This window comes from Phascolarctos cinereus, unplaced genomic scaffold (assembly GCF_003287225.1).
Source record: "Phascolarctos cinereus isolate Bilbo 61053 unplaced genomic scaffold, phaCin_HiC Scaffold_1;HRSCAF=81, whole genome shotgun sequence".
Taxonomy (NCBI): domain Eukaryota; kingdom Metazoa; phylum Chordata; class Mammalia; order Diprotodontia; family Phascolarctidae; genus Phascolarctos; species Phascolarctos cinereus.
In genome coordinates, this window is record NW_027555514.1 from 167,544,075 (window position 1) to 167,793,290 (window position 249,216).

Here is a 249,216-nt window from a genome sequence, read left to right on the forward strand (position 1 = left end):
GTGATGTTATCAGTGTGGGTATTTTTTCATTTATGCAAATGTAACTCTTCCATGTTATATACAAGCTGCTATGGCTAAAAAATTCCATACCTAGTAACCAACCCTATGAAATACACTTTAGGTAGGTTGCTTCTTATTCACATTTATATAATCATCATCATTACCATCCCCACCACCACCATCTCACATTTATGTAGCACTTCAAGGTTTATAAAACATTTTCCCCATAACAACTCTGTAAGCTGGAAAGTATAAGAGTGTCCTAATTTTGCAGATAAGAAAACTGAAACTCAGAGAAATTTGGTGACTTATTCAGGGTTGCACCACTAGAAAGTCTGGAACCTTGCCTTCTAAGAACTGCCTTGTTTCTGTTACAACAAAGCCATGTTAATCTTGTAAGACATAATAGGGCTTGTGCCCCCACTGGCATAACCTTTTAGGACCTATAACCACTTTCAGGTACATTGAAGCCTCAGGGTTTATCTGGTCAATATAAACTGTAGGTACCTTTAATAAGTGGCAGACTTTTAGCAACAGACATTCTGATTAAAAAAAAAGTTCTAAACTCAAGGCTCTGACATTACTATTATCATCAATATCTCAGTTACAGCTACAACTTAATTCTTATAACTTGTTATAGGGTTAATTCTTATAACTTGTTACCAGGGGAATGCCACTCAAAGTATAGCTCATACATAATTAGCTTAATCTTAGCCGAAAGTTACTTCCCTTAAACCATGTCTTGACAATAGTTAACTTACTAAGGGCAATAATCTTATCAATGTCATTTCTTTAGCTTTCAAGATGTTCCTACTAGAAACTTTATTTTTTTAACTAATAAAATATTTTTTAAAAGACCGATGTTGACTAGGATTCCAGGTTACAGCAATAAATTATTGCCCAGGGCTGAAGCAGTTTCTACTTTTATTGTTGAAACCCAAATATTTTAACTCTTGAGTAGGCTGCAGTAACTATCCTTACTAATTTACTTGCTCATAAGGTGACTATCACTGTTCAATCTAGTGCATGTTTCAAAGTTATTATAAACAAGCATTTCAAATCACAGTCACAGCAAAACCACTGCAACATGAGGTCACCAGAGAGACGGTTTTAAAGTCAAAGAAGGAAGAAATATGTATGTGAAACACAGGTACTAACTAAATGAGGCTAAATGCTCTTCATATATTCATTTTAAGAAAAGATTCAGAACACTGGGATTTATAAGGCAAATTACTGAGAAAGATTAATGTCCGGGAACTCTCACAGATCAGAAGGTCATCATAAAAATTTGTCTAAAAACCATGTTCCAAAGACTGGATTACAATATCTGGGCTGTTCATAGTGAAAAGAATCTAAAAGTTGCTCACAATACTTCATATTTAAATTAAACACTTATGCTTAAATCAAATTGGGAACAAGCTGTTCGGCTGTTCCTCTAACTCTCCTGTTACAACGCTTTCCACTGGACTATACACACGTGGATTAATAGTTGCTTTATGCTTTTTAGGTTACAATTGGTCCAAGATTCCCAATGAAATAGATAGTTTCCTAACAGAATGCCTGATACAATTGTAGAGACAGACTTTATTCAGAACATTATCTAATTCATTCTACAGGCAAGAAAACTCATCTACTTTTAGACTTAAACTTCTAAAGAAAATTGCTATGATCTAAAGAGATTGGCCATAAAACTATTTGTATTGAAAACTTAGCCAGCGTGCCTTTAGTGAACTTCATTCATTAGCATTCTTGCTGGCGAGGTTTCCATATCTCAGTGTTCATTTTATACTTTAATTTGGTTAGTAGGTCTTTGTTTAATCGTCCTATTGAAAGGAGAACAAAGGCGGTTTAGGTGATACAGTGGAGTAATGCACTATATTTTATCTCAGAAAAAGCCAGACAAAGTCAGAATACTCGGATACCCTCTGATTTTTTTTTTCAGGACATCTGGAACCACAAATCATCTGGAGGATAAAGATCCTCGCTGTACTTAACTGCAGACACCTTCAGAAGAGAAACACCTTGTCAACCATAGAAATTATGCTTTGTGAACTACACATGGTTCTGAAGGCAGATTATCTCACTAAAAGAGCTTCTCAGTTACCTGTAAGTGAGGGCATCTCTCTGAGTTCCTTAAATCCCTTCCAATAAGATCACCAGGCAGGACAACACCCGCACCCTCCTCCCCCCCCCCCACTGGCTTCTCCTTAAGGTCTTGCTGCTAAGGTCACCTGATTTCCTGAGTGTAGAAGCCAATGAAACAGTTTATAGTTGCTATACCTGGAAAACTATTAACCACCTGTGGATGGGGGAGAGGGGGCATTTTCATTTCAAACTACAGAAAAATCTATCTTTACATAGTAAACGATTGGCTCAACCACACATTTCACTGGGATTTCAATTGCTGCGATTCCCCCAACTGCTCTCTACTCCCAACTTGTCTTCAAAAGCCAATAGTGTTCCTTTGCTTCACAGAGATTTCTGGTCTGAACCCAGTAAAGTTTCCCCCAATTAGTGCATTTTTTTAAAAATGTAACACAAGCTTTCCTTTTCTTGTTCTACTCTTCACTAAATAAGGTAAATTAATACACACTCTTGTTTGTAGCATGCTTTATAGTTTTTATATTACTATTTTTTTTTAGCAGTCTTAAGAAACCTAGAGATGTCCAATTTTTCCAACTTAGCCTTATGGAGGTAGTGTTTCATTTTCTTATAACCATTTTTCCTTGCATTTTCCAGAACTCTCCCTGGTTAGTGATATGGACAGTTGTCCACTACAGACTGAGACTGAGCTCATTTCACACAGGCCACTGCACTGCATAGGATGGTAAAGGCTTTTGGTCTCTAGTGACCTGGGCTGGATTCAACTCAGTGACCTAGAGGTGAAAGGCTCTGTATTCCATTACTAATCCCTTGAGCTATCCAGCCCCCTGAAAATGATTCTTTGGTTTTATTAGTGCAAAGACCATTTATAAAATCATGAACTGGATTTAGGAAAGCAACCATGAAATAGCAAGGGACAGCAAACTGATTGAAATTCCTTAAATGTAGTAATGTAGTATGGACTGAAGTCTCTCAGTAGGATTGGCAAAAAAAAAAATTTATATAGATACTTCTTTTCTTATTTTACTAGCATGACCTGCTCCCTTAAATATGGCAACTTTGGGTCCACTATCCATGTCTCAGGGAAGAAACTCCTAAAGGAAACAGAAAAACAAACTATGAAACAGCCAACAATCTTTATTTGACCTCCCTCTCCCACACATACTGGAAAAAAAGGCCTAATAAGTAGATTTGCATGTGTGTGAAAATGTTACAAAAAGAAGTAATAAAACATAAAATGATCCCAAATTAATACAAAACAAAACAAAACACATTCTCAGTGAATAAGATTAGCTGGGTGTTTGCAGGGATGGAACAATCTTTAGGAGTAGCATTAAACAAAGAGGGAAATGCAATATTGTACTCTAAATTAGCCAATTCTACCCACACTGATTTGCAAGTTAGTAGACATGAGAGAAAAACCTTATTTCCCTATGCAGATTATAAGTTTTAAAAATTAAATAAATTCATACCCCACTATCAATTAACTTGACCTTTAAAAGATTTGTTATATTTGTGTAACAGGTTGAAGTCCCGTAGATTACAATTCAAGATATTTATCACTTCACAGCCCAAGAATTATTTCAAAATTAAGTTATAAAGCCTTGGATTTATTCCAAAGTCCCCAAAACATAAATGTTGTTCCAATTAAGTTCAATGTTCTACATCAGAATAAATTATTTGCTTTACTGCCAAGACACTCAAATACCATCCCATAATCAATATGATAATAAAGTTTTGCGACATCCTGCAATTTTTCTTCTTTAAAAATATTCACAGCATACTTTATTTTAGTCTCAAATTATAAAACCAGTTAACAAGTTTGCAGAAACAAACATTATAAACACAAACTGCTACAGCATTGGTTTTCTGACCTTTAATGAATCTACATGTCCTTTTTTAATAAAATTAAGCAAAAACATTGGGCAGAAACAAAAGTTGACAAATGAAACACTGAGATTTCGATCCCCTTGCTATTCTTCCAACTGCTAGGGCCCTTCTTCCCTCGCAATGCTATTGGGTGGCTGCTCAGATACTTCTTAACCTAAGTTCTTTTGAAAAATAGTTCTTTCCCCTTCTGGGTTCATGGAAAACAGTAATTAGAGACATGGCTGAAATCACAGTGGATTTCAAAGACAGCTAGAATTAAACACGATAAAAAAATTTAAAAATAAGTACTTCATAAATATTCAATATTTACATTAAGGGAAATCTTTTAATTTGAAGTATTTTTATACAAATTGATGAAATGTACAAGCAATGAGAAAAGACACCAGCAGCTTAAAGATCAACAAAATTATGAAACAACCAAAAGTATAAAATATATTACAATTAACATAAAACAATCTGCACAAAAGAAAACTGGTCACAATAGAAACCTTTCTTTAAAAAAATAAGATATTTCACAAAAAGGCATGAACATGTTTACATGTAAGTACTAAAAATTGTGGTGGTGGTGAGGGGAAATCATATATTCTTATCACAAAAATATTTACCAGCATCCCAACTGGAATTTTCTTTCATATTATTACGATTATTTGACTATGCAGAGAAAAAAGCTGAAAACTACATTCAGAATAATGAAATCACTCCTTAAATTACAGTCAAAGCCATTTACACATTATCCTCTCATCTAACACCTTAATGAAAAGGCTCTGGAGAGAAAGAAAATCAAAAGGGAAGAAAGCTGATTTTTTATTTACAACACTCATCACTGCTACTGTAGAAATGTTAGGAGTAGAAGATGGATCATCAACTCAATTAGCCCTCATGCCACTCTATCTGAGTTTGTCTTCAGGTGACGAAGACTTGCGATCATACGAAAAATGGATCCTATGGGAGCAAAAACATTCAGAAGATAACAGTCCCAGGTGGACCGTTTATTCTTGTTACTGAATCATTCAAGATTCATAATCTCTCTAACATAAAGGTGGCTCAGAGGGAAGAACGGCACCAAAATCTCCCTCTTCAAACATCAGAGAAGAAGCCCAAATGTGACACTCAGCTGAGACCATGCCCACCACGGACATGTCAGTGTGCTCGGTGCTTCCTCTTCTTATGCTTTTTGTCCTTCTTTTTATTGGCACACATGGGGCAGAACCACTGCATTTCTTCTGGGGGTGCAGCCATTATTCCAACACAGGGCCTACAAATTTTTACAGACAACCCACAAAATCTCAGTTAAACAATTTACTACTAAGTTAAATTTTCTTTCCTACATTCTTCAGGTTGATTTCTTTCTAGCTTATAACACAATGTATAAAGTTTTTAAAAGTCAAATACTTGTTTACACAGAATTTATAGCCAAGAATATTTTTATTCCTTCTCACAAACTGTTAATCAAATTTCAGTTGTTTAGAAAGAACTTTTAAGTATACACAGAAAATCACTGACCTCAAATGTTTTTTTCTAACAAATTATCTTTTTTTTAAATTAACTTAAGGATTTGTGAGATGCTAGACTAACATTTGCATATATTTAGAATATAAACGCTTCAAGGTCCCATCCTTTTTTTGTTTTAAGACCTTTAGATTACCCCCTTCAAGGATAATGAGATATATTTTAGCAGGATTTGACATTATATTAGCACCAGAATCCTAATAATTTATACAGTATTTGCTATTTATATAGTATTTGCTGAATTATTTATAAGATGTTTAATTAGTAATTTTTAAAATTTAATTAATTATTATTTAGTAAAAGATTACACATGTGAGGAGACATGAAACACAACAGTAACAAGTATTTATTCCAGTAGTTCTCTCTGCCCTTGTGAGGCTCTTTCTGTAAATTCTGCCAAGGTGAACTCTGGATGGTGGGGCTCATAAGTTCCTCTTTAGTAGTCTTGGTAACATCAAAAGACATGTGAACAGTGGTTAGTCTTTAATTTTTTTTAAGCAAATAAAGACACTCCAACATCTTCAACTGCTTTAAAAATTTTTTCAAATTTTTTTTTCTTCAACTGCTGTCATCAAAATTTTAGCTCCTATTGTACAAGCATTAAAGTTTCTGAGAAAAAAATATTCTTCATTTGGATAGGGAGGAGTGTTCAGGGAAGAAACAGAGAAAAAACTATATATTTCCTCCTAAAAAAACCTGTTTTGGTAAATAGAATCTGCCATAAGCTATTCAAGAAATATGTGTAACAATCCAAAGTCCCACTTCCGACACGTGCAGTGTGACCTTTAGTAATTCATGTCATCCCCTCCCACCTCAACGTTTTCATCTGTAAAATGAGGTGACTGGATGAGAAGGCCTCTGAGTTCCCTTCCAGCTCTACACCTATGAACCTCTGAGCTTTCTGTAATTCAGGAGAGGAATAACAGTGACTCTGTGTACTTGTACAGCACCTTCATTTATTAAGCTCCAGGAGGTACTTTGAAATCATATTAGCAGCTGTTATTTCTATAGAGCTTTAAGCTTTATGAAGGGCTCCCCACACATGATACTATTTGAAAGTTAGTCTCACCTTGATGTTATAGCTGGGAATGCTGAAGTTCAGGTTTATATATGACTTGATAGTAGAGATGGTAACAAATCTAGGCCTGCTCATTCCTGTGTCTGTGAGGGGATCTATAGACAATACTTTTTTTTTTCTGGTATAGTATTATGGTAATCATTTTAGGCAGTTCCTTTTTGTGAGAGGATGACAGTAATATTTGTTACTGTTGTGTTTCAAGGGGGATAGTTATATCTGATGAGAAAATTCTCTATCCTAATGTAGATCAACACCTGCTGTATAAATTGTATTCTTTTAAAATATATATATATATATAAACACCAATTTTTTAACATTCATTTTTTAAAAACTTTGAGTTCCAAATGCTCTCTCTACCTCCTGCCCCTGCCCCTTGAGAACACAGTTCATATTCTTAAAGAGCTGCCTGGGTACTGAAAGATTAAATCACTGGTCTAGAGCCATCTACTATGTGCCAAAGGTGGGACCTGAACCTACGTCTTCTAGATTAAGGACTGACTCTCAAGTCACTAGATCATAATGCCTCTCAAGTAATCGCTGATAGGGAGTATTTTTTCAACATTAAGGGGACGTTATAAGGAGTTTTCTTTTTCTCTTAAAAATATTAAGGGGAAAATTCTGAACAACTTACCAATGGTACCAGTCATCACAGTCATCACAGCCAATCATTGGACTGCCATCATCTGGTTTGTTACATCCAGGACAGATCCAGATCTGATTGCCCCATTCATCTCTGATCTGTTGTTTGTTTGTTTGTTTTCAATAAGGAAGAGTGAGGGAAGGAGACAAAAATACAAAAAGGAACAAAAAGAATAATCATTATTTTATATCTTAAATCCAAGAAGAGAAAACCAAAGCCAAAACGGAAAATAAGACATTTCTAATTAAAGCCATCACCATTCTCACCATTCTTGTGCTACACAGAAAACAACTAATAACTCTTTAAATGTTACTACCATTCAAAATGAATCCTGACTTTCTAAATTGCTTAACTTAAGGCACAAAACAATGTTAACACGGTATTTGGCATAAATGCTTGTTGATTCTCTCTGTGTAGTGTGTGTGTGTGTGTGTGTGTGTGTGTGTGTGTGTGTGTGTGTGTGTGTGTGTGTGTGTGTGTATACACTTGTAAACAATAACATCTGTAATTGCCTTCTAATCCTAGAGAACATTCTAACAAACATATAGGCCTTTAGATTACAACCTTTACAGGAGTTACACCTAATAAAGAGCTCCACTACATATAGTTTTCTGCATGAGATACATGGATTTAATATACATACAGAAACATGCATGTATTACTTTATTACTTATTAGCCAAACCCTTCTCCTGAACCAGCTGATAAGATCAAGGATATAAAAGAGTTGTTACTAAGTAACTTTCCATTCCCATAATGACATTTACAGTACCGTACAATCTACTAAAGGGCAAATGAACAAATGCTAAGGAGGCCAAACATTTACCCATTCAAACACTGCTTTACTATATCTATCATATCCTCTCAATTTTATTTTAATCAACTTAGCAGTTCTAAACAGCATACTTTTATTAGGAATTTCCTCAGAACTCCACAGAATGAAACCAATTTTTGGAAATAGTTCTACAGTTGCTTTCAAAAAGCCATAAAATAGCAAGAGAAGAGATTAAGAATTCTTATAATGGGACAGCTTATAATTTCATTTAGCTAATTTTGCAAGAATTGATCAATTCCTCCAACAACATTCTACTTTTATAGGAGCTTCATGTATCAAAAGGAGGAAGTCCTTTTCATTTTTTTGTCCAGCTTTTCACATAAGGCTTGTTTAAAACTCACCAGTTTTGAAGACCTAGAAGCTGTTTTCATTGTACAATATACAAAGGCACACTGTGCTGGCATTAAAGATCTTTGTAGGCTATTCTATGATTTTCCCTCACTTAGTGATTTCAAGGGAAGACGTAAAGTGGGGTTGGAACTGCCATTCTCTGAAGCTGCAGTTTGTTTAGTCCTTGCTGTCTACCTATCATGAAGTTCCTGGGTATGTCTCGTTGTAAGTTAACTATTCTATTGATCTGTTCCCAAATGAATTTATAATAAAATACTCTGAATTTTAGCTTTGTGTTTGTATTTTATTTCCTTACTACAGTATAACCCCTGTAAAGACAGAGATGGACACTGAACTGTTTCCAGTTCCTTGTGATTTGCACAAAGTGCTGCTATAAATATTTTGGTATATTTGGAGCCTTTCTTTTTGTCACTGACCTTCTTACATATAAACCTAGCATTGGAATCTCTTGGTCCAGAGTTATGAAAGCTTTAGTCAATTTATTGGCATAATTTCAAATTGCTTTCCACAATGGCTGTATCAATCCATAGTTCCACCAACAATGCATTACCATGCCTATTTTTCACGATCTCTCCAAAATGAACTATTCTCATCTTTTGTCATCTTTGTCAATTTGCTTAGAGTTAGGTCAAAAACTTTAAGGTTTAAAAAAAATCCAGGGGCAGCTAGGTGGCACAGTGGATAGAGCACCGGCCCTGGAGTCAGGAGGACTTGAGTTCAAACCTGGTGTCAGACACTTGACACTTACTACCTGTGTGACCCTGGGCAAGTCACTTAACCCCACTGCCTAGGCAAAAAAAACCAAAACAAAACACTTGTCTTATTATTAGTGATTTAAAAGATTTTATCATATGGCTGCTATTATGTAATTCTCTTTTGAAAACTGCTTATTCAAATCTTTTGCTCATTTACTTAGAGGCAGCTAGTGGTGCAGGGGATAGAGCACCAGGCCTGTAGCCAAGAAGACCTGAGTTCAAATTCAGCCTCAGACACCTATTAACTTTGTGAACCTGGGAAAGCCACTATGTTTATCTAAGTCTCCTCTAATAGGGATAATAGCATCTACCTCACAGGATTGTTGTGAGGATCAAATGAGATGATATTTGTAAAAGTGTTTAGTATACTGACTGGCACATAATATGTGCTATGCCAATGTTTATTCCCTTCATTTCCCTTTATTTATTAGGAAGTGGCTTTCTCCCCTATGTTTGTGCATATCAGATTCTCATCAGAGATATTTGATACAAAGATTCTTTTTCCCTGTTGACTGCTTTTCTTATTATTCTAGATGCATTAATTTTATCTTTGTAAAAGTTTTTCAGATTTGGTATATATTTTGTCTTTTGCAATGTCCTCTATTTCTTATTTGGTTAAGAAATCATTCCTTACCCATAATTGTGAAAGACATACGACCTGCTTCACTTCTAATTTTTTAATGGAATAATCTTTAATATTCAGATCATGTCTATTTTGAACTGGTTAAGGAATATATTGTAGGACATTGCTGTAAACATAATTTCTGAAAATATGCTTGGATAGCTAGGAAGCTAAGTTTTTAGAAGGCACATTTCCATTTAGGATGCAGGTACTCTCAATGTGAAACTTGGCCAATGGAGCCAAGTCAAACCGGGTAACATTGTTAAGTGCTTACTATGTGCCAGGCACTGTGCTAAGCACTGGAGATACAAAGATTGGCAAAAGACAGTCCTTGCACTCAAGGAACTCACATTCTAATGGGGGAAAATGTGCCAACAGTTATGCAATACTCTGTGTGTGTGTGTGCATACTATATATATGTATGTATGGAGAAAGAGAAAATTTATTTACTTATTTAGTTACTTATTCATTCATTTATGTACCCTGTGAAGCTTGCATTCTACAGTCACCCCTTTCCAAACCCCTGCACTCTAGGATGAGGCATTGGTGAATAAATTCTTGCTTATTGACTTCACCAGTACAGCTGGAGGCCAAAAATCTACTGGTAAAAGAAAATCATCAACAATAAAAACAAAACCAAAAACAAACCCTGCCTTGAAGCCATAAAGAAGGGTGTCAGTGTGAACACAAAAGAATTGTTTAGACTTCCAAAAGCCAATATCAGGGCATGTGGAAAGCAGCTAAATCAAGTCTTTAAAGGCCTGATATCCCATTTTTGTTCCTGTGACATCCAAAAGGTGCCATATAACTGGGCCAGATTGCTTTTTGACCTTCTGTTTGTTGTTTTTTCTCTGCAGAAAAAATAATCATTTAGAGGCTTCTGCAATAACAGCATAGCTCCCCCCCCCACCCAAATCTCAATTAGGGCCACCAAACACCAGAAATGTAGTTAGCTTTTAATAATTTTTCAGAAATGGTATAGTGATGGGTGTTTGTTTCTGTCTCCTCAGGTTCTGTTCTCACTCTTTGCTGTGCCCTACTTGGCAAAGGTTTGTCAGAATAGACATTTGTCAACCAACAGCTTTCTACCATTTATTTGTAGCTTATCTAATACCTTCTGTAGTCTCTTCTTTTGTTCTTCCAGTGTCTTCCTCTAACTACACTGAAATCATTTAGGTAAACCAACAGTTCTAAGTAATTCATGCCACTAACCACGAGCTGTTAAAAAGTAGGAAGGTATGAGGCAGAGCCAAGAGGGCAGAGTGAAAACTTGCTTGAGCTCTCCTCCAAACCCCTGCAAATACTCATAAAAAATGGCTCTAAACAAATTCTGAAGCAGCAGAACCCACAAAAAGGCAGAGTGAAACAAATTTCCAGCCTAAGACAACCTGGATGATTGATCAGAAAGGTGTATCGCACCAGGCTGGGAATGCAGTGCAGCGCGGCGTGGGCGCGCAGGCCACTGCGAACCTGGAGCAGGCCTCAGAGGACTGAATCACGGGCAGCTGTGGTGGTTTCCAGACTCTTCAATCCACGAAAGCCAAAGACAATCTTAGAAGGTCAGTGGGAAAAGTCTGTTTCTGTCGGTGCTGAGAAAGGAAGGCGGGGTTTCAGTTCCATTCCCCAAGAGCGTGGCCCTGGGGTGGGGCAGCTGCTTCCCAAGCTTCCAGCCCACAGACTGAGGGGGAATCCAGTGGCTGATCAGAGAGGGACTGTAGGGATCTCTTTAAAGGCCAGTGCTAAGACAGGAATCTCTTGCTTTGCCCCTGCTTGGATCTGGGTCACAGTTCTGGGCGGCGGTGCTGGGGTGAGGAGGAGCACTGGCTTGGTGGAGCTTGTAGTGACTGTGGAGAGGAGCCCCTCCTCACAGTTACAGGACAGAAAGGAGTACTTGTGGTCACAGGCCAGGAAAGGAGTAAACACCTCACCCCTTATCATACCACCTTGGAAGAACTGAAAATTTACAGGTCCCTACAAGTATCTCTGAAAACAGCTGTACAAACCTCCCGAAGCTTGGGACAGTACATTCTTCACATTGGAAGCAGATTTACCTTAACAAAGAGTTTAAAACTCAAGTAATTGGCCGGATCATGAGCAAGCAGTGCAAAAAGAGTCAGACTATATTATCTTACTTTGGTGAAAAAGAAGATCAAAATATACAACCAGAAGAAGACAACAAAGTCAAAGCTCCTACATCCAAAGCCTCCAAGAAAAATATGAATCAGTCCCAGGCCTTGGAAGAGCTCAAAAGGGATTTTGAGAAGCAAGTAAGGGAAGTAGAGGAAAAACTGGGAAGAGAAATGAGATGATGCAAGAAAATCATGAAAAACAAGTCAACAGCTTGCTAAAGGAGACCCAAAAAAATACTGAAGAAAATAACACCTTAAAAAATAGCCTAACCCAAATGGCAAAAGAGGTCCAAAAAGCCAATGAGGAGAAAATGCCCTAAAAGAAAAATTGGCCAAATGGAAAAGGAAGTCCAAAAGATTACTGAAGAAAATACTTCCTTAAAAATTAGAATAGAGCAATTGGAAGATAGTGACTTTATGAGAAATCAAGACACAGTAAACAAATCCAAAAGAATGAAAAATTAGAAAACAATGTGAAATATCTCATTGGAAAAACAACTGACCTGGAAAATAGATCCAGGAGAGAGAATTTAAAAATTATTGGACTATCTGAAAGCCATGATCAAAAAAAGAGCCTAGACATCATCTTTCAAGAAATTATCAAGGAAAACTGCCCTGATATATTAGAACCAGAGGGCAAAATAGAAATTGAAAGAATCCACAGATCTCCTCCTGAAAGAGATCCCCAAAGGAAAACTCCTAGGAATATTATAGCCAAATTCCAGAGTTCCCAGGTCAAGGAGAAAATATTACAAGCTGCCAGAAGGAAACAGTTCAAGTACTGTGGAAACACAATCAGGATAACACAAGATTTAGCAGCTTCTACATTAAAGGACCACAGGGCATGGAATATAATATTCCGGAGGGCAAAGGAGATAGGATTACAACCAAGAATCACCTACCCAGCAAAACTGAGTATAATCCTTCAGGGGAAAAAATGGTCATTCAGTGAAATAGAGGACTTTCAAGCATTCTTGATGAAAAGACCAGAGCTGAATAGAAAATTTGACTTTCAAATACAGGACTCAAGTGGAACATGAAGAGGTAAACAGGAAAGAGAAATCATAAGAGACTTATTAAGATTGAACTGTTTACATTCCTGCATGGAAAGATGATATTTATAACTCATGAGACCTTTGTCAGTATTAGGGTAGTTGGAGGAAAAAAATTATATGTATGTATATGTAGATAGATAGATAGAGGGCACAGGGTGAGTTGAAGATTAAGGGGTCATATCTGGAGAATAAAATTAAGGGATGAGAGAGGAGAAGAAGAAAGGGAGAGGTAGAATGGGGTTAATTATCTCACAAAAAAAAAAACAAAAGAAAAGGGTCTTACAGTGGAGGGGAAAGGGGGAAGGTGAGAGGGAATGAGTGAATCTTATTCTCATAGGATTTGGCTTAAGGAGGGAATAACATACACATTCAATTGGGTATGGAAATCTGTCTTACCCTACAGGAAAATAGGGGGAGAAGGGGACAAGAACAGGGGGATGATAGAGAGGAGGGCAGATTGGGAAAGGGGTAATCAGAAGTAAATACTTCTGAGGAGGGACAGGGTCAAAAGAAAGAATAGAATAAATGGGAGGGCAGGATAGGATTAAGGGAAAAGAGTTTTTTTCACAACATGTCTACTATGGAGTGTTTTGCATAACTGCACATGTACAACCTATATTGAGTTGCTTGCCTTTTCAATGAGGGTGGGTGGGAGGAGAAGAAGAAAATTTGAAACCTAAAGTTTTAAAAACATATGTTTAAAAAAATGTTTTCACATGCTACTGGGAAATAAGAAATCTAGGAAATGGGGTACAGAAGTCTGTCCTGCCCTACAGGAAAATAGAAGGGGAAGGGGAGAGAGACAGAAGAGAGGACAGACTAGGGGAAGGGATATTCAGAATGCATGCCATCTTGGGGTGGGGGAGGGGGAGATGGGGTGAAAATTTGGAACTCAAAAACTTGTGGAAGTGAATGTTTAAGACTAAAAATAAACAAATTTATATTAAAAATAAATAAATAAATAGATGTATTTGAAAAATGTTTAAAAAAAATAAAAAATAAAATGAAGGAAGGTATCCAAAAAATCCCTTCTGGACATGTTTAAACTGGTAGACTCATACTAGACTGAAAACTTCAAATTATTTAAGTTTCATTAGCTTAGAACTGGACTTTTGGGACACTCTACACAAGAAAAGTGACTAAACTGTCCATATCCTTTCCCCTAGTGATCCCAATAGCATACAAATACTTCAAAAGTCAAAGAAAGTTGAAGAGAAATAAAGACCAAAAGCACATCAAAATGTTCACAAGAACAGTATAGCAGCAAAACAACTACAGCAAAACTTTGTTCTATAAAGAAATCAAATGCTATCAATTGATGAATGGCAGAAAAAAAACTATGTTGCATGGAATAAAGGGATATCACTGTACACTAAGATATGATAAACATGAAAAATTCAGACACATATGGGAAAATGAATATGAAATGATGTAGAGCAAAATAAACAGACCAAGCAAACAATATGCACAATAGCTGCAACAAAGTAAATGTGGAAAAACATCACTAAAATGATACCTGACTTTGAGGAACCAAAAAAACAATAAGGGACCTGGAGAACAGATAATGATACATTCTTCTCTTTCATGGCATGGACATGGAATGACTAGGACAGAAGTACTGCATGTGCTGCCACAAGAGGTCCCTGGATCAGATGTTTTTATTTCATTGTCCTTCTTTGTCACAAAGGATAGTTTAGAGGTGGGAGAGGAAATGACTGTGATGTAACAACAGAAAGTTTCAATGAAATGTTTAGAATTTAATTGATATCTATACTTCCTCTTTGTTTTCTCATCAGAATTGCTTCTTGTTTCTTCAAAATTTCATTCCTGAATGCCATCTGTTGTAAAATATGACATCTGTTTTGTTTTTAAACTATTAAATCTTTCTTATAACGGAGGACTCTGTAGGAGAGGAGTTAAAGGGTCACTGGAGAGTTATCATGCTATTTTTTAAAAAGCAGAATATACAAACACACACACACACACACACACACATACACAGTGTCCCAAAAGTCTTGAGTTAAAATTTAATGTATAAAAGACTAATCAAAGCATTTGACCTTCATGCTATTCTTGTACAATAGAGGTACAGGCTAGATGATGATAAAATTAGGTAAATTCAGAATTTGCCTTGTCAGAACCAAAGAACAGTCATTAATGTTCATTGTTGACTTGGATAAAGGCACAGAGAGCATGCTTAGCAAATTTTCAGGAGATACAAAGTTGGTGGGGAGGATAGGTATTGTTATTTTTTCTAGCTCTATGAAGTAGCTCTGATTTAGCATGGCACTGAATAAATTAACTAACTTAAGTAATACTTCCATTTTTATTATATTGGTATGGGTCAAACAAGAACATTTAATAACACTCCAATTATTCTGACAAATGCCAGAGGGCATTAAGAGTTCATTAAGAGTTCACCAGTCCTCTCTCTGAAGGTAGAGAACATTTTTCATCATGAGAACTTTAAAACTGTTTTGAGTCATTGTCTTGACCAAAGTAGTTAAGTCTTTCACAACCAATCATCCTTATAACATTGCTGTTACTGTGTACAATGTTCTCCTGCTTCTGCTCACTTCACATAAGTCTTCCTAGGTTTTTCTGAAATCATTCTTCTCATTCTTTCTTATACCACAATAGTATTCCATCACAATCACATACCATAAGCTGTTCAGCCATTCTCCAGTTGATAGGTATCCCTTCAATTTCCAATTCTTTGCCACCACAAAAAGAGCTGCTATGAATATTTTTGTACATGTGGGTCCTTTTCCCATTTGTTTGATCTCTTTGGGATATAGCCCTAGAAGTGCTACTGCTGGATGAAAGGGTATGCACATTTTTGTAGCCCTTTGGGCATAGTTCCAAATTGTTCTCCAAAATGGTTGCATCACTTCACAACTCCACCAACAATGTATTAGTGTTCCAATTTTTCCACATCTTCTCCAACATTTATCATTTTCCTGTTTTGTCATGTTGGCCAATCTGATAGGTGTGATGTGGTACCTCAGAGTTGTTCTGATTTGCATTTCTCTAATCAATAATGATTTAGAGCATTTTTTCATATGACTATAGATGCTTTAATTTCTTCATCTGAGAACTGTCTGTTCATATCCTTTGAACATTTATCAATTGGAGAATGGCTTCTATTCTTATAAATTTGTCAATTCTCTATATATTTTAGAAATGAGGCCTTTATCAGAGAGACTGGTTGTAAAAATTCTTTACCAATTTTCTACCTCTCTTCTAATCTTAGTTGCATTGGCTTTGTTTGTGCAAAAACTTTTCAATTTAATGTAATCAAAATGATCCATTTTGCTTTTCATAATGTTCTCTATCTCCTGTTTGGTCATGAATTCTTCTGTTCTCCACAGATCTGATAGGTAAACTATTCCTTGTTCTCCCAGTTTACTTATAGTATCAACCTTTATAACGAAATCATAAAACGATTTTGACTTTATTTTGGTATATGGTGTGAGACTTGGGTCTATGCCTAGTTTCTGCCATACTCTTTTCCAGTTTTCCCAGCAGTTTTTTTCAAAGAGTACGTTCTTATCCCAGAAGCTGGGATCTTTGGGTTTATCAAATAATAGATTACTATAGTCACTGACTACTGTGTCTTACATATTTAACCTATTCTACTGATCCACCTCCCTATTTCTTAGCCAGTACCAAGCAATTTTGATGACTGCTGTTTTATAATACAATTTAAGACCTGGAATTGCTAGGCCACCTTCCCCTGCATTTCTTTTCATTAGTTCCTTTGATATTCTGGACCTTTTGTTTGTCCAAATGAATCTTATTATTTTTTCTAACTCTATAAAATAATTTCTTGGTAGTTTGATTGATATGGCACTGAATAAGTAAGTTAGCTTAGGTAGGATTGTAATTTTTATTATATTAGCTCAGCCTACCCATGAGCAACTGATGTCTTTCCAATTATTTAGAACTGATTTTATTTGTGTGAAAAGTGTTTTGTAATTCTGTTCATAGAGTTCCTGGGTTTGTTTCGGGAGGTAGACTCCTAAATATTTTATAATGTCTACAGTAAGTTTAAACGGAATTTCTCTATCTCTTGCTGTTGGGCTTTGTTGGCAATATAGAGAAATAATGATGATTTATGTGGGTTTATTTTATAGCCTGCAACTTTGCTAAAGTTGTTTATCATTTCAAGTAGTTTTTTACTTGATTCTCTAGGATTCTCTAAGTATATCATCATGTCATCTGCAACGAGTGACAGCTTTGTTTCTTCTTTGCCTATTCTAATGCCTTCAATTTCTTTTTCTTCTCTTATTGCTATAGCTAACGTTTCCAGTACAATACTGAATAACAGTGGTGATAATGGACATCCTTGTTTCACCCCTGATCTTACTGGAAATACTTCTAGCCTGTCCCCATTACATATAATGCTTGCTGAAGGTTTTAGATATATGCTATTTATTATTTTAAGGAAGACTCCATTTATCCCTATGCTTTCCAGTATTTTTAATAGGAATGGGTTGGGGCAGCTAGGTGGTGCAGCAGATAGAGCACTGGCCCTGAAGTCAGGGGTACCTGAGTTCAAATCTGGCCTCAGACCAAACACTTGACACTTACTAGCTGTGTGACCCTGGGCGAGTCACTTAACCCCAATTGCCTAAATAAATAAACAAACAAACAAATAAAATAAATAAAGTGGGAATTTTTAAAAAAGGAATGGGTGTTGTATTTTATCAAAAGCTTTTTCTGCATCTGTTGAGATGATCATGTGGTTTCTGTTGGTTTTGGTGTTGATATGCTCAATGATGCTGATAGTTTTCCTAATATTGAACCAACCCTGAATTTAAATCCTACCTGGTCATAGTGTATTATTCTTGTGATAAGTTGCTGCAATCTATTTGCTAATATTTTGAAAATTTTTCCATCTATATTCATTAGAGAAATTGGTCTATAATTTTCTTTCTCTATTTTGATTCTTCCTGGTTTAGGTATCAATACCATATTTGTATCATAAAAAGAATTTGGTAAGAGTCCTTCTTCACCTATTTTCCCAAATAGTCTACATAGTATTGGAATTTTTTAATTGTTGTCTACAGTTATTTTAGAGAGCAATCTTTCTATCTCTTGTTGCTGGGTTTTGCTAGTAGCATACAGAAATGGTGATAACTTATATGGGGTTATTTTATATCCTGCAATTTTGCTAAAGTTGTTAACTGTTTCAATTAATTTTTCAGTTGATTCTCTAGGGCTCTCTAAGTATATCATTATATCATCTGCAAAGAGTAATAGTTTTGTGTCCTCATTGCCTATTTTTATTCCTTCAATTTCTTTTTCATGTCTTACTGTTATAGCTAACATTTCTAGTACAATACTGAATAATGATGGTGATAATGGATGTCCTTATTTCACTCCTGATCTTACTGGGAAGGCTTCAAGTTTATACCTGTTACAGATAATGCTTGCTTTCAGATACTACTTTTTTTTTTAAAGAAAGACTCCCATTACTGCTATGCTTTCTAGTGTTTTTAATAAGAATGGGTGTTATATTTTGCCAAAGGCTTGTTTTTGATCTATTGATATGATCACATACTTTTTTTTGTTTATTGATATGGTCAATTATGCTGGTAGTTTCCCTGATGTTGAACCAGCCCTGCATTCCTATTATAAATCCCACCTGGTCATAGTATATGATCTTTGTGATATATTGCTATAATTTCCTTGCTAACATTTTCTTTAAAATTTTTGCATTGAAATTTATTAAGGAAATTGGTCCAAAGTTTTCTTTCTCTGTTTTTGCTCTCCCTGGTATAGGTATCAAAACTATACTTATGTCAAAGAAGGAATTTGGTACGACTTCTTTTTTTACCTATTTTTTCAAATAGTTTACATAGTATTGAGATTAACTGTTCCTTAAATGTTTGGTACAATTCATTTGTAAATCTATCTGGTCCTCATGATTATTTTCAAGAGAGCTCATTGATGGTTTGTTCAATTCCTTTCTAAAATAGGGTTAAGTCTTCTGTTTCCTCTTCCGTTAATCTGGGCACTTTATATTTTTGTAAATATTCATTAATTTCACTTAGATTGCCAATTTTATTGGCATATAATTGGGCAAAACAATTCTTAATAACTGTTTTAATTTGTTAATATTTATTAATTAATATTAATTTAATTATTAATCCTTAATAATTTTTAAAATTTTGTCTTCACTGGTGGATTCCCCCTCTTAATTTTTGATACTAATAATTTGGTTTTCTTTTTATTAAGTTAACCAATGGTTTGTTCATTGTATTTTTTTTTCATAAAACCAGCTCCTAGTTTTATTTATTAGTTCAATTTTTTTTCTTATTTTCAATTTTATTAATCTCTCTTTTGACTCAGAATTTTCATGCAGGTGTTTAATTGGGGATTTTTAATTTGTTCTTTTTCTAGTTTTTTTTTTAAGTTGCATATTCAACTCATTGATCTGCTCTCTCTCTCTTTCACGGATGTATGCATTTAGAGATATAAAATTTCCCCTAAGTACTACTTACAAATTTTGGAATGTTGTCTCATTGTTGTCATTTTCTTTAATGAAATTATTGTTTCTATAAATTTGTTCTTTGACCCACTCCTTCTTTAGGATTAGATTAGTTTCCAATGAACTTTTAATGTATGCTTCCATGGCTTTTTATTAAATGTATTTTTAAAAATTGCATTATAGTCTGAAAAGGCTGTATTTAATATTTCTGCTTTTCTGACTTGGGTTGTGAGGTTTTTATTCCTTAACACCTGGTCAATTTTTGTAAAGGTGCCACATACAGCTGAGAAAAAGGTAGATTCCTTTCTATTCCCATTCAGTTTTCTCCAGAGGGCCAGCATATCTAACTTTTCTAAGATTCTATTCATCTCCTTGACTTCTTATTTACTTTATGGTTAGATTTATCTAGCTCTGAGAGGGAAAAGTTAAGCCCCCTTCCCACCACTATTTCCTCCCATAATTAGTTTAACTTTTCCTTTAAGAATCTGGATGCTATGCTGTTTGTTGCATATGTGTTTAGTACTGATATTACTTCATTGCCTATGGTTCCTTTTAGCAAGATGTAGTTTCCCTGCTTATCCCTTTCAATTAGGCCTATTTTAGCTTTTGCTTTGTTTGAAATCATGATTGTTACCCCTGCCTTTGTTTATTTCAGCTGAAGCATAACAAATTCCATACCAGCCTGTTTCAAGCATGTTTTTTGTAAATAACATAACACTGGGCTCTGGTTTCTAATCTATTTTGCTATCTGCTTCCATTTTAAGAGTGAGTTCATCCCATTCACATTCATTGTTATGATTACTAACTGTGCATTTCCCTCCATCCTATTTTCTCCTGTTTATCCTTTTCTCTCTTTCTATCCAGTCCCTACTCTGAAGTCTGTTTTACTTCTGAACACTTCCTTCTTTTATTTGCCCTCCCTTTTATTATCCCACTCCTTTTCTCTTATCCCTTTTCCTTCCTACTTACCTGTTGGCTAAAATAGATTTCTATTACCAACTGAGTGTACATATACACGTACACAGACATGTATGTACTTCTCTCTGAACCAATTTAGATGTGAGGTTCAAGCATTGCCCACCTCCCACCCCCATTTCCCCTTGCACTATAAAAGCTCTTCCTTGCATCTTTTATGTGAGATAATTTCCCCCATTCTTCTTCTTTCCCTCTTCTCCCAGGGCATCCCTCTCTTTTGCCTATCCATTTTAGTTTTATATCATCCCAAGATAATTGACTTTACTCCTGTGCCTTCTATGTAGAATCCTTCTAACTGCCCTAATAATGATAAAGTTTTTAGAAGATACACATACCATCTGCCCATATAGAAAGGCAAACAGTTTAACCTTAATGAGTCCCTTATGATTTCTCTTTGATGTTTACCCTTTTATGATTCTCAAGTCTATATCTGAAAGTCAAATCTTCTACATTGCTCTGATTTTTCCATCAGGAATACTCTATTTTCATTAAATGTCTATTTTTTTCCCTTGAAGGATTATACTTAGTTTTGCTGGGTAGGTTATTCTTGGTTGTAATCTCAGCTCTTTTTATATTCCAAGTCCTCTTCTCCTTTAACATGGTAGCCACTAAATTTTATGTGATCCTGACTGGCTTCACAGTATTTGAATGGTTGATTTCTGGCTCCCTAAAGTATTTTCTCTTTGACCTGGGAGCTCTGGAATTTGGCTACTATATTCCCGGGGATTTTAATTTTGGGATGTCCTTCAGGTGGTGATTTAATGTCTATTTTACCCTTTGGTTCAAGGATACTGAGACAGTTATCCTGAATAATTTCTTTTTTTCTTTTCTTTTTTTTCATATTTTTTTAAATTTTATACAAATACAAAATGAGAAAAGAAAAAAAAACATTGCCAAGTATACAGCAGACCATAAGAGAGGATTCAATATAAAACAATACATTTCCATTTTAAAAAATCTACATTATAAGTATACAACATTGTTTTCAAAACTGAGAACCAGCTTTTCCTTGCTTCCTTGTTGGTTTTCTTTTGTTCTTTGCTGTGTACTTTTTACTTAACTTCTTCCTCCCCCTATCTGCCCCCCACACATATACATAGATATCTATTAACATACACATATATACACATATATGTAAGACTGTACTATGCTTATTTCCTCCTATTGTCGGTTTCTCTGAAGGTGGATAGCATCTTCCTTCGTAAGTCCAAGTCTTTCCACATTTTTCTAAATCAACCAGCAATATTCCAACCCAATCACTGCCTGAGAGATTTTCTATGAAAGTTTCCCCGCTCCCACCCTGCCAATTTTCTGCATTCCTTCTGTTTCTTGCATATTTATGCAAGAAAATTTCAATTTAAAATAATCAAAATTCTCCTTTTTACATTTCAATGATGCACTTGCCTTATAATATAGTTTAAGTTCTGATACTGCTGAATCTACTTCCTTTACATCTTTTTCCTCTGGTTTCTTTGAAGTTTCTGACCTTTTGTTCTTCCAAATGAATTTTATTATTTTTCTAACTCAGTAAAATAATTTTTTAGTGGTTTTATTGGGATGACATTGAATACTTAGGTTAGTTAAGCAAAATTGTCATCTTAAAATTATATTGGCTTTACCTACCCATGAACAATAAATATTACTTCAATTATTTAGATCTAAGTTTATTTGTATAAAAAGTATTTTATGTTTACGTTCACATAATTCCTGTGTCTGTTTTGGCAGGTATATGCTCAGATATCTTATACAGTCTAGGTATTTTAAATAGTCTAAAACAATATTGAATAATATTGCTGACATAGTGTTGTTTCTCTATTTTTCATTTTCGATTAAATCTATTTTAACTTTAATTTCGTCTGAGATCATGATTACTATCCCTGCTTTTTTTTATATAATAAATTCTACTCCTGCCCTTTATTTTATCTTTGTGTGTATCTCTCATTTTTCTAACGTTTCCTGAAAGCAACATATTGTTGAATTCAAATTTTTAATCTGCTATCCATTTCAGTTTTATGTAGATTTGTCCCATTCACAGTCTAAGCTTCAATTACTTGTTGTGGATTTTCCTCCTTCCTATTTTTCCTCACTATTCTTCTTACCCCATTTACCCTGTCCCTTCTCACTCCTCTGCTTTACTTCTTCCTGCTACCTTACCTTCCCATTCCTTAATTTACCCACCCTTCTGAGTCCCTCCCTTATACTCTCCTCCATCCTATCCCCTGAATTTAGAAGACTTTTATACCCTTCTAGATATATGTGCTGTTCTCTCTTTAAGCCATTCCCAATGACAGTAAGGTTCTAGCATTACCTACCCTCCCCCTACTAGTTTCTTCTGTATCAAATTTTCCTTTTATGCCTTATTTGTATGAAATAGTTACTTCTTTTTATCTCTCCCTACAATTTTATTTTTTTAGAAGCAGCCCATCATACTCAGCTCAGCCCACACCTGTTTTCAAACTACCCAAATAATACAAATATTGTCACATATATGAAATAAACAATTTGACCTTACTGAACCCCTTACAATTAGTCTTTAATGTTTACCATATTTTACCATATTCCTTCTGAATGTTATATACCATATATTATATATATTATGTTACATGCCATAAACATAATATTTACCATGTTTCTTCTGCATGTTATATGTTAAATTTTCCCTTAAATTCTGGGGCTTTTATCACAAAAACCCAAAAGCCTTTGAGTTCATTAAATGTCCTTTTTTTTTTTCCATTCAGGATTATACTTAACTTTGCTGGGTAAGTTACCCTTGATCATAATAACCCCAGCTCTTTTGCTCTACAGAATATAGTATTCCAAGACCTACAGTCCTTCAATGTAGCAGCTGCTAGGTCTTGAGTAAGCCTTACTGGAGCTCTATGATATTTAAATTATTTTTTTTCTTGTTGCTTTCAATATTTTCTCTTTAACCTGGAGCTTTGAAACTTGGTTATGATATTCCTGTAAGTTTTCCTCCTGGGATCACTTTCAGGTGGTGACTGGTAGATTTTTTTTTTCTATTTCTACTTTGCCTTCTTGTTCTAGAACTTCAGGACAATTTTCCTTGATAATTTCTTGTAATATTATATCAAAATTCTTTTCTTAAATTGTAATTTTCAGGTAGTCCAACTATTCTTTTTGGAGACGCAATTTGGGTTAAGTGACTTGCCCAGGGTCACACAGCTAATGAGTATCATGTGTCTGAGGCTGAAATTGAACTCAGGTCCTCCTGACTCCAGGGCCTGTACTCTATCCACTGTGCCATCTTGCTAATTATTCTTATATTATTTCTTCTTGATCTGTTCTCTAGATCAGTTGTTATTCTGACAAGATGCTTCAATTTCTCTTCTACTTTTTTCATTCTTTTAATTTTGTTTTATGATTTCTTGGAGTCTTAGATCATCATCAGCTTCTCTTTGCCCAATTCTAGTTTTCAAGGAATTATTTTCTTCCTTAAGTTTTTGATTATCTATTTCTAGTTGGTTGACTTTCTTTTCATGATCTTCTTGGATTGCTCTTATTTTTTTCTAATTTTTCCTCAATCTCTATTTGCTTTTTTTTTCTTTTTTAAAAAAGATTAATTTATTTTTAGTTTTCAACGTTCACATCCACAAGATTTTGAGTTCAAAGTTTTCTCCCCATCTTGTTCCTCCCCCAACTCAAAAACAGCGTGCATTCTGAATACCCTTTTCCCTAATCTGCCCTCCCTTCTATCCCACCTCCCCCTTATCCCCTTCCTCTTCTACTTTCCTATAGGGCAGGATAGATTTCTATACCCCATTGTCTATATATCTTATTTCCCATTGCATGTGAAAACAATTTTTTCATTGCCTATACTTCCGGGTGGTAGTTCAAGAAAAGAGAGGAGTACTTTCAAGAGGGAGTGGAATCCCTCAGGAACAGTATCACTTCTGGTCCCAAGCGATCAGGGGCCTTTCCCGGTTAAGGACTAGAGTGTAGAACAGGAAAACAGTGACCACACCTCTCCCAGATTACACCCTGGAAGCACCAAAAACGTCCAGTCCTTCAGAAATATCTCTGAAAACAGCAGTGTGGAAAAGTCTGAAACTTGAGACAGTGTTCCTTCACCCCTCACACTGGGAACAGAACCCAACATTAACACAAAGTTCCAAATCAAGAAATAGGGTGGGAAAAATAATAAACAACAATAAAAAAAAAATAAAACCTGACCATTAAAAAGCTACTTTGGTGACAGGGAAGATCAAGACACAAACTCAGAAGAAGACAATGAAGTCAAAACAGCTGCAAGCAAAGCCTCAAAGAAAAAAAAAAGAATTGAATACAAACTCAACAAGAATTTCTGGAAGAGCTAAAAACTTGATTTTCAAAATTAAATAAGAGTGGTAGAGGAAAAATTAGGTAAAGAAATGAAAACAAAGGAAGAAAATTATGAAGAGGCAGTTAATAACTAGGTTAAAAAAATACTGGGGGAGGGGAGGTTGTGGTGGGGTCTGAGGGCTTAGTGGAAGATTGAAGGACCTTCCACTGTCAAGGGATGCCAAGAACAGCTGGCTGACCAGACACATCCTGGGCTGTGGCCGAAAGGAGAAGAAACTAGCACACCTGGTAAGTACAATAGTGAAGGGCAAGGAGCCCTGTTCACTGTGGACACCTGCAGGAAAGCAGAGTCCTTGGTCTTAGTTCAATGGCAGAGAGGACAGCTGAAGTCTGCAGCCACTGGAGGGACTACAGGCAGCAAGATCATTTGTGAGACAGTGTGGCTGGCGTCCTAATTGTAGCTTAGGAGTGGAGAAGAGAGCCCAAGGTTGGGCTCTCAGACAGACATCAGAAAACAATAGCAAGAAGGACCTGAGGCTTGGAGCTTCATTCCCCATACCTCACGACTACAACTTGATTACATTAATAGCTGATAAAAACAAAATAAAACAAAAAATAATAAGTAAAAATGAGTAAGCAAAGGAGAAAGAACCCAATCATAGATAGTTACTATGGGATAGAGAAGATCTGAGCTCATATTCAGAGGAAGATAATAGAGTTAAAAAAAAGCCACTCCTTTTTCAACGAGAAATGTCAAAAGGTCCCAATCACAAAAGAGTTCTTGGAAGAACTTAAAAAGGACTTTAAAAACCAAATAAGAAAGATGGTGGAGTAAAAGCGGTGACTTGCTTGAGCTCTCCCCCAAACCCCTCCAAATACCTGTAAAAAATGGCTCTAAACAACTTCTAGAGCAGCAGAACCCACAAAATGACAGAATGAAACAAATTTCCAGCCCAAGACAACCTGGATGGTTGATTAGAAAGGTCTATTGCTCCAGGCTGGGAGAAAAACGCAGTTCAGCGTGAGTGTGCAGGCAAAACAGGCCTCAGAGGACTGAATCACAGGCAGCTGGGGTGGTTTCCAGACTTCTCAACCCACAAACACCAAAGACAACTTAGAAGGTCAGTAGGAAAAGTCTGTGACTGTGGTGAGAGAAGCCTGGTCCCAGGCCCAGTCCTGGAGTAGCCCCTGAGCGGCTGCTTCGGGAGCTTCAGTCTTGTAGACTGAGGGGAAATCGAGTGGTTGATCAGAGCAGGATTGCAGGGATCTCTTTGCTGGTGCTGAGGCAGGATTCTCTTGCTTTGCCTGTGCTTGAATCTGGGCCACAGTTTTGGGTGGCGATCCTGGGGTGAGGAAGACCGCTGGCATGGTGGAGCTTGTAGTGGCAGTAGAGAGAGAATCCTCCTCACAGTTCCAAGGCAGAAAAGAGTGCTTGTTGTCACTCATAGACCAGACTACAGGCCAGGAAAGGAGTAAATACCTTACCCTTGATCGTACCACCTTGGAAGAACTAAAAATTTAGAGGTCCCTTGAAGTGTCTCAGAAAACAGCTACACAAAACCCCCAAAGCTTGGGACAGTACATTCACACTGGAAGCAGACCCCTATCTTAACAAAGAGTTTAAAACTCAAGTAACTGGCTGGGATCATGAGCAAACTGTGCAAAAAAAGTCAGACTATAGAATCTTTCTTTGGTGACAAAGAAGATCAAAACACACAGCCAGAAGAAGACAACAAAGTCAAAGCTCCTACATCCAAAGCCTCCAAGAAAAATACAAACTAGTTCCAGGCCACGGAAGAGCTCAAAAAGAATTTTGAGAAGCAAGAAAGAGAAGTAGAGGAAAAACTGGGAAGAGAAATGAGAGTGATGCAAGGAAATCATGAAAAACAAGTCAACAGCTTGCTAAAGGAAACTCAAAAAATACTGAAGAAAATAACACCTTAAAAATAGCCTAACCCAAATGGCAAAAGAAGTCCAAAACGCCAACGAGGATAAGAATGCCTTAAAAAGTAAAACTAGTGAAATGGAAAAGGAAGTCCAAAAGCTCACTGAAGAAAATACTTCCTTAAAAATTAGAATAGAGAAAAATACATAGAGAATTAAAATTTATAAGAATACAAGTCATTCCCCAATTGATAAATGGTCAAAGGATATGAACAGGCAGTTCTCAGGTGAAGAAATTAAAGCTATCTATAGTCATATGAAAAAATGCTCTAAGTCACTATTGATCAGAGAAATGCAAATCAAACAACTCTGAGGTACCACATCACACCTATCAGATTGGTCAACATGACAAAACAGGAAAATGATAAATGTTGGAGAAGATATGGGAAAATTGGAACACTAATGCATTATTGGTGGAGTTGTGAACTGACCCAACCATTTTAGAGAGTAATTTGGAACTATGCTCAAAGGGCTATAAAAAATGTGCATACCCTTTGACCCAGCAATAGCACTTCTAGGGCTATATCCCAAAGAGTTCATACAAATGGGAAAAAGACCCACACGTATAAAAATATTTATAGCAGCTCTTTTTGTGGTGGCAAAGAACTGGAAACTGAGAGGATGTCCATCAATCGGGGAATGGCTGAACAAGTTGTGGTATATGAATGTAAAGGAATACTATTGTGCTGTAAGAAATGATGAACAGGCTGACTTCAGAAAAACCTGGAAAGATCTGTATGGTCTAACGCTGAGTGAAGTGAGCAGAACCAGGAGAACACTGTACACAGTAATAGCCATGTTGTGTGGTGATTAATATTGATAGACTTAATCCTTCTCAGTAATACAAGGATCTAAGACATCTCCAAAAGCCTCATGATGGAAAATGCTATCCACATCCAAAGAAAGAATTATGGAGTTTGAATGCAGAGAGAAGCATACTATTTGCTATTTTTTTTCTTCTGTTGTGTTTTGTTTCCTCTTTCTAGTGGTTCCTCACATTGGTTCAAATTCTTACTTACAACATAACTAATGTGAAAATATGTTTAATAGGTATGTATATGCATAGCCTATATTAGATTGTGCGCCGTCTTGGGGAAGAAGGAGGGGGTGGTGTAGAAAAATTTAAAACTCAAAAGCTTGGGGCAGCTAGGTGATGCAGTGGATAGAGTCCCAGCCCTGAAGTCAGAAGGACCTGAGTTCAAATACGGCCTCAGACCAAACACTTGACACTTACTAGCTGTGTGACCCTGGGCAAGTCACTTAACCCCAACTGCCTAAAACCAAAAACAAAAAAAAAACCCAACCCCCCCCCAAAAAAAAACCTCAAAAGTTTATGGAAGATATTGTTGATAAATCAAAATAAGTTAATTTTAAAAAAATTAGAATGGAGAAACTGGAAGCTAGTGACAATTTGAGAAATAAAGGCACTGTAACACTAATGCAAAAGAATGAAAAAATAGAAGAGAATGTGAAATATCTCACTGGAAAAACAACTGACTTGGAAAATAGATCCAGGAGAGAGAATTTAAAAATTATTGGAGTATCCAAAAGCCATGATCAAAAAAAGAACCTAGACATCATCTTACAAGAAATTATCAAGGAAAACTGCCCCAATATTCTAGAACCAGAGGGTCAAATAGAAATGGAAAGAATCCACCAATCACCACTTGAAAGAGATCCCCAAAGGAAAACTCCTAGAGAAATATCGTACGATCAACCCTCCTTCATTTGACTCAGATGAAATTAATGAAATATCTGCTCCTCTTACCTTTTCTTCTAATTTTCTTTACCCTTCTACTTGTGCATACCAATTATGAGAAACAGTAAGTCCCATCCCTGTCTTTCCTAGTATATTTCTTTGTTCTTTTTTTAATTCTCTTAAAACCATCAAAATAGAACTAAAGCTAATGATGATGATGATAATAACTACAACAGCATTTATACAGCACCTACTATGTGCCAGGCATTGTTCAATTGCTTTACAACCATTATCACATCTGATTCTCACAACAACCCTGGGAGGTAGGTGCTATTATTATCCCCATTTTACAGCTGAGGAAACTGAGGCAAACAGACGTTAAGTGACTTGCACAGGGTCACACAGTTAGTGTCTGAGGCCATAGTTGAACTCATGTCTTCCTGACTCCAGGCCCAGTGCTCTATCCACTACGCCACCTAGCTGCCCCCAAATTCATAGACTGAATTTCCTCAGGAGGGAGCTCCCTTACACGGATGAAAGCATAGGTCTGAGGAAAAAGAAAACCAGTGAAGCACAGAGAGGTTGCTGGGGATATAAAGACAAAAATGGAAGCGGCCTAGTCCTCAATAAGCTTACATTCTACCGAGGGGAAACATGTATAGTACATAGATAGGTAAGCATAAAATACAGTAAAAGTACTTTGGAGTAGGAAAACCAGTAAAATCTGAGGTACAGGAAAAGCCTCATGGAAGAGGTTACATGAGCTGGCCCTGGAATGGAGCTCAACAACTTGGACAGGTTGTGATTTACACCACTGGAATAACCACCTAAATCAATGAGATCATAAATCTACTTAAGCACTGAAGTATAACTGGAAAGCATATTTGGAATTTTAGAATCTGGTTTTGTTATACCATCAAGGAGTGAAGACCTCTACACTGATATGCCCACTAATCTGAATTGGCAACAAAGAACCTATATGTCTTCTACCCTTCACACATGTCACAAGCTGTGTCTAATTATTTGTGTAACACAGTCTACCTGAGGATTCGTATGTCCCTAAAAACAGAGGCTAGCAATGAAAGTATAGTGTGACACACAAGAAAGAACATCAGACTTGGAGTTCCAGAATCTGATCTGAATTCTAGCTCTGCCACTGACTTCTTCTGCGACCCAAGTCAGGTCACCTTTGTAGACCTGCCTCTTGATCCACGAAATGAGGGAGATGGACTATATGATCCTCCAACATCACTTCTAGCTCTAAATGTATGATCCTATGATCAGCCACTATACAAATTACCTTTGAAATATAACAACTTTTATTTAAAATTTTCATTGTAATAAGGTAAGCTAAAGCTTAATAAGTTATAATAATTCATCTTCAAATAAATGTTAGAGGTTCAGCCACTCTGCAAAGAAATTTGGAACTACACCTCAAAAGCTATTAAACTGTGCATAACCTTTGACTCAGTAATATCTCTACTAGGTCTAAGCCCAAAGAGATCAAAGAGGAAAAAGATTCATCTGTACAAAAATATTTATAGAAGCTTTTTTCATGGTGGCAAAGAATTGGAAACTGAGGGAGCATTCATTAATTGGGAAATGGCTGAACAAATTATTATTTGAAGATGATGGAATACTATTGTGCTATAAGAAATGATGAAGGGGATGGTTTCAGAAAAACCTGGAAATTTTATGAATTGATACAAAGTGAAGTGAGCAGCACCAGGAGAATAATTTATACAGTAACAAAATTATTATGAAGCTAATTAACTCTGGAAGACTTAGGAACTATGATCAACACAATGACCAACCACAATTCTAAAGGACTCATAATGAAACATGTTATCTATCGACCTTCAGTAAGAAAGGATGCAAAGTGCAGACTGAAATGTATATGTACATATATCTGTACGTATATGTATGTATTTTGGACATGGCTAATTTGTGAATTTGCTTTGACTATGTAAATTTGTGACAAGTTCTGTTTTTCTTGTTTTCTCAATGGGTAGGGAAGGGGGAAGAAGAGAATATGGAATTGTAAATAAAATAAAAAAGAATTTAAAAAAAAAGTAAATGTTACATACCACATAGTTACTGACTGTTTCTGTCACAACACTACGAACAGGTGCTTTGGAGCCTCCTGGGGCCACGATTGCAGGAGAAGGTGGAGGAATCATAGCAGGTGATACAGAGGCTTGTGGAGGAGGTGGTACAGGCACTGGAGGAGGAGTCATGTGAACAGGTGCAGGTGCTGGGGATGGTGCAGGTGGTGGTGATTTGGGTCTAGTAACAGAGGGAGATGGTTTAGCCTCTGGCGCTGGAACCACCTTGCTGATGACACTGTTAAGGCAAAGGAAGAAAATTAACTTATAAGTAAGAATAAAACTGAATATTTAATTCCACAAACACTTATTAAGTACCTATAATGCTCAAGGGACTGTACGCTAGATGTTAGTAATACAAAGATCAAAACAAAACAGTTTTTGCCATCAAAACATTTATGTTCCACTGGAGGGATACAATATATAAAAAAAGATAAGTCAATACAAATAATTTCAAGAGGTAGAGAGTAATGACACCTGGGGGAATCAATGAAGGGCCTCAAATAGGAGGTGGTACCTAAACTGAGCCTTGAAAGGTGATAAGGATTGTAAGAGGTGGAAGTGAAGAACATATATGTTCTGGCATGATATAAATAGTACAGCTATTTTATTCATCTTTTAACAAAAGTCTTTTTATTTTTGATTTAGAGAGGGGAAGAAAAACCTTAAATTCAAGGACCTACATTAGTTGCTATTACCATCTAACCAAGAGCATTTTTTATTATTCTCCAAAATAGAACATTATAACAGAATCAATATCTACCAGGGTTCTTTCCCAAAGCCCTCAGTCCCATATATGTTAGGTTACTTCTTTCTCTAAAAGGCTAGCAAGTTGTCCCCAAGACTGATTGGCCCAGAGGACCATGGTTCAAGCCAAGTTTCAATGATTTGGCTTCCTGAGCACTTAAGGGACATGGAATTCATGTGGTTCCAGAACTTAAGATTTGCAGAATGTTTCAAGAATACATACGTTAACACAACCTGCCCCAAGTCACTGCACCTTGGCTTGCTGACCAGACACGTTTTTCCTTGTAGGACTAAAAGTGGCCTCCTTTACCCAGGCAAGAGCTAGATCCTTGTTAGGTATCCTTTCTAGCTATAGCTAATACATACATACATATACATGTGTGTGTGTGTATGTGTGTGTGTGTATGTATGTATATGTAAAACCATACTATAAATATTTCTTATCAGTTCCTTCTCTGGATACAGATAGCATCTTCCTTCATAGGTCCTTGTAATTAATTTGGGTATTTGAAAGGTGTTCTTAAAACAATATTGCTGTCACTGTATACAACGTTCTCTTGGTTCTGCTCATTTTGCTCTTCGTTATTTCATGCAAGTCTTTCCATGTTTTTCTAAAATCATTGAGCTCATCATTTCTCAAAGCTTAGTAGTATTCCATCATGATCACATACCACAACTTGTTTAGCCATTCCCCAACTGATGCACATCACCTCAATTTCCTGTTCTTTGCTATGATAAAAAGAGCTGCTATAAATATTTTAGAACATATAGGTTCTTTTTCCCTTTTCCTTAATCATCTTGGAAACCAGACCTAATAATGGTATTGCTGGGTTGAAGGGTATAGTCAGTTTTCTAACTCTTTGGGCATAATTCCAAATTATTCTCCAGAATGGTTGGATCAGTACACAGTTTCACCAACAGTGAATTAATGTCCCAATTTTTCTACATCCTCTCCAACATTAGTCACCTTCTCCTATTATTTTAGCTAATCTGAAAGGTATAAAATGGAGTTTCAAGGTTATATTAATTTGCATTTCTCTAATCAATAATGATTTAGAGCATTTTTCACATGCCTATAAACTGTTTTTATTTCTACATCAAAAAACTGACTGTTCAGATTCTTTGACCATTTATTAATTAGGGAATGACTTATATTCTTGTAGATTTGACAACATTCCTGATATACTTGAGATATGAGACTTTTATCTCAGAAACTATCTATAAAATTTTTTCACCAATTTTCTGCTTTCCTTCTGATCTTGGTTATATTGGTTTTATTTGTACAAAACCTTTTTAATTTAATGTAACTGAAATTATCCATTTTATATTTTATACCTCCCAATGCTCTGTATCTCTTGTTTGTTCATAAATTGTTTGCACCACATCTCTATATACATGCTACTTATACTTGCTTTTATCTTGCATACTTAAAAAAAATCTAAGTTGGTTGATGAATTCCATACACATTCACACGTAGACAACTCCCTATTCTTTTTTCATCACAATTGTTTTTCTTTCTGTCCTGTATTGTTCTTGAGAACTTCCAGCAGATTCTTTTACAGAATTTGAGTTCATGAGATCTTATATTTCCTCTGAATTCTTTGAAAATTTTTTTCTTCAAAAATCTAGGGGACGTATTGAACTATGACCAGCTTTTCCCTTTTCTCTACTGCTGCCCTGATTCTATTCTCATCTCTGCCTGTCAATAACATTTTCTTCCTTCAAGGTCCAACTCAAAAGCCATCTGCTCCACGAATCTACTACTGATTTATACAGCTGAATGTGATCATTCAGAGTCACCAAATTCAGAGTTTGAAGGGATCTAGTTAAATCTAAGACATACCCAAATGGAATTTCCATATATTTCCTGACAAGTTGTCAATGCAGTTTAAAAAGTCATCAACTCCAACGCAGCACATTCTACTTCTGGAAAGCTCTTAATTGTTGAGTTCTTCCTTGTATGAAACCTAAGTTTTCTTCCTTAAAACTGCTACCCATTTTAATGCATTTTGATGATCTGTTGAGCAACTCATATGTGATAGTATGAAAACAGTGGAAATTAACAGATTTATTAACTCTAGGCTCTAGGATTCATGCTAATTGTGGGCACATCTGTTTCATGAAAAGGAACATAACCAGAATCTTTAGTCCAACCCCCGGCGGGCTACTGGAGAGCCTCTATCATAAGAAGTAGTTTAGTGGTAGGGAGAAATGTCCAAGCTGCTATTATCCCTCTGTACCACAGGACACTAGACCCCAGATCTTTAGGCAAGGTGTTGCCTGCTATGAGAGTAATCAAGAATTCATCAGCCTATAGGGGTTCCTCCATATAACTCAGGAGTGGCATCCCGCTCCCCTTAGCCAGTGCTAGAGAGACATCGATTCTCAGTTCTCTATTTGAGTTCTAAATACCTTAAGCCCTCTTTTTAAAAAATCATGAGCCATTCTCTGTTTTAGGGAGAAGGCCTCTATTAGGAAGGTAAAAATTTTATCTTTTCAGCTCTGTAGCTTCTGGTGATCTCCTGTAGAGAAGGTGTGTATTAGTCTACCATAATTTCCAGGGAATTAATTCTGCTCTCTGCAGCCAAGCAGAACAAGACTATTCCCTGTTCCACATGACAACCTTTCAAATATTTGAAGACAGCTAACCTATTCTCCCTGAGTCTTTTCTTGTCCATGCTAAACATTCCCAATTCAATCAATCTCCAAGCATTTGTTACGAATCAGACATCATGCTAGGCACTAGGGAGATAAATACATAAATAAGATAGTCCCTACCCTTCAGAAACTTACATTCTCTTGGTTCCCATTTGTAAATGATCACACCCCACAATCCAGGCCAATTAGCCTTCTCTGTTTCTTATACATGCATACCATAGCCTGTCTCTATATCTTCACCTCCAATTCATAAGCTCTCTTCTTTCAAGATGAAGCTTAAGCATCACCTTTTTTACAGAAGGCTTTCCTGATTCCCCCACTTTTGCTATTGCTCTCCCTCCTTATAGTTAGCTATTTTGTATTTATATTCTAGTTTATCAATGTCCTTCTTAAACTGATATCCAGAAGAGAAACACAACACTCCAAATGTGGTCTGACCAGGGTTGAGTGCAGAGAGGCTACTACCTCTCACAACCCACAGAGATCATGGGCACTCTGCCTCTCAATACCACCCAAGACTGAAACAGCTGATTCAGGCTGCTATATCACACTAATGACTCATGTGGCTTACAACAAACTAACTTACTTAACCAACAGGATGATATCCCCTCATCTATTCCTGTGGAATAGATTTTTTTTTTAATCTATGTATAAAGATTTCCAGTTATCCCTCTTGGATTTCACTGTACTAAATTCATCTCAATATTAGGACCTTTTTTGAATCCTGATTTTGTTATCCAGGATGTTAGCTATCCCTCCCAGCTTTGTATCATCTTCAAATTTGATAATTGATCAAAAAAAATGTGAAACAGTATAAGGGCAAGCACAGATCCCTAGGTCATCCCACTAGAGATCTCCTGACAAGCTGACAGGGGTTCATTAATCTACTCTTTAAGTCTAGCCATTCAACTGTTTCTAAATCCATTCAACTGTATTATTATCATATAACCCATACTTAGCTTTTCCACAAGAACAGTATGAGATTATCAAATGCCTTGCTAAACCCAGGTAAACTGTATCTATAGTATTCTCGATCTCCTGGCTTAGTAATCCTGTCCAAAAAAAGGAAATGAGGTTAGTCTGGCATGACCTCTTCTTGATAAAGCTGTGCTGGCTCTAAGTAATTACTATTTCCTTTTCTTGATGTTAATAACTATCTCTTTAATGACTTATTCTAGCACCTTCCATGGAAGTGAAGTCAAGTTAACTGGTCTATACATTTACAGACTCTATTCTGTACTTTTTGAAAATCAAGACAGTTACTCACGTTCAGTCCTGTAGTAGTTCTCCTTTTTAAATAATCTTCTAAATATTACTGACAGTGATCCAGCAATCATATTTATAAGCTCTTTTGGTACACATAAATGTAGTTTATGAAAGCCAGGTGACTTGAGCTCATCAAGGGAAATTAAGTCTCTTATTTATCTTGGGTATCAACTCTGTTAGTCATTTTTGTGTGGCTCTATCTTGTACAGACAAAACAAAAACAAAGGAAAGATTGAATACTTCTTTCTTTTCTTGTTGTCAGGTACCCCTTCCTTCTTTGATCTTCCTCTCTTCTTGAATATAGCTTACAAGACCATTTTTGGTGTCTTGACCTTCTCTCACCAATCTCAGCCCATTATGATCTCTAGCACTACAGAATTTCTCTTTATAGGGCTGTATTACATCTTAAAAAATATTTACCTTTCTTACCTGCCCTTGTTTCTAATGTCTGCGGACAGAATCACTGATTTGCATCTGGAAGGGACCTGAGAGACAACCTAGTCCCAACCTCTTTACACAAAGGAAAACTTGAGGCCTGGAGAGATGAAGTGATTGCCCAAGTCCACATAGGTAAGCAAGCCCCAGAGGCAGGCTCTGGAGTCCTTTGACCCCAAAGCACGAGCTGTTTTCACCATATCATTCTGCCTTTTGAAAGTTTAAGCTGGTTGGCGAGTTTCATGTTCCTCAACATCAATGTGTTAAGACAACTCCCATTTTTCCTCTTTAATATCTAGTACTTACACAGCTCTAAAGTTTGCAAAGTCCTTTAAATATGTTAACTCATTTGGTCCTCACCACAACCCTGTGAGGTAGATGTCACTATTATTTTCATTTTATAGATAAGGAAGCTGAGGCATAGAGAGGTTAAAGGATGCAGCTAGTAGAGCTCTGCAGTGGGATTTTAACACTTCAAGTCTGATGCTATCCACTGTGCCACTGAGCTCTGAAACTGTTTGCATTCCTGTTTTGAGAATTCAATTCTTGAATTTCTCATCCCCTCTGACTTGACTTTTATAGAATCTGAGTTCATGGGATGTGATATCCTTTCTCTGAACCCCTTGAAACCATGTACTTTCCAAATCTAGAGTGTGTATCAGACCATGCCTGGCTTTCACCTCCTTTATCATAACCTTTAGAACTGTAATTTTCCTACAGTGTTCCTATTATTTTCATCTCAAGTAGCCTCCTTGTTAGTGAGAGTCAAATCTAATATAAAAATCTGATTTACCATTACCTTCATGACATTCTGCATTGTATGGTACTCATTTACACACAGGTAACACCTTCCATTGTCTACTCCTTGAATATGTGATTGCACACTCCTTGAGATGAAGGGCTATCATTTCTCATCTTTGTAACACAATTCCTCATAGTGCCTGGCATATAAAAGATGCCTCAATAAATGCTTATTGAATTAACACATGGATTTCTTTGACCTCTTTGCCACCTGTAGTGGTATCACTAGGTCAAATGATATGCAACTCCAAGGAAATCCCAAAAATAAAGCTTATGTCTCATATCTGGGTTCATTGCCAAAGTGTAAAACAGCATTCTCTCCCACAAAGGTACAAAATGAGTATCAGGTGAAGGATAACATTTTTATATATTCCACCACAGAAACTGCATAAGATGTAAAGGACTCAAAAGAACATATGAACAAATAGAGAGAACATCTAATACTTGAAAACCCATCATACTCACATATCTTCTCCTGAAAGGTAAGGACAACTACGTGAGACTGCTGACCAAATATTTCATATTCACCTTGGACCTACTTTGTCTGAGCAGTTTGCAAGGACCAGCTCTCCTCCTCTGCCACAGTATGGCTTTATTTTTTCAACCACTGGACCCTCCTCTTGGTAGTCCTTTTCTCCAAAGTTTCTTGTTAAAAAAAACCTTTGGGAAGCCAGTATCCAACTCTGGAACTAGGAGTTATGGAATTCTGAATTATATACTAGGTAATCCACAAGGGTGTAAATGTACATTTCTTAGGTTAACTAGTTGCTGACCTGTGTCCAGAAAAGAAAATCAAAAGGTAGCTAGGGACTTTAAATCTGGTCCCCAGCTTGTTTGGGCAGACATATGTCACCATGTCAACTGCCATGTGCTTCTGCTACAAGTCAACATTGCTGGGGGGGGGGGGGTTGGGGAAGAAATCCTTTCCCCTCCATCCTTTGCTGGAAGTTCAAGAGGAAGAAAGATTGTGATAAGGCAGAAAGGTTCAAGAGAGAAGAAAGTAATGATTTCCACAGCTTATTCTTTTAAAGATTAGAGAGGGGAGAGGTTTTTTTGACTCTCGGGTGCCAACCTTCTTTGGTGTTGCTTGTCAGTCACTGGGAACATATCAGGAGTTCCCTATATAATCCCAGAAAGTTACATGTCTCTTAAGGTCTAGTGCTAATATTCATCTCCATGGGATCCTATCTTCTGACAAAGATCCACATCCAACAAGACTATCAAAATGCATCGAGGAGATGTGGAATTAAGGAGGGGTTTTCCTGATCACTCCTACTACAATTAAATCTAATTACCCTCCTCATTGGTTCTCTTGCTGCCTAAGCTCAGGTGCTGCTTGTACTTTTCTGGTCACTACGGAAAGAACTTTAAACAATTCCTATCTAAGAGACCATAAGGAAACTGCTGACTCTGTTTACAAGACAACAAAACACATGGATGATCAGATTAATTTGGTGAAAACAAAACAGCTTCCTAGTGCATTTTCCATTCCCAAAATAAGGCTAGCTACTTGGCTGCATGTATTTAAATAACAGCTTAAAACTTGAAATTTTCAAACAACTGAACTCGTGCTATGTGATTTGAACTGGCACAGTCTCTTAGAGGTTCATCTCTCCCTTGCTTCTGATTTTATTTCAGCATTTATCAAAGCCTGCCTCTGTCCCACACTAGCTGTGTAACTGCGGACAAATTATTTAATTTCTCAGAACTCTAAGACACTTTTTAAGACTATAAATAGCTGAGAATATGCCAACTTGCATTGGTAGAAGGAGTTTCATCACCTGGGACTTCTCTATACCAATAAAATCTAGCCTAGTTCCTATTTCTATTCATTAAAGTGTATGCCATGTGCAAGGCAATCTGCTGGGGGCAGGTAGTTGGCACCACAGTGCACAAAATGCCTAGCCTGGAATCAGGAAAGCCTGAATTCAAACTGGGCCTCAGATACTTCCTAGCCATGTGACTCTGGGCAAGTCACTTAACCTCTTGTTTGCCTCAGTTTCCTCTTTTGTAAAATAGAGCTAATAATAGCACCTACTTCCCAAGGCTGTGAGGATCAAATCAGATCATTGTAAAGCACTCAGCACTGTGGCTGGCACATAGTAAGTGCTCTGTAAAGTTGGTTATTATTATTCCTAGAGACAGAAAGGTGAAAACGACATGGTCCTTCCCTAGGAGTTTATAATCCAGGAAGAAGTATATAATCTAGTTTCCAAGATTATTCCAATCCTGAATTTCTACATTATTTTTGTTTATGACAACTAAGTATGGCATTACAAATGCAGCTAAAATTGCTCTCTACCAATTTCCTTTAATTTGCAACATTTTACAGAGCAACATTTTATATACAGTATACAAAGTAATAATCCTAATTATTAAGTTTGTCCTATAAAGTAATTTAGATTCTTATTAGTGCTCAAGTGAACAACCATGTATCCTTTGTTTATATTTTCCCAAATAGGTATTGGGCCTTTACATATTTCTCCTCAAAGTATCAACTTTTCTCTCCTACTTAAATTTATAGTAAGTTTTTCTTCACAGCTTTTTGTTGAATGAGCAATGTCTCGCAGAGTAAGAAAACTACCCACAGCTGTGTGCCACAATTACTCCAAGATGCTTGCATTACATTTTTTTGAGGATTTTGTTATGATGTCCTAGACTGTTACAAACACTGGTGTTATTCGTAAAAAATGTGCAGAAGGAAGGTCTTTCAGCAGTATTCCTTTACCTGTTTCTACACCACGAAACAGTAAAAGAAATAGAATGGGTCCTGAGCTGTTTGGCCTATAATGCAAACTCACAGCTTCACAAGTCAATAGAGTTAATTCTCTCTTCCTTAACAACACACAGAGAGCCAAGGTTAGAAGCAAACAATTGGGAATACCCATATGGGGAGTTTTAATGATCCTTATTATTTGGTCATTGTGTGCCAACAGTACGAAGTCAGTAATCTAAATTATCAACATCTCAACAACTAGCTATTAAACTGCACACAGAGTTCAAAGCTCCTTCACACTGGTTTACTTACAAACCACGAAGAGTGAAAAGCCAGTAAGAAAGGGTAACAAAATCATGACAAAGGTAAAAAGTACCAAAAGCTTATATAAATGAAGGGAAGGGAAGGGAAGGGAAGGAAAGGAGAGGGAAGAGAAGGGAAGGGAAAAGAAAAAAAAAAAGGAAAAAAGAAGGGCAGTCTCTGCCCACAAGAAGCTTTACAACCTAATGAGGGAAGAAAACATTCAAAAGGAAGCTGAAAAGGGGAGGGACAGCTTCTTCATCTGTAAAATGAATTGGAGAAGGAAATGGAAAACCATTCCCGCAGCTTTGCCAAGGAGACACCAAACAGGGTCATGAAGAGTCAGATACAAGTGAACAACAACAACAAATGTTCTTTAGGGCAGCTAGGTGTCCCAGTGGATGGAGTGCTGGACTAGAGTCAGGAAGACTCATCTTGGCCTCAGACACTTACTAGCCATGTGACCCTAAGGGCAAGTCACTTAACCTTGTTTGCCTCAGTTTCCTCACCTGTAACATATGCTGGAGAAGGAAATGGCAAACCACTTCAGTATCTCTGCCAAGAAAACCCCGAATGGGGTCAGGAAGAGTTGGACACAACTGAACAACCAAATTCTTTTTATACTAGTCACCCTTAACGTTTCCCCACACCAAAACCCTTTCTTGTAAGAAAGAAAAACATTCAAACAAAGCCAACAAAGCTTCACTGTTTCCAGGCTTAGTACACATTACTGCTCTTCAATCTTTCTCCTGGCTAGCCAAACTGGCCTTACTGCAGATCCTCATATGAGACATTAAAATGCATTTCTTATTCATCTTCACCTCTTAGAATCCATAGCTTCCTTCAAAGCGCATTTCAAATACCATTTCCTACATTTCCTGGTCCTCCTAGCTGCTAGTTCCCTACCTCCTCAAACCACCTTCAGGGGTGTACTAAAGCCACCTTGAACCAGCTTGCCAGAGTTAATTGTTAAATTTCAGGGTGAACATTTGTAACTGGAAAATCAGCAAATGCTACAAATCAGAGCTTGATTTAATGTTTTGTTGTTGACTGTCTAGACTTGAGAAAGTGATGGAGAAAATGTTAATAACACAAATTAAACTCAAAATACGCCATGCACTTTTCCCCTAGAGAGCTGGTTGTTAAACATTTAGCAGCATACTCCTGATTTATTTTGTATATGCTTATATGTGCACATATTATCTTCCTAAAAAGTATGTGTTACTTGAAATAGCAGCAGCTTTTTTTGTTTTTATATACCTGGGGCATGAAGCACAGCAGACATTATTAACATTCTTACTGGCATGAAGTAGGTTTTCAAACTGATCAAAACTAAGTTGAGCCATTTAAATGCTTCCCAAACTACATTTGATCAAAAAATCCATTCATCCACACAAGTCTTAATCCTGTTTCACAGTACTACAAAGTATCTAAAAGTAAATGTAGAGCAATTTAGTAAAAGTCTTATCAGAGTCCAATATGAGCCAAAGTTAAGCTATGGTCCTTTGCTTATTTGTAATATACCAAGCTATTCCCTGTTAAAGGAAGTAGGAAACCTGACACTTTAATAAATGTATTTCAAACAGAGTTTGATATTAGATACAGACTAGTCAATTTATATAATAACTAAAAATAGGCAATATATACAATATTTAAACTGTGGTGACAAGTTTTTATCTAGGCATTCATCTAAAATTAAATGTCTAAGTGTAGGATTCAGCATGATAGTGAGTGTTATGATTAACATTACCTTCTAAATGGGATATGAAAAATCCAAATTACTGAACAAAAACTGTTTATGTAACAATCCTGATTTGCTAGTAACAAATGCAATTATGCTACCTTAAAAAAGTTTCAAAAAAGCATTTCTAGTAGGTCCCCTTTTCAGATTGTGACATAACACTCCATATAAACTAGGAGGAAAATAACTATTTATTCTGCTATTAATGGTTATTACAGAACACCAAAAGAAAAGTTGCTTGTTTTTTTAAAGAATATCTCAGATGAGGGAAAATTCTTGGGAGTTTTATATCTCAGAAAATCTTTCAGAAGAATATGAATGGACACATTAGTTACTCTGAAGGAAAAAAAAAAAGCCTCCCAAATACAACAGGTAAGAACCTAATTAACTTGAGTTAGTCAGACAACAAACATTTATTTAATGCTTACTACGTGCCAGGCACTGTGCTAAGTACTGAATACACAAAGAAGGCCACTACATGGTTCCTCAAGGGGGCTCACATTCTAATTTCTAACATGCAAACAATTATGTATACAGGAGATTGTTGTTGTTTGTGCTTGGAAGGTGATGTCTTCTCCCCCCCAACAAGGCAATCAGGGTTAAGTAACTGGTCCAGGATCACACAGCTAGTAAGTGCCGAATTTGAACTCAGGTGCTCCTGACTCCAGAACCAGTGCTCTAACCACTGTACCATCTAGCTGGCCCTAGCAGGGCTGTGCAAAGTCACCAGCCTCACTCTCTCCTCTGGAGCCATATACACAGTGTAAACAGAGAGTAATCTTGTAAGGAAGGCACTGAGTGAGGGGGTCAGGAAAAGACCACTTTCAGAAAGCAGAATTTGCACTGAGTCTTGAAGGAAATTAGGAAAGCTATGAAGTAGTGGGGAAGAGGGGAAATATAATAGAAGTAGTGAAAAAACATGGAGCTGTGAGATGCAGAATCATGTAAGGAACAGCAACACGGCAGGTGTTGAATACTGGGAAGGGAGAAAAGAAGGCTAGAAAAATAGGAAGCAGTCAGGTTGGGAAGGCCTTTAAAAGCCAAACAAGATTCTGTATTTGATCCTAGAGTAATAGAGAAACACAGAAGTTTGGGTGGTGGGGGCTGGTAGTATATAACAGGGTCAGCACTGGACTTTAGAAAGATTGCTGTGGCAGCTGAGTGGAGAGTGTATTAGAGGAGGATGAGATTTGATGCAGGGAGAGCAGCTAGAAGGTTACTAACATATCTGTAAGGGAGGTCATGAGATCCTACACCAGGGTGGTGGCTCACTGGAAAGAAGAGATGTATATGGCATGCGGAGAAAGAAACAAGACTTGGCAAGACCCTGGTTACCTGGAGCAAGCACAAAACAAAAGTCAAGGAGGTTACTAAACCTGGGTGACTGGGAGCACAGTGGCTTCCTTCAAGTCCCAGCTAAAATCTCACATTCTACAGAAAGCCTCTACTGCCACCCCTTAATTCTAATGCCTTCACTTCAATGATTCTTTCACTGCTCAAACAAAAGGAACAATCATTCGAAGGGTTTCAATTTTAAAGTTGTCCAAAGGAGGGGCAGGGAAAAGTTGTGAGGGACAGTAGGAAAGGTCAATTGCTAAATTTTTATCCTACCTGTAGTAATTTGGCACCACAAATGGGTCTGTATGACACATCTTTCATTATAAAGAAACACATTTTTCCATGCCATGTGCTATAAGCCACAGACCACTTAACTTCAAACATTACTTATAACCCCAAGCTGGAAATATAGTTCATTCTTATTCACTTTTATGCCTACAGGCCTACAAGCAACACATTATAAAAAAGGAAACATAAAGGAAAAGCAGTAAGAAAGAATGTCGACAAAGAAACACATGATTGAAAAAGACTATCTACTTATTGAATCAGTTTCCAAGTCCCATCAATTCTACTTCCCCAACATCTCTCACAGCTCTAGTTCAGGCCCTCAACACCTCTCTCGGAAGTACTGCAGCAGTCTCCTAAATGGTCTCCCTGCTTGAAATCTTTTCCATCTTCCACATCAGGCCTAAGTGACATTCCTAAAGCCCGGATTTAACAATACCATTCCTCTTCTGAATGAATTCCAATGGCTCCTATGGCCTTCAGGACCAAATGTAAACTTCTATATTTGGCATTTAAAGACCTTTAAAATCTAGCTCCACCAACCTTTTTGGGCTTATTACATATTACTCTCCACCCCCACCCCTACCCTATATTCTTGGTGCTGTCAAACTGGTCTTCTTGCTACTCTGCATACACAATACTCCACCTCTCCTCTCCATGCCTTTGCATTGCCTGTCTCCTCTTCCCCACCCTCCCAAATTAGCTCTAACATCATCTCCTATATGAGGACTTTCCTGGTCCTCCCAGCTGCTAGTGTCTCCCTCTTTAAATTACCTTGTACTAACTTTGTATATATAGTGTATAAACTTACATGTATCTATCTATATTGTCTCCCCCTATATGATATAAACTCCTTGAGAACCGAAACTATTTCATTACTGTCCTTGTATCTATGATCTCTTGCAGAATACCTGGCACATAATAAGATACTTAATAAATGTTTGCTAGCTGACTGAAAAAGACAGGTGAAGCAGCGAAAGTAAGAGATAAGTTGAAAAGATGACAAAAAATGCCAAGTGTCAATTTTGGAGGGGGTATGGAAGGACAAGAACACTAATACACTGTTGGTGGAGCTGCAAAATGGTATAAACATTTTGGAAAGCAATTTGGAATTATGCAGATAAAGTAACTAAAATGTCTATACCTTTTGAATCAGAGACTCTATTACTGGGCTTATACTCTAAGGAAGCTGCTGTTAAGTAAGTCCTTATATACACTAGAAAATTTATAGCAGCACTTTTTGTGATAGCAAAGAATTGGAAACAAAGTAGATTCTCCTCAACTGGAGAATGGTTAAACAAATTACAGTACATAAATGTAATGAAATATTACTGTACTGTAAGAAAGGATGTACATGATGAATAGACAGAAGCATGAAAAGATCTACATGAACTGATACAGAGTGAAGTAAGCAGAGTCAAGAAAACAATATTATGCATAATAATTACAACATTATAAATGGAAAGAATAACCACACTAAAAGATATACAGGAGGACATCTCCAACCTACTCCTTTGTGCAGGTAGAAAGTCCACAGGTGTTACATACACAATGTACATGTTTCTGGACTTTTTAAGATATATTAATTAGTTATGCTGACCTTTTTTTTACTTTTTATAACACTACTTGTTATGGGGCGAGTCTCTTGGGAGAAGGAAGATACTGGGAATAACTACGATGATTTGAGAAACAGAAGACATCAATAAAAACATTTAAAAAAGTAAGATAACCAATGAACAATTCCATTGGTGTTTTTGCAATGTCAACAGAATTCCAAGATGACTCCTAGAATGTAATAAAGATATTTCCTCACACTCTTCCCCTACCAAATTTACATGAGGACAAGGTTTAGATTCACATAAAATTGGCAGACATGGAAATGATGTGATCTGCATTATTAGAGAGAATAGCCATGTGGATGAGATCACTGATCCACTATTACTCCCAAACACACTCATTCTACTTGTTTCACTTTAAGCAGACTACCTTTGAGAACTACTTGTGCTTTAAACCACTTAAGGAATTAAATAATGCATTTATAGCTAGGGGTTAGGTAGCAGAAGCAATCATACTGAATAGCTCTCCCCCTCCAAGTCATCTCCTGCTTTATTTAGGGATCAAAGAGTTGCTTCCACAATCCCTCTTCTTAGTAAACACAAAGAACTACTTTTAAATTGACCAAAATCCACTCTATTTTGTTACTATTACAGACTTATATAAGCTTCTAGAATGAAGATCATCTAATTTAAAGTATGGTTCAATAGTTGAGATTGCAATAAGGAAACAATTTCTCCTCCAGATCCAAAAAATATATAGCTTCATTGCATGGGAAGGCATACACACACTTGTGTTTACACACTGTTCAGATAGTTTATGGAGTCAGAGCTAAACACTCTGAGTTTTCCTTTCATTCAATGCTTCGAAATCCTCTTCTAGGTGCTTGTGGAGCACCGAATGACTGAATTAGAGGACCAATACAGCAAACTGTAAAAATACTACAATGCCACAAAGCATCTACCTTAGAAGCAAAATGCCTTGAGAAAAACAATCAATTGCCTAATGCTACCAAAACCTTTCTGGAAACACTCTTAATTAATTTTAAGTATCAAGTGTCATCAGGAATGAAAGAACACAATTTGAAGTTTCTGCATCAGTTGTAGTAATAAGAAGAGCACTTAAATGTTTCCATCAATAGGTAACTATTATTTTTAAACACTGCAAGTGAGAGTACTTGGATCTATTGGGAGGGAGAGGAGGGAGGGGAATAACCAGAGAATAATCTAAAGGCCACAGCAATATTGCTGAATTATCTGTCTATCACAGGTTAAAGGACATTAAAATTCAGGAAGTCTACATCAGCTTCCCCTAGATAACAAATCTTAAGTACTTTCCCATAGTCACTCAATTAGTGATTCTGTGCCTTGATAAGCCTGAAGAGAAAAACTTTCTAACTATCATTCAAATCATATCTAAAAAGGTGGTCATAAATATTTTAAAACCTAAGTGAACTAATAAGACCTAGACCCATTAAGGATAAGATCTTTTACAACAAATTAAATAAAACAATTTATTGAAGCCTGGACTAAAGATAAGCTAGATTTACTAGGTGACCTTTTATTCATTTAAAGAACAAAATTAGCTCTAATTGCATTAGAATGGAATCCAGTAAATTTTCCCAAGTCTTCTAATGTGGCATCCATGCAAGAACTCCTGTAATTGTTTACAACTAAGATGGAAAAGCCTTGATTATAATCTTTCCACTTGTTTTTACTAACAGCACTAAAAGTGCTAACAGCACTCCCAAAAACCTGAAGCTAGTTTTCCTGACATTTTCTTACTGAAAATATTGCTTTTTTTGTATCATTTTTTTTCAAAATAAAAAATAAACTGCAAAATGTCAGGAATAATTGCAAAATTTAAAGATTTCATCAGAATTTGGGTACAGTAATATAAATAAGGTAATGAATACCTCAACTGGAAATATCAATAGAATGGTTAAGATGTCTGAAAGAAATGACTTAAACACTTAAGAGAAAAGTCTGTATTCTATGGAGTTAGGAATTAGGTCTGTTTAATTTACATAAGAAATATTAAGATACAAGACAACATGAAGAACTTGCAAAATTATAATGTGATGTGAATCAGCTTAATGGCTATAGAGAAATTTAGTTGGTATATCTGTAATATTAATACATTCCACCTGCATGAAACAAAGAGTTTCCCATGTCTCTTGAAAATATATGAACTCTTTCACTTCTGATAGGGATAATAAGGACTGAACCTGTGGTTTCACTAATATATGGAACTCTCTCATGAGGAAACTCTACTAAAGCAGGTTGGTACCCGCTATGCAACTTCTAGTCTTGGGGAACAGCCTAGCATTTTCAAGGTTAAGGAACTCGTCCAAGGTTGCACAGAATCAGAGGCAATACTTGAACTTAAATCTTCATGGCTCCTAAGCCAGCTCTTGACCCACTGTGTCATGCTGTTTATCTCTCTAGAACTTTTCATGAACTTAGAAAAAAGAAAAAAGAAATTATAGAATCTTAGAATTAAAAAGAACCTGACAAATCATTTTGTCTAATCTCTCTACCCAAAATGGGAAATTCCTCCAAAGGAAGACAGCTTATGGTACAGTGGGAACAGCACTGAACTGGAACCAAAGGGCCTGGGTTGAGATTCTGGGTCTGCTGTTCAGCATTTGAGTGGCCTTAGGTCACTTAACAAGTTTGGATTTCTACATTTGTAAACCGAGGGGACTGGATTAGTGATTCTTTAAGGTTCCTTCTATCTACAAATTCTATAAACGTAAAAAATACATATACTTGAGCAGGCTGTGTGATTAATAGGTAGAAGATTCTATTCAGGCCTGACCACCTCATCTTGCAAGATAAGGAGGGAGATAAGGCCCAGAGAGGCAAAGTGACTTGCTTAAAATTATACAAGTAGTAAGTGGCAGAGCTAGAATTTGAACTCAGATCCTCTGACTCCAAATGCGGCGATTCCCTCCCCCCCCATTGTACCATGGTGTCTCCCCATTCTCAGCTAGTACCTTACTTAGCTTTTGCTCAAAAGACCTCCTATGGGGAATCTCATACCATATAAGGCAACCTACTACTAGGTTGCTTTTAAGTCAAAGAGGAAGGACTACCAATGCAACTTGTCACTAATAAGACATGCAAATTAGTGAGAGATCAAACCAAACTCTACTCTTTCCATTTTGAATAAACAGGTAAACTTAATAAAGGATAATCTTCAAAAAAAAAATTCTGCAAAAGGGTCTTCAGGGTTAGATTGATTGATATTCTAAAGTATTAAAGTCCACTTCCTTGCAATATAGGTAGTTACAGCATAGTGGATATAGTTTGTTCATCTGCAAAACAGAAATTGTTGTAAGGATCAAATGAGATAATACAAAGTCCTTTACAAACCTTAAAGAGCCATATAAATATTCTTATCATTATTAACCCAAATAAGTTCACTTCAATGATGTCATTTAGTCTAAAATATTTTTTATTATAAGCCATTCTTTTACTTACAAACTCAATGTCATTTCATAAAGACATAAAATAACTTTGTTGTATCATAACCAATACCCATGGTAAAATCTTAAAACTTTGTTGCAACCCTATTTTTGGCCTGTGGCCCATTTATAACATGTTATTATGGAATTAGATGTCCCTTATAACACTTTTTCACCTAAGATGATTTTCAAGAATTCAATAAGTGACACTAGTTGAGGGTATACTTGTATACCACTTCTAAAATGACCAGATCTTCTCATCATTAAGAGAAAGATATATGGGAATTTAAATCTTGGAGAAAAATGAGTGAATGACAATCTTAGTTTTTTGACTTAGAGGTAATCTAGTTTATGTACTCATTCATTTAATAAATTCAATAAGTATTATAAATCACCTATTTTGTAGGCCGTTATATATTAGGGATAAAAGGACAAAAATGAAAGAGTCCAACCTCTATCTAAAGAATCAATTTCCCTTCATAATATGACAAATGGTCATCTAGCCTCAGATTGAGAACCTTGATACCTTACAAGGATGTCCAAGACATTTTTGGACAGCTCTTATTGTGAGAAAAGTCTTCTTTATATTATAGAATCTAAATTTGCCTACCCATAACTTCTACCTATTATTCTTCCACATGACATATTTGTTGAAGTGAATTAAAATATTTGAGGAAAGTTATGTTCCTGCTAAGTAACTTCTCTTTTTTAGGCACAATACACATACCCTCTCCCTTCAACTGAATCTCACATAGCATAGTTTTGAATTCTCCTAGGCTGATGTAAAAAGCCTAGAACACCAAGCACATAAAAGTACAAATACTTTGCTCTCTTTGTCTCTTCAGTGTCCTTCCATAAAGCCACAAAAATCTGACACACCTTAAGTAGTCCACTGAATACATATACTAAAATGAAGACAGGGATGGATGCTTCAACTAGGTAGGAGAGAAAATGCAGATAGCCAGATCAGTACTACCTGCCGCTGCTTGCCTACAGTAATTTATTGCTAATATTTCCCATAATACAAGCATCAATCTATAAAATATTAATGCTACAACATAAAACAGATAATTTGCATTAAAATGTGATAATTATTTGGGTTCTTTCCTTATTTTTCTGTTTCTATTTGCATAGTCCAAATACTTTAGCTGGGAAAGGAAGGGAATAAGCATTTATACAATGACTACTATCAGGCACTGGTCTAAATGTTTTACAAATATTATCTCACTTGGTCCTCACAACAATTCTGGGAGGCAGATGTTAGGATCCCCATTTTACAGCTGAGGAAACTGAGGCAGACAGCGATTAAGTGACTTGTCCAGGGTCACACGAGCTAGTAAGTGCCTAAGGTCAAATTTGAACTCAGGTTTACTCTACTCCAGGCTCAGCACTCTATCCACTGCATCACCAGCTGCCTCTTAAGACCAAGAAGACTTGAGATTACACAAAGACATCAAATGTCTCTGGGTACTATTACACTAAAACCTCTGTTATGCTTTTGTTTTCTTTTAAATTAAAGACAAATGTTTTAGCTTACATTCTTCAAAATGTAAATAAGTGAACTAGAAAGTATAACTGATGAAAGTCACCTATTACGCTCAAGCCCTCAAAGCTAAACACTGAAAGTTAATACAGAAAATTGTATGAATTGTGTGAAAACATTAACATTTTAAAAGTATTTATTAACAGAAGGCTGTTTTAGCGAAAGGATTACCCTTAATAGAAGAAATCCAATGATACCCATAGCTGTGCCTCACTAGAAATCATTACATTTGGGGGGGGGGGGGGAGGTATAAATACCAGAAGGTACTGAAACCCATTTTGGAATTATCTGAAAATTTAAAACAAATCCAAGTTGGAAAAAAGAGTACAATATAATATCTAAAAAAATTAGAAGTGAAAAATGAAATTTAGAAATCATTGATAAATAATAACATTATTTTTACAGCTATTATAAGTAACCACAGTCAATGTGAGCAATTTTAGTGGCTATGTGACCCTGGGCAAGTCATTTAACCTCTCAACTTTAGCTTCCTTATCTGAAACACGAGGGGTTTGGATCTGATGGTTTCTAAGGTTCCCCCTCCCAAATAAATCTAGAATTCTATGATTCTAGTATTAGATATTACTTATCATTTAGAAACAATGACTATTATTCATTAATTTCTCAAAGAATAATCGTGATGTGATTATAATACATAATTAATATATAAAAATATCTTTAATTAAAGAGAAGTGCCTATAACAGAAACATATACTTAATTAGTTAATAAATTAAACTGCAAAGTCATTCTAAAGTACTTAGCTTATTCAGGGAACCTATGTACCTTCCATTTAATCTCTTATACTGCTTCTAGATAAAAGGCCCAAAGTTCCTTACCATACCTGTCATGGCTAAACTCTGACAAAAACTAATGTAACAATAAACACTTGATCAAAACTCAACAGAGTACACAGTATGTCAAAACTTCACTGCTATGCAACAATTTTACATTTCAGTGAATTGCTAAATGTGTTATCTTCTTCCAGCCAAGATACACTAAAAACTTTGTGTCAAAAAGACATTAATAAGAAAAAATGCTTTGCAAGTTGACAAAATAAACCTGGATATGAAATTAGATTGCTAAATTGATTTTTAGATTAGTTAAAAATGAATCCACATTTCTAGCATCAGGGTTAGCAAGCTTCTTTTTAAATGCAAGAAATAGGACTAAACCAGTGGCATCAAACTTAAATAAAAATGGGGGCCACTAATCTATATACATAAGGATTTCTGTGGGCCATGTACTGACATAGTTTTAAAATGTAATGTTATTTATATTTTACTGTATTTTAAAAAAAAATTTGTTAAATATTTCCCAATTACATTTTAATCCAGTTCTGGCTGCATTCAAGAATGCTGCAGGCAACAGGATTAAATGTTTGACACCTCTGGGCTAAACAACATCACTGGAAGGCCTAAAGCACAGACTATGGAGAAAGGAGGAGAAAGAACAGAAGAAGGGATAGGGAAAAGAAAAAGGGGTAAGATGGTGGCAGAGCTCCAACAAAAACTGTCTCAGGTACTGCTGACTAGCATGGTTTGTTTTGCCCCAGGGATTGCTATTTCTATAACTGGAATGACGTGGGTGACTTTATCATCAGAGTTCTAGACATTCTCAGTATATTTTCACCATTATTTTTGCTTTGTGACTTAGGTTGGAACTATTATTAATATTACTTTTTCTTATTTTTTCAGTTATCATTTTTCTCTGTGACTTAAAATTCACTTGTTCTACGTCCCATTAGTTTACATAGTAAACTAAGTTAACTGAATAAATCCTTACTGATATAGAATTGGTCATTAATAGTTTATTCCTCCCCAAAGGAATGAACTAATGGTGAAAATTTTAGGTAATCACAACAGACTAACAGAGACAGAGTGGGAAAGAGAAAAGGGTACCTTACTGTACCCAACACAGGATCACAGTTCTTAAAACTGGAAGGGACCTTTAGGATCACCTAATTTAAGTGAGGGACCCAAGAGGTGAAATGCCTTGGTCATTACGTGAATAGTAACAGAGCTGGGATTTTCAATGACATCCTGACTCCAAATGGAGTGTTCTTTCCATTATGTAATGAATTTGCCAATACAGATCTAAAACCCAGATTGGTCTCATTCCCAAAGTTTTGTAGATCCTATCCTCCTCAGTCTATCCCACACTAAGAAATTACTTCCTTCCCTATGTTTCACTGTAGTTATCTATCCAGGGTTATTACCTCCTCTGCAAATTAACCTTTCTAGAATCCATTCTAATAGCCAGTATCTTTGATTGAGGAACAAGACTGAACGGGAAGTGAGCTCTGGGTTAATCACTAATAAAGCAATTACATTTTACATATTACAAATTTGGCTTCTGCCTAACTTTTTATATAATGTATAATTTGCTATGGAGAAGACACTAAAGAACAGAAAAACCATGGGCTATACCAATATTTTTTCTTAAAAAAGCAAAACAAGAGACTTACAGAAAAACATGTGATCACATTCCCATCTTTTGAAAAATATTTTAAAATTTGATCCATATATGTATCAATAGTATCCTTGATGGAAATATGAAAAGAGGACAGGCTTCCATAAATGATATTCTTCAGGAGACATAAGCAAGGCTTATATCAGGAAGACATATGGTCAACAAATACTACTGTGATGCAAGATATTTTATTTAAGATCCTAAAGGAAGCAGGAACCTCTAAATGTGGTGAATGAGGTACTCCTGGTATTCCTATATGCAGGATACATTGCTTTTATTACATTAAGCCCTCAGAATATTAGAATGTCTCTTCAATGAGATTCATAATTACTTAAAATTACTTATTAACAAAATTACTTAAAATCCATACAGGAAACATTTAAATGTCTGTTGAATTTAACCAAATGGATGTAAAATATCTATGGTCCCATTTTATGAAAAGTGGTTGCATGGGCACTATCAACTATACACTAATAAATTAGTACAAATATCTGAGCTAGGCACTGCAGATGGACAACAAGTTGAGTCTAGGATGGAATACAGGAAAGTAAGTAGACTGGATTACACCTGGCAAATCATGGGTTTCAATGATCATTTGCTCTCCTACTTACTACCTGTGTGACCTGGGGCACCTTGCTGGATCTCAGTTTTCTCATCTCTAAAATGAGGCGGCTGGATGTCCAAGGTCCTTTCACCATGATCCTAAATACCCACTGTTTAAATATAAAGCTTTTCCCAGTTATACAATGTCATTGCAAATCTCAGAATAGCACTATCTCATAAGAAGGTACCCATAAGGAATGAGTCATATATGGGAAATTACTTCATAGCAGTATATGGTTACATCAGGAATGGATTCATGATAGCAGTGATGAATATTCTCCCTCTACTAATGCACTGGATCCTGCCTGTCCTGTGCAACATCTATCCATAAAGTTCGTTTATTTGGTTTTTTTTTTGTTTGTTTGTTTTTGGTTTTTGGTTTTAGGCAACTGGGGTTAAGTGACTTGCCCAGGGTCACATAGCTAGTAAGTATCAAGTGTTTGGTCTGAGGCCGGATTTGAACTCAGGTCCTCCTGACTTCAGGGCCAGTGCTCTATCCATTGCACCACCTAGCTACCCCTCACAAAGTTCTAATGTGCTATGAGCTTTCCTCTACATTTGAGGCCACAGCCTGGGTACCAAAAGAGCATTCAAACTAATCATAGGATACATCTTGCTCTTGCTACTTGACCAGCCTATTCTTTTTTCCTGGTGGATGGTGGGGGTGATGAATCATTGAATCAATCCATTAAAAAGCATTTATTAAGTGCTTACTATAGCACTGTATTAATGTATTGATACAAAGAAAATTTAAAAATATAGTCTCTGCACTCAAGGGGTGCTCCTTTTAATGGAGAAGACAACATGCAAAAGGCACAGGTGTTCCCTAAGGCTCTGTCCTGAGCCTTCTTTTTTCTCTATACTATTTTGCTTAATGATGTCATTAGCTCCCATGGAATCATTTATCATCTCTATGCTAACTCTTTTTTGCCTTTCTTTGTATCCCCAGTGCTTAGGACAGTGAATGGCACATAGTAGGAACTTAAGAAATCCTTACTAACTGATTGGCTAACCATGTACATACAATACATATACTATGTAAATGGGAGGTGGTCCTCATGGAAAGGCATGAGCATTAATGCGGAGGTAGGGTATGTGAAAGGTTTCTTGTAGGTGGTGGGATTTTTGGGCTGGGTTTTGAAGGAAGTCAGGAGGCAGAGATGAGGAATAGAAAATTTCAGGCATGGGGAACAGCCAATGAAAAGGCATGGAGTTGTGAGGTGCAGTATCAAGTATAAGTACAAGGAACAGCAAGAAGGCAAGTGTTGCTGGACTGTGAAGTACACAGAGGGAAGCAAAGTTTTAAGAAAGCTGGAAAGGTAGGAAGGAGCCAGGTTGTGAAGGGCTTTAAAAGCCAAACAGAAGATTTCATATTTGTTCCTAAAGGTGACAGGAACAACTGCTGTTTACTGAGTAGGAAAGGGGGACTTGGTCAGCTGTGTGCTTTAGGAAGACTGCTTTGGGAGCTGAATTCAGGATGGACTGAAGCAGGGAGAAGCTAGATGCAGGATGAAATGACCAGCTAGAAGGCTCTTGTAATATCCAGGAGTAAGGTGGTTGAGGGCCTGCACCTGCATGATGGCAATTCTAGTTGAGACAAGGGAATGTATATAAGACATGTGAATGCAGAAATGATAATAAGACGTGGCAACATATTGGACAGGCAGAGTAAACATGGGAGAGTAATCACAGATGATACCAAGGTTGTGAGTTGAGGCAGCTAAGAGGATGGTTACCACAAAGACTGACAGGATGTGAACAAAAGGACGAGGGGGGAAAACAAATCAAAGGTGAAGGCTAATACACGGCTGAATTAGTTAATGAGAAGATTAAAACTGTTAAGGAAAGACTATGAAGTCATGACAAGGGAGATGGATTGAAAGAAGAGGAGAAGATAATGTACTGATGATAAAGAAAATATTTCAGGAGTGAGGCAGACATAAAGATAAAAAAACAGATTATGGAGAAAGAACTTTCAGCATTCAAAATCATGAAGGTGAAACATGAGCTATGGAGAGATCGAAGGAATGTAAGACTATCCCTGTAGAAAACTGAGGTACAGTAAAGTGGTAGGTTAGAGGATTAAAGAGTGATGTCCATAGGGTCTGGATATATAAAGTCACATAAACTTACATTATGAAATCCCCAAGTATGAGGATATAGGTTGGCAGAACCAGTGCCCACTAAAATCTCTGCAGTTACCAGATATAATCCAACCCACTGGTTTTCTATTTTCTGATATTGGAACTAATTCACTGTCCATCCACATGTCTGTCCCAGATATGTGAGGTTACTAAACTCCTTGAAAAAGGAAGGAGAATGATTTAGAAACTGGTATATCACAGCAACAAAGATTTGAACTAAATAATACAAACATATGGAATGTACCTCAGAGGAGGAGAGGTTGCTGAATGATAGTGGCAGAAGGTGGATCTTGTTCCTGGTGCAGTGAGTCAGCAGGATTAGAAAAGGAATAATGAGACTTGGAGAGAGTAGCCAGTGATTTAGTGTCTTCCACAGAGAACTGAGTATCCTCAAATGCAAAAAGATGGAAGAAGTACAAATAGAAGATAAAGGGAAACTTGTTAATGATTAGTAAATTCAGAGGGCAAAGTGGAAAAGGCAGAAGAAGAAAGGGAATGAGGAAGTACAGGATCAAACTAGATTAGGAGAGGTAGCAGAGGAAAGATATGGAAATCATCACGAGGATCAGGGGTGAGTAGTGAATCTGCTAGCCATAGGATGGAGGAAGTATCAATTGGTTGGAGTCTTTAATTTCAAGGGTGAATTTGGTGTGGGTGTTTCAGCTCCAAATATTGGAAACATGGAAGTGGTAACAATAAAGGGTTTAGGCTAGCAGTCTTTGTTTGCAAGGACCAATTATATTTGGTACCAGCTACATTTCAAGATGATGGATAATGAAATAAATAAAAAAAGTTTCCAAAAGAAGGCGTAAGCAAGCATTTCACTCTATCTTAGGGCTGGTGTCCAAGGTCCTAGACCTTCTGGAATTCAGTCTGGTCCCTGAAGTGTTAGGTGGGTGGCACTTGGCCTTTCCTGAGATTCTAGTCTTTCTGACTCCAAAGATGATATGAGGGCCTGGTTGGGTGGCTCAGGAAAACTGTTCTAATTCTGCCTCTCTACTCTTCGCAAAAATAAAAACAGACCTAAGTAATAGGAGAAATGTTAACTGCTCATGAGTAGGTTTCACCAAAAAATATTACATAAATTAATTTACTTATGCACTGCCATACCAAAATACCAAAGATTATTTTATAGCTAGAAAAAAGAACAATGAAATTAATATGAAGACACAGAAGGATAAGAATTTCAAGGTAATAATGAAAACAACTGGCAAGGCATCTAACAGTATCAGAACTCTAACTATACTACAAACTAGTAATTACTTAAATTATTTAGAACCAACTAAAAAATAAGTTTATCAGTATATCAGATTAAGTATACAAGACACAGAAGCAAGAGAATACAGTAGCATAATGCTCAATAAACCTGAATATCTAAGTAACTGGCATAGGGTCTACAAGTAATTTGGCAAAAAGTAGGTACAGACAAACATCACACACCATATGCCAAGATAAACTCCAAACAGATACAGGACTGAAACATAAAAGGTGACATCATGAGCAAATCAGGATACAAAGCAAGAAATTTTCTTTCAGACCTATGAAGAGGTGAAGGGTTTGTGATATAGGTTCAAGCAATAAAGAGGGTCACAGAAAATAAAATGGCCAACTTTGATTACATAAAATTGAAAATGTTTTGTACAAACAAATCCAACGCAGTTAAAATTAGAAAGGAAATATGTGACTGGAGAAAAAAAATCTCTGCAGCATGTTTCTCTGATAAAGTTCTCCTATCTAACATACATAAGGAATTTATTCCAATTTCTAAGACTAAGAAGCATTCCTCAATAGTTAAACGGTCAAAGGAAATAAACAGAAGAATTGCAGAAGAAGAAATCCAATCTAACAATAGCCATATAAAAATGCTTCAAATCATTACTAATGAGATAAATTCAAATTAAAATAACTCTGAGGTTCCACTTAAAACCCACTGGATAGGCAAAAATGACAAAAGATGAAAATGAAAACTACTGGAGGGGCTTTGGAAAAAACAGGCGTACTAATACATTCTTGGTAGAGTTGTAAATTGGCCTAGCCATTCTGGAAAGCAATTTGGAATGGAATTCAAAAAGTTGCTGAATGGTGTATATCTTTTGACCCAATTATACTATTAATAGCCCCCAAAAATATCAAAGAAAGAGAAAATATTTATAGCCATGCTTTCTGTGGCATATGAATGTAACGGAATATTATTGTGCCATAAGAAATGATGAAATGGATAGTTTCAGAAGAAACTTGGAAGACTTCTGTGATCTGATACAAACTGAAGTAAGAATTCTGATTAATGCATTAATAAACCATGAGTCCAGAGGACTAAAGATAAATTGTGCCTCCTACCTTCTGTTAGAGAGGTGACAGACTTAAAATTCAGAACAAGACATGCATATTTTGCTATGGCTAATATGAGGATTAGTTTTCCTGGACTATGGATACTTATGGTGAGCTTTTGTTTATTCTTCTGTTAGCAGAAGGGGGAAGATGGGAGAGGGGAGATAAAAATACTTGTAAAAATAGGTTTAAAAACAAATCTTTATAAAGGAATACTTTAAAAAATGAATAGGTTCCAAGGGGAGGAGCCAAGATGGCAGAGTGAAAGCAGTGACCTGCTTGAGCTCTCCCCCAAACCCCTCCAAATACCTATAAAAAATGGCTCTAAACAAATTCTAAAGCACCAGAACCCACAAAAAGACAAAGTGAAGCAAATTTCCAGCCCAAGACAACCTGGATGATTGATCAAAAGGTACATAGCGCTGGGCTGGGAGAGGAACATATTGTGGTGTGGATGCATACGCCGCAGCAAACCTGGAGCAGGCCCCAGAGGACTGAATCTCAGGCAGCTGTGGCGGTTTCCAGACTTCTCAACCCATGAACACCAAAAGACAACTGAGGTCAGTGGGAAAATTCTGTATCTGCGGTGCTAAGAGAGAAGCGCATGGGGGTCTCAGCTCCAGTTCTCCGAGAGCACTGCCTGCGGGTGGTGGCTGCCTCCTGAGCTTCCAGCCCACAGACTGAGGGGGAATTGAGTGGCTGATCAGAGGGGGATTGCAGGGATCTCTTTGCCAGTGCTGAGACAGGACTCTCTTGCTTTGCCCATGCTTGGATCTGGGTCACAGTTCTGGGCAGCAGTCCTGGGGCAGGAGCACTGGTGTGGTGGAGCTTGTGGTGGTTGTGAAGAGTAAACCCTCCTCACAGTTCCAGGACAGAAAGGTGTGCTTGTGGTCACTAATAGACCAAAGCACAGGCCAACAAAGGAATAAACACCTCGCCCGTTATCATACCACCTTGGAAAAACTGAAAATTTACAGGTCCCTACAAGTATCAGCTGTACAAACCCCCAAAGCTTGGGACAATACATTCTCCACATTGGAAGTAGATTCTTACCTTAAAAAAGAGTTTAAAACTCAAGTAACTGGCCAGGATCATGAGCAAGCAGTGCAAAAAGAGTCAGACTATATTATCTTACTTTGGTGACAAAGAAGATCAAAACATACAACCAGAAGAAGACAACAAAGTCAAAGCTCCTACATCCAAAGCCTCCAAGAAAAATATGAATCAGTCCCAGGCCTTGGAAGAGCTCAAAAGGGATTTTGAGAAGCAAGTAAGGAAAGTAGAGGAAAAACTGGGAAGAGAAATGAGAGTGATGCAAGAAAATCATGAAAAACAAGTCAACAGCTTGCTAAAGGAGACCCAAAAAAATACTGAAGAAAATAACACCTTAAAAAATAGCCTAACCCAAATGGCAAAAGAGGTCCAAAAAGCCAATGAGGAGAAAAATGCCCTAAAAAGAAAAATTGGCCAAATGGAAAAGGAAGTCCAAAAGATTACTGAAGAAAATACTTCCTTAAAAATTAGAATAGAGCAATTGGAAGCTAGTGACTTTATGAGAAATCAAGACACTATAAAACAAATCCAAAAGAATGAAAAAATAGAAGACAATGTGAAATATCTCATTGGAAAAACAACTGACCTGGAAAATAGATCCAGGAGAGAGAATTTAAAAATTATTGGACTATCTGAAAGCCATGATCAAAAAAAGAGCCTAGACATCATCTTTCAAGAAATTATCAAGGAAAACTGCCCTGATATATTAGAACCAGAGGGCAAAATAGAAATTGAAAGAATCCACGATCTCCTCCTGAAAGAGATCCCCAAAGGAAAACTCCTAGGAATATTGTAGCCAAATTCCAGAGTTTCCAGGTCAAGGAGAAAATATTACAAGCTGCCAGAAAGAAACAATTCAAGTATTGTGGAAACACAATCAGGATAACACAAGATTTAGCAGCTTCTACATTAAAGAACCTACAGGCATGGAATATAATATTCCGGAGGGCAAAGGAGATAGGATTACAACCAAGAATCACCTACCCAGCAAAACTGAGTATAATCCTTCAGGGGAAAAAATGGTCATTCAGTGAAATAGAGGACTTTCAAGCATTCTTGATGAAAAGACCAGAGCTGAATAGAAAATTTGACTTTCAAATACAAGACTCAAGTGGAACATGAAGAGGTAAACAGGAAAGAGAAATCATAAGAGACTTATTAAGGTTGAACTGTTTACATTCCTGCATGGAAAGATGATATTTATAACTCATGAGACCTTTGTCAGTATTAGGGTAGTTGGAGGGAAAAAATTATATGTATGTATGATAGATAGATAGATAGACAGACAGATAGACAGATAGATAGATAGATAGATAGATAGATAGGTAGATAGATAGATAGATAGATAGATGATAGATAGATAGATAGAGGGCACAGGTGAGTTGAAGATTAAGGGGTCATATCTGGAGAATAAAATTAAGGGATGAGAGAGGATTATACCAGGAGAAGAAGAAAGGGAGAGGTAGAATGGGGTAAATTATCTCACACAAAAAAAACAGAAAAGAAAAGGCTCTTACAGTGGAGGGGAAAAGGGGAAGGTGAGAGGGAATGAGTGAATCTTATTCTCATAGGATTTGGCTTAAGGAGGGAATAACATACACATTCAATTGGGTATGGAAATCTGTCTTACCCTACAGGAAAATAGGGGGAGAAGGGGACAAGAGAGCAGGGGGATGATAGAGGAGGGCAGATTGGGAAAGGGGTAATCAGAAGCAAATACTTCTGAGGAGGGACAGGGTCAAAAGAAAGAATAGAATAAATGGGGGGCAGGATAGGATTAAGGGAAATAGAGTTAGTTTTTCACAACATGTCTACTATGGAAGTGTTTTGCATAACTGCACATGTATAACCTATATTGAGTTGCTTGCCTTTTCAATGAGGGTGGTTAGGGAAGGAGGAAGGGAGAAAATTTGGAACCCAAAGTTTTAAAAACACATGTTTAAAAAAATGTTTTCACACACAACTGGGAAATAAGAAATACAGGAAATGGGGTACAGAAGTCTATCCTGCCCTACAGGAAAATAGAAGGGGAAGGGGATAAGAAAAGGGAGGGAGAGATAGAAGAGAGGGCAGACTAGGGGAAGGGGTATTCAGAATGCATGCCATGTTGGGGTGGGGGGAGGGAAGAGATTGGGAGAAAATTTGGAACTCAAAATCTTGTGAAAGTAAATGTTGAAAACTAAAAATAAATAAATTTATACTAAAAAAAAATTAAGAAAAAAAATGAATAGGTTCCCACATAGGGACTAAATAGGAAATAAATCTTCTAAAATAAAATAAATTTTAAAATAACACCTTATTTTATGTCACTTAAAAATCATATCTGTACAAAGAACCATCCTATCAAAGTATATTTGCCTTATTAGTTTATTTATCTATTCACAGAAAAACAACTGGTGGAAGCACTGAAGGATTTTCCTTTATTTGTCCTTGGCTAAATTTCTCAGGTCTCACATGAAATGGAGGATTATGTCACTCACAACATTGGTTCTCCGAATGGGAAAATACCATAGCAACATACTGGTTGGGGGTTGTGGGGGAGAAGAGAAGTGGTGGCTACAAATGATCCAACTGCTCTGGATAATAATTTGGAATTAGGCAAGAAAAGAAAAATGTCCAAAAATTATTCATATCCCACATCAACAATCCCACAAGTTGGAAAAGAGATCAAAGGTCAAAGCAAAGGGTGTGTGTGTGTGTGTGTGTGTGTGTGTGTGTGTGTGTACATGTGTGCACATATATACACACACAGAAACAAAAAATAATGGAAAAAAGCAACTACTATTTAACTGGGGATAGCTGAAAGCTTATGCATATGAATTCAATGGAATACTATTATGTAGAAATGACAAATATGGAGAATTCAGAGAAACATAGGAAGATCTGCATGAATTGATGCAGAGTGAAATAAGAAGGCAGTACATAAAGAATACAAAAATATAAATGAAAAGATTACTTAATGGAAGCCAAACACTGAGAAAATGAAAAACCACTGAAGGCCCTGGAGAACAGAAAATAAGCCCAATCAGTACAAGGTGAGGGACTACAAATCAGAATGTTGTATAATCTGCCAGCTTTTTTTGGGGGGGGTTACAAGGGGGAGGGAAATATTTCAAGGTATGATAATAATGTAAAAACAAAAGGCATCAGTAATTCTTAAAGTGTATGTGCTTGTAGGTAGAATCCCACTGCTATCAAAGTACTAGAACTACAAGAGAAATCTGGCTATAGAATCCTTGGGAATTCTCAGTTCTGAAACAGAACTGCAAGGTTTCCAATATCATTGGCAAGTAGCGACTTACTGAAAGAGAGTGAGGAAAAAAGTTTCAGTAAAAAAAGATCAAAAGGGCAATGGATATTCTTCTTGGTGTTGAAGACCAACCTCAGATAATTTTCCATGGCAAATACATCTCTGCCTTGTTTCTCTAGTGAGAACAATCAATCTAAGTGATATATCATATGTGCTTAAACAGCTAGTGCAGAATTCTTTTAAAAGTTAGGGTGCGAATTATCTGTTGAATAAATGAAGAAGAAACAGTTTTCCCTTTGAGAAGAAAGACTAATAAACATTTACAGAAATGGTAAGTAGTTTCTTTAGTGTGCTATTTCTAGAGAAGACCACTTCCTTGCTCCTTTGTCCCCCAACAAACTGACAGCTGTGGATAGTTCTTGACTTATGAAGTAAGGACAACACCGTACACTTTAAACCTTTCCGGAAAGAGATTCAAAGCACAATAACATTTCTATTATATTTTCTAAGCCTTTTAGTGGAAATGCCACCCAATAGCAGCTCTGTATTATCAAAACTAAAAAGAAAATAGGGACACTTGCCCACACAATTTCAGCAAGAGCACCCGCTTTTAAAAAAATTATTGTGATTTTCTTCTTCATTTTCAATTCCAGAAGATTATATCCTTTTCACAAAGAGACTTTGCCTCTACAACTGATAAACGGTCAAAAAATAACAATAGGTAATTTCCAAAGAAAGAAATCCAAGCTACCAATAGTAGTGAATGAAAAAAAAAAAGGCTCCAAATCATCAATAGTTAGTAAAATGCAAACCAAATCAGCTCTGAATAGCATCTCATATTTCCCAGATTGGCAAAATTGACAAAGAAGGCAAATGACAAATGTTAGAAGGGCTACAGAAAAACAAGTACATTAATACTCTATTGGTGGAACTGTAAATTGCTCCAATCATTCTGCAAAGCAATTTGGAACTACGCATAAAAAGTTACTAAACCATAGCTACTCTTCGATCTAGTAATACCACTAAAAGCTCTACACCCCAAAAAGATGGGCAAAAGAGGAAAAGGACTCATGAGTACAAAACATTTATAGCAACTCTTATTGTGGTGACAAAGAACTGGAAACTAATAAGGTTTCCATTCTTTTGGAGAATGGCTGAACAATTTATGGTATATGAATGTAACAGAGTATTACTGGACTACAAGAAATGATGAAAGGGATGGTTTCAGAGAAATGTGGGAACACTTGTATAAACTGATAATGAGTAAAATGAGCAGGACAAGGAGAACTATTTATCCAATAACAACACTGCAAAGACAAATAACTGGAAGCCTTAAGAATTCTGACTAATGCAAAGACCAACCACAATTCCAGTAGACTAATGTTGAAATATGTTACCTAGCACTTGACAGAGAGGTGATGAATTCAGGATGTAATATAAGACATCTATTTTTTGTTCATGGACAATGCAGGAATTGGTTTGGCTTGCCTATATAGTTGTTTTAAAAAAAAGGTTTTTTTTCTTTCCTTCCTTTCAATGAGGGAAAGAAAAGATTTTTGTTGAAAAAAAGCTCAAAAAATGTTTTTAAACATAGAAGAGCCTTTGCCACCTGTAGCCACACTGTAGTACTTTGGTGCATATTACTGGGAAATGGCAGATAAAGTAGTAAAAGACTGCAGAATGCCTTCTGGATGAAATGAACCACTGAGAATGTGAGAAGTCTAATTGTTCCCTATCTTAAGTAAATTCTTAGGCCCAACTGAGGGACACAACCAATTTTTATGGCTATAAATTGAATGGTACTTGAATGCCCTGGGAATCTACTCTCTACCAATCTTTGGTTGTTCACAATTTAACCTATTCTGGTTTAAGATTTTGTCTAAGAAACAAAAATTGGGACATATGTTTACATATATTAGATTCTTAATATGTGGAGTTCTACTGAAAGATATCTGATGTGACACCAAAGTAATGAGACTGATTTTCCCTTGCTGCTTATAGTAACAACTAACATTTATATAATGGTTAAGTTTACAAAACACATTTCTGACATTAACCATATGAGGGTTTTATTTTTTCATAATTACATCATGTATAAGTTTTCGATGCTAAAAACAGAAAGAGATGAAATACAAATCTCCAATTCCTCAATTTGAAATAAGGGGTGGTTGATCCAGTGACTTAGTATAACTCATTCAGCATAATTTAAAAACCTGGATTCACATTTCCAACTTTGTTTTGTTTCTTAGTCACTGAGGACTTCAGTTATTATTTTTCATATAATATGTCTAGTCAAGCCTTTGTTGGACTTTTGTCTCTTTACTACAAAAGCAAAAACATTTACTACTTGAGCTAGAAAAGAATATTCTTTCTGTCATGATGTTATAAAATAAGTACTTAAGAAGATATAACATTGTATCTTCATTCTCTAGTTCAGGGATTCTTAACCTTTTTTGTGTCATGAACCCCTTTGGCCATCTGAAGAAGCTGATAAATCCCTCCTCAGAATAAGGTTTTTAAACTACATAAAATACAAAAGATTATAAAAGAAACCAAAGGTCAGTAAAAATGAGGATGTAAAATTTTCCCATCACAGTTTACAGATTCCTTAAAAATCTATCACACCAGATTTTATTTTATGCTCTATTTTAAAAGTGCCTTATACCAGTCTTGAAATAACAACAAAGAACCCTATAAGATCAAATCAGCAAAAGTAGCTATATATGAAGAAGCATATAAAAGAATCTAGAATTTTTAAAATGAAATACACTAAATAAAATATAGCAAAAAGGACTTTATGATTGCAAATTCAAAGGTTTTGTGGAAACTTTAGATAAAATTTAGAAAAGGATTAAGTTTGAGAAAATTAAGAAAGAATTATTTTTCCTTTTTTGATTCAAAGCTCTTCGTACTTACATTTTGTCTTGGCCAGCACCTACTCTTAGTGTCAGTCGGGGAATAACTGGTGATGGGGCTGGAAGAACTGGTTCTACTTTTATCTGTTTAAGAGAGCACATTAGAAAAACATAGTTTTCAATAGAACATTCTACTCCTCCCTCTCCATCCCACCTCTTAAGAACTAGATAAACAAGTTCAAGTCTCAACTATGACTAAATTAGGGGGGAAAGGAATAAACATTTATATGGCACATACTATGTGTCAGGCATTGTGCTAAGTGATTTACAAATCACTTTGTGATTTTATTATTTTATATTATAAATATGACAATTTTTATATTACAGTATGCTATAATATCTATTGTACAGTACAGTATCCTAAGAGCTGCTGAAAAATTCAGAGCAAAGTAATCATTCCAGCATCCCAACAAGTAAAAGGTATATAGTCACTTTGAGAAATCTTGTAAGATTCAATCCCACAATGTAAATAATCAAGTGAAATTATTTCTGCCTTTGATTTTGTCGATTTAGATTAATCTCTTGAATTTGGAAAGAACTGTCAAATACTACACAGTATACTGTACCATATAAGAGCAGCTAGGTAGTACAGTGGGTAGAGCACAAAATCTGAAACTATAAAGACCGGAGTTCAAATTTTGCCTCAGATACTTGCTAGCTGTGTGTCCCTAAGCAAATCACTTAATTTCTGTATGCCTCAGTTTCCTCAATTGTAAAATGGAGATAAAAATAGCACTTACCTCCTCAGGTCATTGTGAGTTTCAAATGAGATAAAATTTATAAAGCACTTAGCATACTGCCTGGCACACAGTAAGTGCTTAATAAATGCTTGTTTCCTGTCTTCTTCCCTTTCTTATCTTAATTCACTGAATTAACCTTGGGTGATTTTATTATATAGGACTTACTCTTCCAGTCTAAATCTGGGTTGCATTTTGCTCTGGGGTGCTTGAGATAAATTTCAATAAGGCTTGACATGAAGTTCTAGCTTGGATAGGCAACAGTTACACTGATTAACAACAATTAGGTATTTGTTAAAGGTTACTTAGTCTCCCAACTTTTTTTTTTGGTTGTTGTTTTTGCATTTCAGTGTTCAGAATAGTTTCTGTCAGGCAATGCCCATAGTCCATCAGAGAGAAATGTATAAACACACACATGTACTGTCTGGGATATAATGAGATAAATTCCCAATGTAATGGTATCTGTATTGTATTAAGAATGGGGGTAAGGAAGATAATGAGAAATGAAACTGATTAACCACAGTTCTAGTATCATTGGAGACTAGGTAAATTACTGATAAAGGGGGAAAAATTCCAGGAGGATTACATTCTGCCCTGGTCAAACAGACAACATCTGTAGTACTATGTACAGCTCAGGGCACCACACTTTAGGGACAATGAGAAGGTAAAGTACATCCAAAGGCATGACCACGAGGATCTGAGATCATGCTATTCAAGGATCTGATGAAGGAATAGGACAGTTTAGTTTTGAAAGACTCAGGGACTCAGAGGGTGATATGTTATTTATCTTCAAGTACTTGCTGAGCTCCGAAAGGTACAACAGTTGTTCTGTTTGGCTCCAATCAGTGGCCCTACAAACACTGGGGAGAGGTTGTCTAGAAAGAGATTTTGGCCTAATAGGAGGAAAAACTCCTGATAATTAGTGATGTTCAAAAGGGGAACGGGCTGCTTCTGGAAGAAGTGGATAGCTTCTGGCTAGAGGTACTCAAGCAAAAACTAAATGATTATTTGTCAGACTTGTTCCACAAGAGATTACTCTTCGGGACCTAGAGATTGTGGGAAATCGGTGAAATAAGGTAAATGTGTAGTAGGCAGCAATGAAATGTCCAGTATATATGGTACACTTGGTCTGAATAATTTTTTTTCCTCTAAAGTGAGTGGCTGAACAATAATCAATTAGCCTTTGGCAGTACAGTGTGTAAGGACTCCATATATAGTTCCACTTTGTAGTGTAGCCTGACACAGTATGGTACTCAAGGAACCCCAAAGTAAGGAACAGCTCATCAGCCTGGTCAGTAAAGGAGTTCATTGTTCTGATTCTCTCTAATCCTCCAAATACTGAATACAAACAGTTAGCTATTTATTGTTTATACACACTTGATCCCATCCGGTAAAATACTTTTTCTCAGGCACAACCATATCGCTGACATGCTCAAAAAACTTCAGTGGTTTCCTATTCCCCTAGGTTAAAATACAAAATCCTCAGCCCATAATTTGACAGCTTTTAAAATCTGGCTCCAACCTATCATTCCAATCTAATTTCTGCAGTTAGGAAGATCTGAGCTCAAATCTGGCCTCAGACACTTAGGAGCTGTACGATCTTGGGCAAGTTAGTTAACTTCTGTCTGCCTCAGTTTTCTCAATTCTATAATAGGGATAATAATACCCCCTACCTTGCAGGGCTGTTGTGAGCATCAAATGAGATCCTATTTGCAAAGCACTTAACAGAATGCCTGGTACACAGTAGGCACTTAAGACATGTTTATTCCCTCCCCCTGCCCTCTTATTTCTCATTAGTTTCCTTCACAAACTCTGTTATAGCCAAACTGAACTATTAGCTATTTTTCAAACTTGCTACTCTACCTCCTACACAGACGCATTTGTACAAGCTGTCCCCAATACATAGAATATGCTCCCTCCTCCTCTCCATCTCCCCAAATAGAAACAATGAGTTGCTTCAGTAAAATAGTAGAATATATTAACCCACAAAAATCAATAGCCATTCTATACATTATTAAAAAAAAAAACCTAACAGAATGATATGGAAAATAAAATTCCACTCAAAATTACTGTTAATTTCATAAAATATCTGGGAGTCCACATACCAACACATACATCATAATTGTAAAACCAAAACTATAAAGCAATATTTACAGCAATAAAGACTTAAAAAATTAGAGATGAATTTGTTACTCATGGTTGCGTCAGAAACATAATAAAAATCACAATACTACCTAATTAATTCACAGGCTAAGTGCTATACCAATCACACAACCAAAGGATTACTTTATAAAACTAGAAAAAACTCACACGAAGGCACAAAATATCAAGAACATCAAGGCAAATCATGAACAATATAAGAAGAGCTGGCTAGTAGTACTGCATATCAAAATATACAACAAAGCAGTAGTTATTAAAATAATTTAGTAATATTTTAAAAAATGGACAAGTTGATTAACGGAAGAGAGTAAGCACACATGATTCAGAAAGATTAGCACAAAGTAGAAGAGTGTTTGGTAAAGCCAAGGACACAATTACTGAGTTGAGGACACGGTATTTCAAAAAACTGCTAGGGAAAATGGAAAGGAGTCTGAAAAAAATTAGGCTTAGATAAACACCTCATACCATATGCCACAACAAGCTGCAAATGGACACATGCCTTAGATATAAAAGGCCATATTATAAAGAAAGTAGAGATAGGAAGGAAATACAGGTTTCCCAACTATAGAGAGGGAAAGAGTTCTTGACCAAACCGGGGATAAAAAGGATCACAGTAAATAAAATGGGCACTCTGAATACACAAAAAATTGAAAAGGTTCTGAACAGAGGCAATGTAGTTAAAATAAGAGGAGGAAAAAGTAAATTGGAAAAAAAAATATTTGCAGTGAGTTTCATTGATAAAGGTCTGAATTTGAAACTATATAGAAAATTGATTCATTAATAATTAAGTGGCTAAAGAACATGAATAGGAAGTTCTTAAAAGAAGAAAGCCAAGTTATCAATAGCCATATAAAAAATGCTCCGAATCCTATCAGATTTTCAAAGATCACAAATAAGGAAAATGACAATTATTAGAAGAGCTGTGGGAGGACAGGCAAACTAATGTATTGGTGGTGGAACTGTGAACTGATCCAGCCATTCTAGAAAGCAATTTGGAAATGTGCCCCCAAAGTCACTACACTGTGCCTCTCCTTTGACCTAGCAATATCACTAGTAGGCATATACTCCAAAAGGAGATAGAAGAAAGAAGGAAAGGACGCATATGTACAAAAATACATATAGTGGAACTTATTGTAGCAAAGAATTGGAAAAAAAAAAAGGAAGCATCTATCAATTGGGAAATGGCTGAACAAATTATGTTATATCAATGTAATGGAATATCATATTTCATTAATTAGAAATTATTAAACAGTTTCAGAAAGGCCTTATATGGGAGACAGAACCAAGACTTGCTTTAGCTTTCCCCAAAACCCCTCCAAAAAAACTTTAAAGTATGACTCAAAACAAATTCTGGAGTGGCAGAACTCACAAAAGGACTAGCCCAAGACAACTTAGGTCAGCAGGAAAGGTCTACTGTACTGGGATGAGAACGGAGCACAGTGCAGCACAGGCTGCCCCAGCATAGTCCATGCCCCAGCAAAACCAGCAGTAGGCACTGGAGGTGACTGAATCAGCGGTGGCAATGACAGTTTCCAGACCTCTCAGCTCAAAGATGGTAAGGGTATCAGACAACTAGTCAGAAGAAGATTACAGGGGTCCCTTTACTGAGACAGAGGCAGGACTCTGTTGCATTGCCCATATCTGGCTATGGGTTACAATCCTGAATCTGAGTCTCAGGGTAAGGTAGGGCACTAGCACACCAGACCTTATGGACACAGGGGAGCTGGGACCCTGGTCACTCGAAGATCACAGCACAGGCTAGGAGAGCAGTAAACACCTCTTTCAAGATCATACTACCTCGGAAGAACCAAAAATTTACAGGTCCTCAGAATTATCTCTGAAATAGAAGCACAAAAAACCTGAAGCTTGGAATAGTGGCCCCTCCACTCTGGAAGAGGAGTCCCACTCTAGCGAAGAGTTAAAAGTCAAGAAATAGGCTGGAAAAACAGCAGAAATAGCAAGAAAACAGCAGAAAAAGATCCTGACTATAGAAAGTTATGATGATGACAGGGAAGATCAAAACACAAACAAGTCAAAACTGCTACACCCAAAGCCTCAAAGAAAATATGAATTGGTCTCAGGCCATGGAAGAGCTCAAAAAGGATTTTAAAAATTAAATGAGAGAAGCAGTGGATAAATTGGAAAGAAAAATGAGAATGATACAAGAAAATCATGAAAAAAGAGTCAACAGATTGCTTTAAAAAAAAGGCACTGAAGAAAATAACACCTTAAAAAACCAGAATTGGCCAAATGGAAAAAGAGGTAACAAAAATTTACTGAAGAAAAGAACTCCTTAAAAAGCAGAATCAGCCAAATAGAAAAGGAGGCACAAAAACTCATTGAAAAAAAATATTTCCTTAAAAATTAGCATTTGGCAAGTGGAAGCTAATGACTTTATGAGACATCAGGAAACAATAAAGCAAAATCAAAAGAACAGAAAAAAATAGATGAAAATGTGAAATATCTCACTGGAAAAACAACTGACCTACAAAATAGATCCAGGAGATAATTTGAGAATTATTGGACTACCTGAAAGCCATGAAAAAAAAAAGAGCCTAGACATCATATTTCAAGAAATAGTCAAGAAAAACTGCCCTGATATTCTAGAACCAGAGGGTAAAATAGAGATGGAAAGAATCCATCAATCACCTCCTGAAAGAGCTCCCCAAATGAAAACTCCCAAGAATTTTAATAGTCAAATTCCAGAGCTTCCAGGTCAAGGAGAAAAGTAGACAAAGTAGTAAGCAGCCAAAAAGAAACAATTCAAATAGCATGGAGCCATAGTCAGGACAACACATTTAGCAGTTTCTACATTAAAGGACTGGAGGGCTTGGAATATGATATTCTAGAGGGCAAAAGAGCTAAGATTATGACCAAGAATCACCTTTTCCAGAGCTGAATAAAAATCCAGCTTTCAAATATAAGACTCAAGAAAAGTATAAAAAGATAGACAGATAAATCATAAGGGATTCAATAAGGTTAAACTGTTTACATTCCTACATGAGAAAATGATACTTGTAACTCCTAAAAACTTTCTCATTATTAGGAAAGTTAGAAGGAATATAAATAGAGAATACAGGTATGAGTTGAATATGATGGGATAATTATCTAAAAGAATAAAATTAAGGGGTGAGAAACAGGAAGTGGGAGAAGGGGAAAGGGAAAGGTAGAATGGGGTAAATTATCTGACATAAAAGAGGTATGAAAGAGCTTTTACAGTAGAAGGGAAGATGGGGGAGGTGGGGAGGAACACATGAACCTTATTCCCATTGGAACTACCTCAAAGAGGAAATGACACAAACACTCAACTGAACATAGCAATCTATCTTACCATACAAGAAAGGAGGGGAAGGGAATGAGAGAAAGTGGAGATGATTGAGAAAGGAGAATAGATTGGGGGAGGTAAAAGTCAGCAGAAGCAAAACATTTTTGAGAATGGATATGATGAAAGGAGAGAGAGAATAGGACAAACAGGAGGAAAACAGGATGGAGAAAAACACATAGTAGTCATAACTATGAAAAAATTTTACACAATAAGTTTCTCCGATAAAATCTTTATTTCTCAAATATATAATAGAGAATTGATTCAAATTTACAGAAATGAGAGTCATTCCTCAAAGCTATCTTTAGTCATATGAAAAAAAAATGCTCTAAATCACTATTGATTAGAGAAATGCAAATTAAAACAACTCTGAGCTACCACTCCATACCTATCAGATTGGCTGATATGACAAAAAAAGAAAATGACAAATGTTGGGAGGTGATATGGGAAAATTGAGATACTAATGCTCTGTTGGTGAAGTGGTATATTGATTCAACCATTCTGTAGAGCAAAAACCATGCATACCCTTTGACCAAGCAATACCATTACTAGGTCTTCATCCCAGAGATAAAAAACAAAAAGGAAAAGAACCTATATGTACAAAAATATTTGTAGCAGCCCTTTTATGGCAAAGAATTGGAAATTGAGAGGATATCCATCAATTGGGAGATGGCTGAACAAGTTGCTGTATATGATTGTGATGAAATACTATTGTGCTATAAGAAACGAAGAGCAGGATGCTCTCAGAAAAACCTGGAAAGACTTATGAACTGATGCAAAATGCAATGTGCAGAACCAGAAGAATACTGTATACAGTAAAAGCAATATTACATTATGATCAACTGTAACTTAGCTATTCTCAGCAATACAATGATCTAAGATATTTCTGAAGGATTTATGATGAAAAAATGCTATCCATTTTCAGAGAAAGAACTGATGGAGTCTGAATGCAGATCAATGCAAACTTTTTCTTTATTTTTCTTGGGGTTTTTTTTGTCTGCATTTTCTTTTATAACATGATTAACATGGAAATGTGCTTTGTGTGACTGCACATATATAACCTGTACCAAACTGCTTGCCTTCTCATTGAGGAGAGGTGTGGGGAGAGAATTTAGAACTCAAAAACTTTTAAAAACCAATGTTAAAAATTGTTTTTACATATAACTATGTAACTGCGGGTACACACACACACACACACACACACACACACACATAATATTAAATTTACATGAACTGACTCAGAGTAAAGTAAGCATAACCAGGAGTATTATTTGTACAAAAAATATGGAAAATATCCTTGAAAGACTTACAGACTCTAATCAGAGCAATGACCAATAATGATTTCAGAAGACTAATGATGTAGTATGCCACTTGCCTTTTGGGCAAGAGGATTCTAGATGCAGAAGTAGGTATAAATTTCCAGACATAATTCATTACACCACAAATGTTTGCTTGCCTGTAACTTTGTAAGAAGAGATAGCTTTTATCTTTGCATCCTAGTGATTGTGTGTGTGTGTGTGTGTGTGTGTGTGTGCGTGTGTGTGTGTGTGTGTTTAAAGGGAAGACAGGAAAGAAAAGGGTATCAATGAAATATCTGAAAAATACTCAGAAATGAATGGGATTTATAGTGGGTATTGATAAGCAAGGCCATAATGCCACTATTGCACTAAATTTAAAGAATATTAAAAAGAAAAGTTATATATCAAGTATTTGCCGTTTCAAGTAAAATCCTTATTTTCCAGCCTTCCCTGTGTATGGAAATGTTTAAGGTGGTTTTTTAAAACTTATTTTCTAGTGGGGCAGCTAGGTGGCGCAGTTTATAGAGCACTGCCCTGGATTCAGGACGGCCTGAGTTCAAATCCGGCCCCAGACACATAACACTTACTAGCTGTGTGACCCTGGGCAAGTCACTTCACACCATTGCCTAAAACAACAAAAACAAACAAACAAACAAACAAAAAATTATTTTCTAGTGCATAATAAATTTTTAAAAAAATATATGAAAGGATAATGGTTTGGAGTTACAGTAAAGCCCCACATCATGTTGCTGTACTGTTAATCAGTACTTAAACTTCAAATAAAATATCTTCTATGTACAAGACACTGTGCTGGGTGTGGGGAATACAAAGAAACAGTCCTTGCCCTCACACAGCTTACATTCTACTTTGGGACCATAACAATACACATATCTTTAATACAATGCAAAGAGTGAAGGAGCCTAGGAAAATATCAGAGAAAGAAGTTTTAAGAAAATGTGAAGACGGAGAGGGTACTCTTTTAGTTCACATTTTAAAGCTCAGAAATTAGTTTTTAAGAACCAGTGGCTAAAGCCACTGTGCTGATTAAAAAAAGAAAAAAGACAGGCTCTGTTAGTAGGCACTTTACTAAGATCTTATGTCTGCAGCTGGTTACTGCTGTGTGTATACGTACACACATGTTCATAATAATGAATCCCCTTCCCCTCATTAAGTGTAGTGCTTATATGAATCAACCTCTTTGTGGGGAGTATAAGAGGTGATTATATATATACATACACACATAAATAATGTAAACTCTACTGCTAGACTTTGTATCCCATCTTGATTTGAAATTTTTTTTCAAAAAACTTTTGGCAGATGGGACCTGGCATAGAGGGAAGATAGTCCTTTCCCCAAAATATTACTTCTATCGGTTCCTACTCAAACTAGAAGTATGAGACAATACTGTCAGTTAATGTATAATTGTGTATTTTACTTTCCTAAAAGTCTCCCTTATTAGAAACACATTTATTGACGAAGATAGAAGTATTTTCAACTCCCTCCCTAATCTCCCTTTAAGTATTCAGCTCAATGCTCTCCCCTCCCTTCCCAAAAACCTTTCAAGTTATTTTCTTAGCAAGGAAAATACAAATCCCGGCCTTCAGAAAGGAAAAGGATTTTTACAAAATTATTCTATACTTTTCACGAATAAAGACATTAGAGCTTGATACCTTTTTTTTTTTTTTTTGGTCTTTGTTTTTAGGCAACTGGAGTTAAGTGACTTGCCCAGGGTCACACAGCTAGTGCCAAGTATTTGGTCTGAGGCTGGATCTGAACTCAGGTCCTCCTGACTTCAGGACTGGTGCTCTATCCACTACACCACCTAACTGCCCCCCCAGAGCTTGATATCTTTATGAAATACCTGACAATTTCTATTTTTTTCAATCTTTTGGCTTTGTTTTAACATTTCTTGCTGTCTCATGGAGTCAGTTTTCCAAGTTTTGCTTCTGTAACTCTCATTTCTTTTTCAGTTCTTTCTTCTAGTACTCTCATTTCATTTTAAAAATCATTTTTAAGTCTCAAAAAAATCATCATTTCTTTCAAGAATTCTACTTAAACTTGTGTCCAAGCTGTGTTTTTCTTTGAGGCATTGCTTATACATGTTTTGGAGTAATTTTTTTCTCCTGGGGTTTGTATCTTAGGTATCCATGTCACCATAATAGCTCTTTATGGTAGGACTCTTTTTTGTTTCCTCATTTTTTTTTAAGTGAGGCAACTGGGGTTAAGTGACTTGCCCAGAGTCATACAGTTAGTGAATGCTATGTCTCTGAGGCCAGATTTGAACTCAGGTCCTCCTGACTCCAGGGCTGGTGCTTTTTATCCACTGTACCACCTAGCTTCCCCTGTTTCCTCATTCTTCCAGACTTTACACTAGGGACAGGTTCTTTTGGAGGAAATGTCTAGGCTGTGCTTGGTCCTATTTTGTATCCTTTTGAATCCTGCTGTTGCTTTCTCTGGATATTGAGTGTTATGCTCTTCTAGGATCTCAGAGACATTTCAGGGTGGGGATCTGAATTGCTTTCACTATATTCAAAGTAGTCTGTCTGATCTTGGGTGAAATGTGACCATTTCCCTCATAATCTGAGCTCTGCAAACTCCTGACCTCAGTTTGGGTCTGAGCACCATTGACTATTTGCTTTCCCCTAATTGCAGCTTCAGTAGTCTGCTGCTAGGCGGTGCCACAATCAGCCAGTTGGAAAGTTCTGCAGGTTCAGAGGGACAGAACTTCAGTCTTTCCTTTGATTTGAGTTCTCAGCCATGGTTATTCCACTAAAGGCTTTAGATGGGCTGGGGGTCAGATCTGAAACTTTGTTCTCGGAATCGGCACTACATAGCTGCTAAACTCTTCTGTTCCTGATCCCTGCCTTGTACACAGCCTTAGGCCCAGGTCCACTGGTGACCATCACTTGGGATAAGAAAGTCTTGCTATCTGCCCTCCCTACAATGATAATCAAACTAACATTACAATTGCTATTGAAAAGGATATGACAAACTACTGCCCTGTGGATCCACTCAGAGTTCCTAGTATTTAAAGTTGAAGGGTACATACATACCTTCCTTAGCAACCATTACCTTCTGTCACACACATTATGTCAGCCTTGTTCATGTTTTCTCCCTATCTTACTCTACCTTCCCCTTGTATTTAAATTTGTATGTCCATATTGTTTCCTTAGAAAAGAGTTTAAATTCTTTGAAGGCAAGGACTGTTTCATCTCCAACACTAAGCACAAAGTAGGTGTTTAATAAATGTTTGCTGAATGAGTGAATTCCCTGATCCCCCTAGTTTATTATATTCTTTCTCTTTTCAAATGCTTTAGAATTAATTTGTCTAATGTCCCCTTTCCTCCAATAATTCCCTGGCCTGTATTATACTCCTTTGTTTATCCTCTCCTCTAATATAAGCTCCTCAAGGCTGGGGGCAGTATTTTATTTTTGGCTTGTATTCCCAGAACCTAGTACAGTGCCTTGCACATAGTGGGTGCAAGGGACTAGATAACTAACTGGGTGTGTATGAGGGGTAGCAGTATGGCTGGGAGTATGCTAGCATCACTGTCAGAGACAGAGATGTCAAAAAAAGGAGTTTAAGTTTACGGAAAGAGATAATAAGTCAGCTTTACGCATGTTCAAGGTGAGGCACCAGTGGAATGTCTAAATGAAACATCCAACAGGTAGTTAGAAATTTCCGAAAGGTCAGGGTTTTAGTTGCAAATCTAAGAGTTGTTCAAATAAAGGTGAAGTGGATGAGATGCTAAAGAAGAAGGAGAGAGAGAAGAATGCCAAGGACAGAGTGTTGGAAGTCTACCCACATTAAATAGATGGAAAGAAGAAAAACTAGCAAAGGGATAGGAATTAATTACTTTAAAACTGCCAGTAACAGATAATTGTTAGAATATGACATGCTGATTTATAAATATTGACATAGTCATGTTTATGCTACACTTATCCTAGTAGCAATTAAAATGTCATCTCTTAGAAAGAGAACTTCTCTTGCACATGTACCTTATTATTTCTGAGATAAATGAACAAAATCTAAAATGTTAAATCAAGCAATCAATCACAAATAATAGTCACGAACTGACTGTAACGTTTGCAGACACAAGAAGAAATATTTACCAGGAAATTGTGCTTGTAGGGGTTAAAATAAAAGAGCAGAACTCTGGAGTAATACTGAGAATTGGGGCCAGCAGAAGAGCATTTACAGTGGATTACTAAGCTTCCCAAATCACCAAAGAGGTAAAGTCCAGCAATATAAGACTCCTTTGTAGCTAACTAAAAATACATTGTCAGTGGATTTGTCCAGTTTTATGTATAAGCAATACTTCTTTCACCTGAACTAATACTAGTAGTCATATAAGCCCCTTATTGCCATGTGCTGCATTTTTTTTGCTAATCTTCAAGGATTTAGCTTCTTTTCCACATACCTCAGGGCACCAACTGATAAAGCTCTAACTCTCCATTTTTCCAGGACACCAGCAGTGCGGCCTTGCAAAAAATGAAAATCGCTCAGGAGATTTAAGGGGGAAATTTATTTTTAAAATCCTGACTTGCAGCAAAGAGGTGGATTTAAAAAAAGCTTATCTATCAGGAATCAGTTTAAATTTTAATTCTATCTGGGAACTCTTTCATGCATTCTAGCTTTAAAGTTTATCTTTTGACAGGGACTTTTTGCCAAGGTAATGGGCAGCTTTGTCAATATAATCTGTCCAAGTTTTTTTTTTTATTAATGTTAAACTCCTTTCCTTACAAAAGAACACACACACACACACAAATACACACACACACACACACACACATACATACATACAAACACAGGAGGGAGGGTGGCAACAAATTCTTGATAGATCCAACTGCTTTGTATGCAAATATGTTTAAAAATATAATTGAATTAACAGAAAAAAACATTTAATAATTTATTTTGAATTATGTAATGTGAGTAAGTAATTATCCTGTTGCTGTTCATCAGGTATCATAATAACTAGACATTATTTTCAATTACAAACATTCTCTGATCATATAAAATATTGCAAATAAGAAAAAAGTCAATTAGATCATTACATTGTAATAGCACAACTCTCAGTCAATACAGGTATGAGACTAGCTTCCATTATATCTGGCAAGTAATTCTTACACTGGAATACAAATTCCTAGAAAATACATATTTTTTTAACATTGAAGGCAAAATAAAAGCCTGAGTTGACTTTAAGAGACTTGAGAAGAATCCTCCCCCAAAAATTACACACACACACACACACACACACACACACACACACACACACACACAATGAGAAAAAAATAAACAACAAATCTACTTTAGAAAGAAAAGCATGCCAATATGTACAACATAGAAAATGAAATGTTAACAGGAAAAGTTTTTTATTCTTTTTTTTTTGGTTACTCTGAATCCTTCCATTTCAGCAGCTGATTACTATACAAAGGAAGGCTAGATATAAGGCAATAACAGTTCAAACTCAGTCTAAGAATGATTTTATGACCATGGGCAAATCAACTCAGTACTGAAAAACTTTCTCTGATCTGACTTCTGGAGACCTTACAGCAAATGGCAAGACCATGACTCTGAGACACTTACATAACTTGATGGTAAAACAAAGTGACTGCTTTTTATTGGATTGGGGGGGGTATTCAATGATCAATATCAATTTATCTTTGCTACTGGAAAAGGAATGACAATCGACTACCCCATGGTTCCATTCACAATATCTGTAATTATGATCCCATTCCCCCATTAGAATGTAAGCTCCTTGAGGTCAGAGACTGTTTCCCTTTTATATTCCTAGCACCCTGACACATCATTGGCTCTTAATAAATGCATGTTCATTCATTCATATAAAACTAAAATGTCAACAACTATGATCAAAATTTGGTGATTTTTCCTGGGAATTTACACATGAAAAAAATACAGAGAAGAGGAACAGATGGAAAGCAGAAGGAAAAAAAAACAAGCAGGAGAGCTTTAAAAGTTACATATTGAATATATTATATGCGTAAAAGGAAAAGCAAGTTGTACACATTAGAGATTCACATTTCATGTACAATACTCTTTTTCTCTTATACTTTGTATATAAAAATGTTCATTTTATTTGGTGTTGCTTTCGCTGTTTCTTGCTCTCTTTTTTTGGTCCATTTCTCTATGACTTTGCTTAAGCCACTCTACCAAGTTTAGGCTTAATCTTCATCTCTTCACCCTCAACTAAATATGCTTATACCCTTTCCTTCCTTCAAGGCCCATTCTGAACATCTATAGTCTTAAACAAATTAAGTTAGGACTAAAAGAAATATCAATGTTTAGGAAAGGAAGAATCTTCACAAAAATGGGGAAACAGTCTTCATCATACTAAACTGCACACCTACTGAATTTAGTATTATTAACATCATGGCATTGGAGCATGGGGTGAATGAAAGAGGTCAAATTTCACATGTGTGTGGGCCATTTAGCTTTGGTTGTATTCTCTGACCAGAGTATGGGCCCCTGTTATAAAAACACATTTTTGGCCAGCAATGAACCACTAGGTATATTCCAAAGAGATCAAAGAAAAAAGATATGGATCCTTTTATACAAAAATTAAAAAAAATTTTTTTTTGTGATGTCAAAGAAGTGGAAACTTAAGGGATGCTCATCAACTGGGGAATGACTGAACAAGTTATGGCATATGATTATGACGGAATACTATTTTACTTTAACAAATGATGAAGGGGATGGCTTCAGGAAAACTTCCAAAGACTTATATGAAATGATACAATGTGCAGTGTGAAGAATCAGAAGAACAATATACATAGTAACAGCAATACTGTAATGCTAATCACATGTGAAAGACTTAGCCACTCTGATTAATATAACGGTCTGTGACTATATCAGAGGACTCATGATGAAAAATGCTGTCTCTACCTCCAAAAAGAGGACTGATGAACTCTCAATGCAGACTGAAGTACACTTTTCTTTTTTCTTTCTTTTTTTCCCATAACATGGCTAATGGAGAAATATTTTGTATGATTTCATATGTATAATAGGCATCACATTTTTGTGCTTTCTCAATGGTTGGGGGAAGGATGAAGGGAAAAAGAGAATTTGAAAAGAAAAGGAAAAAAATGTTCTAGGTCATAAGAATTTGTTTAGAATATGCTGATGGAGCAACACGTATCTGTCATCATTGTCTAAAAATAACTCAAAAGTATGCACTCTATTAATGAAGGGATTGTGTCATTGTCTTTGCTGATGAAGATCAGCTTTACTGTCACTGATAAATCTGATTAGAGCCAACAGAAATTATCTTAGTGGGTAAATAGTTTTATAAGCTAGTTTTTGAAATGTTTTTGAAAAATACCTTCTTGATGACTCAAGACAATGTTTGACCCATTGAATATTTATGTGCTCCTATGAGTAGATCAGGATGGTGGCACTTTTGCTCGCATGACTATGTACATTACAGTTTAGATAGAACCATTTTCTTATTTTTCCAAAGTGCCTTAGTAATTGATTTATGAGAGTCTCTGGAAGCCACCTTCCCATGTTTGTGGCTCTAGAATGGTGATCTGCAAACATTTTTGATCATGTATCACTGTTAGCAAAAACTGAATATGCACCCCTAATATAGGTATGCTTACTTATTAATAAATTATATACATATACTATTTGTTAACAATTATATATATTATTAAACTTACACCAAAATGGAAATTAAAGGACAAAATATGGACCAAATATTTGCTCCTAAAGTCATTTGGGAGCTACTGGAGTTGAGTAGTGTAGTAAAATGGTCAGATTTGCATTTTGAGAATGTCAGTTTGGCAGCTGTGTGGAAAACAGGTTGGAGTGGGAACAGAGGATTGAGGCAGGGAGACAAATCAGGAGGCTATTTAAATTGTCCAAAGCAAGACGCAATGAGGATGGTAGTCCTAGAAGTGGAGAGAAGGCAATAGATAGGCGATACATTGATGAAGTAGAAACAATGAGACTTGGAAAACAACTGTATACGTAGAGTGAACAAGAATGAAAAGTCAAGGATGACAGTGAAATGGGAAAACTGAGTGATTGAAAAGACAGTGATTTCTTCAGTAGAAATATGGAAGTTCAGTAGATTTGGGGTAAGAAAGATAATGTAATGAAATCTACAGTGTAAGAGACAACCCATCCATGCCAGCTCACCCTATGCAACTCATTTTCCTACACAAAATAAAGGAGAGGAGGGGCTCTTACTCACTAACCATTACCCTAAGCAATAGGACCCATCCCTCCAGTGATAAGGTGATCTGGGGAGCAGGGATGTTGCCAGAGCAATTATATCAGATGCCTATTTAGTTACACTATATATCTTGCTAACAAACTCTGAGGAACCTACAACCAAATGGCCAAAGGTGGTAGGGGGTAGAATGTAACTGTAAAGTGATTTGTAAAGGGTTATGAAGAAGTAATGTTGGAGATAAGATCACAAGAGCTGCTGTGGGGAGGTTAGCTATGACCCATCTTCCCACCCCACCCCCCATATAGTTGATCATAAATCCCTTGGGGTCATTCTATGGTCCTCATTTTGGAAAATCTTGCTCTAAACTAGACCCTCCCTCAGGTGAAAAGAAATACAACTCTTTCCCCATTTCCTGTATACTTCGACATTCCCTTACATGACATTTACCTCACTACTTCAAGAAATCGTAATTTTGTTGGTGTGCATATTCCCTCCACTAATGTAGATCTTAACCTCTTTATAACTTATGGTCAGAGGTTCTTAGAATCATCAATGCAGAACTGAAAAGAACCTGAGAAGTTACTAAGTCTAACCCCATCACCTCCCCCCCAATTTGCATATGAGGCACGGCCTAAGGAAGTTAAGTGACTTGTCAGGGTTACCTAAGTAGTCAGCGTTGGAGGAAGGATTTGATTCCATGTTTTCTTAACTCTAAGTCTAACACTCTAACTATTGCGCCACATGGCCCTGAGGTAGTCTCCTATTGCATGTACCTCCCATCTTACACAATATATACACTCCATCATTGGGCCTACACTCAAAGACCTTTCAGCCTTTGGTATTTTTCAGAAGTGCCAAAGCTCTACCTCCTTACAGCCCCAGGCTAAACTCCATACTATCATGAAGCATTTAAGTAGACCTGGAGGTAAATGACACTGATAGGAGAATAAACAGGGTTGGAAAAGAAAGAATAGAAACCATAGCACAGCTCCAAATTAATGTCCTCCATATTATACTTTCAAGGGTGCTAACAAATTTTCCACATATGCTACTTGAGTTTTACCCTTTTGTGTAAGGGCTAGGATGTAATAGATGGCAAGGTGGCAAATAAGATTAATAGGCAAATTTAAAAAAACACAGCTGATTCATGTTACCATACCAGACAGACTTAGTGTGGAAAATGTCCATGTTTCTGCAGAATCTGAAGTTGCTGGTATGAGATCCAAATTGATAAGAAGCAGCAAGCTGTAAGTCAGGGCTACTGTTCCTGCAAATTTTACCAGTTTTTCCTATCTTGGGGTGGGTGAACGGACAGAAAAAGTGGGGAAGGGAATAAGACATTACAAAATATTCATCACAATTCATGAATATTTAGCCATTACTCTGAAATCTGTCCTAAAATGACACTTGTATCTCACACGTATTTATGCCTTCCAGACTGGGTTTATATTTAAAAGTACTGTGTGAAACTTTGCTTAAATAATGAAGGCCTATGGGATAAGGATGATGATGATGATGATGATGATGATGATGATGATGATGATGAAATAATAATTCAAATTTATATAGTACTTTATGGTTTACAAAGCATTTTTCTTGCTGTATGTTGAGGAAAAGCATGGAGAGGGTAAGAATAAATCCCATTTAGGAACTAATATCAAAACTATATTCTAAATTGTTATTCATACTCCTTAACATAAAGCAAAGATGGCATCAAATGTATGAGTACCCTGCTTGACACCCCATGAGTTTAGTGGCCAGAAAACAAGCCATGTGACTAGCAAAAGACAAAGATATTTCATCCAAGATGACTGGTAACCAAAATACATGTAAAGTATAACCAAATTGAACAGAAGTAAAATACAAAACTCTAAAATGTTAACTGCGTAATCAACTTAAAATGAAACCAATTGTATTAGCTACCAATCAAGAGACTTTTTCCCATCAGAGTTCCTCACCTTCCACAAGTTTGGTGCAAATGTTTACTATGAAAAAACCTGCCTTATTAATCCCCAGATGTTAACATCAGAATCTAAGATACTATCTGGTTTCAGAGGCATTTGATAGGATAATGCAGACAGGCAGGAGGAGAGATATAAAATGTACTTAAATATGTAAGATATAAATTAAAGGACTGATGGAGTACTAATAACTAGAGATCGCAGAAAAAGCTTCATGGAAGAGGTGGCACCTGAACTGAGTTTTGAAAAAAGGACTTTGACACATGGCAATGACAGAATATATTCTAGGTATGAGTCTTCATAAATGAATGGAGGCAAGAGATGTACTACTGAGTTCTGGAAATAATTAACAGACTGATTTGGCTAGAATATAGAGTTTGAGAAGGGAAATAGTAAGGAATAGGCCTGGAAAAGTAGCCAGCAGCCAGCCTGTGGAGGTCCTTAAATGTCAGACTAGGACTTTTTTATTTTAACCTAGGAACAAGTGATTAATGTAGATAAGAGCTGGTTATTACTTCTATAATGTTGTTCTATTTGGGTTATGAATTTTAATATATTTTTCAGTGTATAGAGGACCCAATCACAAGTTAAGAGAACACAAAAGTACTATGTGTAGAGGTGAAAGGGACCTCAGATGCTAATTCACCCCCTTTATTCTGAAGAGGAAACTGAGGCACAGGAAGGGTAAGTGACTTATCCAAGGACACACAGATAGTAATAACATAATACTGTTTTCAAATGTTAAGTAGGTCAATCTAAAAAAAATTGTGAACTGCTTTTTTTCCTCTATTTTAAAACCAACCTTTCTAGTAAGAAGGGCTAGTTTACACTCAAAGTAAATATGTGTGAGTGTATTTTTCTTATATATTTACTTTTTTACATATTTTACATGTATTTACTTTTTATACAGATACACACACAAATACCTATATGTGTATGTGTGTATCAATATACATTTATACCCAGAGAGGGTGTGTGTGTGTGTGTGTGTGTGTAATTGTTATGATTTTGTTTATCTGTGGTTTTCAAAAGGCCTTTATTCAGATAATGTATACGGGGATAAAAATGCCTTACCTTTTCATGTTTGTGTTTCTCCTTTTCCTTTTCTTTTTTCTCCTTTTCCTTTTTCTCTTTTTCCTTCTCTTTCTTCTCCTTCTCCTTCTCCTTTTCTTTCTCCTTCTTTTTCTTCTTCTCCTTTTTGTCTTTCTTCTTATCTTTCTCTTTAGGCTTTTCTTTTTCCTCAAACAACTTTTCAGGAAGAATTGGGGACAAGGAAGGCAGCATCGATGGCAGTCTCATTGCTGCTGCAGGACTGAACATGGGCAAAGCCATTTCTTTAGGAGGTAATACAAGTGGAGTTGATGGAGCTTTTATCCTGTCTTCCTTTCCTTTATCTTTCACTTTCTCTTTCTCCTTCTTCTCTTTCTCTTTTTTGCCTTTCTCTTTTTCTTTCTTTTTATCTTTGTGCTTCTCTTTCTCCCTCTTCATGATGCCATCCTTCAACCTTACTTTTGCATCATCATCAAAGTCTTTTATTTTGAATTTGTAGGGATCTGAGTCTTCATCTTTAATAAGGTCCTTCCAAGGAAACTTTGTTTCCCGGTTGACTTCTTTCTCTTTCTCCTTGATTTTTTCTTTCTCTTTGCTTTTCTCCCTGCTCTTTTCTTTCTCCTTCTCTTTCTCCTTGTCTCTTTCTTTCTGTTTTTCTTTCTTTCTCATTTTTGTCCTAAGCTCCTTTTTCAATTTTTTTTTCACTTCCACTGATGAAGCCAGTTTGGTTTTCTCTTCATATACTTTGAGAAGAGGTTCTGGAGTAGGGGGAGAAGCAGAAGGAGAAGAGAAATATGGAAAACTGGTGGGGATATTGGAAGGAGTTCCCATGTTTGCTTTCCGAATAACCTCATCAATGGAATCATCCATTGTCCATGAAATATCTGAGCTTGAAGTTCCCCCTGAAGGAGGGATAGGGGTGGATCCAGGCTTACTGAAACTGTTGGAAGATACTGAGGCTTTGGGAGTAGTAGTCTCTGAAACAGAAATCCTCTTAGGGCTAGTAAAAATTTCTCCTTCTGATTCTGAGCCTGAGGAAAATTCAAAGGGATCTGGTTCGCGTTCAGCACAAGCTCGTGCAATCACAGCATCAATGGAGTCATCAATAGTTTTATCAGTTACAACAACCTTCTTAGATTGATTCTCACTGTTCAGTTTCCCAGAATCAGGTGGTGTTTGAGTTTGTTTTACTTGGATATTTTCTTTACCAATTTTGTCACTTAATGCAGCCAAAGGAGTTCTGTTTGGTGTTTCAGCTTTGACTGGTGCTTGAGAAGTATGAATTAGAGCTTTGGGACTCTTGGGACTCTTGGGACTCTTAGCACGTCCAGGCGATTTTTTCTCTTTGGATACAGTTTTTGGTGAACGAATAGGACTTCCAACCATTGCTGGTGATTGAGAGGTTTTAGGTGATTTTATCTTTTGTCCAGGAGAGCTGATTTTGGCCTTGGTTTTGGGTGTTAATGTTTTTGTTTCTAATGTTTTTGGAATTGGCATCTGTGATTTTGCAACTGGAGCCAACATTGGTGGTTCTGGTGATGGAGGGGCTAAGTCTGTACTGTCTTGCACATGAACTGGAGATAGCATTGGTGGAACCTTTTGAGTATTTATTGAACTAAGTGGTTCTCGTGGTTCCAATATTACATCAAGGGTGTCCCCTTTGGTACTTGCCAGCCGTGGTCGTTTCATGGCAGGTATTTCTTCAGCTTCAGGACTGTCTAATGGTCTCTTGCTCAAGAAATTCTCGTCATTAATGGTCTCATCCTCCTCCAACTCTCCTTCTTCTTCCAAAGGAACCTGCATGGCTTCTGCTGATGTGCCTCCATCAGTAGGTACCTGCTCCTCTTCTTCCTCTGTTATAAAGCAGAAAAACAAAAATTGCTTTTGTAGTTTGCTTAATGCATAATAACAGTTCCTCAGAGCTGGATTACTAATAGACATCTTACTCACACAAAAGGTAAGGTAATATAATAGAACACAAAAGCTTCTCCAAACTGCAAAACCCGAATAGTGTTAACACTGAGAGAAAAATAGTGACTACGTAAATTATGATGTACATATGGAATAATATAACAATAATCAAATTCTATCACCAATTAATAGCATTATTGCTGGATGTCTTAGAGGCTGTTAAGAAGCTAGCTTTAAAATTCTCTATAGATATAGACATGTGTCAAAATAAAGACCTCACATGTTTTAGGATAACTATAAAATGCACACAAATAAGGTAATATTGAAAAGCTTGAAATGATACAGCAAGTTAAAGTAGACGTGATCTTGACAAGAGTTTATTAAAAAGTTTTCCTTTGCACAGCTATATGTATAATAATCATTAGGTGACACTTATTGCAGGAAAAGGATATAACATTACATGTTCTGTTTCTACCCTTCCATAAATGTAGCCTCCAGAATTTTTAATCTAGTACTTTACAAGATTGCAGAAATTTATTATAAAGCAACTAGCACAAGGTAAGATAATAAATTTATCACATTCAGATGAGATTCTCCAAAAAGCTGGGTGTGTGGATAGATTTCAGGAGGTCTATTTAAAAAAAAAATACAAGTTGTATTTTCACTAACTTCTTACTGAAATTTAGCATCTCCTTCAATTATGAATGTAGGCAACAAATACTATTCTGAGAAGGGTCCTTAGGTTTTAAGATACTGCCTAAGGAGTCTATAACACACAAAAAATTAAGAACCCTTATTCAAAAGAATCAGTGAATCTAATTATCCTAAGACCTATACAGTATTCACTGAATCAGTGAAAAATATAAATTCAATTGTTTAAAAAACAGACTTGAATAATTGGGGGTGGCAGAGTTGAAAATATATACAAACTAAATGTCAACTTACAAGACAAAAAACCTCTGTAACTTAATAGCCTTTTCTTCCACATAATATATTACTCTTGGTACTGAGAAATTCAGTAGCAACTCAACTGCAGAAGTATAGCTGTGAAAGTTGTGTTCCTATAATTTCAGTTTGCTAGAGAGGCATTCTAGCACAATGAATGCAATGTTACATATGGGAGCCAGGAAATGTGAGTTAATCTCCTAGCTCAGTTGTTCAATAATACTTTGATTATGGGCAAGTAACATGTAAGAGCCTCAGTTTCCTCATCTGCAAATGACAATAAAGCTGACACTTACACCCACACAGGGTAGAGTGTTGACTAAATGTAAAGAATCACATAAATACGAGCTATGCACTAAAGTGAATAGCACCTTGCTTTTCCACCCTAGAGGTTGATCTGGGTCCTGCATCAGTTGTCTGGGTGAGAATCCTAAATAGGTGAGCCTTATCTAGAAACACTGTAAAGAAAAAGAGAAAATTTTTGTTGTGGTGAACTAGAAAAAGTTCCACCTATAGAATCAGAAGAACTACACTCAAATTCTACCTCTAATACTTGCTACATCTCTATGACCTTGGGCAAGTCATTTCCCTTCTTTGGGCCCCAGTTTACTCATCTGTAAAATGGGGAGCTGGATTAGATGGCTTCAGAGGTCTGTTCTAGATGTGAATCTATGCTTTTGTGATCCTTCTGAATGAGCTGAGCTAGAGATCCTGAGTTAGATTAAGCTAGTTCCAAGACAGAATCTGAGTCTGGGTCATTTCTAGAAAGGGCATGGGCTGGTTTCAGAACAAACCAGATCTTTAATGCTCCCTCTGGAGATGTTTAAAGCTATATTTTAGTAACAGAATTCTAAGAAGTATATTATTTAGTTTTATTAGCTTAATTTCTTTCCTAATCATCTTTATTCATAATTATCTCAGTTTTAAGAACAAACCAGCAGATTTGGAATGAACAGCATAAAATTTAGGGTTTGTTTTTTTTTTAAACCACTTTTAACCTAGGTAAGGTCTACTTCATCCTTGAAGGAGATGAAAACAAAAAAAGCGACAATAGGCAAGTAAAGTGTAAGTAAGTTTCCTTGTCTGTAAATGACAATAAAACTAATACTTCCAACCTCATATGATGGACTGTTGAAAGAAAAGTGAAAGAATCATATAAATGCGAGCTACACACTCATATAAATGTGAACAGCACCTTGCTTTTCTACCCTAGAGATTGATCTGGTCTTTGCTTCATCATTATATAAATCTCACAATGCTGTTACATGGATAATTACTGAGTAATAATTATTGAGCATCATTCTCTTTTCCTAAGTATCTTTCTAATTTGCTATATTTCTTTTAAAGTTTTATTGCTCTAACTCTTCTCCTAACCCCCGAACTCGTATCTTCAACTGTCAGGATATCCCATAGACATCATAAACTCAACATGTCCAAAACTGAATTCATTATCTCCACTACCACCTCCCTCCTCCAAACTTCTTTATCATTTTCAAGGACACCACAATTGTTCTAGTCATCCAGGCTAAAAATCTAGATCTTATCCTTGACTCCTTACTCTCTCTCTCTTCCCCATATCTATTCTGTTGCCAAGGCCTGACAATTTTACCTCCATAACATCTCTTTTATATGCTCCCTTCTCTCTTCTGATACTGCTACCACCCTGACATAGCCCCTCATCAGCTCAGGTTCACTCACTTTCACCCTAATCTAATCAGTTGCCAAATCTTGTTTCTATATCCACAATATCTCTTTACATCCAACCCCTTTCTACTTAGATGGCCAACACCCCTTTTTTAGGCCTTCATCACCTCTTGCCTAGACAACTATAATAACTGCATTAATTGTTTCCCCAGCCTCAAGGCACTCTGCTCTCCAACTCACATACATGCTCAAATGATTTTTCCTAAAGTTCAGATCTGACCATATCACTCCTTTACTCAATAAACTTCAACGGTTCTCAGCTGCCTCTCAGATCAAATATAAGCTCCTCTGTTTGGCTTTTAAAAGGCATTTTACAACCTAATCAAAACCTATCTTTTGAATATCATTATTTATTATTCCCTCTCTCACATTCTACAGTCCATCCAAACTGGCCTATTTGCAATTCCTCACACATAACACTACATCTCGGTGTCATTGCACTGGTTCTCCCTCATGCCTGGAATGCATTCTCATCTCATCTCACCTTCACCTCTTAGAATCAATACCTTGCTTCTTTTCAAAACTCTGCTCAAGTGCCACCTTCTACATGAAGCCTTTCCTGATGCCAACAGATACTAATGCCCTAACCTCCTTCCCCCTCCTCCAAAATCATATTGTTTTTGTTTTATGTATATTTGTTTATGTATACATTGTCCCTTCAAATGAATTTAAGCTCCTTGAGTACAAGTTCTATATCACTTTTGTGTCTGTATACCCTAGCACAACTCTTGGCATATATTAGGTGCTTAATAAATGCTTGATGGTTGACTAATAATTGGGGGACAAAACAACAGTCTTCTATGACGAGTGGAAAGGATTTGAAAATTATGTTTCCTTTTAGTAGTCTCTCAACTTTTTAGATTCTATGAATTACAGTTTATTTTGCAATATTAAGGCAGGAAAGTATAAAATAGAAAAATTAAGTTTATCTAATCTGCATCTGGTGGAAAAAGAAATTAGGTTGATGTGCATACAAAGAATTGGCGAATTAGTTTTAATCTGTCTTTCCTAAGAAAAAACTCAAATCTGTGCTCTAACTGAGAGTAGGAAAACAAATATGAACTGAATATTTGATAGCTATTGGTTATTACTTTAATAGCTTCTTTATCCCCAGTAATATGTTCATTTAAACTTGATTTTTTTGAAACAATAACAGAAAACTTATTTGTTGAGCAATATTTTAATACTGAAAAACTTCTGTTTTGCCATGATGGGCAGGAAAGAGAATGAAAACAGGGTATGCAAGGCTCATTTCTGAGTCACTGGCACTTTTTCCACAAATACCACGATAAGTCTGTATGATCAATAATCAAAAAGGATGATACTATAAATTTTAAGTTCATAAGATTACAACTCAATTGAAATGCTTTTAAAAGTATTCACTGCTGAAGTAATCATATATATTTGTCTTCTAAAACACCAATATTTTGAAATAGGAAGACAGAATTGATTTTGGTATCCCCTTTCACTGAAAACATCAAATGGCTTCATACTACCTTCTGACTTTTCTCCTTTCTTCCCCCAACATTACACCTGAAGTTCACATCTCAGAATTCAGACCTATCTACAACCTCCCATCAAAATATATGAATTTGATGTGGTTCACTTTCTCAACATCCTAGTTCCTCTTTTGGGTAACATAAAGCTACAACTTTATGTCATCCAATATATTATGTAAATTTGTTAACATTTACCTTCCCAAGTAACCCATATTTTAACAAAGACTTATGAACTCATGACTTTAATCAATAAAACAGATTTTAGGACATTTCAAACACCTACAGGCCAATGAGAGAAAGATTTTGGGACAGGAATAGCTTTTTCTGCTCTTCAGACTGTCATAAGTATATACAACAATTTAGGTCTAAGCAATATTACAAAAACAAACAAGAAGCAAATCAAGGAAAAGGTGAACTATTGCCCAGGGTCACACAGCTAGTAAGTGTCAAGTGTTTCGTCTGAGGCCACATTTGAACTCGGGTCCTCCTGACTCCGGGGCCAGTGCTCTATCCACTGAGCCACCTTGCCGCACCTTGTTGTTAGATTTTGAAGCAACTAACTAAACCTCTTAGAGGTCGAATTCCTTTATCTAGAATTAACCACAATCAATAAATTAGAAATATATACATAGAAGGAGCAGCGGGAATAAGTTTCACTTGAACTTCATTTTCATCCAAATTGGTCAAAAGAGGGTGCGCGCGCACGCACACACACACACACAGAGTTTGGTGTAGAAATATATTTAAACTCAACAGGGATACAGATCGGAAAAAGAAGAGGAAGCATAATAGAAAGGGTAGAATTCAGGGAGGAATTAGTCAAAACCCAACAAACCCTAAGCTTGAATAGCAAAGAGCGGGTTAAAAGGAAAAAAATTAAAGGGTAAGAACTTATAATAAAGAGTGAGCAAGTTGTATGTAGAAAAGAAAAAAAAAGTGAATAGGAAGGTAATATACAATTAACTATTACAACTGTGAATGTGAATGGGATGAACAATTAATAAACAATTATTTAATTTGGGGGGGCTAGGCAATGGGGTTAAGTGACTTGCCCAGGGTCACACAGCTAGTAAGTGTTATGTGTCTGAGGCCGGATTTGAATTCAGGTCCTTCTGAGTCCAGGGCCGGTGCTCTATCCACTGAGCCACCTACCTGCCCCAACAATTATTTATTAAGTGACTACTTTGTGCCAGGCACTATGCTAGGTGCTAGGGATACAGAAACAATTTAAAAAAATCCCTACTTGGAATTAATTTACAGTCTGATGGGGAGATAAAAATCTAAAAAATGCATACAGCATAAAGTTAATAAATATAACTATGTACAAAATAGTTAAATACAAGGTAGTTTGGGAGGGAGGGCATTAGCAATTGGGAGGGTACAAGAAAAGGCTCATACAGAAGATAGTGCCTGGGCTGCATCTTAAAGGAAAAAGAGAACTCTGTGAGGTAGAGGGAAGGAAGGACTACATTCCAGAATGCCAAGGCACAGACATGGGAATTGGAATACCATGCATATAAAAACGGGAAAAGTAGTTTGTCTGGATCAAAGAATATGGAAAGGAGAGTAATGTCCAATGAAGCTGAAAAGATAGGTTAGGGCCTAGCCTTTTAAAAGCTAAGCAGATAAGGCAATGGGAAACCAATGGAGTTGATTTGAGTAGGGCAAAAATATATCAGGTTTTAAGGAAAGTTACTTTGGCAGGAGTGTGTAGTATAGATTGCAGTAGTAAGAGACTAGAAGCAGGAAGACTGATTGGGAAGCTGTCGTAATAACACAGATGAAATGGGACAGGGCCTGAAATAAGGTTAGAGCTGTGCAAGTAGAGAAAAGGCACAAGATTATAAGAAACAGTGTGAAGGAAGAGACAGAAAGATTTAGCAACTGACTGGATATATGGGGTGAGAGAAAGTAAGGAATCCATGATAATGCTAAGATTACAAACCTGAAATCTGGAATGACAGTGGTACCTTTAACAGAAATAGGGAAGTCTGAGAGAGAGGAGAGTTTAGGGGCAAAGATAATGAGTAGTTTTACATACTTTGAGTTTCAGATTATCTCTAGCATATTCAACATGAAATGTCCCAAAGGCAACTAGTAATACAGGACTCTCAGGGGAGAGACTGGGGCTTAGACAGGTAGATCAGGTAGTCATATGCACAGGTATGATAGTTAAGCAGACAGCAGATGACAATGTTATCAGGCAAGAGAATAGAGTGAGAAGAGAAAAGGCCCAGGCCAGAATCTTGGGAGTCATCCATAGCTAGTAGGTATATTGTGGATTTTGAGCCAGGAAAGGAACACGAAAAGGAGCAGTTAGATATGAAGTTAGGTGAACCAGGAGAAAGCAGCGCAATGAAAACCCACAAAGAGAACATCCGAGAAGAGAAAGTAGTTATAATGTCAAATAGAGAATACAGGTCAAGAAGGATTAGAACCAAGAAAAGAACATCAGAGTCAGCAATTAAAAGATCACTGATAACTTTGAAGAAAACAGAGATGACCAAATGGGATCAGAGACAGGACACCTATATCTGGCAAGGCTGTGTCCAGAAGCAGTGAGGAGGTGACATTAGAAGTACGGGAGAACAGCAGGAGGCGGCAACTAGCACAGTGCCCAGATCAGGAAAGTACAGGTATCCTGGACTGTGAGCTCCCTAACACTCTGTCCTGAGACACCAGAAAGGGCCCTGAAGATCCTATGATCCCTGAAACACTATGAACTTCAAAGACCCAGGAAACCTAGAGTGAGTCAAAGCAAGGCTGACTATCTAAACCAAAGCCAAGAACCAGGAGGGACCTGGTCCAGACACAAAGATCTAATTCAGGAATTAAAGGTAAGAGTAATCAAAGAAAAAAGCAATCGGTACCAAAAATTATTGCAAGTCAGAGTTTATTAACTTGAAGCAGAGATTTAAAAGGAAAAAAAATGGATTAAAAAATTCTAGGGAAAAGACTGAGTTTTCTTATCTTGCCTAGGCTAGAAGTGTAAGGGCCACTCATTGCCTGACCCCACTGCTGATCAGCATAGAAGCTCTGACCTACAATGGCCCACTCATCCCTTCTTTGACCGCCTAGTGAGCTCCCAAGGGCTCACTAGGTTGGCAAGAGACTTTATGCTGACACCTGGTAGTCATACCGAAGCTCACAACTTTCAAATTCAAGTGATTCACTAGTTTGAGTTTTCCCATAGCATGGACTACAGGTGTGTGCTGCTATGCCTAGCCAGAAAAATAGCTATTTCTGTGAGGACTACATGGATATCTGGAAGAAATGAACTAACAGTTTAAAAATAAAGTAAATGCTCTTGAGAAAAGAAGTGGAAGAACATCAAGTAACTTGTAAGAGAAATGGAAAAGCTTATACAAGATATGGAAAACTAAAACAGACCAAACTGAAATCCAAATAGACCCCATGACATATCAAGAAACATTAGAATAAAACCAAAAGACAGAAGAAAATGTAAGATATAAAATACAAAAAACAAGTATCCTGGAAATCAGACCACAAGGAGAAATAATTTAAGTCTCATTGGACTCTTGGAAAATAATGATTTAAAAAAAAAGTCTGGACACTAGATTTCAAGAAATAATAACTGAAAACTGCCCAGATATATTAAACCCTGAGGGTAAAGTCAAGATAGAAAGAATCCACTGATTACCTCCTAAAAGAAAGCCAAGAAAGAAAAGTCCTAAGGATGTCAGAGTCAAAACCCAAAGTAAAAAAGGTCCAAAATTCCATATCAAAGAAAACATAATACAAGCATTCAGAAAAATGTAGTTCAAGTACAAAGGAATGACAGTCAGGATTACAGTTCTCCCTTCCACATCACAGGAGTTAGGGGCACACCACTCCTGAGATCTGGAAAATCCCTGTAAAATTTTTTGGTCCTCTCTTTGGTACCAGAGAGAAAGTCTCAATTTTTTCTTTTTCTTTAATGGGGTGTTTCCTGTACCTTTTTGTAAAATTTGGGTTAAGTATTAAGTATAGGCTCTGTGTCACCTGCTGGCCTTTGCATGTTATCTGTGGCTTCCACAAAATTCCCCCTAAAATTCCGTTTTAATTTCTTATGCCAACTCGCAATATATTGGAAATCATGATGGGGAAAGTTGTGATATGGAAGGGATAACTGTACATAAAACCTAAGACCTGAGGACATCTTAGAATATGATATTCCAAAAAGCAAAAACTATTGGCCCACAATCAAGCATACCTTACCCTATAAAGGTGATTATTACCCTGGGTGAGGGTTGTTATTGGAATAAAAGACTTTCAAATATTTCTGATGAAAAGAACAGAGCTGCATAGGAATTCTGAAATATAAACACAAGAGTACAGAGACACCTAGAAAAGTAAATTTAGTTGAACAACTGGACAGAGTTATATGATGATATAGGTGCTAACATTCTAATAAGGGGAGAAGAAATAAGAGTCTTTTCAGAAGAACAGAGTTCCTGTGAGGGAACCATTCTATTCCAATCATTTTAAAATAGGGAAGAGAAAAGAGGTAAAAGGAGAAATATACTTGTGCAGATAGGACAAATAAGAGGGTAGAACTTGATACTTCTCATAATTGGGATGTATGAGAATAGTATACAAACATGAAAGAGGGAAAAGAGAGTGGTTATCAGGTGAACTTCATTCTTATCTGAAATGAGCAAACATACACATGCAGCTTGGTAAAGAAATACATCAAACTCAACAAGGAGACAAGTGGGAATGGGCGAGGGGGCTAAGAGGGAAGATAATATCAGAGAGGGAACAGTCACAAAAAAAACCTTACTATACTTAAAGAGAGATTCTTTGGGGGCTAGAGGGAGGGAAGTGGAAAAGAACTAGAACAAATGAAATGCCTTAGATTGTCTCTTAGGCAATTGGGGAATGGCTGAACGTGTATTATGAAATCATAATGGAACATTATTACTATGCTATAAGAAATGACAATTTCAGAATATTCTGCATAGTATGAAATGATAAAGAGTAAAAGAAGCAGAACCAAAGCAATTTATATAAGGACAACACTGTAAAGCAAAACAAAGATGAAAGTCTTAAGAACCCTAAATTCAAGTGTTTACCATGTCTCTAGAGGATTTATGATGAAGCATGTTACCCATCTCCAGTCAGAGAGGTAGTGAACACAAGGTGCAGACAAATGCATTTTTTTTGACATGGTCACTATATGGATTGCTTTTGCCTGACTATGTTTATTTGTTACACTGAAGTTCTTTCCCTTTTTTTATTCCCAGTTCATGGCAGGGAGGGGGGGAGGGGTATGTGCAACAGAGAAGGGGAATAAGCAATAATTATGCCAAAACAGGATGGGATAAGTATTTCTAATATACACAGGAGAACAGAAAGATGTTCAGAAAAAAAGCACAGACAAGCAAGACAGATTGAAAGTAATGTGCAGAATTTATTTTATACATGTTTTTAAAAAACAGAGAGAGTCATGGTTTCACAAGGAATCCTTTTTGTGTTGTATGTATGGAAATACCTTTTTTTGATGCGTATGTTCAGAATTTTTAAAAAAATCTCAAACAACCATTTTTACAACACGTTCTCTTTAGCTGCAGTGGCTGTCCTTATACTTTCAATGAAAAAAAAAAATAAAGAAAAAAGCTCACTAACTTACAGAAAGATGGCCCCAAAGAAAAGTCAATTTGGGGAACATATCACCTTTTACTTTCTAAAAAATATTCTTTATTATAAACAATATAGAACACTGACGTGATCGATTAAACTTGCTTTGCAACTATTTACATTTAGAACAATAGCATTCAATCCACAAAATTCTATAGCAACTTTTCAGTCACTACTTCCACATTTCCATCAAGATTCTTATGCAATATTTATAAATTTGTTGACAAACACTATACTTAATGACTCTGTGTGTGTGTGTGTATGTGTGTGTGTGTGTCTTGGACTCGAATCTATCAACAACTTTTCCTTATTTGGTTCATTCAAATGGAGGAAGGTTATGTTCCCTACAAGAACAATGTACAAACTCACAAATAAGTATTTAATTTCATTGTTTAGACCATATTGCTAATAAAAGCCAAAACTGTGGATTTATTTCCCCAAAAGCCAGCTTGTTTCATGGAACTGAAATTATGTAAAAAGATCATACACCTAACTCTGGCTTTCTCTTGCCCATACATGCTTCTCAATTGATGACAGAATGTGGATGGTCCATCACAGATCCACTGCCACAATTAGAAATATAATACAGATGAGAGGTTTTTTTGAGGGTAGATCAGCAACATCAGCATATGATGATTATGTTAAATTTGTACCAAATAAACAATCTGCTTTTTAATTAGAGTGGTGTCCCTGGAGTCAAAAGATCTGGGTTTAAATCATACTTCTGACATTTACTACCTTTGTGACTTTGGGCAAGTCATTTCACCTCTTTGGGTCTCAGTTTACCTGTAAAATAAAGAGACTGGACTAGATCACCTCTGAGGTCCCTTTCAGCTCTAACTTTATGATTCTACTTCATAAAAAATCATAAAATGGAGACATTTTCTATATGTTCCACTACTTACTCCCTCTTCAATTTCTAAAGCCATATTCAAATTCTCTGCATCATATAAATGTATATACATACAAACACATATGTATGTATATACATATATATCTACACACATACATATATACATATAAACTCTACAAGTCCACAAACAACAACAAAACAATGAAAATGAAAAAAACAAAGATAAGGCAAAGCATAAAAAGTTTCAACTCCAAGAGGTAGCTTGAGGGTTAAGTTCTAAGCTAGTGTAAATATTGACTTTAGAACAAAATACTTTCTTAACCAAAACTCTAAGGGTACTTAAAGCAACACTATAATCTAAAAAGCTTCTGGACATAAAAAAGGGAAATTGTTTTCATATGGCATGAAAGCTTTTTATCTCCTTAACTACACAGATGCATGCAACTTTCAAAAGCAATGGCATTTCCCCAAAATAAACAGAAAAAGTACTTGCAAATCCGATCCTAACCTGTATCCCTAAAGCCTAAACATACAGGAAAAATATGCTATATACCCATGTTTATCAGAATCAAATGTAGTGCTAAGTTTCTTTCTTTAGTGCTGTTTCTTTCTTATGTTTTTAAAATTGCACATTAGATTTTTCAGAACTGAAATTTAAGTCAAGTCTTTCATTTATGTAAATGGTGCTTACTATTGGCCAATGGTGACAAAAAACCATTTTGTACTATTAGTGGAAGTCCTCATTAGTTTATGCTTTATATTACCTTTATGCTATGTACTCTTTTTGTATTATTTCAAATTATATTTCAAACGTCAAAACCAAATATATTTGAAGTATCTTAACTCAGTTCTTTCAAGTGCCTTCATCTAGCTAATACTACGACTAAGTGTCATCAGACTATTCACTTAATACCAGAACGCTATTATAATTAATGACAATTTGGTGCTATGGAAAGAACACCAGATAGGTTCTAGAAGATCAGAATTCAAAGTCCATTAGGCCACTAACTTACTTTATAGCTTTGAGCAATTTACCTGAGTATTTGTTTATTCATTTGTAAAAAGGAGCTATGAAATCACAGGTCAAGTTCAAAAAGGTGGTGAAATTAGCTGATCCTAAGCCCTTCCAAGGCTATAAGATGAGGAATTATTTACACTGAATTGAGAAGAAACAGGTGTCCTAATGTCTCCAAGGGTCAGAGAGAAAGTTAAATTAGCCATTTGGAAGGCCTAGGGGTGATTCTATTTATCTATTTTATTACAAGAAGAAGGAAATTACAGGAAAAGAATACAATGGGAAGAAAAAGGAAAAGGAAGGAGGTGAATTTACTATAACAAGGATATGTTGAGATGAACAATATACAAACACAGGAGTGTTGGAAGAACAGAGATATCCCATGAACCTCAGTTTCATATGAACTGTACTAAGAAGAGCTGAATATAGTCAGGTACTAAAGTTCCTTCTATTTCTAAGTCTATGATTCCACATTCAAAGAAAAGAGGGCAAAGCCAATCATTAAACAGCCATGTGGTATGACCCAAAGGGCAGAGAGCAAGACACAACTTTTGAAATTTCTATTAAAATGACTCTTCTTGTTTCCAGAGGGCCCCAGTCAAGATCCTGAGAGGGGAAATGTTAACAAATTAGCATACAAAGGAGGCAGAGTGGTACAGTGAAAGAAGACTGCCTCTGGAATAAGAGCATTGTTCAGTCATTTAATCTTGTCTAACTCTTCACGACGGTCACTATTTGGGGTTTCTTGGCAAAGATACTGGAGTGGTTTGCCATTTCCTTCTCCAACTCATTTTACAGATGAGGAAATTGAGGCAAAGGGTGTTAAGTGACTTTCCCAAGGTCAAACAGTGAGTGTCTAAGGCCATATTTGAACTCGGAAAGATGAGTCTTTCTGACTCCAGGCCCGGTGCTCTACCCACTGCGCCACCTGGCTACTCTGGAGTACCTGGGTTCAAACCCCAGCTCTGCCTGCTGACAAGCATATGTGGATTTGGACAAATTGCTTAACTTCTGGAGCTTGAGCTTCCTCATCTGTAAAAGGGGAGGAGGTAGCTTCAGAAGTCCTCCTAGCTGGAGCTCTATGATACTATGATTCTCTATAGGATCCTGTGAACACTTATGAATGTCCCCTAAATTGAACAGAAGAGTTCCCAAGAACTGAAAGCCAAGGCAGGTAAAATTTAGCAAGAAAGCAGAGAGATGTGGAAGTTTGGGAGTGGGGGGGGAGGGAAGTGGGGAAATACTATTTTAATACTTTGTCGAGGGCTACTTTTCAAATAGGGAAAAAGGTGAAATATCAATTATGATTTTTCAAGCTTTTTACAAAATATTTTCAAATTTGTCATATCAATACTGCATAAAATTAATCAACTGAGCATTCAACAGGTATTTATTAAGTGGCTACTATGTGCCAGGAACTCTACTAGACACCAGGGATACAAAAACAAATAAGATACTTAGATACAAAGACAAATGAAACACTTCGTACTCTATGTGCAGGTTACAGTTTTTCAAATGAACCTATTTGACTTTTAAAAATGAAATTATTGGCAAAGACAAGATAATTAGGACCTGACAATTCACACAATACAACCAATCAGTAACGCAGTATATTAAGAATAGTGACAGAAGTATGAAGATGATGATGTGTTATAAATAGCTACATATATACTGACTTGTAAAAAACGCACTGTTTCCCTAACATTCTGCACAATGAAAAACTAAAATGCTATATAAGCAAGCCAACCTGAAATGACACCTAGTATTATAAATGGCCTAATCTATATGTTAATATTGTTGTATCACATAACTGCAGCAAGTCTAAGATAACAATATGACTTTGGGGTTTCTATGGCTACATCCTGGGCTAGCGTGCCTGAAAGGGTTTAGCTGCTGACACCACACACACATTCTGAGTGCTTCTCTTTGGTTATTTATGATATGATTTATGATAACGACAACATCTCCTATTTTCTCCCCTCGTCAGATACAATAAATTGCTATCGTTAATCACCTTTCTTGGTTCAGCTATGATTACAATAATATAATAGGACCTACCTATGGGTAATATCATGTATTAATTTTTTTTAAAAAGAAATACACAAAAGTAGACTTCTTTGGACAGTATCAATGAATTATTTTTAAAATCTTCTTTTAATTACTTTTGAATAAATTCTATTAATTGAGTCTATACCTAAGATTCTATGCAGTTATAAATCCTCTACACAGATTACATTCATGATCAAATGCTACAAATCACTATTTCATAATTTCTTAAATTTACAACAGTACATTTTTCCTTTGAATTTAAAAAAAGGCAAAATTTTCTATATTGCCCGGAAGCAATTAAGTCTCATTGCTAAATTTTTTGACATGTATGCAAAGATTCAAATTCCTATTGCAAATGGCATCAAATTTTTTTGCATACAACTGGTTAAAAACAAAAATCACAGGGATTATTTCCAGGGCTTGATTGTTTAATGTATGTGAAATGAATACTTCATTGAAAAAAAAAAGTGACATTAAGAATGAGACTTTCAAACCTCATCTTCACAAATCAAACTGGATATATTTTATTTAAGAATCAAAGGATTTGTGGGGCAGCTACGTGGCGTAGTGGATGGAGCACTGGCCCTGGATTCAGAAGGAGCTGAGTTCAAATTCAGCCTCAGACACATAACACTTACTAGCTGTGTGACCCTGGGCAAGTCACTTAATCCCATTGCCTAAATTTAAAAAAAAAATTCCATGAGCCTCAAGGTAAACATGGTGCAGAGCATTCAATTGAGAACAAAAAATAAGAGAAACCAAAAAGAGACTAAGGACACATACAATAAACTACTCAGTGAGAAGGGTGCAGATATTGTTTTCTTCATATAGATCATAAAGCGCTCACACACACACACACACACACACACACACACACACATTCATTCAGTAAAACTGATGTCTGTAGATAACTCAACATGTCCAAAAGTGAACCCATTAAGCCCTCCTCCACCCAACCCTTGCCTTCTCCTACCTTCCCTATTACTGTAGAGGGCAGCAACACCCTCCCAGTCCCCCAGGCTCCCAAACAAAGTGTCATCCTTGACTCCTCACTTTCTCTCACCCCCTATATCCTAGTTGTTGCCAAGGCCTGTCAATTTCACCTCTGCCACATCTCTCAAGTACACCCCTTTTTCTCCTATGACACTGTCACCACTCTGGTGCCTCCTCAATTCATACCTGGACTACTGAAATAGCCTGTCGGTGGGTCAGCCTGCCTCAAGTCTTCCCCTATTCCAAACCATCCTCTATTCAGCCACTAAAGTGATTTTCCTAAAGCACAGGTATGACATCATGTCACCCTCCCTCAACCCACTACCTACACACACTTAACTCCAGTGGCTCCTTATCATCTTTGGGATCAACCACCCTGAAGGGACTGCTAGGTGGCACAATGGGTAGAGGGCCAGGCCTGGAATTAGGAAGACATAAGTTCAAATCTGGCTTCAAACATTTATTAACTCTGTGCCTCTGTGCAAATCACTTAACCTTTGCCTGTCTCAGTTTCCTCATATTTAAAATGTAGAAAGTTAACAGACCCACCTCTCAAGATCATAGTGAATATCCAATGAAATAACTGCAAAGCACTTAGCACAGTGCTGACACATAGCAAGTACTAAAAGTTAGTAACTACTATTAAATTTAAATTTATTTTAATAATAATGCTATTATTAGTTATTATCATTAAATAAAAATTTTTGGGGGGGCAGCTAGGTGATACAGTGAATAGAAGGGCATTGGGCTTGGAATCAGGAAGACCCATCTTCCTGAGTACAGATCTGGCCTCAGACACTAGCTGTGTGACCTCAGGCAAGTCACTTAACCCTGTTTGCCTCAGTTTCCTCATCTGTAAAATGAGCTGGAGAAGGAAATGGCAAACTCCTCCAATACCTTTGCCAAGAAAACATCAAATGGACTCATGAAGAGTTGGACATGATTGAAACAATCAAACAACAACAAAATTTTCTTTGGCATTCAGCACCCTTCATAACCTGCCCCCCACATTACCAGTCCTTTTATATCTTAAACCTCCCACCCCTCTATATATTCTTTGAAAGAGTGACACAGGTCTTCTTGCTGTTCCTCAAACAAGACACTTCCAACTCCGGGAATTTTCATTGGCTCTGCCTCATGCCTGGGATGCTCCCCCTCCCCATCTCTGCCTCCTGACTTCCCTGGCTTCCTTCAAGCCCCAAATAAAATCTATCTTCTACAGGAACCCTTTCACAATCCCTCTTAATTCTAGTGCATTCCCTCTGTTGATTATTCACTACTTAACTTGTACATAGTTTGTTTGGTTTGTACAAAGTTGTCTGTATGTTTTGTCCTCCACAAAATTAAGAGTTTTTTGAGGGGCGAAGACTGCCATTTGCCTTTCTTTGTAACCCCAGCACTCATCACAGTGCCTGGCACATAGTAGGCACTTAACAAATGTTTACTGACTACCTGGCTATTATGAGCAAACCACTGTGCTAGCCACTGAGATACATACAGATGAATATGGCACAGTCCCTGCTCTTTAGGATGAAACTTACAAATAGATAACCACATCACCTTACTTAAATTTTCTTAAATAGTCAAACAGATCCATGATCTCATTGATGTAGTTGTTCAATCGTTTCAGTCCTGTCTGACTCTACATGACCTCATTTGGGGTTTTATTGGCAAAGATATTGGAGTGGTTTGCCATTTCCTTCTCCAGCTCATTTTATAGATGAGTAAACTGAAACAACCAAAGTTAAGTGACTTGCCCAGGGTCACACAGTTAGCAAGTATCTGATGCTGGATTTGAACTCAGGTTTCCTGACTCCAGGCCCAGTGTTCTTCTATCTACTGCACCACCTCATTGGCCTTCATTGATGTAGGCATTCCTGCAACTGATTCAGATGATGGCCTATCCATACTTGCTCATTCTGTGCAACTTGTCCATGTTCTCCTAAAAGAAATGGTAAAGTAGAGTGGAAAGATCTGGAACCAAACCCTGGCTCTGCAACCCACAAGTGGTGTCACCTTAGAAAAGTCATTAATAGCCTCTCTGCTTCTGTTTCTTTATCTGTAAAATGAGGAAGTTGGCTAGATAATCTCATAGGTCCCATCTAGCTCTTGATCTGTGATTTTAAGTTCACCACACTGGATCCATAAAACTGGAAGGGGAAGGGGAGCTGTAACAGGTAGGCCTGAGAAGGGGCAAGGAAAGAATAGGAATCCATTAATTGAGGTTAGAAGCTAGAATAAAATAAGACACTTCTAAGATATTCAACAATTAACAAAAGCCCTAACACTGAAAGAATATACAACAAGAACAGAGTAGCACTTAGCTTAGATAGACCTGGCCCTCCTCCTCTCCTTGTGGAACCAGCAGGTGGGTGGATCTTAGGCAACCAAGAAGCCACCAGGGTTAATCTGACCAGATAGATGAACCTGCATTGATAGATATTCTTCTTAAGCCTTAGCCAATCAAGGCTCAGCATCAGCTTTGTTACCTTTTAAGGGGAAAAAAATATTCTAACTCACACTGGAGGGAACCCTAGTAGATGGTGATTCTACAGGAGCCTTCTTCACTTTCTCTATGACTTTGATTTTTTTTCTTTGCAATCACTAGCACCTAAATATAGTGCCTAGAATGTTGCAGGTGCTCAATGAATGTTTGTTAATTCATCATCATAAGACTAGAAAGTAATGAAGCTTCCAAACTGTTCACTGTTTACCTCTCACTCTTATCATATGAACAGTTTATCTTTTTTGATCATGCATTTATTTCATGCCATCCCTTATATGTCACTTTAGAACCAAATAAGGGAATGACAAGTACAGTTAGACATGTAACTAACTTAACTTTTAAGAAAAAAAGATTCAGAATGTTTAGAAAAAAGCAACTCAAGTGACCAATGAAGCTGAAGAGGGATCTTATTAATGAGTTAAAACCTAGGAGTTTTCCAGTGGTATTTGATAAGATTCTGTCCTTGGTCCTAGATGGTTGTAGATTTTTACCAGTGACTTAGACAGAGACATAGAAGGGAATCATCAAATTTTTGGATGCTGCAAAACTATGCAGAATAGCTCATGTGATGGATGATGGAATTTGAATCCAAAAATATCCTAAAAGGCTGACGTTACAAAAAAGAAATCTGATAGGAAGAAATATAAACTTCCATGGTTTTGAAAAAAAAAGTCAAATGCACAAGTATAAAATGGATGAAAGAAATCTGACTAAACAGGAATTCAAAAGAAAAAGACTGGGGAGTTTTTGTTAATCATAAACTCTGTAGGATAGGCAGCATCATATAACAGTTAGAGAGCTGATATTGGGGTCTTGAAGACCTGGATTCAAGTTTTGACTGGTACATACGGGCTTTGTAACCCTGGACAAGTTGCTTAAGACCTCAGGGCCCCAGGCAACATTCCAAAACTATAATTGGCAGTTCAGCTGCAAACCAGCATTAATAGAGGAGGTTACCTCACCAAGTGTTCCCAATACCACTGAAATCACTGATGCAGAACATCCCCCACCATATACGTACACACACACACACACACACACACACACACACACACACACTCTCTCTCTCTCTCTCTCTCTCTCTCTCTCTCTCTCTCTCTCTCTCTCTCTCTCTCTCTCTCTCTCTCTCTCTCTCTCTCTCTTTCTCTCTCTCTCTCTCTCTCTCTCCCCCCGCCCCCCCCACCCTCTCCGCTAGGTAAGCATCAATAATATAGTGTGAGTTTTTTAAGAGCCTAATGTAATCACAGAATGCATTACTAGAACTATATCACCACGAATAAAGGACATAAGAGTACCACTGATCAAATTATACTCTGGAATGTGTTCAGTTCTAGGTTCCACATTTTTAATGGGGTTATGGACTGGTATATATCCAGAGAAAAGTAAGGGGTCTGGAAAGCATGTTGCTTAAAGAAGGATTGACGGAACTGTGAAAAGAGACCAAAAAGGAGAAAACAAGGGGAAAATATAAGAACCATAAACACCTTGAGGGTTTTTGTCATATAGAGGAACGCACAGAATGGTTGTTCTAGCAGGCAGATCTAGAGTAGAAGTTACAGATAGATTCTGACTCAACACATGGAAGAATTTTCTTACAATTAGACAATCAAAAAACAGAATTGGCTGACTTGGGAGTAGTTAGCTTTAGCTGCCCGTCAAAAATTTAGATAAAAAAGGCATTGAGCATGTCAGGAATATTGAAGAAGTGATTCTTGCCCTGGACTGGAGCTAGAATTGTACAGTAGAATACTGGATTTGCAGTAAGAACAGAGCTATGTTCTAGTTCCAGTTTGCTCATCTATAAAACAAGGGAATTAGAATAAAAGATCTATAAAGTCACTTCCAACTCTAAAACTGAACTGAATTTCATTCTCTTCTATGCCAGAAAAGATGGCTTCTAAAATCCTTTTCTAATTCTTTCACTCATTAAAAAAAAGATATGTAAAATAATTTCCATGATACTTACTACAAGTTTTGACAGGCTTCAAACTAATTTCTAAATTAGGTGAACCAATTTTACAGACATTAAAATTGAGACATACGGTCATATAGCAGCACAATAAGAAAAACAGTCTTACAATTTTTATATACATCCAGAAATTGTTGGAAAATAAAACAGCTAAGAAATGAACAAAGAAAAACAATTGTCATTCTACCAATGCAAAAATATTTATATAACAAAAGGAAGCTCAAAGTAACAATAAAATAATCACCATTGAAATAGTCAAGATTTTTTAAAAGTTCTTCCATATAGGGTTGATAGTTGCTACAGCAGAAAAGTAAATCAACTGTTACATAAAATACTACCCAAATAAAATACAGTAAACATGCATGACCAACACCACTATCCAACAGTTGCATGGTAAGGTAAACACTAAACTATAAACACTTCCAAACCATTCCTCTAATGCTGTATAAAAAGCCTGAGGTCATGCACACTAAAGAATTTAGATCCAGAGAATTTGTTTATGTTTGAGAAAATATTCCTATTCTGTTCTGCACAAGTCTCACTACCATGAAAATGAATATAAAATGAATAATTGACATATATCGTTATGATGTTTGATGTTACATTATCATATTGCTCTTTCTCTTAGGCGTATACTAATATTTACTTTTACCCAATCTCTTCATTCCAATGCAAAATTTTTCCAGTGCTATGAATGACCTTGACAAAATTCTAGAGAAAATACCTCAGGACCTGCGGCTGTAAAGCTATTTTGGAATTAGCTCTGAATAATTGTCCCACAATATGAGTTTCTTGATTAATTGCTTAAGATAAGGTCTCATTTTCCTTGCTGGCCTCCAGTGGCTCCCCCTACTTCCCATAATCACTTTTGTCTCATTCTTCAGTACATGGGAAGACTAAGAGAAAAATCTGAGATAGGCAATTCCATTACTTGAGGATTAGCTAAGAGATAACCCTTTGTATTCCATTACTGACCATTATTTGAGTAATTATTCAATCAAGTTTTATACATTTGAAAGATGCACTAATTGTTTTTTAAAGCTCAATCTAGCTGTATAACAACCTGAAAAAAATATGTCTTTTAACACTGCAAAACTACATTTAGGTTACAAAAGAAATAAGTAGTAACTTTTTATTTAGTTCTATGTTACTTTTTTTTTATTTAAGGCAAAAAGTAAAAACCAAACTAAGCATGATTAGATAGATTGCTGAAGGTCTCACTGCCTAATTAGAAAAGCAGATCTCTATTTAGACTAGATGTATGCCTTATGAGGGTCCTATTTCTGCATAATATAGACACAACACTGGCAAGAGACAGCATAAATTTTGGCAGAATTCCAGGATGTATATCCAGGAAGCAAGAAATAGACTGAAAGAGGAAAACTGGCAACCATGCCTAAACAAGTTAATTTTCAAAAATTTTTAAAAATAAAAAATAAAACTTTGAACATTTAAAAGCCCCAAATATTTAAATGAATAATTATGTAATGTCTTATTTCTCCCTCATAGAATCATAGATTAAGAGCTAGAAGACCACCTTAGAGACCATCTGGTTCAATCCCTTCATTTTACAGATGGGGAAACTGAGGCCTAGAGAGATTAAATGATCTGTCTAAGCCTATACATACAGTAACTGGTAGGGACAAGATCTAACTTAGATCCTGTCATTCCAATTGTAGCACTCTAGTAAAGAGAGTGCCAAACTCATTAGCTGTTGCTTTGAGGTATATTACAGAAGACTGAAAATTGACATGACTAAAATCTTCAACATTCAAAAACCTTTTCAATTCTATTTCATTCAAAAGACATTTTTCAAGTACCTACCATGATCAGAGTACTATGTTAGGCCTGGTGATACAAACAGAAATAAAACAGTTCCTGTTCTCAAGTAGTTACATTCTATTTGGGGGGATTTTACCTGTATACAGATTAATAAATAGAAAGCAGAGAGAGGAGGAAAGGGAAAAGAGGGGTTAACACATCACAAGTTCAAAGGGAAGGAGGCTTACAGAAGATATCTAATTTTAATCCCTTCATTTTCCAAAGAAGGAAATTGAGGTCCAGAAAGGTAAGTGATTTGCCCAAGAGGTAGATAAATAAGGAAGAAGGAAAGCAATGTGGACCCAACCCATCCCTCCTAAAAAAGTAGGGACAAAAACGTGGTGCTTGCTGCTTTAGGATAAAATCTTGGCCCAGGTAAAAAACTGATCAAAATCCTAAATATGTTATTTGGGCTTAAGTCTCCCACTCCATATGCTTTTGCAGCAGATATGCATGTTTAATTACATTTTATTTAAGGTTAAAAAAAAAAACCAAGTTATGTTGTAATCTCAGCAGTTCAATTATTGAGCAGTATAGGCCCAAAAAACTAACTGGGTACAATACAGTATAGAATTATAGTCTAGTAAAGTTATTAATTTGACAAAAGTGACTGCACCAACCTCATTTCTTTCATGTATATAGTTAGTCAATAGACATTTCTTAAGCACCTACTATGAGCCAGGCACTCTGGCAAGCTCTAGGGATAAGAAAGGGAGGCAAAAGATAGTCTCTGATCTTAAGGAGATCACAATCTAATGGGGGAGACAACATGCAAACAAATATGTACAAACAATAAATAAGAATTAACAGAGGGGAAGACACTGGAAATAAGAAGGGTTGGGAAAAGTTTCCTGCATAAGATAGGATTTTAGTTGGTACTTGAAGGAAGCTGGGGAGGCCAGGAGGCAGAGATTAAGAGGGAGAACATTCCAGGCACAGGGTTCAGCCACAGAAAATGCCTGGGGCAGAGAGACTACCTTATTCATGGAACAGCCAGGTCACTCTTTTGAAGAGTATGTGTGGGGCAGCCTGTAAGAAGACTGGAGGGGAGGGAAAGGGAGAGGGATATTTATTAAGGGCTTTGAATGGCAGAGTATTTTGTATTTGATCCTGAAGGCAACAGGGAGCCACTGAAGTTTGGAAGAAGTAGTGTAGAAGAGTGACACGGTTGGAGCTGTGCTTTAGGAAAATCACTTTAGAAGCTGACTGGAGGATGGAATGGAGTGGGGAGAGACTAAAGGAAGGCAAAGTCACCAAGCAGGTGTGAGGTAAGGAGGCTTGCTTGTACCACTGTGCTACTGCCACTCAGCAGAAGACAGAGGGGGTATATTAAAGGGATGGTGCAAAAGTGAAACAATGACACAAGTGCATACATTCATTTTTCCCTCTACATACGGCTTAAGGAATCAGTCTGATAGTCACGTTTAGAGTGTGTGGGGAGGGGCTGTGTATCAGCAGTGAATGGGAATGCCACTCTCTACTTTCCTATCCCTCTTCAACCCACTCTTTGTCATTATATACTATTAGTTTCCCTAACCATGGCATAATGGCATGGACCATATTCCATATCTCTACTATAACAAAATATGACCTTCATAATTAATATATAGAAAGAAATGGAAATTATCTTGCCCAGTTCTCTCAACCAAAAGCTATGTTCTGCAGCATAATTACTAACACAATTAATTTAAGAGTACCATAAGGTGATTTTTCTCCTTCATTCATTTTAATCCTTAAAACACAATAGACTGCACCCACAAGTAAATTATGATTCAAAAATACTGATGACACTGGATATTATATTTAAGATATTTCCTTGGCCAAATAATAGTAAAAAAATTCATCCTAACTTAGAAGAGGTAATCAAGAAAAGGAAAGAAAACATCAATTTTCAACATATTTTCCTCCTGCTTTACTCCTTGTATTTTTGTGTTATTTTAATGTCATTCCATTTAATTTGCCTAGTATATATGGTAAGCCCAAGAGACAGGGACAGCGTCTGTTCTAAGTGTTTCTTGGCATTCAATACATTTTAAGTAATGGGTAAGATTCCATTGCTGAATGAATATGTTACTACTTGCATGTATCAAGTTAGACATTTCAGAAGGTAAATCAAATTGTCAAAGAGAATTTTGTCATTTTTCACATTTAATAATATTTCTATTCATTAAAACTTATTTCTCTCAGACACATAACACTTACTAGCTGTGTGACCCTGGGCAAGTCACTTAACCCCAATTGCCTCATCACAAAGCAAAAACAAAAAACAAACAAAAAAACCCCTTATTTCTAAATTGTTTCCTAATTAAAATAGAACATCATATACACTAATGTATACCAAATTATTTATAGCTAAACTTTTTGTGAAAGCAGAGAACTGAAATCAAAGTAGGTGCCCAATGACTGGGGAATGGCCAAACCAGGGGTAAGGAACCTGTGGCCTAGAGGCCACATGTGGCCCTCTAGGTCCTTAAGTGCAGCCCTTTGACTGGACCCAAACTTCAAAATTGTTCTGTGAAGTTTGGATTCAGTCAAAGGGTCGCACTTGAGGACCTAGAGGGCCACATGTGGCCTCAAGGCCGCAGGTTTCCTATCCCTGCTAAATTGACACAAGAACTTGATAGAATATTACTGAGCTATAAGAAATAACAAATATAATGAATACAGAGGACAGAAAGATTTACGCAATCTGATGCAGAGTGAAGTAAGCAGAGCCAAGAAAACAATATAAATAATGACTACAACAACATAAATGGAAAGAACAACAAAACAATCAAAAGTATATCTTGCAAAATACAAGGAAGAAACAGGGCTTCAAAGAAAAGAAGAGAAGATTCCCACTTCCCCCAACTTTATTCTTTCGCAAAGACAGGAGATCCAGAGGCGTGGTATATCAAACAATCAATCAATTAATAAACATTTCTTAAGTGCCTACTATGTGCCAGGCACTGTGCTAAACTCTGGGGATACACAAAAGAAGCAAAACAAAGTCCCAGCCTTCAAGAAGTTTTACAACCTGATGGGAGAGACAACCTACAAACAAATATATTCAAAGCAAGTTATATACAGAACAGGAGATAATTAATGGAAGGAAGGTCCTGGAAGGTTGGGGAAGGCTTCGTGTAGAAGGCTGAATTTTAGTTGGAACTTAAAGAAAGCCAGGAAGGTCAACAGGTAGAAGCAGAGAAGGGACAGCATTCTAGGCTTGGGGGACAGTCAGAGAACATGCCAAGAGCTGAGAGATAGGGTCACTGGCTCAAAGAGTAGGGTGGTGGTGGGGGGAGTAAGGTGTAAGAAGATTGGAAAGGTAGGAGGGGGTAAGTTACAAAGGAATGTGAGTGCCAAACAGAACATGCTGCGTTTGATTCCGGTGGTAACAGGAAGTCACAGGTGTTTGGGAGGATGGGGAGATGGAGTATGAAACATGATAAGACCTGAGCTTTAGGAAAATCACTTGAGTGGCTAAATGGAGGATGAATTTGGAATGGAGAGAGACTTGAAACAGGCAGGCAGACTCACAGCAGGCTACTGCAATAATCCAGGCATGTGGTGTTGATAACGTCAGAGGAGAGAGAGGGGGCATATTATAGAGATGCTGCAAAGGTGAAACTGACAGGCCCCCACATCAGGTTGGATATGGAGTGGAGAGGTTTAAGAGATAGTAAGGAGCATAGGATGATTCCTAGGTTTCAAGCCAGAGGGATGGGAAGATGGTGTTTTCTTCTACAGTAAACAGAAGAAGTAAGAGGCGAAGAGGGTTTAGGGGCAAAGACAGAGTTCAGTTTTGGACGTTTGAGTTTAAGATGTCTTCTGGACCTTCAATCTGAGATGTGTGAAAAGGCAATTGGAGATGCTAGCCTGAAAGTCAGCAGACAGTATGAAATAGGATAGGCAGATTTGAGAATCATTAGCATGGAGATGGAAATGAAATCCATAGGAGCTGATGAGATCACCAAGTAGTATAGAGAGAGAAAAGAGGGCCCAGATCAGAACTCTGAGGTAACCTCCAGTTAGGGGTTAGACAGGAAGAAGATACTGAGAAAAAAATTTGATCACACACACACATCAGATAAATTTATAAACATAAAAAATACTAATAACACTAAGTGGAGCTGTAAACTAGTCTGTTTGAGAAAATAACTTGAGATTGAAAAAATGTGACAAAAATGTTTCTTACCAAATCCAATGGTCTTTTCTCATTCTTGATCCGCTTAGACCTCTCTACTGCCTTTGACACTGTTGATCACCCTCATCTCCTAGATACTCTCTTTTCTCCAAATTACAAAAAGTCTGATTTTCAGTTTCTCAAAAATCACCACTTTGACAGTATATAAAAGTTTAACTGGGATTTCATCCTGTTTTCGTGGTTGACTCAACAATCTTATAGTATGGGCTGGACTCAACTTCCTGGGTGGTAATAATAATAATAATAATAATAATAATAATAATAACATAAATAATAATATTCGTAATTTCTAGAAAAAAAGTTAGATGACTGATAGATGGTCTTAGAGCAAATGATAAAACAGATGAAAAACTTCTGAAATAACATGATGTCACTTCACTAAATTAAATAAATGTTCATAACACGCACATTCCATTGGACTTGTTGAAGGTAACCAAAGGTGGTCTGACCACCAGATGCAGACTACAAAATGGCTAAAATCTAAGAACCAAATCAGAAAGTCCTCTGTGACTGAAATCTGCTTGAACTCAGCCAACAATGTCAAGCAAGAAGCATTGTATAAATAGCTGCGTGATGCAGATGTATTTGCAATTCTGTTTTTGTTTTTGTTTGTTTGTTTTTTTGGGAGGCAATAGGGGTTAAGTGACTTGCCCAGGGTCACACTTATAGTGAGTATCATGTGTCTGAGACCATATTTGAACTCAGGTTCTCCTGACTCCAGGATGAGTGCTCTATCCACTGCGCCATCTAGCTACCCCATATTTGCAATTCTGGATCAGGTTTGTCACCACCAGAAATTTCAAAAGGGCTACAGTTACAGAGCCTGGACTTAGTGATCAATGAAGATGCAGATTATGTAAACAGAAATTAAAACTATGCAGCATATCACTCTTTACTATAAAAATTACCTACTGAATACCTAGCAAAACATAACCCAGGTAGCTGAAACTGGAAGCTCACTATCTTCCATAAACTGACAATTGGCATTTTAAATATAGACCTGAAAATATCCTGGAATTTTATCACAGTCCAAACTATTACCCACAATAAACTACCTGTATATAGCATCAATCCACAAAATTTAGGATGCATATTTTAGTAGTTATTGCCAGACTAAATATTCATAATGTCCAAGCAACATGGAATGAAAAAGCTTTCCAAATGTAGAGCCTTAGCAAGAGATCAAAATCATGTGGGAACACAATGATGTGCATGTCATCCCCATCTATCCTACCTGCTACTGGAGTTGTAATGAGGCAGAGGAGTGAATATACAGAGGATAAGCTTGTGTCCTAATACTTTTTTTCAACTACAAAAAGCAGATGAAAAACAAATGCAAGTCATTGAACCCTAAATATATATTAAACAAAAACAGAATAGGGACTTGTCCCAGCTCCTTTCCCATCTCAACCTCATCAAAAAATATGAGAATAAGATAATGAAGAAGGAAAGAACAAATGGACCAAAGCAAGTAAAGGATGCCCGCTCTCCCCACTATTATTTGAAATAATTCAAAAATGATAACAATAAGACAGGAGAAATAAATTAAAGATGTAAAGACAGGCAGCTAAACGGAACAGTAGAGAGAGCCTTGGGCCTGGAGTTAGGAAGACTTGAATTCAAACACTTACCAACCGTGTGACCCTGGCAAGTCATTTAACCTCTGTCTGCCTCTAGGTAGCTAAACAATCATTTATTAAGCAATTACAATCTGCCAGGTACTGTGCTTGGGATACAAAGAAACGTAAAAATAGTCTCTGCCTGCCAATAGTTTACATTCTGATAGGGGCAAAAACAGGTAAATAACTAGATACATGTAAGATATATACACTGTAGATGGAAAGTAATGTGAAAGAAAAACACATTAGGCACTGCGGACTTCAGCAAAAGCTTCCTTTAGAAGATGGACTTTGAATTCAGCCTTAAAAGAAGTGAAGGAAAAACTAACAGGAAAATAATAAGCAAAGAAGACAGTCAGTTCAAAGGCATGGAGAGAGAACATGGAGTGTTGCGCTCAAGGAACAGCAAGTAGGCTACCATTTGTTGCTAGATTACAAGTACACGGAAATAAGGTGTGAGAAGACTGAAAAGGTAAGAATGCATCTGGTTATGAATGGAGGAGCTTATATTTGACCTTAGAAATAACTGGGAGTAACCGGAGTTCATTGAACAAAGGGGTGACATGGTTGGAGACAGGATTTAGAAAAATTACTCTGCCTGCCGAGTGAAGGATGGATTGGAATGAAGAAAGACAAAGCTGAAAGAACAATAAGAAAGCTACTACAGAGATAAATGATTGGCTCGACTTCATTCTGTCCTCAATACTGAAAGACTGCTGAAATATCAGCCACTGCTTTTGTTATGGCGAAGTCAAGAGACAGAAGGGTTGCAAAAGAGGAAAAGACAGATCTGGCAATGGACTGGATATGTGAAGCAAGTGAGAGTGAACAATCAAGGCTAACACTTAAGTTGTGAGTCTAGGTGATTAGGAGGACTGCAGCATCCTAGAAAAAAATAGAGATGATAACTGAAATCGTGAAAATTGATGAGATCACCAAATGAGAAAGCTGTTGTTGTTCAGTCATGTCCGATTCTTCGTGACCATCATAGACCATAGCACAGCAGGCCCTTCTTTCCTCCACTATCTTTTGAAGTCTGTCCAAACTCATGTTCCTGGTTTCCATGACACTATTTCATCCTCTGCTATTTCCTTTTCCTTTTGCTGTCAATCTTTCCCAGCATCAGGGTCTTTTCCAATGAATCCTTCTTAATGCTCTTCTCATTATGTGATCAAAGTATTTAAGCATTTGTTTCAATATCTGACTTTAGAGTGAATAGCCTGAATTAATTTCTTTAAGTATTGGCTGATTTGATCTCCTTGCTGTCCAAGGGACTCTCAAAAGTGTTCCCCAGCACCACAATTCAAAAGCATCAATTCTGCAGCACTAAGCTTTCTTCATAAACTCTCACAGCCATACATTACTACTGGAAAAAACTAAAGTTTTGACTATATGGACCCTTGTCAGCAAGGTGAAATCTCTGCTTTTTAGTATGCTGTCTGGATTTGCCATAGCTTTTCTTCCAAGGAGCAAGCATCTTTTAATTTCATAGCTGCAGTTGCCATATGCAGTGACCTTTGAGCCCAAAAATAGAAAATCTAACACTGCTTCCATTTCTTCTCCCTCTATTTGTAAGAAAGTAATGGAACCTGTTGCTGAAATCTTTGGTTTTTTTTAATGTTAACTTCAAGCTAGCTTTTATACTCCCCTCTTTCACTTTCATCAAAAGGGTTGTTAATTTCTCTTCACTTTCTGCCATCAGAGTGGTATCATCTGCATATCTGAGATTATTGATATTTCTCCTGGCAAACTTAATTCCAGCTTTTGATTCACCCTGACTAGAATTTCACATTATGTATTCTGCATATAAGTTAAATAAATAAGCTGTCAATATATACAGCCCTGTGATACTCTTTTTCTCATCTTAAACCAATCAGTTGTTCCATGTTCAGTTCTAACTGTTGCTTCTTGTCCCACATACAGACTCCTCAGAAGACAAGTAAGGTGATCTGGTACTCCCATCTCTTTGAAAATTCCACCACATTTTGTTGTGATCCACACAGTAAAAGGCTTTAGTGTAACAGTCAAAGAAACAGAAGTAGATTTTTTTTTTCTGGAACTCTCTTGCTTTCTCCATAATCCAGTGAATGCTGGCAATTTGGTCTCTAGTTCCTCTGCCTTTCTAAAAATCAGCCTGCTCTTCTGGTAATTATTGGTTCACATATTGCTGAAGCCTGGCTTGTAGAATCTTAAGCATAACCTTGCTGGCAGGCGAAATCAGTGCAACTGTTGGGTAATTTGAGCATCTTTGGTAACAAAGTACAGAACAAAAAAAGAAGAAGGTCCAGGACAGAGGGTTGGAGATACCCATAGTTATCAGATGTAATATGGATGAAGAACCAGCAAAAGGGACAGAAAAGAAGTCGAACAGAGAAAAGGAAAAGTGGAAGACAGTGAATGAAAAAGTAAAAGAATGAAACCCAGTAAGAATAAAGTGTTCAGGAGGTAATCATAAGTTACAATAGCATTATGTGTAATGAAGAAATAATGGAAACTCTCCAAGAAAGGTCAACAATGAAGCAAGGATTCCCATTGTCATCACTGTTGCTTGACACACAAAAAAACATAATCTGGGAGTTAACCTAGCAAGACATAAAAAGGATTTACATAAATATGACTATAAAACAATTTTCTCAGAAATAAAGGAAGACTCATGAATGTTCATGGATAAGTTCAACCTATATAAGAAAAATTATGATATTTCCCTATTTAATCTACAGACTTATGACTACATAGTAATCAATTTACTAAGTGGATATTTCATAGAAGTATTACTAAGCTTATGGCATAATTAACATGAAAAATTCAGAGAAACATGGAAAGACGAAATAATTCAAAGTGAAGCAAGCACAGCAAAAACAATATTCACAATGATTACATTACTGTAAATAAAGTCAATAGTAAGAGTCAATCAGTTAGTCAACTAGCATTTATTAAGCACCAATTATGTACCAGCCATTGGGGATAAAATGAAAGGCAAAAAAAAAAAATTAGTCTCTGCCCTCAAGTAGTTTATATTCACCTGGGGGACACAACATGTATAAAGAGAAATAAATATAAATAAACAAATACAAAGTGATTTTTGGGGAAGGAAGCTAGCTAACACCTGGAGGAAACCAGCAGAGGTCTATGCACTACTTCTTAAACTGGGGGTCGTGACCCCATGCAGTTGCGAAAAATTTGGCAACAGTAAAAGGTTTCTGAAAGTTCAAGGACCAAAAATTAATTAAAAATCAAATGTGTAATGAATCCAAGGTGTTTCTAGCAGCACTTGCCCGTGTTGCAGTGGACAACTTCACTGCAGCCTTGGTTCTAAACACAAAGCATGCGCACTCTGCCCTCTGCGCTATGCATGTCCTCAAGCCACTCAATGCTGCCTCACACTGCTGAAACATGAAACATGAAACTGCAAGTGGAAAAAGTTTAAGAAGCCATAGGGCTGAAGTACCATTCAGATGAGCCTTGACCTGAACTAGACCTTCTAAGAAGCAGAGATGAGGAGAAAAAGTATTCCAGGCATGGAAAATACAAAGACACTGAGGAAGGAGATGGAATGTTGTTTATGCAGAACAGCAAGAAAAGTAATTTGGCTGGTATGTAAGGGAGCCATATGCAATCAAAATGAAAGAGAGGCTAGAGCTAGACTGTGAAGGGCTTTAAATGCCAAACAGAGAGGTTTGTATTTTATCTTAAACACAACAGGAAGCAAATAAAGCTTCTTGAGAAGGGGAGCAACATGGTTAGAATTGCGATTTAGAAATATTAATTTGGCAACTTTGTGGAGGATGGTCTGGAGAATGTAAGAAGCTGAAGAAGCCCAATCAGAAGGCTATGTCAGGAGTCCAAGAGAGAAGTGGTGTTGGCCTGGGTTAGGATGACTGTGGTATGAATGGTCAAAAGATGAGAGATGCAAGAGACAATGGAAAGTTGCATGAGATAAAGCCAGAAAGGTATACTGGAGGAGACTGCACCATCTTCTTCCCCAGCATCAATTCAGTCAGGTCACTCTTCTCTACCTATACAAATCCTAACAAGCCCTAAAGGCTCAACCTCAGAGTGGCCTCTTCCAATCCATTTATAACCTAATCTTATTACTCCACAACATAAAACAACAGGCTATTCTATTATTCACTGTTTCCATAAATCTAAGTGTTCTCTCTGCTCTACTAGCCTTTGCTGGCCTAAGCTTTCCTTTTTCTTTTTTGAATTCTAGCAACATTTATTGTCTATATCACTATATTAGTACATAATCAAAAGGTTTATACAAATGCAATCAGTACTGCTATAACATCACATATACATTCCTAAAAATCACCATGCTATGCAAAATCGTGTATTCAAATGGGAAAAATAAGATCGAGGTGTAACACTCAAAAATTTCATTAGTGACACATGAAAAAAGACAGGAATGTAATAAAAATAGTAGCACAATTTTTATGTTAAATAATTAAGAGACACATAAATACTATAATAAATACTATCAATGTCTGCAGCCTTGGGCTGCTGCTAACCCTTCACCATGGTTTCCCAGGGCCCAGCCTTAAAAAGTAGATAGCCGAGGCCAGGGCAGAAGGTGGTAGTTTCAATCCTCTTCCATCCACAATTCCTAATGTACCAGAAGATATACAATATATGGCATTTTACTTTGAGAAAGACCTGAAGTTTGCTTGTGGAAGTAAGCACAGGAAGGATTGCAGTTTGTGAGTTGTGAAGTAGTGGTTTTCAGTGTGATGAAATTGTGCATAAACAAATGAGAATTTGCATTACGCTCGAATTGTTTCCTAATATATCAACTGTGTTGGAATAAATTCTCATTTTCAAAATGTGTTACAGCAGAACTGACTGTATTTAACTTTTCATTAGTGTATTTCTTGTTTCCCTAAATATTGTACAAGTTCAAGGGCAGGAACTATTAGGTATATAGGTGTTCAATAAAAATATGCTGAATTAAGTTGGAGTCTGCACTGTCCTCATAAAAATATTGCCACTTTTAGATTTTATTTCCCAGAATTCTGTGAAATAATAATTTAAACTATCACTGCATATTAAGATGTCATCTAACCTTTCTAGCACATCAATTTATTGTCTTGTTTTGGTCTTATTTTTACTATAGAAGCAGTAAGACTAAAAATATAATTTCTCTTCAAGTTAATATATTATCTAATAAACTGCTGACATTAAGTAAATGTTTAGTAGTTATATTAATGCCACAAAAACTACACAATGACTTTTTACTTTTATGGCATTGAAGAAGCATAATATCTACTAAATGAATGTTTTCTTTATTGTAGATATTGGCCCAAAAGCCATGATAAGAGATAAAGTATTTTTGCTATGTATAGCTATTCATATGTGATCTCTTTTCTTTGTACTGTTGAGGATTATAGCAGAAAGAATTGTCATCTTTGAAGACTCATAAAAGACAGCATTGATTTAGGTGAGTAATCTTTATGAATGGTATAATATTCTTCTTTTTTCCCTGAGAGGAAACCTACCATAGACATTCTCCTTGAAGAGGTTACCAGTATGAGAAAAGTTACCTTCTGGTAGTACAGTACAATATGTACAGCTTTCAAATGTGAGACTACATCACAACCAGCAATACAATATATGACTCTACATTGGATATTTCCATGCCTTGGGTAGGTTCAAGAGGATTGCTGCATTGAAAAAAAAAAATCATAATGTGAGGATGAAGTGATGAGTCTTTCCATTCTACACTTATGTCATAAAATTTATTTTATGCAGTAACTTGTATATTCAGCATAACTGATACTTTATATAATATGAAAAGCTACTGTGCAAAACTGCAAAATCTTAGTTCTTAAATGCAATTCACATGTTTTACTTTTATAAGTATACTGATTTTGTTTGCTTTTACATCACTTTGATTTCTGAATACATTTTTCTACCTCTATTCTCCAGAGAACCATCCCTTGTAACAAAGAATAAAAAGAGAGAGAGAAAAAACAGTTCAGCAAAAATTAACCAACATATCAACTGAATCTGACAGAATAAGCAGTGTGCCACATCCATAGTCCCCCATTTCCTCAAAGAAAAGACAGAGGTACAGGTTCTCATCTCATCTTTAGAATTAAATGTGGTCATTACGATTACCTTTGTTAATATAGCACAAGTTCACATCACCCCACAAAAAAGTGAAAGACATCTCAAACAGACAAATACATTGTCTTATTTGTTCACAGTGACAATTTCATACCATTCAGCAACTTAATTTTCAAGTTCAAACCATCTTCCTTTTAAGTGAAACACACATCTCCTTTCAAACTAGCTCATGCAGTAATTAGCTGGAGCATAAGCCCATAATGAAATGAGTTCTAAGCATTTACTAGCTAGTTGACCCTGGGCAACTCTGTTTGCTTCAGTTTCCTCAAATGGAAAATGAGGATAATAGCATCTAACTTGCAGAATTGTTGTGAGAATCAAATGAGATCAACAACTTAGGTGACTATTTACTGAAGTAAAATATACTGGCATTTTGAGGGTTTCTTTAATCTCATGGAATATTGACTAGTTGCAACACCATTCCCAATAGCAGAGGGAATGCCAGCTTGTCCAGCTCATTAAATGAGTTACATTTTGTAGAGAGAACAAAAAAGACATTTTTCTGTCCAGGTAAAAATTAATAGTTTTTTGGGAGGATTGATCTGTTCCTCAGTTAAGTATGAATCAGTTGTTATACTGTCTAACATCAGCAATTTGTCCTTACCAAAAAAATACGAACACATCTAAATGGAAACATTTCTGGACTTAAATAAGGAGGAATATGGAGCAAAAAACAACAACAACAACAACAACAACAACAACAAAAACCCCAAACCCAACCTGAAGCTGATGCATTATTTTTAACTGTGGCCTGTTTATCATACTTGGCTTTTCAAAAGTCTTGACTATTCTCCCAAAAATTAATGTGGTTTTTAAAAAATCCTATTCCTCTTATTTTTAAGAATACCTATAATATGAATCCATTAATCTGTGAGCTTGTTGAGAGCAAAGGCTGTCTTCTATCTATTTTGGTACCCCTATCCCTTAGAACAGTGCATGGCAAATAGCAGGTGTTTAATAAATGTTTTACTGACTGGCTGACTAAGTGAATCCACGAAAAATCCTTCCTTCCTCTTTCATTCTCATGTGCAGGGTTATTTCCTACTGAAATTTAGCAATTAAAGTCTGTAAGAAATTAAAAACTGTACATAAAAATTAAACTACATGCCTTTAGAAAAGGTTGTCTATATTCTTTTGGAAGGTCAATCTGAAGTTTGCAATTTAATGTTTCTGTATGCTGAAATATATACCTGAGCAAATCTGAGAGCTCATCAATTTGAGCATTCTTTCCATTGGTGGAATTCACAACTCATGCATTCCTTGCCATTCTCTGCAATTCTTATCAAGGTAATCTGATAGATTCTCAATAAATGCTATAGGCCTTACTAAAGGTCTTTCCTACACAATTTATGGAAACTGGTCTTATACTCAGCCTTGAGGCTGCAGGTTCCCCACCCCAGTAAACTGTTTATTCCTCACTCTTACATATATCTGTCCTACCATTTTTCCACTCACATTTCCTGGATATCTTTTGATATTCTGAATTGAACATGTAAAATATGATCAATCATATTTTTTCAAAGTTTACTCTGTCATCATCAGAAATTCTAGAGCAATTTATACACCTAATTTCTCCTTATTCCCTTGTTTTGTATACACTATCTCAAAAGAAAGAAAAGAACAAATGATTATGGAAGGAAGCTTATATTTTTTTCTATCACTACCTACTACTGCACTTGTTTATTCTACATTCACACTTCTCTAGAGACTAAATTGTTCTCTTTTTCTTTATAGATGTCTTACCTGTGCAGCTAGATTGTAAACACCTTCCGGACAGGGAAAATGTCTTGACTATTCCATCAAAGTACATGGAAAATTTCACGCACCTAACCAGCCAAATATGTCATGACCGATCAAAAATAATTCTCTTTAACAAACATTTATTAAGCCCTAACTATGTATAGAGAGCAGAGTAGGAAAAGATTTAATCCCACACATTATCAATTTATGACCAAATAAGAGAGACACTAACATAAAAATTCTCATAATACACAAATGTTCACATTTTTAAAAATGTAAGCTCCTTGAGAGCAGAGATTGTTTCATTCTTTGCACTTGTATAAAATGGACCTATCACAGTGCCTGACACATAGTAGGGACTTAATAAATGCTTGATATTTGGTAAAATTAATATTTGACATAATTAATATTAATATAAAATAGATGATAAACATATAAGAAAAATGTAAAATGCTATGAACAATGAAGAACTTATAGTTAATGCGTGATATGTACAATACTATAACATCAGTTAAAATTCTGGGAATATGTACTTCTTATCTAACAACTCCTCTTAAGTCAAGCTTATTATTATAGTACCCTTCATAATAAGGTGCAGCATTGCATAGCGGATAGAGATCTAGCATTAGAGCCAGGAAGACATGGATTTGCATTTCACCTCTCACATATAGTGGCCCTGTGACCCTGGGCAAGTCACTTACTTAAACTGGAAGCACTCTAGTTAAGTTTCTAAGACTTTAAGTTGCAGAAAAGGTGCTGACCTTCATTAGTGGAGGAACTTCCTCCCTAAGAATTTCCTATACTAATGAAATCACAGGTCCTTCCCTATTCCTCTACCATCAGGATCTTTGCATCACATTTCCCATAATTACTGTTCCAAACCTCTTCTTTTCTCCTGACACCTACAATATCCCCACACTGCTATTGCTGTGTAGAGGATATTGTATCATACTTCATTTAAAATATCGAGGCTATTTATTTCAAGTTTCTTCTCAACTCCTCACTTCACAACATCCTATTCACTCTTCCTTTGTTCTAGTTTCACAGAAAGAAATGGCCCCTTTCTTAGATATCATCTACCCTTTTACTTCTGCCCTTGCCATCTCATTTGGGAGTCTGAACGTTTTATTATTATTTCCCTCTACCTAATTTTCAATCTTTCCTTAAAATAAACAAAAAACCTTTAATTAGCCCATAACAATCCTTTAAACTATCATCCTATATCACAATACCTTTCAAAATCAAATTCATAGAAGTAAAAAGTTGCCACCATTTGTCACCTCCACTTTCTCAACCCCTTTCAATCTGGCTTCTGTCTTCACCTCCTGATTGAAGTAACTATCTCTAAGGCTCTGACCTGGGCTACCTTCTCTTTTCTCTAAACTATTTCTTTTGGTGATTTCATCAGCTCCCATAGATTCAATTATCAACATTCTGCAAATGATTCTCATTTATTTGTACAGCCCTAACTTCTCTTCTGACTTCCAGTTTCACATCTCCAAGTATCTTTTAAACATCCTGAACTGGATGTCCTATAGACATTTTAAGTCAACATGTCAAAAACTCAACTCATTATCTTTCCCCCCAAATCCTCCCCTCTTCCTAATTTCCTGTTACTGTCAAGGGTACCATCATTCTCCTAATCACTCAAGGTCTGCCAGCAAGATGTCAATTTCAACTTCTTGCTTTTTCTCACCCCTCCATATCCAATCTGTTCAAAGTCTTGTGATTTCTACTTTTATTTATTTATTTGTTTGTTTGTTTTTTGCTTGTTTGCTTTTGGCTAGGCAATGAGGTTAAGTGACTTCCCCAGGGTCACACAACTAATGAGTGTTACCTGTCTGAGGCTGGATTTGAACTCAAGTCCTCCTGATTTCATGGCTGGTGCTCTATCCACTGTGCCACCTAGCTGCCCGGATTTTTACTTTTAAAACATCTTTCTTACCCACTCCCTTCTCCCCTCTGATGTTGCCCTCTACCCTGAAGCAGATCTTTTTTGCCTCATACATGGACTACTGCAATAGGCTGCTTGTTTGGTCTCCCTGCCGCAAATCTCTCTCTACTATAGTCCATCCAGTTGACAAATGGATCTTCCTAAAGCACAGGTCTGACTATGCCCCCCCATACATACATACATACATACATACATACACACACACACGCACACACACACTCCTTTATTAAATACATTCAGTGACTCACTACAACCTCTAATTCCATAAAGAGACACACAAAATTAAATTAAGGGATTGGTATAAATCTATTACGGTACAGCTGAACTCCAAAAAGCAAGGGTAGTAATTATCATCCCCAACAAGAAAAAAAAAAGTAAAAACAGACTTGATTAAAAGAGAAAAACAAGGGAACTACATTGTACTTAAAGACACCATAGATAATGAATTAATAATAACACATATATATGAACATAATGGTATACCATCTAAATATTTAAAGAAAAAGTTAAACAAATTAGAGGGAGAAATACGAAGTAAAACTATAATACTGTGGGGCAGCAATGTTCCCCTTACAGACCTACACAAATCAAGGGATGAAGGAAGGAAAGGAGGAAAGGATTTGAATCAAATTTTAGGAGTAGTGGTCACAACAAAGAGAGTAACCTAACTTTGACCAGAAATAAGTTCTGTTCTGAGAGATTAACAAGGTTATAGACATATTCATGTTAAAATGTATAAATGACTTACAAACTTGAATTCTATTTTTGTTGCTGTTTGATAGGTTGGGTGTCACACTTAACAAGCAAAGCTTACTTGGACTCCAAACCATTACAAAATAAACAAGGACATAGTTGACTTCAATACAAGCCACTGATACACGCAATTTAGAAAAAGTAGCTATAAACAGAAGCCCTAAGGGGAAAAGCCCTAATTAGTTGGAAGCAGTTCAAAATTTTAAAAAATATAAGAAAGAAACATTAACTCCCTTTAGCAAAAGACATTCTAAATAATTTTGTCCAAAACAAAACAGATCTGGTGTACTTCTCTAAAAACGTTTGGATTCCTGTTTCCTCGATACATTCTCTCAAATACCATGGTACCAAACACAGAATGGTGAATAATAAACACTTGTCAGTGATTGCTTTCTTCAAATTCTTTCTCTTATATTTATGACAATTACTGCTGAAGAGGCATTTTGTTTTTATGAAGTTACTTCCTTGAATCTGCCAAACTTTTGTAAGTAATTGTACTGTATTACTTTCTAACGCCTACTAAATATAACAAAATCCAAGAAACACACATTAGATTTTAGATTTTTGAGTATTAAATCTTTGCTATCAATCAAAATGAAAACTATTTCATTTTTACTTCATATCAAATCTTAGCTCTACTCAGATGTCTAACTTAATTACCTACATAAAAAGTCAATTATGCACATAAAAATTCAGCATTTCTCCCAGTTATTCTAATACATGGCAGTATTATCTATATTGTATCTCAAAATATTCTTTTTATATACCTTTTTGTTTATATTTAAAGCAACTAATATATTTTATTTTTAAAATAATATTTATCACACATGGGCCACTGTGCCTAAGAAGATGAAAATCAGTAAGTATAAAGAAAAACAAATACTCTGCTGACTAAGAAATATAACACTACTATGTGAAGTACAAAAATAAGTATTTTTGTCTAATTTGAAATATTCAAAAATATGAAAGTATGGCCAATACTGGGGCATCCAAATAAACTATTTTTAACATAAGTAAAACTGATGCACTTAAAAATGTTTATCAATAGAATGCAAAAACCCCCCAAATAGTTGATTTTAATATCATTGAAAAAACCCAAAATTAGAAAGGTATTAAACATTTTAAAATTACTTTCTATTATTGCCTAAATAAGCTAAGCAACTAAAAATTATGGCTGACATGCTATCCTTATAATATTCCACTCTGCATTTTTGGTCATATGCCATGGATTAAGAAGAGTTTCAACCTTCAATTTGGATGGCATTTGTAGGTTTCTGTCTTAACTATAACAGGACTTAGAAGTAATTGCTCATGTTTCAGTGGATTCTGTTTAAGAAGAGCCTTAGAAAGTCATGTGTGTGTAAAAATAACAGAATAGGTTGTATCCATTTTTATATTTATTAAGAGAGCCAAGCACTTAGTACATAAAAATGTAAAGGTTAGACCACACACATATGCCACCAAGGTTATTATTTATTTGAAAAACAACTGAATTGATCAAATATTGTATACACACTTTCTGCTTTCTTCACTCAGATAGGGCTAATGATAAAATTAAGTAGTACTTTGCTTTGAACGGCTATTTAATGTCTAAAGTCACAGCTTTATTAGTCTATAACTGAAGCTAGAATGCCATTTACAAAACTAGCATATGGTAGTTATAATACATACTGAAGCATTTATAACTGAAATAAACATGCTCAAGTGGTTTATTTAATCTGCCTTTAAAACCTATTACTTAAGAAGGAGCAGAGTAAGCCTACTATTTTGTGTCAACAATAAAATCAGAATTTCATGGAAGTAAAGTTAAAGTACTTCGTATCTCTATTCAAAAATTAAATTTTACTACCAGTACACTTTAACATATAGTTATCTTAAGATCTTAAAAGATATCTATTGTATTTCCCTTTTACCATACCTGTAATTAATTGTCTTTAGACTTATTATTATCTTAATTTTAGAGATTCAGAAACAGAAATCTAGAGGTATTAAGAAATTAGATAATATAGGCCTGAACAAGAGCATAACGGAAAAATTCCACAAGTTCCTACATGTCAATTTATACCCTATATAATTTTACAGTGACTATTAATAGAGTCATTTACTATATATATAGGACCAAGGGCAAAGGCTTTCCAAAGTACTTTACCAACTAATAATGTTCCCAATTTAAATGAGTCAAGATAGAATTAAAATGGAAAGGATGAGGGAAGAAGGAAAAAAAAGTTTACATCTAATGAAAAGACAAATCAATTAGAAAGAAATCTTCAGAAATGGATTACTTTACAAGGATTAAATATATAAATTTTTCAAGATTCTGAGAATTAATTTTTATTTGAATCTCTCCTATGTATTTAAGAGAAATAACAGTACCAAGATGATTAATTTTAAAGGAAAAGATACCCTAAGATTTATTTGCATTCACTGTTCATAAATAAATGATGAAGTGTGGGGCCAAGATGGCAAAGTAGAGGCAGCAACCCAGCTGAACTCTCTTAACAAATATTTGAGTCATTAGCTTCCACTTGCCCTCCAAACAACTTTAAAATAACACCTCAAATTGAATTCTGGAGCAGCAAAGTCAAGAAAAGGTCAGAGTGAGATATTATATCAGTGGAAGACAACTTAAGAGGTTGGCAAGAGAGGTTTGTGATACCAGCGTGGGAACTGGCCTGGAGCACACAGTAGCACCAGCAGCAGGCCTTGAAGATAGTTGTGACAGCTGCAGCGGCAGCTTCAAGAGCTCTAAGCCCAGAGATGGTAAAGGAAAATACATAACTCATCAGAAAAAGATTACAGGGGACAGTGAGTTGGCACTGGACACAGGACCCTGCTGCATTGCCCATATGTAGTTCCAGGTCCCAGTTCCAGGGAAGAGGGCTTATAGTTGGTCACAAGGGAGCAGAGGCCCTGGTTGCAGCTGCAGGACCAAGTAGAGTACTAGCACTTGCACCTGCAGGGTGGCAGGGGTCATTCTTGGGTCAAGACCAGAGCGCTAACACCTCTCCCCAGATCACACAACCCTGGAAGCACCAAAAACTTCCAGAATCTCAGTGCTAGCTCTGAAAACAACAGCACAAAAAAGTCTGAGGCTTGGGCCAGTACCTCCCTACCTCCAGGTAAGCAGAATCCAACTTTAATATAAGCTTTAAAGTTAAGAAATAGACTGGGAAAATGAGCAAACAACACAGAAGAACTTGACCATAAAAAGCTAATATGGGTGGCAGGGAAGATAAAGATACAAACTCAAAATAATAACAATGTGAAAACAGCTACAAGCAAAGCCTCAAAGAAAAAAGTGAACTGAACATAAGCCCAATAAGGATTCCTGGAAAGCTAAAGAAAGAGATAAGAGTAGTAGAGGGAAAATTGGGAAAGCAAATGAAAGTGATGCAAGAAAATTATGAAAAGAGAATTAATGGCATGGTAAAAGGACAAAAATACTGAAGAAAATAACACCCTAAAAAAACCTAATTGGTAAAAGAGGCACAAAAATTCACTGAAGAAAAGAACTCCTTAAAAAGCAGACTGGGCCACGTAGAAAAAGAGGTACAAAAGCTCACTGAAGAAAATATTCCTTAAAAATTAGAATAGGGCAAGTGGAAGCTAATAACTCTAGGAGACATCATGAAACAATAAAACAAAGACAAAAAGGATGAAAAAATAGAAGAAAATATTAAATATCTCATCAGAAAAACAAATGACCTACAAAATAGATCAAAGAGATATCATTTAAGAATTACTGTCCTACCTGAAAGTCGTGATTTAAAAATGAGACTAGAAATTATATTTCAAGAAAATTGCCCCAATATCTTAGATTGAGAGAGTAAAATAGTAATTGAAAGAAGCCACTGATCACCTCCTGAAAGATATCCCAAAATGAAAATTCCCAGTTATATTACAGCCAAATTCCAGTTTCCAGGTGAAGTAGAAAATATTTTTATTCTATCTCTCTTGCTTGTTCTAGAAGGCAAAGGGGCTAAGATTACAGCCAACAAGAATCAGCTACCTAGCAAAACTGAGTATAATCCTTCAAGGAGAAAAACAGACATTTAATGAAATTGAGGGTTTTCAAGCATTCGTGATGAAAAGATTAGAGCTGAAGAGAAAATCTGACATTCAAACACAAGACTCAAGAGAAGCATAAAAAGGTAAACATGAAAGAGAAATAAATCTTAACAAATGCACTATTGTTAAACTGTTTATATTCATACACACACACGAAGATGATACATGTTATTCGTAAGAACTTTAACATTATTAGGGTAGTTAGGAACAGTTTATTCAGACAAAGGGCATAGCTGTGAGTTGATAATATTGAAATGATCTCAAAAAAGGGGGAGGGGCTAAGAAAAAGCGATGCACAAGGAGAAGGTGGAAGGAAAGGGTAGAACAGGGAAAATTATCTCACATAAAAGAGGTGCACAAGTAAGAGCTTTTAGTGTGGAGGGGGAAATGGGGAGCGTCAGTTGATACTTTAACCTCATTCTCATAGGAATTGGTTAAAAGAGAAGAAACACAAGGGAATTAATGAAAAAAATGCACAGGAAGGTGGCCTAGCAGTACTAGATCTAAAACTATATCACAAAGCAACAACCATCAAAAGTATTTGGTATTGGCTATGAAATAGAGTGGTGAGTCAGTGGAACAGGTTAGGTACACAAGACACAGTAGTCAATGACTATAGTAACTTACTGTTTGCTAAACCCAAGAACTCCAGCTTCTAGGATAAGAACTCAACATTTGACAGAACCTGCGGTAAAACAGGAAAATAGTATGGCAGAAACTAGGCACAGACCAACATCTCCCACCATATACCAACATAAAATCAAAATGGGTACATGATTTAGACATAAAGGGTGATACCATAAGCAAATTAGGAGAGCAAGGAATAGTCTGCCTGTCAGATCTATGGAGAAAGAAAGAACTTATGACCAAACAAGAGACTGAAAACATTATGAAATGCAAAATGGATAATTTTTATTACATTAAATTAAAAAGGGTTTGCCAAACAAAACCAATACAACTAAGATCAGAAGGAAAGCAGAAAGCTGGGAAACAATTTTTACAGCCAGTGTTTCTGATAAAGGCCTCATTTCTAAAATATAGAGAGAAATGAATCAAATTTATAAGAATACAAGTGATTCCCAATTGATAAATGGTCAAAGGATATGAACAGGGAATTTTTAGATGGAGAAATTAAAACTATCTATGTTCATATGAAAAAATGCTCTAAGTCATTATTGATTAGAGAAATGGAAATTAAAACAACTCTGAGGTACCACATCACACCTATCAGATTAATTAATATGACCGAAAAGGAAAATGATAAATGTCGGAGAAGATGTGGGAAAACTGGAACACTAATGCATTGTTCGCAGAGTTGTGAATTGATCAAACCATTCTGGAAAAATTTAGAACCATCCCCAGAGGGCAACCAAACTACGCATACTTAAATTCAGCAATACCACCAGTAGATCAGTATCCCAAACAGATCATAAAAAAGAGAAAAGGACCCACATGTGCAAAGCTAAAGCTCTTTTTGTGGTGGCCAAGAATTGGACACTGAGGGGATGTCCATCAACTGGAGAATGGCTGCACAAGTTGTGGCATATGAATGTAATGGAATACTAGTGTTTCATAAGAAACGAAGAGCAAGCAGACCAGAAAAACCTGGAAAGATTTACATGAACTGATGCTGAGTGAAATGAGCAGAACCAGGAGAACACTGTACACAATAATAGCAACATTATGAGATGATGAACTATGACAGATTTAGCTCTTCTCAGCAATACGACGATCCAAAACAATTCCAAAAGACTCATGATGGAAAATGCTATCCACATCCAGAGAAAGAACTATGGAGTCTGAACGCAGATTGAAGCATACTGTTTTCACTATTTTTTGGTTTTCTTTCTTGTCACTTTTCCCTTTTGTTCTGATTCTTCTTTCACAACATGACTAATATGGAAATATGTTTAACATGATTGTACATGTATACTCTATATCAGATTGCTTGCTGTCTTGAGGAGGGAGAAGGGTAGGGAGGGAGGCAGAAAAATCTAGAACTCAAAATCTTACAAAAATGAATGTCAAAAACTATCTTTATATGTAATTGGAAAAAAAATACTGTTAAGAAAAAAAAGAGAGAGAATACACATTCTCTCTCTCTCTCTCCCTCCCTCCCTCTCTCTCTCTTTCGGATACAGAAATATATTTTACCCAGTAGGGAAGTAGGAAGGGAAAGGGATGTGAGGAAGGGAGAGGGGATGACAAGAGGAAGGGCAGATTAAGTGAGATAGTGGTCAGAAGCAAAACAGACTTTTGAGGAGGGACAGGATAAAAAGAGAAAGAAGGATAAATACAAGAAAATAGGATGGAAGAAAATACACAGTAACCATAACCTGCAAATGTGAATGGGATGAGCTCATTCACAAAACAGAAATGGATAGCAGAATGGATTTGAAACCAAATCCAACAATATGCTGTTTATAGTAAACACAAAAGACACATTGAGTTAAAATAAGGGGTTGGAGCAGAATCTATTTTGCTTCAGCTGATATAAAAAAGGCAGGCTTAGCAGTCATCATCTCAAAGCAAAACCAAAAATAGACCTAATTACAAGACATAATTAGGGAAACTACATTTTGCTAAAAGGTACTCATAGACAATGAAATCATATCAAAATTTCTGACAGCAAGTTTCTCTGATAAAGGCCTTGTTTTTCAAATATGTAGGGAACTAAGTCACATTTTTAAAAATAAAAGCCATTCCCCAATTGATAAGTAATCAAGGAATATAAACAGGCAATTTTCAGAAGAAGAAATTAAAGCTATCTATAGTCATATGAAAAAATGCTCTAAATCACTATTAATTAGAGAAAATACAAATTAAAACAATGCTGAGGTACCACCTCACAACTATCAGGAATGACAAATGCTGAAAGGGATGTGGAAAAATAGATATACTAATGAACTGCTGATGGAGTTGTATACTGGTCCAATAATTCTGTGGAACAATTAGGAACCAGGCCCAAAGGGCTATAAAATTGTGCAAACCCTTTGAGCCAATAATAATATTACTAGGTCTGTATTCCAAAGCCATCGAAGAAAATGGAAAAAGACCCATATATATGTGTGTGTATATATATACACACACACACACACACACACACACACACACACACACACACACACACATATATAAATATTTATAGCAGCTCTTTTTGTGGTGGAAAAGTACTGGAAATTGAGGGGATGCCCATCAACTGAAGAATGAACAAATTGTGGCATGTGATTGTGATGGAACACTACTGTGCTATAACAAACTATGAGGGGGGATGGTTTCAGAAAAACATGGTAAGATCTATATGAAATGATAAAAACTGAAATGAGCAGAACCAGGAGAATCATTGTACATAGTAACAGCAATGTTGTAATGATGATCAACTGTGAAAGACCTGGCTACTTTGATCAATACAATGATCCAAGATAATTCCAAAGGACTAGCGATGAAAAATGTTATATACTTATAGAGAAAGAACTGATGAACTTTGAGTACAAAATGAAGTATGACTTTCTCACTTATTTTTCTTGCTTTTTTGTGATGCGGCTAATATGAAAATGTTTTACATGATATCACATACATAACTAACATATTGTTTGCCTTCTCAATGGGTAGGGAAGGAATGGGAGGGAGGGAGAGAATTTGGAACTCAAAATTTTTAAAAAAGGAATGTTAAAAATAAATAGTTAAGGGGGCGGAGCCAAGATGGAGGAGTGAAAGCAGTGACTTGCTTAAGCTCTCCCCCAAACCCCTCCAAATGCTCATAAAAAATGGCTCTAAACAAATGCTGAAGCAGCAGAACCCACAAAAAGACAGAGTGAAACAAATTTCCAGCCCAAGAAAAGATTGATCAGAAAGGTGTATTGTGCCGGGCTGGGAGTGCAGCACAGTGCAGCGCGGCAGCGCAGGCCACAGCAAACCTGGAGCAGGCCTCAGAGGACTGAATCGCGGGCAGCTGTGGAGGTTTCCAGACTCCTCTACCCACTAATGCCAAAGACAACTTAGAAGGTCAGTGGGAAAAGTCTGTTTCTGTCGGTGCTGAGAAAGGAAGGTGGGGTCTCAGCTTCATTCCCCAAGAGCATGGCCGGGGGGGGGGGGGGCGGGCGCACAGCTGCTTCCCAAGCTTCCAGCCTACAGACTGAGGGGGAATCCAGTGGCTGATCAGAGGGGGATTGCAGGGATCTCTTTGCCAGTGCTGAGGAAGGAATCTCTTGCTTTGCCCCTGCTTCAATCTGGGTCACAGTTCTGGGTGGCGGTGCTGGGGTGAGGAGGAACGCTGGCGGTAGAGCTCATAGTGGCTGTGGAGAGGAACCCCTCCTCACAGTTACAGGACACAAAGGAATACTTGTGGTCACAGGCCAGGAAAGGAGTAAACACCTCGCCCCTTACCATACCACCTTGTGAGAACTGAAAATTTACAAGTCCCTACAAGTATCTCTGAAAACAGCTGTACAAACCCCTGAAGCTTGGGACAGTACATTCTCCACATTGGAAGCAGACTCTTACCTTAACAAAGAGTTTAAAAATCAAGTAATTGGCCAGTATCATGAGCAAGCAGCGCAAAGAGTCAGACTACAAAAATAAATAGTAATTTTTTTTTAAAAAAATGAATGACAGAGTAGGAAAACAAAAACTACCTCAGATCTTTAAAAAATATTATTCCTAAGAGCCTGACTCCTCAAAACTTTCTTTTATAGCTCAAAATAATTTGGCCATAGTAATCAATAAAACCATCATGTTTCTAGAAGCCCAATATTTTGAGTAAAAATCCTTAAAATCTGCATACAGAATGATATTTAAACTTTTTAACTTGAAAATAATCAACATATATCAAGGGGTATTTTTAGAAGTTACAAAATGAATAGCTTTAGGCCTCATTTGTTCTAAAAGAGCAATATACTATTTAGGGAGGATAAAAGGAATTTCCAAAAGAAGTGGCAGTGAGACATGAACTACAAGAGCATGACATTGTAACAGCATTTATTATAAAAACCATGAACAGGTTAAGGAGGTAAGAGAAAGATGGGAAGACTATTCAAATCCAATGTTTCATTCCCTTAAATTTTTTTTTACTTCACAGCTAATTATGTTTTACTAATTACATTTTCAAAAGACATAGCAGATATTACCAACAAAACCAAAGATTAATTTTAAAACTAACAAAAAAAGGAATTTCTAAGGCTATTTAAGTCTTGGAAAGGAGCTCTTGAGAATTATCCAGAGAGTCGAACTTCCCTTAAATGGAGCACTACTAATATACTCCAGATTTGCTGGCCCTGCCTGGAACCATCTAGTGAAAATGTTTATGTTAAAACTGGGTTCAAATGGAAGGTCATCTAACTTAAAGACTTAGAAAACAGCAGTAACTTTTTAACTATAATATAGAATATATCCTATAGAAAAGAAAGAATTCTGTATACCAGTGAAAACTAATTTTATTATATTTTCATGTCACTAGGTTCCTCTGTTTCCCCTCCCAAATATCTTTTGATAAAAGATCAACTTCATTTCCAAAAAGGTTCCACCTACCTATCAAAAAGCCTTTCAGGTTCCCTCACTTTTTTCCCCTAAAACTATAATGAAAATAATAGACACAGTCTTGCACAATTAGCTGTGATTTTTATCTCCTTTCTGACTTTGAAACTGCATGTGTATATCAAGTGAACAAGATAAGGCACTTATATTACACAAATTAATACACTACTCTTCAAAATTTGCCTCTGTGACCAATGAGGACTAGGCAAGAGGAGATTATTTCCTATTTCATTATATACCACACAAAAATCAATACAAGTTCATTTTGTTTGGACAATACTGTTAGATACACATTTTATCATTTATATCTTGGGACTAAAAGGACAACACTAAAAGTGTAACATTTTATATAAAGATTGAGATCATGTAATTCATCTAACCACACTGCAAAGAAACACCTAAAGAACAGGAAGCACATGACACAGAAAATACAAAAAAATAATTCTCAAGGAAAGACAAGAATTAAGTTACTCAGTTGCTTAACACGACTTTTAAAAGTCAGTTACAGGGGCAGCTAGGTGGCGTAGTGGGTAGAGCTCTAGCCTTGGAGTCAGGAGGACCTCAGTTCAAATCCAGCCTCAGACACTTGACACTTACTTAGCTGTGTGATCCTAGGCAAGTCACTTAACACCAATTGCCTCACCAAAGGAAAAAAGTTAGTTATAGAGTAGAGAAAAAAGAAAGGCCAACACAGGAATCAAAGCTATAAGAAGTATACTTTTTGAATTCAGATAACTATAAAAATAGGTAGGTCCTAATTTAATAAGACAATTTCATTCCATCAGTCATCCTTTCACAAATCATTAACTAAACATCTACATGCAAAGTATTTTAGGTGCTTAATTTCAAAGCTATGCTAATGAAACATTTATTTGTGTAGCTTAAACATGTTTAAGAGCAAGAATTCATAATCTGCTTGGTTACTTTAAAAGTATTAAATTCATTAACATAATGGAGCAAATGAAAAAAATCATGAATTGTTAGCTTTAGTTTTTATCCTGAAAAATAAACACTGTGTACGTCTAAATGAAACTTTTCAACTCAATTTTTAAAATTGCATAGAAGCAATTTAAAGATGTTTATATTTCTGCTGCAAAGGAAAGAGCAGATAGACCAATTAGCCTGGTAACACAGAGCTTTTTTAGTCATGTATTAAGCTGAGCCAAGAAAACAAACTTCATTGAGGGTTAAAAAAAAAAGCCTAAAAGGAATGCGCTATAACGTAGTTTATAACATAGGAAACACACACACACACATACACACTCGGGGTTTTTTTTATTATAGTCAATTGTTGTAAAGAATATTACACTGAGTCAGAAGTCTTCGGTTTTACTGGTTCTGACATTTAGTACCTGTATGAACTTGGTCAAGTGTAACCTCTCTTACACAAAGTTCCCTCATCAATGTGCTGGTATTGTGCTAGGGGCTGGGTACACAAAGACAAAACAAAATAGACCCTGTCTTCAAGAAGCACACGTTCTAGAGTGGAAACAGTATGTATACTTCTTGACCACTCTGCAGTATTTGACAACTGTGGACCCCCTGGATCCTCCCTTCTCTCTTCGGGGTCCTTCCTTGCCTGGCTGCTCCTTCTCAGCTTTCTTTGCTATGATATCACATCCATGTCACACTCTCTTACTATGGATGTAGCACAAGGCTCTGTTCTGGACCCTCTTCTCTTTTTTTCCTCTTGACCTCAGGTCCTGGTGAGCTGTTGTTCTTGGTGGTGGTGGTGGGCCTTTATTTTCAAAGACCAATGACATCATCAGTGATATCTTGACTTGCATGTGAACTGGATTAAAGAAAAGAATGTGACCAGAGATGGTCCAGAGATACCTAGAACCTACATGGTTCTGTGTCTAGAGGCACTGAGAGCAAAGGGCTCTCATCTGAAAGTACCAGGGGGAGTAAAAATGTAGCCTTTGGTACCTTGGAAGCTCAAGAGAGTGGCAGCAACCATTGCAATATAGCAGAGCTCACACATGGACAGCCTGGAGCCTTGGGGCTCCAGGGTCCTAGCACTCTGTCTTGAGGTGCCTGAGAAGAGCATTTAGATCCAATATTCTGAACCTCAAAGATCCAAGGGTTCTAACCCCCCAAAATAGAGATCAGGGGAGGAACCCAGGTTATACAGGGTGAGATCAAGCACGGTTAATCACAGTACCATAAGTGCAGCAAGGAATAAAGCTTCACTGTCATGAAGTCCAAATTCAGGGGCTAAAGCTGGAAATAAACCAAAGAAGACACTGACAAGTATCAATTTATTGCAGATCCAAAGCTCTCCCAAAATCCAGAGAAGGAGAAAGTAATCCCATTAACAACTGTAAAAACAGACTCAAGAGGGGCAGCTAGGTAGCTCAGTGGAGAGAGCACCAGCACTGTCATCAGGAGGACCTGAGTTCAAAGCTGGCCTCAGATACATGATACTCACTAGCTGTGTGACCCTGGGCAAGTCACTTAACCCCAATTGCCTTGTGTCCTCCCACCCACCAAAAAAGAAACCCAAAGAAAAAAACTGATTTTCCACAAGAGCAACACAAATACCTAGAAAAAATGAAGTGGTGAAAATAAAATAAATAAAAACTCTGGACAAAAAAAATTTAGAAGAGTAAATAGTTTAGAACAGAAAATAATAAATCTTACCCAGGTAATAAAAGCCTTGAATATCAGAAATAGGTGAAACAGAAATCAATGATTCCATGAGACAGCAAGAGATTTGAACAAAATAGAAAAAAAAATGAAGAAAATGTGGGATACCTGACATCAAAAACAACTGACCTGAAAATGAAAGAATCATTTGGACTCCTTGAAAACCATGACCTTAAAGAAAAGGCCTAGACACTATAATTTCAGAAAATGATAAACAAAACCTGTCCACATCTATCAGAGTCAGGGTACAAAGTCAAGATGGAAAGAATCCAATTATCATCCTCCCCAAAAGAAATTCCAAAAGTAAAAGTCCTAAGAATGTCACAGTAAAAATACCAGCACTTCCAAAGCAAGGAAAAAATTCTAGAAGTATCCCCCTAAAGAAGGAGCTTAAATAGCAAGGAACCACAATCAGGATCACACAAGACCTAACAATCTTTTGTAATCTTTGAGAGATAATAAAAATCCCAAAAGCCAAGAGGTAGGCTTATAACCACAGATAAATACTCTGAAAAGCTGAGTATAATCCTATAGCAGATATTCTTAACCTAGAATCCACAGACCTTGTCCCCTAACCCTCAAAGGAGTCCACAGTTAAAACTTCAAGAGGTCTATAAACTTGGATAGGAAAAAAAAAATCACATTTCAATATAACTGGGCTTCACCAGACTGCTAAAAGGGTCCATCAGAAAAAAAAAAAAACCAAAAAACCAAACCCAAGGATAAGAACCCCTGTACTACAGGGAGTAAAGTAAGCCTTTAACAGGATAAAAGGCCTTCAAGTATTTCTGACACAAACACAAAAGTCTAGAGAAACCTGGAAAGATACATTTCAGCATTTGGAAGCGGTTATATGACAACAAAAGTACTAACATTCTAATAGGAAGAGAAGAAATTAGTATCCCTTCTAAACTTTAAGTTTACAAAGGGTCCTGAGAGAATTAAATAAGAAAAATAGAAGGTGGGGAACAGAATGTTCTATTCTAAGAAAGAGTATGACTTACTATTTCTCATAACTGGGATGTGTAAGAAGAGTATACACAGAAGAAGCAATGGGGGGGAAGAAGCATCACATGAACCTTACTCGTATCAGAAATGGATAAAGGAAGGTTGAACACACATACACATAAATATTTGATGTATAAATACATGAAGATGATTAGTGAAAAAGGAAAAGAACCTATATGTTCTAAAATATTTATAGCAGCTCTTTTTGGGATGACAAAGAATCAGAAATTGCAGAGTAGCCAGTCAAACAGGGAATGGCCAAACAAGTTGTGGTATATGATTGTGAAGAAATACTAACTGTGCTACAAGAAATGAGTTTGATAATCTTAGAAAATCATGGACAGATTTGCACGAAAAAATAAAGAGCAAAGTGAGTAGAACCAAGAGAAAGTTGTATACAGTAACAACAACATTGTTTTAAGAACCACTTTGAGTGACTAAGTCATTTTGACTACTATAAATACCCAAATTAACTACAAAGGTCCTATGAAGGAAAGCACCATCTGCATCCAGAGAAAGAACTGATAAATAGAAGTATATACAGAATGTTTTTACACACACACACACACACACACACACACACACACACACACACACAATTTGTGTCTAATGAGAGCCATCCCTAGGGGGAGGGGGAGTGGAGAAGATAGGAAAAAAAGGAAAAAAGTTACATGATAACTTTATTATATATTTAAAGGGAATAAGTTGCACATAATAGATATGCAGTTTTATGTACAACCATCTTTTTTTTTCTATTCTACCATGTTATGGAAATGCTTGTTTTATTTAAGTTCAGAATAAAAAAAATAAAATTAAAAAAAAATATCAGTTTGGGAGAGAAAAAAAGAATACATCAAACTCAAAATGGGAAACAACAAGGATAAAGGGGGGAGGGGTTGAAGTTTAAGAGGAAGGACAATATCAGGGAGGGAACAGCCACAACCAAATCTCCTGATTTTGAGGGGGAAGATGGAAAGGGAAAGGACAAAGACAAGGACTAGAATTTAAGGGAATGTCTATCAATTTGTAGTCAGCTAAGTGGCACAGTGGATAGAGTGGTGGGCCTGGAGTCAGGAAGACTCATTTTCATGAGTTCAAAACTGGCCTCATACACTTAGCAGCTATGTGACCCTAGGCAATCCTTAACCCTGGTTGCCTCAGTTCCTCATCTGTAAAATGAGCTGAAGAAGGAAATGGCAAACCTCTCCAGTATCTTGACTAAGCAAACTGCAAATGGGATCACAAGTCAGACATAACTGAAATAACGCAAGAACTATCAATTCTGTAGGATGGCTGAACAAATTGTGGTACATGAACATTAAGTGCATTATTATTGTGCCATAATAAAATAACAAAAGAGATGAATTTATAGAATCTTGAATAATATATGAACTGATGCAGAGCAAAATGAACACAACCAGGAGAAAAATTTATGCAATAATAATTACACTGAAAATACAAACAGCTTTGAAAGAAATAAGAATTGCAATCCAGGCAATGACGAACAATTTCTCCAGAAGACCTGTGATGAAACATGTTACCCACCTCCTGACAGAAAGGTGATGGACTTAAAGTACACAAAGAGAAATAAATAATACATTTGGGGGCATAGTGACAACATGGAATCATTTGCCTTGAACATCTATGAAAAAGTTTCTCTCTTTTTTTTTTTAAACAAGGGGGAGGTTAGCTAAAGTGATTTAAAAAAAGTAGACCACTGAAACATTTTTTAATTCACAAAAGAAAAAGCAGAGACAAGTAAGACACTGTTAAAAATAATGTGTAGAATATTTACTATATATTTTTTTAATAATGGAAGCAGTATCAAATAAATATTCATGGTTTCATTTGATCCTCTTTGTGTTCTAGTTTGCATATGGAAATATTCAATTTTTTAGTATTTAAGTTCACAATAAAATATCTTTAAAAGAAAATAATGAGTAAGCTCCTTGAAGGCAGAGATGTTTCAGTGTCTTTGTGTCCTCAAAGCCTAGTACGGAGCCTAGCACACAGTAGGGGTTTTTAAACCATTTGCTGAATGAATGTATGAACAAGTGATATAAAGTCCATGTATATATAAAATAAAGTAGTATTTCTGGAGGGGAACTATTAGCTAGGGAAAATCAGAAAAGATCTTAGGTAGAAGGGGCGACTTGACCTGAACTCTGAAAGAAACTAGGGATTTTAATGGGCAACGTGAAGAAAGAGTGGTGGATTCCAGGAATGGGACGCATCCTGTACAAAGACAAGGAGACAGGAGATGGGCTGTCATGTACAACAACAAAGAGACTAGTTTGGCAATAACATAGACTGCCTAGAGGGAAATAATATGCAGTAGTTCTGGAAAGACAGCCTGGAGGCAGACTGTGAAATACTTTAAATGCCAAACCTATGAGTCTGTATTTTATCACAAAAGAAAGGGGGAGTCACCAGAACTTTTTGAGCTGACGAGTGGAATGGTCAGACCAGTACTTTACAAATTTCACTTTGGCAGCTCCGGGGAAGATAGATTGGAGAGGCAAAAGATATAACGACAGGAGGACAATATTAGGAAGCAACTGCAGCAGTCCAGACAAGAGGTGATGAGAAACCTGAACTAAGGTTTTGGCTGTAAGAGTAGAGAAAAAGTGAAAGATGAAAAGAGTTACAGAGACAATATCTGCCAATATTTAGAGACTGACTAGATATATGAATACTATTATTATTTTATGTGGGACATTTCATGTGACTTCTTAAAAGAAGTAATCCAGCCAAACCTTATGTGCTTACTATTATTGCAATATTTTATATTAAATTACTTTATTTTATGAATTGTTAAATATAAATAACATTTTTTGTGTTTTTTTTTAATTTTAGGCAATTAGGGTTAAGTGACTTGCCCAGGGTCACACAGCTAGTTAAGTGTCCAGTGTTTTGGTCTGAGGCCAGATTTGAACTCAGGTCCTTCTGACTTCAGGGCCTGTGCTCTATCCACTGCACCACCTAGCTGCCTCTAAATAACATTTTTGATGAAATAACTTACAACTCTGAAGATATCTAGCATGATATAATAATCATATGCACTTAACTTCAATGTTGTACTTCTTTATTTGAATGAAGGTTTGCAATATTTGACAATACCAGACACAGTTTTAAGTCTGGTTTCACATCAAGATTATTTCTCCATTTTGATTTAAAACAAGAATAAAATGAAAACATAATCGATCAGCAACTTTTACTGTGGTAACATTCCTAGAAAACATCACAAAAATATAAAATGTGAATACCAATATGTTGAACCTATGAGAAACTGGAGGTTAAGTTCCTACAACCATGATTTTTGCTAGAGATTGTTGAAAATACATTTTTCAGTATACAAGTCTTCATAACAAAACATTAATTTTAATGATATGTACTTTTCCTAACAGTAACCATGAAATAATCCATAAAATGCAGTACACAAAATAAAACTGGTAACATGCAAAACATCTTTTCTCACTAGTAATTCCCCAGAATTGTGACCTTTTGTGCTAACCCAATTTTTTTTAAAAATTGATTTAAGAAAAAATTTTAATTGATTTCAGACAATATCCACTTTTCATAACACATGAAATCTACAGTACCATAAATACTGCAGAGCAAATAAAATTCTTAAAACTAAAACTTTTTTTTACCTGAATCTTACCCTCCACTGTGTCATATGGCAAAGGCATTGTACTATATACTATACTGCTGTAAACCTCTCCTCTGAAAACCAGGGGATAAGTTGCTGTTGCTGCTTCAGGAAGAAGCCAAGACCGGCAAGGTCTCAACATCACTTCCAACACTCTGTCCTTCATGGCTAGTGGATGGCATTGGAGATTGTGAAAGATGCACCAGCTTGAAATAATCCGTCAACGACATCATTTAAGATCCTTAAGGATCTCCCAGCTGACAGCAGCTGCAGACATTCTAGGCACTAAATCTATCACCTTTATTTCTTTTTTTTTACTAAGCCTCATCACCAGCCACGCTAATAACCTTCCTTTGAGATTCCACACTGAGAAATTTGTGACTGTGTTCTCAGGCTTGATCTCTTGCCTATCAGTCATTGCTAAAAGAAAGGGTTCTGAGTTGCAACATGACAGCTTTATGCTCTTCAAGCAACTGTCTTTCAAATGACAAATGAAGAAGCTGTTGTATAGAACTAGGCCTACCACAGACTCACAGTAAAAGCAACATATCAGCCACTCAACGGGGAAAGCCAGCTAGCCAAATGTCGAGCGTTTTAAGAAGTCTATTTCAGAAAACAAAAACCATTTGCAATATGGAATGGTAAGAATAAATAGGAAGAAACAGAATATACCTTGTGTCATATCCCTTTGTTACCCCTGAACACTGGTCTGGTTCCCAACAAGACCCTCTTCTTATAGATTTTGATTATCACCATCAAGCTTTCCAGAGGCACAACTGATTTCTTAATGATGTGAAGCTGATTGAGCATGGAGACAAAGTGGGTGCCACAATACTGAATATGCTGATTATCTCCCCATTTTCATTTGAACTGAGTATTAAGCAGATGTTTCAAAACAGCAAAATCTGTAATTCTTAAGTATTTTGTCATCACAGAAATTTTGCATCTCTGTTTCTTGGAAGGTGTTGATAATGTTGCTAGTGTCTTTCTGCAAATTAGTAACCCAATTGTTGCACCATTATCCCCAGTCTATCAAGTGGGTTCTGACCATATCTGTGTATTCCCACTGGGTAAAAAGGCAAAGGCCTCTTCCTTACTATCCTTTGACATTTGTAGCTTCTGCATCTATAGTAGCGGCCATAACTGCTGCTCCTGCACCTAGCTGCTGCTTCAGCCAAGACACAAGCAAAGGAAGAGTGGGAGGAGTCTGATTAAGATATGAGATTTTTTCTGTTTAATTATCCTACAGGAAACAACTATTCCAGCTAAGTTTGTTTGTGGAACAAAGAAATAAAAGTGCTCATTTATCTCTGCAAAAAAAAAAAGGGAAAGAAAGAAAGGAAGGAAGAAAGAAGGAAGGGAGGGAGGGAAAGAAAGAGAGAGAGAGAAAGAAAGAGAGGAAGGAAGGAAGGAAGGAAGGAAGGAAGGAAGGAAGGAAGGAAGGAAGGAAGGAAGGAAGGAAGGAAGAAAGAAAGAAAGAAAGAAAGAAAGAAAGAAAGAAAGAAAGAAAGAAAGAAAGAAAGAAAGAAAGAAAGAAAGAAAGAAAGAAAGAGAGAGAAAGAAAAGTGTATGATCAAAAGTGAAGATGGGATGGTCATATGGTCAGAGTGGATAACCAAGGGAATGAATTTATGAAGGAAAGATTGAAAGAATAAATGAATGAGCAAGCATTTATTAAGTGTTTATTATGTTCCAAGTACTGTGTTCCAAGTGCTGGAGATACAAACAGAAAAACCAGACAGCACCTGTCCTTGAGGAACTTGATGGAAAACAACTGAATAAAGGACTAGTGACCAAGGGAAAGGGTGCTTGGGCTAGGAAGTCATGAGATGACTGCAGTAACAGGGAGTCACATAACATAATATTTTCCAGAGGCAACCAGAAATCTTGATTTGATTACACTTCTCATTATGAGAGGTAAAAGAGGAGGGGAGAGGTTATATGCACAAAATCAAGACAGAAAAATACCAGGATAAAAAGGCCCATCAGTGGATTACTTCTTCCTGAGCAAGGTCTCTGCAAGACATTCTTTAGAGCAGAGGCATCAAAACACAGCGTAGCAACACTGCTGCTTTGTGGCAGCAAATTCCCAAGTACAGCTGAACCAGATTAAATGTAATTGGGAAATACTTAGCAAAATAAATAAACATGCAATAGAACACAGATACTGTAAATATGTGGTTTTCTAAGTCAATATGCAGCCCACTGAGAGTTTCTATTTGAGTTTGACACCACCGCTCTAGAAGTAAGGAGAAATGAAGCAAGACTTCAGGCATAATCGATAGACCCTCTGTGGTAAGCTAGTGATTAAAAGTTACATAAGATAGACAGTATAAATGTGATACTAGTTGCATCAACGGATAGAATTCCAAAACTGAGATATAGATCTATTTAAGTATCTGAACATCTATACATACATAAATGCATACATACAGATGTGTTATCTACATGACATGATTTCTAGTGACAAAATCAGAAAATATTTGCTTTATTGAGTTTGGTTGGTATTTGGTACACGCAAAGATGCTGTTTATTAGCCATTTTCAGTATGGTATAGTAAACAGACAAAAGGATGTAGAGCCAGATGACCCAAGTTTGAATCTTGGCTCTGTTCCTAATTATCTGTGTCAACTTGGAGAAGTCACTTTTGGAAAAATGAAGGGGTTAGTTTACATCAGGAATCAACCTGACAGCAGGCAAGCCCCAAGTGCCAGCAAAACTCCTGAGTGTGAAGAACCAGATTAAAATGTAATTGGGAAATAGATTTAATCAAAAGAGAAAAACAGAGAAACTACTCTATATGTTGGCTATATTAATCAGCATTGTTTTAGACTATTTAAAATAACTAGACAGTATAAAGTTGGAACACTGCTGTGGTATAGGATATGATGCATTGGTGAACTTAGAAAAATATGGAAAGACTTAGACATATTAAAGATGTTTTTATTATTTTTATTTGTTATTATATTTAACAAAATAAATTTTAAAAAATACAACATAGATAATGTTACTTTGTGGTTTTCAAAAGTCAGTATGGAGCCTGCAGACGTACATTTCTATTTGAGTTTGACACCACGGGTTTAGACTTGAGATGATCTCTAATGTCCCCTCCAATTCTACATTCTCTGATGCTCTGAAAGTCATTACCAAATGGTCCATGATCTCCAAACTTCCATTTAAGGCAAGAGCTCAGTTCAGACATTTCCTCAATTCTCACCTTGGCTGCCCTACTTGTGACTTCTCTGACTTAGTTCTGCCCCATGCCCTAAGAAACTCATAACTGGGATAACTTCATCTTCCTATAAGATTTCATCAGCCTTGGTATCCCATCTCATTTCTGCCCTCTGCTTCTCCCACTAATTTCTCCACCATGCCCCTAAGTTGCATACCTCCTCCCCATTACCTTTCCAACCTCCGTTTGTGTGATGTTTTCCCCCATTAGATGTAAACTCCTTGAGGGCAGAGGTTGTCTTTCTTTTTTTCCTATTTGTATCCCCAGTGCTTAGCACAGTGCCCGGCACAAAGCAGGCACTTAATAAACTGTTTATCAACTTTGTTTATTAACAGTTTGTTGACTGCTATTAACTCAAAGTACTATGCAGGAGCACTAGAGATTTCATGCCTTCATGGCACTTATAATCTAGTGAAGGGATAAAGGATAGCAACACTACACAATTTAAACAGGTGCATTAGATAATTTCACATATAGCTAATGACAAAGACATGATTTCTGTTCAAAATAGAAATCTAATGTTTTATATAACAATGATTTTCTCCCTAATTAAGGTAGATTCCATTTGTCAACAATGGTGAATTATTAGATGGACAAACAAAAAGACATATTGGTTTGAAGTCAGACTTACCTAAGAGTTACTTCTGAGTACTGATTTCTGTTTTCTGGAAAAATGCATTTTCATCAAATTATGAGCTACACACACACTTTAAGGCTAATCTAGAATTACCGTTGTTTAGATTTTTAAAAACAAACTAATACCTTGAAAAATAACGCATTAACTCCTATTCCCAACCAACTTCTATGATTCATACTCATCAAAAGATGAAGGAAGGTATTAAGTGAAGGATGGTCAGGGGAAGTGGAAGAAATCCTAGAACGCCCACCCTGACCAGTGTTCTAATAAACCCTCTCTTTGGTTAAAAGAAGGCTTCAGTTGAATTCATTCGAGGCAGGACCTATGTCACTTGCCCTTGATTTTGGGGTCCCAGCACCCCTAAACCTCAAGTCTCCCTGAGATCGGTAAACTGCCTAATCTCAAGCTCTTCTCATGCCAAGACTCGAAGGGTCCAAGATATCAACTTCCAGATGACTGCTCAGGCTATATACCAACCTCTGACCAAGTCCAAGGTCTCTAGCACACTGGATCTGGTATCAGCCAGGTTTCGAAGTCTGACCCCTTGAACGGGACCCAGAGAGGCAGGGACAGCTCTACACCCCTTGCCAACAGGAAGCAGTTTCAGAAGCTGAGACTTTTGCCCCTTACTCAAAAGAATTTGGGGCCCATTTGTTTGAGGGCGGAATGATAGGGTACAAGCCCTGGGAAGCCACACACACACACACACACACACACACACACACACAGAACTTTCCTTGAACTTTCTCACATGGCTAATCTCTCAATTCTCTGTTACCTTTAACCTAGCCCAGCCCTTCATTGTCTGTTACCTCCAGATCACCCCAGATGCTCCATCCTTGATTCTATCTAGACCCCTTCCACATGGGCCAGATCCCTGGTGTTTGCCTAAGGCATCTGGCCCTTCCTGGTATGTCTCAGTCACCCCCAGCCTACTGGCCACTCCCATCCAGATCTTCCCATAGATGTTTTTCCTATAAAAAGAGTTAGTCTTATCCACCAAAGGATAGATTCTTAGAATCACGCGCACCCTGAGCAGTGTTCTAATAAAACTTGACACTTCTGGCCTAAAGCACTGAAAGATTAAATGATTTGCCTAGGGTCCCACTACTAGTATGTGTTGAGGCAGGACATGAACCTAGGTCTTCTTGGCTTAGAGACAGACACTGCCATGATTTATGATTGGAGGACTGGCAGCCAGGTGGCACAGTGGATAGAATGCCAGGCTTAGAGTCAGAAAGACTCATCTTCCTGAGTTCAAATCTGGCTTCAGACACTTACTGTGTGATTCCTGGGCAAGTGACTTAACTCTGTTTGCCTCAGTTTCCTCATCTGTAAAATGAGCTAGAGAAGGAAATGACAAACCACTCCAGTATCTTTGCCAGGAAAATCCCAAATGGGATCATGAAGAATCAGATACTACTGAAAAAACTGAACAAAGTAGCCCAGCATGGCTAGATCTAAGAGTTTGTGGAAAAAAGTAATGTGTAAGAAGACTTAGAAAGATAAGAACAGTTTAGAGTGTAAAGACCTTCAAAAAACAAACATAGAATAATTTAAGCAGTAACAGGAAGCCACCAGAGTTTACTGAGAAAGAGTGTGAGGGGCAATACGGGGAGACTTCTACTTCAGGAAAATCACGTTAGCAGCCGAGTGGAAAACAGATGGGATTTGGAAGACATGAGGCAAGAGAGACCAATTAGAAGGTTGCTGAAGCAGTAATGCAGCCTGAGGGGGGATGCAAAGAAGTAGCATGCTCCAGACAAGTCAAACCACCACCATCTTGACCAACAACACCCTCAGACAACTGATGTCTCTGATGGAGACAACTCAGGACCATGAACTTAAAAACTTTTGGAATAGCAAAGCTTCCAACTCACTGCCTTGATATTTAAAAAGAAAAAAAAACCTCTGATCTAAAAAACAAGCAAAGGAATAGATAATTTAGTAATCATTTAGACTCCTTGATAACTATAATTAAAAAAAAAAAACCTGGACACTATGTTCCTGGAAATCAGAAATGAAAAAACTATTCAGATCTATTACAACCAGTAGGCAAAGTAGGTTGACCAATATAATAAAAATGGCAATACCTACTAAAATAATTAATTCACTGTGGTACAAATCAAACAAAATGGGAAGGAAGGGAAGTCAATCAGTACCAGATCTCAGACTATACTACAAGGCATTTTGGTCTTGGTTTAAAAAAAAAAATAGAGGTCAATTAGTGGGACAGATTAGAGAAAGCCCCAGGGTAGTAAAAACATAGAGACAAAACAAACACAGGAGAATACTGTTCAGTAAACCCAAAGACCTCAGTTCCTGGGAGAAGGACTCACTATCTGACAAAAACTGTTGGAAAAACTGAACCGCAATTTGGAAGAAATTAGGTTTAGAACACTTCAAGCCATATACCAATACAGGACTTAAACGGATATTTGACATAAAAGGGTCACTCCAAAAGCAAATTAGAATAGCAAGGAAGAAATTATCTTTTGGATCTACAGAAAAGGGAAGAGATTATGATTTAACAATTATTGAAATAGAGAGAATCACAGAAAATAAAACAGATAATTTTGAGTAAAAAAAAGTTTTTGCACAAGCAAATCTAATGTAAAAGTAGAAAGGAAATGGGTAACTAAAATTTATCTTTGCAGTAAGTTTCTCTGAAAAGGTCTCATAACTAATTATTCAAATTTGTAAAACTAAGAACCATTCTACAATTGATAAATGGTTAAAGAATATGAAGAAGAGATTTGCGAAGGAAAAAATCCAAGCTACTAACAATTATATGAAAATCACTAATAACTAGAGAAATGCAAAATAAAGCAGCTCAGAGGTTCCATTTCACATGTATCAAAGTGGCGAAGATGACAAAAAAAGGAAGATGGAAAATGTTGGTGGGCTGTGGTAAAACAGGTATACTAGTAAAGTGTTAGTGGAGTTGTAAATTAGTCTGTTTTGAAAAGCAATTTGGAACTAAACCCAGAAAGTTATCAAACTGTATATATTCTTTGATGCAGCTATACCACTAGTAGGCCTACACTCCCAAAGAAATCAAAGAAAGAAGAAAAAGATCTGCACCAAAATAATTATAGCAGTCCTTTTCTCATGGTAGCCACAAAATGGATAATAAGGGAATATCTTATTGGGGAATGGTTAAACAAATTATGATACATGAATATAAAAAAGGTGAAATATACATTTTCAGAGGAACTGGGAAGACCTCTACGAACTGATGCTGAATGGAACAAGGAGCACATATTGTACAGTGATAACAACATTATAGAGAAAACTAACTTTGGTGGACTTTTAGAACTCTGATTAATGCAATCCCAAACGATGAGACTAAAAAAATGAAGATAAAACAAGTCACTTGCCTCCTGACAGGTGATAAACTTAAAAAGCAGAAAAAGACATACATTTCTAACTTTGCTAACATGTAATTTTTGTTTTGTTTTGTTTTTGCCAACCTATGCAACTATTTACTAGGGATTTAATTTTTCAAGGTTTGTTAAAAAAAAATTCATTGTGGGTGGAGAAGCAAGAGGGACAGCTTCATTTTTAAAATGCTTGCTAATAAAAACAAATAAATTTTTTTAAACAGTGATATTAAAGGGGGCTACTGTAGCATTTTTTATAAAGAGCACAAAAGAGAACAAAATGAAATTCAGAAGGAATTCCTAGCTAACTCTACTTTCCATCTACAGCTCTGATTAGTTTGAACTGATGTCCCACTCAGGATAAGGGGATCACCAGAAATTTCATCATGCTGATTAACTCAGCCTTGGATATGCTAAAGACTTTCTCATCTCCTTCAGTTTCCTGTCCCCTATGCTTGGAGAGCTGGAGGTAGAGCATTAATCTCCTACCAAAGACTTCCTTTAAAGAAAGCTGCGATCTGAATTTTCTAAGTTAAATCTGAACTCCATGAAATATGAGGGCCTCATGCCAGGCACCCCCTAATGTCCTCTCCCCTTCCCAGTTTACTTTTGTGTGTTGTCTTCTCTAGTGCCTGGCCCATAGTAGGCACTTAATAAATGTTTACTGAATAGCACTGCAGGAAGGACAGTTTTGAAAGTAACATGTAGAATGTATCATTTACTTTTATTTAGAGGGGGTGTGTGAAATGGACATTCATAATTTCATAAAGCATCCTCTTTGTATGTTTTTCTGTGTATAATGAAATGTTCTTTCTTGAGTATCAGTCAATAAACATTTCTTAAGCACCTTCCATGTGCCAGGCACTGTGCTAAGTGCTGGGATACAAAGAAGGGTAAAAGACAATCCCTGCCTTCAAGGAGCTTACAAACTAATGGGGGAGACAACATGTAAAGGACTATGTAGAAATATACAAGAGGAAAGCATTAGAATTAAGTGGGATTGGGAAAGGCTTCCCATACAAGGTCCATACAAGGTCTTGAAGGAGGCCAGGAAAGCCTGGAGATGGAGATGAGGAGGGAGAGCATTCCAGGCATGGGAGACAACTACAGAAAGTGTATGGAATTGGGAGATGCGGTGTCTTACTGGAAGAACAGCAAGTAGACCATTGTCACTGGATCCCAGAGTACATTGCGGGAGGTGAGAGAGAAGAAGGACGTATTAGAAGACTGGAAGGGAGCAGGGTGGGGGAGGGGGAAAACAGGTTATGAAGGGCTTTGAACACCAAACAGAGAGTTTTATATTTGATACTGGAGATTTTAAGGAATCACTGGATTTTACTGAGAAGGGTAGGCTGGACTGACATGGTTGGAACTGTGCTTTATGATGATTACTTTGACAACTCAGTGAAGGATAGATAGGAGTGGGCAGAGATCATGGCAGGTCCCAGATTAGGTGATGAGGGCCAGCACCAGGATGGTGGCTGTGTCAGAAGAGAGAAGACAAAATACACAAGAGATGTTAACAAGGGTAAAATCTGGTGTTTAATTTTTTAAAAAAGACAACCACCACCTTTTTAAAAAAATTTGCTTGGATAAATAACTACATGACTTAAAACCCTATGTTATAAATCTGCAAGAAGATAATGGACAGGCAGTGAGGCACAGTGGACAAAGAGTTGGAGCTCTGATTGACATCACCTACCTGTGTGAAAACATGCTATTCCTTTAACTTCTCTTGGCTTCAGTTTTCTAATCAGTAAAATTAGGACATTATATTGGAGACCTTCTATTGTCTCATTCTACTGTAAAATGCCATAATCACCACCTGTAAATATTTCTAATTCATTCTCTTAAGTCCTAGTCTCTAGCTAGAGTTAGAAATCATATGGACTGAAATCTTTTGCTTTGTTCTCAAACTCCCACATGAGGGGCTTACTATAACACAGAAGCAGAATTTTATGCTATAAATTGAGACTCAGATGACTGTGTATCCTCATTACCCAAAACACAGGCTTTTGATAAACACTTTTTGGTTGACTGATTGATTGGGAAGGGCAAACAAATTGACACTAAGCAACCATAAGTTACACACATCAATGTTTATCTAGTAGCACTTGAAGTGCAGGTACAACAGTACTTAAGAAGTAAACAACTTTGGAAGAACGAACCTGGCAAGCCAAAATCAAAATGTATTAAGTATAAGTCACGCCAAAAACCACAACTGAAGAGGCCTTAAGATATCAAAACTAGGGAAACTAAGGAACTTTTTGTCAGGGATCTGTTGGTTTCCCTAATTTTAAAAAGTGGAAATGAAGTTATCAGAAACCTTTAAAGTTCCATAAAACAGAGCATTTATTATTGTACCTAAAACTAACTGTAAATTTGTACAGCAAAATAATTCAAGTAAGCCAAGAATCTTAATGAAGTCATACCATATGCTGTTACCATGTACAGATCCCTGTATAAAATTATACAACTGCCATTAGTTGTTCAACTACTTTATCTCTACATGAAAGAAAATAGTGGCACACTGAATGCAATTAACCCATCTTAGTTCTTTTGAGTTTAGGTATTAGCCATTTGGCTTTGCTATATTACCTGTTATTTTGCTGATAAGGTAGTCATGTCACTAACTGAGCAGAATGCCATCTTTCAAAACTCAAATTAAAGGCACTATGTTATAAAACAATAATCACTGCCAAAATAAAAGAAGAATAGGGAAGTTATTGAAAAGGAAATAGGAATTACAAAAGGGAGGAAAAAATATCATATACAAAACTGCTAAGGCAGCCAGACAAATGACTTTTAAAAAAATGATGATCATATTTTCTAGGAACATCTTTAATCATTCTTAATGCCATTTTATTAAACTAAATTCTATTTAATTTCCCTATATCTGACTAAGCAATGCAATGGCTACTGACTAGCCACTTTCTGGTCTTCATCAACTTTTTCTAATAACACTCACTCCCAAGAATTTATCCATGCATGTATCAAAGCATTTCCAAAAAAAACCTGCTCTCAACAATTGACTTCAGCAGAGCAAACTTGTCATTTTGTACTTTAATAATTTTATTTCCAAGAGATCAGTAGATAAGCCTTTGTAGCCTTATTAAAGATACTCTTCATACTGTTGACATTATGAGAGTCTTTAAAATATTCAAGTTGATTATAGTTTTCTCAACCTAACATCTTAATTTCAGAACAACTTTGGAATACCTACAAAGTGCTTAGTAAATGCATATTGACTAGATCAGTTTGATGAGGCAAAGCTCACATGTATGAAGCGTTGCTACTTTTATACCTTTTTTCAAAATTAGATTTCACCATAAAACTGTACTTACAGAAACAATTTATAATTTTAGGAATCTTTTTCTGACCGTCAGAATCAACATTTTTATGATACTTTGTCTCACAATTATCCATTTCAAATATATGGCATTAAAATGCTGTTCCATTTCCTTCAGATAATAATAGTTCAAATTTATATACCATTTTAAGTATGATAAAAGAGCTTTCTTACAAGAGCTCTGTGAGATAGTAAGTCAATTATTATTATTACCAAAATTTTATAGATTAGGAATCTAAGGCATAGAGCGCAGTGGAATTAGGTATTCTTATAATCCATGTAATGAAATCATTATTATTTACAGATGGGAAATTATTAATAAAAAAAAATATTAAAATTGCATCTACTTGCAAAGTAAAATCAGAGAGAGTCCTTTATTTTAGAAAAAAGAAATTTGGAAATTAACTCCTTTTATGTTTAAAAAAATAGAGGCATGAAGATGAACAAGTGAGAAAAAAACTTCAGAAATCAAATAAAAATGCAAACAGGAGCAATTTATGTAGGAAAAATATTTTGAGGGTGATTGGTCTTTTTTTTCCCCTTTGGTTAATCAGATATGGAAGTTCATGGTATTATGCTTTTGCAATGTCTTAACACAGAACCATTGATTTAAAACTATTCAGTCTACCAATAACAAATTACTGCGGCTAATTCTGCTCTATGTAAAATGTTCATAAATTAACCATCCTAAATGTACTACATCATACACTGAGTATAAAATATAATTAGTTACTGAACTCAAAGATCATGGGAAAAATGTTGATGGCCAAAAGTAACTGACCATCCAAACAGATTCAATACAATAAATACTGTTCCACTTACGACCAGTTTCAAAGGAAAGTAATTTTCAATGGTTGGCTGGTCAAACACAACATTAAATAGCAAGCACTAAAAAGTTCATTGAATGTTTGCCAGGAGAAGTATAACCCGTTTTTATACTGGATAATTAATTCCTTTGTTTTTATAAGAATTTTAAAGAGTGACCAACATGCACCCTGAGGGTAATTAGCTTCATTCAAGGGAGACTCCTGACTTTCCTCCTTTACATTTGGAAATACTCCAAGAATAAACTCACGTGAGCATTTGTTTTTATCAATTTACACCTTGTGATATCCATTTTATCTTGTGTCATCTTAAGGAATACATTACTGTGATGTAGTCTTTAAACTCAATTATCATTTTATAAATCATTTTCAAATTATTCCTGTCAGCATGTAAGACATACAAGGATAAAGAAGAATATATTTTAAAATACTATCCCTGAGGAAAAAGGACATTATAAATTAAATGCATTCAAAAGAAACAACACCACCCAACCTACAACATAATGGTTTATTGTATGCAACCGTTATACTCTTAGAAAATGACAGAAGGCTAAATCAATCAATAAATAAATATTAAAATAAAATGGGAAAAAAAGTGATAGAAGGGAGGTTGGCAGGCTAAAGCTGGTAGACTGCTTGAGTTCAAGAGTTCTAAGCTTCAGTAGGGTTAAAATTGATCAAGTCCCTGCATTAAATCCCTGCACTAATATGGTGAGCCTTAGGAGCAATACACCACCAGGTTGCCCAAGGAATGGCAAACTGTCCTAGTCAGAAAAAAAGAGCAGGTTAAAGCTTCTCTGCTGATCAGTATTGGGTTCAGTCCATGAATGGCTACCTCACTTCCTGGGACAGGAGAATGAGAACAAGGAAAAAGGGTAAAAAATAATAGAGACTGCTATTTAAAAGAATGCTATGATAAATCTCTTTATAAACATGAAGAAATTAGTTACAATATGAAAATTTGCCACCTAATATTCTGGTTTGACAGTCTGAATGTTTACATATCACATATCAGTAAAACAAGGTTTTCCTATATAATATTCACAGGATCACAAATTTGGAAATGAAACTGAGGGAAAGAGGTTAAATCACTAGCACAATGTCACAGAGGTAGTGATGGAGGCAGGATTTGAAGCCAGATCCCCTAAGCACAAAGGCAGTGCTTTTTTTCTCAACACACCAGGCTGCCTCTCTTAATACAATAATATAATGCTCCTAAAAAGAATTATTCGGATGGTTTTGAACAATATGAGTTGTGTTTTGGAGTTGTTTTTAAAACTGCTCATTTAGGGGCAGCTAGGTGGCACAGTGGATAGAGGACCGGCCCTCTGACCTCAGACCAAACACTTGACACTTACTATCTGTGTGACCCTGGGCAAGTCACTTAACCTCAAATGCCTAAAAAACAAACAAAACAAAGAACAACAACAAAACCAACTGCTCATTTAAAATGAATGTTAAAACAATCATGGTGGATATGGTGTTTGCTGCCTAACAACTTCAGGAGAAATGCCAGGAGCAGAAAGAAGTTTGTTGATCTGACCAAGGGTTTCGATACTGTCAGTTGTGAGGTCTTGTGGAAAATTATGGCAAAATTTGGTTGTCCAGAGAGTTCATCAGTATTGCATGTCAGTTTGATGACAGCGTACTTGCGTAGATTGTGGATAATGGATGATGCTCTTGGGCTTTCCCAGTCACCAATGGAGTATAGCTGGGGGCTTGCTCCTATGCATTTTTCAGCATGATGTTTTCAGATGCTTTCAACAAAGACAAAAACAGCATCAAAGTCAGCTATTCACACCAAGGCTAAGAGTAAAGTGGAGGGAGAATTGGTGCATGATTTTTTGTTGGCAAATGGCTCATTGCTGCCTCTGAGGCTGAGATGCAACAAAGTATAGATTGATTCTCAGCTACTTGAGCTAATTTTGGCCTAACACTAAGAAAACACAGGTTTTCCACCAGACAGCACCACACCATTCATTTGTGGAACTATTGGCTACAGCAAATGGAGAAATTTTGAAAACCGTAGATAAGTTCACATGTACACATAGATGAAGAGGCTGATTCGCATTGCTAAAGCTACCTCAGTTTGGAGGCCTCCAAAGGAAAGTGTGGGAGAGAAGAGATATTAGACTGCCTACCAAACTGAAGGTCTATACAGAGCCACTGTGCTGACCTCATTGTTGTACACCCGTGGAACCTGGACAGTCTACTGAGTGGACAGTCTATCAACATGCCAGGAAACTGAATTGTTTCCATTTGAATTGTCTAGGAAGATTCTGCAATTCACCTGGCAAAATAAGGTACCAGACACTGAGGTTCTTTCTCAAGCTAAACTGAATGTCTGGTAGAATTCATGTGTGGCCCTGGGGTAAACTGCCAGCCTTTCAAATTTTACTGCAGAGAGTGCAACTCCAATGGGTTGGTCAAGTTGTTTGAATGCCAAACTCACCACCTAAAACACTATTTATTTTATGGAGAACTCACACAAAGCAAGTGCTCACATGGAGGTCAGAAGAAGCAATACAAGGACACTTTCAAGGTCTCTCTAAAGAATTCTGGAATCAATTGAAGAACATGGGAAATACTGGAAAGGACCACCCACAGTATGGTGTGCCTGCATCAAAGAAGGCGCTATGTTCTATGTGAGTGAAGCAGAATTGTAGTAGCTCAAAATAAATGAGATGAACAAATTTAGAGACATCTCTATTCGAAATCTTCATGTGGACTATTTGTGCCAAGCCTGTGGAAGAGCTTTTCAAGTTTATGTTGGTCTGAGCAGCCACAGTCAGACACACTGTATTTGACTCCAATATAGTGATGTCATTTTGGTCTTCTTTGAGAACAAAGGACAACAACCACTACCATAAAACAATCACAGAGCATTTGAACATTTTATTTTCAACTATGAGGCACCAAAAGGTTACTTGAGAAATGCTAAAATATTTTATTTCTCTTTAATACTCAAAATAATTTAAAACCAAAAATGCTTACTAAAAGTATAATTTGTCAGTGGTTGTTATTCAAGGATTTTTTAAAAAAACTGTGATTTATAAAATACAGCAATTCTTACTTAGCAATAAGAAATGACATGAAAAGAATTATATGATATTACTGGATTATGCAATACTAGACCTAAGAGAAAGGTAAAAAAAAAACAATAAGGCAACAAAAAAAAAACCTTGTTATCTTGAGTGTCTTTTGCTCACCAAATGGCCAGTCTGTGAGGCTTAAGCCTTAGCTAGTATTGTCTTCAGGAAGCTGAAATAAATACTAAGTCATTCTAGAATTTCAGAGTTGGGAGAAGTCTTAAAGATCATTTGCTCCAAATGGTTCTTAACAGCTCCAGCAATAAAAGGGGCACATTTAAAAACTACTCATTTTTTAAAATGAAATTCCAATTAGTGTCTTACAGCTTTAAACTATTTTATTTTTTAAAAAAAATCAAACCCAGCCCAAATTTTGTACTCACTACATAAAATTCAAGAAAAGTTTATTACAACAATCGAATTTAATAAGCATTTCTTAAAATAGCTACTATGTACCCAGTGCTCCCAGGGCTTAAAAAAAAAATCAGTCTTCCCCCAGAAGGAGCTCACTTACATTTTATTAAAAACCAAATATATGGAAAGTCAAAAAGTAATCTGCATCATATTTGATATTTATGAGTGTTAGTTAACAGCAATATAAGAAAATGAGACAAAAAACTAACACACAAAAATTTTTGGGTGACGACCAGAGTGAAAAAGAAGGGCAGTGTTGGTGATTGTATAATTTAAATGACAGCAGAGTGGCATTTTCTCATTTTATTTTTACTCATGGCCCAAAGAAAAGATTTCATTGAAACCAACCTCTTCAAAGGAAAAATAAGAACACAATATTTAAAAAGAGTTAAATCGATAGTTAGATTAGTACACCAATTCATTTTTGGATGTTTACCTGATGTGACTGCCTTGTCATTATTTAATGTTAAAAACTATAGCATGTGATACTTGAGAATTTAAAACAATCTGTTGTTGGGACAAGAGCAGAAAATTTGACAATTGTTTTCTTCCGATAAATAATGACAGTTCTCATAAATTTCTAATGGACCTATTCTCTGACTAACCTCAACCTAAATTGGATTTCATTTTTTTCAAGTGGTTACCCTCAGGCATAGTTTCTGTTTTAATGGTCTATAACTTGCTTATATTTTCTATTTATTTGCTAGCAGAACATTAAAGTGCAATAGAAAGAATACTGGACTAAGAATGCGGAGATTTGTCATCAACTCTCAACTCTCTCACTATCCTGGCACAAAACCTCAGTCAAGTCATTTCATCTTCTGAGGTTTACATTTTCTCCTATGGGAAAGGAGGGGGTTGGAGCAAATAATCCTTAAGATTTCTCCCAACTCTGAAATTCTAGAATGACATAGTATATAATTCAGCTTCCTGAAGACAATTCTAGCTAGGCTTAATCCTCACGGGCTGGCCATTTGGTGATGAATTCCTCGACCACGGACAACCCTTGAAACAAAGTAAAGTACAAAGTATCTTTCAGTCTCAAGCACCCCTCTTCCACCGGGGCAGTGACTAAGGCAGAGGGATAGAACAGGGGGTAATATATAAGGTGCTAAGAATCACATAGTATTTAGACCACTTATAAATTTAAACTTAACTGTATTCTGAGCATAAGACCCTGCTAATAGAGAATGTAAACCAACAGAGGAATCGGATCATATGAGTGAGACAGTCAGTAGGTATATCACTTATTATTCACTTATTATATGACAGGTACTGGAAATATAAAGAAAGGCAAAAACATGGCTGCTGCTTTTAAGGAACTCACATGCTAATGATGGGAGACAATGCAAACAACTACATACATCTAAGCTATAAACAGTGTAAATAGAAAGTCATCTCAGAAGGAAAGCATTAGCAGGGGAGAAAATGACTAAAAACTGTGGGATTTTAGCTGGGTCTTAGGGAGCCAGAAGGCAGGAGTGAAGAGGGAAAGTACTGCATTTACAAGTACGGGCAGCAGCCAATGAAAAAGGCACAGAGTTGGAAGATGCAGTGCCATGTGCAAGAAATAGCAAATAGTCTCTAAAATTGTATGACAGAGTATGTGGAAGGGAGTAAAGTGTAAGAAGACTGGAAGGCAGGATGGGGTTACATTATAAAGATCTTTTAATGACAAATAGAGCATTTCATACAGGGAACATTACAATTTATTGAGTAAGAGTATGACCTGGTCAGTCTTTGCTTCGAGAGAATCACTTTGGCAGATGACTGGATGATGGATTAGAGTGTGGAAAGACTTGGAGCAAAGAGACCAATCAGATGGCTATTGTAATATTCCAACTGTAAGGTGATGAGAGCATGCACCAAGGTGACACAGCTATGTGAATAGAGAGAACGGGACATATACTGGAGATATTGTGACAGAAAAAACAAGACGACTTAACAAAAAATTGGATATGTGGGGTGAGAATGAGGCCTTCAGGACAGCAACAAATTTGCCAACCTGAGTGACTGGGAGGATGTTCATACACTCAATAGTAATGGGGAAGTTCAGAAGAAAGAAGGGATTTTGGGGAAAGAATGATTTCTGCTTTGATCATGTTTAATTTGAGACTCTCCAAAAGGCTGTTAGTAATATGAAAATAGAACTCATGAGAATCATTAGGGTTGGATATACAGATTTGGGAACGATCTGCAGAGAAACGACAACTGAACCCATGGGAAATGATGAGACCACCAATCAAGAGAATATAGATGAAGAAGAGAAGAGCACCGAGAACATGGGTCTTGGAGGACACTCACTGGGTGTCTGGGCATTGAGAAGGAGCAGTCAAACAGAAGGAGAACCAGGAGAAAGAACCTAGAAGAGAGTAATTAATAATATCAAAGGCTGCAGAGAGGTTAAGAACAACATTAGAAGTCATATTTTTGCTGTAAATTAAGGAGAGTAGACGTTGCACCAAACTAAAAAAGTGGCTTATAAGCTCTCCTTTGCAGTGCTAGTTGTAAGTCTTTTTTAAAAGACTACCATGAATACAACTGCTGATTATGTACGAACAATAGTCATAGAAGATGAGGGGATAGAATACGAACATCACCTTAATCTTCTTCATGCCTATGTACCATGAATTCTTTCTTTAGGAAGATTACTGGGAGGCAATGAAAATGGCAAATATCAAATGTCATTCCCCCCAAATGAAAATGACTCAGACAAGAAACAACTACTTAGGAATGTAGGAGTCATCTTACTGTACATGTAGAGTCAGCGCACAAATGATTAGAACAAAGACCAAAATCAATACCAAAAGAGATGAAAGATTAAAAATGAAAAAAAAAAAGGAATGAAAGATGAGGCAACTCCAATCTGACCTATTTCTTTTTCTTTAATTAACAGAAATGTATTTTCTGTCTCACGTTACCCTCACCCTATTGGGGAAAGAAAAAAAAAGAGAAGAAAAATCAGTTATTTGTAACAAATGTTCATAGCCAAGCAAAACAACTCCCCTAATTGGGCTTGTTCAAAAAACAAATGTCTCTACATCCTGAATCCATCACCTCTCTTTCAGAAAGTAGAAAGCATGCTTCATCTTTAGTCCTCTTAAACCACTGATGGTCATTTGTTGATCAATTGTTACAGTTTTCAAAATTATTTATTTTGTTGATTGTTGTAGGCATTACATAAATTGTCCTCCTGGTTTTTCTCATTTCATTCTTTAACAGCTTATACAAGTCTTCAAAACCATTCATTTTATAATATTCATGTTACAGTTTAAGTTGGTGTTCTGGTTCTGCTCATTTCACTCTGCATCAGTTTACCTACGCCTTTCCATGTCTCTATGAAATCATCTAATTCCTCATTTCTTACAGCTCCAGAACATTATATTTGTATATCTCACAATTTGTTAAGCCATTCCTTAAATGATGGGCATTCCCTTAGCTTCCAGTTTTTGCCTCCACAGAAAGAGCTGCTATAAATATTATTGTACATAAGACCTTTTCTGTTTTCTTTGGTTTCTTTTGGATACAGGATTAACAGTTGTATACTGGATCAAAGCACATTCACAGTTCAGTAATTTTATGCATATGTACATGTATAATTGCAAACTGCTTTCCAGAATTTTTGGACACACTCACAGATACACCAATAGAGCATCAACGTACCTGTCACCTTGAGCAAAACACTGCATCTCTCTTGGTTTGTTTCTCCCATTTGTAAAATGAGGGGGTTGGACTGTAACTTCTATTGCACTGTCTAGCTCTAAACCTATAATCACTATAATGACACTACAAAGCTGGAAGCTTTAAGATATAGCACAACATGGAGGCAGAGCAAAGATGGTAGAGTAAAAGCAGTGACTTGCTTGAGCTCTCCCTCAAACCCCTCCAAATACCTGTAAAAAATGGCTCTAAACAAATTCTAGAGCAGCAGAATTCACAAAAAGACAAAGTGAAACAAATTTCCAGCCTAAGACAACCTGAGAGGTTGGCAGGAAAGGTCTGTTGCACCGGGCTGGGAGAGGAGCGAAGACAACAGAGTCAAAGTTCCTACATCTAAAACCTCCGAGAAAAATATGAATCAGTCTCAGGCCAAGGAAGATCTCAAAAAGGATTTTGAGATGCAAGTAAGAGAAGTAGAGGAAAAACTGGGAAGAGAAATGAGAGTGATGCAAGAAAATCATGAAAAACAAGTCAACACTTTGCTAAGAAAGACCCCAAAAAATACTGAAGAAAATAACACCTTAAAAAATAGCCTAACCCAAATGGCAAAAGAGGTCCAAAAAGCCAATGAGGAGAAGAATACCCTAAAAAGCAGAATTGAGCAAATGGAAAAGGAAGTCTAAAAGCTCACTGAAGAAAATATTTCCTTAAAAATTAGAATGGAGCAAATGGAAGCTAATGACTATGAGAAATCAAGACACTGTAAAATAAAACCAAAAGAATGAAAAATATATAAGACAATGTAAAATATCTCACTGGAAAAACAACTGACCTGGAAAATAGATTCAGGAGAGAGAATTTAAAAATTATTGGACTACCTGAAAGCCATGACCAAAAAAAGAGCCTAGACATTATCTTTCAAGAAATTATCAAGGAAAACTGCCCTGATATTTTAGAAGCAGAGGGTAAAATAGAAATGGAAAGAACCCACCAATCACCTCCTGAAAGAAATCCCCAAAGGAAAACCCCTAGAAGTATTATAAACAAATTCCAGAGTTTCCAGGTCAAAGAGAAAATATTGCAAGTAGCCAGAAAGAAGCAATTCAAATATTGTGGAAATACAATCAGGATAACACAAGATTTAGCAGGTTCTACATTAAAGGACCAGAGGCTTGGAATATGAAATTCTAGAGGGCAAAGGAGATAGGATTACAACCAAGAATCACCAACCCAGCAAAACTGAGTATAATCCTTCAGGGGAAAAAATGACATTCAGTGAAGAGGACTTTCAAGCATTCTTGATGAAAAGACCAGAGCTGAATAGAAAATTTGACTTTCAAATACAAGACTCAAGAGAACATGAAAGGTAAGCAGGAAAGAGAAATCTTAAGGGACTTATTAAAGTTGAACTCTTTACATTCCTACATGGAAAGGTGATATTTGTAACTCATGAGACCTTTGTCAGCATTAGGGTAGTTGGAGGGAAAAAATTACATGTATGTAGATAGATAGATAGATAGATAGACAGACAGACAGATAGATAGAAGGCACAGGGTGAGCTGAAGATGAAGGGGTGATATCTGGAGAATAAAATTAAGGAGTAAAAGAGGATTATACTGGGAGAAGGAGAAAGGGAGAGGTAGAATGGGGTAAATTATCTCACACAAAACAGACAAGAAAAGGCTTTTACAGTGGAGGGGAAACGGGAAGGTAACAGGGAATGAGTAAATCTCACTCTCATAGGATTTGGCTTAAGGAGGGAATAACATACACACTCAATTGAGTATGGAAATCTATCCTACCCTACAGGAAAATAGGGGGGGAAGAAGACAACACAGCAGGAGGATGATAGAAGGGAGAGCAGATTGGGGGAGGGGGTAATCAGAAGGAAACATTTCTGAGAGGAGACAGGGTCAAAACAGAGAACAGAATAAATGGGGGGGGTCAGGATAAGACGAAGGGAAATATACTTAGTTTTTCACAACATGACTACTATGGAAGTGTTTTGCATGACTACACATGTATAACCTGTATCGAGTTGCTTGCCTTTTCAATGAGGGTGGGTAGGGAGGGAGGAAGAGACAAAATTTGGAACCCGAAGTTTTAAAAACACACATTTAAAAAATTGTTTTCACGTGCAACTGGAAAATAAGAAATACAGGAAATGCGGTATAGAAATCTATCCTGCCCTACAGGAAAATAAAAGGGGAAGGGGATAAGAGAAGGGAGGAAGAGATAGAAGGGAGGGAAGATTAGGGGAAGGGATATTCAGAATGCATGCCATCTTGGGGTGGGGGAGGGATGAGATGGGGAGAAAATTTGGAACTCAAAATCTTGTGGAAGTGAATACTGAAAACTAAAAATAAATAAATTTTTTTAAAAAATAAGCAAAATAAGCAAAATTTTAAAAAATTAAATTAAAAAATAAAAGAACCATTCCCCAATTCATAATGATCAAAGGATATGAACAGGCAAGAAGAAATCAAAGCTATCTATAGTCATATGAAAAAATGCTCTAAATCATTATTGATTAGAGAAATATAAATTAAAATATCTCTGATGTACCACCTCACACTTACCAGAAATGACAAATGCTGAAGATTAGGAAAAATAGGTACACTAATAAGCTTTTGGTGGAACTGTGAATTGGTCCAATAATTCTGGAGAACAACTTGGAACTACGTCCAAAGATCTATAAAACTGTGCAGGCCCTTTGACCCAGCAGTGCTGCTACTAGGTCTGTACCCCAAAGAGATTTAAAAAAATATATTTATAACAGTTCTTTTTATGTTGGCCAAGAATTGGAAATTGAAGGGAAGCTCATCAATTAGAGAATGGCTGAGTAAGTTGTGGCATATGATTATGACAGAGTAGCATTGTACTGTAAGAAATACCACAGGAGTGGCCTCATTTCTAAAATATATAGAGAATTAAGACAAATTTATAAGAATACAAGCCATTCCCCAATTGATAAATGGTCAAAGGATATAAACAGACAGTTCTCAGATGAAGAAATTAAAGCCATCTAGAGTCATATGAAAAAATGCTCTAAATCATTATTGATTAGAGAAATGCAAATCAAAACAACTCTGAGGTACCATATCACACCTATCAGATTGGCCAACATGACATGTTGGAGAAGACGTGGGAAAATTGGAACACTAATGCACTGTTGGTAGAGTTGTGAAATGATCCAACCATTCTGGAGAACAATTTGGAACTATGCCCAAAGGGCTACAAAAATGTGCATACCCTTTGATCCAGCAATAGCACTTCTAGGGCTATATTCCAAAGAGATCATACAAATGGGAAAAGGACCCACATGTACAAAAATACTCATAGCAGCTCTTTTTGTGATGGCAAAGAATTGGAAATTGAGAGGATACCCATCAACTGGGGAATGGCTCAGCAAGTTGTGGTATATGAATGTAAATACTATTGTGTTATAAGAAATGATGACTTCAGAAAAACCTGGAAAGACTTGTATGGTCTGATGCTGAGTGAAGTGAGCAGAACCAGGAGAATGCTGTACACAATAACAGCCACGTTGTGCGATGACTAATATTGATAGGCTTAACCCTTCTCAGCATTACAAGGAGGTAAGACATCTCCAGAGGCCTCATGATGGAAAATGCTATACACGTCCAAAGAAAGAACTATGGAAGTTGAATTGCTATCATTTTTTTTCTCTTCTGTTGAGTTTTGTTTCCTCTTTCTGATGGTTCCTCTTATTAGTTTTAATTTTTATTTACAACTTCACTAATGTGAAAATATGTTTAGGAGCAGCTAGGTGGCACAGTGGATAGAGCACCAGCCTTGCAGTCAGGAGGAGCTGAGTTCAAATTTGGCCTCAGACCAAACACTTGACACTTACTAGCTGTGTGACCCTGGGCAAGTCACTTAACCCCAACTGCCTTAAAAAAATGTTTAACAGGAATGTAAATGTATAGCCTATATCAGATTGTGTGCCGTCTTGAGGAGGGTGGTGGGGAGGAAGGGGGAGAAAAATTTTAAACCCAAAAGCATATGGAAGTGATTGTTGATAAATCAAAATAAATTAATAAAAGATAAAAAAAGAATAGAAAAAAAGTAAAAAATGGCAAAAACTATATGAACAGATACATGGTGAAATGAGAAGAATCAGAAGATCACTGGACACAGGAACAGCAATGTTGTAATGATGATTAACTGTGAAAGGCTTGGCTATTCTGATCAATACAATGATCTAAGACAATTCCAAAGGACTCATAATGAAAAAATGCTATCCATCTACAAAGAGAAGAGAGAGAGAGAAAAATGATGAACTCTGAGTGTAAAATAAAGTATAATTTTCTCACTTTTTTGTTGGTTTTTTTTGCTATATGGTTTAAATGGAAACATATGTTGCATGACTTCACATGTAGAATTGATATTTCGCTTGCCTTATCAGTGGAGGGGGAGGGAACTGGTGGGACAGAAGGAGAGAATTTGGAATTCAATGTTTAAAAAATGTACTTTAAAAATAAAATTAAAATTAAAAAATATATATTGGATATCTTTCTTAGGAGGACAGATAGCAGGAGAAAGTCTAGTGACATAAATAAAAAAAGATATCAATGAATTTTTTTTAAAACAAATCTCTTCTCCATCTACTAGAGCTATTACCCTATATTGATCATCCTTTTATTATCCAAACTTCTTAAAAAATTATCTCACTACTTCCATTTCATCTCTTCTCACTCCTCAACATTTTGCAGTATGGCTTCCTACCTCATCACTCAAGTGAAACTGCTTTCTCTAAAGTTTCCAACAACTGCCAAATGTAAAGGTCTTTTCTCAGTTCTAACTTAGCCTATCTGCTACATTTGACACTAGTGACCACCCTTTTTCCTGGATACTCTTTCCTCTCTGGTTTTTGTGAACCTACCCTCTTCTGGTTCCCCTTCTTTAATGTCTGACCACTCCTCAGCTTTCTTTTCAGGCTCACAATTCATATCACACCCAAAGTGCAGGTGCTGCTCTCTTCCTTTTATATTCTCTTTCTTAGTAACCTCATCAACTCTCATGGATTTAACTATCATCTCTATGCAAATGATTCCTAAATCTATATATACTGCCTCAATCTGGCCTGAGCTTTACAACTGTTATCACCAGTTGCCTATTGGATATTTCAAACTAGATATCCTGAAGACATCTTAAACTCAACATGTTTAAACAGAATGCATTATCTTTCCTCCAAAACCTTCCCCTCTCCCCAAATTTCCCAGTACTATGAAAGACACCACCATCCCTCCAGTATCTTAGATTTGTAATCTCTGAATTATTCTGGAATCCTCACTTTCCCTCACACCACAAGCCCAATTAGTGGCCAGATTTCTTATTTCTTCCTTCACAATATTTCTCAGATCTGACTCTTCCCTGTCACATTCTACAATCCAGTCAGTCAGTCAGTCAATAAACACTTATTAGGTACTTGTTATAAATTATGTAGGCACTATTATAAATGCTGGAGAAACAAAGAAAGGCAAAAGGTAGCTGCTATTCTCAAGAACCGCACATTCTAATGGGAGAGACAATATGTAAACAATCATGTTCAAATAAAATAGACACACGATAAGCTGGAGATAATCAACAGAGGCAAGGTACTAGCATTTAGAGGAATCAGCAAAGTCTCTTAGTATGAGGGCAGGAGTTGGGGAGAAAAGAAAGACTGAGTCAGGCACTGAACACACTGAGAAAAGAACTGGAATCTCCTGAAGGTCCACAGAATTTTGACTGGATAGTTAATATAGACTGAGTGAAACTTAAAGAAGAGATTATTGAGGGAAGGTGAGCCTGGAAGTGGCAAAGGATATCAAGGGGAATTGCAACTCTGCTACCTGGATGAGTTGGAGGAGAGCCCTGCCTCAGCACCCCCATGGGACATGAGTGAAAGTATAACCAGTGCTAGAAAAGGTGATCAAAGAAGCTGTGTCTTCAAAAGGAAGCCAGGTTCCAGTGAAAACCAGAAAATGAAAGGTGTGGGAAAATAAAATATTTAAGATGAAAAAAAGTTTGTTACCTATGGAGTAAATATTCCAGAGAGTACAGTTTAAATTGGGACATTTGGAGAAAGGGAGGGATCAAGGAGGGGTAGTGGGTGATGGGAGAATCAGATTTGAATAATAACAGCCTGGGGTTCAGAATCACTGAGATGGGGAGGGGTAGGTTAATCACTGACAAATAAGTTTCACTGACAAATGAGTCCAAGTGGGCTATTAACATAATTAGGGGCTTAACACAGGGTAGAATACTCTCAGGGTGTTAGGCAGCTCAGATGAGGGGACCAGTGGGAGTAACTGATGGAATGATATTTCTCTCCTTTCCCTGAAAGCAGGCCTGGACAAACTAGATTAGGAGATAGTCAAAGCAGGATGGAATGGTATCTCTTCCCCACAGGAAGAGTACCCTGCAAGTCCGAAGAGATCAGTCTAAGAGACTGGTTGGTGATAGAAAGCCAACTGGCTGTCTCCCTTCTTAACATATGACACTCTATCTTCTGTGTCTGTGCCTTTGTACTGGCTGTCCCACGTGCCCAGAATTCACTCCTTCCTTAGCAACTTCTACCTCACAGTGCCTCTCTTTCCTACAGGATGCAGTTCAGGCACCTTCCTTCTTCTGAATGAAGTCTTTCCTTATCTCCCTACCTGCTAGTGATCTCCCTCCTATATTATCTTGTATATACTTTGAATATATTCGTATTTATTTTATATATACTTGTCTCTTTCATTAGAATATAAACTCACTGGGATTGTTTCATTCTTTGCTCTTGTATTCACAGCCCCTAGCACAGTGCCAGATGCATATAAGACATTTAACAAATACTTTTTTGATTGAGAATACAATTAATTACCAGACAAATTATAGAGACAATAATTATTGGTTGGGCTAATACAGAGGAAATAGGATTTAATCTATGCCTCAGAATCACAATGCTGGCAGAGATCTTAAAGATTATTAAACGTAACCTCAATCAATCAAAAAGCATTTATTAAGCACCTACTATGCCAAGAACTGTAATAAGCACTAGAGATACCAATACAAAGAATGAAACAACCCCTACCCACAAGGGCCTTACATTAATGGAGGCAGCAAGTACATTTGCAAGTCTATATAGTTTAAATATAAAGTGAATAAATTAAAATGCGAAGTCGTTAAATACATCTGAGAGGAAGGGCACTAGCCGTGGCGGATAGGATAGGGTCAGGAAAGACTTCGTGTAGAACATGGGGCTTGAGTTACATCTTAATGGAAGAGGGGGAATCTCTGTGGCAGAGGTAAGAAGAGAGGATATATACTCCAAGCAGGGGAGATAGCCAGAACAATTCAATTCAATAAACATTTATTAAGCACCTATTAGGTACAAAGCACTGTGCTAAGAACTCCCAAAGCACAGAGACAGGAAATAGAAAGTTGTATGTGCCAGGCATGGGGAGATGGCCAGTGCAAAAGCACAGAACAAGGACAAGGAGAACTGTACATGAGGAACAGAGAGAAGGCCAATTTGGCTAGATTAAAGAGTGTAATCATTTACAAATGAAGAAACTAATTCTAGCTGAGTTTTTTCAGATGTGTAAAATTTGAATAATCAGTGTATCAAGATGGGTATTCCAGCAAAACTAATGCATATTAGTAAAATTACAGAGCATAAACATCACGTGATAGGACCTCTTTTTGATGGGGACCATTATCATCTTTGGGAGAGAGGAAAAAAAGATCATTCTGAACAGCAAGATATACCAGGACTTACTGGGGAAGTATCCTGAAAGAGGTGGCTTAGACCTTCAAATACTACACCTTAGAAAGGAGTTTGTGGAAATGGTACTTAACAAGATACATATAGAAACCATGACGCAACTGCACCTAATCGAATAAAAAACATGTATTTGAGGTGATATTTTTGAAAACAGTTAACAACTTTCAACAACAGTAATAAGTATTCATATAACATTTTAAGGTATGCAAAGTATTTTCCAAATATTATCTCCTTTTATCCTCACAACAACCCTGGGATATAGGTGCTATTATTACTCTCATATTGCAGATGAAGAAACTGAGACAAATAGAGGTTAAGTCAGTTGCCCAGGATCACACAGCCAGTAAGTGTTTAAGCTAGCAAAGAGCAAGATCTTAATTTAGGTCCTTCTGACTTCAGATTGAGCATTCTACGTTTAGCCAACAGTGAGAGAAAAATAAAAATGGAAAAAAATCACTGGCAGTATTATTACTAGTGAAAAGGTTACTGAGATATCAACAAACACTTACAGGATAGCTTGGTGGTACAGCGGATAGAGCACCGGCCCTGGATTCAGATGGACCTGAGTTCAAATCCAGCCTCAGACACCTGACACTCACTACCTGTGTGACTCTCGGCAAGTCACTTAACCCCAACTGCCTCACCAACAAAACAAAACAAAAAGCACTTACCACTGTGACCTTCATTCTAAACTCTATGAAGTCTGTATAATTGTGTGTGTGTGTGTGTGTGTGTGTGTGTGTATTGAACACCACCTTGATGAATATATGAGAAATGAACCAAGTAGGTTTTCAATAACTATTCCTCTTTAACAAATGTCATCACATTCAAATCAATTAAAATGTCTAATTTTACTATTTTATTAATTTACCTGCTATATATAACATACATGGCTAGGCACTGGGGGATACAAAGACAAAACAGAACTCGTCTCACTAACAAGAACTTACAAACAAAACTTGCTGAAACGTAAAAAGAATACAAGATACTCCTGTGTGGATTGTTTGATTTTTTTAAAAAGCATGTGAATCAGTAAACCCAAAAGCAAGTTTAAAGCTCTCCCAGGTGTTTCCCATTCTTTTTTTTAAAGATTATACAAATGTACTTATAGATTTAATAGGGGAAACTTTGTTCAACGACTGTATGACTGTCAATATGAAGAAAAGTATGAAAAAGACTTTTGCTTGCTGAATGTGTTCACCATATTCATGAAGGATATCCTTCAAAGCATCCAAAGGGAAGAGATTCCTTGTAGATGGTGAGGTCCTCTAGATGTTTCTGTTTGCATATGACATAGGACAGACCTGCACAACTTGGCAGTAGGCAGGTGTCAAAATTAAAATAGGCTAAACTTCTCTGGCCTGCAGACAGGTTTTTAGCAGCTCACTTTCCAAGTAAAGATATAATTAATGATTAAACTATTTCTCAAAAATGCTTTTTTTTTTATCAGGACATAATCCAGAAGCCGCAATTAACAAACACTTCTTTATGAAGGCACCTTCAGTAAAAGCTTCCCAGCAGCAGCAATTTCTTCAGAAATCTAAAAACTAACCTTAGTAGCTGCCTCATTTTCTGAGTTTACTTCCTTGAAAAACTGTTGTTCTCCACTGTAATTTTTCAACAATTTGGACGCTTTAATTTGTTCTTCATTGATGTCCAATTTGCTTAAGTCAGGATGTTCTGATTCGAAATGGTGACAGATTATATTCTTTCTGAACAGCTATTACTTCTTGGCAAACAAGGCACAGTATTTTGTCTCTCATGTAAGTAAACAAGTATCTATTTGTCCACTATGGACTGAACACTCTATGTTCTTATTCGATCTTCCGTTTCTTTTATCATCCATTTTACAAAGTCACCCCAAAAACTTTAATGTTGGAACCAAAAAATCTCCACAGCAACTGCTCCCATACAAAGAAATACTGAATTGAGTATCTGACCTTGGAGAGAGCACCAGACACTCATGTAACTTGGAGGATGGCTGTGCAGTGAGGGAGGGGAAGAAGCCCTTGCATTATTGCTGCTCATCACACAGCAGGCATTAGCTGCACTGGTGCATGGCTGCACTCACTTTGTCCCTGTCCAATGCCAATAACAACTGAAAACACAGCAAAAAAATACAACTCTCATTCCTCTCAGAGGAGAGACAGACTGATGATAGTTGGTAGTCACAGGTCACGTGATAAACAGGAAAGAATGCACAGTGGCAACCCAACCAACTTACATGATGGGCACAATAGTACCTAGTAGAAGGTCGTTAAGTGGGGCACGGACAAAGTGCTCATTACATCTTTACTTTCTTTTCTATCCTCCACATTTTTTGCAGGCCACCTGCAATCCTTTGGCAGGCTGCAAGCAGGCCAAATGCTGTGAAGGCCTGATGTAGGAGCTACATAACCTCTTCAATGAGCTCCAAAATAAATAGGACTAGGAATTCACACTGGAAAAATAAATAGGAAATAAGTAATGCCCAGATCATGAACATAAAGCTGGATGATCACTCTAATAAATTAGTCCATCAGTACATATATATTGGGCAAGCCTTAGAGATGAACAAGTATTTGGGCCTAACACTGAACAGGAAAAAAAGAATTTAGAAGTAGGATTGAGGATATTTTGTGTGTGTGCGTATGTGTGTGTGTGTGTGTGTGTGTGTGTGTGTGTGTGTACACACACACACACACACACACACACACACATTTACCATACAGACCCTGCAGAAGGAAATAAACTAAAATTACTGTGGTAGACACAAAACAAAACTTTGGTAAAAAATATAATACATAGATTGGAAACATGATACTAGATAAGGGAAGTCAAATAGAAGAAAAGATGAACAGGCAAGAGAGATGGAGAAAAAAGGGATAAATACCATCTTTGACAAGAAAAATAATCGCAAAAGGGGCAGCTAGGTGGCGCAGTGGATAGAGCTCTGGCTTTGGAGTCAGGAGGACCTGAGTTCAAATCCGGCCTCAAACACTTAACACTTACTAGCTGTGTGACCCTGGGCAAGTCACTTAATTCCGACTGCCTCACCAAAAAGCAAAAAAACAAAAAAGTAAAGTGCTCTCTGTTTGCCTTTTGGGGGCACTTAGGTGGTGCAGTGGATAGAGCTCCAGCTTTGGAATCAGAAGGACCTGAGTTCAAATCAGGCCTCAGACACTTGACACTTACTAGCTGTGTGAGTCACTTGACCCCAATTGCCTTACCAAAAAAAAAACAAAACCCCAAACCATTAAACACAACTTTGTGGGGCAGCTAGGTGGTGTAGTGGATAGAGCACCAGCCCTGGAGTCAGGAGTTCAAATCCGGTCTCAGACCAGACAGCTGACACTTACTAGCTGTGTGACCCTGGGCAAGTCACTTAACCCCAACTGCCTCAGCAAAAAAAAAAAAAGTTGCATTAAGCAAAAGACTGCATAAGGGTCACAATGGACAGAGAAGAACTTTTGAGAACTTTTGAGTCTGGTATGATACAAGAAAATCACTACTCAGATAAGGTAACATGATAAACTTGGGGGGGAAAAAAGCATTTTTTGGGAAGTCAGAATGGCTGAAGTTGAGTTCTGGTTCCTATTAGACACTTTGACACCAGATAAGTCATTGAATCACTGTGTGCCTCAGTAAAATGGGAGTGGAATTACACTTGAATTACTTACCATTGCAGGGCTTCAATGAGAAAAGTGTTTGGTAAACCTTAAATCATATCATTATGTCAATGGATATTGAAAGAGCTTTTTACAAGATATAACACCCATTCATACTAAAAGCACTAGAATGTATAGAAATAAACAGGTCTTTCCTTAATATAAGCAGTATCTATCTAAAACCAAGAGCCAGCATTACATGTAATGTAGACAAACTAGATGACTTTCCAACAAGATGAAGAATAAAGAACAGAATTCCATTTTCACCATTACTATGTGACATAGTTCTAAAAACGTTGAATACAGGGATAAGACAAGAGAAATTAATTGGGGGAATAAGTATAGGCAAAGAAGAAACAAAATTTTCATTTTTGACAGATGATATGGTGGTTTACTTAGAGAACCCAAGGCAGTCAAACAAAAATTAACTAAAATATTAAAAACCAGCAAAGCTGCAGTATATAAATTAAACCAATATAAATCATAAGCATTTTTGTATATTACCAACAGAACCCAGTAAGAAAAGATGGAAAAAGAAATTTCATTTAAAGTAAGTATAGAAAACATAAAATATTTGAGAGTTTATCTGCTAACACAAACATACTCATACATACACATAAATGCACACAAAGTTTCTCTGATAAAGGTCTCTTTTCTAAGGTATAGAGAGAGCTGATTCAAATTTATAAGAATAAGAGCCATTCCCTCAATGATAAATGGCCAAAGCATTTGAACAGGTACTTTCCAGAGGAAGAAATCCAAGCTATCAATAGCCATATGGAAAAAGTGCTCTAAATCACTAATTAGAAAAAAGAAAATATGGCATATGAATATGATGGAATATTACTGTCTCTAAGAACTGATGGAGAAGGCAGTTTGAGAGAGGACTAGAAAGTTAGTCAAATTTAGTAGAACCAGGAAAATAATTTATATGACAATTAGACTGTAAAGACAAACAACTTTAAAAGACTCTGATTAATGTAATGACCAACCATGATTCTAGAAAACTAATGATGAAACATACTATCCATATTCTGTCAGAGAGGTGATGGACCCAGAGTATACATGGAGACATTTTTTTTAAAAACATGGCCAATGAAGGAATTTGTTTTGCTTGGCTATAGGAACCCTTTGTTACAAGGGTTTTTGTTTTTCTTTCTTTTTCAATGTGTGGAGATGGGAGGAGAGAAAGAAGACTGTCATTAACTGAAAGAAATTTATTTTTAAAAATAAAATACTTTGATAAATCCTTAAAGTACAATATGTTAGTATTAATACTAGCGCAGCAGGAATTCTTGCATGTCTCAACAGATAATATTAGCAAACAAAAATTGAAATGTTTATAGTTCTTCTTGACTTCATCCTCATCTTTTCCAAAAATAACATGCAAGTAGAACAAACTGAAAAAAAAATTTTTTAAGCAGAAAAGCATCTTTGGAGGTTAAATTACCTTGAATATAGCAGACACCTATATCTGCAGAATTTAAATAAGTTGCCTTGTTGAATTCCTTTTCTTTTCCTTATTTATGGTATGCCTATATGTTTCTTTTGTTTGTTTGTTTTTAGGCAACTGGGGTTAAGTGACTTGCCCAGGGTTCCACAGCCAGTAAGTGTCAAGTGTTTGGTGTGAGGCCACATTTGAACTCAGGTCCTCCTGATTTCAGGACTGGCGTTCTATCCACTGCGCCACCCAGCTGCCCCCAATATGTTTCTTGATATTTATATAGTGAGGTGTTTTTTTTTACTAGATATATAACAAGCATTTTTTTTCTAATTAAATATATCTAAAGTGAAAATATATGTATCTAAAATATCAGCAAATTATGTACTTAAACTTTACTAAGATAAATTGAAAACCATGGACTACATCTAGAGATAACCCTCTAGGGAAAAGAGAAAAAAATACTATATTCACAATGCATATCTGGAGTTATAGTATAGCAGAGAGTTTTTAAAAATAAACAGGCTGGAAATACTGCTACAACCAAGGAGAAAAGCTATGCATACTATGTATGCATCCTGTGTACACAGTAGCTATTCAATGAATTTTTAGGGAATAATTAAATACTTAGGATTAAGAATTTAATGAATGAGAGAAATTTGTTTTTTTAAATGTAGATCACAAAATAGAAACTTTGTTATGAGTAACCCTCAATAAATACATATATAATGCCATATAATGCTACTGTACTGAATTAACAAAGCGGATATTCTATTTATATTGGCAATACTCCACACACAACAAAGCCAAGTCCAGTAGATGCAACATTTTAGAAACGCATGTAAACTACTTAGATGAATTCTTTCTACTGACGATCCCAAGGGAGAGAAGAGAAAATGAAGTGTTTTACCCTCAGAGCTCAACATTCTCTTGGGAAGCAATTCAATTGAAATTTTACATTCAGTCTAGCCAGGCAGTGATAAACAGATGCTTAAATTAGCTGTATTATGCCATAATCAAATATCTTTAAAAAATAAGTTTCCAATAAACAAACACCAATGGAAAAGAGAAAGGAGAAAAGGCTTGCTTCTTGATATTTTTGAAGAAACAGTTTTCACATCTTCTTTCAGAAATAGAACATGACTAACAACTACTTCTTAAAATATACTTTATTTGATGGCTGACTGATTCATTTCTAAGGTGCCTTTATTTTAGTACACATGGTAATGAACCCCCCCCCAAAAATCCCATCATTTACTAATAAAATTTTATATGACAATTTATTTCTTTTTAAAATCATATACCTGAGTTCTACCATTGTCTTTTTTAAATGACTCTATATATACACATGAAAATTTCATTTTAGCTAACCTGAGGAGAAAAAGATTACTTCATATTAGTTATACGTAAGATGAAATACTTGAAAAGTTTCTCTCTCTGTGGATATTGTTTGCTTCTTTAATTCGGCTTTCTTTGTTGTCTAATGTACAATAGGCTGAAAAACTATTATTAGGGAGAAATAAATTTCTGAATTTCTTTCAGCAGCAAGCTATATATAATGTTGCCAAAAACTGATTTGGGGAGGACTGCTTTATGCTATGGCAAAAAACAAAAATTTAAATCAGAAGCTAAATAAAAATTTTCTTAAATCAATCTCAAAATGAATCATATATAGAGATAGAGGTTATTTACCAGAAACAGCTGTTAATGCACTGTGAAAATTATTTTCACTGTAAGGAGCAAGTCTATAATACAGAAGGTAAAACTCCAATCCATTTTATGAGTTATTTTCCCTGAAGTATCCCCTTCAATTTTCCCTACTATAGATCATCTTTCATTATACCACCTAGTTACAAACTAGAATCCTGTTAAGTATCCTTTCAATTAGTCACTCAACAAGCATTTATTAAGTGATTACTATGTGACAGGCACTGTACTAAGGATATAAAGAAAGGCAAAAAAAAAATCACTCCTGCCTTCAAGAAGCTCACATTCTATAGTTGGGGAGAAAACATACAAATAATACGTACACATAAGACATATACAGAAGACAGGGCACTGAGTTGGGCTTTTAAGGATGGACAAGAATTCAAATTGTGAATATCAGGGAGTGAAAGGGGAAGAGAAAGAAGGAGAGAGAATGCCAATATCACACAAGTACGGCAAAGTAAAACATATCACATTGGTCACACTAAAAAATGCATTTCTTATTCTGCATATGAGCTTATTATTTCTCTGTCATGAAGTGCACAGAATACTTTTTTTTTAAATCAGTCCTCCAGAATCTGATTTATCATTTAGTTGGCCAAACTTCTTAAATTCTTCAAAGTTGCTCATTTTAAAAAAATGATACTGATATTACAGTATAAATTGTTCTGGTCTGCTCATTTCACTGCATTCATGATTCTTTGGAACCATCTTTTCCTTTATTTCTATACTAACACAATAGTATTCTATTACATTCACATGCCACAATTTATTTGGTCATTTCCTAACTGAAGGGCTTCTGGGTAGTTTCCAGTTTTCTGTCACCATGAAAACTACATATAGATCCCTCTCCTGTTTCTTTGATTTCTTTTGGGCATAGGGCTATATCTTTTTTTAAAAAAAAACAATAATTTTTTTTTTTTAGTTTTCAGTATTCACTTCCATAAGATTTTGAGCTCCAAATTTCTCCCCATATCTCCTCTCCCCCCACTCCAAGATGGCATACAATTTGATATAGGCTCTACATATACTAAATACATATATTAAACCTATTTTTACATTAAGAAGAATTAGAACCAATGGGCAGAAACATGAGAAAGAAGAAACAAACAAAAAAGAGAGACAGAGAACGCATCTGCATTCAGACTCCATAGTTCTTTTTCTGGATGTGGACAGCATTTTCCATCATGAATCTTGGAGTTGTTTTAGATCCTTGCATTGCCAAGAAGACATAAGTCTATCAAAGTTACTCATCGAACAATGTGGCTGTTACCGTATACAATGTTCTCCCGGTTCTGCTCACTTCACTCAGCATTAATTCATGAGTCTTTTCAGGTTTTTCTGAAGTCAGCCTGTTCACCATTTCTTAGAGCACAACAGTATTCCTTTACATTCATATACCACAACTTGTTCAGCCATCCCCCAATTGATGTGCATCCCCTCAATTTCCAATTCTTAGCCACCACAAAAAGAGCTGCTATAAATATTTTTGTACATGTGGGTCCTTTTCCCATTTGTATGATCTCTTTGGGATACAGACCTAGAAGTGGTATTGCTGGGTCAAAGGGTATATGCACAGTTTTACAGGTCTTTGGGCATAGTCCCAAATTTTTCTCCAGAATGGTTGGATCAGTTCACAACTCCACCAACAATGCATTAGTGTTCCAATCTTCCCACATCTTCTCCAACATTTATCATTTTCCTGTTTTGTCATGTTAGCCAATCTGATAGGTGTGATATGGTGCCTCAGAACTGTTTTGATTTGCATTTCTCTAATTAACAGTGATGTACAGCATTTTTTCATATGACTACACATAGCTTTAATTTCTTTATCTGAAAACTACCTGTTCATATTCTTTGACCATTTATCAATGGGGGGAATGACCTGAATTTTTATAAATTTGACTCAATTCTCTATATATTTTAGAAATGAAGCCTTTCTCAGAAACACTGGTTATAAAAATTCTTTCCCAGTTTTCTGGTTCCCTCCTAATCTTGGTTGCACTGGCTTTGTTTGTGCAAAAACTTTTCAATTTAATGTAATCAAAATTATCCATTTTGAATTTCATAATGTATTTTATCTCTTGTTTGGTCATAAATTCTTCTGTTCTCCATAAATCTGACAGGTAAACTATTCCTTGCTCTCTCAGGTTGCTTATAGTATCAGCCTTTATACCTAAATCATGTACTCATTTTGACTTTATTTTGATTTACAGTGTAAAATGTTGGTTTATGCCTAGTTTCTGTCATACTATTTTCCAGTTTTCCCAGCAGTTTTTGTCAAATAGTGAGTTTTTATCCCAGAAGCTGGAGTCTTTGGGTTCATCAAACAGTAGATTACTACAGTCATTGACTACTGTGTCTTGTATAACTATTCCATTCCACTGATCTATCACTGTTTCTTAGCCAGTACCAAGTAGTTTTGATGATTGCGGCTTTATAATACAATTTGAGATCTGGTATGGTTAGGCCACCTTCCTTTCCATTTCTTTTCATTAACTCCCTGGATATTCTGGACCTGTTGTTCTTCCAGATGAATTCTGTTATTATTTTTTCTAGCTCTATAATTTTTTTGGTCATTTGATTGGTGTGGCATTGAATAAGTAAATTAATTTTAGTAGAACTGTCATTTTTATTATATTAGATCAGCCTATAGGGTTATGTCTTTTGAGGAACAGGTCTAGCTGTGGGATAACTACATCAATGGACATGTACTGTTTAGTAATATTTTGGTGCATAATTCCAAATTGATTTCCAGAATGGTCATTCTACAAACACTGCATCAGTATTCCTATTTCCCCAGTCTCTTCAAAATTTGTCTTTTTCCTTTTTTGTTATCTTTGAGAATCTGATGGGTTTGAGGTAGAACCTCAGAATTGCTTTAATTTGTATTTCTCTAACTACTAATTTGGAGCATTTTCATTTTTGATAGCACCTCCCCCCCAGTTGTTTCCCTCCTAATCTTAGCTGTATTGGATTTGTTTGTGCAAAAACCTTTTAGTTTTATGTAATCAAAATTATCTACTGCTGCAACTCTCTCTATCCCTTGTTTGGTCACGAACTCTTGCTCTATCCTTAGATCTGATAATTCTGTAATTTGTTTATGATGCAGCCTGGTAGGTAGACAGCCCACAAACTGATTGAAACTAGTCTTTAAGAATATCAATAATCTCTTCATTGATAAATGTTATATGGTCTACACCCAATCTTTCTACTTGTACTCTTTGCAGCTTCTGGCAATGTTGAAAACCTCCTTTTCTCCTGTATACTCTCTCCTCCCTTGATTTCCCTAACACTGCTCATTGCTGGTTCTACTGCTTTCTGTCTGATTGCTCTTTCTCAAGAAAGTCTACTTAAAGGGCAGCTACGTGGCTCAGCAGATACAGCACCAGTCCTAGAGTCAGAAGGACCTGAGTTCAAATCTGGCCTCACTTACTCACTCACTACACTTACTAGCTGTGTGACTCTGAGCAAGTCACTTAACCCCAATTCCCTCACCAAAAAAAAAAAGTCTCCTTAGATGGATTATATCTGATCAGAAATATAAACAGCTCATCTTTTCTAGCCATATCTTCTCTTTTGATGATCTTATTAGTCCCCAAGCATTCATAGCATAATGCCTGGCATATATTAAGCACTTAATAAATGTTTACTGATTGATGATGGCCAGATTTACATATCTACCGTTACTACTCTCCTGAACTTGAAAGTCCAACATTAAGCAACCAACCAACCAACCAACCAGTTAATCAACCAATCAACAAACAATTTTAGGAAGTGCCAGGTAGTGGGGATACAAAGACAAAAAGAAACAGTTTATCCTTTCAAGAACCTTAATTCCAGGGGAAGGAGACAAGATGTAATGCACATATTTGAATGGATATAAAATACTTAATACATTACAAAGTGAATACAAAGTAATTTGGGAAGAAGAGTAATCATTAGCAGCTGGGGGAATCGGGAAAGGCCTAGTGAAGGAGTTCATACTTGATTGCTGCTTTTCAGGAATGAAGGGTTTCTAAGAGGTGTAAGTAAAGAGGAAATGAATTTCAGACATGAGGGACAAACCATGCAAAGGAATAGGAAGGAGAGATGAAGTGTCTCCAACAGCAAGGAGGTCATTCTGACTGGACTACAGAGTGCATAAAGTGCAACAACGTATAAATAATTCTGGCAAGGTATGGTGAAGCCAGATGGGCAAGGTCTTTAAACGCCAGGCAGGAATTTGTATTTGATCCTAGTGGTAAAAGGAACCACTGACATTTTATGTATTAGGGTAGTTGCAGAGTTAAGGAATATCACTTTGGCAGTTCTGTGAAACAGAAGTGCCAAACACGGCAACACTTAGCCAACCAGGTTAAAATGTATTGGGAAATATTTAACAAAATAAATAAATACAATAAAACACAAATAATATTACATTTTAAAACTAAATCAATATGCAGCCTGAAGTGATACTTATGTACAGATTAATCACCCCCATTTCTATTTGACACTGACACCACTGAATAAAGAAAAGATAAATAAAGCAAGGAGATCAATTAAGAAGCTAGTGTAATACTCCAAGTGAAAAGTGATGACACCTGCATGAGTTAAAAAAAGGATGGGAAGGATGCAAGATATATTAACAGAAGACTGTTTTGAGAATTTGTACAGTATTTCCATTTTAAGCATTCAACATTTTTATTCTGTGCCATGGAAAATATACAGGAGACTGAGGAATAGAATCCAAGTTTTCAATGGGGTGGAGAAGGCTGGAGAGTTGAATATATTAGAATTTGAGAGGTCATTTGTTTTTTCTTCCCCATCAGAATATGAGCAATTCATCATTGTAGAGTCCCTTCCAATTAATTAAATATATTTATCTTTCTCAGTTTCTCTTGACTCTTGCATTTGCATTTCAAAATTTCTATAATGTCCAGGCTTTTCATCAGGAATGTTTGAAAGTCTATTTTTTTCCCCTGTAGAATTATACTCAATTTTGATGGATATTACATTCTTTGGTCATAAGACTTTATCTTTTGCTTTTTAAAATATTGTGTTTTAAGCTCTCTTTTCCTCTATACTACTGTCTGTAGCTCCCTGGAACTTGAACTCATTCTTTTATGCTGCTAGAAGTTTCTTCACTGAACTGGAAGCTCTGGACTTTAGATACAACATTCCTTGGAGTTTTCATTTTAGGGTTTCTTTCAGGAGGTGCTCAATGCAGTCTTACTATTTTATATATATATATATATATATATATATATATATATATATATATATATACATACACACACACACACATATATAATTTTAATATATTATATTTTATATTTATGTTAACTAATATCATTATAATAATATATAATTATGCAATATATAATAAATACGCTATATCATGTTATTATATATTTATATTGTTTAATTTTTTACATTAAAATATTTAAATTATTTTTGTTATGAGTTCCTGAATTATGATTATCTAGATTTTTTTTTTTTAGTTATGAGTTTCTAACAGTATAGTGTTTCTTAGATAATTTCTCTTTCATCTGTTTTCCACATTGGTTGTTTTTTTTTATAGCCTATACTTAACACATATGTATATATGATCACTTTGATCACTGAGTGGAGGATGGACTGGAATAGGGAGAGACTTGATTTAAAGTGACCAACCAGCAAACTACCTGCAATAGTCTAGCCATGAGGTGATTACGAACAGGACCAGAGAGGTGGCAGTTTCAAAAGAGAAAAAGGGACATATATGAGAAACATTACGTAGATAAAATCAATAGGCCTTGGTAACAGAGTGGATATAGGGAGGGAGGGAGAGAGTAAGGAGTTAAAGATGGCTGCAAGCTTAGGTGGCCTAGAAGGTGGTATCCTCAAGAGTAGTAGGGAAGACTGGGAGAGGGGAAGCTTAGTGGGAAAAACAATGAACTCAGTTTTGGATGTACTGAGTTTAAAAAATATCTACAGAATATCCAGTTCTGTAGAACATCCAGTTGTCAGAGATGCAAGAAAGGAGATTGGCAGAAAGGTTAGGGCTGAATAAGCAGATCTGAGAATCATTAGCCCAGAGATGCTAACTGAATCCATAAGAGCAGAGGAGATCATCAAATGAAGTAGTTATAGAGCATAAAGAGAACAGGATGCAGGACAGAGCCCTGGGAAAAATCACGATTAGTTGCAGTGACCTGGATGAAGATCCAGCAAAGAAGACTGAGAAAAAGCAATCAGATAGGTAGGAGGAGAACCAGAAGACAATAGTGTCACAAAAACCTAGAGAGAAAAAGAGTACCAAGAAGAGGATGATCGACATTGTCAAAGGCTGCAGAAGGAGCAAAAAAGAGGAGATAAAGAAAAGGTCCTTAGATTTGGCAATTAAGAAATCATTAGTTACTTTGGAGAGAGCAGTTTTACTTGAAGGATAAGACTGGAAGACACCTTGTAGGGAATTAAGAATAGAGAGAGAGAAAGGAAGTAGATGAATTGATTATAGTTGGCCTTCAAAGAGTTCACTCACAGAAGGGAGAAGAGATATCAGAGAGTTAGCAGAGATGGACAGATTAAATTAGCATTTTGTGAAGACAGGGGAACACATTTGTAGGGAGGCCACCAGTGGATAGCAAGATACAGAAGATGGATGATAGAGGAGATAATCTACTTGAAAAGACAGGATGAAATAGGAACACTTGTGCGTGTAGAGGGGTTAGCCTTGGCAAGGAAAAAGGCCACCACTTCATATGAAATAAAGGTAAATGAGAATATAGTGGCGGAATTGATCTGAGTTTTACGAGATGAGGAAGGGAGAAGAGGGAACTCTTGGTGAATGGCCTCAGTTTATTTTTGTAAACAGGAGGCAAGGTTCTCAGCTTAGAAGGGAGAATGAGGGGGAGTCATGGATAGTTTAAGAGGAGGATTAAAAAGAGAGAAAGAAAAATTTATTAAGCATCTACTATGTGTCAAGTACTATGTTAAGTACTTTACAAATATTCTCTTATTTGATCCTCACAACAACCGTAGGCGGTAGATGGTATTGTTATCATCCCCATTTTCCAAATGATAAAACTAAAGCAAGTGACAGTTAAGTTACTTGCCCAGGGTCACAGAGCTTACTTACTAGTACCTGAGGAAGGACTGGAACTCAGATCTTCCTGACTCTCGGAGCAGCACTCTATCCACTGTGCCATCTAGTCAGGAATGGAAGAACCACTGTAATGAGTTGGATAGTCAGGTAATTAGGAGGTGTAAAAGTATTGCCTTATAACAGTGAGGGTCCAGTTGAGGTTATGTAACATAAATTTGAACTGGACTTAGTCAACTGGTTTTGTGATTTTTCTAAAGCTTCATTTGGCAACACATGAACAGGAGCAAAGGCAACAGGTGGTAAGAGTAACACAAGGCTGAGCCTTGATAAAGCAAGATCACTGGGAAAATGAGACAGGAAGGGACTTCAGAGACTTCAGTGTAGAGCTGAAATGATTCACCAAGGGGTCAGGATGGTGAGAAAAGAAGAGTGGCTAGTGAAGGGTGATGGCCTGAAAAAGAACTGAAGGGTCGAGGGGCTGGAAGTCCCTCACAGTATGGACAAAGAATAGAGTTTGGGGTTGTAAGACAGAGTAAGAGGTAGAATGACTAATTGTAGAATGACTATCAGATAAGAAAATGTTAGTTCACCAACATGGTAGTGCTGCATTTGTGGGTGATGATAAAATCAAGGGTTTGACCATCTCTGTGTATAGTTGAGGTAAGGTAGAGGAGTAGGTCATATGAAATAAGTAAGATGAGGAACTATGATATTAGGGTATTTGAGGGAAAAACAATATGTACGTCTCCTAGCATGAGGACAGGAGTTGAGGTGGAGAAAAAGACTAGGAATCAGGCACTAAACTCACTGAGGAAAGAAGGGGAATGTCCAGGAGGTCAGAAGTCAAGAGCTATCAGAATTGAGATTGGGAAGTAGCTATAGAATTATTGAACCTTAAAGGAGGAGAGGTTACTAAGTGATAGTGGTAGAAGGAGAACCTGAAAGTGGTAATGTAGAGCAAAGTCTATTCAAACTCCCTTACCTCAACCAGTTATTGGGGGAGTGGGGGAAGGAGGAAGGGAGGCAAGGAGGAACTGACTGAAAAAAGCAGTCAGTGCTGGAAAGGAAGGGGCGGAAGGCTGAATCATCAAGAGAGAATGAGCTCTCAGGGAGAACCAGAAGACGGAAGAAGTAAGGAAGGAAAAGATTTAAAATGAAGGCAAGTCTGTCACCTCTAGAGCAGGAATTCCAGAAAGCACAGTGGAAGGGGTACATGACAGAGGTTCATCACCTCACACCTGGACGAAGCTGGCTTCCCCCCCTCAAGCTTCTCCCTGTTCAAACCCATCCTTCACTCAGCTACCACAGTGATATTTCTAAAGTGCACATTTCACCGTGTCACCAAATAAACTCTAGTGGCTCCCTCTGCCTCTCCAGGATCACAAAAAAAATCCTGTTTGACTTATCAAGCACTTCCTAACTCGCCCCCTTCCTACCTTTTTAGGCTTGTTATACCTTACTCCCATATATGTACCAGTGACATTGGCCTCCTCACTGTCTGTTCCTTGAACATGACATTCCAGCTCCCAACTCTAAGTATTATCGTTGGCTGGTTCTCTCCCTCCTCAGCTCCTCCAAGTTTCCTTGGCTTCCTTCAAGTCTCAGCTAAAATCCTACCTTCAACAAGCTTTTCTCAGTATTCCTTAATCTCAGCGCCTTCCCTCTAAGATTATTATCAAATTACAGATACATCTTGTTTACATATAGCTGTTTACATGCTGTCTCGCCCCATTAGACTGTGAGCTCCCCAAAGGGGATGGTTTGTTTTTCAATTTTGTCTCTTCTCCTTGTGTTGTGCCCAGGGCCTAGCACAGTGCCTAGTACAGAAGAAGCACTTAATAAAAAGTGGTTGCTGACTTTCGGGAAGTTCAATTCTTGGGTAAAGTTTATCATTGCCTATTTTAAACTATTCATTTTCCTTGCCATTCTATCCTCTCCAGCTGTCATTTCCTTTGATATTACATTATGTATCTCTTACTTCATTTCTCAGGTATTCTTTGTAGCCAAAGCATTTTTCCTCCCTCTGAAACTCCATTTACACTTGTAGTGGAGCTGTCTGTATCTCCCACTTTTACTCCTGGGCTTTTCTTAGTCCAGAGGTACTACTAGGTATTTAGTCCAGAGAGCACTGCTGCCCTTCAAAATTCCCAGATATGGCCCAAACCAGATTAAAATGTAATTGGAAAATATTTAACAAAATAAATAAAAATACAATAGAATGTAGAAAACGTTAACGTGTGGTTTCTAAGTTATTAATCCACAGAGATCCTTATGTATGATTTAGAGGTCCAGTTTGATCCACTTAGTCCATGGTATTTCTTTGTTGTGTTTGGCAATTTCTTCCATTTAACTCATATCACCAGTCTTAGGTTCTGAATTGGTGCTGTGTGCTCAGATCAATCTATTATTTCTCCTACACTCTTGGACACTGTATGGAGAAGTCCTCCTTGATCCTAGATATGGTGGCTAAGGCTAGGCCCTACCTTCTAAAGGAATTCTTGGGTTTTGACCCAGTCTCTCAGATCTTTATCTGTCTCTTTCTCATTTCACAGTGGCTCCACCACTTACTGTGATCTTGACTAGCACCAACCAAACCAAATATTAACTGTACTTATTGGTAGCAAACCCCTGCAAAACTTCAGGTGGGGCCCTGCCCTTTCTCCTGCTATGGTTTAAGTGAGGGCTGTCTAGGTTCTGGGCTGGGCACAGGCTGAGGGCTTCCTGGGAGATCAGGTCTGACTTTGCCTTCTCGAAATGGACTGGTCATGGGCTGCCCAGGCCTTTGCACTGCTCTGGCCCAATTATTGTGCTAGGGAGCAGGGCTGCCTGAGCTGTTTCTTTTGGAGTTTACTTTATCATTGTTCCTTCTGGTGCATTTTTGGAGCTTTATTAGAATGACTGTGGAGGATCTGGTCTTCTCTAGGTGCTGAGTTTTCTTATCATTTATTCATTCACAAACAGTGCAATTTCCTCTTCATAATATTCCTGTGAGGTAGGCTAGAGGAAGCACTGTTCTATAAGTGAGAAAAGGCACAGAGAGTCAGGCTTAGCCTAGAACAATTTGCTTAGTTGTGCAGGAATGGAAGAAAAAGATACAGTTAAAGTGGAGGATTAGCAATGCAGAGGAAAGTGGATTGGCCTCCATGCTTTAATGATGCCTCAAGAGATGGTGGGTGGTAATCATGAAGTGCCTCCTTCCTCAGAAAGATTAACTATAAATGGCCAATCAGCAAGGAGATAACAATGTGAATATTCTCTGAGTCCTTAAAAAATGTATCCTGAAGAAAACTAGAACAAACTGGGATTGAATTTGCATAATTTCTTGTAATTAGGAGTGATAGTGGTTTCTAGGTCCACCAGCTTATAAATCTAGGCCTGGGTCAGGGCCTACTTCCCAAACCCCAAATGTAATTTTGGAACAGTCTGAAAAACCATACTTAAAGAAGTGCTTGGAACTTTTTGCATGACACTTGGGAGGCCACTGGGAGCTATGCCATGTGAATTTTATTGAAAGGCACTTGAAAAGAAATCACTTGATTCTCCCCGCAAAGGGGCACAGAGACCTTTCTGGAACTGAGGATACAAACAAATGTGCCAAATGCACCCGAATGATGACTTGCTGAAGACAGGAAGAGATACATCAGAGACAGCTTGTCACTCTCCTCCTCCAAACTGGCAGAAATGGCTACTGCTTACACATGACAGACACAGCCCCTGCTCTGGCCTAAAGGAGTCTCTGGGTTTTGTTTTGTTTTGGGGGGAAGGTTAGGGAAGGGAATTGCTTTGTTTTGTTTTAGCTTGTGTCTCTATCTCATTGTAGGGGGAGAGTCAGGCCCATAAACATCATTTAATCTCTATTTGAGGTTAAATTAAATTTGAGGAAACTCAGTTTCCTCAACCAAGAAATGGGGATAACAACACTTACCTTGAAGGATTGTTGTGAGGGTAAAATGAGATAATATTAGCATGGTGCCTGGCACATAACAGATGTTATATAAATGCTTATTCCTCTCACCCCTCCTTCTCTTCATTCCATTTTCTTCAAAGTTGCCAAAATAACCTTCCTAAGGCACAGTGCTGACCATGCCAATCTCCTGCTCCAAAAACTCAAGTGTCTGCCTATTGATTATAGAAAAAATGCAAATTCTTTAGCCTTGAGATTTAAAGACCTTCATAATCTAACACCAATATACTTTTCAATCTTCATGTCATAATGCTTACTTTCAGTATTCTACATTATAGCTTCTGGATTACTGGTTGCTAACTAAAATGCAATACTCCATCTCCTGCTTACTTACATTCCCAGAAAATACCACCATGTCTAGAATGTATTTTTCCTCATCTCCCTCTCTCAGAATCCCTACTTCCTTCAAAGATCAGCTCAGATATCATTTCCTCAGTGAAAAAATTCCTGGTCTCTCTCCACCAAACCCTACCACCTGCCATGGATGTCTTCCTCATCTCTATTTCTTAAACTGGGTGGAAGGAGGCTGAGGGAGGGGAGAAAAGGACTATTTTGTTTTTGGCTTACCTCCGAGGCACCCAAGAAAGTGCCTTGAATGTGGTAAGGAATTAATGATTCATTAAATGGAAAACAAATACAGAGATGCTTTTTCCAGGTATTTGGAGGAATGGTATAAAATCCAAGATAACAATACTAAATAAAAACAGCAGACATCTTTAACAAGTTCCAAAATTACAACAGAAAATAAAGTAGACCAAATATTCACGCAAGCACTAGTACTGTAATATAGTTTCTTTCACTTCTCAAATATTTCAGAATTAAATGGCAAAGTACTCCAACAATAATTTTTCTATTTGCACTAGGGAACAGGACAACAACTTAAATAAATTTCTTTTATATTTTAAGTCCAACAAAAAAATTATGATGAAATATGTTTACTTCCTCTACTTAAAGTTTTAAGCACAGTTGTTTCATAAAAACAGTAACAGGAACAATGTTCAACAGGTTTAAAGGTAGGAAAGTCCTTGGATATGTGGGGAGAGGAGTGAGATAAAGGAAAATGAAGAAAACCAGAAAGCCTGTAAGAAAAGATTTAACACACAGGAAAAAAGATAGGAAGAAAACCATAAAGGAAATCCAAAGAAAGGGGAAAACTCTTTTTAATTCATAGATTTTTAATTCATAGAATTTTAATTCATAGATTTTTTTAAAGTATATAGTAAGGCATAATGTGGATAAAAGAATTCTAAAAAAGAGATTAGAAAATAAGCTGTTTTATTTAAGTTGATAAGATAAAGAAAAAGATAAAGGGAACAAATCATATTAAAATGGTCAAGATTAAGGGTAAATTTTGAATCTCCTAAAGTATAATAGCTATTTAGAGAGAGCAAAAAAGAGTTTCATAAACTGTGGAAGAATAGATTTACTCTGTGGATGAAGATGAATAATAGATTTGACTATGTTCTAAAGTTAAAGATAATGATTAGGTTAAAGATAAGGTCACTTTTATGAAAATGAAAAATATATTTTCACCTCAGCTGATGAGAATGAACATAGAAATTAAATACAGTGAAAAATATTTATTTCTCTTATTTGGAATAATTACCCACTTATAAAACTGTTAAGTGATTACTGCTGTAAGTAAATTAATTATTTTCAGACTAACTCCAAACGCAGTCTTCTGACCAGTGATTTATAAGGAAATAAGGACGTAGGGAATCTATTCCATGTTGATCTGTATAGATCTGTACAGATCAACAGCTCCTGTTTAACTTATACTATGACACAGCTGCCTGAGGCACTGAATGGTTACATGACTTGCTCTGGTTCACAAGACCTGATTCCACTACTTGCCCTCTATCCACTAAACTTAACTGTCACACAAATCAAAAATTAGTATAAAAACTTTCAGCAAAAGAGCATTGAAAAAAAAAGAGTACTGATTTTAAAATGTTTGCAAAATAGCATATGTCTCTTCATATAAGACAAAATATCACCACATATCATGCTAAGGGTCGATTCAGACACTGAGCTATTCATGTAATAGAATAAAATATCCTTGAAGGCAGGCCCTGCTTTGCTTTTATGCTCGTATGCTCAGCACTAGTACAGTGCATAGGACATGAAGGCAGCAACTGAACTAGGGCTGAAATGAAGTCTGAAACAAAAACTACCTTCCACTTTGTAACCTTAAAATGCAGCCTCTTTTCTAGGCAAGAAGAAAACGTTGATTAAAACTAGACGAACACCTGACATGCCCTCATTAAGAAATCAAGAGTATATAAATGGCCATGTTACTTAGTTGTAACATCTTTTTGAGGTTTTATGTGTTTGACATTTTTTTCCCATGGTTATTTAGGCAGGGATATGATAAAAAATCTATAAGAGAACATAATGCCAGATTATTCGATAATTTATTTAAATGTAAACATTTTCATTTTACTATTGGAAGTGATTGTCATTTATCCCCTTTTGAAAGGCTATTATGAAGGGTGACAAACAATTAGTAGGATGGTTTAAAAAAATAATATAGGTTTCATTATACTACAAATGAAAAAGCTAAGGCTTTAACCAGCATAAGATTCATTTCACCTCTGGAGGCAGTTTTGAATGACTGAATTCAGTCTTATGAGCAATATGTTTTTATTTGTTTCCTTTTGAAAGCCAAGTACTTTTATTGCCTTGATGATTAAAGTGTAATGAATTAAAACCTTCTCCATGTAAAAAGGTAAAAACTTGTTACTTCTTTTTGCTCCATACTTTTTCCTTTAGTAGATAAGGGTTTCCCACCCCCTTCTTTCCTTCCTTCCCCCTTCCTTTTTCATTTTTAAGTCACAGACACCAGATACTTTGGGGGAGGGAAAGTGTGTGGGAGTGGGAGAGCAAATTAACTAAACTAGTAACATTTTTTAAAAGGACCATTGTTCTATTTTTAAAGCTCTAATATTCTGAATATTGGATTAGGACTGCCTCACAAAGATAACCTTTGAAAAAAGCCAGCCAATTTTTATTTCACATTACTTTTCAACTAGATTCCAGCAAGTCCTCTATGTCCACTCTAGGAAAAACTTCTATAGTAGCTAACCCCCAGTGTGATACCCCACCTTTTATTTGTTTTATTCTCCCCACCCACCTAACTCCCAAATAAAAATAAATTAAAAAGTAATCCAGTACTAAATGGAACTTTCATTATTTTGTAGAGGAGGAAATGGGTAAACTAAAATGCAGACACCCTTGTCCTACGTGCATTTAATCACAATTCAAAGCATGAAGAAGTATAAAAGCAATATAAGATCCAACATAAAACTTATTGAAAAAAATTTGATGGTTTCTGGAAAAAGTGCTAGACATTTGAGTTGCTTTCAATTTCAACTGTTAAATAAGAAATCAAGAACAAAACTATGACAAGAAAAATTGTGGAAAGTAAGAATTATGAAATCCACAATTGTAAGATACAGTATTCACCTACCACCTTAAATGAAACAAAAATAGGGAGTACCACCTTCTTAATTCAATTAAAAGCTTCAGGTATCAAACTTCACTTGTAATTGGAAGAAAACTTAGAAAACAAATATCCAAGGGATCACACTGTTTCTAAGCATCAAATAACATAAAAGTCTGCAAATGCAGGAAAATTTGAGACTCTATATTAGTCAAATTTATGTAGTCTTACCATTTAAAAATAGCAGTATTAGATAAAGAATAAAATCTGGGACATATTGCAGAAATTGTAGATACTTATTACATAAAATCATTATTTTGTGGGAACTAGTCTCAATTAGTATTTCTCTATAATCTAAGGCTAGAGATCAAAGAAATGTAAATCAACAAACCTGCTAACATTTTTTGTAGGTTATATTCCCCACTTTAAATTGAGGGGGAAAAACAAAGAGAAAACAGAAAAACAGAGAACTGAAACTGTTTCCTTTGTACAATATATACACATATACACTTACAATATAACCATGAAGATTGTATTCTATTATTCTACCAATAAAAAATTGATGAAAGGTTTTTTAAAACATCTACCAACTCTAAATATGTAAATACATAGGTTTACATTTCAAACAAGTAGTTTGAAAATGCTTTTTTAAAAGACTATTAAAATATACCAATAAAGTTAAAAATACTACCTTGAAATGACATCTCAGTATATTTAGTCAATTTTGGCAAAACTGAAAAATTGACATACAAAAAAAAGACATGCATGCTACTACAAATTGCATTTATAAAACAGTGATCTTGGCTTGCAAGGGATATAAAGCCATTACCACATTTGCAAAAATCAAATTAATATTCCTTTTACTATTTAACTATCTATTAGTAGTGCTCACTTGTATTTTGTGTGTTCCACTTAGGTTCCTCATTTTTCTTTTGAAAATGTGAGATCTAATACTATGTCAGTTTGTGTTTAAATCTACAGAAATTTATCTACTTACACTTAGGTGTATACAAAATGTTGTTTTAATACAATTCCAGGTTTTTTCAAAATTCCTATAAAAGTAAAAGCACTCATGGTTGTCTCTAACATACAAATACAGAATTCTATACATTTTATTTAACAATCACATAACCTTTAAAAATTCATTCACAGTAGGGTAACAAATATTGTCAATATATTTCACTGGAACCTATTGATCCTAATGCATTTGACTTATCTGTAGTGATAAAATGGATCTTGACCTTGTTGAATACAAATAGCCTGAACTAAAAAGCTGCGATAGCCTCTGGAGGATAAACTATTGTGATAACAGAGAGGTGATATAAGAACAGTAGTAGTTATTAATGCTTCAAACAAAATGGAAATTTGTTTCTGCTTTAAGGATTATAAATAAGAACAATAATAATATCTATGCCCAAAATATTTTAAAATGATGTCTGTAATGACTTTAACAAATTCATAGAATAAATTAGTCAAAACCTCTCTCATGGTATTTTGCTACATGTTCCTCATTCTTCATAAAACGCGTCACTACTCATTGAAACACGAATACTTTTCACAAGGGATGGGCAAAGAGGCACAGCACTAACAAGGGGGGAAAGCACTATATAGCTTAATTTTGAGAAAACAGACAAATACATTAGCACAGCAGATCAACAACAAAATACAAGCAACTTTGCCTTTTCTGAGTTACATTAAAAATGACATCAGAATTTCACATCTCAAGTTGCACTAAATTTCATTTTATAATAATTATTTTGAAATAATACTTCCAAAGACTCTAACGTAGAGGCTGCTATAAAGAAGAAAATTTATTTCTACATGTGTCTCAGAGAATGAAATGGGAGAACTTTCACTCCATGGTTTTTCTGCAGTGCCACAAAAGTACTATCACATTCTAAATCTTGCCATTTACACTCTTGTTTTATAAGAAAGCTATATAAATGTAATAATCATTTTCTACTTTCACAGGTCTAAGAAATATATTTCTCTCTATATAAAATAAAGTTGGTCTGAGGTAAAAATAAACACATTATCAAGAGAGTTGCCTAGAACCTTAACTTTTACATAGGAGAAACTAAGTTCTAAAAGAAAACGACAGTTTAATTTTTATACTTAATTCCAAATGTAAGTAATTAAAGAATAACTGGACAAAACTATTAATATACCTAATTCCCAAAAATGTTATGTAGGAAATAATTTTTAGGTAGAATGCAGTTAATTTAGAAATGATTATTTTGGAAGGATAAAGCTCAGTGACAACAAAATTTTACTAAAATGAGCTGTTTATACACATACATACAATATCTGTATACACGGATAAATCATAAGTTTATAAAATACTTTTTTAACTTAAAATTCAATGGCTTAATTCATTCCATCCCAAATTTCTCAATGACAACAGGTAAAAGGAGAGGATAATAACATTAGCTTCAATTTAAAGTCATAATTATACTGTTTAAAGGAATAAGTATAATTTTAATCAGTTCTTAGATTCCATTTTCAGTGACTAAATATTAGGATGAATACCATGTAATTTTTGAAAGCACAGAGAAGAAATTATACAGAGGGAAATTTACTAAGAAAAATGAATAGGTTTCTCAACCAGAGCATTAATGCAGAGTTGTTGTTGTTTTTTTTTTTCAAACAATCTGCAAGAATTAGTTGTTCTCTATTATTATTCAGGGCACCTGAACACAAGATATTATTACTATGGCACATTAACTCTGCTATTTCTCAGCCAGAACTCAGAATTTTAAACTTCTCTCTCAAACAATTTGCTCAGAGCAACTAAGTGAAACAGACTGCAATTTTACATATTTCTATCTATAAATATTACTAAGCTTTGATAAACAGCAATATAACTTTTTATATTTTAATAGGCAATAGTCTTTGGCATTAACTATAGGCAAGTGCAGACTGAAAAATAATGCTATCCACAAACTGTGCCACAAAGAATAAGGCTCCATTGCTAATTACACAGGGAACTAAATTTAATTACATGGAGAACATTAGTTTTAAAAACACTTTCCAAACTGCAAGAAAAAAAATTTTTTTTGACAAAGAACGCCTTTCATGTTACAACAGTGCCCTCTACCGATAAAGTGCATTAATGTGCAGCTAAAGTAGTGTATTTGATTGAGGGAAGAGAAAAGATATTGGAAATAGGAAAGTTCTCTAATCACTGAAATTTCATTGGTTTCTTTAAGATGAATAATGTGTTGTATTGTTATTGTGTCCTTTAAAACTACAGCAATATTTAAAATCTGAAAAACGTCCAAATGCAGCATGTGGTTTTAAAACAATTGTAAAACTCAAGAAATAAGATTTTCAGATAACTTTCTAGTCATACAACTACATAGTTTATGAAAACCTATTGACCCAAATGTAGCTAAATCTAATGATTATTTTAATGTATGACCTTTCCTTTGCTATAAAGGAGTACATTTAAGATTACATATTACAAAGCAATAATTTTTATTCCTTAATATAAAACATATATAGCAAAATTAAAATTTCTGCAATACTCTACTACAGATATTTGTTAATTTGTAACCCTATATTGACATATCAATTTCCAAATAATAATTAGCTATGATTAATATAGAGAAAATTACAGAACCCACTTTTTTCATACACATACATGCACTACTAACATTACTACCTGCAAGAAGTCATGGACTGAGTTGTTTCAGGAAATAATTAATGGGTTCCCTTCCATTAGAGATCTTTCCGAAAAGGCTGAATGACCATGTTTTAGAAGAGATTATTTTTACAGGTGATTCTATGATTGATTTCGTCTTTGCCATACAGTGACAACCACAAGTGCACTTAGTACATGGCTTTTCAGAACAAAATTAATATTACATGCATTGGTAATATGTCACTAGCCTTCATTTTAAGTAAACACAATATACTAAGTGAACTATAAATCTTACAAGAATTGCTAGTGAAGGATCCTTGTGTACTTTTTCATAACTCTAACTGCATGATAGATATAATTTATAAATAAAATGTTAAAATAAATGTATTCAAGTTTAAGACATCTGTACCTCACAACTACAATAGCAGAAATAGTAATGGATTTGATCTAAGAGGACCTAGGCTGTAATCTTCACTTTGTGTCTACTGTCTTGGGCAAGTTACAATTTCTCTGGGCCTCAGTTTCCTCATATGTAAAGTGAGGTGGTTGAACTGTATGGCTCTAAAAGTCATTTCCAGATCTAAAACATGATTCTATTATCTTATGAGTTCACACACACATACACACACAAGAACTATGTCCTATGGTTGGTACACACACAAGAACTATGTCCTATGGTTGGTAAATTTAACTGTGGGGCAGAAATTCCATCTGCTTTTATCACTCTACAGACTGTTTCCAGTATTCATACAACACAATTTGCAAATATTTAAAAATTTAAACTGTACAAGGGCTTTATGACAACACGCTATGGGGAACCTATTTGTTTTATAAACGCTGAAGTCTCCAAGTTAAAGTATTTTAAGCCTAAGTATACACTATGTTACTATTATCAACTACTGTCACTCATAATAGCATTGAGGTGACTGGACTATGGCAAACTATGCCAGGGCACTTAGCCTAGCTAGAAAGGCTTTGATTATGGATTTGGGGTATGAGACTGTTGTTAGCCTAAGTTACAAGCAACTCATTGCCAAAACTCTGGCCATGAAATAACAAAAGGTTTGGCCACAGCAATACATAAAACCATCTGCTAAGATGCAATGGGATGGTGAGGGATTTGTGAATGTACAGAGTACCCACAGAGAAGAAATTACAGTTCTTCTGAAGTATTAAAGTACTGTATCAACAACTGATAATATGATACCATAGTCCAGAGTAAGCAGATACAAATCTGAAGTGAAGTCAGAAAGTTTGAAAGCAAGGTAAATTTCTACTTTTCTTTAGTTTCTTGGGAAACAGAAAAGAAGTGGAACTTAGGAAAGAAACAGCAGGCAAACAAAACTCCGCCAAACACAGCCAAGTTCCACTATAAAAGAAAAATGATTGGGGGGTGGGGGAAGGGTGTTTAAAATTCCTAAACTGGTGAAATGATTCTCATGCTCCGTAACACCCAACTTTTCATTGCAATGGTGGCCATTTGAGCTTCTGCTTTTCCTAATTTTCCCAACTTGTCTTTTACTACTCTCCCTATGCCTAAAAGCAAATTTGCAAGTTATAATGATAGTTGTAGTCAATGAGAAATTTGCTTAATGGACATTCACTTTATAGCTTATTTTCCGTAATATGACTATTTTATAAAGCAAAGGAAACGTGGACAAAGCAGAGATATTCAAACTGGTAACTGGTCATTAAAAGGACAGGCTAAAATCAAAGTAATTCAAAAAACAGGAGAAAACTTTGCCCAAAGTAAGCATGGAGGAAAACCCACCATATTCTTTAAGACCAAAGGAAATTCCCAGGACGAAAGGACAAAAAAACCTCTTCCACCCATAAAAATGGATACACATCTCTTTTTCCAGGTTAAGTTATCAAAGTAGATGTTAGTTAATTAGTATATTTGTCCTCATTGACTTGGCTATTGAGATTAACTAGAATGCTTTCTTGGAGATCTTTAAATGTAAAATCAAGGTGAATACAACCATATGGTTTCCCACAAAGAACTTATCTTTCTAAACTGTTTGCTACCTGGCTCTAACAAAGCTTATGTACCAGGCTTCAGGACATAATACATGCTTAAATCTTCGGGAAAATGAATAGACTGGGGAGCAGAATAAGCAAAGAGCAAGAGAAAAATTAACAGTGATTTTATGTTACTCTCACTAATGTGAATAAACTCAGAAGCCACAATATTTTTATTTAAGTTGCCCAATATAATAAGATTCGACCTTCTGCTTTTGGCTAACTAGGACAAGAGGGAGCACAAATGAACAAATCTTCTCTCCAACCTAAAGCTATGAAAGAAAAACAGCTTTTACCCTTAAAGACTCTTTAGCTGGCTCTTCTCCATTATACTTATATCCCATGAGGATGTAATATCTACCTTCTCTATATTCTGTACAAAATCTAGCATACTTCAGGATATAAAAAAGTTGAACTATAATAAATGATTTGCACAGAAGAAAAGGAAGTTCAGCAAGAAAAACAGACAATCAGGGCATCTTTGAAAAAAATGCCTATTATATACTTTAAAAGATAATTTAGCTATACATAATAAATACATATTTAAAGTTTCAAGTAAAATATGCTTTTTCTGCTCCACTTTTTGAATGGTAATGTTCACCTTATTTATTTTTTAAGTTCAGAATAAGAAAAAATAATAAATGCAATGTACAAATCATGAGTCACATAATCTCCAAAGAATAAAAATTATGGATAATCCCCAAAAAAGAGCTGTGTCAGGCATAATAAGTAGGCTGCCTCATGTTACCAAAGATGACCTGTGAGCCAGCGGAATAAAAAATATCACCCAGGGGGCAGCTAGGTGGCACAGTGGATAGGGCCCTGGATTCAGGAGGTCCTGAGTTCAAATTTGGCCTCAGACACTATATAATATTGACTAGCTGTGTGATCCCAGGCAAGTCACTTAACCCCACTGCCTAGCCAAAAAAAAAAAAAATCTCCCAGGAAATATAGAATCAAAAAACATGTAAGAACTATAATAGAATATGAAGAAGGAATAATAGCTAGTAAGTCAAGTACTACATTGGTACCAAGTAAAGACATAAATGAAGTTATCCAGTGCTTTGAGTAGATTCTCTATGGGAATTAATGGAGAGATATGGACAATAAAGGCCCAGAAGGGAAAGATGTGAACCAGGAGTCCCTATACAATGATATCACAGATTAATGAAGGTACATGAAGTGTAAACCAGTCCCATTTTCCAGACTCAACTAAAGCCAAGAGAAATGCAGTTAGTTACTGATGTTAGCACTACCCTTTGAGGAAATACCCTGTAAGTCATTTGAAGAAGTCAAGTATTTCCTAATCTGTAAAATGGAGATGTTAATAAAAGAAAAGTTGTAAGGAAGACTGGGTCATGTAAACAACAAAATAGAGAACTAGCCATTTTCTCTGATCCCACAACGTCTCAAACCTCTCCAAAACAGAAATTTTGTGCCAAAGATAAAGCGACTTCAGCTGTCTCCATGATCTTGGTTATCCATAATCCAAAAGGAAGTTTAAAAATACCCATCAAATGATGCTCATTTACCTTGAGGCTCACTCAGTACTCCTCTAATTACCTCCCCCTCTACCAGCTGCCCTAGCGGACCCAAGAAACTGACACATGGTTCAGGGCTAGCAACAAAACCCAGCCCGATATTCTGGTCGTTCCCTTCCCACCCTTTACAATGCCTTGAAAAGGCAGTGGAGACTGGCTCCAGGCTGCTGAAATTTGCTTGGGCAGTGACAGCCAGTGTGGCAGGAAGCAACCTTTCAGGGACAAAAGCCTACTGCGGGTCCACAACCCTGTAGCATTAACTGTCAGCACCAGGGTGATAATCCTGCCGGGGGCGGGGGCAGGGGCGGGGGCAGCAGACAACCCCGTAGCACCAGTAATGCAAAACTCTGAAGTACAGGCCCCAGAGCACCAGCAGAGCACCTCTATAAACTACCCAAAGGAAGTAGGACAGGAAAACCATGGGAAGGGAATAGGATGAGGGGAACTGAGTAGCACTGTACCAAACCTGAGGGAAGAGTACAGCATACAACTGAGGCTAGCTCTAACCACCCAAAAGTTACCTGGCACAAAGACCTAGGCTAGTGAGCCATAAATTGCCCAGCATGGGAAGAGGTTACATTTACTTTCAGATCCAGCTTCTAAGGAAACCAGTATTAGAACAGAAAGAGTCAGAAAACTTATAATCAGAAGGTTTTTTTAAGACAGAAATTACCAAAGACTTTAGGAAGAAGAAATATAAGATTTTTAACATATACAAATAAATCAACAGGGAAAACATTAGCAACAGAAGGAAAAATAGCCTGCAGGTCTAGTAAATGAGTTCAGACACCTATGAATAAATACTGCAAAACAAAGAAAAAAAGAGGATCCTATGGAAACTGAGGAGAATATGGAACCACGACACACTATTTCTGAGTGGTTTAAAAGAGAAATTGGAATTATGAGAGCAGAATTTACAACCTAAAAAGCAAAAATAATTGGCAGAATAGAAAAACTGATATCTGAGATGGCAAGTCTCACCAAAGAAACAAAACAGATAACAGTAGATTGGGAAAGCAAATATACAGAAGTGAAAGACAATCCAGAAGAAAAGGGGAAAAAATAACATTAAAGGCAAATATGGTCACTATGCAAGCAAAATATACTGATTTCAAAGACAGGATGCATAGAGACAACCTAGCAATCGTAAGCCCCCCAGAAGATCACAATAGGACAAAAAAATCTTAACACCATACTGCAAGAAATAACTGAAGAGAATTTACCAGAATTTCTGAACACAGAAAATGAAACATCAATTCAAAGAATTCAGAGATCAACTCCAAAAAAAAAAAACCAAAACACAAACCCAAGGCTGCAATCTCTAAGACACACAGAGATTCAATTTAACAATTCAATTCAGAAACCTAGCACTCCACCTCATCATTACCCTCTGCCTCTTTAATTGGAGGGTGAAGTCATGAACTCCAAACTTCCTTTTAAGAATAGAAAGGAAACTTCCTTTTAAGGAAAGGGCTCAGCTCAGACATCTCCTAATTTTTCACCTGCCTGCATCTGCCTTTGAGACTTCTGTGACTGACTCTCTATCATGCCACCATGTGTCCTCCTTTCCTCTTCCCACTTTCCACTTTCCTTATGCTTGCTGTCTTTCCCCAATAGCCTGTAAGCTCCTTAAGGGCAGGGACTGTCTTTTTTTCATATTTGAACCCCTAGCACTTATCACAGTACCCGGCACATTGTAGGGGCTTTAAAAATGTTTATTGATTATTGACTACTGAAAAACAATACATGGGGGCAGCTAGGTGGCACAGTGGATAGAGCACTGGCCCTGGAGTCAGGAGGACCTGAGTTCAAATGCGGCCTCAGACACATAACACTTACTAGCTGTGTGACCCTGGGCAAGTCACTTAACCCCACTAGCTAACAAAAAACAAAACAAAACAAAACAAAAAACAACATATGATCAAGAGAAAGACTTTCAAATACAAAGGAAAAGAAATTCAAATAACACAAGGCAATTCTGAACCCACTAGAAAAAAAAAGGGAGAGAGAGAATGGAATAACATATTCTGAAGAGCAAAGAAACATTTGAAACATTTTTAGAAAAAAAAATCACAACTGAAGAGATTATTTACTTCTTGAATATTCCAAACAACAGAAATGCAGAACTGAATAAATACCTAGCCAAGGCAGCAATAACAACAGAGTGACAGCAGAGAGACTAGAAACTTCTTTCTAAAAGTACACAAGCAGATAGAGGTGAAGTCAGAAGTCTAGTGGAGATAATAGAGAGAGGCAGACCTGGGGCATTATGGATAGAACCTGACAGAATGCTGCCTACAGGTGAGTGAGTCTTGTTTGTTTTTATAGGACTACTCTACAACACTGGAGGATATGTGAAAGTGTGGAGGGGAATAGGATGATAAAGAGGAATGTATGATATACCGGGGTCAAATCTAGGGATAACAATGACAGGAAGATGACCCCTATTTTCTCATAAATGAAAAGAGCCTACAGGAGAATGAGGTGAAGGAAGGAGGGACTGAAAAAGGAAGGAAAGGAAAGACTTTGCTTTGATGGTGAGAGGAGGTTCAACTGATGAATACTCCCATAGAAGAGAGATGGTCTGGGAAGGGAGATAGGGACTTTGCTCTGGGTGTAGCCAGGGCAATTTGGTGTTTGAAAAGTCTACTCATCCTGCCTGTGTGTGTGTGTGAAGGGAGTTGGAACTCCTGGGGGCAACTGACAACTGGAGAAGTGGGAGAGCACAGAGTCAGGAAAGAGATTTTAAGGCAAATGGAGCAGTGGTGGGCTGCATAATGAGATATGTGTTGAGGGAGGGCCCCTACAATGGGGCAATGTCCTCCCTGACACCTGAAATAACTGGCTTTCTTCTCTGAGTGACACGCAATGGAAAAGGAGAAATCTACAAGGCAAGCTCTACAAGGCAACAGAAGAAACTGCCTAGAGCAGAAAGCGTAGAATAGATACCTGGAAAGCTTTGATTATATGAAAAACACAGAGAAGAGAGAGAGAGACCAGATAATTATGGAGTTCATAAATTAAGGAATTAAGGTAAAGAGTAAAAAGAGAAGATGGATAATAAAGAAAAGTAGGAAAATTTCATTTTGAAAAGAGGTGCAAAGAAATGAAAATTTAAAAACTAATGAATAGGGCTACCTGAAGGTGAAGAAAGGGGGAGGGAGAGGAAAAAAAGGAGAGGGAAAAATTATATAACCAGATAAAATCAGGAAAGAAAAAGAAACAAATAAGCAAAATTCCAAAAAGAAATGGGTAACAAATGAGAAGAGGGGATGAGGTAAACAGAGCCAATGGGAATAAGACCAGCTTTTAAAAAGTTAAGGTAAAGTAATTGAAGGAACATAGGACTGTGTTTATTGCAGAAGGGGAAAAAAATCATAACTTAAAAACTATTAGAGACAGTGAGGAAAATATGAACCTAACTCATAACTTTAAACATGAATAGATTAAATAACTGAATAAAATGAAAAAGGACAGATTGGATAAAAACCCAAAAAATCTACAATCTATTGATTACAAGAAATACATTTAGAGAATAAAGACGTACACAAAATAAAACTGAGGAGACAGGAAAATTTTTTACTATGTATCTAGTGAATCAAAAACACCCAGAATTGCAATTATACTATCTGACAAAGCAAAAACATTCAAAAAATAAAAACAGATAAAGAAACTGTATTGTGTTGAAAGAAATTACAGACAATAAATCAATTTCAATAATAAACTCTCCAAATACCTCAGCATTCAAATCCATTAAGGGAACACAGAGTTATAAGAAAATATAGTTACACAATAGTGACAGGAGACTTCAATATCCCTCTCTCAGTTGTAGATAAACATAACAGAAAGATAAACAAAAGGGAAAATACAGAACTGAACAAAATCCTGGAGAAACCAGAGTTAAAAGACTTAGTGTCTTCTAAATAGGACGGCAAAAGAATATATATGTGATGTATATATACATATATATTATTGCAAACAAATGTAAAAAGGCAAAAGTAATTAATGCATCCTTTACAGACTATAATAAAAACAGTAATTAATTCAGGGAACAGAAACAAAAGATACAGATACAAATCAAGACAGATACAGATAGAGACTTAATAATGAAATCCTAACTAATGAGTGGGTCAAAGAACAAATCATAGAAACAATAAGTATGTAAAAAACATCAAAATAATGACAATATACTAAAATTTCTAGGATACAGCTAAAGCAGTATTCAAGGGAAAAATCCTTATTAACATACATTAACAAAACAGAAAAAGAGGATTTAATGAACTGAATATGCATTTTTAAAGAATTAGAAAGCCAACAATTAAACAAATGTAAAATAAGCACAAAAACAAGGGATATTAAAAATTAGAGGGGAAATAAATAGAAGCCAAAGAACCATAGAGATGATAAATAAAATTTAAAACTGGTTCTTTGAAAAGACTAATAAAATTGGTAAACCCTTAACTAATCTGATTAAAAAGAATGAAATAAAATCAAAATAAGAAATGATCAACGTGAAATCACAGCAAAACCCAAAGAAATAAAAAGAATAATCAGAATTTATTACACACAGTTATACGCTAACAAACTAAGAACATAAAAGAAAGGAATACTTTCAAAAATATAAAATAACCAAACGATAAGAAGACCAGTAAGAAATACTGAATAACCTAATCTCAGAAAATGAAATAGATGTAGCTGGAAAGGAACTACCAAAGAAAAAAACCTCCTGTTTCTGATGGATGGATTCACAAGAGAATTCTATCAACCTTTTAGAAAATAGTCAGTACTCACACTTCACAGATTTTTCTCAAAAACTGAGAAAGAAAACACCCTACCACAATCCTTTCATGAGACAAATACAGACCTAATACCTAAATCAGGTAAAGATAAAACACAGAAGAAAATTACAGGCTCTTATCAGTAATGAACATTAGCTCAAAAAATTTAAACAGAATCCTGTCAGACTATAGCAATTTATCCAAGAAATCATTCATTATGATCAAGTGAGATTTATACCAGAGATGCAAGGATGGTCCAACATTATGAAAACAATCAACATAATCATATTAAAAAATCAAAATATCCAAAAACCAGTTGATCACCTCAACAGATGCAGAAAAAGACTTTGACAAAGTACAACTTCTTTTAAGCTAAAAACCCTGTAAAGTATAGGCATAAGGGGCTCTTTTGTAACATCATATAAAGCATCTATCTAAAATCAAAAGTAAGAAATTGGTATACACTAGAACCTTTTCCAATAAATATGGGAGTAAAGTAAGGATTCTCCTTCATTCTCCTCCCCATAATTATTTGATATAGTTTCTGGAGATGCTAGCAATAAGACAAGAAAAAGAAATTAAAGGCACAGATACTTCGATAAGAATCCTATTTTTAAAGCAAGTTTTCTAGTTTTGAAAGAACTCTTATCTCAGCAATATAATGATCCAACACAATTCCAAAGACCTCATGATGAAAAATGCAATCCACTTCCACAGAAAGAATGGATGGAATCTAAATGCAGATCGAGGCATACTATTTTTTACTTTCTTTATTTTTTCATGTTTTTTCGCTCTGTATTTTCTTTCACAACATAACTAATATGGAAATATATTTTGCATGACTGCACATGTATAACTTATATCAAATTGCTTGGTCTCTCAAGGAAGAGTAGGGCAGGGAAGGAAGGAATTTGGAAATCAAAATTTTTTTAAATGTTAAAAATTGTTTTACATGTAATTGGGAAAAAATAAAATATTATTTTTAAAAAAGAAAAATAAACAAAAGGAATCTAAATCATTTGGAGAACTTTACTACCTCTTCTACAGTTGAAAACTATGCTATGCAGGAAACTCTGAATCATGTTCCAAGGCTGTAATTGAAGCTACAGAACATGAGAGTGGATAAAAACCAGCCACTTTCCTCTCTTCTTAGTCACCAGTTCCTTGTACTGCTTTAGGTATGGGCTCTTCTTTGTCAAGAAAATAGTGGCTCCTAATTCTCCCACTCATTATAGGCAGAGTAGAAACAAACCATTTGTTTAGATAGCGATTATGAGTTGTAACAGAAAAAAGTAGGGATAAAATAAAGGAGATAAGTGACTGGTATTCATCTTACAGTTTTGCTCTAAACTCAAAACATGGACAGAAGGCTTCTCAAGTATGTGCTAGATATTGGCTGCTGAGATGAGAGTGTGAGTTGTTTCTTCTGTCCTAAATGAGGTCTTCCCAATTAGCTAATATATGGAGATGACTACAGGTCTGTGGCAAAATAATCCCAAAGAATTATCTAAATTATTGGTTCATGCTGGCATAAACATGTGGCCCTCTAGGTCCTCAAGATAGGTCCTTTGACTGAATCCAAACTTTACAAAACCCTTCAGGTCCTCAAATGTGGCCCTCTGACTGAATCCAAACTTTTACTTCACACTGGATTCAGTCAAATGGACTCACCTGAGGACCTAGAGGGACACGTGTGGCTGTTCCCTACCACTGGGCTAGATCTTGGCAATTTTTGGTTGAGGCAGTTGAATAAAAAGAGAGGGGAAGGGAGTGAGAATGTTTCTTCTCTCTTATATAACTAGTAGTTGCTTAAATGAGTTTAGGATAAAGAAATTATCTCTATTCCTCTTCTCCTTGATATGTGAAGATATCCCTTATCCCAAACATCTTTTCCTTAAAAGTAAGCTGATTTCAGACCACCTTAAACATTACAGACATTTAAGCACCATTAGAAGCTCTGAACATCAACCCTTAACTCTTTGTCTGTACTGATGAAAAATCACTTCAGAGATTCCTAAAACCTTGGAATGGACAAGTGGATTTGAATGTTAATAAAGGATGGGCCTTTAAGGGTGAAATGAAATAGATGAAATAAATGAAACATAGATTAAAATACAATCCCAAACCAGAAGACAATCCAGTAGTTAATTCTGGATTGTCTGACTACCAGCCCAGTGCCCTTGTCAACACTACTAGTGTGACATAAAGGTGCTTAATAAATGTTTGTTGAATAGAACTGAATCTGAGCTAGCCTAATATAACCAATAATGGAGAAAAATTAACTGAAATTAAGTCTATATCAAGAAAGCTACATCCAAGAACAAAATGAACTTGCCAATGATTGATTCTGTCATGCTAGAGGTTCTAAAAAGCTGCATTAAAGTTATGTCATGCAGAATAAGAATTAGAATTCTAATACTAATTATAAAAAGTAATTTGCTTTCCTGAAAAGTGCTTATCTAATCACTCCTTTATTTGAAGACCTGTGAAGTCAAATGTAACATTTTGTAATAGATATGTAAGTTTCACTAATCTACCTTTAACACTCTAGGGCCAATGAACACATAGAAAGAGTAGTTTTATGTCCAGTTACTCTGGAATTTGCTGTCAGCAATAAAATAAAACATCAGGAATAACCCAAAGTTAATTTTATGGTCAGATCATTCAAATCTATTTGTAACAATGCAACCTCTCAACCCACTTCTCATTTTCCTTCTCTTCCTGACTCCACTCACCCACCCCCTGCAATCAAACTGACAAATAACTATTTGGGCAAAAATTTTGGGGAAGTCCCAAAATAAGAACATTTTAAAAAGTGGACTATGCATATAATGAAGACAGGTATACGATATCATAGACAACTAGAACTTTATCCAATACAGTAACACATTCATAACTTCTCTAATTTTCTCTTACCTTTCCTTTTTAAAACTCCTTAACAAAACATCAAAAAAGATACTGAAGTAAACAACCATGATTAAAAGCAAGGAGAAACTAAGAGGCTTTGCTAGAATGTCATTTATACCTGTGTGAAAGGAAAAACTCATTATTTCCCTCAAATAAAAATACAATTACCCTTTCATGAAATAACCTACAAATAGGATGAAGAATTCAAGCAACATAAAATTGAAATGCCTTTTTAAACTTAGAACAGGGCTGAGTAGAGTCTGTGACATTCTACCAAATAATGCACTATCCAGTGTCTACTTTAATACTCCAAGGACTCTCAGGCACCAACATTCCTACACCTTAAGAGTAGCCATTGCTATGAAGATGGCACAATGCCAAATTCTCTAATTCCACAGAATTCACTTCTAGGCTATTTTGTGAGAGACTAATGGTGATAGCCAGCTCTAATTTGCAAAATGGGACAGCGATATAACAGATTCTAGGAAAGACTCAGTTTCAGAAAAAGCAAGTATGAAGCTAATCCCAAAGATCCTGCAGTTTAATCCAGTTATTATTTGCTCATCCCTCTCTACCTACCCCCTTCACAATGATTTATATCAGGTACCACTGTGAAGGTCACATTAGAAACAAAAGTGAACTCAAAAGGCTATTCAAAGTAGAAAGAATGAAAAGATCTGATTCCACTCTGTCAAAGTATACTGAGAAGAAATTCCAGAACTTTAGTTATGGAAATCCAAAGACTTCAGAGTTCTTTTTGTAAATCAAGAGACTACAATAGCCTTACCATAGTGTTACTGGTTACAAAGTGTCCTCCATCTTTTCTCTGATGAGTTAATAATTATTTAAGACACTTTTTTTTAGTTTTGCATTCTCATACTCTCTTCTGAAGACAGAAATTTAGGAAACATCTGAATATAGGTGATAGTTGAAGTCATGGGAGTGGGTGAGTTCACTCACAAGAATGGGAATAAAGTAAGTGCAGAAGGCTAAAGACAAGGGATAGACCTTGTGGGGGAAAGGGGATCAGGGATCTACAACTAAGATTGGGAAGAGGAAGTCAGGAAGTTGAATCCATATACCAGAAAATAATGAACAATCAGGGAATTCTACATGCTTTTCCTAGCCATCTATTCAGACAAGAATAATCAGGAACATACAAGAGAACCAGGAGTGTACATCACCTGGCAGAAAAAAAGGGAGGCAGGGAGAAAAGAATTAAGCAGTGAGTGAATCAATACAGGTATTGTAAAATATCACAGAGAAATCATGAAGGACTGACATCTGGGTAAATATTAATCTTCCTTTAGTCATCTGCCCATTAATTACCAAATTATACTTACTCAACTTTTAAGACTTTTCTAAAGGAAGAAGTCCTTTAAAAAAAATTACAGATATACCCTAACACAGATTAAGATTGCTCCTGAAAATGTAATTTCATGATGTTAACACATTATAACCAAATCTTCCCCCAAAATTACAAAATCCTAATGGACAGTCAGACTACCACCTATTCAAAACATTATTCCTAGATGTAATATATCATTACATGCAACCAGATTTTTACAGATTTGAGTTAAATTGACTAAATGTGGTAAATCTTATAGGAAATATATCAAGCCCCAATTTTTACAGAAAATAAAACTAAAGCCTTCCTAAACAACAAAGAACAAAGTTGTTAGGAAAGTAATTTATAATTCTAGTCACTAAATGTTACTGATACAAGTACTATATTATTCAATGAACATTTCTATATGGGGGGAAGGGATAAGCACTTATTAAACACCTACTATGTGCCCAGTACTATGCTAAGCGATTTACAAATATTATCTCATTTGATCATCAACAACCTTGTGAATTAATTCCTATTATTATCCCCATCTTATAGATAAGGAAACAGGATGAGGAAAGGTTAAGTGATAATGTTTAAGACTAGGTTAAATCACAAAGCCATGCATATCAATATCAACAAAGAAAATCTAAAATTCTATTAAAAAGATAATTTATATAGACTACAAATGGTCATAAAATTCTTTAATAATAAGTAACACTAATATGGTCTAGATATAAAAGTTCATTTATAATAAAATGACAACTGGTTACAATGTATGTTCATCACATAATTTTTCTATGCTAAATAATTATTTTAGGAAGTAGAGATTTTAAAAAATGAAAAATTACATAGTCTCCAACTTCAAGAAACTAAAAATCTAATAAGAGAACAAGATGTGCACAAATAATTATAATAAATGTTGGAATGTGATAAACAGCAAGAGAGATTAGACACAGCAGGATAAATGAAGGAGGGATCATTTCAGGGGAAAGGTGGGGAAAAGAGAATCAAAGAAATCATGGAAGACAGCATCTGAGCTAGGTCTTAAAGGAAGAGAAGGATTTCAATAGGTTAAATTATAGATGGGGTCCGATCTAAGCATGGGGGTGTAAAAGATCAATGCAAATTAAGAAGGCTAGAGAAGGTAAAACAAAGCTAGATCTGGCAGTACAGTTTATTTGGAAATTAGAATACAAAAAAAATGGCGTGAAACAAAGTGAAAAAAAAAGGAAGGAAGGAATTGGGAAAGGGTAGGTTAGCAATCATGAAGTAGAGAAAAAAAAAAGACAGGGCCATTGTAACATTTTTTAAGAATGCGCAGAGAACAGAAGGAAGTTCAGAGGGAAGCAGACAAGCAGAACAGTTTTTAAAGTAATGTATAAATAAAATTTATTATTTTTTTTTAAAAAGAAGGCATATAAAATGGAGATTCGTAGTTTTGTGTAGAATCTTTTAGTGTTCTGCTTAACATACAGGAAATCTCTATTTTGTGGTTTTTAAGTTCAGAATAAAAAAGAATCTACTCTTCAAACAAAGTTATGATATTAGTTAAAAGTAGAAAAAGAAATCCATGGAACACATCTAATGACCAAAATAAAAGAATGATTAAACTCTATCATGTTTGATGAACCCCAAAATATAACGTACTTGGGGAAGAATTCTTCATTCGATTTTTTTTTAATCTGGGAAAACCAGGAAGTAGTTGAAAAGAAAATAGGTTTAGCAACATATACCAGTTACCACAAGAAATACCAAACGTATACATGACCAAACTATAAAAAGTCACACCAATTTTTTAAAAGGGAGGAGTGGGATTGGGGAAGAGACATGAATGGGGATACCTTTTAAAACTATGACTAGGAGGAAATTTCTTTTATCACACAAGAGATATGGTAGAGATCAGTGGTGGTGAACTCAAATAGAATCAGATCCCTATTGGCCCCATACTGGCTTAGAAAACCACAAATAAACATTATCTATGTTGCATTTTTATTTATTTTATTAAACATTTGCCAATTTATTAAACAATTTGTCAATTATATTTTAATCTGGTTGAGTATGCACTAGGGAGCTTTACTATAAGTCTGACACCTCTACTGTGGATCACAAAATACAGACAATTTTGATCGTATGAAATTATCTAGCATGGGCAGCTTGGTGGTGCAGTAGGTAGTGTTAGGCCTAGAATTAGGAAGGCCTGAGTTCAAATTGGACCTAAGACACTTACAAGTTGTGTGACCCTGGGCACATCACTTAACTTCTGTCTGCCTCTATTTCCTCAACTGTAAAACTGAAATAACAATAGCACCTACTTCAGAGTTGTTATGAGAATCAAATGAGATAATTGTCAAGTGCTAGCATACAGCTTGATACATAATAGGTGATTAATAAGTACTTATTCACTTTCTTCCCTCCTTTTTTAGAAACAAAATCAATGTAGCTAGAACAAGAAGGGAAACAGGCAATAGGGAAAAAATCTTTATATCCAGTATCTTTGATAAAAATGTTTGGGTTTTTTTTTTTTGCATTGATGATGTCTCCCTGAACCTTAGTGCCCTAATATCTCTTTTTTAATATTTTCTTTTCCCCAGTTACATGTAAAAACAATTTTTAATATTTGTTTTTAAAACTCTGATTTCCAAATTCTGTCCCTTCCTCCCTATCCACCCCTCCCCATTAAGAAGGCAAGCAATTCAATATAGGTTATACATGTTTAGTCATGTAAAACACTTCTACAATAGTCATGTTGGGAAAGAAAACATAGACAAAAAAATTCAAGAAAAATAAAGAAAATTTTTTTAAAAGTATTCTTCAATCTGCATTCAGACACCATCATTTCTTTGTCTGGAGATGGATAGCATTTTTCATCATAAGTCCTTTAGAGTTGTCATTGTATTGCTGACAATAGCTAAAATCATTCACAGCTGATCAGTCTACAAAGTTACTTTGTACACAGTACATTTCACTTTACATCAGGTCATGTAAGTCCAGATTTCTCTGAAAGCATCCTGCTCATCATTTCTTATAGTACAATAGTATTTTATCATACTCACATACCACAATTTGTTCAGCCCTACTGCAATTAATAAGAATCCCCTTAATTTCCAATTCTTGACCCACAAAAAAAGAACTTCTATAAATATTTTTGTACATGTGGGTCCTTTTCCCATTTGTATGATCTCTTTGGGATACAGACCTAGAAGTGGTATTGCTGAGTCAAAGGGTATGCAGAGTTTTATAGCCCTTTGGACATAGTTCCAAATTGCTCTCCAGGACAGTTGGATTAGTTCACAACTCCACCAACAATGCATTAGTGTTCCAATTCTTCCACATCTTCAACATTTATCATTTTCCTGCTTGATCATGTCAGCCAATTTAATAGGTATGATGTAGTACCTCAGAGTTGTTTTAATGTGCGTTTCTCTAATTAATAGTGATTTAGAGCATTTTTTTCATATGACTATGGATAGCTTTAATTTCTTCATCTGAAAACTGCCTATTCATATCCTTTGACCATTTATCAATTGGGGAATGACTTGTATTCTTATGAATTTGATCCAGTTCTCTATATATTTTAAAAATGAGGCCTTTGTCAGAGACAAAGGATATAAAAATTGTTTTCCAGCTTTTTGCTTCCCTTCTAATCTTAGCTGCATTGTCTTTGTTTCTGCAAAAATTTTTTAATTTAATATAATTAAAATTATCCATTTTGCATTTCATGATGCTGTCTATCTCTTGTTTGGTCATAAATTCTTCCATTTTCCATAGATCCAACAGGTAAACTATTCCTTGTTCTCCTAATTGACTTACAGTCTCACCCTTTATGTCTAAATCATGTACTCACCTTGACTTTATTTTGGTATACGGTGTAAAATGTTGGTCTATACTTACTTTCTGCCATACCATTTTCCAATCTTTCCAACATTTCTTGTTAGATAATGAATTCTTATCCCAGAAGCTGGAATCTTTGGGTTTATCAAGCAGTTGATTATTATAGTCATTGACTACTGTGTGTGTACCTAACCTATTCCACTGATCCACCACTCTTTTTCTTGGTCAGTACCAAATAGTCTTGATGATTACTGCTTTATAACACAATTTTAGATCTGGTACAGCTAGGCCAATTTCCCTTGCATTTCTTTTCATTATTTCCCTTGATATTCTGGACCTTTTGCTCTTCCAGATGAATTTTGTTGTTATTTTTTCTAGCTCTATAAAATATTTTTTGGTAGTTTGATTGGTATGGCACTAAATAAGTAAATTAATTTTGGTAGAAGTGTCATTTTTGTTATATTAGCTAGGCCTACATGAGCAACTGATATTTTCCCAATTATTCAGATCTGAATTTATTTGTGTGAAAAAGTATTTTATAACTGCATTCATATAGTTTCTGGGTTTGTCTTGGCAAGTAGACTCCCAAATATTCAATGTTGTCTACTTTAAATGGAATTTCTCTTTCTATCTCTTGCTGCTGGTCTTCATTAGCAATATATAGAAATGTTGATGATTTATATGGGTTTATTTTATATCCTGCAACTTTGCTGAAGTTGTTAATTACTTCAAGTAGTTCTTAATTGATTCTCTAGGAGTATCTAAGTATACCATCATATCATCTGCAAAGAGTGATAGCTTTGTTTCTTCATTGACTATTCTAATTCTTTCAACTTCTTTTTCTTCTCTTATTGCTAAAGCTAACATTTCTGGTACAATACTGAATAACAGTAGTAATAATGGGCATCCTTGTTTCACCCCTGATCTTACTGGAAATGCTTCTAGCTTATCCCCATTACATACAATGTCTGCTGATAGTTTTAGGTAGATGCTACTTATCATTTTAAGAAAAACTCCATTTATTCCTATGTTCTCTAGTGTTTTTAATAGGAATGGGTGCTATATTTTGTGCAAAACTTTTTCTGCATCTATTGAGATAATCATATGATTTCTGTTAATTTTGTTATTGGCATGATCAATTATGACAATAGTTTTCCTAATATTGAACCAGTCATGCATTCCTGGTATAAATTCCACCTGGTTATTATCCTTGTGATAAGTTACTATAGTTTCTTTGCTAATATTTTATTTTAAATGTTTGCATCTATATTCATTAGGGAAATTGGCCTATAATTTTCTTTCTCTGTTTTGGCTCTTCCCAGTTTAGGTATCAGCACTATATTTGTATCCTAGAAAGAATTTAGTAGGACTCCTTCACCTATTTTTCAAAATAGTTTATATAGTATTGGAATTAATTGTTCTTTAAATGTTTGGTAGAATTCACTTGTGAACTCATCTGGCCTTGGAGATTTTTTCTTAGGGTAAAAGATTTTTTTGATGGCTTGTTCAATTTCTTTTTCTGAAATAGGGTTAAGTATTTGATTTCCCTTTCTGTTAATCTGGGCAATTTATATTTTTTTAAGTATGCATCTATCTCACTAAGATTGTCAGATTTACTGGCATACACTTGAGCAAAATAGCTCCTAACTTGTTTTAATTTTCTCTTCATTGGTGGTGAATTCACCCTTTTCATTTTTGATAACAGTAATTTGGTTTTCTTCTTTATTTTTTAATCAAATTTTTATGTATTTTATTGGTTTTTTTTTAAATAAAACTAGCTCTTAGCTTTATTAGTTGAATAGTTTTCTTAATTTCAATTTTATTCATCTCTCCTTTAATTTTCAGAATTTCTAATTTGGGATTTAATTGGGGATTTTTAATTTGTTTATTTTCTAGCTTTTTTAGTTGCATGCCCAATTCATTGGTCTCCTCTTTCTCTATTTTATTAATGTAAGCATTTAGAGAAACACAGTTTCTCTTAAGAACTGCTTTGGCTGCATCTAATTTGGTATGGTGTCTCATTATTGTCATTCTCTTGGATGAAGTTATTGATTGTTTCTCTGATTTGTTACATGACTCACTCATTCTTTAGACTTAGATTATTTAGTTTCCAATTAATCTTCAGTCTATCTTTCCATGGCCCTTTATTACATGTAATTTTTATTGCATCGTGATCTGAAAAGGATGTATTTAATGTTTCTGCTTTTCTGCATTAGACTGTAAAGTTTTTATGTCCTAGTACATGGTCAATTTTTGTGTAGGTGCCATATACCACTAAGAAAAAGCTATATACCTTTCTATCCCCATTCAATTTTCTCCAGAAGTCTACTATATCTAACTTTTCCAAATTTTATTTCTCTCTTTAACTCCTTTCTTGTTTATTTTGTGGTTAGATTTAATTTAGTTCTGAGGGGGTGGGGAAGGTCCCCCAATAGTACAGTTTTGCTATTTATTCCTGTAACTCACTTAACTTCTCCTCTAAGAACCTGGATGCTGTACCACTTGATGCATATATGTTTAGTACTGACATTACTTCATTGTCTATGGTACCTTTTAGCAGGATGTAGTTTCCTTCCTTATCTCTTTTAATTAGATCTATTTTTGCTTTTCTTTGAGATCAGGATTGCTAGCCCTGTTTTTTTACTTCAGCTGAAGCATAATATGTTTTGCTCCAGTCTTTTACCTTTACTCTGTTTGTATCCCTCTTCCACTTGCCCAATTCTAATTTTTAACCAATTGTTTTCTTCAGTTACCTTTTGTACCTCCTTTTCCATTTGGCCAATTCTACTTTTTAAGGAGTTGTTTCCTTCAGTGTACTTTTTTCCCATTTGGCTAACTGTATTTTTTAAGGACTTGTTTTCTACAGTCAGTTTTTGTCCTTCCTGTTCCAAGCTGTTGACTCTTGCATACCTCTCATTTTTTTCCCCAGTTTTTCTTCTACTTACCTTATTTGACTTTTAAAATCCTTCTTGAGCTCTTCCAGAAGGCTTTTGGGGCTTGGAACCAATTTATATTTCCCTTTGAGGTTATAGATGTAGGTATACTGACAATGTTGTACTCTTCTAAATTTGTGTTTTGGTCTTCCCTGTCATCATAATAACTCTCTATGGTCAGTGTTCTTTTCTGCTTCTTGCTCATGATGTTTGCCTATTTCCTGGCTTTTAAAGTTGAGCTCTCCTGCTGGAGCTCAGGAGGCACTGTCCCAGGGGTCAGGGGCCTGGTCACTGGCTTTGTGTGCTAAGGCCTCAGGTGCTAGCAGCCAGGGGCTCTAGGGGTCTGGCAGCTTACCTGGTGCTGAGGTGTGGCCCCAGTGGTGGTGTCTGGAGTGTGCTGGGATCAGGTGGTGTTCTTCTGCATTTCCCCAGGGCTGGGCTGAAGCACAGGGAGGTCCGCTACTGAGGAACACCTGCCCACCAGGGGTTGCATAGGTGCACGTAGTGGTTCTCTGAGCTAGAGTTGCTGGTTCCCCCTGGCTATGCTAAGGCATGTGGGGGGTGTTGGTGTTGGTGTTTGCCTGTGCCACCACCTCAGGATCTCGGGATCTCCCGCTAGTTTGCTGAGGTGGGACTTGCCACCAACTTGCTGAGACACCTTCTGTCCTAGAATGAGCTCCCCTTTTACCTTAGTGAAACAGAACTTTCTTGCTGACCCTTCAAATTTTCCAGGCTAAGAGACTGCTCAACCCTGTCTTTCCACTGGCTCCATTGTTCTAGGATCTGTCCTGGGCTGCTGTTATCTGTTTTTTTAAGAGGTCAAAAAGGGAGAGTGATAGCAACTTACTGCTTACTCTGCCACCTCGGTTCCCAGAAGTTAGGAATAGCCAAATATTCTCTTTATTATCTTAAGAGAGAAATGGAAAATGAGAGAAGGAATACATTTGGAGGTTGGAAAGAAGAAGGGAAAGGGAAAGGAAAGTTGGGGAAAATTATCTCACGTAATCAAGATGCACAAGTAGACATCTATACACACAAGGAGGAAGCAGTAGGGACACAGCTGACATTTCAACCTCACTTTCATCTGAAATGATCAAAGATGAGAAGACTACATAAACATAAATATATACAAACACACTAGAGTTGGGTACAGAAATATATTTCATTCAGGAGGAAAAGAGGGAAGGGAGAAACAGGAGGAGGATAGACTAAGGGAGGGCTTAGACCTAAGCAAAACAAACCCTAACTAAGAATGTATAAAAATATTTGTAGATCTTTTTGAGGTGACAAAGAATAGGAATCTGAGGGGGGTGTCCACAAACTGAGGAATGGCTGAAAAAATTTTAGTGTATAAACGTGGAAGCGTACTATTGAGTTTTAAGAAATGATGAAGGGGATGGTTTCAGAGGAACCTAGAAAGACTTGTATGAACTGTAGCAGAATGAAGTAAGCAGCACCAGAAGGAAAATTTATACAATGATGACAATATGGTAAAGACCAACAACTTCGAAAAAATTAGGAACTCTGATAGACATAATGTTCAAACACAATTACAGAAAACTAATGATAAAATATGCTACCCACCTCAGAGAGAGGTGCAAGACTCAGAGTGTAAAAATGGATATATTTTTTGGATATGGCCAATATGGAACTTTGTTTTGCTTGACCGTATACATTTATAACAAACGTTTGGTTTTCCTTTGGCTCTCAACTGGAGGAAGAGAGGGAGGCCAAGTAAATTTTTGCTGACTGAAAAAAATAAAATGCAATTTTTTTTAAAGAAGGAAAAAACACACTGAAGACAAGCAAAAGGAAATTCTGAAGAGTAAACATAAGCAAAGCAATGGTGGAACTACAACGTTAAATTTATATATATACACATACATATATATGTATGTGTATGTGTATATATATGTTTATATATGTATACACACATATGCACATATACGTAAGTAAATATCTATAACCTATACTATAAATATGTTATATAATATGGACCAAAAATATATTTACATATATTTCAAGTGTATGTAATACATTAATAGTTTCATATATAATTACCACTTCCTGTTCTTTTATGTAGATGTGCGCATATTTGTTGATGATTTTCGACTTCTTAATTTTCAAAAATTTTTTAATCATTATCAAGGATGATAGTGGTACTCTCCCAGAAAATATGCCCATTCATAGCACTATCTAAGATTTTTAAATTGGACTGGATAGCTATTATCTCTTATATAATAAAGAAAACTAAAAAATGGTGTATCTGTAATACACCTCCAAAACTTCCACTAATTCAGTTGACATTACCTGTGTGACTCTTGAAATATGATAGGCAAATGTTAACAGCCTCCTACAAAACTAAAATCAAACTTTTCTACCATTAAAAAAAGACTAAGATGAGAATTTTATATTTGATTTAGTTCTACATATTTCATTTGTAATACATCTCCTTTTAAATAGAGTTTATTGCAATAACACTTAGAAAAATCCATTATGCCCTATATCGATACTCATAACGATTCATCAATCTACAGGATATCTCAGGGACTCTGGTTATTCTTATCCCCCAGTCCTGCAAGTAAACCAACTGTGAAAAAGAAAAGTTGGGAAAAAAAATTTAAACACAGACCTAATCCACGTAATCAATTGGTCTTTCATGAAATTCTATAAAACAGAGTTATTCTAGGAAGAAGACAATTTAAGACACTTAGAACACTGTACTCAATTCACTTAGTACTAAAAGCAAATCCAATAACACTTGTAAAAAACAATTTTAAAAAGCTGTAATATTGGCTAAACATTTAAAGATTTGAATTTTCAAACTATAACCAGTAATTCAGGTAAATATGAGTGCTTTTAAGTTTTTGCATAGACTAGTGGAGAGGGATAGATGTATCTTTTCACAAGTACTTCAACTTCATCCCCAACTAGCACCCTGTCTTATGACAATCCAATATATTATGCAAGTGAAGCAAATAAAATTTATTAACAAAATTTAAATTGAGAAGCTGCTAACTGCTTATCAGTTAGGTATTAGTTGATAGTTTAAAAGAAAAAAAGTTTTCTAAAACATCGAAACAGAATTCATTACCACCAATTCCCAATTACCCATGTATGTTACAGGCACATTCATCTGAGAAATAATATATAAATGCATGCATTTAATGTAAACACATTTTTTTTTCTTCTTCAGGTAGATCGTTCTAATTGATGATAATTCTCATAAACCTTTTATGTAAACTCTGTGTGCACTTTGAAAGAATCAAGAACTCTGATCAACACAATCAACCAAAATTCCAAAGGACTCGTGATGACATATGCTATCTACCTCAAAATAGAGTGCAGATTGAAGAATATTTTTTTCTTTCCTTTTCTTTCTTTTTTTTTGACATGGCTAATGCAGGAATTTGTTTTATATAATCATACAAATATGTAATGTTTTCTTGCCTTCTCAATGGGTAGGGGAGGGGAAGCAGAGAAGGAGAGAATTCAGAACTAAAAATGAAGTTGAACTAAAAAAAAAACAATGTGCTTGAACAACAAACACTGCATCTACCAACCAATACTGAGGTATGTATGCCATTCAAATAAAAACCTTGAATAATTTAAATGAATAAATTAGCTGAAAGTAATTTATACTAATACAAACGACAAAGGGAAAGGTAACTTTTGTTCATCTTTATGTTTCAAGCTTTCTAACTGGATTATTCTATAGTCTATTCTTACATCATAAATTTATTAAAAAGATATTTTTCTTTGGCTACATTTTGTTCTCCTTCAACTATTAATATCAAAGGAAATAAATACCTCATTAGGAAAAACTTTGGTCACAGAAATGCCAATAAGTAGTTTGCATTTAGTTTTGGGTATATGGTTACTGGTATGATTAATAACATTAAAATTTCTATTTGCATTTCTAAACTTTCCTCTTCAGCAAAGTACCTGAAGATTATTACATAAGTCCTAAGAAGTTATGATACAGGGGCAGCTAGATGGCACAGTACCCCTAGCCCTGGAATCAGCAGGACCTGAGTTCAAATGTGACCTTAGACATATACTAGTTACATGATGCTGGACAAGTCACTTAACCCAATTGCCTCCCCCCAAAAAAAGAAGTTATGATATGCACTAAATATTTCAAGCTTATAAAAATAAGAATATAGAGCAAAGACCAAAAAATAACATACCTTCCTGAGAAGAGACGATAGGTGGCATATAATCAGGAATATATTCTTTCCTTTCTTCTGCATCTTTACTCCCGGGTTGAGGAAACTGAAGTACATTATTCTTGCTGACAGGAAATGAAGGAATTTGATGTGGAAAAGTGACAGGTTCAATATTGTGAATATAATCTTCTAATTCGTGAAGACTGACCCCCATAAGTTGGAAGGCTTCACTAACATCATCCAAAATTGGGTCTGTCCGGCCATCTAAAAAAAACCAAAGAGATCAGATATACTGTCAAATACTTCTGAAGTATTGAGCATGCAGATTAGAATCACACCAACTAAGAGCACTGGACATAGAATCAGTAACCATATGTTCAAGACTAGCTCCACTACTCATTATCTATATGATCCACATATGGATGACATACTAATTTATGAGGTGGTCTTTATTTCTACAATCTTTTCCTCTTCAAAGTATCATGTACTACAATTATTTGTTTAAACATTCTATCCCTTCAACAGAATGGAAGCTCTTTGAGTGCAGGGTTGGTTTTATTTTTTGTTTTGATATCTCCAGTGACTAGCACAAACAAAGCTTTGAATACAGATATAAGCTATGAGTGCATAAAATGTGTTATATTGACTATAAAAATGCCATGATTATTCGATGTATCAAGACCTTGCTTTATATTTTTGACATCTTTGGGGTATGCCTAGCAATAACATCTTTGGGTCAAAGGACACAGACATTTTGGGCACTTTGTCAATATGATTCCAGGCAGCTAGGTGGCACAGTGGATAGAGCACTCAACTTGAAATCAGTTAAGATTCATCTTCATGAGCTCAAACCTAGCCTCAGCCACTTACTAGCTGTGTGACCCTGGGTAAGTCACTTAACCCTGTTTGCCTCAGTTCTTTATCTATGAAATTAGCTGGAGAAGGAAATGACAAACCACTCCAGTATCTTTGCCAAGAAAACTACCAAAAGGAGTCACAAAGTGTCAGACACGGCTGAAACAACTCAACAACAACAAACATAATTCCAAATTATTTTCCAGAAAGGTCAGAACAATTCACAGGTCCTCTGACAGTGTATTAGTGTGCCTATCTTCCCTCAGCTTCACCCACACTGACTGGTTCCATCTTTTCTCATTACTGCCTATTTACTGCGTGTATAGGTTGTCAATTTGCATTTCTCTCATTATTATTAATGTGGAGCAATCTATCATATGGTTATTAATAATATGTAATCTTTTCAGAACTGTTGGTTTTATATATATATATATATATATATATCTGTTAGGGAATGGTTCATTAATTTTTGTATTAATTCCCTATGTTCAAATGGGGTCGCAAAGAGTCAGACACAACAGAAATGATTAAATAATATCAAATTAATTCTCTATGTATCTTTGATATTAATCCCTTAATAAAATTTTAGCTTTAAGGCAGGGGCAAGGGAGTACAGGGAAAGTAGGCAAGTCAAGATGGTGAAGAGGAAACATTTTTACCTAGCTCACCTCCTCCACAACAACCCAGAAAACATGCCACACCCAAATCCTGATTGAGAAAGCCAATAAAAAGACACAGGGAGTCATTTTTCCATGGCAGCTTAGGAAAACAAGGTCTTACGGACACTAAGGTGGGGGCTGGCCAGGAGTACAACATAGGGGCAGTAGAAACAGGGAGTATTCCAGAAAGGAAGCAGAGATAGAGCACCAGGGCAAGAATCACCAGGGCAGAAAGAAATAGGAGGGGAATCCTGAACTATTACTGAGGGCAAAATCAGGTACTATTTAGAAGCTCTGTCACTCATTACCTGGTTCCAGGTTACAGTTCCAGGGAAGACAGGAGCAGTCCCAACTGAGCATGTGGAAACCTGGTTGCATACTGAGTAAAGAATAAGTTCTAAAACTTAAGTTGTATGGCCCTGTGTCCAACAGCAGAGCAGTGACTCAGTTCTAACCTGTAGCCCAGAACATAAGTGGAATAACGAGGGCAGAAGACCAAAACCAAAGCAGAGCCAGCAGTTCACTTGCTCTGAACCTACAGAACCTCCTAATGGGCTAACAGTGCTTGAGTTCAGCAGCAGTCTATGGAAACTCACTCATGGGCCAAAAGACCCAAATCGGATCAGGAACTTGCAGAGCTCGGACTAGGAGAGCAGCGAACAGACCTCTCCCTAAATCGCACCACATCAGAAGCACTGAAAATTTGCAGGGCCCCCAGGCTGAGCTGTGAAAGCAGCAGAACATAAAAGACAATATTCCCCTACCCCTAGAAGTAAGCAGAGTCCAACACTAACCTAAAGTTCAAAGTCAAGTAGTAAGCTGGAAGTATGAGCTTAAGGAGCTACTATGGAGACAGGGAAGCTCAAGACAAACACAGAAGACATTAAAAAGGAACTGAGGGCTCAGAATGATATTCTAGAAGGCAAAGGATCTAGGATTACAATTAAGAATAATCTACCCTGCAAAACTGAGTACAATCCTATAGGGGGAAATGGAAAAAGGATTCTCAAGCATTCCTGAACAAAGCTGAATAGAAAATCTGACATTCAAACACAGCACTCAAGAGAAGTACAAAAAAAAGCAAACAAGAATGAGAAATCATAAGGGACTAAACAAACTTAAAATGTTTTCTTTCCTATATGGGGAGACAATATATGTAACCCCTCAGAACTTTAACATCACTAGGGGTCTGAGAGGGAGTCTAATTAGAAAGAGAGTATGGGTGTGATTCTATTGTTATTTGCATGATCTCAAAAGAAGAATAAAAGAGCAGGCAGAAAGAATGCACTGAGAGAAGGAGGAAAAAGAGGAAAGATGGGAAAAATTACTTCACATAAACGAGGAGCACAAAGAAGAGTTTATATAATAGCGTGAGCAACACTTGAACCTCAATCTCATCTGAACTGGTACAATGAGGAAATTTTCGAATATACACACAGTTGGGTACAAAAATTCATTTTATCCAATAGAAAATCTGGAGGAAAGGGGGTTTAAGATGGAGAGGAAAATAAAAGGGAGGGTAGATTAGGGGGAGGCAATGGTCAGAAACAAAACAGGCTCAAAACTGGGGCAAAGTAAAAAAAGAGTATAAGTAAAAGAGAATATGATAGAGAGAAACACAGCCTTCATAACTGTGAATTTGAATGAGATTAACTCACTCACAAAACAAGTGGATATAAGAATGGATTAGAAACCAGAACCCCACAATATGCTGTTTTACAAGAAACATACTGGAAACAGAATAATACACATAGAGTTAAAATAAGGGCCTGGAGCAGAATCTATTTTTTTCAGCTGAAGTAAAAAAGGCAAAAGTATCAATCATGATCTCAGACAAAACAACAGCAAAAATAAATCTAGTTAAAAGAAATAAACTGGGAAACTACATTTTGCTGAAAGGTAAGCACAGACAATGAATTAAAATCAATACTGAACATATATATACACCAAACATCATCTACATTCATAAAGGAAATGTTAAATAAGATACAGGAGAAAACTGAAAGTAAAACTATAATACTGGGGGGCCTCATTTTACCCCTCAGACTTGACGAAAAAGAAATAAGAAAGAAGTTAAGGAAATGAATAGAACTTTAGAAAATTTTAAATACGATGGCCCTTTAGAGAATACTGAATAGGAATAGAAAGAAGCACATCTACTTTCTCAGTTGTGTATAACACCTTTACAAAAACTGATCATGGCAACAACAACAAAAAAAAAGCTCACAAACAAATGCAGAAAAGAAATAAATGCATCTTTTTCTGATGATAATTCAAGAAAAATTACATTTAATAAAGGGCCTTTGAAGCACAGATTAAAAATTAATTGAAAATTCATTAACCTGAAAGTATAAGTGGGTCAAAGAACAAATCATAGAAAGTCAACAATTTCCTTAAAGATAAAGACAAAAATGAGACAACATACCAAAATTTGTGGTATGCATCTAAAGCAGTTCTTAGAGGGAAATTTATATCTCTGAACACTTGCATCAAGAAAAGAGAGAAAGAGCAGATCAATGAATTGGGCATGCAACTAAAAAAACCTCAAAACCCAACAAATTTTAAATCCCCAATTAAATATCAAACTAGAAATCATGAAATCAAAGGACAGATTAACAAAACTGAAAGTACAAGAGCCACTGAATTAGTAAATAAAACTAAGAGCACTAAAAAAAAAACACCATAAAATAAATAAGCCATTGGCTAATTTGATTTTTATTTTTAAAAAAAACTAAATTACCAGCATCAAAAGATGAGAAAAGTAAATTCACAACAAATGGAGAAGAAATAAAAGCAATTATTAGGAATTATTTTTCCCAACTATATGCCAATAAAACTGACAATCTAAATTAGGTGGATGAATATTTACAAAAATATAAATTGGCAAAATTAACAAAACAGGACACAGAATACTTAAATAGCCTTCTCTTGTGAAAAGAAATTGAACAAGCCATAAATTAACTCCCTAAGAAAAAATGCCAGGAACAGGATTTACAAGTGATTACTATTAAACATTTAAAGAAAAATAATTTCAATACTATATAATGACATAGAGAGGACTACAGATGGCAAAATGAACAATTTTGATTATACAGAATTACAAAGTTTTTGTATAAACAAAAAACACAGCTAAAATTAGAAGAGAAACAAGAAAGACAGGAGGGGGGGAATCTTTGCAACTAGTTTCTCTGATAAAGCTCTCATTTCTAAGATATATAGGGAACTAATTGAAACATATAGGAATAAAAGCCATTGCTAAAATGACAAATAGTGAAAGGACATGATCAGACAATTTTCAGAAGAAGAAATCCAAGCTGTCAATAACCATATTTCAAAACAATTTCTAAATCACTAATTACAGCAAAGCAAATTAAAATAACTCTTGAGGTTTCATCTCATACCCATCAGACTGGCAAAGCTGACAAAAAGGGAAATGACAAATGCTGGAGAGGCAGTGGAAAAACAGGTAGAGTAATACACAATTGGTGGAGTTGTGAACTGGAAAGCAATTTGGAACTATGCCCCCAAAGTTAACAAATTATACGTACCTTTTGACCTAACAATACCACTTCTAGGTCTATACCCAAAAACATGAAAGAAAAAGGAAAAAGACCTACATGTACAAAAATAGGAATAGGATATCCATTAATTGGGGAATGGCTAAACAAGTTATTTTATATATATATATATATATATATATATATATATATATATATATATATATATATATAAAATATATTTATATATATATATATATGTATATATATATATATATATATAAAATATATGAGAAACATGGAAGACTTGTACCAAATGATGCTTAGTGAAGTAAGTAGAGCCAATTTAGACAGTAATACCAATATTGTAAAGACAACTTTGAAAGGTTTAAGAACTCTGATCAACACAATGAACAACCACAAAATGAAACACGCTATCCACTTCCTCAAAGAAGTGGATGGACTCATGGTACAGATAGAGATATTTTTTGGACATAGTCAATGGAGAAATTTGTTTTGCTTGACTATAAATGTTTATAACAGCAGTTTTGTTTTTCTCGCTTTCTCAACTGTGGAGGCATTAGGGAGAGAATGCTGATCTGAAAATAAAATGAAAAATAATTTTTTTAAGTGTACAGCAAAAAACCAAATGTACAAAACTGTTTTAACATGTAATTTGGGGGGAAAAAAACACTATTTTAAATAAAGTGTCAGAAACAGTCAGAATTAAAGTCCTGACAGCCAATATCTAATATCACAATACACCACAAAACTAATTTTTGACACCTGGCCTAATAATACAGCTTATGCCAGATTAGGTCAACAATACAGAATCAATCATGATCTAAATACTACTTTATGTTGATTTTGCACAGCATTTCCCATATTATTTAAGAAGCTGAGACCATAATAATAGAAGTCAAAGCAAAATATAAGTGAAACAGATCTCCTGATTGCTTATTCCTATCTTCCTGGGTCAAATGAGATATAGTTTGTTTTTCTTTTATACTTCTCATTTAAAATTCTGGGTATAACAAAAATCAAATTAATTTAAACCTACTGTTAGAAATACTCAATGTCCACTGCAAGAAACCAAATATAATTATTTAGAGCCCGGCACTAAAGAAGAGTGGCAGAAGAGCAATGACTTTATGTATTTCTGAATAGCTTAAATAGTAGCTAGAATGCTATAGGTATCAACAAATATAACTACAAACATAACACCAATTAATTTTTAAATGTCATAATGAACAATAAATGGAGAATTCTATGAAGATACAGGTAAAATCATCTTTCCATAAATTCATGTTTTATCAGAAGACACTGAATTAAATGGATAGAAAAATAACATAATGCTGATAGCCTTGATAAAAATGTGTTATGATATTTTTGTTTGTTTGTTTTGTTTTTGTTAGGCAATGGGGTTAAGTGACTTGCCCAGGGTCACACAGCTAGTAAGTGTCATGTGTCTGAGGCCGGATTTGAACTCAGGTCCTCCTGACTTCAAGGCCAGTGCTCTATCCACTGCGCCCCCTAGCTGCCCCATGATATTTTTTAAAGGGAAACTTGAAGGTGTTTTCACAGGGCTACTGATTAATTTTCCCAAAATGCACAACATATTATTCCTTTGCTCTAGATCAACAGCCTACAATGCTTCATATTGAAGAAAGAGGAAAAAGACCTACATGTACAAAAATAGGAATAGGATATCCATTAATTGGGGAGTGGCTAAACAAGTTATATATATATATATCTATATCTATCTATCTATATCTATCTATCTATCTATAGATAGATAGATATAGATAGATATAGATAGATAGATATAGATAGATAGATATATTATATATATGAGAAACATGGAAGACTTGTACCAAATGATGCTTAGTGAAGTAAGTAGAGCCAATTTATACAGTAATATCAATATTGTAAAGACAACTTTGAAAGGTTTAAGAACTCTGATCAACACAATGAACAACCACAAAATGAAACACGCTCTCCACTTCCTCAAAGAGGAAGTTTGAGTTTAAAGTCTGCCTTAAATCCCTCCAAAATCTGGCTCCACTCTATTTGCCAAATCTTACTCCCTACCATAAACCCTCCACAAGACTCAAAAGAGACTGATGCCTTGTCTCTATACCCTGATTCCAACCTACCTTTCCAGACTTACCAGATGTTACTTCCATTTAAATACATCATAGTCAAAATTAAGTATTCATTAGTATTTCATTCTTGACTATCCACTTTCAGCTTCATGTCCTTGATTCATAGTCCCCCATTCCCAGAATGGACCTTCCTTGCCTAGCCTCTTTACCTCTACCTGCTGAAATTTTTAACTTAAAAGTCTAACTTAAAAAGTCCAATTTAAATCACCTCTTCCATGAAATCTTCCCCAATCCTCCCACATCAATGGAACTTTTAACTCTCTCCAAAATTCATATAAAATTCTTTTAAGATCTCTCCTTTGCCCTTTTCATAGTCTGTCCTATATTCTAGTTTTGTATACATGTCTATATACATGACTATAACTTCCCCTGCGAAGTGGTCCAACTATACCAATAAACAAACTTGGAATTATGCTTAGAAAGAGACAAAATGTCCGTTGATTCTGAAGTCCCACTGGTAGGCATGTAGAAAGATCCCATGTACCAGATCTTATATTATTATTATAGCATATACTATAACACTATATATAATGCATAATATAGTATTATAAAGCAGCAATCATCAAAACTACTTGGTATTGGCTAAGAAACAGAGTGGTGGATCAGTGGAATAGGGTAGGTACACAAGACACAGTAGTCAATAACTATAGTAATCTACTGTTTGATAAAGCCACAGACTCCAGCTTCTGGGATGAGAACTCACTATTTGACAAAAACTGCTGGGAAAACTAGAAAACAGTACGGCAGAAACTGGACATAGACCAAAATCTTATATTAAAATAAAGTCAAAATGAGTACACGATTTAGGTATAAAGGCTGATACCATAAGCAAACTGGGAGAGCAAGGAATAGTTTACCTGACAAATTTATGGATAATGGAAGAATTTATGACCAAACAAGAGATATAGAACATTATGAAATGCAAAATGGATAATTTTAATTACATTAAATTGAAAAGTTTCTGCACAAAGCCAGTGCAACCAAGATTAGGAGGGAAGCAGAAAACTGGGAAAGCATTTTTACAACCAGTGTTTCTGATAAAGGCCTCATTTCTAAAATATATAGAGAATTGAGTCAATTTAAAAGAATACAAGTCATTCCCCAATTGATAAATGGTCAAAGGATATGAACAGGCAGTTTTCAGAAATTATGAAGAAATTATAGATATCTATAGCCATATGAAAAAAATGCTCTAAATCACTATTGATTAAAGAAATGCAAATCAAAACAACTCTAAGGTACCACATCACATTATCAGATTGGCTAACATGACAAAACAGGAAAATGATAAATGCTGGAGAAGATGTGGGAAAACTGGAACACTAATGCATTGTTGGTGGAGTTGTGAACTGATCCAATCATTCTGGAGGACAATTTGGAACTATGTCCAAAGGACTATAAAACTGTCCATACTTTTTGACCCAGCAATACCCCTTCAAGGGCTGTATCCCAACGAGATCATAAAAATGGGAAAAGGACCCACATGTACAAAAACACTTATAGCAGCTCTTTTTGTGGTGGCCCAAGACTGGAAATTGAAGGGATACCCATCAGTTGGAGAATGGCTGAACAACTTGTGGTATATGAATGTAATGTAATATTATCGTGCTATAAGAAATGATAAGCAGGCAGACTTTAGAAAAACCTGGAAAGACATATAAACTGATGCTGAGTGAAGTGAGCAGAAGCAGAAGAACATTGTACACAGTAACAGCCACACTGTGTGATGACCAACTTTGATAGACTTATCTCTTCTTAGTAATGCAAGGATCTAAGACAATTACAAAAGACTCATAATGGAAAATGCTGTCCACATCCAGAAAAAGAACTATGGAGTCTGAATGCAGATTGAAGCATATTATTTGCTCTCAATCTTTTTTTTTCTTCTTTTTTTGTTTCTTCTTTCTCATGGTTTCTCCCATTGGTTCTAATTCATCTTTACAATATGACTAATGTGAAAATAGGTTTAATATGAATGTACATGTAGAGCCTATATCAAATTGCATGCTGTCTTGGGGTGGGGGAAGGGGAGAGATGGGGAGAAAAATTGGACTAAGAATCTTATGGAAGTGAATGTTGAAAACTAAAAATAAATAATTTTTTTTAAAAAAGAAAGATCCCATGTACATTAAAATATCTCGAGAAGATTTTTTGGAATAGCAAAGAATTAGAAGCAAAGTCAAAGTCCACTGACAAAAGTAAATGTGAAACATGAAATGTGATGGAATATTATTACTCCACTACAAAAAAACATGACTACAAAGCATACAATCATGGGAACTTATATGAACTGATACAAAGTGAAGGAAGCAAAACAAGACAAAAAAAACCCACACACATCCATATTGATTTCTTTTGCTGAATATCTATGTTACAAGGGAGGACTTCTATTTAGGAAGCATGGGGATGAAGGTGGTAGGTTTATAAGCAGAGATAGACATACAAAAAAAAAGGTCACCAATAAAACTTTTGTAATTCACGAAAGCTAAAAAGTGTCACAAACAGGGCAGTTTTGTTACTATCCTGTTATATATAATAACTTTTCTCTTAAGACACATCAATTTTATTTTATTTCAGTTCCAAATTCTCTACCTCCCTCCCACTGACTCACTCATTGAGAAAGCAAGAAAAATAAATCCATTACAAATACATATAGTCACACACAACAAATTTCTTCAATAGCCATGTTCCCCCTCAAAAAAAAAATCAAGAAAAAATATACTTTAAATTGCATTCTGAGTCCATCAGTGCTGTATCTGGAGACAGACGGCATGCTTCATCATGAGTCCTTTTAGCTTCATCATGGAATTGTGGTTAGTCATTCTGCTGATCAGTTACTGCATTTCAAAGTTGATAATCTTTACAATATTGCTATTACTATACCAATTGTTCTCCTGGTTTTACTCACTTCACATTGCATCAGTTCATATAAATCTTGCCAGATTTCTAAAACCATTCCCTTCATCATTTTTAGCATAATAGTATTCCATCAATTCATATACCAGAACTTGTTCAGCCATTCCCACTAGATGAGCATCCCCTCAACTTCTAATTCTTTGCCACCACAAACAGAGCTGCTACAAATATTTTTGTATATATGGGTCCTTTCCTAGTTCCATGATCTCTTTGGGGTATAAAACAAATAACTAGTATTACTGGGTCAAAAGGTATGCACAATTTACTAGCTTTTGGGACACAGTTCCAAATGCTATCCTGAATGGTTAGATTAGTTTAAAGCTCTATCAAAAAGTGCATCAGTGTACCTATTTTGCTGCATTCCCTCCAGCATTTGCCATGTTCCTTTTCTCTGCATATTGTATACTTAATGTTTCACTGATTAACCTCCAAAACCAAGAGCAAGCATCATCTGTAACTGGGATATGCTAGAAGCCTTTCAAATACAATCGGGGTGGAAAGATGACGAAAGCCATATTGTAGAGAATGTTAAATGCTGACCAGAGGTGTTTTTTATTATCTTAATAGCAATATAGAACCCGTGAAGCTTCTAGAGTAATCAATCAATAAACCTTTAATAAGCACTTTCAATTAGTCACTAGACTAGGAGCACCTTGAGAGCAAGGAATGTGTTTTACTTTGCTTTATATCCCCAGAATTTAGCACAGTACCTGAAACATGAAAGGCACGTACCAAACATTTACTAACTGACAATAACGGGCCAAGTATTGTGCTAGGATACAAAGAAAAAAATAAAGGACATAAAAAAAAGTGTTTGCCTTCAAGGAGCTTACATTTTAAATATGTACATAAAAAAATACAAAGTGATTTTGGAAGGGAAGGTATTAGGAGTTGAGATATTAGTAAGGGTTTCATGTAGAAGGTAGACTACTTGAGCTGAATATTGAAGAAAAACAAGGGAGTGAATTCCAGGCATGTGGGACAGGAAGTACAAAGGCACAAGAGTTAGAGATGGAATGTCCTCTGAGAAGAATAGAGAATCCAATTTGGCTAGACTGTAGAATGTAGGAAAGATTATGTACAATAAATAGGGAAAGAAAAATTGGGGCCAGGCTGTGAAGGGCCTTAACTGAAAAGTAATGACATTTAGATCTTATCCTACAAGTGATAGAGTGCCACTGGAGTTTAAAGAAAATCAGTAGACCAGGTAAGAGTCAATAAGGGTCTGAACCATATTAGCAGAGAGTAAGGACCAGTTTTGAGATATGGCATGGAGGTAGAAATGATGAGATCTGGCAACTGGGCAGATATGGAGGGTAAGGGAGAGTAAGGAACAAAGGATAATGCTGAGGTTATGAACTTGGGAGATGGGAAAGACAGTGGTGCCCTTGACAGAAATAAAGAAGTTAGGAAGAAGGGTGAGCTTGGGGTGAAGGATAATAATTCCTGTTTTGAACATGGTAAGTTTGAGATGTTTATGAGATAGCTAGTTTGAAATGTCACCTAGTGATGCAGAACAGGAGATGAAATCAGGGCTGGAATACAGACCTGGGACTTATCTACATAGAAATTATAAAAACACAGCAGCTGATAAAATCACTGAATAAATATAAAAAGATAGACAAGCATCTAGATCAAAAGCTAGGGAATACCCATAACAGGGGCAGAAAACAGATGAAAGCAGACGAGTGAGATAGTCAGAGCTGTGCAGAAGAATTAATTTGCCAACTTTGTGCAGGATGGATTAAAAAAGGAGAGATTAGATGCAAGAACCATTAGGTAACTATTGGAATAATTCAGCAGAGAGGTAATGGCTGTGAGTAAGAAATGAAAGGAAAAAGACAGATGCAAAGGATGTTGGGGTGATCAGTCAATAAACATATATTAAGTGCTTATTATGTGCTAAGCACAAGGCATACAAAGAAAGGCAAAAGATAGTCCCTACCCTCAAGCAGCTCACAATCTATTTAGAGAGACAAGCAAACAAATATATACAAACAAGCTATATATAGGGTAAACAGGAAATAATTAAGAAGGGAGACACTAGAAGTGAAAGGAATTGGAAAAGGTTTCCTGTACAAAATGGAATTTTACTTAGGACTTGAAGGAAAGTAGGAGGAAGAGATGAAGATGGAGAACATTCTAGGCATGGGGGACAGTCAGAGAAAATACCCAGAGACAAGAGATGGAGTATCTTGTTCTTAAAACAGCAAGGAAGCCAGTGTCACTGGATCAAAGAGTATATGGCAGAGAATAAGGTATAAAAAAACTGGAACAGTAAGTGGGGCTAAGTTATGAAGTGTTTTGAATGCCAGAGGATTTTGTATTTGATCCTGGAGGTAAAAGGAAGACCCTTGGGGGAAGGCAGGGAACAGAGGGGAGTGATTAGTAGAAGTGATGAGAGCCTACTCCATGGTGGTGGCAGTATCAGAGGACAGAAGGAGGTGTATTGCAGAAATCTTGCAAAGGTGAAATTGACAGACATTAGGCAACAGATTGGATATTGGGGGTAAGAGATAGGGTGAGAGACAAGATGACTCCTAGGTTATAAGCCTGAAAACCTGAGGGGACAGTGTTGCCTTCAACAATAATAGGGAAGTCAGGGGATGGGGGGGGGAATCCAGGGGGAAAGATGAGTTCAATTTTGGACATATTGATTTTAAGATGTCTACCAGGCATCCAGTTTGAGACATCTGAAAGGTAGTCTGAGATGCCAGATTGGAGATCAGCAGAGAAGCAAAGGCAGAATAGGTAGAGTTGAGAATCAGCATAGAAGTAATAATCAAACCCCTGAGAGTTGATGAGACCACCAAGTAAAGTAGTATAGAGGTAAAAATGGAGAGGACCCAGGACAGAGCCATGAGGGACACACAGAAGAAGAAGGTGAAGGAAGATCCAACAAAGGAGACAGAGTCAGATAGGCAGGTGCAGAATCAGAAGAAAGCAGTGTCCTGAAAAGCTAGAAAGAAGAGAGTATCAAGAAGAGGGTGATCAACAGTGTCAAAGGCTGCAAAGAAGTCAAGAAGAATAAAGAATGAGAAAAAATCGTTGGATTTAGCAAATAAAAGAAGTTTCCATTTACTTGGTTTAACTCTGTTGGGAAGCTGTGCCTAAAATCAAGCCTAAATTTGTCTCTTTACAATGTCCATCTATTGTACCTGAATCTGTTCTCTAGAGCAAAACAGAACAAATCTAATCCCTCCTCCAAATGACAATCCTTCAAATACTTGGAAAAAAGCTACCATGTCCCTCTGAGTCTTCTCTTCTACAAGCTGAACACCTCCAGTTTCTTCAACTGATCTTCATTTGACATTTACTCAAGGCTCTTCACCGTTGTGACTGCCCTTCAATATCCGTTATAAATTATGGTGCCCAAAAAAGAATACAATGTGGTCTGATGAATACTTTGACACTAACTATTAGGGGATAAAAGCCATCTTACATATTTCTGTTCTTATCCTGATTTTCTTGCTAATAATGTAGACAGAAGCTATCTCTACATATTTGCGTCTTTAGTGAATATCTAGAAAACAATGATTATTAGAAAGAGCCAGAATGGCTTCATCAGAAACAGTTCATGGCAAACTAATCTTACTTCCGCATTAGAAATCTGACAGAAGCTGTTAACTGGGGGGCTGGAAATCTTTGACATAAAAACATCTGCTAAAAGTCTGATACGAAAAATACACAGGAAATTGATAGAAATATTTAAGAACCTAAGTCATTCCCTAATATTTAAGTGGTCAAAGTATAAGAACAGGGTTCTTGAAAGAAGAAATGCAAATATAACCAACGGTATGAAAGAATACTCCAAATTACTAATAATAAAAGAAATACCAACAACTCTGAAGTGCTACATCACACCCATTAGATTGGCAAAGATAGCAAATCAGGAAAACGGTGATTGCTAAAGAGGCTGTGGAGCTACAAACTGGTTGAGCCATTATGGAAAGCAATTTGTAATTATACCTTAAAGCCACCAAATTGTACATACCTTTTTATCCAAAAATACATATACTCCAAAAACATACAGGACCCAAATATACAAAAATATTGATGGCAGTACCTTATGTTGTAACTTAGAATTAAAAGTGGTAGCCCATCAAATGGGGAATAGCAGAACAAACTGAAGCTTGTAAATGTAATGGAATATTATGACATTGTAAGAAATGACAAGAGGAAAGATTCAAAGAAATTTTGGGAGATCTGTATTGAACTGAAACAAAGTAAAATGAGAACAATGTACCCAATTGTGATGATGTAAAGGAAAACAGATTTAAAAGACTATAGAACTCAGATAATGAAATGAGTAATCATGACTTCGTGGGGGAAGAGGAAGGGAATAGTATTTATTAAGTACCTACCATGTACCAGGCACTGGGCTAAATGCTTTACAAATATTATCTCATTTTATTCCATTTGACTTCAGAAAACCAATGATGAAGCATATCTCTTTTCTTAGCAGAGAGGTGATGAACTAGAGATGAACATGTCCAGACACTTCCAATGTGTTGATAAATTCTGTTTGATTATACTTATCTGTTATAAGCTTATGAGGACTTCAATTTGGAAATGGAAAAATAATTGTCTCTAAATTCAAAGGACTTGGATTCATATCCCAACTCTGATGCTGACTGCCTGTATCATCTTGTGCAAATCACTTAACCATCCTGAGCCTCAGTTTTCTCTTCCATAAAATGGGAAATTCAGACTAGATGTCATCTGAAGTCTTTTCCATCTCTATAGCTATGATTCTGTAATCAGTCTATGATGAAGATGTGAAAAAATAAAAGAAAAAAATCAATAAACATTTAAAAAAAACAAAGAAAAAGTACAGAAGAGGGCAAACTAATTTTGTTACTACCTTGTTTAATTTAACATAATTTTTTAAATCTGTACATAACAGAAGTTTATATACAATCCTTTTTGTTCTTTGATATTTAAATATTTGTTTCTATTGATGATTAGGTTCATAATAAAAAAGAAAAAAAATTTTAAATGATATAAAAAGTCTCAGTGAATGAGTATACCAAGGGATCAATTTGATATAAAAAGTTGCCAAATATGATGGAGAGTGGTGATCAAAGGAAATATAAAACAGATTACTACTTAACAAAAATGAAATGAGTACTTAACTACTTAACAAAAATGAAGTTTGTGGAATTTAACTGAATTAGAGATCCCTATGAACAAATGTATAAATATGTATATATCTAGGTAAACCACATATACATGATAAATGCACATGTCTATATACATAAATATATATAGACACATGCATATATCTACATGTATGGATATATGAAGGAAGAAAAAAAACTGTCATTTTCTGCCTGTGTAACATTAGATAAATAATAACCTTTCTGAGTCTCAGAGTCTCAGTTTCCTCATAAGTAAAATGTGGGAACTGCACCACACAGCCTCTGAGGTCCTTACCTAAACTGCTCTTCCACTAGCCCTGTGCCCTTCACTCCCTGGTCCAGGCAGGGGAGTTGGAATACTCCTTACTTCCCAGCGCCACTTCCATGCTCTTCTTCTACCATCCATTACTCAATAACCTTTCCTCCTTTGAGCGTGATCAATCCATATTTATCACCCAATCAAGATTCAGGTAGCTGTTATCTACCAACCTCCAGGGCACTCTTTTTCTCAACAATTTCAGTGCCTGGCTCATAGTCTTTCTCATCTCCCCAACTCCTGTCCTCATACTTTCAACATACACACTGATACTTCCTCAAATATCCAAACCTACCAGTTCCTCAACTCACTCATTTCCCATGATCTACTCCCTCCACCCCACATCAGTTACACATAGATTGTCATAACTTCAATGATGTTACCATTACCCATAAATATGCCTCTTCTACGTTCATGAACTGACATTCCCCATCTGATCAGTCTACTGGTATTCCTCTTGTCCTCCTGCCTTACCACCCCAAACCCTGTCTTCATCCTCACCATGACATCCAATCCTTCAACCCTTTAGTTCTTTACCAGGCCACCACTCCTGCACTAGCAACACTCTCCTCCCTTACCAATCATAAACCCTTGGTGAACCAGTTCAACTCCATGCTGAAGTCTCTAAAGTCCCTTACCCCCTTATTTCACTATCAATCTTGCCCTGCCAAGCCTCAGCCTGGATTACTCCCACCACCCACTGAGCTTGCTCCTATTCACATGCTCCCAAATGAAGCCACAAAAAATCATGAGACCATGCTGACTAGGTGCACTACAAATCTGTTATATAATCTCAACTGGGCTCTGACTCTGGCAAAGAAATCTGTTTATACCTCCCTAATCCATTCATTATCCACAAATCCACACTTTCCAAACCTTTACATTCCTCTTAAAACTTCACATGGCTCCACCAACGACCCTCTTGGCTGAGAACTCTGCCTCATATTTCACTGAAAAAATTGAGGCCCTTCAATGAGAGCTCCTTCTTCCCTCTTCCTCATCTCACAAGCACTCAGATGCTTTTTGACAAAATATACTTCTTTCATTGACTCACATGAAGAAAGAGTCCTTCTCCTTGCCAAGACAAACCCCTCTACATCTACAAGTGATCCCACTGCATCCTGTCTTCTCCTGCATATTATCCCCTCTATTATCCCTACACTCTCACTAATCTTCAGTCTCTCCTTGTCTACTACTGACATCCCTACTCACAATAAATAAGCCCACACCTCTCCTAACCTCAAAAAACTCTCACTACAGCCATCCATCCCCACTAACTAATGTCCCATGTCTCTCTTCCCCTTTGAGGCTAAACTCCTTGAAAAGGCCATCTACAATACCTGCCTCCATTTCCTTTTTTCCCACTCTCTTCTTAGCTCTTTAAAGTCTAGCTGAAGTCTGGCTTCTAACATAATCCAATTGAATCTGCTCTCTCCAAAGTTACCAATCATTTCTTAATTAGCAAATCTAATGGTCTTTTCTCGATCCTCATTCTTCTTGACATCTTTATAGTCACTGGCATTGTCTGTCACACTTTTCTTGACATTTTCTTACCTCTAGGTTTGCATGTAAATTTTCTGTCCTGATTCTCCTCCAACCTCTCTGATCACTACTAAGAGTCCTTTGCTAGATCTATGACCTTTGCTAGATCCGCCAATCCCCCCCCCCAATACTCTTCTTTTCTTTCTATACAATGTAGTTTGGTGATCTCATCAACCCTTATGGATCCAATTATCATCTCTATACTGCTGACTCTCAGATCAACTTATCCAGGCTTAAGCTCTTTCCAAACTTCAAGAGCCCAATCTCTAGAGTCTCTAACTATCTTAATGGATATATCAAACCGGATATCTTTCACACATAGTAAATATAATATGTCCAAAACTGAAGTCATTATCTTCTCTCCCTCCCTCACTCTCCCCAAAGAGCTACCCTCTTCTTAACTTCTCTATTGTTGCCAAGGGCACCACCACCAGTCCTTCAAGTCAACCAGGCTTAGGACCTAGATTTCTTACTAGACTTCTCTGTCTCTGACACACACACACACACACACACACACACACACACACACACACACACACACACACATATCTAATCGATGGTCAACTTTTGTCATTTCTACCTTCATAAAATTCCTAAGAGTGTTCCCCTCTCTCTTAACAGTGCAACCATCTGTCACAACTGAACTGCTGCAATAGCCTACTAGTCAATCTCTTTGCCTCAAGTTTTTCTCTGTTCCCATCCATGCTGGACTTAGCTGTCAAACTATCTTCCTAAAAACATAGGTCTGACCATATTATTCCCTCTCACATTCGATAAACTCTAGTGGTTCCCTACTGCCTTCAGGCTGAAATATAAAATGCTCTGTTTGTCTTCTACAGTCCATAACCTGGCCCCTTCTACCTTTCTAACACTTTATTTACCTCTGTGTAATCTTCCATCCTGTGACACTGACCTCCTGGCTGTGCCTTGGATACTCATCTCCCAGCTCCAAACATTTTCACTGACTGTCCCCCCACGCCTGAAGCCTCTCCCTCTTTATCTCACTGGCTTTCTTCAAGTCTCAGCTAACTTCCCACATTCTGCAAGAAGCCTTTCCCAGTCCTCCTTAATCTTAGGGCCTTCCCTCAGAGGTTACCCCCAATTTATCCTGTATATATCGTGTTTGTCTATAGTTGTTTTTGTGTCATCTCTCCCATTAGACTGTGAGTTTCTGAAAGCAGGGATTGTCTTCTGGATATTCTACCTTTCTTCGAATCCCAAGTGCTTAGTACTTGGCATAGTAGTCATTTTATAAATCCAAGTTGCCTAACTGAAGTACCTGAGCACTTGGCATGGTAATCACTTAGTAATTGCTAGTTGACTAACTAAAGTAACATCAAAAGCTGTAACAGTGAGGAGATGACTATAGGAAATTAAGATGCCACGAAAAGCATTCTCTCAATGCTAATTGTGACAGCAAAAGACCCTGTAAGCATTTACTAAATAAATTGTTAACTTATGCCAGAAACAAAAGACAATAAATAGATACTAATCTAATAATAACACTTGAAGAATGGGCTGCACAAAGCTTGAAGGACCCTAATAAACTTACCCTGAACTGCACCCTAAGAACCATCAGTAGAAAGGAAGGTTAAAAAAATCTCCCAACTGGATGAAGATGAACATGTGAGAAAGAGGTTTAGACATGGGGTGAAAAGGACGAGCTCCCCAAACCTAGGGTGGGCATAGCAACGTGTTTGTGTTGTGTTGGTCAAGACATTAAGAAACAGCCAGCGAATACTTCGGGGGCACAGGATTGCCCGTAATTGTGGTGTTATGTTATAGAAAGGGAAGGCCGGCAAGTCTAAGAAACTGTCAGCAGATGGGGCGCCTGTGACAAGTGAGCGCCGTAGTCTGCTGGTCTGGGAGGGAAGGGGATAGAGGTGTAGGGTTGGGAAGAGGCAGGGGGCAGGGGGAAGGTCAGGAAAGAGACCTCTCCCTCCACAAGCACGACAGAAATGGGGCAGGAAAGAAAGCAAGAGGCGAGTTCGCAGCGGGCACCGGGGAATCGGAATGTCAAGAGGATGCTGGCGGGAAGGTGGCAGCTGAGAGGGATGCCCCGAGAGGCGAGGAAGTGCTGAGGGGTAACAGGCGGCGAGGAGCGCGAGGTACGAGATTCAGGGGTCGGAGGTCACACGGAGGGAAGAGTGGGGTCGGGGGCAAAGGGCAGGGGTCAGCGGTAACCCTCCCGCCTCGGCCCTCGACTCACACAGCTCTGAGTAGCGATGGCAGCCCCGGCCGAGCTGCTGCAAGTATCGCTGCAGGACGTCCGTGAGGAGGTGGCAGGCGCTGAGCTGCACCGAGTCCCAGCCCAGCGCCTGGCAGATCTGCGCCACCGACACCCGCAGCAGCGACCGCGAGTAGCTCTCGCACATCCCGCTCCACGGACTCCCGCGCCGCCTCCGTCTTTGCCGCCGCCCTACTCCCCCTCGTGCTTCCGACCTCAGCGGGCCTCCTGGGCCATCGTCCGGGACTCCCCTCCTCCGCCACCACGCAGGGGAAACCGTTTCCCGGACTCCCGGCGTCTACCTCAGAGCTTCAGCTCCGCCGGGCGCGCCAGCCTGAGAGCGGCCATTTTGGATTCGCCCCGCCTCCGTTTGGGGGCGGTCTCTCCGACGAGGCAGCACTAAACTGTTGCCGAAAGCATCGACAAGCAGCCGTTCCCACCCCGCCCTCTGCCCATTGATGATCCCGGCGGTCGTCCTGGTCTCACAGACTGCCAGGGCAGACACTCACATGGACTTGGAGCTTCCCGATTTGTCCGGCTCTTTCCCTCAGTCCCCCGGGCAGGGCTGCAGCGCGCACGGGAGAGCCGTAATAAAGTCATCTCATTTCCATTTTGCTAATGAAACTAAAACCACAAGCCGGGGAGCCTGGGTCCCAACCCACGTTTTCTGTGGGGGCAAGTGCAAGGGGGAGAGGAGGGAGGTGTAAGGGACTTTCCACTCGGCCAGAGAACCCACGTGAGAACTCGGCTGCTCAGGAAGTCCGTGGATGAAGCCAAAGTTCTGTCCCAGCATCCCCGCCCAAAGTTACAGGACGGAGATACTTGTTTATACCTTCTCAATGCAAAGCACTCAGCATATCAGATAAAAACATGTTTGTTAAGCATTTATTAAACATATATGTTTCTTAAACGTTTATCTTTTCCCCAGTTAGCAAACATATCATCCATCTCCCCCGACACACACAGAAATACACTGAAAAACAAATATTCATAGTCAAGAAAAAGAAAATTCCACATTGACCATAGTCCCTTCTGACCTTTCCATTCCTCCTACACATTACTCTCCAATGTACTTTTCAGTCCAGTAACGCTGGCCTCCTGTGTCGTGGAACAAAATACTCCATCTCTGGAGTCTAAGCAGTTTTTTTCTGATTGTCACTCATGCCTGGAAAGCTCTTTTTCCTTCCTCATCTCTGCCAACTGGCTTCCCTGGCTTTTAAGTCTCACCTTCTAAAGGAATTCTTCTCTAACTTCTCTTAATTCTAGTGCCTACCCTTTTTTAATTACAGGCATGCTTCCTTTTATTGAGCTTTGCAGATACCGAGTTTTTTACAAATTGAAGGTCTATGGCAACCCAGCCTCAATTAAGTGTATCAGCACCATTTTTCCAACAGCACAGTGCTTATGTGTAATCCCTGTGTCACATTTTGGTAGTTCTCATAATATTTTAAACTTTATTATTGTGGTTATCAGTGATTACCTGTTGTGGTAATCTGTGATCAGTGATTTTTGATGCACCACGAATACTTGATTGATAAATGTTGTTATCTGTACTGGCCCTCACTCTCTTTCCTCCAAAGACACAATAGTATTGAAGAATATCACATAAACTTAGGTGATAAAGCAGCTGCAGGGTTTGAGAGGATTGACTCCGATTTTGAAAGAAGTTCTACTGTGAGTAAAATATTATCAAAAAGCATGGCATCTACAGAGAAATCATTGGTGAAAGATTCAATCCACTGGCAAACTTCATTGTTGTCTTATTTTAAGAAATTGCCACAGCCACCCCAACCTTCAGCAACCAGAACCTCCACCAGCAAAAATATTAAGACTCGATAAAGGCTCAGATGATGGTTAGTATTTTTTTTAGCAATGAAATATTTTTAATTAAGATATGTATTACTTTTAGACATAATACTATTAGAAATAACCTGTGGTGCCCAAATAGACACAGTAAGTTAAACAGACTTAGGATGAGTGAAGCACTGAAACCTTTAATAGGCTTCCTGCAGGAAGCTGATGTGGAACTGGAGACTAGCACACACACCCTCACACACTATACAGAAGCAAAAGCAAACCTTATATTCCTATTCCCGGCCCCAAGTCCCTCTTAGCTGACTTTCTTTGGTAGAAGTCAGCACAGGTCACAGACTTCTGGAAAGGTCCACCACATGTTCCCCTTCTTCATACATCTATGTTCAGAAAATGGCATCTTAACCCCACCTGGAGATGGAAAGGCTAGTATTCATGAGCCTATCAAGCATTCACACTCTAAGTAAACTTAAACTTTGTCCTACTTCCAGCCCCTTTAATCAAACAAACAACCAGCTTCACCCAATTTTAGCTGGTTCTTGAAGCTCCTGACCCAGACCTACTTTTCTCTCAATTTCCTAATATGGAAATATAATCAGTTCTTACTTCTCACACTAATCACATTTTATAGACTACAGTATAGTATAAACATGGCTTTTTATTGTGATCTGGAACAGAATTCTCAATATCTCCAAGATATGCCTATATTTCCTATTTATCCTGTTTATAACTCACCTTTCATACATTTGTTTATATGTGGTCTTCCCCCATTAGATTATAAGCTCCTTGAGGGCAGTCTCTACTTGGTGCCCCAAGACAAATTTCCAAGACTATAAATTACAAATGAGTTATGGATCTACATTAATTTAAGGTGTTTCCACTGGGGAGATCTGATTTCATTTATACTGATGAAATCACAGGTCTGAACAATTTCATACTCAACTCACAGTCACTGAGTTCTACAAGCATTTATTTTAGCTTTTATTATGTGCCTGGTCAAGTAGCTCAGTGCTGGGAATTTAAATACAAGCGAAAATAAAGACCCTTTCCTCAAAGAGTTAACATTCTAATGGAGGTAGGGTGGGCGACATATAAAAGGAAGCTGAAAACTTGATAAGATGTGGAAAGAACCTAGCCGTGGAGCTCAACTGAGTCAGGCTTGGGCAACCTCCTTCAACAGAGGTCCTGGGAGGAGCTATGCAATCGGAGAGGGTGAGGCCCACAGGGGCGAAGGATGCTTAGGAGGTGTGAATTCCAGGGCTGAAATGAAGGAGGAGTGATTGCAGCCACTTCAGTAATGGAGGTATAAAAACATCCCTCTTTCATTAAGACTTTGGCACATTTTCAGGATGTTAGGGGCAAGTAACAAAGACAGAGAGATTTAAGAGTCCATCCAGATTGCATTTACACCTAATAAAAGATGAGCTATGTACAGCTGGAGTGAATCATTTTGTACTTGTAAGTATATAAAGCTTGGAGTAGGTTTAGGTATGTCTAGTAAAGCCTGTGAGGCTTTGAGCAGATAATTTGTATATGAAAAGGTCAGTAAAGCAGGTGAGCAAGACTATAGGATGCCTGTTTCTTTTCCCCATTTGTTCATTTGCATGGACCAATGGGAGAGATTTAGTTCCTGGCCTTCATCACCTCTCACCAAGAGAGCTTACAGAAGCTTGCAAAAGCTTCCTAAAGTGTCTCCCTGCCTCTAGTATCTTACCACTCCTGTACATCCTACACACTGCTCCCAAAGTAATTTTCCTAAGTGCAGATCTAACCATGTCATTCCCTTTTTCAGGAACCCTGAACCCCAGAGATCCTTGGTGATTATTGGACAAATGGACATTGTCTGTTTATGCCTTAGCCTTTAGAAATGAAGATTTGGAAAAAATACTGAATCTTAATCTATCTGCTACCTTTGACACTGATGACCACTCTGTCCTAGGTGCTCTGTCCTGTCTGGGTGCTCATACAGGTATGTTTTTTTGTTTTCCTCTTACCTTTTGATCACTTCTCAGTAGCCTTTGCCCTAGGCCTTCTCTATACTCTCTCTTGATAACCTAATCAGCTGTTATCATCTCTGCAGATGACTTACAGATCTATATTATACCCAGCCCTAGTCTTTTCCCTGAACTTGAGTCCTCCATCATTAATTTCCCATTAGACATTTCAAACTGGATATCCTAGAGACATCTTAAACTCAGCATGCCCAAACCTGAACTCATTATCTTTCCTAAAAAATCTCCACCCTTCTTTCAAATTTCCTAATTTCTGTTAAAGTTTCAACCATCCTTCCAATCTCACACACTTAAAACTTTGAAATTATCCTGGGCTCCTGTCTTTTCCTCATCCTATATATCCAATTCATTGCCAGATCTACTGTTTATGCATTCAAATCTCTCAAATCCAACCCCTTCTCTTCACTCACACAGCAAGTACCTTAATTAGGGCCTTCATCACCTTTCACCAAGATTATTCCAAAAGCTTCGTAATGTGTCTCCCTGCCTCTAGCGTCTTACCACTCCTGTACATCCTACACACTGCTGCCAAAGTAATTTTCCTAAGTGCAGATCTAACCACGTCATTCTCGTATTCAGTCAAGTGATCAATCTCCACTCTGAGAAGAGCAGAGTGAGCCAAGATTGTACTACCAATTTCCTGCTCTCCTCCAGACAAGAATCAAAGTTTCCTTTGAAGAGAGGTGGTTAAGAGTCCCAAGATATCTTTTCACACCTCCCTTCAAGCAGTGTTTAGAAAAATCCATGTGGAATACATATAACCTACATGATTAGCACATTACCTGGCACATAATGTCTCTTAATAGATGCTTGCTTCTTTGTTTCCTTCCTTTAAGTTCTAAACTTGGAATTTTAAGTCATCCCTTCTTTAGGGAGGTACTTATGCTCACATTCACAGACTGAGAAACTGAATGATCTGAGGAAGAGTTTGCTAAGAGCAAAGTCACAGTGTTTCAGCTATTAAGCTTCCTTTGCTAAGACATTAATTATAAAACACAATAACTTTCGAGAGATCTGATGAATGATGCTTTCACAAGCACCTAATTATAAATTTATCTTCTGTAATAACAATGTTCAAATTCTTCCATCTGTAGGCCATTTAAGGAAGTTTAGTTGAAAGGTTTTGGAGTGAAGACATCTGGATTTGCTTCCCAGTGTGGTATAGTTAGAAAGGACTTGGATTTGGAATCAGAGGACCTACTACTTTCTTGTGTGAGAAAGTCACTGCACCCTTTTAGTATTCAGTTTTCTCATCTGTAAGATGGGAATACTTGACTAGATTATCTCTATGGTCTATTTTAGCTTTGGCATTCTGATTCTAAATAGGGCAAAATATTCCACTTGAGATCACAGCATTTTGACCCTCATTTTGTGCTGCAGAAGAGAATAGAGGAAGAAGTGTAGAGCTGGGGAAAGGGAAAGAAGAAAGAATAAAATTAATGTAACCTCTGTCAGTATAATCTCTTTCAACTGGAATTATCTTTTTAAAATTTTTATATAAAATCTTTTGGTTTTTATATCACTTTCACATCCAAATATAACCTTCCCTTCCCCCTCCTCAGCTAGTCATCCCCTGTAATAAAGAATTTTAAGCAAAAGAGAAAAACAAGCAGTTCAGCAAAACAAATTAATCAACAAACATTTATTAAGCACCAGCTGTAATTTCTCTCCCAGACTCTAGCTTCACATTTTCAACTACCCTTTAGGCATCTTGAATTAGATGTCCCTTAGACATCTTGAACTCAGTATGTCCAAAACTGAATTCATTATCTTTCCCTCCAGACCTTCTCTTGTTCCTGACTTCCCTTTTAACTGTCAAAAGTACCACTACCATTCTCCCAGTTATCTCGGCTCGGGACCTAGGTGTCATTCTAGACTCCTTATCTAGTCAGTTGTCAAGTTCTGTCATTTTCACCTTTGTAATATCTCTTAGATGCCCTCTTCTCTCTTCTAACACCACCACCACCCTAGTGAAGGTCTCTCTGCTTCAAGTTTCTCCCCACCACAATTAATCCTCCATTGAGCTGTCAAATTTATCTTCCTAAAAACACAAATCTGACAGTAGATTCTGGTAGCTCCTTATCATTCCAGTATCAAAAATAATTTCCTCTGTTTGGCTTTCATAATCTTTTCATAAACCCTTCATAACCGGGTCCCTTTCTACCATTCCAGTCTTCATACATCTTACTCCCCTCCATGTATTCTTTGATCATGTGACAGACACTGGCCTTCTTGCCAGTTCCTGGAACATGACACCCCATCTCCAAAATCCAAGTGTTTTTCCTGGCTGTTCCCAAAGGCTTGGAACATTGTACCTCTTCATCTCTGCCTCCTGGTTTCATTCAAGTCTTGGCTAAGGTCCCACCTTCTACAAGAAGTCTTTCCAAGTACTCCTTCATATTGTTGTCTTCCCTCTGAGATTATCTCCAATTTATCCTGTATATAATTTGTTTCTACATAGTTGTTTGCATATAGTCTTCCCCACCCCCAGTCTTCTCCATTAGAATATAAGCTCCTTGAAAACAAGGAATATTTTTTCTGCCTTTCTTTGAATCTTCAGTATGTACCATTGTGGCTGGCATTTAGTAGGTGCTTAATAAATGCTAATTGACTGACTGAAACTATGGGCTAGGTTCTGGGGATACAAAGACGAAAACAAAATCGTTCTGATCTCAAGTAGCTTACATTCTCTTAGGAGAGACATGTAATTATATAAGCATTTGTGTGCAGCAAATATTTCTTTGAACTCAGTATCTCTGAGTCAGTGTGCTATATCACTCTCTCAGGCTGCTACCTCACCTCCTCAGGATTCTAGAAGTTCCCCTGAGGGATTTGGATGTCTCTTCTCTAATGCTATCAGTTTGAATCTCCATTCTCCATTCTAATGCTATCAGTTTGAATCCCTCCACTGTAGAAAGAAGTCCAGAAGGAGTCTAGAATAGTCTCTCATAATCATCGGGTGAAGAGGCAAAGTCAAATTAAAAGAGGCCAAAGGAGAGAGTAGTCAAGGACAACTCAGGCCTTTTGAAAGTGCGTGTTCCACAATTGCAGACATCCAAGACACTGATGTCTGCAATTAGCAGAATGGAACCAATTGCAGAATGTTTATACATGCTCCAATGTCTCTCCAAGGCAGTTCCATTGTGTGCCATCATGACTCTCCAGGAATCGGGCTTACCAGCTTCTTTTGAATTAAGGAATTGCAGCAGCCAAGCATACTGATACACTATGCCCAGGCTCCTAAGAACTGGGCTTATTGACCAGCCCCCTAGTTGTACACAGATCATATAGCCAAAACAAGTACAAATAAGGGAAAGTACTAGCATTTGGAGAATCAAAAAAGGAATTTAATAGAATTCAGGGCTTCTTCAACTTTTCCCACTCAACACCCCTTCAGTGCTTCTTAAACTGTAGGTCTCAACCCCATATGAGCTGGAATGGATGATATGGTTGGACTGAATCCTGAAGGAAACAAGATTCCAGGAGGTAGGGTTTAGAAGGAAGTACATTCCAGGCATGGCAGACAACCAGTACAAAGATACAGAAAATGGAGTATCCTCTGTAGGGAAGAAGAACAAAGCCAGATTGGCTGGACCTTAGATTTTGAGAGAGAAAAAATATATAATAAAGCTGGAAAGGTAAATTGAGGTCAGGATGTGAAGGGGTTTAAAAGCAAGAGGAGTTTATATTTTATCCTAGAGACAATGGCGAGCCACAGGAATGTATTAAGTAGGCTAGTAATATAGTCAGATGTCTGCTTAAAGAAAATCATTTTGGCAAATATATGGAAGACAGGAGTGAGGAGACTGTTTAAGGAGGTAAACCAGAAAGAGGCCATTGGAGGTGATAGGTGATATGGGTCTGAACTAAGGTGGTGATTATATGAAAAGTGAGAAGGATACAGATGTGATAGACATAGTAGAGGAAAAAATGGTAGAATTTAGCGACTGGTTGAATACATGAGTTGAAAGAAAGTGAGGAATTGAGGGATAACCTGAAAGATGGTGGTGCCCTTGACAGAAATTGTTCAGTAGAAGGTTTGAGGAGAAAGATGGTGAGTTCTCTTTTGGAAATGTTGAGTTTAAAATATCTAGGGGACATTCAGTTTGAAACATCCAATTGGCAGTGGACTCAGGAAAAAGACTAGGGCAAAATATACACATTTGTGTAGCCAACAGGGGTTAATGAGGTCACCAAGAAAAAGATAAGAGTGAAGAGAAGAGCACATAGAACAGAGCCTTGGGGGGTATATGCCAGTTAAAAAAGAGTTGCAAAAATATAGATTTCAGAAACTTGAATTAGTTAGTTTGCTTCTGAGCTTCTTGGCAGGTAGGGCAAGAAATAGATATTGCCTGATCAAAGAAAACATAGAAGTTCATCTGGGGGCAAACTTTCCTGTTACTAAATTCTAAGTGTAATTCATCACATAGATTCTTATGTAAGGGATATTGAGTAACACTGTAGGTATTTCCAACAACTGTTTTCAAAAGACATCAAGTAGATGTTTCTTGTATCGATCCTCTATAAAAGCTCAGGGCATAACATTAAATCCTAACTCAACAAAGCAATTTCTGCAGGAAACTAAGATAATAATAGGACAGATAGACAGCTTTCAAGTGATCTGACAATGGAGGTATACAGCTTGAGAAACCTAGAGGAATGGAGTTAACATGTCCATTTTGCTTTTTTTCTAAATATAAAATATTTCAAAGAAGATATTGGCAATTGCTAGATTAGTCAATTCATGGTTCAATTCTTGGGCAAGTGTATGCATTCTCTGTTGGCTAAAGAGATGTCTATGTGCTTTCTTAAAAAAAAAAGATTATTTTGAACTAGAAAAACAATAAAAATGAATGTTTCCATTTAAAAAACCCAGAAGGAAGGGAAGAGGCTTAACTCTAGGACTGAAGAGAGTGGTCTAGGAGAAATGGGATTGTGACATAGTTGTTCAATTTTAGAATGTTAAAAGGCTAACATATCTTCTCCTTGTTCAAGATTCTTATAAATGTTCACTGAAAATGTCTTGGAGCAGATAGTCATGTTGGAAGACATGGGGTCTATGCTAATTTGGACCTCTTTCTCTCCTAGCTAGAAATGGCTTGGAAATAGATTCAAGTAAATTAAATAAAAGTCTGGCAGACTCAAGCCCAAGTCACAGAGTATAGTGTTAGTATTAATTTTTTCTTTGACATTTGTAACATTCTAAGAATATTTAAATGGCATAAGGTCCTCTAGAAGACCACAGGATTTTATTACCAAGGGATGTGGTGTGATAGAAGCAACATCTCCTAGGGTCCCTGCCATGTAGGCTAGCCTATTTTTTTTTTATCTAAGAGGAAAGAAGGCTTTTCTTGAGTTTGACTGGTTCAAGGGGCTTAGGCTTGAGCCATTTATATGATTTCCTAGGCATAAAAAAGATAGCTTACAAGGAGTCAGTGCTCCCTCAGAGTTAGTAGATGATCCAGTGCCATGGAACTACCATTAAAAATAACCACACTCACCTGACCCAATATACCCTGCTAACTATTATAAGTCTGTATAAAGAAACAAGGGCCTGTGTTTACCTGAACCAGAGCTGTATCCTTTCCATATTATTTTTAAATGTTGGAAGGTCTATGCATATGTAATTTCATTACAGTTCTAAGTCTGAACCACTGGGCTGGTGTCCCCAAAAAGATAGATATAGGGAAGCTTGGAGGAGAGATGGCTTTGGAAGAGGCTGTGAGTTCCATTTTGGATGTGTTGACTTTGAGATGTGTATGAGACATTTAGAAGTCAAATAGGCAGTTGGTGATGGACTACAGTAGTTCAGAGAAGAGATTACGGTTGGATATTTGGATATAGGAGTCTTCGCATAAAACTTAAACAGAACCTATATCATCAATGAAGAGTGTTGAGGGCCCAGGGCCTTAGAGGACTCCCACACTCTATATTAGCATGATAATCTAGCAAAGGAGACTAGAAGTGTCATACAATTAGGAGAACCAACAGGGAACAATGTCACAGAAGCCAAGGGAGGAGAAAGTGTACAGGAAGGGAAAGCTGCCCAAAATGTTACATAGAGTCAAATAGGTTTAGGGTTGAAAACAGGCCATCGGATAGAGCCGTTAAAAGAATGTAGGTGATCTTGCAGGGAGCAGTTTTAGTGGAGGTTGAGTATTAGAAGCCATGATACAAAGGATTAGGACATGAGTGGGAGGTAAGTAAAGTTGCAAAGAATGTAGGTGGCATTTTTTTTTTTGGCTAGGCAGTAGGGTTAAGTGACTTGCCCAGAGTCACACAGCTAGGCAGTGTCAAGTGTCTGAGGCCAGATTTGAATTCGGGTCCTTCTGATTCCAGGGCCAGTCCTTCTATCTACTTCATCACTGCCCCTAGGTGACCTTTCCTAAGAGTTTAGCTGTAGAGAGCAGGAGGGGGATTGATCAGGATAGTGATATCAAACTTAAATAGAAAAAGGGGCCACTGATACATATGATCCCTTCCCACTGAATATTGATTTAGACAATCACATGTTAACATTACCTATGTTTTATTGCATTTTTATGTTGTCATCTATTTCTCAGTTACATTTTAGTCTGGTTCTTGCCGACTATGGCAGGTGGCTGCATGTTTGATGCCTTTGTCCTAGGAGACATCTATTGCGTGATCCTGTTATATGTTGTAATCCCCTATTCTTGGCATTAAATATTCTCTAATTAAGTACTTTAGTAAGCTAGCCATAATGGCCAACCTAAGCAAAATATATAGCCAGTTACCTGATGATACATACAGCCACATCCAAGTGGTGAGGATTGGCTTGGGGACAAGTAACAAACTTTTAAAATACTTCTGCAGGAAGTCTTCAACTGTTTCCCAGACTCACAGAACTGTACCTCATTCGTGCTTCTCCACTGGGGTCTTAGCTTCTGTGGGAATGAGTGAATGGAATGGAAAAAAAAATTATTAAATATTTACTATATGCCAAGTACTGTGCTAAGCTCTGGGAATAAGAATAGAAAAGCAAGACATTCCTTGCACTCAAAGAGTTCACATTCTTATTGTAGGAGACAAAATATATATGAGAGTTCGGCTATAAGATGTGTGGAAAGGCCTGGTAGTCCTTAGATTGAAACAGCTGGTAGAATGAAAGTCTGAGTCCTTAGGGTACAATCCATCTTAACCAGGAAGCATTGTAATAATAATAATAATAATAATAATAATAATATCAATAACAACAACCATAATAACAACTAATATTTATGTAGCATTTACTATTTGTCAGGCACTCTTCAAAGCACTTTACAATTATTATCTTGTTTGATCCTCATAAGACCCTGGGGGGTAGATGCTATTATTATCTCCATTTTATAGATGAGGAAACTGAGGCAAATAAAGATTAAGTGACTTGCCCAAGGCCACACAGCTAGTGTCTGAGGCTAGATCTGAACTTGCCTTCCTGACTCCAGGCCCAGCACCTTATCTATTGTGCCATTTAGCTGCATTCTAATGTAATTTGTGAAGTCATATCTGCCCCTCAGCCAGGGGCCTAGGCCCACAACTGTGGAGGAGATTCTGATGGGATGTGGCTAGGAGGCGATGGGGAAAGGCTCTGGGCAGATGGAGGTTGGGTTAGGGCCACTGGGGAAAGGAGTCAGACACCTGCCTGGTAAGCCCCACACTCTAGGCCATATGTTGCCCTCTAAGTGCTCCAGTGCTTTGACTGAATCCAAACTTCACAGAACAAATCCCCTTAATGAAAGGATTTGTTCTGTGAAGTTTGGATTCAAAGGGCTGCACTGGAGGATCTACAGGGCCACATGTGGCCTTGAGGTTGCAGGTTCCCCACCTAGTGAGGGCCTAGTGGTATATCTCACTTTACACTGTTACATCTACTATAGTGTTACATTCAGGCAGGCCTCAGACATTGTCATCTTTATCCCTCTTCAGGCTGCATTGAACTCATCTCCACTGGTCTTTCCCTACCATGCTATGGAAACCTCTTCATTCTGGAAGCTCCCTCCACATCCTGACTACTTCTTACATGCGAAATACTCTCCACCTGTGTGAACTCACCTTCAACTTGACTGGTTCCTCCAGAACCTTTAAATTAAATCCTTCTCTAGGCTGTATTGCTAATTCATCTCCACTAGACTTTCTATGCCATGCCCCAACAACAGGTACTTTCTTCCTCCTTCCCATTTTTAGCTTACTTTTATGTGATGTCTTTCCCCAATAAAATGTAAGCTTCTTGAGGACAGAGAACTTCTTCATTTCTATTGGTATCCCCAATCCTGGCAGTGGTAAGTGCTTAATAAATGCTTGTAAACTAACTGATCAAAGGAAGAAGATAAGGAAATAGGAAAAATGTATGTCAGTTCACTGAGAAGCCATGGGCTGTTCCTCATCACAAATAACCTTGTTTTAATTTGTATTTTTGCCTATAGAAGCCATAGTAAGAGAAACCAGGAGCATCATGTCAGCTTTATTATATTGATAAGGTAGAAATCTGGAGTACTCCAGAATGAAGTATTTGGCAGGGCACAGCTGGTTATAAGACAAAAGGCCAAGGAATCCAATGCTACCTTATGTTTTATGCTCAAATTGGTCAATATCAGGTCAAAACTGGAGTGAGAGAAGTAAGGTCAGAGTAGGAGTGGTGGACTAGGAGCACATCTAGGAGTAGTGGACTGAAGGTCATAGTGAGGATGATACAGACTCAGGAGTGAGGCAGAGGAGAGATGAAAGGAGGTCTAGTCAGAGAGGCGTTTTAGAGTTCTAAACTGTGAAAGTAAAGGTTTTATTGGATGGTCAGATCAAGAATAAGAGCATCCCTGTGAATGAATGAAATGAAGATGGAGGTCACAGGAGTTCAAGTTGGATGGCAGTGTTTTCACTGTGTAAACTGAAGTTCCCAAGAAGATGGCAGAGGTTGAGGATGGAGTTAAATTTTCAACTCCTAGGGAGATGAGAGAATGACTTGAACATTAGCAGATGACTAAGACGAGGATTTGAACTGCTTGCTAAAAGCGGGATGGGGTGAATCTCAAAGGGGATGTTGATTAGTGATGATGGCAAAGAGGACAATCTGAGAGTGGGAATGAGGAGCAAATAAGGAGCAAAAATATGCTTCTTGGTTCAGTGCTTCAAGAGGCATGAGAAGCATCCATTATCAGATCAAAATGAGGTAAAATTTTATAGGTATATATGTATGTGTGTACATTATATATATATATATATATATATATATATATAGTGCTTGGAGAACCTTAAAGCATTATATAAACATTAGTTGTTACTAGGTGGTGTCTTCTGGGTAGGGCAAGGTTTCCATTTGCCACAAGAAGGATGGAGAGTAAAGTGAAGAGATCCAGGATAAGGAGTAATTTAACAGGGCAGGTCTTCCATGGGGTATGATGGAATGGGAAGGCAGAGATATAAACTGTGGAGAGGTAGGACTGAGGAGGATAGAGATGAGAGCTTGAGGAAAGGATGGGGGATTTTTGCTAAAGTGACACTGACCCAATATCAGGGAAAGGTGGGGCAGGACCTAGCACTCTGCCCTGATAACATTGAGAACAACCAGTCCATTCAACAAACATTAAACTTCTATGTCAGGCACTGTTACACACTGGGGATACAAAGCCAACAAAATGAAACAATTTTTGTCACCTAAAGAGCTTACATTCTAATGAGGGGAGCTGGGACTCCTATCTTCTAAGGTCTCTCCATGACAGAGCAGGCCTGGGATCTCATAATTCTGATACTGCTGTAGTAGAGGAAGAATAACATGCTGATTGGTTCCCTGAAGACTGGGCATTTTCCATCATGAGTCTTCTGGAGTTATCTTAGATCCTTGCATTGCTGAGAACTAAGTCTATCAAAGCTAGTTGTCACACAATGTTGCTGTTGTAGAGTCAGTTTCTTGTTGGAGAATAAGGTCATTGTTACTGGATAGCAGAGTGTATGTTTTGTGGGAGTGGTAGTGATAAAATTTACAAAGATTGTAAAGGTGGGTGGAGAGGGGCAGTTTTTGAAGACTTTCAGCACTAGAGGATTTTGTATTTGATCCTGGCAGTGACTGGGAGCCAATGGAGTTTAGACTACGTGTGCAGGGAGTAACATGGTCAAACTTATGCTTTAGGAAGATCATTTTGACAAGTGAACAGAAGGTGGACTGGAATGGGTAGAATGTGGCAAGGAGATCAGCCCAACAGCTTTTTGTAGTAGTTCAGGCATGAAGAGATGAAGGCTTGCACTAGAGAGGTGGTATTGTCAGAGTTAAGGAGCATATTCAAGAGTTGTTACAAAGGTAAAATTGATAGGCCTTGGCAAGATTCTGTATGGGGGAGTGATGGTGAGGACTCAAGGATGACATCTAGGTTGTCTAAGCCTAGGTGACTGGATGTTGGAAACCTTGACAAAATACAGGGAAGTAAGGAAGATGGGAAAATTTGTGGGGAAAAATGAATTTACTTTTGGACATGTCGAGTTTAAGATGTCTATAGGATATCCAGTTCCGGATGTCCAATAGGTAGCTGGCGATTCGAGAAAATCCAATTTATTTTTATTCCAATTTATTTATATATTTAAATTTATTCCAATTTATTGTACAAGTAATCGTATGTATCTATAGGAGTTAAATTCTGTCCCAATGTCTAAAAAATTGGTAATCTTTAGTTACATTTCTCAAAAGACATACTACCTCAAGTCAAAAAATATCCCATACTTCTAATGTTCCTTGCAGATTTCCACCTCCTAGAATCCGTTCCCTGGGTTCCCTTAAGTCTGAGCTCAAGTGTCACCTACACTCCTCGGGTTGGGGGCTTCCCTTCCTAGTTATTTTGAATTTGATTTCTATGTTCCCCTATTTTCACAGGCCATCTCCTTCATGAATATAGATAAGCTCTTTAAAATCAGTGACTCTATGGACAGCTAGGTGGTACAGTGGATAGAGCACTGGCCCTGAAGTCAGGAGGACCTGAGTTCAAATCTCAGCCTCAGACCAAACACTTGACACTTACTAGCTGTGTGACCCTGGGCAAGTCACTTAACCCCAATTGCCTAAAAAAAAAAATCTAAGAGCAGTGACTTTCACTTTTGTCTTTGTATCTTCAGCTGAACAGTCCTCTTAATAAGTGCTTTTGATTGCTTAAGAATGCACTCATTGTTTTTACCATTTTGTATACATATGCCTTAAGAGCTACCCAAATATTGAAATATATTTCTTCAATTTCAGATACATTTTCCTAGTGTTTGCTGAGGTCATGCCACATTAAACTACTGAGGGAATAGAGAAGGAACATCAAATGATGATAATAGCATTTATAAGGTCATGGTGAATGCAAAATAGATGCATAGGGCAGGCAAAGCAGCCTATATGAAACAGTGTGCCACCCTGAAGAGATGAGGCAGCATATGCCAGGCAAGTCAAACCTCTACCATTTTGACCAACATCTCCCCTCAGAACCTGATGGAGACAGTGTAGCAGCCTGAGCCCAAGAGCCTTCAGAGTATAGCAGGGCACCTCAAATCACCAGCCCTGCTTCTAGCCCAGTTCTTCTAGCCATCAAAGGGGACAGCCACTGTGGAGAAGTAGACCATTTCCTCCTCACCACTAGCAATGATTGCTAACCAACTGCCAATAGGCAGACAGGCACAAAAGCTCTGAAAGTGGCAGCACCCACCTAGACCACTAGTCCTGCTTCCCTCCCTGCCCTCTTAGCTATCATCTAGGGAAGCAACTCTGGTAAAGGGGCCAGTCATCCCCAATTACCACTAAACCAGGCTAGCTAAAGCAGCAAAGTACTCTGGGGGAGAGAGGAGGCAGCATACGCAAACTAAGTCAGACTGCCACCTCTCACCCTAATGGAGCCAGCCCCCAATCCTCAAAGCCTTGGGAATACCAATACTTCAAGACCAATGCCCACAACTATCTTGGAAACTAAACCCTGTGGAGACGAATTCTGGCATCTGCTCCTTCAGGTGCTACAGCCACCAAAGACTTTGGCACTGCCAAATCGTTCAATATCAGAAAGTAGTATGATTTTTATAGATGGAATGACATTAAAGAGACATTATCATCTGTTTTTCAAGTAACTCAAAAGGATGATAGATAGGATCTTTCCACTGGCTTTGTAGCTGGAACCTTCCATATGTGTTGTCTTCTCCATTAAAATGAGCCCTTTGAGAGCAGTGACTTACTTTTCTATTTGCATCCCCAGTGCAAATCAAGCACTAAGTAAATGCTCCATCCATCCATTGCCTTTGATACTCATTAGAATTCAGGAGG

At 36.6% G+C, this 249,216-nt stretch overlaps 1 protein-coding gene across 2 annotated transcripts; it reads right to left on the reverse strand.

Annotated features, from left to right (window-relative positions):
- Positions 1-3,220: 3,220 nt before the first annotated feature.
- Positions 3,221-233,790, reverse strand: TAF3 (TATA-box binding protein associated factor 3). 2 transcript variants are annotated; one of them, XM_020965107.2, is made up of 7 exons: positions 233,107-233,784; positions 213,828-214,070; positions 82,850-84,678; positions 64,101-64,183; positions 30,466-30,721; positions 7,212-7,318; positions 3,221-5,248 (listed from the first exon to the last, which is right to left on the reverse strand). In XM_020965107.2, the coding sequence occupies exons 1-7, from the start codon at positions 233,270-233,272 to the stop codon at positions 5,134-5,136; spliced, it is 2,799 nt and encodes a 932-aa protein (XP_020820766.1). In that variant the 5' UTR covers positions 233,273-233,784; the 3' UTR covers positions 3,221-5,133. The 2 variants fall into 2 exon arrangements, with proteins under 2 accessions (XP_020820766.1, XP_078011019.1); XM_078154893.1 differs by lacking the exons at positions 3,221-5,248; positions 7,212-7,318; positions 64,101-64,183 and having other exon boundaries at positions 30,590-30,721; positions 233,107-233,790.
- Between the last annotated feature and the right edge of the window lie 15,426 nt (positions 233,791-249,216).

Excerpts from the sequence above, each read along its gene's own strand:
- TAF3 (XM_020965107.2), bottom strand. The coding sequence starts at position 233,272 with ATGTGCGAGAGCTACTCGCGGTCGCTGCTGCGGGTGTCGGTGGCGCAG. Across the intron at positions 214,071-233,106 it reads CCATCGCTACTCAGAGCTGT|ATGGCCGGACAGACCCAATT; the intron begins GTGAGTCGAGGG and ends GGTTTTTTTTAG. Across the intron at positions 84,679-213,827 it reads TATCGTCTCTTCTCAGGAAG|AGGAAGAAGAGGAGCAGGTA; the intron begins GTATGTTATTTT and ends GCTTTATAACAG.